This window comes from Carcharhinus amblyrhynchos, chromosome 6, assembly GCF_965287045.1.
Source record: "Carcharhinus amblyrhynchos chromosome 6, sCarAmb.v2.hapA, whole genome shotgun sequence".
Classification (NCBI taxonomy): domain Eukaryota; kingdom Metazoa; phylum Chordata; class Chondrichthyes; order Carcharhiniformes; family Carcharhinidae; genus Carcharhinus; species Carcharhinus amblyrhynchos.
In genome coordinates, this window is record NC_137329.1 from 123,545,292 (window position 1) to 123,833,649 (window position 288,358).

At 45.8% G+C, this 288,358-nt stretch overlaps 4 protein-coding genes across 6 annotated transcripts in view; 2 read left to right on the forward strand and 2 right to left on the reverse strand.

The window, feature by feature from the left end:
- The first annotated feature begins 14,518 nt into the window (after positions 1 to 14,518).
- LOC145344574 (thyrotropin subunit beta-like) lies at positions 14,519 to 20,082 on the forward strand. Its single transcript, XM_080191773.1, has 3 exons — positions 14,519 to 14,601; positions 16,472 to 16,631; positions 18,471 to 20,082. Exons 2-3 carry the CDS (start codon positions 16,473 to 16,475, stop codon positions 18,747 to 18,749), a joined length of 438 nt encoding a protein of 145 aa, XP_080047899.1. The 5' UTR covers positions 14,519 to 14,601; position 16,472; the 3' UTR covers positions 18,750 to 20,082.
- Positions 20,083 to 28,282: 8,200 nt separating this feature from the next.
- utp20 (UTP20 small subunit processome component) lies at positions 28,283 to 167,387 on the reverse strand. The gene is made up of 62 exons (XM_080191390.1): positions 167,246 to 167,387; positions 163,973 to 164,053; positions 161,864 to 161,930; positions 159,955 to 160,087; positions 158,334 to 158,522; positions 153,585 to 153,666; positions 152,444 to 152,581; positions 150,839 to 150,994; positions 148,545 to 148,691; positions 143,567 to 143,701; positions 141,499 to 141,576; positions 139,598 to 139,776; positions 134,724 to 134,855; positions 133,183 to 133,274; positions 132,630 to 132,735; positions 130,570 to 130,720; positions 128,289 to 128,351; positions 126,925 to 127,083; positions 125,955 to 126,031; positions 125,766 to 125,845; positions 122,626 to 122,869; positions 121,911 to 122,078; positions 119,249 to 119,339; positions 119,071 to 119,156; positions 112,759 to 112,884; positions 111,733 to 111,899; positions 109,822 to 110,030; positions 106,120 to 106,254; positions 105,018 to 105,097; positions 100,769 to 100,995; positions 98,852 to 98,996; positions 98,059 to 98,146; positions 95,730 to 95,873; positions 91,423 to 91,476; positions 91,068 to 91,220; positions 88,793 to 88,948; positions 84,961 to 85,098; positions 80,181 to 80,318; positions 78,183 to 78,322; positions 76,503 to 76,591; positions 74,275 to 74,549; positions 73,649 to 73,788; positions 72,458 to 72,614; positions 70,374 to 70,472; positions 68,642 to 68,809; positions 67,533 to 67,699; positions 66,587 to 66,734; positions 65,152 to 65,268; positions 61,883 to 62,053; positions 59,161 to 59,292; positions 52,770 to 52,880; positions 51,232 to 51,311; positions 50,527 to 50,596; positions 50,199 to 50,381; positions 49,645 to 49,776; positions 48,741 to 48,873; positions 45,717 to 45,901; positions 43,247 to 43,318; positions 41,751 to 41,990; positions 34,877 to 35,003; positions 34,224 to 34,369; positions 28,283 to 28,804 (listed from the first exon to the last, which is right to left on the reverse strand). The coding sequence occupies exons 1-62, from the start codon at positions 167,288 to 167,290 to the stop codon at positions 28,649 to 28,651; spliced, it is 8,277 nt and encodes a 2,758-aa protein (XP_080047516.1). The 5' UTR covers positions 167,291 to 167,387; the 3' UTR covers positions 28,283 to 28,648.
- Positions 167,388 to 169,150: 1,763 nt separating this feature from the next.
- slc5a8 (solute carrier family 5 member 8) lies at positions 169,151 to 192,622 on the forward strand. The gene is made up of 14 exons (XM_080191391.1): positions 169,151 to 169,613; positions 170,787 to 170,852; positions 173,260 to 173,311; positions 173,412 to 173,479; positions 175,081 to 175,235; positions 175,324 to 175,464; positions 178,843 to 178,972; positions 181,009 to 181,097; positions 181,325 to 181,437; positions 183,558 to 183,625; positions 185,198 to 185,284; positions 186,571 to 186,773; positions 191,332 to 191,435; positions 192,450 to 192,622. Exons 1-14 carry the CDS (start codon positions 169,263 to 169,265, stop codon positions 192,590 to 192,592), a joined length of 1,770 nt encoding a protein of 589 aa, XP_080047517.1. The 5' UTR covers positions 169,151 to 169,262; the 3' UTR covers positions 192,593 to 192,622.
- A 4,075-nt stretch (positions 192,623 to 196,697) lies between these two features.
- Positions 196,698 to 288,358, reverse strand: part of LOC145344575 (anoctamin-4) — a 162,553-nt gene continuing 70,892 nt past the window's right edge. For 2 of the 3 annotated variants that reach the window (XM_080191774.1, XM_080191776.1), the window contains exons 4-28: positions 282,196 to 282,354; positions 263,867 to 263,967; positions 262,832 to 262,876; positions 259,890 to 260,021; positions 250,987 to 251,093; positions 245,587 to 245,642; positions 244,880 to 245,001; positions 240,674 to 240,808; positions 237,258 to 237,354; positions 234,867 to 234,927; positions 229,520 to 229,602; positions 228,706 to 228,846; positions 223,954 to 224,118; positions 222,276 to 222,312; positions 220,227 to 220,338; positions 217,259 to 217,316; positions 211,653 to 211,750; positions 209,425 to 209,463; positions 207,894 to 208,036; positions 205,708 to 205,860; positions 205,090 to 205,237; positions 203,477 to 203,596; positions 201,280 to 201,385; positions 199,018 to 199,230; positions 196,698 to 197,527 (exon numbers count right to left, since the gene is read on the reverse strand). In XM_080191774.1, the coding sequence (XP_080047900.1) occupies positions 199,039 to 199,230; positions 201,280 to 201,385; positions 203,477 to 203,596; positions 205,090 to 205,237; positions 205,708 to 205,860; positions 207,894 to 208,036; positions 209,425 to 209,463; positions 211,653 to 211,750; positions 217,259 to 217,316; positions 220,227 to 220,338; positions 222,276 to 222,312; positions 223,954 to 224,118; positions 228,706 to 228,846; positions 229,520 to 229,602; positions 234,867 to 234,927; positions 237,258 to 237,354; positions 240,674 to 240,808; positions 244,880 to 245,001; positions 245,587 to 245,642; positions 250,987 to 251,093; positions 259,890 to 260,021; positions 262,832 to 262,876; positions 263,867 to 263,967; positions 282,196 to 282,354 (2,610 nt within the window). In that variant the 3' untranslated portion in view covers positions 196,698 to 197,527; positions 199,018 to 199,038. The remainder of the gene's footprint in view (positions 197,528 to 199,017; positions 199,231 to 201,279; positions 201,386 to 203,476; positions 203,597 to 205,089; positions 205,238 to 205,707; positions 205,861 to 207,893; positions 208,037 to 209,424; positions 209,464 to 211,652; positions 211,751 to 217,258; positions 217,317 to 220,226; positions 220,339 to 222,275; positions 222,313 to 223,953; positions 224,119 to 228,705; positions 228,847 to 229,519; positions 229,603 to 234,866; positions 234,928 to 237,257; positions 237,355 to 240,673; positions 240,809 to 244,879; positions 245,002 to 245,586; positions 245,643 to 250,986; positions 251,094 to 259,889; positions 260,022 to 262,831; positions 262,877 to 263,866; positions 263,968 to 282,195; positions 282,355 to 288,358) is intronic. The other variant, XM_080191775.1, reaches the window with a different exon arrangement.

Here is a 288,358-nt window from a genome sequence, read left to right on the forward strand (position 1 = left end):
CCACACTTTACACCGGCTGAACTCTCGAGCTGAATAAAACTTGTTTCGTTCATCGCTACAGCTGTCTTCATCTGTTAATGTGCAGAGCTCAGTGTCCCACACCCCAAAGATGTGCCCTTAGGCTGATTGGTGTAACAAATTGTCCCTAAATTATTCTCCCCTTAATCTGGTTCCCAGTGGGGGGGGGTACCATAAGCATAGACGTGGGTCAAGGGTGGAGGAGGAAAAACACATTGTTAAAGTGGCAGCGCGGGCTGTGTTGTTCTTTGTCTCTGGGGAACTGTGTGAACAGGAGAACGCTGCGCGCTGTGACACACGCTAGCTCATGTTACATGTCTTCTAGAGCAAAGGGAGAGGGGGGTGGGGGTTGCGATCTGGGGCTGTGGCCCGAGAGGAGACCCCAACTGGTTGAGGTCTTTAATGAGGAAACTGTTTAACGGGGCAGTTTTAGCAGAGAGGGCTAAACTCGTCACGGATTCTGCTGTGTGCGCAAGGAGGGGCAGGTAATAGATGCGCCCTCTTTACATTCGGGTGAAGATTGAGGTGTTCCGATTAACCTCCCAAAACCAGCCAAACAGGTTTCCAAAGTCGAGCATCAGCAGATTGACCGAAATATCCCCACCGGACCTGTGTCTAACCTTCAACTTTTCATTCAGGGGTGTCAACCCATCGGATGGAGCAGCAACAGAACAAGATTCCCTCGGGTCCTTTCTGTCAAGATGGTGCACAGCAAGATCCCGGCAGTTTCACCAATTTGCCCCAGAGCGCCTGCGTAATTTGCTTCTAATTCTGTCAGTCACTGCCGTTGAGTTCATCGCAGGTTTATGAGAACGATACCTGGACTGCAGGGGTTAAGTTATGCAAACGGATTAGACAAATTAGCCCCTTATTCTCTCAAAGAACAAAAGACAGTACAGCATAGACCCTGCGGCCTTCCAAATCTGCACCGATCATGATGTCTGCCTAAACTAAAACCGTATGTACTTACGGAGTCCATATCCTTCCATTCCCATCCTATTCATGTATTCGTCTAGTTACCCCTTAAATGGGATTGAGGGTTATAGATAGGCCTGGTAGGTAGGGATATGATCGGTGCAACTTGTGGGCCGAAGGGCCTGTTTGTGCTGTAGTGTTCTATGTTCTATAAATGCCACTATCGTACCTGCTCCCATCACCTCCCCGGGCAGCGTGTTCCAGGCTTTAATTTGATATTTTTAAAAAATTTGATTTATTGTTGTTATGTGTGTTAGTATTCAGTGAGAAGTATTGTTTCTTGCGTGCTATACAGACAAAACATACTGTTTATAGAAAAGGAGAGGGTGCAGAATGTAATGTTACAGTCACAGCGAGGGTGTAGAGAAAGATCAACTTAATGTGAAGTAGGTCCATTCAAAAGTCTGACAGCAACAGGGAAGAAGCTGTTCTTGAGTTGGTCGGTACGGGACCTCAGACTTTTGTATCTTTTTCCCCGATGGAAGAAATTGGAAGAGAGAATGTCCGGGATGTGTGGGGTCCCTAAGATATTCACCGCCCTCCATGTAAAAAAACTTACCTCGCACATCTCCTCTAAACTTCTCCCCACACATTTTAAACCTATATCCCCTAGTCCTTGACTTTTCTATCTGAATTCAGAAGGCTGAGAGGGGAATCTGATGGAAGTCTACAAAATATCTGCAGTGAAGGATTGGGTGCATAAAGATGAACTGTTTTCCCTGCTTGAAGGCTGTAGAACCAGGGGCGAGAATCTAAACCTTAGAGCCAAACCGTTCAGAGGAGATGTTAGAAAGACTCCTACGTGCAGGGAGTGGGGGAGGTTTGGAACTCTCTTCCTCAAGCAGCAATGGATGCTGGTTTGATTGTTAGGTTTAAGTTTGAGATAGACTCATTTTTACAGAGCATGCTTGTCTAGGGATATGGGCCTACAATGTAAATTAGGCTACAGACCAGCCATGATCTTATTGTGGCGATGTCTGTGTTGGACTGGGGGGGACACAATAAAAGCTCAAAATGACGCCAGAGTGAAGTGGCCTCTTGCAAGCTGAGCCCAGCATACCTTCCAATTCTATCTTTTACCCTAGTTCTATGCTTCTAAAACTTTTCAAACTCTTTTAAACTCTGTAACAATGCTTCCGTCATTCCGTCAATAAAAGATATAAAACTCTGAGGTCCTGTACCAACCGACTCAAGAACAGCTTCTTCCCTGCTGCTGTCAGACTTTTGAATGGACCTACCTTGCATTAAGTTGATCTTTCTCTACACCCTAGCTGTGACTGTAACACTACATTCTGCACTCTACCCTTTCCTTCTCTATGAACGGTATGCTTTGTCTGTATAGCGTGCAAGAAACAATACTCTTCACTGTATTTGGCATATGTGATTGGGCTATATGTGACAAAAATAGATCAAATCAAATCAAAAATCAAATAAGAAATCTCACAACACCAGGTTAAAGTCCAACAGGTTTATTTGGAATCGCAAGCTTTCGGTGGGCTGCTACTTCATCAGGGGTAATGCTTTGAAAGCTCGTGATTCCAAATGAACCTGTTGGATTTTAATCTGATGTTGTGAGACTTCTTACCATGATCTTATTGAATGATGGAGTGGCTCAAGGAACTTAGTGGCCTACTCCTGTTTCGAAGTTTCTAGGGGGACACCTGATGCTGGGCTTACCCTGCACCCCCCCCCCCCCCCCCCGAGCAAGATCACTTGCACGAGGAACATGATGGCGTAGCTTCACAGTACAAGATTTTCAAAGAAACTCACCTCTCCTCCCCCCCCACCCCCCATCCCCCCACCCCCTCTCTGCATCACTGGCGTGTGGCTGGTAATGATGTTGGTTAGCAATGGTTAAAGGAAAACTCAGCCTAAACCAAAGTTTAAAGTCTATTTATTAGTCACAGGTAAGGCTTACGTAACACTGCAATGAAGTTACTGTGAAAATCTCTCAGTCGCCACACTCCAGCACCTGTTCGGGTACACTGAGGGAGAATTTAGCAAGGCCAACGCACCTAACCAGCAAGTCCCCTAGACCGTAGGAGGAAACCGGAGCACCCGGAGGAAACCCACGCAGACACAGGGAGAATGTGCAAACTCCACACAGGCAGTGACCCAGGCCGGGAATCGAACCCATGTCCTTGGTGCTGTGAGGCAGCGGTGCTAACCACTGTGCCACTGTGCTGCCAAGTGCTTTGCAGCCAGGCTCACCGATGTGTTTAGGCCTGGCCCCTCCCAGAACTGGCACAGGACTCACCATTCTTCCGAAAAATGTCAAAGTGTGGGACGATTGTGGTCCAGACTGCGCTGGTAGGAATGCTGGAGATCCTGTATTCCCGCCATAATCACACTTGGGGTGGGATTTCCCATGCATGCGCACCCCAAGACTGGAAGTTCCCATCCTTAAATGGTCCTCCAAATTTTCTGTCCCGCCCACTACGATTCCCACAGGCGGTGGGACAGGAAAACCATTGGCCTTAGTTTTTGTTGGGAGAAAATTCGGCTTTCCGTTTCTCTTTCCCCACAGACACTTCCAGACCCGCTGAGGTTTCCGTCTTTATTTAAGGGGACATTGGGTCAGGTGACCAAAGGCTTGGTCAAAGAGGGAGGTTCCACGGGGGGAGAATGAGGTAGCGAGGCGGAGATGTTTAGGAAGCAAACCCAGAGCTTGGGGGCCCAGGCAGCTGAAAACACAGCGACTGATGGTGGAGCGATTAAAATCGAGGATGTTCAAGAGGCCAGAATTAGAACAGCGTAGAGAGGGTTACGGAGCTAGGGGAGATCACAGAGATGATCACATGGAGGGATTTGAAAATAAGGATGAGAATTTTAAAATCAAAGTGATGCATTGACTCAAAGACGGGCAGCACTGGGGATGTCTACAGTGCAGAAGGAGGCCATTTGGCCCATCAAGCTTCCACCAACAATAATCCCACCCAGGTTCCATCCCCGTAATCCCATATATTTACTCTCCTAATCCCTCTGATACTAAGGAGCGATCAATCTAACCTACACATCTCTGGAGTGTGGGAGGAAACCAGAGCACCCGGGAAACAGTGACCCAAGCCAGGAATCCGATCCTGGGTCCTTGGCATTGTGAGGCAGCAATGCTAACCACTGTGCCACCGTGAAGATAGAAAATTACTCAGATATTATTAAATGAGTGGGAAAAACTGTGGCAAATGGGCTTCAGTATGAGTACAGGTGACAAGACCCACACTGGACCTAAAAATAATAGTTAGTCACAAGTAAGGCTTACATTAACACTGCAATGAAGTTACTGTTAAATCCCCCAAGTCGCCACATTCTGGCAACTGTTCGGGTCAAAGTACCCTAACCAGCACCCTGGTAAGAAACCGGAACACCCCGACGAAACCCACGCAGACATTGGGAGGATGTGCAAGCTCCACACAGACAGTGACCCAAGCCGGGAATCGAACCCGGGTCCCCGATGCTGTGAGGCAGCTGTGCTAACCAGTGTGTGCAAATGAAGGCCTTTCTGAACAGTGAAAAGCTCGAAGCAGTGGAGGTCCAAACGGATTCGGGGGGGGAGGTGTGGGGAAGGTATACAGATCATTAAAACATCATGAGCAAGTACAGAAAACAATCAGAAAGATATACGGAAAACATGTGGGCAGGATTAGAATCCAGAAGGGTAGAATCATCTTTCAGTGACACAAAGCTCTGGTTAGATCACAGCTGGAGTTACAGTGAGCAGATCTGGGCACCACATCATTAGAAGGATACACCTGCCTTTGTGGGAATACATTGTAGAGTTATCACAATGAAACCTAGAACCCAAGGGTTAAATTTCAGAGAGAGATGAACACAAACCAGGATTGTATTCCCTGGAAATCATTCAGAAAGATAAGGGGTAATTTGATCGAAACTTTCAAACTGTTAAGGGGATCAGATTGGGGAAACTCTACTCACTCTTTGGAGAATCCAGCACTGGGGAACATTGACCAAACTAGGCTTTTTAATACCTGAAATGAGGAAACAATTTGATGCAGGAAGGATGGGAGAGGTTTGGAATTCTCTTCAGCAAACAGCAATTGATGCCAGAGCGATTGTTAATTTTAAATCTGAGTTCGATAGATTTTTGTTCAGCAAAGGTTAAACTGAACAATCCTGAGTGTGTTAATAACAACACAAACACCAATTTAAGATAATCTGTTGAGTTCATAACACAGATTATCTACACTTGCCAAAAATGACAGCCATTCATACTGAGGGGACCCGTTCTCTGCAAGAACAGCTTCTTCCCTGCTGCTGTCAGACTTTTGAATGGATCTACCTCGCACTAAGTTGATCTTTCTCTACACCCTAGCTATGACTGTAACACTACATTCTGCACCGTCTCCTTTCCTTCCCTATGAACGGTATGCTTTGTCTGTACAGCGCGCAAGTAACAATACTTTTCACTGTGTGCTAATACATGTGACAAATAATAAATCAAATCAAAGAGTCTGACAACACCAACTCAAGAACAGCTTCTTCACTGCTGCTATCAGACTTTTGAATGGATCTATCATATATTATCACACGCAGGGTAGAGTAGGTGTAGGAGGATGCAGCGGCGTGGGCTCGTTGGGCCGAAGGGCCTGTTTCCCGTGCTGGGTTGTTCTTTGTTCTTTATTAAGCTGATCTTTCTCTACAAGCCAGCTGTGACTATAATACTACATTCTGCAGCCTCTCCTTTCCTTCTCCCCTATGTACTCTCTGAATGGTATGCTTTGTATAGTGTGCAAGGAACAATACTTTTCTCTGTGTACTAATGCATGTGACAATAATAAATCAAACTGAACCAGAACCAAACAAAAGGAATATGTTCAAACCTTTCCTGAATTATTTGGGAGTTTGGGGAACCTATAGTTCGCCTTTGCTTTCTCCATGGCTTAACCAATCAGAGTCAATCTGCCAACCAATCAGCGCTCCTTTCTCCTACAGTACAAATTGTTGTGAGGACTGTTTGAAACTTGGCATTCTTGTATTTGTCCTGATGAGTGCAAGGTGAAAAACTTTGGCAAAATGCTTTTCTTTAAAGCAGCATTTAGCCAAAGGTCCTTGGGGAGATGGCACAACGGCAGTGCTGATTAACTGAATAGTGAAACAGGCTTAACGAGCTAAATGGCCTCCAAATGTATCCGTCCTCCTAAGCACTCCTTTATTGTCTCGTAGGGAATCTGCAATGTGATCGGTCTCCACTCCTTTGCAAAGGTGAGCTTAACTTTCCCCAACAGATTAATCCAGACCATAATGTACAGCGAATAACTTATGAAAATAGAATGAAAAAAGAAAACTATAATCTAAGCCAAATCATTTATACAAAGTGGGAAAAGCATGTTCAGACATATTAAATTGTTGAATGTCTTTGAGATGGATTGCTCAATATTGGGTTGGTCTTTTCCCCTAACCACTCTGTGGATAATTAGCAAATTCTGTTCGCCTCCATAACTATCTAATCTTTCATGGTGTACACATCTTGGCAACAACCACATCAAATAAGCAAAACAACCCAATTATCCAGAGTAAAACTCGCCTGCAAATCAACGAGTGCTGTCATACTCGCTCACGTGTAGCACCTGGATGCATATCGCAGTGTCAACGTCTATTATTCATCTCATTCTCTTGTCAGGAACTCTTAAGCGGTTATCCCTTGACTTTGCACAGTTCTTGCCTCAGGCATGTTGTGTGGGACAACAGAGTGGGAAAGACAGTTGAAATGAAGCATAAATCTTAGATGAGCCCAAAACAACCAAAGGGTTCAACTGTGAACTCTTTCTCAATGATCCAGTTTAAAAGCTGGGATCAGTCAGTACCTACCCTTCATCTACAGCTGGCTCAAAGCCATGCCTATAAATGCCGGGCAACGTACAGGATGGAGAACTTTAAGGGAACTAAACGCAGAAATATCGGGAAAAAAAGCTAATGGCCAAAATCTTCCAGCCCTTCCCTCTGGCAGAATCTCCAGCTAATGCCCCCCTCTACCCCAACCCCCGCCACCACCACCAGTGATGCAGCAGAAGGTGTGGGACATCCAAAAGCCCATAGACATCGGAAAGACCAGAAGATCCTGCCACCAGCCGATGGCACGCCGCTATGGGAAAATATGCCATGGGGAAGGGAGCAGAAATCCCACCCAATGTTTGAGAATGATAGAGCGCAGATGGAGCCAGCATGCGTGTGCTGTTCCATTGACAGAGCTGTCCAATTAACACACCCCCCCCAACCCTACTCTTTCACCAACTGCCCCTGTGAATACATAGAACATAGAACATAGAACATTACAGCGCAGAACAGGCCCTTCGGCCCACGATGTTGCGCCGACCAGTTACAAAAACAATGACCCACTAGCCTATACCAATCCCTTTTCGTCCATAAACCTATCCAGAGATCTCTTAAACGCCCCCAAACTAGACGCATTTACAACCGCAGCAGGCAGGGCATTCCAATCCCTCACCACCCGCTGGGTAAAGAACCTACCCCTGACATCCGTCCTGTAGCTACCCCCCCTTAATTTAAAGCCATGCCCCCTCGTGCTAGCTTTCTCCATCCGAGGAAAAAGGCTATCACTATCCACCCTATCTAAACCTCTAATCATCTTGTATGTTTCAATAAGATCCCCTCTTAGCCGCCTTCTTTCCAACGAAAACAACCCTAAATCCCTCAGTCTCTCCTCATAGGACCTCCCCACCATACCAGGCAACATCCTAGTAAACCTCCTCTGCACCCTCTCCAACGCCTCCACATCCTTCTTGTAATGCGGGGACCAGAACTGCACACAGTACTCCAAGTGCGGCCGCACTAGAGTAGTGTACAGTTGCAACATTACACTGCGACTCCTAAATTCAATCCCCCTACCAATAAACGCCAAGACACCGTACGCCTTCTTAACAACCTTATCTACTTGATTCCCAACTTTCAGGGATCTATGTACACACACACCTAGATCCCTCTGTTCATCCACACTATTCAAAGTCCTCCCGTTAGCCCTATACTCGACACATCTGTTGCTCCTACCAAAGTGAATTACCTCACACTTCTCCGCATTAAATTCCATCCGCCACCTCTTGGCCCAGCTCTGCAACCTATCTAAGTCTCCCTGCAGACTATGACACCCTTCCTCACAATCTACCACACCTCCAATTTTGGTGTCATCAGCAAATTTACTAATCCACCCAACTATACCCTCATCCAGATCATTAATAAAAATTACAAACAACAGTGGCCCCAAAACAGATCCCTGAGGCACACCACTCGTAACTGTACTCCATGATGAATATTTACCATCCACCACCACCCTCTGTCTCCTATCTGATAGCCAATTCCTGATCCAACTTCCTAGATTACCCACAATCCCATACATCTGCATTCTCTGCAGAAGCCTACCATGGTGAACCTTATCGAACGCCTTACTAAAATCCATGTATACCACGTCAACTGCCTTGCCCCCATCCACCTCTTTGGTCACCTTCTCAAAAAACTCAATAAGGTTAGTAAGGCACGACCTACCCACTACAAAACCATGCTGACTATTTCTAATCAATTCATTACACTCCAAATAACTATAAATCCTATCCCTAATAATTTTTTCTAAAACCTTGCCCACAACAGAAGTAAGACTCACCGGTCTATAATTCCCGGCAAAGTCTCTGTTCCCCTTCTTAAACAATGGGACAACATTCGCTATCCTCCAATCCTCCGGGACTACACCAGAGACCAATGACGAGACCAAATACTTCCACCTTCAAGTCTTTACTCAATTCCTTTTTGAAAGTTCCTATTGGATTTTTTTAAATTAGTGTCATAAGCAGGGTTACATTAACACTGCAATGAAGTTACTGTGAAAATCCCCTAGTCGCCACACTCCAGTTTCTGTTGGGGTACACTGACAGGGAATTTAGCACGGCCAATGCACCCTAACCAGCACGTCTTTCAGACTGTGGGAGGAAACCGGAGCCCCCGGAGGAAATCCGTGTAGACAATGTGCAGACAAGTGTCTCAAGCTGGGAATCGAACCCAAGTCCCTGCCGCTGTGAGGCAGCAGGACCGTGCCACCCCCATCAGCTTCCACTGCCCTTTCAGGCAGCACCTTCCAGTTCACAATAACTTGCTGCGTTAAAGAAAAACCCTCATTCTCCAGCTAATCTTCCGATTAACAATATACCTCCCACTGGTAACAGTTTCTCCTTGCTGTGAAAATGGGAACAAGACACTAAGAAAACTATTAGGTGATTTGGCAATGTGGTTCTAAGGGATCAAATAACTAATAAGATAAACAAAGGGAACCAATGGATGTGTCAGATTTGGATTTCCAAAAGGCACTCAACAAAGTGCCACATAAAAGGCTTTTACACAGGATAAGGGCTCATGGAGTTGGATATAAGATTATGGGTTGGATTCTCCGTCTTTTGCACACCAAGATCTAGATCATCACTGTCACAAAAAAAGCAGCACTGACGAAGGGTCCAGATTGGAAACGTTGGCTCTATTCTCTCTCTGTAGGGGCTGTCAGACCTGCTGAGATTAACCAGCATTTTTTGTTTATCATCTCTAATGAACCATCCATTCCCAATGCTGTCATTGGGTGATGGTCATAGCATCATTATGGAGGCCATTCAGCCCATTGAGTCCATGCTGGTGTGGCGTGTCAGCTCGTCATAGCAAGTTGGGATACAGATAAAGGGGATTAATTCTCTTCAAGTTTCTCTCTATCCTCCAGCATTCAGCCATTCCCAAATTATTGCAGCAGAATACATGGAGCTTCACTCTGTAATTAATTACAGAGGTGGCATGGTGGCACAGTGGTTAGCACAGCTGCCTCATAGTGCCAGGGACCTGGGTTTGATTCCCGGCTTGGGTCACTGTCTGTGTGGAGTTTGCATGTTCTCCCCGTGTCTGCGTGGGTTTCCTCCCACAGTCCGAAAGACGTGCTGGTTAGGTGCATTGGCCCGAACAGACACTGGAGTGTAGCGAGTAGGGGATTTTCACAGTAACTTCATTGCAGTGTTAATGTAAGTCTACTTGTGACACTAATAAATTAACTTTAAACATTTAAGTTTAATGCAGAGGTTTTGAAATTCCAGAGATTTGACGTGTTTTGTTGAATTCATTCACCTGATTGCAGGTGTCAGTGGCGAGAGCAGAATGGATTGCACGTTGCTAACACCATTGCGAAGGCGGGGATGGTGAAGCTGCTTCCTAAATATAACTGAATGACTCATCAGGCCTTTTCAAACAGAAATTACAAATCAATCATGTTCCTGTGGGTTTCTACGAGAGACACCTAACCCTGAACACAGCGAATGCCAAATGTGGGCTGAACTTTCCATTCTGAAGTCCAAGTTCAGGGAGGGACAGTGAAGTGTGAGTGGTTCTGGCTGTGGGGGGGGTGTGGGACAGTTGCACATGTGTGACCTGGCACTGGGCGGCATGTTGCTTATACATCCATGTGGAGTAGGGTGAATGTCACGGTGGGGACAATCAGGGAGGCACTCTCCGTGCCTTCACATCATGACGCTGAAAGGTCCAGGAACCATACTTAAAGGGCAGAGGAACAGCCTCACTCCCCCGCGTCCCCCTCTTCCCCCGCTGCCCTACACACCCTGACCTGCCTCCAGGTCCAGACTCTGTTTTTACCCTTTAAGGGGATGCCTCTCAACAATGACCCAATCTCTGCTACCAGCAGGGGAAGTTGTGCACAATCAGCAACAAGGTGAATTTAAGTTATAAAGAGAGGTTAGATAGGCTTGGGTTGTTTTGGAGCACAGAAGACTGAGGGGTGGCCTGATTGAGGTGTTCGAGATTATGAGGGACACGGACAGGATGGATAGGGAACAGCTGCTCCCCTTCCTTGAAGGGTCAGTTCCGAGGGGACACAGGTTAAAAGTGAGGGGTGGGAGATTTAGGGGAGGATTTGAGGAAAACCCTTTTTACCCAGAGGGTGGTGAGGGTCTGGAATGCACTGCCTGGGAGGGTGGTGGAGGCGGATTGCCTCTCATCCTTTAAAAAGTACCTGGATGAGCACTTGGCACATCGTAACATTCAGGGCAATGGGCCAGGTGCTGGCAGGTGGGATTAGATGGGCAGGTCAGGGCTTTTTGTGTGTCTCAGTGCAGACTCGATGGGCTGAAGAGCCACTTCCACGTTGCAGTATTCTATGATTCTGTGTTGAATTAACTCCTCCAAGGCCAGTGTCCCTTCATCAGATTCCCTTTATTTACAAACTCAATCCCACTCCTAAAGTGCTTCAGAATCCAGAGTGTCAGTAGCCCCAGTGCTCCTTGGTATACACAGATAAGCCTCCCCGATTAGGCAGGCAATCATTATCTCAATCAGGGAGCTCATACTCCAATAGACACACCTCGTGGACCTCGTTGAAGTCTTTACACAGCATCCGCGGACCTCCAATTCAAGGAAGAAGCAAAGTTTGCTGAGTATCAGCAATTTACGTCCAGTCGCAAAGGTAAACCTTCTAGTTTCTTGTTAGAGGGAGGAATTTAATTCCAGCGAGGGGGTCTTTTAATGAACTTGCACGAGACGCTACCTCACGCAAAAGGAACTTGCTTATTGGGAAGCTCAGCCTTCCTTTGAAATTCCCAAGAACAGAACCCGATAGTTCAATCCAGTGGTTAGCACTGCTGCCTCACAGCGCGAGGGACCTGGGTTCGATTCTTCACTTGGGTCACTGTCTGCGCGGAGTTTGCACATTCTCTCTGTGTCTGCGTGGGTTTTCTCCGGGTGCTCCGGTTTCCACCCAAAGTCCAAAGGTGTGCGGGTTAAGTGGATTGGCCGTGACAAGTTGACCCTAGTGTTCGGGGATTAGCAGGTGGGGTTATGGGGATAGGGCCTGGGTGGGATTGTGGTCAGTGCAGACCCGATGGGTCGAATGGCCTGTTTCTGTACTGTAGGGCTTCTATGATTCAATGTTGGGAAATTGATTGGTGTCCCGACATTTAGAAAGGTATCGTGTGTCAACGCAGGCCTGGTGGGCCGAAGGGCCTGTTCCTGTACAGTTCTATCTCTTGTTCTCTTTGCTCCTACGTACTGTCGGCTGAGCCAGAAGGTTCTGTCCCTGGGCGTTGACTTTGGAGTGTGACTGACAGCCTGGGGGAGGGGGGTAATAGCCCTCACCACAATAAAAAGATCAATTCACAACATCTCCATCAAATATCTTCCCTCAGGAGGACAACACACATTGAAAAGTAAACATCTCCATCTTGTGGAACAGTGAGGGAACTTCCATTCTGGACACAGATCCAAACTTCAAATCTGTTGAGTTCTCCTCAGCGGTGTTCCACTGGAGATTTACACAGGGGAGTCACAATGACAAACTCCAGTCTCAGGGGTCGAAACTACAGTTAGACTCTGAAGCTGAGTGACGAGTGCAAACGAGTAACTCCATCACCTCTCAGTGAGAAGGATGGGGTTTCAGATCCATGGCAAAGTCTCCAGGCTACCACTTCCAATGCAGTGCTGAGGGAGTGCCGCACTGTCAGAGGGTCAGTGCTGAGGGAGTGCCGCACTGTCAGAGGGTCAGTGCTGAGGGAGTGCCGCACTGTCAGAGGGTCAGTGCTGAGGGAGTGCCGCACTGTCAGAGGGTCGGTGCTGAGGGAGTGCCGCACTGTCAGAGGGTCAGTGCTGAGGGAGTGCCGCACTGTCACAGGGTCAGTGCTGAGGGAGTGCCGCACTGTCACAGGGTCAGTGCTGAGGGAGTGCCGCACTGTCAGAGGGTCAGTGCTGAGGGAGCGCCGCACTGTCAGAGGGTCAGTGCTGAGGGAGCGCCGCACTGTCAGAGGGTCAGTGCTGAGGGAGCGCCGCACTGTCAGAGGGTCAGTGCTGAGGGAGAGCCGCACTGTCAGAGGGTCAGTGCTGAGGGAGCGCCGCACTGTCAGAGGGTCAGTGCTGAGGGAGTGCCGCACTGTCAGAGGGTCAGTGCTGAGGGAGCGCCGCACTGTCAGAGGGTCAGTGCTGAGGGAGCGCCGCACTGTCAGAGGGTCAGTGCTGAGGGAGTGCCGCACTGTCAGAGGGTCAGTGCTGAGGGAGCGCCGCACTGTCAGAGGGTCAGTGCTGAGGGAGCGCCGCACTGTCAGAGGGTCAGTGCTGAGGGAGTGCTGCACTGTCAGAGGGTCAGTGCTGAGGGAGCGCCGCACTGTCAGAGGGTCAGTACTGAGGGAGTGCCGCACTGTCAGAGGGTCAGTGCTGAGGGAGCGCCGCACTGTCAGAGGGTCAGTACTGAGGGAGTGCCGCACTGTCAGAGGGTCAGTGCTGAGGGAGTGCCGCACTGTCAGAGGGTCAGTGCTGAGGGAGTGCCGCACTGTCAGAGGGTCAGTACTGAGGGAGTGCCGCACTGTCAGAAGGTCAGTGCTGAGGGAGTGCCGCACTGTCAGAGGGTCAGTGCTGAGGGAGTGCCGCACTGTCAGAGGGTCAGTACTGAGGGAGTGCCGCACTGTCAGAGGGTCAGTGCTGAGGGAGTGCCACACTGTGTCAGATTATAATCTCTGCCCTTTTTTTTGTCTTTATTTGCAGGTTTCTGTTTTAGTCGGCCCATTATGTTTGTACTTTCAGATGGCAGTTGTTTGTTCTGTCATTCCCACCTCCTCTGGGCAGCTGTCTTGTTTCCTTACCCTGAACCACCAATTTTGTTTCCTGCCTTCCACCTGCCCACAAACATTCCCTGTCGTTCTTTTGTTGCCCTATTGCCTGTTTAAAACCTGTCACATTTCCCACTGCTGCTCCAAAATCAACAACCTAAGATGCTAACTCTGTTTCTCTCACAGGTGGCACGGTGGTTAGCACTGCTGCCTCACAGCGCCAGGAACCCAGGTTCGATTCCCAGCTTGAGTCACTGTGTGGATTTTGCACATTCACCCTGTGCCTGCGTGGGTTTCCTCCCACAGTTCGAAAGACGTGCTGGTTAGGGTGCATTGACCGTGCTAAATTCTCCCTCAGTGTATCCAAACAGGTGCCGGAGTGTGGCAACTTGGGGATTTTTCACAGTAACTTCATTGCAGTGTTGATGCAAGCCTACTTGTGACACCAGTAAATGACCCAGAACACTACAGTGCAGTAGAGAAAGGCCGTTTGGCCCATCGAGTGGAAGGTCTTGATCTGCTCACTTAATCCTGCTTGCCAGCACTTGGCCCAAAAATTAACTTAAAAATTTAAATTCTCTACAAAGATGTCTCTCCTGCTGAGTATTTCCATCGTCTCCTGTTTAATTTACATTTTCTTACCCGATTATTGTTTAGCTACTGAACTGGGGAGAGTTGTTGGTCCAGAGCTAAACATGAAGCTAAACGCAGCAATCACGTTACAGATAATTAAGTGAGTGTGTTTTTTATTTATTAAATGATTGTCTGGGTTGGGATACACTGAAACTCATTTCCTTTTTGCCGACTTGCAGATTCTTGTGTATAGAATATTAATTATCTTCCAGATAAACACAAACAGCTTAAAGCTTGTCTTTGCAGATTAGGAGTGTGTCACATTGTTTGTGTGTGTGTGTGTGTACTGAGCTTAGACTAACCAGTATAAAAACACTTGCAAGTTCTGTGAATCAGATGCAAGGCTGTTTGCTCTCCATCTGCAGTGCACGATTGCAAGGTATTGCTTAGCAAGATATTCCTTCTAGAATGTTCACGCGTGTTCATCAGATTCTGTGACTGTATAATTCTTGTCTCCCACCAGAAGATTTTCTTGCTGGAGTTCGGGCAGGAGGCAGGACAGCTTTAAGTCAAACTCAGAGCTGTAGATCAACAGACCTCCAGAGAGGAGGTTGTGCGTGAGAACTCGAGAGAATTTTTGAATTGGAAGTGAATGGAAATAGGTGTCTTGTTAATACACTGGTGGAAATAATTGCTTAGCTAAACAGCACTAGTGCCTTGAAATGATATTGTGTGACATTAACAGCCTGTGTTCAAAACTCAAATTTCATTTTTTTGAAAGTGGGGATGGAGTTTGGAAAAGTGGCAAAGAATCTTCATGTGATCGGGTTGAGACAGCTTCCAAAAACTGCAGAAGGGCACTTCAGCGTAGTGGTGTCCACAGATGTTTCTGTGGATACGGTGGAAGCTGTGGATGTTCCCCTGGATACAGTAGCATCTGCAAATCTCTCCCCTTGTACAATGAAGTGTCTGCAAGTTTTTGAACTGCTGCAGTTTGATTTGATTTATTATTGTCACATGTATTAACATACAGTGAAAAATATTGTTTCTTGCGCACTATGCAGACAAAGCATACTACTATAGAGAAGGAAACAAGAAAGTGCAGAATGTAGTGTTACTGTCATAGTTAGGGTGTAGATCATGGGTGTAGAGAAAGATCAACTTAATGCGAGGAAGGTCCATTCAAAAGTCTGACGGCAGCAGGGAAAAAGCTGTTCTTGAGTCGGTTGGTACTTGACCTCAGACTTTTGTATCTTTTTACCGATGGAAGAAGGTGGAAGAGAGAATGACCGGGATGTGGGGTCCTTAATTATGCTGGCTGCTTTGCCGAGGCAGTGGAAAGTGTAGACAGAGTCAATGGGTGGGAGGCTGGTTTGTGTGATGGATTGGGCTACATTCACAACCTTTTGTACTTCCTTGGGGTCTTGGGCAGAGCAGGAGCCCATACCAAGCTGTGATACAACCAGAAAGAATGCTTTCTATGGTGCATCTGTAAAAGTTGGTGACAATCATAGTTGACATGCCAAATTTCCTTAGTCTTCTGAGAAAGTAGAGGCGTTGGTAATAATGGTGATAGCTTTACCAGCCTGTTCTGGGTTTGTCGCGCTTGGTGTGACTGCACCCAGAGCCAGGCTTTGTGATCTATTTATATACGTGCATTGCAATAAAAAAATTAATGCACTTAATAAAATATTAATAAATTTATAAAAATATAAACAGTCACTTGATCATACAGAACTTGAATCTTGCTGATAAGAGACATGTTCTTGAACTTTTCCATCTTGCACTCATCAGGACAAACGGACAAACAAAAATACCAAATTTCAAATAATCACAATTTATACTGCAGGAGAAAAGGGTGCTGATTGATTGGCAAGTTGACACAAATTGGCTGAAGTATTGCCATGGAGAAATCAATGAAGAACTATAGGATCCCCAAGTAAAATGTAGTATTCTTGTGGTTGTCCTGATGAGTGCTTTCTGGTTGTATCACAGCTTGGTATGGCTCCTTCTCTGCCCAAGACCACAAAGAACTACAAAAGGTCGTGAACGTAGCCCAATCCACCATACAAACCAACCTCCCATCCATTGACTCTATCTACGCTTCCCGCTGCCTTGGGAAAGCAACCAGCATAATTAAGGACCCCACGCACCCCGGACATTCTCTCTTCCACTTTCTTCCTTCGGGAAAATGATACAAAAGCCTGATGTCACGTACCAACTAACTCAAGAACGATTCAGCGACATGCCTCTCTTTTCAGTGATATTGATACGAGTACAGTGTTTATCACCGTTTCTCTCTGTTCCAGTATGAATGCTCTGCACCTGTTGCTTGTCCTGTCTTTGAGCTGTCATCAGGTTGGTTCCCAGTGCTCCCTAACAAGGTACGTGTCATACGTGGAGAATGAGGAGTGCGGCTATTGCGTGGCCATCAACACCACCATCTGTGCTGGCTTCTGTATGTCACGGGTAAGGTGTTTTTGATGCTATACCAGCTCTTTGAATGTAGGCAAAGTTTCATGTCTTGACTGCCCATGATCACTGTGAAAAGTAACCCACATTAATATTCCCACACACTTCACAAACTAATTACGCCTTGCCAAAGGATTCGAAGGCAGATCAATCAGAAAGGGTGATGGAGTCAATTCTTTTAACACAGCAAGTGGTTCTGATCTGGAACGCACTGTCTGAAAGGTGGAAACAGATTCAGTAGCAACATCCTAAAGGTAAATGGAAAAATACTTGACACAGGAAAAAAGTATATTGTAAGGCAATGGGGCAAGAGCAGAGATGGGGGATTAATTGAAGAGCTCTTTCTGAGGCTGGTAATGTGGTAATGTCACTGGACTAGTAATCTAGAGACCCTAGGTATTGCTCTGGGGACCTGGGTTCAAATCCCACTCATGGCAGATGGCTAATCTTGAATTCAATAAAATCTGGAACTAAAAGTCTAATGACCATGAAATCATTATTGATTGGGTCAACTGGGACAGCACGCTGGCACAGTGGTTAGCACTGCTGCCTCTCAGCGCCAGGGACCTGGCTTTGATTCCTGACTTGGGTCACTGCCTGTGTGGAGTTTGCACATTCTCCCCGTGTCTGAGTGGGTTTCCTCCAGGTGCTCCGGTTTCCTCCCACAGTCTGGAAGACGCGCTGGTTTGGCTCATTGACCCAAACAGGTGCCGGAGTGCGGCGACTAGGGGAATTTCACAGTAACATCATTGCAGTGTTAACGTAAGCCTTACTTGTGACTAATAAGTAAAACTTTTAATTTTTAAAACACAGCCTGGTTCACTAATGTCCTTTAGGGAAGGAAATCTGCTGTCCTTGCCCGGTCTGGCCTGACTGTGGCTCCAGACCCACAGCAAATGAGTTTGACTCTTTAACTGCCCTCTGAAAAGGCCTAACAAGTCCCTCAGTTCAAGGGAAATCACAGATGGACAGTAAATGCTGACCAGCCAGCAATGCCGATATTGCATGACTTATTTTTTTTTAAATGATGGGCCGAATGGCCCCCTACTGCATCGCTCCATGTCAGAATGACAGCTGACCAAAGGCTTGGTCAAAGATTTAAGTGCAGGATGTCTTGTAAGTTCTCAGTAGTCTATGTACCCTGGGCTGCATTACAGGGCCATCATGAGTAAGGGCAATTAATACACAATCTGGGATTGGAACCATGTGTCAACGGGCCAGCAATCCGGTATAATTAATGATCCAGTTGGGATTTCTTGTTGAATAACCATTATTCTGACACCAGACTAATTCATAAAATATTTAATTCACCTTTCCTTGGTGGGATTTGAACCCCTAACTGCTGAGTTACTAGTTGAAGATCATGACTGTTATTGCACCCCCGACACCAAAAGCTGGACTCGAAGATATTTTGGATGCGCCTCGGCGTCCATTGTTCCTCCACAAAATTATTGAGTTTAATTTCACAATTTACCAGGATGACCCAGCCGCACCCCCACAGAGTTATTAAACTGGTAACACAGCCATTACCAAGGGTAGGTAACCACTTCATCACACTAACTAAGTTAACAGATATAACTCCAAAAGCTTTTCCACACTGTTCCTCATAACTCAGTCTTGTTGTACAAGACCATAAGATGTAGGAGCAGAAGTAGGATCATTCAGCCTATCATAGAATCCTACAGCACAGAAAGCCGTTCAGCCCATCAAGTGCTCTGCCATTCAATGAGTACCAATAATTTTAATACCAATTTCAAACCATTTTTCGGAAAAGTTAAGCTGTATTTGTGGCCCAGTGCATCGCCATTGTGGATGAATAATGATGTATTGTTACAGGATGTCAACACAAAATCTCTACTGCCGAAGGTTGCTCTGATCCAGAAGGTCTGCACCTACCAAGATGTCAAGTACATTCCCATCAAGCTCCCTGGGTGCCCCCCAAATGTTGACCCCTTTTACAGGCTCCCGGTAATCCTGAGCTGCACGTGTGGCCAATGTGCAACGGATAGCACGGACTGCACCAATGGAATCGACGCTTCCTTCGACTGCACTAAACCACAATGGAGTATCCCCACCTCACGTTCTCGTACCCTGTCTCTGTCGAACAATGTATAGGAACAGGAGCAGACCATCTCAGCCTGTTCCATAACTCAATTAGATCACGGCTGATCTGTATCTTAACTCCATTTATCTGTCTCGATTCCATAGCTCTTAATATGAAAATCTATCGCTGTAAAAGACTCATGCTGTCAAAGCTTTTCATCTTGCACTCATTAGGACAAATGCAAGAATACCAAATTTCAAAGGGCGCTACAATTCATACTGCATGTGAAAAGGGTGCTGATTAGTTGGCAAGTAAACCTCAGTTTGAATCTTTGGATTGGTCCTCTCAGTCTTACAACTCCCCCAGAGGGCACTATTGCCAATTTCCATGATAAAGTTCTTCCAAACATCACCTTATGATCTGGTTCTAATTTGAAGGTCATGTTCTCATGCTCAGGAGTTCCCTGAACAGCAAATATAGTAAAAACCCAAATTATGAATTGATTCAGTTGTTGAAAATCAGTCCCACACCTCTCCCATAGAATAGAAACCCTACAGTGCAGAAAGAGGCCATATGGTCTATTGAGTCTGCACCAACTCTCCAAAAGAGCACTCTCCTCCGCTCTATCCCCGTAGCCCTGGGCATTTACCATGGCTAATACCCCTCACCTATGTAACTTTGGACACTAAGGTACAATTTAGCCATGGCCAATCCACCTAACCTGCACATCTCTGGACTGCAGGAGGAAACCTGAGAACCTGGAGGAAACCCACCCAGACATGGGAACAAATTCTGCACAGTCACCCAAGGCTGGAATCGAACCCAGGTCCCTGGTCTGTGAGGCAGCACTGCTAACCACTGTGCCACCGCACTGTCCAACTCTATATTGCATGACATCTTGCATATTTAGCATCTATCCACAAACTTCATTTCCCATTGGAAGGAGGGCATGAGCAGAAACCATGACAACAGTTGGAATTCCCTATGTATAAACAGCTCTGGCCATTCAGTGACAGTACAACTCCATTTCTCCGTGTACCAGTATGTCCACTGATAGCCTCGACAGTAATACCACGAGAGATTCTGCTGCTTAATAGCACATGAACTTCTCATTCATTGAATTTTAGAGATGAACAATTCTTGTAGTTTATGATGGAATGCAAAGGTTATTTAAAGAGTTTGGAAATAATTTAGCCAAGGATGATTAATACCTGGCAATATAATTTAATTTAGAGTTACAGTGATTGCCTGAGAGATGACTGTGAAATGGATTGTCTGAGTGCGCACAGTGCTACACTTATTTCTTCAATTAATCCTTTGTTACAATCTTTGTTCCTTAAATGTGTTATGCAGCTGAAGTGATATTTGACAAGCGTCAAAATCACGAACCAAGTTTTCTGAATTTCTCAATAAACTGAATTTCAAAAATAAAGGATCCAGTGTCATTTCTGAATGTCCCAGAAAACTCAGATACACAATCAATCTGGTACACCGTCTCACAATGCTGATTAATCCCCTGAGCCGGAGTGAAATTTAGTCCCTTGGCAGCGTTCATCCGCAGACTTGGACTCTGGTTACACATTTTAAATTTGGCCGATTGTCCCTCCGTGCAGAATGACTCGCAGCTTCTTCATAACCAAGGATCACCTGCCCTGTAGTTTTGGTGCCAGTGCTTAGGCCCAGTAACTGTTCCTCTGAGCTGTGGTCCTCACAGAAACCAGCTCGGTCAACACTAAGGACGCTTCTGCGATTGGAGATAAGCGCTGAAGGATGGGGTGTTCAAGGGTTTTACGTGGGACTGAGAGGGAAGAGATTGGACAGAAGCTCGCTACAGGTATGGGGTCTTTTCCGGGTTTTGGCATGGTGCTGACTTCTTACTATCTTCCATTTCTTTGGTATGGTGCTGGAAATTGCAACAATCGTGTAAAAGCAGGTCAGCCAGTCTAGAGCTCCGGGCCCCAGGTGTTTGGCAAATTCTGGAGCAATATTGTCATATCCAGCTGCCCTGCCCCACCTCAAGCCCTGTACGACCTTCTTTAGTTCTGCACAAAGGCGATGGCCAAGTGGTATTATTACTAGACCACTAATCCAGAAACTCAGCTAATGTTCTGGGGATCTGGTTTTGAATCCTGCCACAGCAGATAGTGGAGTTTGAATTCAATGAAAGATATCTGGAATTAAGAATCCACGGATGACCACAAAACCATTGTCGATTGTTGTAAAAACCTATCTGGTTCATTAATGTCCTTGAGGAAGGAAATGTACCACCCTTACTGGGTCTGGCCTGCACGCGACTCCAGAGCCACAGCAATGTGGCTGACTCTCAACTGCCCTCAGGCAACTAGAAATGGGCAATAAATGCTGGCCCAGCCAGTGACACCTATGTTCCATGAATGAATAAAAATAAACCTCAAAGCAGGCAGGCGTAATGTCTTTCCCTGTTGCTGAGTGTTGTCTCCGTTCACCCTGGTTATTTCTTCGGGTGTTTTTGCCCAAGGGTGCCTGAGCATGGCAAGCAGGTGATAGGAAATATGGTTCGGAGTAACTAATGATTTGATTTGATTTATTGCCATATGTATTACTTTTCACTGTATGTTATTGTTTCTTGCGCACCCTACAGACAAAACATATAGAGAAGGAAACAGGGTGAAGAATGTAGTGTTACAGTCATAGCTAGAGTGTAGAGAAAGATCAACTTAATGCAACGTAAGTCCATCAACAGTCTGACAGCAGCAGGGAAGAAGCTGTTCTTGAGTCGGTTGGTACGTGACCTCAGACTTTTGTATCTTTTTCCCAATGGAAGGAGGTGGAAAAGAGAATGTTCAGGGTGCATGGGGTCCTTAATTATGCTGGGTGCTTTGCCGAGACAGTGGCAAGTGTAGACAGAATCAATGGATGGGAGGCTGGTTTGTGTGATGGATTGGGCTACATTCATGACCTTTTGTAGTTCCTTGCGGTCTTGGGCAGAGCAGGAGCCCATACTGAGTTGTGATACAACCAGAAAGGATGCTTTCTATGGTGCATCTGTAAAAGTTGGTGAGAGCCGTAGCTGACATGCCAAATTTCCTTAGTCTTCGGAAAAAAATAGAGGCGTTGGTGGGTTTTAACTATAGTGTCGGCATGGGGGGGTATCAGGACAGGTCATTGGTGATCTGGACACCTAAAACCCTGAAGCTCTCAACCCTTTCTACTTCATCCCTGTTGATGTAGACTGGGGCATGTTCTCCTTTATGCTTCCTGAAGTTGATGACAATCTCCTTCGTTTTGTTGACATTGAGGGACAGATTATTGTTGTCGCACCAGTTCACCAGATTCTCTATCTCATTCCTGTGCTCTGTAGTGTTACCTATTCTTACTGATTATCGTCTGCGAGTTAGGAAGTTCAGAATGCAGTTGCAGAGGGAGGTGTCGAGGCCCAGGCTATGGAGTTTGGAAATGAGTTTTGTGAGAATGATGGTGTTGAAGGCTGAGCTGTAGTCAATAACTTGAAGTCTGACATAGGTGTCCTTGTTATCTAGGTGTTCCAGAGTTGAGTGCAGGGCCAGGGAGATGGCATTTGCTGTGGACCTGTTGTGGCGATAGCCAAACTGTAGTGGCTCCAGGGATGCTGGAAGTGACTGGTGCCATGACTAAGCTTTCGAGGTACTTCATAATGATGGATGTCAGAGCCACCAGGCACACTGCTTGGCTTTTCTTAGGTACCAGGATGATGGTTGTCTTTTTAAAGCAGATAGGGGCCTCAGACTGTTGTAAAGGGAGGTTGAAGATGTCTGCAAATACTCCCGCCAGCTGATCCGCACAGGATTTGAGTGCAAGTCCGGGTACTCCATCCCGTACAGTCGCTTTCTGTGGGTTGACCTTCAAGAAGGCTGTTCTGCCATCTGCAATGGTGACCCAGATACAAGTTCATCCAGGGCTTCTAGGGCAGAGGGCATGGTCTCACTGATCTCTTGCTCAAAAGGGGCATAGAATGCATTGAGATCATCAGGGAGGGGTGCGTTCAAGCAGGCGATGTTACACGCCTTCATCATGTAGCCTGTTTTGAATGGGTGGCTTTTGGATTGCTGCAAGTTTATGGATTTAGCTCCAGTGCTTCCTGCCGGAGTGTGTGAAGTTTAGCTCAGCGAGTCTCCACCCACTTGGTGTGGCACACAGCATTGAGTGACTCGATCAGATGGTCCCCTCCCCTGAGTGCCCAACGCTCCATATGCGTGTAGGAGGGCAGTACTCTCTTCATCTAAGCATGGAATGCTGATGGGTTGGTAGCCTTGGAAAACCAGCCTGCAGACTGCTTTGCAGATGGTATCACTGAGACGGTTATATACTTCATCAACAGTGATGGTGCATAGCAGGATTGTCGAGATGCTGCAGTCATAGGTTTTGCTGTATTTTGTCCAGTTGGCTTTCTGGAAGGTTCCAATGCATTTAAGAACATAAGAAATAGGAGCAGGAGTAGGCCATCGAGCCCGCCCCGCCATTCAACAAGATCATGGCTGATCTGAAGTGGATCAGTTCCACATTCCCGCTTTCTCCCCGTAACCCTTAATCCCCTTGCCTACCAAAAACCTATCTACCCGCGTCTTAAATATATTTAGCGAGGTAGCCTCCACCACTTCAACGGGCAGAGAATTCCAGAGATTCACCACCGTTTGAGTGAAGAAGTTCCTCCTCAACTCTTGTTCTAAACTGTCCCCCCCCCCCACCGCCCCCCGCCCTTATCTTGAGGCTGTGCCCTCTAGTCCTGCTGTCCTTTCTGAGCAGGAAGAACCTCTCCACCTCTACCCTATCCATCCCTTTCATCATCTTATATGTCTCAATGAGATCTCCCCTCATTCTTCTAAACTCTAACGAGTACAAGCCCAGTCTATTCAGCCTCTCCTCATAGCTCAACCCCCTCATCTCCGGTATCAGCCTAGTGAACCTCCTCTGCACTCCCTCCAAGGCCAAAATATCCTTGCATAAGTGCGGCGACTAAAACTGCACACAGTACTCCAGCTGCGGCCTCACCAGTGCCCTGTACAGCCGCAGCAAGACCTCCCTACTTTTATATTCAAGCCCCCTCGCTATGAAGGCCAGCATCCCATTTGCCTTCCTGACCACCTGCTGCACCTGTAGGCTGGGTTTTTGCGACTCATGGACGAGGAGCCCCAGGTCCCTCTGCACCGTAGCATGCTGCAGCTTTTCGCCCTGTAAGTAGTAGTCCTTCCTATTATTATTCCTACCAAAATGGATAACCTCACACTTTCCAACATTGTATTCCATCTGCCAGGTCCTCGCCCACTCACTCAGCCTATCTAGATCCCTCTGCACCATTTGCTTTTCCACTCATCTTTATGTCATCAGCAAATTTCGACACCTTACACTCAGCTCCCTCCTCCAGATCATCTATATAAATGGTAAATAGCTGAGGCCCCAGCACCGATCCCTGAGGCACTCCACTAGTCACCAACCACCAATCTGAATAGCACCCATTGACACCCACTCTCTGCCTCCTATTTGACAGCCAATCCCTATCCACGCTAACACCCTACCCCCAACTCCATGCCCCCTAACCTTCTGTAACAACCTTTTGTGTGGCACCTTATCAAACGCCTTCTGAAAATCGAGAAACACATCCACCGGTTCCTCTATCCACCGCACTAGACACATCCTCATTGAATTCCAATAAATTCGTCAGACACGACTTCCCCTTAACGAAACCGTGCTGCGTCTGCTCTATCAAACAATTTTCCACAAGATGCCTCGCTATTTTCTCCTTGATGACGGATTCAAGCATTTTTCCCACAACAGAAGTTAAACTAACCGGCCTATAATTCCCTGCCTTTTGCCTGCTACCCTTTTTAAACAGCGGCGTAACATTAGCCGTTTTCCAAACTTCCAGCACTTCCCTGGAATCCAGTGAGGTTTGGAAATTTTTTTTTTGGTACTGTTGACTATTAGAACACGTAGGCCCGTGGGAATGAGTAGACAGTGCTGGTAATGTAAGAAGTTATCTAAGACACAGCTCTGTGCAGAGTGCCATTAAAAGAACTGCCCCAGCACATTGATTGTCATACGCTCACTCAAGTCAAATTTTCAACAATTTTCACCAATGTTTATTGATTTTTATTTCCAGTGAGAAGTTAGAAATAATTGTAGATTGCACACGGTGGTTAGCACTGCTGCCTTACCCGCGTTCGATTCCCTGCTCGGTCACCATCTGTGTGCAGTTTGCACATTCTCCCCGTGTCTGCGTGGGTTTTCTCCAGGAGCTCTGGTTTCCTCCCACACTCCGAGAGATGTGCGGGTTAGGTGGGTTGGCCATGCTAAATTGCCCCTTAGTGTCAGGGGTATTAGCAGGGTAAATGTGTGGTTATGGGGAAAAGGCACGGGTGGGATTATGGTCAGTGCAGACTCGATGGGCTGAACAGTCTCCTTCTGCACTGTACAATTCCATGATTCTACTGATTATTCCAAACAAGAATCAGAGAAACGTGGCCCAGGAATCCAGATACTATATCCTGGCTCCACACAGATGGAACAGATAGAGAGAATGCAAATATCTTTAAGGCCCTTTTTGCAGAGCCAGTGTCTTCAAGCCTGAGAGATATTGAATAACTTTTTTGTTTCTGTCTTCACGGAGGAGGACGTGAATAATTTGCCGGGTGTTAGCGATGGAAAGGTGGTAGGACTAGAGGGTCTTAATGACATTACTGTTACTAGAGAGGTGGTGCGTGACAGACTGGAGGGGCTGATTGTGGACAAGTCCCCAGGACCGGATGGAATGCATCCGAGGGTTCTGAAAGAAATGGCGGAGGTTATAGTGGATGCCTTGGTGGTTATTTTCCAGACATCGCTGGATTCCAGGGAAGTGCCGGAAGATTGGAAAACGGCTAATGTTACGCCGTTATTTAAGGAGGGTGCCAGGCAAAAGGCGGAGAATTATAGGCCGGTTAGTTTAACGTCTGTGGTAGGTAAAATGTTAGAATCAGTCATTAAGGAGGAAATTGCGAGGCATCTTGAAGGGAATTGCTTGATAGGGCAGACGCAACACGGCTTCATTAAAGGGAAGTCGTGTCTGACAAATTTACTGGAGTTCTATGAGGATGTGTCTAGGGCGGTGGATAGAGGAGAGCCGGTGGATGTGGTCTTTCTGGACTTTCAGAAGGCGTTTGATAAGGTACCTCACAAGAGGTTACTGCAGAAGGTCAGAGGACATGGAGTTGGGGGTAGGGTGTTAGCGTGGATAGAGGATTGGTTGTCAAATAGGAGGCAGAGAGTGGGGGTCAATGGGTGCTATTCGGATTGGCGGTTGGTGACTAGTGGGGTGCCCCAGGGGTCGGTGCTGGGGCCTCAGCTATTTACCATTTATATAGATGATCTGGAGGAGGGAACCAAGTGTAGGGTGTCGAAATTTGCTGATGACACCAAGATTGGGGGAAAGGCAAATTGTGCGGAGGGTGTGGAGAGTCTGCAGAAGGATCTAGATAGGCTGGGCGAATGGGCCAGGAAATGGCAAATGGAATTTAATGTTGGCAAGTGTGAGGTGGTCCACTTTGGTAGGAAGAATGGTAGGAAGGACTATTACTTACGTGGCGAAAAACTGCAGCAGGCGACGGTGCAGAGGGACCTTGGGGTCCTTGTGCATGAGTCGCAAAAACCCAGCTTGCAGGTGCAGCAGGTGGTCAGGAAGGCGAATGGGATGCTGGCCTTCATAGCAAGGGGGATTGAATATAAAAGTAGGGAGGTCTTGCTGCAGCTGTATAGGGCATTGGTGAGGCCGCAGCTGGAGTACTGTGTGCAGTTTTGGGCGCCGCACCTGCGCAAGGATATTTTGGCCTTGGAGGGAGTGCAGAGGAGGTTTACTAGGCTGATACCGGAGTTGAGGGGGTTGAGCTATGAGGAGAGGCTGAATAAACTAGGCTTGTACTCGTTAGAGTTTAGAAGAATGAGGGGAGATCTCATTGAGACGTATAAGATGATGAATGGGATGGATAGGATAGAGGTGGAGAGACTCTTCCCGCTCAAAAAAGACAGTAGGACTAGGGGGCACAGCCTCAAGATAAAGGGGGGGCGGTTTAGAACGGAGTTGAGGAGGAACTTCTTCACTCAAAGGGTGGTGAATCTCTGGAATTCTCTGCCCGTTGAAGTGGTGGAGGCTGCCTCGCTAAATATTTTTAAGAAGCGGGTTGATGGGTTTTTGATAAGAGAGGGGATTAAGGGTTATGGGGAGAGGGCGGGAAAGTGGAACTGAGCCACGACAGATCAGCCATGATCTTATTGAATGGCGGGGCAGGCTCGAAGGGCCAGATGGCCTACTCCTGTTCCTATTTCTTATGTTCTTATATTTTTGAAGGGTACTTACTGTAATGTTGAAACATGGCAGATAATTAGCAAATGACATTCTCCCATAGACAACGAGATAATCCGTCTCACGGCAGTAATTGAAGGGCGAGTATGGGTCTGGACACGAGCGAGAATTAATGTTCTTCTTCAAAGATCACCATGAAATCATTAACATGCACCTGACTGTACATGGACACTTATTTTAATCTCTCATCTACAAACAGCCACTGTGACATTGTGGCACTCCCTCAGCACTGACCCTCTGACAGTGCGGCACTCCCTCAGCACTGACCCTCTGACAGTGCAACGCTCCCTCAGCACTGACCCTCTGACACTGCGACACTCCTTCAGCATTGACCCACTGACAGTGCGGCACTCCCTCAGCACTGACCCACTGACAGTGCGGCACTCCCTCAGCACTGACCCACTGACAGTGCGGCACTCCCTCAGCACTGACCCACTGACAGTGCGGCACTCCCTCAGCACTGACCCACTGACAGTGCGGCACTCCCTCAGCACTGACCCTCTGACACTGCGGCACTCCTTCAGCACTGACCCTCTGACACTGCGGCACTCCTTCAGCACTGACCCTCTGAGAGCAGCATTCTTTCAGTGTTGTCCCTCCAATGGTACAGGACTGCGAGTCCCAAACTGAATAACGCATCCAATTCCAGTCTCTGAAGTGGGACTTGGATCCATGATCCTCTAGTTCAGAGGCGAGTGTGCTATCCATTGGCTAAAACCCTTCATCAGCCTGTGGGGATTGGTCAACAACTCAGCCTATCAGAGTGAGCTGATAGACAACGACTGAGTAACAATGAAGATCAACTTATAGGAACTAAAATGAGGAGAAATAGCATGAAAGATATACCACCAATCACCATTGAAAGGTGGAATCGCAGCAAGTTTTGAACGTAATCAACAAATTATCCAAACAATATCAAGCAGTCCATACGACACAGACTACACCACAAACAGGCTGGAACACCCAGGGGAGGGAGTGATGCGTCAGCACGAGAAATTTACTCAGACCTCAGTGCAGAGTGTGGCAACTAAGGGATTTTCACAGTCACTTCATTGCAGTGTTAATGTAACCTACTTGTGACACTAATAAATAAACTTAAGAAGCCTTGGCCGTCCTGCAGGATTCTTCATACGAAGTGCTCTGGAAATCTCTCTGCAAGGAGGCTACTGGAGATCTTGGAGAAGGATATCGAAGGATATGCGGCAATGGCAAGTAAAGAGACTTGAACAAATGTGAGGGAGAGAATACTCTGGGTTTGGGTTTAAAATGAGGGTAGAAAATGTTTTAATTGGGGAGGGGTGCCACAATTATTCTGAAAGAAACCCACTGGGTCAACACTGAGCTTTCATTCTCCTTTCCAGGATAGCTGAGAGCCAATAACAATTGCATGTTGTTTAGAAACAGGTGATATCCACAAGGAAAAAATTATCGATAGATGGCTCTAGGGTAAGCAGTACATTAAACTGTACCTCACATTAAATACTCCTGCACCAAGTTCCAATGACATTGTTGGGAAAGGGAGACAATTTATACTTGGCATCAGAAGTGTTATTTCAGTTTCCACCTAAAAATCCTCTTGTACGAACGATCGTACTGAAACAGCCCGTCTATTTTTACAGTTCACTCCACCATAGCCAAATTCTTCAGCGTCTGCTTCCTCGCCCTCTTTGCCTTGTAGCCTGGTCGAAGTACTTCTATTTTCCTTTTCCTGGCTTCAGTCTTATCTTTGTGTTTCTTTAGTTTCTTTCTCGCGGCCACATCTGGATTGGTAACCATCTGTTTGAGTCAAAATGTAAAAGGGATTAGTGCGTGCGCGGGGCGTCTGACAGATTTCCTCTTTCTCTCAGAGGGTGGTCGCTCTGTGGAATTCTCTTCCCACAGACAGCAATGGAGGCTGGGTCAGCGAATGTATTCGGGGCTGAGTTAGATAGATCGCTGACTGAGAATATGGACAAGTCGGGAGTTTGTGGAGGGGGGGGGGGGCACGCGGGTGCACATGGGATAGTGGAGTTGGAGCCACAATCAGATTGGCTATTCTATTTATTTTTTATTCATTTCTGGGACATGGGCATCGCTGGGTGGCCAGCATTTATTGCCCATCCCTAGTTGCCTGACAGCAGTTGAGAGTCAACCCAAATTGCTATGGTTCTGGAGTCGCATGTAGGCCAGACCAGGTAAGGACAGCAGATTTCCTTCCCTAAAGGAACCAGATGGGTTTTTCTGACGATCGACAATGGTTCCATGGTCGTCTGCAGATTCTTAATTCCAGGTATTTTTTAATTCAACTCTAATTGCACCGACTGCTGCGGTGGGATTCGAACCCGGGTCCCCAGAACATTGGCTGAGTTTCTGGATTAATAGTCTAGCAATAATACCACTAGGCTATTGCCTTTCTCATTTTCCATTATCTCATCAAATGACAGAACAGGCTCGAGGGGCCCAATGGCCTACTCTTGCTCCAAATTCTTGTAGCTCTTTGTCACAAAGTCAACAAATTAACTGGTCTATCTAGGCGTCACTGGCAGGGCCTACATTTATTATTCACCGTGTTTTCAACTGAGTGACTTACTGTGGGGAGGCAGCGATGTAGTGATACTGTCACTGGATTAGTAATCCAGAGACTCCGAGCAATCCAGCCCTCACAGCTGCCCCCCTCTCCCTCCCCACCACAACAGTATAAATCTCAACCTATCCTCTACTGACTTCAGCTCTGACGAAGGGTCATCTAACTTGAAACATTGACTCTGTTCTCTCTCCACAGATGCTGCCAGACCTGCTGAGCTTTTCCAGCATTTTCTGTTTAGGTCTCAGTTTCCAGCATCCATTTGCTTTTAACTCTGGTAATGCTCCAAGGACCCGGGTTTGAATCCCACCACAGTAGATGGCGACATCAACAAAATGCAATAAAAATCATTCCTAATGAAACCATTGTAAGAAAAACCCATCTGGTTCACTAATGTCCCTTTAGGGAAGGAAATCTGCCGTCCTAACCTGGTCTGGCCTACACGCGGCTCCAGAGCCACAGCAATGCAGGTGACTTGTAACTGCCCCTCTGAAATGTCCAAGACACTCGGTTGAAGGGCAGCGGTGTGCTATACAGACAAAGCATACAAGGAACAATACTTTTCACTGTATACTAATACATGTGACAATAATAAATCAAATCAAAATTAAGGATAGGCAACAAATGTTGGGCCAGCCAGAGGCACTCATGCCCCATGAATGAAGTTAAAATAGTGTCACTTCGGAGGGCAGTTAAATGATAGGCTTCCTTCCCTGGCTAATCACTTTTCAAGAGAATCTAACAGCTTTATCGCGCCAACATTTTAGTCATAAAGTTTCATTCTAAACCTAATCCAAATTCTCAAACTGCCGGACTGGAATTTTAACTAACACTTCCTGTGTTATTAACCCAGTTACGTACGCATGACTTTACTGCTCCCCCCATCTGAACGTTACTATAGGACCTGGTAATCTATTGCTGATGAATGTGTTTATACCTGCCTTAGTTACCAAGAAATTGCCCTGCAATTTCTTCAAGGATCCATCCTCTTTAATCACCAACCCCTCACCTTCTGATCTGAGATGTTAAGCATTAAGCTGGTGTAGGCACAGGGTTAATGTAATTGGACTAGCAATCATAAGAACATAAGAAATAGGAGCAGGAGTAGGCCATCCAGCCCCTCGAGCCTGCCCTGCCATTCAATAAGATCATGGCTGATCTGTCGTGGCTCAGTTCCACATTCCCGCCCTCTCCCCATAACCCTTAATCCCCTCTCTTATCAAAAACCCATCAACCCGCGTCTTAAAAATATTTAGCGAGGCAGCCTCCACCACTTCAACAGGCAGAGAATTCCAGAGATTCACCACCCTTTGAGTGAAGAAGTTCCTCAACTCCGTTCTAAACCGTCCCCCCTTTATCTTGAGGCTGTGCCCCCTAGTCCTACTGTCTTTTTTGAGCGGGAAGAGTCTCTCCACCTCTATCCTATCCATCCCATTCATCATCTTATACGTCTCAATGAGATCTCCCCTCATTCTTCTAAACTCTAACGAGTACAAGCCTAGTTTATTCAGCCTCTCCTCATAGCTCAACCCCCTCAACTCCGGTATCAGCCTAGTAAACCTCCTCTGCACTCCCTCCAAGGCCAAAATATCTTTGCGCAGGTGCGGCGCCCAAAACTGCACACAGTATTCCAGCTGCGGCCTCACCAATGCCCTATACAGCTGCAGCAAGACCTCCCTACCTTTATATTCAATCCCCCTCGCTATGAAGGCCAGCATCCCATTCGCCTTCCTGACCACCTGCTGCACCTGCAAGCTGGGTTTTTGCGACTCATGCACAAGGACCCCGAGGTCCCTCTGCACCGTCGCCTGCTGCAGTTTTTCGCCCCGTAAGTAATAGTCCTTCCTACCATTCTTCCTACCAAAGTGGACCACCTCACACTTGCCAACATTAAATTCCATTTGCCATTTCCTGGCCCATTCGCCCAGCCTATCTAGATCCTTCTGCAGACTCTCCACACCCTCTGCACAATTTGCCGTTCCCCCAATCTTGGTGTCATCAGCAAATTTCGACACCCTACACTCGGTTCCCTCCTCCAGATCATCTATATAAATGGTAAAAAGCTGAGGCCCCAGCACCGACCCCTGGGGCACCCCACTAGTCACCATCCGCCAATCCGAATAGCACCCGTTGACTCCCACTCTCTGCCTCCTATTTGACAACCAATCCTCTATCCACACTAACACCCTACCCCCAACTCCATGTCCCTCGACCTTCTGCAATAACCTCTTGTGAGGTACTTTGTCAAACGCCTTCTGAAAATCCAGAAAGACCACATCCACCGGCTCTCCTCTATCCACCGCCCTAGACACATCCTCATAGAACTCCAGTAAATTTGTCAGACACGACTTCCCTTTAATGAAACCGTGCTGCGTCTGCTCTATCAAGCAATTCCCTTGCTTGATCGCCAGGCTAATTCTCCAGGGACAGAAGTTCAAATCCCTCCACCCATCATCGTGGGATTAGAATAGGCGACCAGGTTTCTTTCCAGCTGGCACTGACACAAATGACTTCTTTCTCTGATGCAAATTTTTTATAGCTTCACCCAGTCCATGGCAGCATGGACAAGTTGGGTCAAAGGGCCTATTTCCATGCTGTAAATCTCAATGACTAGTCATGCGTACACGTTACAGAAAATTTTGTGACGTAACAGCCAAAGACGATGATAACACTTCTGGCAAAGCGACAAAGGGGAATGTTAGGGTTGATGACCCAAAGCTTGGTCAAAGAGGTAGATTTTATGGAGCATCTTAAAGGTTCCAGGGCTCAGGGTCCAGGCAGCTGCCAATGGTAGGGAGGAGAAACTGATTTGATTTGATTTATTATTGTCACATGTATTAGCATGCAGCGAAAAGTATTGTTTCTTGTGCGCTATACAGACAAAGCATACCATTCATAGAGAAAGAGAGTGCAGAATGTGGTATTACAGTCATAGCTAGGGTGTAAAGAAAGATCAACGTAACGTGAGGTAGGTCCATTCAGAAGTCTGACAGCAGCAGGGAAAAAGCTGTTCTCGAGTCGGTTGGTATGTGACCTCAGACTTCTGTATCATTTTCCCAAAGGAAGAAGGTGGAAGACAGAATGTCCAGGGTGTGTGGGGTCCTTAATTATGCTGGCTGCTTTGCCTAGGCAGTGGGAAGTGTAGACAGGGTCAATGGATGAGAGGCTGGTTTGCGTGATGGATTGGGCTACATTCATGACTTTTTATAGTTCCTTGCGGTCTTGGGCAGAGCAGGAGCCCAGGCCAAGCTGTGATACAACCAGAAACAACGTTTTCTCTGGTGCATCTGTAAAAGTTGGTGAGAGTCATAGCTGACGTAATAAATTTCCTTAGTCGTCTGAGAATGTAGAGCTTTGATGGGCTTTCTTAACTATAGTGCCGGTATGAGGGGGACCAGGACAGGTTGTTGGTGATCTGGACATCTAAAAACTTGAGACCCTCAATCCTTTCTACTTCGTCCCAGAGAAACATGGGAACAAAGGACACAGTGAAGTGTGAAGTGACATAATTTAGGAGGAAGAGCAAGGTGTCTATACACTCATTGGAAAATAATGAGCGTAACTGAGGCAGGGGAGCAAGGGATCTGGCTGTACAAATACATAACTAAAAATGGCTAAAAATAGGCTTGTACTCGTTGGAGTTTAGAAGAATGAGGGGAGATCTCATTGAGACGTATAAGATGATGAATGGGATGGATAGGATAGAGGTGGAGAGACTCTTCCCGCTCAAAAAAGACACTAGGACTAGGGGGCACAGCCTCAAGATAAAGGGGGGGTGTTTTAGAACGGAGCTGAGGAGGAACTTCTTCACTCAAAGGGTGGTGAATCTCTGGAATTCTCTACCCGTTGAAGTGGTGGAGGCTGCCTCGCTAAATATTTTCAAGAAGCGGGTTGATGGGTTTTTGATAAGAGAGGGGATTAAGGGTTATGGGGAGAGGGCGGGAATGTGGAACTGAGCCACGACAGATCAGCCATGATCTTATTGAATGGCGGGGCAGGCTCGAAGGGCCAGATGGCCTACTCCTGCTCCTATTTCTTATGTTCTTATGTTCTTAAAATAACAAGGTCCCAACAAGAGCAGGTGAGATACTGGCAATCATTCGAGGGGGACAGAAGAAATGAACTCACGCAGAAACCAGGACTCAGGCCTGATATAGAAGATTCCAGAAGGGCTTTATAGGGAGACCAGGAGGACGGGTCATAAATATATGACAGTCACCAATAAATGCAATCGATACTTCAGGAGAATGGTTAGAAAGTGAAACTCGCTATCTCAGGGAGCGGGTGAGATGGGGAGTTTGAGGGAATCTATATAAACACGAGAGTTAAAAACAATAGAAGGATATTTTGATCAGGAAGATGACGAGATAAGAGAAGGCTTATGGGGAATGAACACCAACGTTGAACTGTTGGGTCGAATGGCCTGTCGCTGTGCTGGGAATATCAGAGGCCAGAACTGGAGGAGCGTAGAGACTTTGTGAAAGAGATTGCAGAGATAGGGAGGGGTGCAGTGAGATTAGGTGGGCAAGTGTGGCCAATAGCTGAGATAAAGATGAAGGCTTTACAGAGCATCTCAAAGAAATCTATCCAATTGGGAATGCAAGGAAGCGATTCCTTTGACTGAATCCCTACCTGCAAAGCCTTCTGGCTTTTCCTGAAAGCTCTTTTCTGATTCGCCTGCTTCTGGACAGCTGCAAAGCCCAGGGAGAAGGTTTGCAGCCCCACCAGTCTCTTCAGCAACTCAACAATCTCCTGGGAAAGATTCTTGAGTGTCGGCTCTGAAAAGGCAATGTCAAAATCAGACCGGATTGTCCAAAGACCAAATCAAACACTGGATGTCCCATGTAGCAGTGAGTGGCCTTAGTGAATAGCAAGACTGTGACACTTCAAATGCAACACATTCAAAACCAGCCAATCCAGAAAGACATCAAGAAAAATACACTGACTCCCGACAGTGCTGAAGGAGGCCATTCAGCCCATCAAGTCTGCACAGACTGTACTCCCACCCAAACCCTGTCCCCATAACCCCACGTATTTACCCTCATCATTAGGCCCTGTCACTAAGGGGCAATTTATCATGGCCAATCTACCTGACCCCATACATCTTGGACTGTGGGAGGAAATCCATGCAGATACGGGGAGTGAAAACTCCACACAGACACAACTTCACACAGATCCAAGCTGAGAATTGAACCTGGATCTCTGGCGCTGTGAGGCAGCAGTGTTAACCACTGTGCCACCGTGCCTCCCACAGATTACACCCACCTTACAATCCCGGCAGTTACCTTGCTCTGCGTAAGTGCTGTTTAATTCTCTGTAAAGAGGCGCAATAATTGTTGGCAGATAAGGTTTCACTCCGTCCATTCCAAGGTTTACCGCAATCGCTCCAAGGAACTTAAAAATACAGGTCCTCTGGAGAAAAAAAAACGAAAAGAAACACAATTAGTCTCAAAAATACCTGGGTCCCCCCCAAGGGGCGATGAATTTAAGAGCGGTGCATCTTGCAAGTTTACCCGACAGTCTACAACATATACTCCCTAGGGTGATATTCCCATCAGGAATTACAGATTCCCCCCCCTACTTGCGTCCGCAACCTACGCAGTTTGCTTTGGGAATATGGAGATAACAATCTGTCAATCCAACCCATCGCAGGGTGATTCCACTCACTTTTAAGGAAATTGGCAAGAGGTCAGTCAGGCCCTGAGGACTGAGATGCATTGGCTGAGATTCACTTGTGGATTTTTGATAGGAAAGTTTAAAATTAAGTTTATTTATTAGTCACAAGTAGGCTGACATTAACACTGCAATGAAGTTACTGTGAAATTCCCCTCGTCGCCACAGTCCAGTGCCTGCTCGGGTGCACCGAGGGAGAATTTAGTAAGGCCAATGCACCCTAACCAGCATGTCTTTTGGACTGTGGGAGGAAACCGAAGCACCCGGAGGAAACTCACGCCGACACGGCGAGAACGTGCAAACGTCACACAGACAGTGACCCAGGCTGGAAATTGGGTCCTTGGCACTGTGAAGCAGCAGTGCTAACCACTGTGCCACCGATGGTGATAGGGAGTATGCTAATATTACGTTAATCATATTGCTAATATACAGAAATGGAGAGCACTTATAAAGTAAAAAAGATAAAATAAAAGTGAAGCACTTAAAAGTATTAAATATAAAGTTAGATCAGTTGTAAAGGGGTTACTGCACTTATAAAGAGAGACTGTGTCCTATTGATGGGCTGTTAATTAGTCTATCAGAGGGTGGTGGGGATTTGGAATGCGCTGCCTGGGGAGGTAGAGGAAGCTGGAAACCTGACAACCTTTATAAAATATCTGGGTGAGCATTGGAAATATCATAACATTTAAGGATTTGGGACAAGTCAGAAAAATAGGATTAGTGCGACTTTAGTGGTAGATATTGTCAGTGCAGACTTGATGGGCCCATGGGCTTTTCCTGAGCTATATGACTCTATTATTTTACTAATGTGCCCATTATGGACTCCTTCAATGTAAGGAGAGGCCATGGGGAGCAGGAGGTAGGACGTGGAACTACATAATGCTGTAACGAATGCATTTACCATTTATATAGATGATCTGGAGGAGGGAACCGAGTGTAGGGTGTCGAAATTTGCTGATGACACCAAAATTGGTGGAAAGGCAAATTGTGCGGAGGGTGGGGAGAGTCTACAGAAGGATCTAGATAGGCTGGGCGAATGGGCCAGGAAATGGCAAATGGAATTTAATGTTGGCAAGTGCGAGGTGGTCCACTTTGGTAGGAATAATGGTAGGAAGGGTTATTACTTACGTGGAGAAAAACTGCAGCAGGCGACGGTGCAGAGGGACCTCAGGGTCCTTGTGCATGAGTTGCAAAAACCCAGCTTAAAGGTGCAGCAGGTGGTCAGGAAGGCGAATGGGATGCTGGCCTTCATCGCGAGGGGGATTGAATATAAAAGTAGGGAGGAGTTGCTGCAGCTGTATAGGGCATTGGTGAGGCCACAGCTGGAGTAGTGTGTGCAGTTTTGGGCACCATACTTACGCAAGGATGTTTTGGCCTTGGGAGTGCAGAGGAGGTTTACTAGGCTGATGCCGGAGTTGAGGGGGTTGAGCTATGAGAAGAGGCTGAATAAACTAGGCTTGTACTCGTTAGAGTTTAGAAGAATGAGGGGAGATCTCATTGAGACGTATAAGATGATGAATGGGATGGATAGGATAGAGGTGGAGAGACTCTTCCCGCTCAGAAAGGATAGTAGGACTAGGGGGCACAGCCTCAAGATAAAGGGGGGGGGGGGGCGGTTTAGAACAGAGTTGAGGAGGAACTTCTTCACTCAAAGGGTGGTGAATCTCTGGAATTCTCTGCCCGTTGAAGTGGTGGAAGCTACCTCGCTAAATATTTTTAAGACGCGGGTTGATGGGTTTTTGATAAGAGAGGGGATTAAGGGTTATGGGGAGAGGGCAGGAATGTGGAACTGAGCCACGACAGATCAGCCATGATCTTATTGAATGGCGGGGCAGGCTCGAAGGGCTAGTTGGCCTACTCCTGCTCCTATTTCTTATGTTCAAAACATTGCAGATGCTGCATATGTGAATTAACATCAGTAAATGCTGGATGAACTCAGCCTGTGTAGAGAGAGAGAAACAGAGTCAACATTGAGCTCGTGGACCCTTGGATTCCAAATGCTAACTCTGTTTCTCTCTCCGTGGACGCTGCCAGACCTGCTGAGTTCATCCAGCATTTTCTGTTTCTATTTTACATATCTCGCTGCGTTCTGTAATTAAACCTATTATCCAGGAAAGCAGTGATGTCTAGTTTCATATTTCGCCGACTGGCCGGATTAACAGGATAGATGGACAGAAATCTTTCCCACTGGTAGGGGAGGGGTTGGCAAACACTTTGCAGGTTTTCCAAGCAGTTCTAGCATTTTATCGGCACCGTGTTGTCTGCAACTGGTGTCCTCTAATTGATACTGAAACAATAAAATGGACATCATTTTTAATCTGGACCAATGCAATGTCCTGGGGTTTTATGATCCTTTTGGAATTGCTGGGTGGAGCATGATTGACAGATCAGCTAATGCCTGGGGACAATACTTTCCACAAAAGAAATCCAAGTCTTTGCTTCTCAGCAGTAGCCTGAGTGGAGAGGAGCAACAATGCTTTACCTCTCTTTCTATAGAGTTGGAAATTATGCTGTCTGAGAGTTGCTGTTAGAAGCTGCTGGAGGCTGGCAGTGTCCCTGTCAGTCTCTCTCTCTCTTTCAAGATGAGAGGTCACACGACACCAGGTTATAGTCCGACAGGTTTAGATCAAGTGTAGTATCGACATGCTGTACTTGGTTGAAGTCATTAGGTTATATTTTAGCTTCATTTGAAGCAATTTTTTAAAACAGCATCTCGGCCTTTTGGCTAAGATGCAAATGAGATCAAGCCTTGGAGGAGGAGCTATGCCTACTCCAATCAGCTTGGATTATGTAGATCAAGCCCAAGACAGGAGGAGAGAGTCTTGTCTTGTCAGCTTGGATTGGGAATGTCTCAACTTGATGGGATTCTGAATTGGACTGAATTGGAATAAAGTATATTAAAAACCAGGTTTATTTGCAATCACAAGTTTTCAGAGCGCTGCCCATTTGTCAGGTAAAGCAGTGCTCCAAAAGCTTGTGATTTCAAATAAACCTGTTGGACTATAACCTGATGTCACATGACCTCTCATCTTGTCCACCCCACTCTAACACTGCCATCTCCACATCATGGCCGCCATCTCTCTCTTTCTCTCCAGAAACTTTTTGGTAAGTTCTAGGACTGTGAAGCTTCAGAGTTTTAATCCAACACTCAAACAACCGATTCGCAGCACGTGTTAAAAAGCTACAGAATCCAGCATCACGTGAGTATACTTGCTTTCTGTGCCAAGTTGGAATGACTTCAGCCAGGCTAATGAGGTTGGCTTGCTGGAGTATGTGAAAGAACTACCTGATGAGTCTTGTCCCAAAGTTAATTTGAGTTCGTTTTACTCGTTTGGCACATGAAAAGAACTACCTGATGAGTTTTAATTGATAGTTAAATCAGGGGGTCTCACGTTCCCTATTTAAAGCAGGTGTGTCAGACTCCCAGCCTGCATTCAGCAGCAATCAATTGGAGAGCTGGCTGGGTACAGATGTGTGGTGTAAATAAAGTAACTTGGTGACAGGACTTTCATCCCTGTGGAATTATTGCACAATTCTGAAAGGGGTCTGCTTGTGGGATACTGTTCGACTTGGAACATCATAGATAGCTAGCTCTTAAGGCTTATACTATATCATGTCTGATTTTTGTTATATGTTAAATGTGATCTTATTTAAACTCTGTTTTGTAAAAGCTTCATAGTGGGTCATTTGAATCATACCTGGGGTGAAACGCCTTATGTTCACCCATACCAAAAACCAAATGTCTAGACTATTTTCACAAAATATTTTGAAGTTTCTGGCCTGGACCATAACAGTGCTCTGACTGATGTGAAACAACTCAAGTGTGGAGTTTGTACGTTCTCCCTGCGCCTGCATGGGTTTCCTCCGGGTGTTCCGGTTTCCTCCCACAGTCTAAAGATGGACGGTTTAGGTGGATTGGCCATGATAAATTGCCCCTTGGTGTCAGGAGGATTAGCAGAGTAAACGTGTGGGGTGAAGGGAATAGGACCTGGGTGGGATTGTGGTTGGTGCAAACTCGATGGACCGAATGGCCTCCTTTTGCACTGTAGGGACTCTATGATAATTTCCTTGAACAGTGTGTGTTGGAGCCGACGAGGGAGCGAGCTATCTTGGATCTGGTGCTATGTAATGAGGCGGGTAGAATTAGGGACCTTGCGGTGAAGGATCCTCTTGGAGAGAGTGATCATTGTATGGTGGAGTTTCTGGTGCAGATGGAGGAGGAGAAAGTGGGTTCCCGGACACACGTCCTTTGTTTGAATAGAGGGGAGTGTGGTAGGATGAGAGAAGAATTGGTGAATGTGGACTGGGGGAGTGCGTTGGAAGGTAGGTCTGCTGAGGAGCAGTGGAGGATCTTTAAGGAGATCTTTCTTGGTGCTCAGCAGAAATTTATTCCGATGGTTAAAAAGGACAGTAGGAAGAGAGGTAATAAGCCGTGGATAACGAAGGAGGTGAAGGAAAGTGTTAAATTAAAAGCGGAGGAATTTAGAGTAGCTAAGAGCAGTGGGCGAGAGGAGGATTGGGAAAGGTTTAAATGTCAACAAAGATTGACAAAGAAGTTGATAAAGGAGGGTAGGAGAAGCTATGAGGCTGGGCTAGCACTTAATATAAAAAAGGATAGCAAGAGTTTTTATAAATATATAAAAAGGAAGAGGCTGGCTAGGGTGAACGTTGGTCCTTTAGAGGATGAGAAAGGGGAGCTAGTGGTAGGGGATGGGGATATGGCTAAGGTCTTGAATAACTTTTTTGTTTCTGTCTTCACGGAGGAGGACGTGAATAATTTGCCGGGTGTTAGCGATGGAAAGGTGGTAGGAATGGAGGGTCTTAATGACATTACTGTTACTAGAGAGGTGGTGCTCGACAGACTGGAGGGGCTGATTGTGGACAAGTCCCCAGGACCGGATGGAATGCATCCGAGGGTTCTGAAAGAAATGGCGGAGGTTATAGTGGATGCCTTGGTGGTTATTTTCCAGACGTCGCTGGATTCCGGGGAAGTGCCGGAAGATTGGAAAACGGCTAATGTTACGCCGTTGTTTAAGAAGGGTGCCAGGCAAAAGGCGGGGAATTATAGGCCGGTTAGTTTAACGTCTGTGGTAGGTAAAATGTTAGAATCCGTCATTAAGGAGGAAATTGCGAGGCATCTTGAAGGGAATTGCTTGATAGGGCGGACGCAACACGGTTTCATTAAAGGGAAGTCGTGTCTGACAAATTTACTGGAGTTCTATGAGGATGTGTCTAGGGCAGTGGATAGAGGAGAGCCGGTGGATGTGGTCTTTCTGGATTTTCAGAAGGCGTTTGACAAGGTACCTCACAAGAGGTTATTGCAGAAGGTCAGGGGACATGGAGTTGGGGTGTTAGCGTGGATAGAGGATTGGTTGTCAAATAGGAGGCAGAGAGTGGGGGTCAATGGGTGCTATTCGGATTGGCGGTTGGTGACTAGGGGTCGGTGCTGGGGCCTCAGCTATTTACCATTTATATAGATGATCTGGAGGAGGGAACCGAGTGCAGGGTGTCGAAATTTGCTGATGACACCAAGATTGGGGGAAAGGCAAATTGTGCGGAGGGTGTGGAGAGTCTGCAGAAGGATCTAGATAGGCTGGGCGAATGGGCCAGGAAATGGCAAATGGAATTTAATGTTGGCAAGTGTGAGGTGGTCCACTTTGGTAGGAAGAATGGTAGGAAGGACTATTACTTACGTGGCGAAAAACTGCAGCAGGCGACGGTGCAGAGGGACCTCGGGGTCCTTGTGCATGAGTCGCAAAAACCCAGCTTGCAGGTGCAGCAGGTGGTCAGGAAGGCGAATGGGATGCTGGCCTTCATAGCAAGGGGGATTGAATATAAAAGTAGGGAGGTCTTGCTGCAGCTGTATAGGGCATTGGTGAGGCCGCAGCTGGGGTACTGTGTGCAGTTTTGGGCGCCGCACCTGCGCAAGGATATTTTGGCCCTGGAGGGAGTGCAGAGGAGGTTTACTAGGCTGATACCGGAGTTGAGGGGATTGAGCTATGAGGAGAGGCTAAATAAACTAGGCTTGTACTCGTTAGAGTTTAGAAGAATGAGGGGAGATCTCATTGAGACGTATAAGATGATGAATGGGATGGATAGGATAGAGGTGGAGAGACTCTTCCCGCTCAAAAAAGACAGTAGGACTAGGGGGCACAGCCTCAAGATAAAGGGGAGGCGGTTTAGAACGGAGTTGAGGAGGAACTTCTTCACTCAAAGGGTGGTGAATCTCTGGAATTCTCTGCCCGTTGAAGTGGTGGAGGCTGCCTCGCTAAATATTTTTAAGAAGCGGGTTGATGGGTTCTTGATAAGAGAGGGGATTAAGGGTTATGGGGAGAGGGCGGGAAAGTGGAACTGAGCCACAACAGATCAGCCATGATCTTATTGAATGGCAGGACAGGCTCGAAGGGCTAGATGGCCTACTCCTGCTCCTATTTCTTATGTTCTTATATTCTACTGACTGAGGCGCCACAGAAATGCAAACAGTACCTTCAAAGGAATCTTTGGGGTGTAGGCTGCTTCTCGTTTAGCAAGAGTACAGAGTTTCCTGAGCAGCCACATCAGGGTGGCGCCTTTGGCAGCTCTGTTTTCTGCCACCTCTTCCCCAGTCTCCTCAGCTTCAATTTCTTCATCTCCTTCCGCCGTCTCCTCTTCCTTCTTCGCATCTCCACCATCAACAGGCGCCAAAAGGTGGATGACTTTGGCCACGAACAGCAAATTCTTTATCACCTGTTTCCCAACAAGAAGGCCGAATTTCACAAGTCTGTCCTTCAGTGAGATTTAGGGGCAAGCTGACGAAACCACACTTATCTCACTGCCCACACGGATAACACTGCAACTGACACTGAGCTTCTAGACGTTACAAAATCGGAACACCGTGAACCTGTGCTGTAATATTCAAAGGGGATGTTAAATCCCTGCCCTCTCCAGTGGAAATGAGAGATCCTGTGTTACTCATCAAAGTAAGAAGTCTCACAACACAAGGTTAAAGTCCAATAGGTTTATTTGGTAGCAAAAGCCACTAGCTTTTGGGCCTCTGACCCTTCGTCAGGTGAGTGGAGAGTTCTGACCACCTGATGAAGGGTCAGAGGCCCAAAAGCTGGTGGCTTTTGCTACCAAATAAACCTGTTGGACTTTAACCTGGTGTTGAGAGACTTCTTACCGTGTTTACCCCAGTCCAATGCCGGCATCTCCACTTCATTACTCTTCAAAGAGCAGAGGAACCTCTCCACTGTCCTAGTCAACCATCATTAAACTAGAGTATTCGGTCATTGTCATATGGGGAGGTGATGGCTATCACTAATCCAGAAACTCAGCTATTGTTCTGGGGACCTGAGTTCAAATCCCGACACGGCAGATAGTGGAATTTGAATCAAGAATCTACAGATGACCGTGAAACCATTGTCCATTGTCGGATAAACTCATCTGGTTTACTAAGATCCCTTTAGGCAAGGAAATCTCTGGTCCTTACCCGGTCTGGTCGACATTTGGCTCCAGAGTCACAGCAATTTGGTTGGCTTTCTAACTGCCTTTCTGAACAAGAGCAACTAGGGATGGGCAATAAATGCTGGCCAACCAGCAACACTCATGTCCCACAAATGAATAAAAATCATGGTTTATGGGAGCTTGCTATGCATAAAATGGCTGCCATCTTTCCTACGTCAGGACAGCAAGCATGCTTCAATAAAATACTTTGCTTTGGGATGTTCTGAGAATGAGGCGCTAATTTACTGCAGTGTTTTCCTCCCTTTCGAACTGCAACTTTATCAAAATCCGAGACTGATAATTCTAAGACAAGGTGAGCAGCAAAGCAAAAGGAAATTTGGATTTGGAGAGTTAAGAGTTTGAAGAAGACTTTAAGAAAAATACAAACTGAATGATTAGTTGCTCTGCTTCCACACTGGCCATGTCCCATTCCAATCTCATCCCGCCTCCTGCCCTCGCTCTCTCAAGCGACGGAACAGTAATGATTGGTCTCTGCATACCTGTTCACCCAATGTCTGATCCAGGAACTTTGACTCCAGCTGCTGGCAAAAGGTTAATGCCAAATCTCTGACCTGAAATTTAAAACAAAATCGTATTCTTAGCAACACGTGAGCACTGTTAAGATTTAAACTCAAGGGAAAAGTGTCACAAATCTAAATAATGAGTAATCTAGTCAGTCAACAATGGTAGAACGATAATGGCAAAGAACAAGGCCATTCAGCCTGTGCTGTCCCTTTGGTACAGCTATCTGATCCATGCGGTTTCTATGAGCTTGCTGTGTACATATTGGCCGCTGGGTTTCTTATCAGTGATTACAAAAGAGTGTCCAAAACAGCAAGAAGCTGCAAAGGATCGTGAATGAAGCCCAGTCCATCACTCAAACCAGCCTCCCACCCACTGACACTGCCTACAGTTCCCACTGCCTTGGAAAAGCAGCCAGCATAATTAAGGACCCCACGCACCCTGGACATTGTCTCTTCCACCTTTTCTGTCAGGAAAAAGATACAAAAGTCTGAGGTCACGTACCAACCAACTCGAGAACAGCTTCTTCCCTGCTGCCATCAGACTTTTGAAATGGACCTACCTCGCATTAAGTTGATCTTTCTCTACACCCTAGTTATGACTGTAACACAACATTCTGCACTCTCTCCTTTCCTTCTCTATGAACGGTATGTTTTGTCTGCATAGCACGTGAGAAACAATACTTTTCACTCTGTGTTAATACACGTGACAATAATAAATCAAATCAAAAAGTATAGTTCTGGTCGTCACACCATCAGAAGGACATGGAGATTTTGGAAGGAGAGGGCACAGAAAAAGTTTACCAGAATGTTGCCTGGTTTGGAGGGTAAGAGGAGGCTACGAGGAAAGATTGGACAAACTTGATTTGTTTTCACTTGAATGCTGGAGGCCAAGGGACAACCTGACAGAAGTTTAGGAAATCATCAGAGGCATGGACAGAATGGAAAGTCTTTTACCCGGGGTAAAGATGTCAATTACTGGGGGATATGGGTTTAATGTAAAAGGGTGAAGTTTAAAGGAGATGTGAGAGGCTTTTTTTTTTTTACACAGAGGGTGGTAAGTGCCTGGAGTGCGCTGCCAGAGGAGGTGGTAGAAGTAGATACAATAGCAATGTTTAAGAGGTATTTTGACAGATCCATGAATAGGCCGGGAATAGAGGATCATGTAGAAGTCAAAGGTCTTTTGTTTAGAAAGGTGTCAAGTGTTGGCGGAGGTTTGGTGGGCCAAAGGACCTGTTCCTGAGCTGTACGTTCTTTGTTCTAAGTGCTATATTGGCTGTAAAGTGCTTTGGGATGTCACAAGGATGCAGTAATATACTGAACACACACACACCATGTGTCGGACTCCAACCGGATCAAGTCTAAAGGAATTTCCATGGACCTGTTGCAGAACCGGACGATATCAATCACTCAATACGATTATATCTGAGTGAGCTGGAGAGAATTTCAGGCTTGAAAGAATTTCACCCGCAGAGTGAAAGTAGAGATGTTGCTACAAGATAATGGAACCTCAAAAGGACATTTATCAGTACTGTAACTAAGGGCAACCTTCCCCAACCAAAACAATCACAGCCTCTGGAATGGCTGCCTGCTCCCTCTGACAGTTTTGTTGTTCAGCAAGTTACTAAGCAACAGTAGCAAGAGAAGTCCAATAAAATGGACTGGTAAATACAGCAACCGCCCTCCTCCTCCTCCTCTCCCCACCGCTGTAGCACTCTCGCACAACATCCTAAACCAGTATGACTGACTTCAGCCCCCTCCAACATTAATACTAATCGCAGCTGATTCATTTTAGAATGCCGAACTCTGGCGGGGGGGGGGGCCAATGCTGAGGGGGTGCTGCACTGTTAGGGAGTCAGTGCTGAAGGGAGGGGGGTGATGGGGACACTGTTAGAGACTCAGCGCTGTGGGGGAGGGTGTGGACTCTGGGTCAATGCTGAGGGGGTGCTGCACTGTTAGAGACTCAGCGCCGAGGGGGGTGGACTCTAGGAGGGTCCGTGCTGAGGGTGTCGTGCTGTTAGGGACACAGCAGTAAGGGGGTACTGCATTGTGGGATGGGGCATGTCCTCCTTGTGTGTCGATCCAGCTTCTTCTTAAATGTTTGTGCCACGTTCCTTCCTTGTGGCAATAAGTTGTCCATTCGAAACATTCTCTCAGTTAAAACAAAATTCCTGAATTCCTTATCGGATTTATTCCTGACTACGTCATAGTTCTGGCCTGCCCATTGGGTGAAACAACATTACCACGTCTATTCGGTCAAACCCTTTCCTTACATTGAAAATCTCTATCGGGCAATTACTGAGCCTTCCCTTTTTCAAAGAGGACCCCTATTGCTTGGAGTCTTACAGACATTAGCCAATGGGTGGAGAGCATCCGACTGCGCTGCCCTCTGAATCTGGAGAGATCAGGGTGTCACAGATCGAGAGATCTCCCTTAGGGAGGACAATACCTTCACATCGAGCTCCTGCAGCAGGAAGCGCGCCGCTGGCGTCTCCAGCGAATGCTTTGCTTTGCCGGTTTTCCACTTGGATACTAACTCCTCGGGCTGATGGGAAGCAAACAGCATTCCGAAGAGCTGGGCCGAGGTGAGCCAAACCCAGGAGTGAGGGTGCTGCAGGTGAGCTTGGATGTGACCTGTTGGTGAATTCACAGACTCGGTTTCAGCAAAACAACTACAGCAACCCGGTGTATTAAACTTCAAATCGTTCAGGATGCACACAAGTCAGGAGTGTGATGGAAAACTCTCCACTGGCCTGAATGGGTGCAGCTCCAACAACACTCAAGAAGCTCGACACCATCCAGGACAAAGCAGCCCCACTTGATCGGCACCACATCCACAAACATTCAACCCCTCCACCACCGACACGCAGTAGCAGCAGTGTGAACTGTCTACAACATGCACTGCAGCAATTCACCAAAGATCCTTCCAAACCCACCATCACTTCCATCTAGATGGACAAGAGTAGGAGATACATTGGGAACACCACCACCTGCAAGTTACCCTCCAAGCCACTCACCATTCTGACTTGGAAATATATCGGCTGTTCCTTTGCAGTCGCTGGGGTCAAAATCCTGGAATTCTCTCCCTTATGGCACTGTGGGTCAACCCACAGCATGTGGACTGCAGCGATTCAAGAAGGCAGCTCACCACCACCTTCGCAAGGGGCAACTAGGGATGGGCAATAAATGCTGGCCAGCCAGCGACACCCATGTCCCACGAATGAATAAAAAAAAACACAAAAGGAATTCCGTACATGCAGGTTAATTTCGGAGTGAAGGGAAAACTCCAGGTCCAATTGCAGATACACACTGCCGAACAAGAATTCCCGCTGGGGGTGTGTAAACAGATAAGTACCTTTCCCTCTTTGGGACTGTCATGTGAAGGGAGGTGAAGAAGTTGGGCCTACACTCTCTGGATTTCAGAAGAATGAGAGGCGATTCCTTTGAAACAACAAAGGGTGAGTGTGGTTGTTGTTCCTCCTGAGTGGAGAATCGAGAATATAGGGGCAAGGAGTGGGCAGGCTTCTAGAAAAAAATATTCAGGATAGAATTAGTAGTCATGTGGAAAAATGTGGGTTGATTCCCCAAGCTCCAACGCTGTGTGGGTTAGGTGAATTGACCATGTAATATTGTCCATTATTGTCAGAGAGATTAGCAGGGTAAATACATGGGGTTATGGCAATTGGACCAAGGTGGGATCGTTGTCAATGCAGGCTCGATGAGTTGAATGGCCTCCTTCTGCATTGTAGGGATTCTATGATTGCTAAATGGGAAATCGTGATTTACTAACTTGCTGGGACTTTTTGAGGAGATAACAGAAAGGGTCGCTGTAGATGCGGTGTGCATGGACTTTCAGCAGGTGTTTGATACAGTGCCACACGACAGACTTGAGAAAAATTAGAGCTTAGGGGAGAAAAGGGACAGTAACAACATGGATACTAAATTGGTTGAGTGATAGGAGAATAAGCAGAGAGAGATTGGGGTGTGGAAGGCGTTACCTGGGAGTGTGGTGGAGGCAGGTTCAATCGAGGCATTCAAGAGGGCATTAGACGATTATTTGAATAGAAGTAAATGTGCAAGGGTATGGGGAAAAGTCAGGGGGATGACTAAGTCATGATACTCATTTGGAGAGCTGGTGCAGACACGATGGGCTAAACAGCCTCCTTCGGCGCTATAACAATTCTGTGATTCAATCTCAGATAAGGAGCCGACTATTTAGGACTGAGATCACGAGAATCTTCACTTAAGGAGATGTGAATCTTTGGATTTCTGTACTGCAGAAGGCGCTCAGTCAGAGTGTTTTGAAGACTGAGATGGAAGTGAATCAGAGGCCAGGGGCAGGAGGTTGAAGCTGAGGTTGAGAATCAATACAATTTTCAATGGTGAAACAGGCTTGAAGGGCCGAATGGCCTCCTCCTCTATTTCTTATGTTCTTTCACATCAGAAGTGACCTTCTACCACTACCTGCACGTTTCCCATCAAACCACTCACCATCCTGACTTGGAACTTCATTGGCTGTTCCTTCACTGTCGCTGCGTCAAAATCCTGGAACTCCCTCCCTAACAGCACTGTGGATGTACCTACACCACCTGGCCTGCAGCAGCTCAAGAAGGCAGCTCACCCACCATCTTCTCACGGGCAATTAGGGACGCGCAATGAATGCTGGGCCTTGCCAGCGATGCCCACATCTCATGAACGAACACAGAGAAAAGTAGCTTTGTTAAAACACAAAAGGGGTAGAGGCAAGGGGAGTGGAATACAAAAGCAGGAAAATCTTTGCTATGATTGTATAGAGTGTTTGTGAGACCACATTCTCAGACTCTGTACAATTTGGTCTCCTTATTTTGAGAAAGGATATAACTGCACTCGAGGCAGTTCAGAGAAGGTTCATTCGATTGAAGAAAGGGTGAACAAGTTGGACCTGTATCCACTGGAGTTTAGAAGAATGAGATCCTAACGAAACATAAGGCCTTGAGGTGAATTGACAGGATGGATATGGAAAGGGTGCTTTCTCTTGTGGAAAAGACGAGATGTTGGAGGAACACACGGTCTCTCATTTACAATGAAGATTAGAAGAAGAAGTTTTTCTCCAGGGGTCGCTGCTGGGGAATTCTCTTCCTCAGAGAGCAGTGGAGGCTGGATCTTGAATATTTTTAAGGCTGAGGTAGACAGATTCTTGATTGATAAGGGACTCGGTGGGGGGAGGGGGAGATTATAGTCAGAACAGCCATGATCTTATAGCATGGTGGAGCAGGCATGGTAGGACTGAATGGCTTCAAGCTCCTGATGTGTATATTCACTCTGTGGTCCGAAAGAAGGCAGAGAGCGGGTGAGATGCAGGTCCCTTCTGAGCAGCTAGACATCACCTCCCTCAAACACAGTCCTACACCAAACTTCAACCCTCACCCCCCACACCTGGCGCCATGCCTGCTTCTGAGTGACGCCCTGTACGTAACGCTGGGACTGAACTCACCCCAGATAGCGGTGAGAACGGTGTCTGGCTTCAGCATCTGGATGAGGTTGCAATCCTTCACCAGTTTGACAATGAGGGTGAGGAGGCTAAACAGCAAGCGGTCCGCCGCCTTCTCCTCCGCTTCCTCCTCGATCTGGGCAAAGAACAGAAACACAACAAGAAAGTCAAAGAGCTCCTCCTTGGGCCAGACATGGACCCGGAACAATATCGTCCCCTGTGTGACCAAAGTCAGAGATGTGAACTTTATCAGGAGGCCACTCAGCCCATTGTGCCTGTGTCAGCTCTTTGAAAAGAGCTACCCAATCAATCCCAAGCCTCCCCCCCCACCACCCTCACTCTTTCCACACTGTCCTCCAAACACACTGGTTCATATATTTACCCCATTTCCTGGTGAAAATTACTATCCAATCAGTTTCTTCCACCCTTCCCGACAGCTCACTGCGGCAAAAATAATTCTCATTCTTCCCCCCCCCAACCCTGCAATGGATTAATCTGTCAATTAACTTAAATCTGTGCCCTCCGGTTACTGACACCCTGCTAGACGGCTGGAGCTTTGCCACATTCACTCTCATCCACACCCCTTACAATTTCAAACGCCACGACCAAATCTTTGCTCAAACCCTTCAGAAACGTTTCGCAGAATTTCACGCTTTACGATGCAGTCAGGCCTGGCTTGAATGAGACAGGTAAACTTTTTCCAAACACAGGTCCCCAAGTGTTAAGGCCCTTAACTTGGTGCACACAACTTTTTTTTTAAACATGGTCTGCTAGTTGCTCAGTCCCAAGCAGTGCTAATTAATGAAACACAGGAATCAATGTGGGATCTAATGGTGTGAACTAACCCCCCCTGCCCAGCCCCTGAGATCAACCCCAAAGTGTTTTAAGGTGCAGAGGTTGGACTCACGTTCTGGAATCTTTCAGGATTGATTTCGTTTTCCAGGATGGAGAGGACAGTCGCAATGCGTTTCTCAAAGGTAACACCCTCAACTTCCACAAAAAGCCCACAGGCATGGGCTGCCAATCGGTGGTGCGAGGTCTGTAACAGGTACACACAAGCTGAGAGTGAATCCAGATCAAGGGTCACAGACCTGATTAAACATTGTACTTGGCAGTATTTAAAAAATCTGTGTGTTCAAATCTATGGCCTCATTCCCCTCCGCTGCCTCGCCCAATGTCTACAACATTCCCCCCAAGCCCGTCAACTCTCAGATCCCAGAACACTGAGAGGCCTGGATAGAGTGGACATGGAGAGGATGTTTCCACTAGCGGGAGAAGCTAGAACTCGAGGGCACAACCTCAGAGTGAAGGGACCCTCCACTTAGTATCAGGGCCATTAAATAGGTGGGGTTACGTGGGTGGGATTGTTGTTGGTGCGGACTCGATGGGCCAAATGGCCTCCTTCTGCACTGTAAGGATTCTATGAATCCCAGGAAGTTCCAGGTGCGGGCTCGCTCTCACCTTTCTACTTTCAAACCACGTCAGGACCACAGAGAACATCAGGTCCTTGTGCTTCTCATTGATCTTGCTCAGCAGCGACTGGGCAGCCAAGGCTGCCATCTTCTTACACCGTGGAGAATCGTCATTCACAATCATCAGAGCCAGAGGGATGAAGAAAAGGGCACAGTTCTGCTGAAGCAGATCCTGTCGTGAAAACAGAGACAGTCAGAAACAAAGCAATATTTCACTAAACTCCTCACTCGCTCAAGGCTCCTGGGCTCCCTGTTATTTATAGAATGTTTTTTGGGTCATGCAGCAAAACATTTGTTTTAATGTCTCATCAACAAACCTGAGGGAATATCTGGAAGATATAAGCCAACATTTCCAACGCAGATTCTCTTCCGATTTCATGTTCATAACTAAACACAGGAGAAAAATCAAACTTGCTTTTAGACGTTAAGAGCTTTCGTTTGCTCACCTTTTTAAGGTACTTTCCCGTAAATTATTCTTCCCCAAATTCCGCAAACCATTCAGCATGTGTGGCTGCACATTCTATTCCTAGCCCACACAGACAATCAGCACCGACCCTCTGACAGTGCGGCACTCCCTCAGCACTGACCCTCTGACAGTGCGGCACTCCCTCAGCACTGACCCTCCGACAGTGCGGCACTCCCTCAGCACTGACCCTCCGACAGTGCGGCACTCCCTCAATATACTCTTTCCAACAGTGCAACACCCCTGAATAGAATGTTTTATGCCTCAGAGGTTGCCTATTCAGTCCATCATTTCTGGTTTTCTGAAGCAGCAACCCTATTTTCTGTAGCCTTGTTAATTTTGTTTTACACCACAGGGAATATCAGAGGTGATTTTATGTTCAATTCTCTGGAATGGGATTTGAACTCACAACCGATGGGTTCCCAAGTGAGAGCATGACCCACTGAGTCACAGCTCGAGATGTGACTGCACTGACATGTCACACCTTCAACGGACTCCCCATTGTGTTAAAGACAAAATGTATTAGCAAAGAACAGCAATGGATCAGAATAAAACTCACGAAAGCTGTGCCACAATGAATTCAAGGTGAGTCTTCAACTTATCACCCAGGGGATAATCCAGAATAAATTTCAGATACACCTAATGCAAAGAAATAAAAGGATGAAATGGTTACAACAGGTTAGGAGTTGCATGTATGAGACGCACACACACGTGCACACAGACAGGAAGAACATGTGCATAGACAAACAAACAGATGCACATGCGTACAGATGTGCACACACAACACACGTATAAATACGCAACACATTGCTGATTTACGGCATGCCTTTGATTCTGTGGCGAGAAGCTATTGCCCTGAGCTTTCTGCTCACTGGGATTGCAATCTCAAAACCCAAACACTGGGGGATTCCTCACTTCTGGAAGCTTAACCATGAATTCCCCAGCTGAAAACCAAGGTTCTGTCATGTGAGTGTACCTTTAAGAAAGGTTTTTTTTTTAAGTAAAAATCATGCAGCTTCAGCGATGTTATTAGGGGTGGAGCTAAGATGTGACAGTCAGGTGATAGGTGATTTTTTTTTTCCACTTTGGGCTTTTAGTTTTGTTTTGGAAGCAGTTTAACAGCAAGCTAAGAAACAGTCTCTTTCTCTCCCTGTTCTTCTCTTAAAGAAGCTGCGTTTTGGGAAACAGATTCGACTTAAGAACAAAGAACAACACAGCATGGGAAACAGGCCCTTTGGCCCAACGAGCCCGCGCTGCCGTTTTAACATTACGAATCCCCTCTTCCACCCATGACCCTTGACTTCTGAATTTCTTCCCAAGGGATTTTCAGCAGTTAGCCCAGGAGGCGGAATTCCTGTAACAAGTTTCCTAGGCTGCAGTGTGCTTACTTGGAGGGTTTTGTGCATTGGATGTTGGCTTTGGTTGGAACACATCCGAGATATTTCCTTAATAGTTATTCATTATCGTGGTTGTGTTTCTTGTGTGTAATTGTTAACAGTTCTTGCTAAGTGTTTGACTATACTTGTCAACAATATTCTTAACTAAACTTTGTTTTTGATAAAAGTTTCCCGTGGTTCAGTTGAATCACACCCTGAAGCTACAGCTCTCATGCTCATCCTAGCCAAATCAACATAAAACATTACAGGCTTCATACAACATCTTGAAGTATCTAACCCGACGTGTAACAGTTCCAAATTGTTTCCATGCTGAATATAACAACGGTCAGAGTGAATCGGACATGGCAAGAAATCCTTGGATACACGGGTCAGGAAAACGTTCTGCAAAATGGGGATGAAATTGTCGGTCTGTTATAGATCCCCGTTAGAGACTGATCACAGACAGTAACCCCACTATCACTGCACTGTGGGACTGCCAGGATAGTCGACTGTGAACTGGACAGACCTTGTACTTTTCTGTCTAGAAATTTCCAGTTGCGCAGATACTGAACACCAGCACAGTGCAGAAACAGTTGAGTCCTTTGGAATGACGGTGTGTTGTTCCCTCAAGATGCGTGCCCGATTAACTGAGATCTACATCACTCACTGGCCGCTGTAACTAAACAACGCCAAACCTTCCGGCATGGTGCTTGGTTCTGACCTGACGACACTGCACTCGAACGGTATCACTCTGTCCAGTCACTGCTAGCTTGGCCACTTTCTTCATCACATCATCCATCTCTGGAACAAGTAACTTTCTGGACAGGATCGCCTGTGAACATAAAGCGGGGAGGGGAGTTTAAATCATGCGGGAAAATAAAAAGCAGTGTGCGGGGAGAACTGGAAATCCCAATGCCAAATTGCCCATTCCAGGCTTTCAGGGAGACTGGAAGGGTTGGGAAAACAGGGAACTACATTCTGGAGCCGCTAAATCGAGTAGGGTGAGGAATAAAATGCAGCAGGAGAGAGAGAGAGAAGGCGGGGGGGGGGGGGGGGGGGGGGTGGAGAGAGAGAGAGAACGCGGGGGGAGGGGTGGGGAAGAGAGAGAAGGCGGGGGGGAAAGAGAGAGAGAAGGCGGGTGACCAAGAAGACATGGTGTGGGGGGAGGAACAGGGACAGGTGACAGTCGATGCGAGGGGTCTGCACGGAGTGGCAAGGTGAATCTGGGAGGGAGACTGGGGAGTTTCCAGTGGGAAGTTACTTAACTCCTGGATCTGGCAACTTTCACCCAGACATAGGTGCTGCTTTTCCCACGGTTTAGAAATTCTGATTGTTTGGAAAATCACACAGACATTGGGTTTGCAGTTTATCACCACTTTTAAATATAAACTTGTTAAAGGGGATGGGAGCTTGTGGAAGCTGATTCAATATAATCAGTAAATGGCAGAACCCTTAAGTCATACAGTATTTAAGTATACAGTACAGGCTATACATAAATAGCAGAACCCTTGAGTATTGATAGGCAAGGGGATCTGGGTGTACAGGTACACAGGTCATTGAAAGTGGCAATGCCGGTGAAGGTAGTCAGGAAGGCATACGGCATGCTTGCCTTCTTCAGCCAGGGCACTGAGTTTAAAAATTCGCAAGTCATGTTGCAGATTTACAGAACCTTAGTTAGGCCGCACTTGGAATATAGTGTTCAATTCCGCTGGCCATAAGAATGTGGAGGCTTTGGAAAGGGCACGAAAAGATTTACCAGGATGTGACCTGGTATGGAGCGCATTAGGTACGAGGGGAGGTTGGGGAAACTTGGTTTGTTTTCACTGGAGCAACGGAGGTTGAGGGGAAACCTGATAGAAGTCGACAAGATTATGCTGGAGCGGGCGGAGTGAAGGAGCACTGAGTCAGGTAAGAAATTACCTGTTTAAAAACTGTTTAAATCATTTAAAAGCATTTTCGCGGGATTTTTGTGTTTACCACTTTAAGAATTCAAAGGGATTGGATAGCAGGGATTTGTAGGTAAGCAGGCTTTTAAACAGCGCCAGGTTTAAAAGGAGGCCTGGTGTAGACAGTGGGCAGTGTCAGAGCGGGCAGCGGAGTGAGAGGGAAGCTGAGTGAGCTGCTAGGGCTTAGGAGAAAAGGGCCAGGTAAGTTTGCGTTGAGAACGGTGTTCAGTATTACTACAGGGAATAATAGAGGGGCACGTGATGTGCTGTTTCTGTATGATGTGGGTGCTGGTGGACCCCAGGGTCCTTCCCAGTGACCATGTCTGCACTAAGTGCAGGTTGCTGGAGGAGCTCCAGCTCAAAGTAGATGAGCTAGCCTCTGAGCCTCATCAGAGGGAGGGAGGGTGACATTGATAATGGGGTGCAAGAGACAGCCACACCCCCTAGACTGGCTAACTCTAAGGGTCAGGAACAGGAGGGTGGGGACCAAATGCCTCAGCCTCTCAATCTGCATAACAGATTTGAGGTTCTTGCTTCCAGTGTGGACGAGAACGAGGGCTGTGAGGTAGGTGAGCAAACTGCACACGGTACAGTGATGCAGACACAGCAAATAGGCAAAGAGAAGGTGAAAAGGAATGTAGTGGTAATTGGGGATAGTGTGGTGAAGGGTATTGACACTGTCCTTTGTCACAATGACAAAGTGCACAGAAGGGTGTGTTGTCTGCCTGGTGCTCGGGTCCAGGATGTCGCATCTGGGCTGCAGAGGAACCTGGAGTGGGAGGGTGAGAACCCAGTCATTGTGGTACATGTGGGTGCCAACGACGTAGGCAAAATGCGAACTGAGGATCTGGGGAGGGAGTATGAAAAGCTGGGAACGGAATTAAAAAGTAGAACCGGCAAGGTGGTTATCTCTGGACTACTGCCTGAACCGTGTGCAGACGGGTGTAGGGTTGACAGGATTAAGGAAGTGAATGGGTGGCTCAGGGATTGGTGTGGGAGGAATGGGTTTGAATTTATGGGGCATTGGCACTAGTATTGGGGTAGGTGGGACCTGTTCAGGTGGAATGGGGTTGGTCTGAACCGTGCTGGGACCAGACTCCTGGTGAATTGTGTAGATAGGACTATAGACGTAGCTGCAAGGTGACAGGGACTGGGAGCTAAATGTACAGGGGTATCAAGTGATTAGGAAGGATAGGCGGGAGGAAAAAAGGTGGGGGGGGTTGCGTAGCTCTGCTGATTAAGGATAGCATCACGGTGGTAGTAAGGGATGATATTGGAGCCAAAGAGCAGAAAGTGGAATCGTTGTGGGTGGAGATTAGGAACAGCAAAGGGAGGAAGACACTGGTGGGTGTCGTCTATAGGCCCCCAAATAATGATCTGGAGGTGGGGTGGGCTATTAACGTGCAAATAAATGCGGTGTGCAGGAATGGAACGGCGATAATTATGGGGGATTTCAATCTACATATTGATTGGTCGACCCATGTTGGACGCGGTGGGCTTGAGGAAGAGTTCTTGGAATGCTGCTGGGATAGTTTCCTTGAACAGTGTGTGTTGGGGCCGACGAGGGAGCGAGCTATCTTGGACCTGGTGTTATGTAATGAGGCAAGTAGAATTAGGGACCTTGTGGTGAAGGATCCTCTTGGGAAGAGTGATCATTGTATGGTGGAGTTTCTGATGCAGATGGAGGAGGAGAAAGTGGGTTCCCGGACCTGTGTCCTTTGTTTGAACAAAGGGGAGTACGATAGGATGAGAGAGGAATTGGCGAATGTTGATTGGGGAAGCACATTGGAAGGTAGGTCTGCTGAGGAACAGTGGAGGATCTTTAAGGAGATCTTTCTTGGTGCTCAGCAGAAATTTATTCCGATGGTTAAAAAGGATCGTAGGAGGAGAGATAATCAGCCGTGGATAACAAAGGAGGTAGAGTATTAAATTAAAAGCGGATGCGTTTAGAGTAGCTAAGAGTAGTGGGCGAGAAGAGGATTGGGAGTGGTTTAAATATCAATAAAGAATGACGAAGAAGTTGATAAAGAAGGGTAGGATAAACGATGAAGCTGGGCTAGCGCTTAATATAAAAAAGGATAGTAAGAGTTTTTATAAATATATAAAAAGGAAGAGGCTGACTAGGGTGAACGTTGGACCCTTAGAGGATGAGAGGGGGGACTTAGTAGTAGGGGATGGGGAAATGGCTGAGGCCTTGAATAACTTTTTTGTTTCGGTCTTCACGGAGGAGGACGTGAACAATTTTCCGGGTGTTAGCGATGGAAAGGTGGTAGGAGTGGAGGGCCTGACTGACATTATTGTTACTAGAGAGGCAGTGCTTGACAGACTGGAAGGACTGATTGTGGACAAGTCCCCAGGACCAGATGGAATGCATCCAAGGGTTCTGAAAGAAATGGCGGAGGTGATAGTGGATGCCTTGATGATTATTTTCCAAACGTCGCTGGATTCCGGGGAAGTGCCGGAAGATTGGAAAACAGCTAATGTTACGCTGTTGTTTAAGAAGGGTGGCAGGCAAAAGGCAGGGAATTATAGGCCGGTTAGTTTAACGTCTGTTGTAGGTAAAATGTTAGAATCCTTGATCAAGGAGAAAATAGCGATGCATCTTGAGGAGAATTGTTTGATAGAGCAGAATGAAGGGAAGTAGTGTCTGACGAATTTATTGGAGTTCTATGAGGATGTGTCTAGGGCGGTGGATAGAGGAGAGCTGGTGGGCGTGTTTCTTGATTTTCAGAAGGCGTTTGATAAGGTGCCTCACAAGACATTATTACAGAAGGTCGGGGGCATGGAGTTGGGGGTAGGGTGTTAGCGTGGATAGGGGATTGGCTGTCAAATAGGAGGCAGTGAGCGGGGGTCAATGGGTGCTATTCGGATTGGCGGTTGGTGACTAGTGGAGTGCCCCAGGGGTCGGTGCTGGGGCCTCAGCTATTTACCATTTATATAGATGATCTGGAGGAGGGAACCGCGTGTATGGTGTCGAAATTTGCTGACGACACCAAGATTGGTGGAACGGCAAATTGTGCGGAGGGTGTGGAAAGTCTGCAGAAGGATCTAGATAGGCTGGGCGAATGGGCCAGGAACTGGCAAATGGAATTTAATGTTGGCAAGTGTGAACTTGTCCGCTTTGGTAGGAATAATGGTAGGAAGGACTATTACTTAGATGGCGAAAAACTGCAGCATGCGACGGTGCAGAGGGACCTAGGGGTCCTTGTGCATGAGTCGCAAAAACCCAGCCTGCAGGTGCAGCAGGTGGTCAGGAAGGCGAATGGGATGCTGGCCTTCATAGTGAGGGGGATTGAATATAAAAGTAGGGAGGTCTTGCTGCAACTGTACAGGGCACTGGTGAGGCCGCAGCTGGAGTACTGTGTGCAGTTTTGGTCGCTGCACTTACGCAAGGATATTTTGGCCTTGGAGGGAGTGCAGAGGAGGTTTACTAGGCTGATACCGGAGTTGAGGGGGTTGAACTATGAGGAGAGGCTGAATAAACTGGGCTTGTACTCGTTAGAGTTTAGAAGAATGAGGGGAGATCTCATTGAGACATATATGATGAATGGGATGTTTAGAGGTGGAGAGGGTCTTCCCACTCAAAGGACAGCAGGACGAGAGGGCACAGCCTCAAGATAAAGGGTGGGCGGTTTAGAACGGAGTTGAGGAGGAACTTCTTCACTCAAAGGGTGGCGAGTCTCTGGAATTCTCTGCCCGTTGAAGTGATGGAGGCTGCCTCGCTAAATATATTTAAGATGCGGGTTGATAGGTTTTTGATAGGCAAGGGGATTAAGGGTTATGGGGAGAGGGCGGGAAAGTGGAACTGAGCCACGACAGATCAGCCATGATCTTATTGAATGGCGGGGCAGGCTCGAAGGGCTAGATGGCCTACTCCTGCTCCTATTTCTTATGTTCTTAGGAGCATGAACAGAGTGGATAGTCAGAAGCTTTTTCCCCAGAGTGGAAGAGTCAATTACTAGGGGGCACAGGTTTAAGGTGCGAGGTTTAAAGGAGATGTACAAGGCAGTTTTTTTTTAAACAGAGTAGTGGGTGCCTGGAACTCGTTGCTGGGGGAGGTAGTGGAAGTGGATACGGTAGTGAATTTTAAGGGGCGCCACGACAAATACATGTATAGGATGGGAATAGAGGGATATGGTCCCCAGGAGGGTAGAGGATTTTAATTAAGTCACACAACATGGTCGGTGCAGTCTTGGAGGGCTGAAGGGCCTGTTCCTGTGCTGTAATTTTCTTTAATAGTTCGCTAATAGCAACCATAAAAAGGCAACTGGATGTGTTTGGGAAAAGTAAAGCTCACCAGGGATAAATTACATGGGAGAGAGAAGATGGAGCGGGACTAATTGAACTGCTCTTTCAGAAGCCAGTACGGGCTGCATGGGGTATCCCAAGAGTGTGTGAGGTGCTCGCACACTACACTGAAGTCTGTTCTTCTTTAACATCCCTTTTCCAAGAAACCAGCCCCCAGATTTCCCTGAAGGGAAGTGACCGGCTCTGCGTTCAACCCGGATTTGAGAGACTGGAAGTTCCACAGTTCTCAGCAGCCTCCGGGTGAACTGTTCCCAGCTCCACTCTGTCCCCTGCCAATGCAAGGCAGGTGCTCCACAGGGCCACTGGTACCGATGTGTCGTGTGCCCTTGTTTACACACGCGCGCGCACACACAGAAAACCAATGAAGGAGGTGACGGCCTAGCCAGACCTTTATTCTGGAAACTCAGCTAATGTTCTGGAAACCTGGGTTCTAGGGGAGGATTCCATGCCTCCATGTGCTCAGAAACTGGCTGAGATAATACCCCATCCATCACTGTGACTGCTGCAATTTTTTATTCATTCGTGGGACATGGGTGTCAAGTGCATTTGAGAATCAAACGCTTTGCTGTGGCTCTGGAGTCACATGTAGGCCGGACAGGTTAAGGACGGCAGATTTCCTTCCCTAAAGGACATTAGTGAACCAGGTGGGTTTTTCCGACAATGGTTTCACGGTCATCAATAGATTGTTAATTCCAGTTTTTTTTTATTGAATTCAATTTCCACCAGCTGCCATGGTGGGATTCGAACCCAGGTCCCCAGAACATCAGCTGAGTTTCTGGATTAATAATTCAGCGATTATACCACTAAGCCTTCACCTCCCCTATTAAAATTCAAGCTGTTGTTGCCTCTTTCACTCACCTTCAAAAGTCCAAATGCGGCTGCCTGACGTGATGAGTCGTAAATATCTTCCTCAGCATACCCCAACAGGACTTGTAGCTGTTTACCCGTTATTGTATATCCCGTCACGTTCCTGACGAGGATAGTGATGGCCTGGGGAGTGAAAGATATCTATTAATACAAACCATTATCGCTTACACAACGCTCCCCCATCATAGACATACTCAGCAAAAGGAACCAACCATTTCCCGAGCCAAAGATTTGAGCAGCACAGTGGTTAGCACTGCTGCCTCACAGCACCAGGAGCCCGGGTTCAAATCCCGGTTTGGGTCACTGTCTGTGTGGAGTTTGCACGTTCTCCCTGTGTCAGTGTGGGTTCCCTCCGGGTGCTCTGGTTTCCTCCCAAAGTTGTGTAGCTTGGGTGAATTGGCCATGCTAAATTGTGCCTTCATGTCCCAAGATGTGCAGGTCAGGTGGATTGGTCATGCTAACTTGCATCCTAGGGTCCCAAGATGTGCAGGCTAGGTGGATTGAGGTAATACATGAGGTTATGGGATTAGAGCCTGGGTGGGATTGTTGTTGGTGCAGCTTGATGGGCTAAAAGGCCTCTTCCTGCGCTGTGAGGGTTCTATTATATCGATCAAAAAGGCACTAAATTATCAATCGTATTGCCTACTTTTTGAATTTCAATGCTTAATAGCATTGTAAGGGAACAATTATTTTAATGATTGTGCCCAATCCGCAACTCAATGCAACGGGCAACAGAACCAGATCAGGGACCACAGAGGAACAAAGTGAACCGGGACACTGGAGCAGAGGGGGACCCGAGCTCACATTTAGCAGCTGCCAGAAGCTGCGAGCAGCTGACGCCTCGAGCAGCTTTACCCTCCGTAAGCCACATCAGCACCAATACATCGTGGGCAATGTTCAGAGAAATTGGAGCAGGTGGTGGCCATTTGGCCCATTTCAGTGCTAGCTCCTCAACTGTGCTACAGCCTTTAACTCTCTTTCCCTGCTTTTCTCCCATATCCTTGTGCAATATTTAACCAATTCTGTTTTTAACTGTCACACCAGCCTATGCTTCAATGGTCCCTGTTAGTAAGACATTAACCATTTTAATAAGCTCTTCTGTGAAAACATTTTCTTTCTTCACTCTCCGAGTGAGATTCCCCAATCTTTATTACTGATTTGCCAACTAGCGGAAACATTACCCAGCCCTCAAAACCGATCACCTGAGAAACTTTGTTTAACTTTCTCTGCTACAGAAATCTAAACTTCGAGACTTTCTTTTATCACTGGAACTTCCAATTCCAGGGCAGTGTTTGAGCAGGTTTTCACTCTACCCTCTGCAGGAGTCGTCTGCTTTTAGTATTCCATTTAACCATTTGCAGGACAGGGCCAAACCAGCATTTATTACCCATCTCTAATTGCCTGAGAGGCGGTGTTGGTGGTGAGCTGCCTTCTTGAACCACTGCAGTTGATGAGGTGTAGGTACATCCAGTGTGTAGTTGGGGTAGGAGTTCCAGGACTTTGAACCAGTGACAGTGAAGGAATGGTGATATATTTCCAAGTCAGGATGGTGAGTGACTCAGAGCAGAACCTCCAGGTGATAGCGTTCCCAGATATCTACTGCTCTTGTTCTTCTGGATGGGAGAGATGGTGGGCTTTGGAAGGTGCTATCAAAGGAGCCTTGGTGAGATGCTGCTGCCACTGGGCACTGGCTGTGAGAGACTTAATGTTGAAGGTGGTGGATAGGGTGCCATTTAAATGGGCTACTTTGTCCTGGATGGTATCAAGCTTCTCAAGGGCTGGCACGGTGGCACAGTGGAAAGCACTGCTGCCTTACAGTGCTAGGGACCCAGGTTCGATTCCCAGCTTGGGTGACTTGTTCGTGTGGAGTTTGCATGTTCTCCCCGTGTCTGCGTGGGCTTCCTCCGGGTGCTCCAGTTTCCTCTCACAGTCAGAGATATGAAAGTTAGGTGGATTGGCCATGCTGAATTGCCCCTTAGTGTCATGGGGACTAGCCAGGGTAAATGCATGGGGCTATGGGGATTGGACTTGGGTGGGATTGTGCCCTGATGACCAAATGGCCTCCTTCTGCACTGTCGGGATTCTATGATTCTAATAAGTGTTGTTGGAATGGCTGTCATCCAGACAAGTGGAGAGAATTCCATCACACTCTTGACTTGGGTCTTGTAGATGGTGGACAGGCTTTAGGGAATCAGTGGTTACTTGGTTGGGTTTCAGAAGTGGTCAAATGTTCAACCTTTACGACTCTCTTGGGTAGGCTGGTCAGCCAAGGTGAAGACCCTCCTCAGGGGGTGGTACTAGGAGCTCCCAGTGAAAGCTGGGCAAATCATCACCACCAGCTACCAACGAAAACACCTTGCTGTGTTTGCCATCGAGGCGTGCTGCCTCTACAATCCCCAAAGCTCTGACTACTGACAGATTGATGGGAATTTAGCAGAAGCAGCAATGAGGTATTCTGATCTGCATCAGATTCAGAGAGCAGAACAGTTTCCAAACAGCAACAGACTTCAGTAGGATGCAGACTGGTGAAATGAGCACTGGTGGCCAACACCTCCAATACCTTGTGCTCCCCTGTTGTCAATTTGCTCAAGAACCTCACAGCTTCTCTCCCCTGGATTCCATACTATCATTCTCATTCTCTGGGGTGAAGACAGATGTGAAGTATTCATCCAACACTCTACTTTTACCAGATAGTTGCGGTTTAAAACATTACCTTGAAACAGTTCACAACCAAGTGAAAGTTCTCCCCCATCCCAGCTCCAGCCACGGCATAGTCCTTCAGCAACAGGAAAAGTTGCTGGGTCAGCTGCTCAGCCAGAGTTTCGGTGGACCGCAATGGGAATTTCAATACCCAGGTGAGGCACTGCAACGCAGTTGTGATCACCTGTAAATGCAAAACAACGACACTTCAGCAATTAAGCTTCAGCCAAAAACGCTCGACAGTTTGTTATAAAACAGAACCCAGACGGATGGACAGGAAAACTGACGCAATTTTATTTACTGAACCATGTTGAACCTGCCCAAAGTCTGGAAGTTAAGGGGAAAGCTAATTAGTTCTTCACAAGTATTTTTGGCAGAGAGCCACGTTGAGGACACGAATAGAGGATATTTCTTTGGAATAACGTGACGGCATTGCAATCTAACAATAGAAGAACTTGCATTAACACAGTGCTTTTCTACTACAGTACTATACAGCCAAAGAAACACTTTTGATGGTGTAATTAAAGGAGGCAGTGCGGCAACCAGTTTGTACGCAGCTTTCAAAAACAATTCATGGCTGTGAGATCATGAAAGCTGGAGACTGCTTGTGCCCAGCTCTTTAATAACAGATAACTAAATTCATATATTGTTAATAACAGCTAGGTGTTCAGATGTGTTGAATCCTGTAAAGCTTTTGGATCAAATCTGTATTGTCTGTCGCTCTCTCTTACCAGCAAATAAATATCTTTTGCTTTCTGTAAATGCTAATTTTAAAATAATGCTCAATAAATGAAGTTTTATTTCCGACCAGCCTGCAGCTATTCTAGGAAGAGAACAAACCCTACGGATGTTCACAGTACATTCACTGCAGCGTTAATGTAAGTCGGCTTGTGACACTAATAAATAAACTTTAAAAAACTTTAAAAGCAAGTCTCCATACATGGCAATGTTTTTATGATGAAGGTTGAGGGAAAAATATTGGCCAGGGAACCAGGGAAAAAACCCTCCCTGCTCTTCTTCCAAATAATTCGACCTTCTCCAGCTACCTGAGGAGGCAGATGGGACTTCTTGTTTAACGCTGCATTTGAAACCATTCCTTCAGCACCGACCCTCTGACAGCGCGGCGCTCCCTCAGCACCGACCCTCTGACAGCGCGGCGCTCCCTCAGCACCGACCCTCTGACAGCGCGGCGCTCCCTCAGCACCGACCCTCTGACAGCGCGGCGCTCCCTCAGCACCGACCCTCTGACAGCGCGGCGCTCCCTCAGCACCGACCCTCTGACAGCGCGGCGCTCCCTCAGCACCGACCCTCTGACAGCGCGGCGCTCCCTCAGCACCGACCCTCTGACAGCGCGGCGCTCCCTCAGCACCGACCCTCTGACAGCGCGGCGCTCCCTCAGCACCGACCCTCTGACAGCGCGGCGCTCCCTCAGCACCGACCCTCTGACAGCGCGGCGCTCCCTCAGCACCGACCCTCTGACAGCGCGGCGCTCCCTCAGCACCGACCCTCTGACAGCGCGGCGCTCCCTCAGCACCGACCCTCTGACAGCGCGGCGCTCCCTCAGCACCGACCCTCTGACAGCGCGGCGCTCCCTCAGCACCGACCCTCTGACAGCGCGGCGCTCCCTCAGCACCGACCCTCTGACAGCGCGGCGCTCCCTCAGCACCGACCCTCTGACAGCGCGGCGCTCCCTCAGCACCGACCCTCTGACAGCGCGGCGCTCCCTCAGCACCGACCCTCTGACAGCGCGGCGCTCCCTCAGCACCGACCCTCTGACAGCGCGGCGCTCCCTCAGCACCGACCCTCTGACAGCGCGGCGCTCCCTCAGCACCGACCCTCTGACAGCGCGGCGCTCCCTCAGCACCGACCCTCTGACAGCGCGGCGCTCCCTCAGTATGTGAACTCTCAGCTGAATGCACAATACTTGTCAAATGGATTTTAGTGATAATCTGCCAAATACAGAAAAAATAAAAACGCACTGGGGTTGTGACAGGGTATTTACAACACAACAGACAGGGAGCTCTGGATTCATTTTCATAATCTTACTGGGAACTCTCTCTGGACTGTGCTCAAACTGGCTCTTTTTTGAAGATAGCCCATGGTCAGCTTCTATTTGTCCTGGCAGCCCTGGACTCTGATTTATTCTGTCCAATTCAATTCTTATCCCATTGACATTGGCCTTCCTCCAGTTAATTACTCTTACCCTTGATAGTTTCTTGTTCTTTTCCCTGGCCAGTCTCAAGCCTTTGGTACAATGATCACTCTTCCCTTCAATGTTCTCTTGCCAACACATGATCCACCTCATTCCCAAGAGCCAGCTCCCTCGGACTAGAAACACACTGGAAAATATTTCTGCTTCTATTTCCCAAGTTTCTACTAAAGGGATTAAGGGATCTGGGATGGAGGAGGGACCAGGATATTGAATTTGATGGTCAGCCATGATCAAACTGAATGGCGGAACAAGCTTGAAGGGCTGAATGGCCTCTTCCTGCTTCTACTTTTTTCGATGTTTCTAACCCATGCCCCTTTCTGCCCTTTACACAACTAACCCTGTGTATATCTGGATAATCCAATGCCCCCTTTTTAACTAAACCAGAACTTTTGCACCAAACTAATATCCTTGCAGATTTGTACATCTCCATCCTTCCCACATCATTGGTGGTCTCTGGTTACACAAGTAATATAACTGCGCTGTTTACTTTGTTAGATTTAGCCAAATAAGATTGTCCTTTGCCCCGCTTGGTCATCCTCTTTCTCAACCGCGCCCTCCTTAAATTGCAGCATCGCTACAGTGTAGGAGGCCATTCGGCTCATCAAGGTTGCACTGACCACAATCCCAGCCAGGCTCTACCCCCTTAACTCCACGTACTAACCCTGCTAACCCCCCTGACATGAAGGGACAATTTCAGCATGGCCAATCAACCTAACCCACACACCTTTGGACTTTGGGGGGAAACCCACGCAGACACTGGGAGAACGTGCAGACTCCTGCACAGACGGTGACCCGAGCCAGGAATCGAACCTGGGTCCCTGGCGCTGAGAGGCAGCAGTGCTTGCCACCTTGCTGCCCCTCCCACCACCCCCCACTTTCCTCCTTTATTTCCTTTCCTGAAGACCTTGTGACGTTACAGCTTTTCATTATAAATATTAAACACTAAACAAAGAATATTGGAATAATTCGGATATAACCGATTGTGTTGAATAGTCAATTAAAATTTTGGTGTGTGGGCTATTAACGATGAAGCGAAGCAGTGAGTATCCCCCGTTGTGAACAATGCTTACCTTCACGTGCATGGACTCAAGACAGTCTATCAGCACCTTCACAAAGGGGTCCAACATCTCCAAAACCTTCTCTTCTGAAGACTTCACCTTCGACCTTTTCAAACTCATATACAGCAACTGGGGAAAAATCATAAAAACCAGAGATCATAGAAATCCCACAGTACAGAAACAGGCCATTCGGCCCATCGAGTCTGTACTGACCACAATCCCACCTAGGTGCGATCCCTGTAACTCCACATATATTACCTCCGCTAATCCCTCTAATTAGCACCTTGAGCTGATATTGGGCTGGTGAGACTGTGTTACTGGACCCCGTCCCCATCTGTCACACAGGATCCACGCTCAGGGAAGAGGGGAACACAGCACTCAACATCCGAACTTGGAAATAAATCGGCCGTTCCTTTACTGTCGCTGCGTCAAAATCCTGAGATTCTCTCCCTAACAGTACTGTGGGCGTAACTACACCTCAGGGACCGCAGAGGTTCAAGACAGCAGCTCACCACCACCTCCTCAGTGGCAGATGGAGTTCAACCCAGGTAAGTGTGAAGTGGTTCATTCTGGCCGGAATATAACATTAATGGTAGGACTCTTGGCAGTGTGGAAGATCAGAAGGATCCTGGGGTCCGAGTTCATAGGACGCTCAAAGCAGCTGCACAGATTGAAGCTGTGGTTAAGAAGGTGTATGGTGTACTGGCCTTCAACAATCGAGGAATTGAGTTTAAGAGTCGAGAAATAATGTTGCAGCTATATAGGACCCTGGTCAGACCCCACTTGGAGTGCTGTGCTCAGTTCTGGTCGCCTCATTACAGGAAGGATGTGAAAGCCATAGAAAGGGTGCAGAGGAGATTTACAAGGATGTTGCCTGGATTAGGGAGCAAGCCTTATGAGGATAGGTTGAGGGAGCTCAGCCTTTTCTCCTTGGAGAGACGAAGGATGAGGGGTGGCCTGATAGAGGTGTATAAGATGTTGAGAGGTATTGATCGAGTGGATAGTCAGAGGCTTTTTCCCAGGGCTGAAATGGTTGCCACAAGAGGACACAGGTTTAAGGTGCTGGGGAGTAATTACAGAGGAGATGTCAAGGGTAAGGTTTTCTCTCAGAGGGTGGTGGGTGCGTGGAATGGGCTGCCGGCAACGGTGGTGGAGGCGGATTCGATAGGGTCTTTTAAGAGACTTTTAGATAAGTACACGGAACTTAGTAAGATGGAGGGTTATAGGTAAACCTAGCAATCTCTAAGGTAGGGACATGTTTGGCACAACTTTGTGGGCCGAAGGGCCTGTATTGTGCTGTAGTTTTTCTGTGTTTCTGAACAGTAATTAGAGACGGGTAATAGATGCTGGGCCTAACCAACGACATCCCCATCCCAGGAATGAAGAGAAGATGAACTGAAACAAACTCAAGAGGTCATGGAATGAGCAGAAAGCTCTGCTCACTTACCCTCAGGCCCGTATCAACCAGAATGTGCATGTTGGTCTTCGTGCTGGTGGCCGCTTTCTCACCTTGACGGGTGGGTGTGGGGGGCAGTAAAAGGCAGCTCTCGGGCTTCTGACCAGGGCGCGGTTTGTCAGGCTGCTTGCATTTATCCCTTTAAAGTGACATGTAGCCGGGTTAGAAATACAAAGCGTAACGCAGAGAAACTGGTAATTCAGCGCGAATGGCACGGACTGGTGCCTAAACTCCACACGGACCTCCTCGAACTCCACTTTATCCCATCCCGTCAAGCATCGCCCTTTCCGCCTTGTGGATGTTTCTAATCTCCCCTTAAGCACATCCATATCGTTCGCCTCCACCACCCGAGATGGGGCAGCGAGTTCCACATTGGCTCAATTCCGAGACACAGGATAAATTCTAAGTTAGAAAGGCTCGGATTGACCAGAGATAGTCAGCACAGCTTTGTTAGGAGAAGATTACATCTTGCTAACTTAGCAGAAGCAACAAGGTGGATTGATGAGGGTACTGTGGTGAATGTTGTCTACGTGGGTTTCAGTCAAGCACCTGACAAGGTCCCATATGGCAGACTGGTCAGAAAAGTGGGATCTCATGGTGATACACTTATCACAGAATCCCTATAATGCAGGAGGCGGCCATTGAGGCTACACCACCTCCATGACAAACTATCGCACTCAGGTCCTCTCTCCCGCCTTATCCCCGTGCCCCACACATTAGATGGATTAGCCATGGTCAACCTACACATATTGATGTGGAGATGCCGGCGTTGGACCGGGGTGGGCACAGTCAGAAGTCTCATAACACCAGGTTAAAGTCCAACAGGTTTATTTGGAATCACTAGCTTTCGGAGCGCTGATCCTTCATCAGGTGAGTGCAATTTAGCGTGGCTAATTCCCACTCTCTCAAACAGCTATTGAAATGAATGATCACTCACTTAGTACGCTTGACCATTAGCGGTAAGCTCTGGGTCACCAGCCCATGGCTCAGTAACAGGATGGAATCCGCTGTCATTGCCTTATTCAGTAACAGGCCAGCCACAATGCGATGAAACACTTGCTGAACCTTCCGAGCTTGCTTAAGCATAGTCGTGTTCTCCAATATCTGAAAATGTAAAACTCCACATTAACACCTAGCGCCAACAACTTGCATTTATATAGCGCCTTTACTGTAGTAAAAAATGCTCCAAGGCACATCACATTACAAGTGCGAGGTAATGAATTTTGGAAGGTCCAACGCATGTAGGAATTATACAGTAAATGGTACCACCATTAGGGATATCGACAGGCAGAAAGGTCTGGGTGTACATGTCCACCGATCACTGAAAGTGGTAATCCTGGTGGATAAAGATTGTCAAGAAAGCATGCAGCATGCTTGCCTTCATCGGTTGAGGCGCTGAATATATTAATTGGCAGGTTATGCTGCAGCTTTATAGAACCTTAGTTAGGCCTCATTTAGAATATTGTGCACAATTCTGGTCACCACACTACCAGAAGGATGTGGATACTTTGGAGAGGATACAGAAGAGGTTTACCAGGGTGTTGCCTGGCCTGGAGGGTATTAGCTATGAGGAGAGGTTGGATAAACTCAGTTTGTTCTCGCTGGAACAACAGAGGTTGAGAGGTGATCTGATAGGGGTTTACAAGATCATGAGGGGCATGTGCAGAGTGGATAGTCAGATGCTCTTTTCTAGGGTACAAAAGTCAAGTACACGGGGGCATAGGTTCAAAGGTCCGTAGGGAAAAGTTTAGAGGAGATGCGCGAGGCAAGTGTTTTACACAGAGGGTGATGAATGTGTGGAGGCGGGGAGAGCTGGAACGATAGCGACATTTAAGGGCCAACTAGACAAATACATGAATCGGACGGGAATGGAAGGATACGGACTCTGTAAGTGCACATGGTTTCAGTTTAGGCAGGGATCATGATCGGTGCAGGCTTGGAGGGGGCTGAAGAGCCTGTTCCCGTGTTGTCCTGTTCTTTGTTCATAGGGAGGCAGAGTTTAGCTTCCTTCAAAGTCAGTTCACTACCTGCCGCGTGCACGTTTACCTCTTTCAGTGGCAGGATTAGGTTGGCAACGTGAGCCTTCCCCACAAACTGAGCCAGAATCTCATAGGAATCAAAGCTTTTGCTTCTCCTCGCTTCCATCACTTTGCTCACAATTCCCTTCACTTCTTTCTCTTCCGCAATTGCACCAAACAGTTCATGGTTAAAAATCTAGAGAGACAGAGATTATTTCACGGTAACAGCAACAATGTTCGCGCTCAGGACAACTATATTCTTAATTAATAAAATCACTAATTACTGCCAGAAACTGTAACACGACACAGAATCCATCATAGCCTTTAAAACAGAAGTGGATAAATATTCGAAAAAACGGACTGAGGAGAGGTTGGAGAAACTTGGTTTGTTCTCACTGGAACGACGGACGTTGAGGGGAGACCTGATAGAAGTCTACAGGATTATGAGAGGCATGGACACAGTGGATTGTCAGAAGCTTTTCCCCAGGGTGGAAGAGTCAATTACGAGGGGGCACAGGTTTAAGGTGCGAAGGGCAAAGTTTAAAGGAGATGTACAAGGCAAGGGAATTAGCCACGCTAAATTGCACTCACCTGATGAAGGATCAGCGCTCCGAAAGCTAGTGATTCCAAATAAACCTGTTGGACTTTAACCTGGTGTTATGAGACTTCTGACTGTGCCCACCCCGGTCCAACGCCGGCATCTCCACAAGATGTACAAGATGTCCATATTCATGTACATGGAGATGTACAAGATGTACAAGATGTTTTATAGAGGGTGGTGGTTGCCTGGAACTCGTTGCCGGGGGAGGTAGTGGAAGCGGATACAATAGTGAGTTTTAAGGGGCTTCTTGACAAATACATGAATAGGATCGGGATAGAGGGATATGGTCCCTGGAAGGGTAGGGGGTTTAGTTACATCAGGCAGCATGGTCAGTGCAGTCTTGGAGGGCTGAAGAGCCTGTTCCTGTGCTGTAATTTTCTTTGTTTTCTCTGTTCTTTGACATAAGGACAGAGTAATGGAGTCAAGGGGACAGCACAGGCTAAATGAACTGAATGCTCTCATTCTCCAAGACCAAATCTGTTGAATTTAAGAGTGACATATTTGACCAGGTGCCAGTCAGGGTTCAGTTGACAGCATTCTTGTCCCAATCAGCGAGTGGGTTCAAGTTTCAGATCAGACACTTTGAGTCTATAGTCCAGGCGGACACTTTAGGACTGAGTGAGTGCTGCACTCAGAGGTACCACCTTCCAAGGATTGTTAAACCAAGGGCTCACTGTCTCTCACGTGGACATAAAAAGATCCATTGCAAAGAGGAGCAGAAGAATTTTCTCCTGTATCCTGGGCCAATATTTATTCCTCAACCAACACCTCTTTCCTCCCACACCCCAAAGATGTGCGGGCTAAGTGGATTGGCCATGGAAAATTACCCCTTAGTGTCAGGGAGACTAGCCGGGTAGATATGTGATGTCACGGGGATATGGTCTGGGTGGGATTGTGGTCAGTGCAGACTCAATAGGCCAAAGGGCCACCTTTGCACTGTAGGGATTCTATGAAAATAGATGATCTAGCCACTGACGTTGGCCTGGAAGCTCGCTGAGCACAAACTGGTGACTTTTTTTCTCCAAAGAAGTACTTCATTCATTGTAAAGCACTTTCTCACATCTTGAGAGTGTGAAAGTCACTAGATAAATAAAATGCATTTTTCCTTTTGTTTGTACGTGAACACATTAATTAATAACACCAGAGAACTAATTCTTACCTCAATAAGAATGTTCATACAAGGGTCCAAATCAGCACTGTTAAGTATAGGTGTGAGATTCTTTAACAACATGTAGACTGTGTAGGTCAAAACATGCACCTAGCAAGATAAAAAACAGGAGTTTCCATGAACAGTAAACACCCAGACACAATCTGGAAACAGAGTTCTATGTACTGTTAGTCAGGGTAGTAGAAAGTTACGTCAAGAGTTTCAATGTAAACACTTCAAAAATAACAAACACAAATTATGTTGGTTTCACTCTAATTCTTTCAAGTTACAGTAGATCACAGGATTGTCTGCCTGACAGTATTAGACATTTGCTAAAAGGGTAGTTAAAAATTAATTACATCTTCAATTTTATCTCAATCTTATTCTTCAAATATTACAGGAAGGATGTGGAAGCTATTGAAAGGGTGCAGTGGAGATTTACAAGGATGTTGCCTGGATTGGGTGGCATCCCTTATGAGGATAGGTTGAGGGAGCTCGGTCTTTTCTCCTTACATAGACAAAGGATGAGAGGTAACCTGATAAAAGTGTATAAGATGTTGAGAGGTATAGATCGGGTGGATTCTTGGAGGCTATTTCCTAGGGCTGGAATGGTTGCTACGAGAGGACACAGGTTTAAGGTGCTGGGGAGTAGATACAGAGGGGATGTCAGGGGTAAGTTTTTCACTCAGAGGGTGGTGGGTGAATGGAATCTGCTGCCGTCGGTGGTGGTAGCGGCAAATTCTATGGGGTCTTTCAAGAGGCTTCTGGATGAGTACATGGAACTTAATAGAATTGAGGGTTATAGGTAAGCCTAGTAGGTATGGATATCATCAGCGCAACTTATGGGCCAAAGGGCCTGTTTCTGCTGTAGTTTTTCTACGTTCTAATATTGATGTAATTTTACTCTGTATTGATCACATAAGCCTGTGTTTGATTGAGGGTGAGTAATATCAGATCTCACTGCCATTCCAGTAAAACTAGACCACACGGACTGCAGTACTTCAAGGCGGCGGCTCACTTCCACCTTTTCAAGGGGCAAGGGGAAACAGTGGATTGGCGGTATTGTCACTGGACTAGTAACCCAGTGGCCCAGGGTAGTGCTCTGAGGGCCCAGGTTCGAATCCCACCACGGCAGATGGTGAAATGTGAACAGAATAAAAATCTGGAATTAAAAGTCTAATGATGGCCATTGTCAATTATCACAAAAAACTCATCTGGTTCACGAATGTCCTTTAGGGAAGGAAATCTGCCATCCTTACCCAGTTTGGCCTCCATGTGACTCCAGAGCCACAGCAATGTGGCTGACTCTTAAAATCCCCCCCCTCCGCCAGGGCAATTAGGGATGAACAATAAATGTCGGCCTAGCCAGCAATGTCCACACCCCATTAAAAAGTTTTTAAAAATTAGGGATGGGCAGTAAACCCTGGCCTGGACAGCAATACCCACATCCCATGAACAATTTAAAAAATTTCCCCTTGCCAAAGTTCACAAAAACCCAAGTAGCACTTTTAATATGATCTGGACAATTTATTCTTACATGTGGACTGAGCACAGTGAGAGGTTGGCATGGTTAACAGACACATTTAAGCGCAATCCTGAGGAGGAGGAGGGAGAAAGGAACATAACGAGATGGAGATGGGCCGAGACAGAGAAGGACCACGACGGAGAAGGGCGGTAGCAGACTCATGCAATTCGAACACCAGGACGGAGTAGATGGACCATCTGGCTTACATGTACTGCATGTCCTGTACAATGACTGTCTAATGTAAGACAGTGGGGCGGCACGGTGGTTACCACTGCTGCCTCACAGCGCCAGGGACCCAGGCTTGATTTCAGCTTCGGGCCACTATCTGTGTGGAGTCCGCACGTTCTCCTCGTGTCTGTGTGAGTTTCCTCCGGGTGCTCCGGTTTTCTCCCACAGTCTGAAAGACATGCTGGTTAGGTGTATCGGCCATGCTAAATTCTCCCTCAGTGTACCCGAGTGTGGCTACTAGGGGATTTTCAGAGTGACCTCATTGCAGCGTTAACGTAAGCCTACTTGTGACACTAATAAACAAACTTTAAACATTAATATTCAGTTAGCTGAAGCATGTTACCTGATAGCCCTTGATTAAAGCTGACCGCATCTCTTTGAGGAGGTACAACAGATATCCTGGGCCTAAAGTCTCGATTATTTTAATCAGGGTGTTGCGGGCAACATCTCGGATCTCCTGCGCTCGGTTCTTCAATAGCACGCAAACTTTTAAGAGGACGCTGAGAAAAAGGAGAGAGAGATTAACATTTTTATAACTCTCTTCAACATCAGCTAATGCCTCAAGGTGCTTTACAGCCAATCAGGAGCGACCGCTGCTGTAATGTAGGAAAGATGACAGACAATTGCTGCACAGCAAGCTCCCATAAATACTAATCTGGTCATTATCAGATCATGTGATGTAAATGAGGGTAAATATTGCCGGGACATTGGGAATAATTCCCAGGCTCTTCTTCAAACACTGCTGTCGTATGCTCAAACATTAGATCGTGAGTGATCAACCTTACATTCAGACAGAAAATAGTTTAACCAAATGATTTACTAGCGTATGCAATGTATGGAGGGTAGGGGAATTATTGATGCAGTTAGACGCTAAGCTTAATGTCTCATCTCAAATCGCACCTCTGACAATGCAGTACTCCCTCAGTGAAGCACAGGAGTGCCAGGCTGGATTTTTGTACTGAAGTTGCCCTGTTTGCGACACACAGGAAATGAGGGTGCTACCAAATGAAACGTGGCAGAGAGGAGAGAGAAAAACCTGTAAACGTATAATCAACCCTTTCGTTCCTGGTCCCTGCTCGCTCTCCTATCAGTTTGGGCGGGTACACAGCGCAAGACATTGTGATACCGCAAACAATACCGGAATGCCACGCACAATGCAGGGATACCGTGCACAGTGCAGGAATACTGCGCACGAGGCCAGAATCCTGTGCACAGTTCTGGTGTCAGTGTCATAAATGGACACCAAAGGCACAGGAGAAAGTGCAAAAGAGGAACTAAAAAGGATGGCACCAGAACTGAGGTTTTATAACAATTAGGAAAGATTGGTGTTCTTGAGAACAAGAGCGAATGGATACAAGTTTTTGCATATTATTGAAGTATTGGAATGTGGAACTCACTGTCACAGGAATGTCAGGAAAAAGGAATAGTTCAATGTCTTTGGTAAATGTAACACTGTCCTTCCCACTTAGTGAAATTGACTTCAATAAACCATCCCCCCGCCACCCCAATAGACATGGTGAGCACGATATAATACCTGGGTAAATTAGAATCCATGGTTTCCTTGGGTAGAGACTGCAGCAGTTTAACGATGGCGAATGCCAGCGGAATACGCACCAACTCCTCACTATTGACTATTTTTGATTTCACCAACTTGTGCTGGTCATCTCTTTCCACCTGTCAACAATTCATCACAACGTGAGTGACAGAGGGCCAGAGGAGACAGAGAAGGAGCACGGCACTCGCGACAGGGGGAAGGCAACAAGGAGCAGCAAGGCAGCTGAACCGGGAGGGGGAAAGAGAGGAGAGGAGGGGAGGCAAGTCAGGGGATGATGGCGGTGAGAACAAAGGGCTGAGGGGGCAGAGGGAGGAGAGGGAGTTGAGGGGCGGAGGGGAACCAAAAGCCGGGGCGGGAGGAGGAAGGGGACGAGCGGGGCTGAGGAGGGGGCCGAGGGAGAGGTGGAGGACGTCAAGAGGGGTTGAGGGGTCCGGGTTTTGGGGGGGGGGGGTGCCAAGGGGAAGGGGAGGGAAGGGGGGCTGGGAAGGGAAGGGCGAGAGGGAGAGAAAAAGAGAGAACTGATGAACAGGAGAAATGAGACAGTGACGAGCAGAAGTGGGTGAAGAGTGAGAGAAACACGAGTTATTCAGGTTTTGCTCACTGACCTTTGCAATTAGGCATTTCTGCAGTTTGGGCAGGATGTTCTTTGTGATGGTTGCTTGAATGTGATCAATCAGAGTGTCCAGCTGCTGCTGATTCTTAGGTTGGAAGACCAAGGATTTCTTCACCTCCTTTGTTGGGACATCTTTGCCAGCTGCCTCATCGTCACTCATTGCATTATCTTCAGCGAGTATTTCTGCAGATTCTTCCTTCCCTTCATCAATACCAACTTCCACTTCCATGGCTTCGGTCTCATCCTCCTCACTTCCCTTCACAGAACCTACAGGGCAGAATGAAAACATCACAAGTACGTTCTTCCCTTTTCTGGTTCCCTCATCAGCTTCTGCCGTCACTGCCTAGCAGCCACATCCTTTACCGGATCAGAAATGGACGTTAGTGAACCAGATGGGTTTTTAGACAATGGTTTCATGGTCACAGGTAGAAGTTTAATTCCAGATTTTTATAATTTCACCATCTGCCATGGTGGGATTCGAACCTAGGTCGCCAGAGCTTTACCCTGGCTCTCTGGATTACTAGCCTGTGAGAAATACTACTTCTGCACCACTGCCATCCCCTCATAAGGAGACGGGCAACAAATGCTAGCCGAGCTACCGAGCTCGGCCTAGCTCTGCCGACAGCCTGTGAGAGTTGAGAAGGAAAAGAACGTTGGTGATTTTCTTTCGATTGGCAACGAGCCACCACCTCCAATACAACTAGGCGCATCGTGCAGCCATTCACATGGCTGGACCACAGAGGGACAGCCGATCTCCTTTCCGAAAGGACATTACTGGGTTTTTACAGCAATTCAGTATTTCCACGGTCATCAATACCAATCCCCGCATCTAATCTACGGCTCGGGGCTTTCCTCTGTGGCTTCCACTGAAAGTGGATGCAATCTGGGCCAAGCCGTGTCAAAGAGTGTGTAAAAACAGTGGGATTTTACACTCATGATCATTGTGACTTGTCGCTGTTAACCCTTTCACTGGACACAGTTATTAATATAACTGATCTTCCTCTATCATTGTTAGTGTGGGTATTAATACTGTAACAACCACTTCCACTGGAATCGGCACGGTTTTTAAACACTGCCTCCCAAAGCAGTCTCCAACCACCACCTCAGTCACACCCTCGGGTCAGAGAGAGTTCCTGTATAGGTCCTGAGGAGTTTATCTCACTGCACCCGGCCTCCCGCGCGCCCAGCATCCATGGCCGGATCTACCATTGAAGCCTGCCCATGGCCTGCTTTTTCCTGCTAATCTACAAGTATTTATAATTCAGTTTAAATGAGTCCAATTGACCTGCTCTGCTGTGGACCACTTAGTTTAAGCTGCTGAAGAATAACTCATTTCCCAACAATCCCAATCATTGGTGTGAATCTAACAGATGTCCTGTTCTAGTCACCAATCGATTTACACTAATTGACGGGACTCATTCTGAGATTTCTGCAAATAGAATCACAGAATTTCTGCAGTGCAGAAGGGGACCATTTGGCCCATCGAGTCTGCACCAACCATCCGAAAGAGCACCCTATCCACTCCCAAGCCCCTGTCCTATCCCTGTAAACCCCGCATATTTACCATGGCCAATCCATCTAACCTGCACGTCCTTGGATATATCCTCTCGTCAATTTGGGCGTTACATAGAATAACACAGAACAACAGAACCGTGCTTGATTCCAGAGTTGAGAGGGTTGGTTTATGAGGAGATACTGAGTAGACTGGGGCTACAGTCATTGGAATTCAGAAGAATGAGGGGAGATCTTATAGAAACATATAATGTTATGAAGGGAATAGATAAGATAGAAGCAGGGAAGTTGTTTCCACTGGCGGGTGAAACTAGAACTAGGGGGCATAGCCTCAAAATAAGGGGAAGCAGATTTAGGACTGAGTTGACGAGGAACCTCTTCACACAAAGGGTTGTGAATCTGTGAAAATCCCAGTCCAGTGAAACAGTTGAGGCTACCTCATTGAATGTTTTTAAGGCAAGGATAAATTTTTGAACAGTAAAGGGATTAAGGATTATGGTGAGCAGGTGGGTAAGTGGAGCTGAGTCCATGAAAAGATCAGCCATGATCTTATTGAATGGCAGAGCAGGCTCGAGGGGCCAGATGGCCAACTCCTGCTCCTAGTTCTTATGTTATTCTCATCAATACAACAGCACATACAGCGCATTCCGCCATATGCGCACTTAAAGAAAACTGCAGACCAGAAAAGACTCAGTTTTAGGTGCTTACTTTCATTGACAGTCTTCTGAAACGCTTCAAGCTCCCTCCGCAAACTCTCCGGATCAAAGTGAAAGGCTTGCAACACGGCCAGTAGCAAACTATACGAGAGAGAATTATCAGCGCTGAGTGAGAAACATCGAAGTGTTGCTGGAAAAATTCACAAGTTGCAGGGAACAGAAGATGAACTGCTTTTCAGTGTCAGTTATTGGTGAGACCAGATAACATAGAGCACTGACAGAGCCAGATAACAGCTTAGGGCATCACGCCTGATTCACAAAATCAATGCTCCTCAGGGCCAGTGCTACCTGAAGGATTAGATTCGATCCCCTGGATAGGATTAGGAGGGAAATTTTCCAAATTAACCCTCCTCCCCATGTTGTTTTTTAACCAGATTTCTTTATCTTTTGCAGAAAGCTGCAGGGAACAGAAGGTGAATTGCTTTTCATCTGGCTTTGGGCAGAGGGAGGAGAGTATATATGTTGTCATTGCAGTTGTGGTGGGATCAAAAAGGTCTTTTCTAGCTCCTCACTGTTTATGTGCAAGTTTTTTTTTCATGGGAAGTGGGCATCACTGGCCAGGGTTAGCATTTTTATTGCCCATCCCCAATTGCCTTCAGGAAGTCGGAGGCTCCTTGAACCTCTACAGTCCACGTGTAGGTACACTCACAGTGCTGTCAGGGATGGAGTTCCTGGTTTTTGATCCACTGACACTGAAGGTAGGACGACACAGTGGTTAGCACTGCTGCCTCACAGCTCCAGGGACCCGGGTTTGATTCTCGGCTTGGGTCGTTGTCTGTGTGGAGTTTGCACGTTCTCCTTGTCTGCGTGGGTTTCCTCCAGATATTCCGGTTTCCTCCCACAGTCCAAAGATGTGTAGGTTAGGTGGATTGCCAATAGTGTCCTGGGATGTGTAGATAGAGGGATTAGCGAGGTAAATCTGTGGGGTTGTGGGAATAGGGCCTGGAATGGGATTGTTGTCGCTGCAGACTCGATGGGCCAAATGGCCACCTCCTGCACTGTAGGGTTTGTATGATTATATATTTCCAAATCAACATGTTTCATAGAATCCCTACAGTGCAGAAGGAGGCCATTCGGTCCACCCAGTCAGCACCGAATCTCCACCAGAACCCTCTCCCCGTAATCCCACTAACCTACACTAAGGGGCAATTTACCATGGCCAATCCACCTAACTCGCACGCCTTTCTACCTTGGGAGGAAACCAGAGCACCAGATATGGGGAGAAGCCCACACAGATACGGGGAGAATGTGCAAACTCCACAGTGACCCAAGGCTGAAATCAAACGCGGGTCCCGTGGTACTGTGAGGCAGCAGTGCTAACCACCGTGCGCTACCCACTGGTGAATGGCTTGCTGGAGAACTTGCAGGTGGTGGTGTATCTGCTGCTCTTGTCACAGACTGGGGAGGTGCTGTCGAAGGAGCCTTCGTGAGTTGCTGCAGTGCATCTTATTAGATGGTGAGTTGCTACTGTGCATCTATTGTGGAGGGAGTGCGTGTTTAAAGGGGTGTATGGGATGTCGATCAAGTGGGCTGCTTTCTCCCAGAGTTTCTCAAGTGTGGTATTCAGAAAGAATAAGCCTCAGCGTGTATGTTAAGCTGGCTCGTTTGAGGAAAAAAAGCATTTCCTGGTTTGTTGTCCCAGTTCCATCGCTCTGGACCCTGTTCCACATACCTGACGCCCAGCTTCAGGTTGATCTGTGAAGTTCGCAGGACATGAATGTAGCGTCTGAGGTGAAAAAGATACGGCGTCCACAAGAGGCGCTTGCACACAGCTCCAACAAGTTCCACAGATGCCGAGATCATATTCTCATGCTGAAGAATTTTACAATGAAAGAAAAAGTCAGGGGAAGAAATTGAAACAAAGTCAAAAGCCCCCATTTTAACCCTCCTCTCTTTGGCTGGAAGTTAGCACTGGCCAATCAAAGTGGGAGAAACAACTCCCTTCCTGTAAAGGATGCTCTTCACCAGTTTCGGAAGAGCACAGTCTGTTTATTTACAGATTAATACTGTACAGAGGCTTGCAGCCTTGTGGCTGCATTCAGTTCCCAAGACGATTCTGAGTTCAGAGGCCTGCCCTCACCAGTGTGATCACCCACCCTGCTCCCCAGTTGGTTCACTGGGTCATGTAATGGAACCTTAAAAGGATAACCACCACACTTTCCTTTGGTCTTGTTAATGCTAATGTTAATCTTTAATATCATAGCATCATAGAGTCTACAGTGCTGAAAAAGGCCATTTGGTCAACTGAGCCTGCACCAACAACAATCTCACCCAAATTCTATCCCTGTAACCCCAAGTATTTACCCTCCTAATCTCTGATACTAAGGGACAATTTATCGTGGTCAATCCACCTAACCCGCACATCTTTGGACTGTAGGAGGAAACTGGAACACCCGGAGGAAACCCATGCAGACACAGGAAGAATGTGCAAACTCCACACAGACAGTGACCTAAGCTGGGAATTGAACCCGGGTCCCTGGCGCTGTGAGGCAGCAGTGCTAACCACTGTGCCACCCAGTATTTTCCAATTCTGACGAAAGGTCACTGATAAAAAACGTTAACTCCGTTTTCCTCCCTCTCCATATCGCGCTGCATGATCTTTCATGTTTCCAGAATATTCCACCTCTAATTCTGGTGCAATTGCATTCCACCCTGGGCACCAGAAGTCAGTGGGGGGGAAGATACTAGCAGTGAATGGAGTACACTGCCGTCTCACCACCTCTCTATTGCAAAGAAGGAGGTGTATAAAAGTAGAAAAGTCTTGCTGTAACTCATTGGTGCAACTACACTTGGAGACTAGTATACAGTTTTAGTCTCCTTTCTAAAGGGAAACAACTGAAAGATTTGATTGGATATAAAATAATTATTCCTTCCACTGGGGAAGACCAGAAGTTTAGGGGTGATCAGCTAGATAATCAATATCTTTTCCTAAAGGGAGGGGAGTGTAAAACTAGAGGGCGTAGGTTTAAGGTGAGAGGGGAGAGATTCAAAAGGGTCCAGAGGGGCAATTTTTTCACACAGAGGGTGGTGAGTGTCTGGAACAAGATGCCAGAGGCAGTAGTAGAGGTGGGTACAATTTTGTCTTTTAAAAACCGTTTAGACAGTTACATGGGTACGATGGGTATAGAGGGATATGGGCCAAATGCGGACAATTGAGACTAGCTCAGTGGTTTAAAAAAAGGTGCATGAACAAGTTAGACTGATTCCAAGCTGTAAACCTCTATGACTCTATAAGAAGGGGATAGAACATTAAAATTACAGGCAGGTTGTTCAGGAATAATAAAGGCAAATTATTGCGGATGCTAGAATATGAAACAAAAACAGAAAATGCTACAACATCTCAGTGGGTCAGACAGCATCTGTGTGGAGAGAATAGAGCCAACATTTTGAGTCTAGATAACCCTTCGTCAGAGCTGTTCACTGAATGACGCCAGCCAGAGATGCCAATGTCCCATGAGTGAAATTTTTTTTAAAAAAATCTGAAACCCTCTCCCCTAAAAAGACCATTGAGATCATTGCTCAACTGAACATGTCAAGTAGGTAAGAATATTAAATGTTATGGAATCAAAGTTAAGGTACAGTTATAAGCCATGATCCGATTGAATGATGCAAGGGCCAGAGGAGCTGAATGGCCTCCATTTGTCCCAAGTTACAAAAAGGCAGTTCTTACCTTCAGCATGCTTTCATTAAACACCGTTGCAGTAGCGTATGGCATGACGAACTGCACCAAAGCTTTGGAGGGCAGAGTAATTTTCCCCTCATCGAGATGTTTTGCCAGTTTTTTCAGGGCGCGAGCTCTCCGGTGAATCTAAGCATCCACGAGAAAAGGAATTCATTACATCACTCTCAAGATCACCTGACACCCCGAAACACTTCCCAGCCAATGAAGTGCTTCTGTTTTGTAGTCACTGCTACAATGTAGAAAAGCCAGCAGCCAATTTGTGCACAGCAAGATCCCACAATCAGCAGTGTGATCATGAACAAATAATCTGTTTTGGAGAAGTTGAGTGGCTAGGGATTCACAGCATCCCTACAGTGCAAAAGAAGCCATTCGGCCCATCTAGTCTGCGTCGACTCTCTCAAGAGGCCATTTGGCCCATGTAACCTGTCCACTTTGGTAGGAAGAATGGTAGGAAGGACTATTACTTACGTGGCGAAAAACTGCAGCAGGCGACGGTGCAGAGGGACCTCGGGGTCCTTGTGCATGAATCGCAAAAACCCAGCTTGCAGGTGCAGCAGGTGGTCAGGAAGGCGAATGGGATGCTGGCCTTCATAGCGAGGGGGATTGAATATAAAAGTAGGGAGGTCTTGCTGCAGCTGTATAGGGCATTGGTGAGGCCGCAGCTGGAGTACTGTGTGCAGTTTTGGGCGCCGCACCTGCGCAAGGATATTTTGGCCCTGGAGGGAGTGCAGAGGAGGTTTACTAGGCTGATACCGGAGTTGAGGGGATTGAGCTATGAGGAGAGGCTGAATAAACTAGGCTTGTACTCGTTAGAGTTTAGAAGAATGAGGGGAGATCTCATTGAGACGTATAAGATGATGAATGGGATGGATAGGATAGAGGTGGAGAGACTCTTCCCGCTCAAAAAAGACAGTAGGACTAGGGGGCACAGCCTCAAGATAAAGGGGAGGCGGTTTAGAACGGAGTTGAGGAGGAACTTCTTCACTCAAAGGGTGGTGAATCTCTGGAATTCTCTGCCCGTTGAAGTGGTGGAGGCTGCCTCGCTAAATATTTTTAAGAAGCGGGTTGATGGGTTTTTGATAAGAGAAGGGATTAAGGGTTATGGGGAGAGGGCGGGAAAGTGGAACTGAGCCACGACAGATCAGCCATGATCTTATTGAATGGCGGGGCAGGCTCGAAGGGCTAGATGGCCTACTCCTGCTCCTATTTCTTATGTTCTTATGTAACCTGCATGGACTCTCCAACAAGAGTATCTTACCCAGGCCCACACCCTACTCTATCCCTGCAACACTGCACAGTTAGCATTGCCAACACACCTAACCAGCACTTCTATGGACTGAGAGAGGAAACCAGAGCCACAGGAGGAAGCCCACGCAAACACGGGGAGAACGTGCAAATCATTGAATCACATAATACCTACAGTGCAGAAGGAGCTAGTCAGCTCACTGAGCCTACACCGACAACAATCCCACCCAGGCCCTATACCCGTAGCCCCACATATTCACCCGACTAATCTCCCTGACAGTAAAGAGCAATTTAGCATGGCCAATCAGCCTAACCTGCACATTTTTGGACAATGGGAGGAAACCGGAGCATCCAGAGCACACCCACACAGACACGGGGAGAACATACAAACTCCACAGAGACAGCGACCCATGCTGGGAATCGAGTGTGGGTCCCTGGCGTCGTGAGGCAGCAGTGCTAACCACCGTGCGGCACTGCAAATGCCACATAGTCAGTCACCCAAGGCCAGAACTGAACCTGGGTCCCTGGCGCTGCAAGGCAGCAGTGCTAACCAGTGCTCAGGGATAATTCCCCGATTCAAAATTACCCTCCGTTAAAAAGTAACTTTGTATTTCAAGCTCAGAAATGATTAAACCGGCTGCTAGTTAAAGTATTTGTTATTTTAACAAATGCTGAGCCAAATTGGCATACCTGCCAGGCAAGTATATACAGAAATGTTGAGCATTTAGTTATTAGTACCATCTCCAGTCTACCCTGGACTTGCAGGTAAATTAAAATATTTATACCATTGTTAGTCATCAATACAAAGTTCAACTGATGAAAAGTTTAAGAACATAAGAAATAGCAGGAGTAGGCCATCCAGCCCCTCGAGCCTGCCCCGCCATTCAATAAGATCATGGCTGATCTGTCGTGGCTCAGTTCCACATTCCCGTCCTCTCCCCATAACCCTTAATCCCCTTGCCTATCAAAAACCTATCAACCCGCATCTTAAAAATATTTAGCGAGGCAGCCTCCACCACTTCAATGGGCAGAGAATTCCAGAGATTCACCACCCTTTGAGTGAAGAAGTTCCTCCTCAACTCCGTTCTAAACCGCCCCCCCTTTATCTTGAGGCTGTGCCCTCTAGTCCTCCTGTCCTTTCTGAGCGGGAAGAGCCTCTCCACCTCTATCCTATCCATCCCAGTCATCATCTTATATGTCTCAATGAGATCTCCCCTCACAAGCCTAGTTTATTCAGCCTCTCCTTATAGTTCAACCTCCTCAACTCCGGTATCAGCCTAGTAAACCTCCTCTGCACTCCCTCCAAGGCCAAAATATCCTTGCGTAAGTGCGGCAACCAAAACTGCACACAGTACTCCAGCTGCGGCCTCACCAGTGCCCTATAAAGCTGCAGCAAGACCTCCCTACTTTTATATTCAATCCCCCTCTCAATGAAGGCCAGCATCCCATTTGCCTTCCTGACCACCTGCTGCACCTGCAGGCTGGGTTTTTGCGACTCATGCACAAGGACCCCGAGGTCCCTCTGCACCGTCACATGCTGCAGTTTTTCACCATGTAAGTAATAGTCCTTCCTACCAAAGTGGACCACCTCACATTTGCCAACATTAAATTCCATTTGCCAGTTCCTGGCCCATTCGCCCAGCCTATCTAGATCCTTCTGCAGACTTTCCACACCCTCTGCACAATTTGCCGTTCCACCAATCTTGGTGTCATCAGCAAATTTCGACACCATACACTCGGTTCCCTCCTCCAGATCATCTATATAAATGGTAAATAGCTGAGGCCCCAGCACCGACCCCTGGGGCACTCCACTAGTCACCATCCACCAATCCGAATAGCACCCACTGACCCCCACTCTCTGCCTCCCATTTGACAGCCAATCCTCCATCCACACTAACACCCCACCCCCAACTCCATGCCCCCGACCTTCTGTAATAACCTCTTTTGAGGCACCTTGTCAAACGCCTTCTGAAAATCTAGAAAGACCACATCCACCGGCTCTCCTCTATCCACCGCCCTAGACACATCCTCATAGAACTCCAATAAATTCGTCAGACACGACTTCCCCTTAACAAAACCGTGCTGCGTCTGCTCAATCAAACAATTCTCCTCAAGATGCCTCGCTATTTTCTCCTTGATCACGGATTCTAACATTTTACCTACAACAGACGTTAAACTAACCGGCCTATAATTCCCTGCCTTTTGCCTGCCACCCTTCTTAAACAACAGCGTAACATTAGCCGTTTTCCAATCTTCCGGCACTTCCCCGGAATCCAGCGACGTTTGGAAAATAATCACCAAGGCATCCACTATAACCTCCGCCATTTCTTTCAGAACCCTTGGATGCATTCCATCCAGTCCTGGGGACTTGTCCACAATCAGTCCCTCCAGTCTGTCGAGCACTGCCTCTCTAGTAACAATAATGTCATTCAGGCCCTCCACTCCTACCATCTTTCCATTGCTAACACCCGGCAAATTATTCACCTTCTCCTCCGTGAAGACCGAAACAAAAAAGTTATTCAAAGCCTCAGCCATTTCCCATCCCGTACCACTAAGTCCCCCCCTCTCATCCTCTAAGGGTCCAACGTTCACCCTAGCCAGCCTCTTTTTTATATATTTATAAAAACTCTTGCTATCCTTTTTTATATTAAGCGCTAGCCCAGCTTCATTGTTTATCCTACCCTTCTTTATCAACTTCTTTGTCAATCTTTGTTGACATTTGTTGACATTTAAACCTCTGTGCCCATCATTATTTTATAGACACCTACAAGATCACCCCTGTCTTCTGCGCTGCAGAGAAAAAAGAAATAATGATGTATTTGTTGCATTATACATTATTTTCCTCATTGTAATGAGTTAGCTTCTGTGCAGAGATAATTTACAAACACTGTGTACAGTTCTGGTCACCCTATTAATAGAAAGGATATTATTAAACTAGAAACAGTACAGAAAAGATTTACTTGGATGCTACCGGGACTTGATGGTTTGAGTAATAAGGAGGGGCTGGATAGACTGGGGCTTTTTTCTCTGCAGCGCAGAAGACTGAGGGGTGATCTTGTAGGTGTCTATAATGATGGGCACAGATCAGTTCAATAGTCAATATCCTTTCCCAAAGGTAGGGGAGTGTAAAACTAGGGCATAGGTTTAAGGTGAGAGGGGAGAGATATAGAAGTGTCCAGAGGGACAATTTTTTCACAGAGGATGGTGAGTGTCTGGAACAAGCTGCAGAGGTAGTAGAAGAGGCGGGTACAATTTTGTCTTTTAAAAAGCATTCAGACACTTATATGGGTAAGATGGGTATAGAGGGATATGGTCCAAATGCAGGCAATTTGGACTAGTTTAGCGGTTTAAAAAGAGTGACATGGACAAGTTGGGCTGAAGGATCTTGTTTCCATGTTGTAAACCTCTATGACACTGCTAGCATTGAAGTGATTTGATTCCCAACCACAACCAGACCTTTCTCTAGGGTAAATTTAATCACTCATCGCTGAATATATTGAAATGAATGCCTTGTGCCATTCACCTGTATGTGCTTCATGTTCTCAAAGAAGTCCGCCTCTGGATCAGGGTCTGTCAGCTGTACCAGGTCCTGGAACTCCGGCCTTTCAGGGAATGCACGGATTAAACAGCAAAGGAGTGTTGTGTATTCTTGTTGAACATTCTGCGATAAATCAAACAAAAATAGAAAAATACAATCAGATAAAGTGAATTAAGCACATCTATGATGTAATACAATCAAGGTGCATCCATGTAGGAACAGCAGGAGGCCAATCGGCCCCTCAAGCCTGTTCCATCATTCTGTGAGATCACAACTCATATGCATCAATCTTGGTCTATTCACCTTGGCTCCATGAACCTTTACTATAAATCTCAGATCAATGTGATCAAGAAAATGTTTGTTTTTTAAACATTAATTCATCCGCGGACATTGTTGGAAAGGCTCGCATTTATTGCCCACCCTTAAATGCCCTCGAGAGATGGTGATGCGCTACCTTCTGGAATACAACTGAATGGTTCGCTAGGCCATTTCAGAGGACAGTTAATGACTATCAATCAGTGATTCCCCATGAACTTTGGGGTTATCATAGCCAGTATTTGTTGCCCATCCCTAATTGCCCTTGAACTGTGAGATTTATTGGACAGTTTCATAGGGCAGTTAAGAGAAAACCACATTACTGTGGGTCTGGAGGCACATGTAGGCCAGACTGGGTAAGGACGGCAGATTCCCCTCCCTAAAGCACATTAGTCAATCAGGTGGGTTTTCACAATGCTCCAGTGGTTTCATGATCTCTGCTATTGATACGAGCTTTTTAATTCCACATACATTTAATGAATTGGATTTAAATTCATTCACTGTCGCTGGGTCAAATGCTGGAATTTCCCCCTAACAGCACTGTGGGTATAACTACGCTATACGGACTGCAGCGGTTCAGGAACGCGGCTCACTACGACCTTCTCAAGGGCAATAAGGGGTGGGTAATGAATGCTGGCCCAGCCAGCAATGCCCACATCCCAACAACAGATAATTTAAAAACAAAAGCCCTCCAGGCATTTTATCTAAATCGAGGTTTGCGTCCAATTAGACAGCAAGCTGGGTTAAGCATCATCTTCAGAGTTTACAAACTGTGCAGTAAATTGCTCAGCACCCACACAGGGCTGTCAGAGAGCACTATCACCAGGTTTGGCAATCTGTGCACGCTACCCCTGAGCAATAAGACATATGGCTTTGATACACTGAGCAAATTCACATCACAGTAACCCACCAAGCAAAACACAACAGGCTCATTACGAGTGCCTGGAGGTGACACTGGCTCCCTCGGTCTCCCCACCATTCTGCAACAACAAAGTTTCCACTTTCAGACTATCTTAGTCTGTCTGAATGCCAAGGCAAATTTGGACAGCTCCACGGTGTAACCCTTGCAGCACTCCCGAGTGAGTATACTCTTTGGCGAAGCCCTATCTGTGTTTTTCACGTGTTAACGATCTGTCAACGGTGGGTGTGAGCCCACCTCTGGTGCTGCCCAGATCAATCCTCAGTGTCCTGGAGGGCTGAAAACAAGAGTCGCCCCAAAAAATATTTCTCGGCTAATTCTGTGTTCTGAAAGTCTCAACCCCTTCAAAGTGTAATTAAAAATAAGGTGCAATTTTTCCATTGGTCGGAGGAATCTAAAAGATGGGGGGCACAGTCTCAGGATAAGGAGTCAGTCATTTAGGACTTTTTTTTATTCATTTATGGGAGATGGGCTTCACTGACTGGGCCAACATTTATTGCCCATTCCTAGTTGCCCGAGGGCAGTTGAGAGTCAACCACATTGAACATAAGAACATAAGAAATAGGAGCAGGAGTAGGCCATCTAGCCCTTCGAGCCTGCCCCGCCATTCAATAAGATCATGGCTGATCTGTTGTGGCTCAGTTCCACTTTCCCGTCCTCTCCCCATAACCCTTAATCCCCTCTCTTATCAAGAACCCATCAACCCGCTTCTTAAAAATATTTAGCGAGGCAGCCTCCACCACTTCAACGGGCAGAGAATTCCAGAGATTCACCACCCTTTGAGTGAAGAAGTTCCTCCTCAACTCCGTTCTAAACCGCCTCCCCTTTATCTTGAGGCTGTGCCCCCTAGTCCTACTGTCTTTTTTGAGCAGGAAGAGTCTCTCCACCTCTATCCTATCCATCCCATTCATCATCTTATACGTCTCAATGAGATCTCCCCTCATTCTTCTAAACTCTAGCGAGTACAAGCCTAGTTTATTCAGCCTCTCCTCATAGCTCAATCCCCTCAACTCCGGTATCAGCCTAGTAAACCTCCTCTGCACTCCCTCCAAGGCCAAAATATCCTTGCGCAGGTGCGGCGCCCAAAACTGCACACAGTACTCCAGCTGCGGCCTCACCAATACCCTATACAGCTGCAGCAAGACCTCCCTACTTTTATATTCAATCCCCTTCGCTATGAAGGCCAGCATCCCATTCACCTTCCTGACCACCTGCTGCACCTGCAAGCATTGCTGTGGCTCTGGAGTCACATGTAGGCCAGACCAGGTAAGGACGGCAGATTTCCTTCCCTAAAGGACATTAGTCAACCAAATGGGTTTCTCCAATAACTGACAACGGTTTCATGGTCATCAGTAGACTTTTAATTCCAGGTTTGAATTGAATTCAAATTTCACAATCTGCCATGGCGGTATTCGAACCCGAGTCCCCAGAACATTAACTGAGTTTCTGGATTAATAATCTAGTGATAATGCCACTAGGCCATCGTCTCCCCTGTTCAGGTGCATACATGTGAACTACCATATGAATTAGGAGCAGGAGTAGGCCACTTGGCCCCTCAAGCCTGTTCCACCTTGCAGTAAGGCTGATTGACTGAACCTCAACTCCACATTTCTACCCACCTCTGATAACTTTTCAGCCCCTTGTTACTACATAGATACCACACAGAGAAATGACTTCACTTAAAGAGCTGTGAATCTTTAGGATTCTCTCTGGCAGAGGGCTGTGAATGCTCCATCTTGGAATATATTTAGAGCTGGGATGAACAGATTTGTGGCCTCTCGGGGAACTAAGGGAGATGGGGAGCAGCTGGGAAAATGGAGTTAATGCCCAAGATCAGCCATGATTGTATGGAATGATGGAGCAGTCTCGATGGGCTGAATGGTCTAATCCTGCTCTTACTACTTACGTTCTTATTTAAGACTCAAGTATCAATATTTATAGCGATGTGGCTACTCCTGGCGTTTGGCCATCCATCATTTTTTACCATGATGTTTTATCTAAGGCAGTGATAGGCTAACTTGCCTGGTGAGTGGGCTGCATGAGTGGCCCTCCATCAAGATTGAAATCGAGATTGGCCGTGGTTAGTAAACATTCAGTAAGATTGAATACATTAAACACACGCCGAACATATCACAGACCAACAGAAAATACTTCCCAATTGGATAATGTGGAACGTGGCAACCTGCACGTGGTCAACAATCAAGAAGATGTCTCATAGGCCTCACTTAGAACCCAGATGGGCTGTGTGTGGCCCTTCTGGGGCTACAGGTTGTCCACCACTGGTCTAATGTGTCATGACCTGAAGGTCATGATATTGAGATGCGGGTGTTGGACTGGGGTGGGCACAGTAAGAAGTCTCACAACACCAGGTTAAAGTCCAACAGGTTTATTTGAAATCAAGAGCTTTTGGAGCTTCATCAGATAATGAAGGAGCAGCACTCAGAAAGCTCATGATTCCAAGTAAACCTGTTGGACTTCAACCTGGTGTTGTGAGACTTCTTACTGTACTCATCAGTGGTGCAGTGATGGAGCACATCAGCAACCGAGGTCATACACCTCCTACTCGGCGTATCCCAACCTCACCTCATTCTGTGACTGCAGGCAGCTCCTCAAGGCCCCCAGCAGAGTGCGGGAGATCACGTCCCTGTATTCTTCCATTGAGCAGTCAACTGAAGCCACTTTTTGAACAACTGCACTCAGGCAAAGTGTCGCATTGTCACTTAGAGTCATCTCACCCAGCTGAAAGTAAAATGAAAGGACAAAAAGTGTCATCCACCTGACTGAAGCATTAGGGTCCGCAGACCAGAACCCCAAGATTTACTATTGAGCCAGACTAGACTCAACAATTTTTCTACTTGGCATAAATGTGAAGAAAGGATACTTCCTTCCAGGAGTAATTCCACTGAAAAATTAGGGATCTTTATAGTAAAATAACCTTTATTTAATAGCACTGTTTAAATAGAATTCAAACAAATGAAGCAACTTAGTATTAACAGTTGAACAATATTTAAAAATTTAATTTCTAACTTATCATTTTTTCAGTTCCAGTTGAGCAACATTTCTCTTACAGACTTAAATGTCACTTTAAATACAGTTAGCAACCATATACACACACACTTGCTGTAATGAGTGAGACAGTCTTGAAGTTTTCAGAAAGGGATAGAGTTCCAGAATCCTTCTGACTTCAATCAAACTTCAACAACAAATTTAACAGCTTTCTGCAAAAGCTTTTTCTCTCTGCTGCAGATCCAGGATGCATCACCACATGACCCTGTCAATCACTCTAATCAAAAATCCCAGGGGAACTTAATAAGCAAAGGGTCACAAATTCTACTCAACCATATGCAAGGCTAAAATGAGTAATTATTCAACACCTGAGTTGCATTTTCCCAGACATACTGACTGCCTGTAGAATAAAGCTGACATTTTAAACATTCCCCTTAAAGACTAAAAAGATATATATACACACAAATCAATTGTTCTACTATCGGCAGGGTAAAGTTGGGCAAAAATATCCAAGTCACGCAGAAACAAGGTGAACAGGGCGGAGCAGTGGCACGAGGTTCGTGTTGGGCACTTTAGATGGTCTGTGCTATGGAGCAAGGTAATTGGCGTTTACAAGCGTTTCCAACTATAATATCCCAACTCACTGAGTCAATCTGATTTTCCAGTCCTTTTAACAGCTCTGTTTATGCTAACTTGGTAAACTAGGATCAATATCATTTCTAAAATCGAACTCTTGAACACGAGGAAGGATGTTTTTGCTCTTGAGGGAGTACAGTGAAGGTTTATGAGGCTGATTCTGGGGATGCGGGGCTGATGTATGAGGAGAGATTGACCAGTTTAGGATTGTTTTTGCTAGAGTTCAGATGAATGAGGGGGAATCTCATACAGATTTATAAAATTCTAACAGGACTAGACAGGGTAGATGCAGGAAGGATGTTCCCAATGGTGGGGGGAGTCCAGAACCAGAGGTCACAGTCTGAGGATTTGGGGTAGACCATTTAGGCCAGAGATGAGGAGACATTTCTTCACCCAAAGAGTGGTGAGCCTGTGGAATTCATTACCACAGGAAGCGGTTGATGCCAAAACATTGAATGTATTCATGAGGCAGCTGGATATAACACTTGGGGTGAACGGGATCAAAGGTTATGGGGAGAAAGCAGGATTAGGATATTGAGTTGGGTGATCTGCCATGATTGTGATGAATGGCGGAGCAGGTTTGAAGGGCCAAATGGCCTTCTCCTGCTCCTATCTTCTATATTTCTATATGGTACCTTTGTGAATGAATTTTCAAACCATGACTTGTACGCTGCTGAAACAGCAAGTTACATTTATATGGAGCCATTACCATAACAATGTCCAAAGGCCCAATCTCGCAGGGTACAAAACATGTCACTGAGCTTCATTAGGAGATATTAGCTCAAATCACCCAACACAGCTTGGAGGTAGGCTTTAAGGAGTGCCTTAGAGGAGGAAAGAGAGGCTCAGGGAGGGAATTCCAGAGTTCTGGTCCCAGACTACTGAAGTGACAGCTGTTGATGGCGAAGCGATTAAAATAGGGGCTGTTCAGGAGGCCAGAATTAGATTAGTGCAGAAGTCTCGGAGGACTGTGAGACTGGAGGAGATTATAGAAACGGGAAGGGTATATAGAAGAGGAGATTATAGAAACAGTGAGGGTGGGGAGGAAAGCTAGGCCTGGGGAACAAGAACTAAACTAACACTTGGAGGTATTGCATTCCAGACTACAGAAACATTGATCTACATAAAGCCTCCCACCGGTTTGAAGAATTCCCATTATCTAGTTTCATGAACTGAGGCCTGCGTGTAAACATGTGCTGGGAGAGCCTGTACAAACCTGAATGGAGTAGAAACAGTTGTGCATGACTGGAATCAGATACACTACATCCACCTCGCTCATCTCCTTGATGGTGTTAGTCGCCAGTTGGAATGCAGACAGGCGAACATCGAAATCAATGTCATCCAGGTGCTGTCGGTCAAAAGCATTTAACTAAGAAGAGAAAAAAGTGATTCGGGTCAGGAGTGGGAAACATTAGTCCACCAATGTAAGCTTTGCAAAGTTTGAGGAATATTTAATGGGGTTGGGAGTTACAGATAGTTCTGTGGCTTGGTAGGTATAGACGTGATCGGCGCAACTTGTGGGCCGAAGGGCCCGCTTGTGCTGTCGTGTTCTACGTCCTATTTCACCGTACCTTTGTGACGATTTCCACAACGTTCTGTAGACTGTTATCCAGATCTGCCAAGGTCTTTGAAAAAAGAAACAGGGAAAAGAAAATTACGAAATATTTAACACTTTTAAATTTAACAAAATATTGATTCTTGTTGCCAAATCAGATTCAGTGCAATTTAAAATGCAGTGCAACTTGAATAGGGCACTTGCTCACTCGAGCTTGTTCTGCCATTTAACTCATAGAATCCCTACTGCGCAGAAAGAAAAGGCCATTCAGAGTCTGCAGACTCAATGGGTCGAGTGGTCTTTTCTGCACTGCAGGGATTCTATGTTTGATAAATGAGCAAGTTTCCTAACAGGTTTCCAAGCCAACTGATGACCTTTCAGTCAGCAGTCTAAATCGCTGCTTCCTCACGTGCATCATTTGGAATTAGTGCGTCTTCTATGCGGCTGCCAATTTTCGATGCACTTCAGGCTGTATTTTTACAGAAGGCATCATCAACACCGACGTTAATTAGTTGTGTTCCACACAGTTGTCGAGTCGGAGCCTGAATAAAGTCCGGAACAAAGCAAAGCAGGAAGCCCGGCACTCGTTAATCACGTTCCCGGATCAGATCCAGAGCACAGACTGCGGATCAACGGGAAGTGGAGTGCTGCGGAATTCTGTTACAAAGAAAAGTTGGTCATTGAACCCTCGTGTCCGTTCTCCCAGAAACACTGGCAAGAGCTGAACACCAGGGCTTCAGGTGCTTTATTTTCCTCATCTGTGAAATCAGACCCCGGCTAACAAACAATCTGTGACCTTTTGGCTGTGTTTCATCTATTCACTCGTTGTTACCAGACAAAACAAAATCAATGATAATCCGTCTCAATTTACACATGAAGCTGAATGACATGACAACAGTTTCACAAAAGACCTAACCTCGTCACAACCTAATAAAACATTGCTGACAACCCGGAAGCACCTGTACACTCACCGTCAACACTGGCTCAAGAGAAAATCCACGGTCAGAGGATTCATATTACTCCGAGTGGGAACAGCCATGTTTATTGTGACTCGACTTAGATTAGGGGAGGGGGAAAATACAGTGCAGAACAGTCAAGTAATTACATAAAAATAAGATTAGATGGCGGGGCGGGGGGGGGGGGGGTGCGAGAGAGAGAGAGACAGAGAGAGAGAGAGGGGGAGAGACAGAGAGAGAGAGGGAGAGAGACAGAGAGGGAGAGTGAGAGAGACAACGGGAAACAAAGTGGGACAGCACCTCCAACAATACAGCACTCCCCTCTCAGCACTGCATCGGAGTCTGAACTCTGGGCTCATATCCCTGGAGTGGGATACTAATCCCTGATCTGCTGGTTCAGGAGCAAGTACCCAACCCACTGAGCCATAGTTGGTGTATCAATAGTTAGAAAATGCAGACACGATTAGATAAGCAGAGAAGGCGTTTGATAAGGTGCCGCACAAAAGGTTGTTACAGAAGGTTAGGGGGCATGGAGTTGGGGGTAAGGTGTTAGCGTGGATTGAGGATTGGCTGTCAAATAGGAAGCAGAGAGTTGGTATCAATGGGTGCTATTCGGATTGGCGGTTGGTAACTAGTGGAGTGCCCCAGGGATCGGTGCTGGGGCCTCAGCTATTTACCATTTATATAGATGATCTGGAGGAGGGAGCTGAGCGTAGGGTGTCGAAATTTGCTGATGACACAAAGATAAGTGGAAAAGCAAATGGTGCGGAGGGTGTAGAAAGTCTGCAGAGAGATCTAGATAGGCTAAGCGAGTGGGCGAGGACCTGGCAGATGGAATACAATGTTGGCAAGTATGAGGTTATCCACTTTGGCAGGAATAATAGTAGGAGGGATTACCATTTAAAGGGCAAAAAACTGCAGCATGCTACGGTGCAGAGGGACCTCGGGGTCCTTGTGCATGAGTTGCAAAAACCCAGCCTACAGGTGCAGCAGGTGGTCAGGAAGGCAAATGGGATGCTGGCCTTCATCGCGAGGGGGATTGAATATAAAAGTAGGGAGGTCTGGCTGCAACTGTACAGGGCACTGGTGAGGCCGCAGCTGGAGTACTGTGTGCAGTTTTGGTCGCCGCACTTGCGCAAGGATATTTTGGCCTTGGAGGGAGTGCAGAGGAGGTTTACTAGGCTGATGCCGGAGTTGAGGGGGTTGAACTATGAAGAGAGGCTGATTAGACTGGGCTTGTACTCGTTGGAGTTTAGAAGGATGAGGGGAGATCTTATTGAGACGTATAACATGAAGAAGGGGATGGATAGGATAGAGGTTGAGAGGTTCTTCCTGCTCAGAAAGGACAGCAGGACTAGAGGGCACAGCCTCAAGTTTGGGGGGGGGGGTGGGGGGCAGTTTAGAACAGAGTTGAGGAGGAACTTCTTCACTCAAAGGGTGGTGAATCTCTGGAATTCTCTGCCCGTTGAAGTGGCGGAGGCTGCCTCGCTAAATATATTTAAGATGCGGGTGGATAGGTTTTTGGTAGGCAAGGGGATTAAGGGTTACGGGGAGAAAGCGGGAAAGTGGAACTGAGCCACTTCAGATCAGCCATGATCTTATTGAATGGCGGGGCAGGCTCGAGGGACTAGATGGCCCACTCCTGCTCCTATTTCTTATGTTCTTATCAGATATACAAAGCAATCTTTTCTTCAAAAATATTAGTGGAAAAACCATTTGGTAACATTGGTCCTTTGGAGGACGAGAAGGGGGACATCATAACTGCAAATGAGGAAATGGCTGAGGCATTGAACAGGTATTTTGTGTCGGACTTCACAGTGGAAGACACAAATAACATGCCAAAAATTGATGACAGGAAGGCTATGGCAATGAGAACCTAGAAACTATCATTATCACGAAAGAGGTAGTGTTGGGCAAGTTAATGGGGCTAAAGATAGACAAGTCTCCTGGCTCCTGGGAGGACATCCCAGGGTCTGAAGAGAGATGGGGGGAGAAATAGCAAATGAACTAGTGGCAATTTACCAAAATTCACTGGGCTCTGGGGTGGTTCCGCAGATTGGAAAACAGCAAATATGACGCCACTGTTTAAAAAAGGAAGTAGGCGAAAGACGAGTAACTATAGGCCGGTTAGTATAACTTCTGAACTGGGGAAAATGCTTGAATCTACCATCAAGGAAGAAATAGCGAGACATCTGGATCTAATTGTCCCATTGGGAAGATGCAGCATGGGTTCATGAAGGGCAGGTCATGTTTGACTAATCTGGTGGAATTCTCTGAGAACATTACATGCGCAATGGACAATGGGGAACCTGTGGATGTGGTGTATCTGGATTTCCAGATGGCATTTGTCAAGGTGCCGCAAGACTGCTACATAAGATAAAGGTGCACAGTGTTACGGGTAATGTATTAGCGTGGATAGAGGATTGGTTAACTAACAGAAAACAAATCGTGTGGATAAATGGGTGTTTCTCAGGCTGGCGATCTGTGACTAGTGGTGTGCCTCAGCCATCAGTGTTGGGACTGCAATTGTTTAAGATTTGCATAGATGATTTTGAATTGGGGACCAAGTGTAGTGTAAAAAATTGCAGCATGCTGCTGTGCAGAGGGACCTGGGTGTCCTTGTGCAGGAATCTCAAGGAGTTGGTTTGCAGGTGCAGCAGGTAATTAAGCAGCAAATGGAATTTTGTCCTTCATTGCTAGAGGGATGGCGTTTAAAAACAGTGAGGTTATTTTGCAGCTGTTTAAGGTGCTGGTGAGGCCACACCTGAAGTACTGTGTACAGTTTTGGTCTCCTTACTTGAGAAAGGATATACTGGCACTGGAGGGGGTGCAGAGGAGGTTCACTAGGCTGATTCCAGAGTTGAGAGGGTTGGCTTATGAGGAGAGACTGAGTCGACTGGGGGTATACTCATTGGAATTCAGAAGAATGAGGAGAGATTTTATAGAAAAATACAAGATTATGAAGGGAAGAGATAAGGTAGGAGGAGGGAAGTTGTTTCCACTGGCTGGTGAAACTACAACGAGGGGGCATAGCCTCAAAATAAGGGGAAGCAGATTTAGGACTGAATTGAGGAGGAATTTCACACAAAGGGTTGTGAATCTGTGGAAATCCCTGTCCAGTGAAGCAGTTGAGGCCACTTCATTGAATGTTTTTAAGGCAAGGACAGATACACTTTTGAACAGTAAAGGGATTAAAGGTTATGGTGAACGGGCGGGTAAGTGGAGCTGAGTCCACAAAAAGGTCAGCTATGTTCTTATTGAATGGCAGAGCAGGCTTATGGGGCCAGATGGCCAACTCCTGCTCCTAGTTCTTATGTTCCACAATTGCCCAACAACTTCAACTGAGTTAGCTGCTCGAATACTGTACCTGAAAGACTGAACAGAGTGTCTGGCGGGAAAGCTTGTTCTGAATGACAGAGAAGAGGGCACCCAAAGGTTTAACAAAGTCAAACGGGGTTGAGCAGCGCTTCAGGAGGTTCTGAATGGTTTGCAGAATGTCGATCTCCGTGTCCTGTAGGAGTTACAGACAACGATGAGACGGTCAGTTGGTATTACAGAACACAGGCATCGCTGAAAAGACAGACACGTTGCTGGAGATATTCTACCTTGCAGTCAATGACAAATTTCAAACAATCATAACCACCCATACTACAGGAGGAACAACTGGTTGGCAGGCTGACTCTGATTGGCCAAGATGTTAGCCCAGAGAAAGCAATGGGGAAAACCATAGGCTCCCAAAATTTCTGGTGATTCAAAAGGTGAAATGTTTGAACGTATTCTTTTTGTTTGCATTTCCCTTGGCACAGTACGGACGTTTGCAAAACTCAGAACAAAAGGTCTACTGTTACACGTGATTCTGCAATTGGTTACCACTTGTGGAACAATTCAGAGTGCGCTAATAGTTACATTCACAGCCGATTTAAAATAATCTGTCACAATGGGATATACTCAGGTGACATATATTCATACAGAGGGACCCTTCCTCTGCAAGCAAAAGTCAAATTATTCAAGAGTCGTGGCTTGTTCTGAATTACCCAGGAACGACTTTGTTCCCCGTCGCTTTCTCCGTGGCAACGTGTCAGCCACTAAGAGTCAACTTGCCAACCAATCAGCACCCTTTTCACCTGAAGCATTAAGTTGTTGCGATGGTTCTGAAACTTGGCATTCTTGTGTTTGTCTTGATAAATACAAGATGGAAAGCTTCAGAAACACATCTCTGGTGTTCAGTATGGCAGAATGATGAGACACTAAAATGTATTTCATTTACAGTAGGATGGGAAGACTGCAACACCTCGCAATTTTATAGTGCTCCCGCTAAATCAACCCAAAAAGCTTCCAGGAGCGATTGACTATCGGACAAAATCACATTCAAATGTTCACCATCAGTAGCTGGTCTAGAACTAATGATTTGCCAGTGCAGCAGTGAGGATTTTCAATCATAGAAAGCCTACAGTACAGAAAGAGGCCATTTGGCCCATCGAATCTGCACCGACCACAATCCCACCCATTCCCTATCCCCATGTCCCTACCTATTTTATCCACTAATCCCTCTAACCTATACATCTCAGGACACCAAGGGGCAATTCTAGCATGGCCAATCAACCTAACCCACACATCTTTCGAACTGTGGGAGGAAACAGGAGCACCCAGAGGAAACCCACGCAGACACAGGGAGAATGTGCAAACACCTCACAGACTAATGGTTAACATTATTTCGTCATCAGGAAACTGGACGAGTTCTAGAAATCCAGCCATTCCAAATTATTTGCAAATCTCTCCAACAATTTTTTTTATTGATTGTGGGACATGGACTTTGCTGGCTGACCAGCATTTATTGCCCATTGCGAGTTGCCCTTGGAGGGCAGTTGAGAGTCAACCACATTGCTGTGGTTTTGGAGTCAATATGTAGGTTAGACCAGGTAAGAATGGCAGATTTCCTTCCCTAAAATACACTAGTGAACCGAATGGGTTTTTCCGACAATTTTATTGAATTCAAATTCCACCATCTGCCATGAAGGGATTCGAACCCAGGTCCCCAGAACGTTAGCTGAGTTTCTGAATTAATCGCCCAGCGATAATACCACTAGGCCATCGCCTCCCCTAATTCAGAGAATGTGACAGCACGGGAGAAGACTAGTCAGCTCATCATGTCTGTGCCGGCTCTTTCGAAAGTGAATTAGTCCCACTCCCTGACTCTTTCCCCAGAGCCAGGCAAATCTTTCTATCAAGTATTCATCCAACTCCCAGTTGAATCTGCTTCCACCAGCCTCTTGGGCAGCACACCTCGATCACACCAACTCGCTGCGTAGCTTTGTTTCCAAATATTCATCCTCCATGGGGCTCATCTCAGAGCTCTGACCCCCAGTTACCAAAACACAGCAAAAGAGAAAGAATGAATGGTTTATTCTGAATCTCCTGCACCTCGCAGTCTCTGCCTCATCTGCGACGTTCCTCTTACACAGCCACAGAAATTCCTGAACAGAAAGGTGATTCACCCTCTCTCATTGTCCTGTCTGTCTTTCCACACACCCGCACCCTCCCCTCCAGCCCTACTCTCCCCCACCCCCCCTCCCCTCCATCACAACACTCCCTCCAGCCCCACCGCCCCTCCAACTCTCCCTCCAGCCCCACCAACTCTCCCTCCACCCCGACCCCAACTCTCCCTCCATACAAATGCATGGCAAAGAGTCCCTTACCTGTGATGTATTTGGTTTGTGGAAATAAGGCATCAAGAGACGGATCAGAACTGAACTCTGCTCCTTATCCTGTACAAACTTACTTATCCTGGGGGGAAAAAAAAAATCAACCGATGCAGATTATTTAGAAAAATCAACTTCTTGATATTAATCTGTGGCTGCAATGTAGCTGAATTATTCAGGGAATTATAGAATTTTACAGCACAAGAGGGGCCCTTCAGCCCATCATGTCTGCACGAGCCATCAAGCACCTATCCATTTTAATCCCATTTTCCAGCACTTAGTCCACACCCTTGTGTACTGTGGCATGTTCAGGGGCTTATCTAAATGCTGCTTAAATATTGTGAGGGTTCCGTCTCTCTGTCAGGCAGAGGGTTCCAGATTCCCACCACCCTCGGGTTAAAAAAAGTTTCTCCTCAAATCCTCTGTAAACCTTCCGCCCCTTGCCTTAATCACAGAATCCCTACAGTGCAGGAGGTGGCCATTCGGCCCATCGAGTCTGCCCCAACCACAATCCCAGCCAGGCCCTATCCCCACGCATCCATCCTCAGGCGCAATTTAGCGTGGCCAATCCACCTAACCCACACATTTCTGGAGTGTGGGAGGAAACCCACGCAGACACGAGGAGAACGTGCAGACCGCACACAGGCAGCAACCCAACCCGGGAATCAAACCCAGGTCCCTGGAACTGTGAGGCATTAGTGCTAACCGAGGATCAATTTAAAAAAACAACGAAGGAAATGGAATTAGTTAGAATTAGAATATAGAAAGGGTAAATTTGACAGGAAACTACCTTGAGAGAATGTTCAGATCTCTACCGACTTGATTGTGCACGCTCTTCGCCTTCATCAGTCTTCTACTTCCAACGGCCTTGTTGAGGTATTGCAGAATGGAGGAAATATGAGACAGAATAAGACGTATTCCCACGCTTGGACAGCCTACACATTAAAAAAAAAACAGAAAACACTTCATCAAAGAGGGTTTTAACCAAATGGATCCAGCAAATACCTCATTCATAAAGCAGTGCTCATCTGGGAAAAACCCCGAGAGTTAACGGTGAAGACGGGTTGAAGAGGGGAATGGGATCCGTAGGACTGCTATTACATTGCTGTTGGTGGAATCTTGCTGTGCACAAATTGTGACTCAAAAATATTTTACTGGTTTCACGTTACAAACAATTGCTTGTGAGATTCTAATGTCTGCTAGTCAGTCACACAGTTAGGCTGGCGCTGTGTCCAGAACCATCTACAAGAAGTATTTAAATAAGCACTTGAAACACCCACAGCGTACAAGGCTACATACCAAGTGCTGGAAAAAGGGATTTGAATAGACAGGTGGTTGATGGTTGTCTCAGACATGATGGGCCTCTCTCTGTGCGCTACGACTATGACACTACAGGAGCTAAACAAGCTTCCTCAGACAGCACCTTCCAAATTCATGACCGCTACCATCTAGAAGGACAAGGGCAGCAGATACCATGGGGTATCATCACCTGGAGGTTTCTCTCCAAGTCAACCCACCATCCTGATGTGGAAATATATCATCTAACGAAATCTGACATGTCCACTATGACTCTCACCAACTTTTACAGATGCATCATAGAAAGCATCCTTTCTGGTTGTATCACAGCTTGGTATGGCTCCTGCTCTGTCCAAGACCGCAAGAAATTACAAAGGGTCGTGAATGAAGCCCAATCCATCACGCAAACCAGCTTCCCATCCATTGACTCCATCTACACTTCCTACTGCCTCAGCAAAGCGGCCAGCATAATTAAGGACCCCACGCACCTCGGACATTCTCTCTTGCACCTTCTTCCATTGGGAAAGAGATACAAAACTCTGAGGTCACGTACCAACCAACTCAAGAGCAGCTTCTTCCCTGCTGCTGTCAGGCTTTTGAATGGACCTACCTCACACTAAGTTGATCTTTCTCTACACCCTAGCTGTGACTGTAACACTACATTCTGCACTCTCTCCTGTCCTTTTCTATGAATGGTACGCTTTGTCTGTATAGTGCGCAAGAAACTATACTTTTCACTGTATGCTAACACATGCGACAATAATAAATCAAATCAAATCACCATTCCATTTCTGTCACTGGGTCAAAATCCTGGAACTCCCTCCCTAACAGCACCAGGGGTGTACTAACACCACAGCCACTGCAGCGGATAAAGAAGGCAGCTCAACACCACCTTCTCAAGGGTAATTAGGGGTGGGCAATAAATGCTGGCCGAAAACAAAATCCACAGAAAGAGACTTCATTAACTTCAGACGTTCCCCTCCACTGTTACCAAGAAGGTTTTGCGCTTTGAATCATTTCAGAACAGGTAAGTAAAGGGCTAAATGACTCCAAGATTCCAACATTCTTGAACTCTTGACATTTGCTGTCCATTATGGAGTTACCGTGAGAAACTTATGGGGATTGGGGAAAGGGGGTGGCTGCCTCTTGAACCAATAGTGGACTGGATATAAGTGAATCCAGAGAGCGGCTAGCCTCCCCAGCCGGGTTTTCAATGACAATCTGATAAACTTTATGGTCACTTTTACCAAAACCTGTCCTTTGCTCCTAGATCTTAATTTATTTTTCACATTGAACTCCAGTTTTCATACAGCTCCGGTGGGATTTGAACTCTCGCTCTCTGGATTATTAGTCCAGCGGTGTAAACCACTAACTCGGATCAGAGCGATACAATGCTGGGGAAGGGCAGTACCTTCGGGAAAGTCAGAAGGTTCTGGAAAGGCCACGTCATTAACAGTCAGGGCACACATCTCCTCTGTTGGCGTGAAGTCAGGTGTGCTCAGCAGATTGCCAACAATGTCCATGATAATCGTCACCACGCGTTCCTTGATGTTCGGGCGCAACAGTAAGGCGAAGATGTTGGTCAGAACGTCAGACTCTGGGTGGTCGGGATGCTGTTTGCCGAACAGCGGGAAGTACCTGGAAAACACGTACAACAGGAACATCAGAACACACGCTGCAGAGTCGACAGCACACCAGGAGGAGGAGCTGCTGCCCAACTTTTCTCCATTAGATCCCTAAACTCCAAAACAACATTCAGAGAGGGACCAGAGATTAGATCGGAAAACCAGAGAGAACTGAATCACTACAGTGCAAAAGGAGGTCATTCAGCCCATCGGGTCTGCATCGACCACAATCCCACCCAAGCCCTATTCCCATAACTCTGTAGAATCCTCTGACACTAAGGGAGAATTTATCATGGCCAATCCCCCTAACCCGCACCTCTTTGGAGTGTAGCTGGAATTGAACCTGAGTCCTTGGCGCTGTGAGGCAGCAGTGACTGGATTCCCCCTTCCCTCCCAACTAAAATACAAAACATTAACCTGATAGAGTTACACAAAAATCACAAAAGGTTTTGAGAGTGCTGATATGATATTATTTATTTCATCAGCTGTTGGGGAACTACTCCGAGGATTCTCATTTAAAGAAACATTTCCACGAAGGGGCATGAAAACACAATGGGTTATTGAGCATTGCTAACTGATGTAGTGGTGACATCACTGGACTAGCAATCCCACGGCGCAAGCTTGTGCTGTGGCAACATCAGTTCAATTAGTAAGTATGGAACAGTGGTCAGCACTGCTGGCTCACAGCGCCAGGGACCTGGGTTCGATTCCCGGCTTGGGTCACTGTCCGTGTGCAGTTTGCATGTTCTCCCCGTGTCTGCGTGGGTTTCCTCCCACAGTCCGAAAAGATGTGATTAGTTGGGCTGACCATGTTAAATTGCCCCTCAGTGTCCCAGGATGTATAGGCGAGGGGGGATTAGCGAGGTAAATATGTTGGGTTACGGGAAAGGGCCCGGATGAGATGCTCTGTTGGAGAGTTGGTGCAGGCTCGATGGGCTGAATGGCCTCGTTCCGCACCATAGGGATTCTATGATGGTCATGAAACCATCGTTGATGTTTGGGTTCATTGATGTTTCTTCAGGGAAGGAAACCTGAGATCCTTACCCGGTCTGACCTACATGTGATTTCAGACGCACAGCAATGTGGTCGACTCTTAACTGCCCTCTGAAATGGTCAAGTGAGAAACTCACTTCAGTGGCAATCAGGGATAAGAACATAAGAAATAGGAGCAGGAGTAGGCCATCTAGCCCTTTGAGCCTGCCCCGCCATTCAATAAGATCATGGCTGATCTGTCGTGGCTCAGTTCCACATTCCCGCCCTCTCCCCATAACCCCTAATCCCCTCCTCTTATCAAAAACCCATCAACACGCGTCTTAAAAATATTTAGCGAGGCAGCCTCCACCACTTCAACGGGCAGAGAATTCCAGAGACTCACCACCCTTTGAGTGAAGAAGTTCCTCCTCAACTCCGTTCTAAACCGCCCCCCCCCCACCCTTTATCTTGAGGCTGTGCCCCCTAGTCCTACTGTCCTTTCTGAGCGGGAAGAGTCTCTCCACCTCTATCCTATCCATCCCATTCATCATCTTATACGTCTCAATGAGATCTCCCCTCATTCTTCTAAACTCTAACGAGTACAAGCCTAGTTTATTCAGCCTCTCCTCATAGCTCAACCCCCTCAACTCCGGCATCAGCCTAGTAAACCTCCTCTGCACTCCCTCCAAGGCCAAAATATCCTTGCGTAAGTACGGTGCCCAAAACTGCACACAGTACTCCAGCTGCGGCCTCACCAATGCCCTATACAGCCGCAGCAAGACCTCCCTACTTTTATATTCAATCCCCCTCGCTATGATGGGCAATAAGTTTACAAAAACCGTGCAACTAAACCAAGTGGACAATTTCCTTCCCCAACTCTGCATCTACAAGAGTGATGCACTTAAATTTTATTCATTCAAATAATCAGTGCGTGAATGTGATTCTGAAAATGCGTGTCTGTCTCCAATGTTACTGGCAGAGCCTCAAACAGCAAAATAATTGCCAAAACTGCAGCACGCCTTCCTGAAATGCAGATGACAAGTGAAGCAAAACACTGGTAGCCTCCGTTTGCACTCCAGCCAAGCTCCCAGCGAGCTTCTCCAACACCGTTTGCACTGCCAAGCAGGGTGGTGGAGGCGGACACGCTGGGATCATTTAAGACTTGTCACATGAGCAGACTGGGAATGGAGGGATACAAAAGAATGGTCTAGCTGGACCAGTGAGCAGCGCAGGCTTGGAGGACCGAAGGGCCTGTTTCCTGTGCTGTATTGTTCTTTGTTCTAACACTAAGCTAGGGGCATGGAATGATACAATTCAGAAAGAGGCCATTCGTTCCATTGTGCCTGTGCTGGCCCTTTGTTAGAGCTATACAATTAACGCTAGGTCCCTTGCCCTTTCCCCATGGCCCTGGATATTTTTACTAAGTTTTGCGGTGCAGTGGGTCACAAGCTCCAGGTTCAAGTCCCTCCCCGTGGAGGAATTTTAAAAATAAATGTTTCCATTACCTACTGACTGGTGGGACCTTCGGTCAATCTCAAACCAATGTGCTTTTAATTAGTTACTAACAAACACAAGCTTCAGCTTCAGGGACGGCAAGGTGACACAGTGGTTAGCACTACTACCTCACAGCTCCAGGGACCCGGGTTCGATTCCTGGCTTGGGTCACTGTCTGGGTGGAGTGTGCATGTTCTCTCCGTGTCTGCGTGGGTTTCCTCCGGGTGCTCTAATTTCCTCCCACAGTCTGAAAGACGCGCTGGTTAGGGTGCACTGGCTGTGCTAAATTCTCCCTCAGTGTACCTGAACAAGTGCCGGAGCGTGGCAACTAGGGGATTTTCACAGTAACTTCATTACAGTGTTAATATAAAAACTACTTGTGATCACTAATAAATAAACTTTTAACAACTTTATTTTTTGTACGTCACAATTAAGTTTACATTAACACTGCAATGAAGTTACAGTGAAAATCCCTTAGTTGCCGCACTCAGGCACCTGTTCAGGTCAACGCACCTAACCAGCACGTCTTGTGGGAGAAAGCCGGAGTACCCAGAGAAAACCCACACAGACACGGGGAGAAAGTGCAAACTCCCCACAGACAGTGACCCAAGCCAGGAGTTGAACCTGGGTCCCTGGTGCTGAGAGGCAACAGTGCTAACCACTGTGCCACCGTGCTGCCCACTTAACCAAGAGAGGTTTCTCCATGGGTTACGGATCTGTCAAACCTTCTGCAAGTTGCTGATCAGCACAGGCTTTGGAGTGGCAGAAGTTAAACCTTCAGCTACTAACTATAACTGTGTGCACAGCACCAGGAGCATGGGTTCAATTCCGGCCTCCGGTCACTGTCTGTGTGGAGTCTGCACAGTAAAAAGTCTGACAACACCAGGTTTAAGTCTTAAACCTGGTGTTGTCAGACTTTTTACTGTGTTTACCCCAGTCCAACGCTGGCATATCCACATGTGGAGTCTGCCCAGTTCTCTCCATGTCTGAGTGGGTTTCCACCAGATGCTCGGGTTTCCTCCCACAGTCCAAAGATGTGCGGTTACGTTGGCTAGCCATGCTAAAATTGACCCTCATGTCAGGGAGATCAGCAGGGTAAATATGTGGGGTTAGGGGAATAGGCCCTGGGTGGGATTGCGGTTAGTGCAGCCTTGATGGGCCGAATGGCCTCCTTCTGCCCTGGAGGGATTCTGTGATTTTATTATGGTTATTAGTTAGTTGCTAACCAGGAGTGGCTGCAGTTGAAGATGGATCATTAACTGTTGATGAGGAACTGTTGGAATCACCTTTACGATGTTATAATGGGTGTTCCATTTAAAATAGGAGGCTGTATAAGGGTTCAAGCATCTGGTTTTTGCAACAAGCATGGATTCCAGGGTTGAAAACCAATCATACAACAATGCTTTAAAATAACCCGTTAACCTATAGATCGCGGAAACTACCTTGACTCAAATTTTGCCAGGGAACATTTTAATATCATTGGAACTCCAAAGCTTGGTGAATTCCCTACATAAAGCGATGCACTCAAAGAACACCGAGTGTTTACAGATGCTGACACTTTTTCCTCACCTGGCATTCTTACTCCAGATGTGGATCAGTTTCAGGAGAGGAGTGGGTGCATTCTGCCCTTCAGCAGCCAGCTTGTTAATCTGCCAACATGGAAACAGACGCTCGGTTAATGACAATTGGAAAGATGGTGGAACTGTAACTGGTCTCGTAATCACAGGTTAATGCTCTAGCGGACACGGGGTTCAAATCCCACCGGGGCAGTTGGTAGAATTCAAATTCAATCAACACTCTCTGGGATTGAAAAGCCAAATCTCAATAACCGTGAACGTGAAACTATTGTCGACTGTTGTAAAACCCATCCGATTCACTAACATACTTTTGGGAAGGAAATCTGCCGTCCTTACTCGGCCCGGCCCACGCGTGGGCCCCCGGCCCAGCCCACACGTTACTCCAGACCCACAGCAACGTGGGCGACTCTTAACTGCCTCTGAAATGGCGGAGAGAGACACTCAGTTCAAGGGCAACTAGGGATAGGCAATAAATTCTGAAGGGGCAGTGACGCCCGCATCTTACGAAAGAATGAGGGTGCAATAGTTGGGCTACCTGCGCCAGCCTGCGATCTTTCCAGTGAAAACATTGACCCAAAACGTACCAACGGCCCCCGGAGCCCAGCACACACTGTCACCTCGCCCCCTTCACCTTCCCACCATCAAAAAAACCAACCAGGTTCATCAATATTCAAGGATCTAATCCGGTTGAAGGAAAGAAATTATTCTTTCTCAGGGGAAAGAAATTACAATATTCTGGGTGAAAATCAGGAAGCACTTCTTATGGTAAAGGGGAATAGAAATCTGGTTCTCTCTCTCGTTCCCTCCGCGACTACCCAAAAGGTGTGGGTTCTGGAGGTCCCACTGAAATTCCGAAACCGGGAAGGGTCGAGATGGTCAGGCAAGGAGAGTAAAGATGGGAGCACCAAGGCAAATGGAGATAGGATCCAGGTCAGACTCGGTCTGATCGGATTGTCAAACCGGATCAATGGCCTTCCCCTGTTCCCTTGTAAAAGAAAACCCCTCCTTAATCTGTTCAGGGTCAGGGTTTGAGGGCATGCCCGCAATGTGGCACAGCAGAGAGAGAAAGCCAAGTGTGACAGAATAACCATTACCTGTGGCCACACCACAGCATGAAACACTGCGTCAATCTCATCCGTTGTGAACGCGTAGGACTCAAAGAAAGCACCAATCTGACTGATTCCCAGGCGCCTCAGATTTTTCAGCGGGTTTATATACTTTGGCTGGATCTGTTGGTAAGACACGGAAAACCTTTAGTTATGACCCTCGCAACAAGCTGTACCTCAAACTGAACAGGTTCAACAGGGGTCGTGCTTCTGCCCCTCATCTCAAGAGAAACGGACAACCCTGTTGCATTTAGGTAGCGCCTTTCACTACTAACGGCTCCCAGAGACCCTCACAGCCAATGAATTACCTGTGAATTGTAACCATTATTGTAATGTAGGAAATGCAGCAGCTAACTTCCCACACAGCAAGATCCCAATAACAGCAATATTAAAACCATAGAATCCCTACAGTGCAGAAACAGGCCATTTGGTCCATCCTGTCTGCACCGACCCTTCAACAGAACATCCCTCCCCGGCCCTATTCCCACATATTTACCCCACTAATCCCCCTAACCGACACATTCTGGGGCTACAAAAAGGGGCAATATAGTTTGGCCAATCCACCTAACCTACACATCTTGAGTGTGGAGGAAATCAGAGCATCTGGAGGAAATCCACGCATACATGGGGAAAACACGCAGATTCCACACAGACGGTGACCCAAGGCTGGAACTGAACCCAGGTTCCTGGCGCTGTGAGGCAGCAGTGCTAATCACTGGGTTAAAGTGTTATTGCATCCTAGTCTGCACTGTCTCGAATAACGACATCTAACTGCATTATCCTGCAGCAACTGATTCACTGCTGCTTTTCAGCGCCAGGGACCTGGGTTCAATTCTCGGCTTGGGTCACTGTCTGTGCAGAGTTTGCACATGCTTCCCGTGTCCGCTTGGGTCTCCTCCGGGTGCTCCAGTTTCCTCCCGCAGTCTGAAAAACCTGTTGGTTAGGTGCATTAGCCATGTTAAATTCTCTCTGTGTACCTGAACAGGCGCCGGAGTGTGGCGACTAGACGATTTTCACAGTAACTTCATTGCAGTGTTGATGCAAACCTACTTGTGACTGATAAATAAACTTTACTTTGCAGAGCAGTTAAACCTTTTAAGCATTAAAGTAACTGTCAGCAGCACTCAACCAGCTGTTATAATATTAGCTGATTTAGTGCACTGTGTTAGAAATGGGTTGACTGCAACGTTTCACTTTAGACCTTATTGTATGTTAATTGTTTAATAGCAGCCACCGGGATATATAAAGGGGTGACAGGTGGCATTGGGTGTGGGGGCTGTGTGTGTGTGGTGGAGTTGTAAAGTGGTTTTGTGAAGAAGCTGGACTTGCATCATCTTTTATTACTGGACTGCAACTGAGAGGCTGAACGGCTGTGGGAATGCTGTTATGTAGAGCAATTTAGCTTTGTATGTAAAACTTGATTTCACCAGGTCACATTGCCACACAGCATCCAGCTGCACAGAGTTACACATCGGGCACCCCCCGCCTCCTGTACTCCAATAAGCAGAGGGTTCATTTCATACAATCCTAAACTGAAGTGACTGCTTCACAGAATGGACAAGACTATTTACTCCATCTTCTTATGAGTCCATTCGATGTGAGCAGATTCACTGAATCCATGATCCTCTCTGCATACTTGTAGGCTATTTACCTATTCTCTGAACAATCCATTTCCCACTCTCACACTCTCTGCTCAATAATCCTCGCTGACTGTCAGTGCTGCAATGCACCAAGTCTCCCCCAGCATTTGACTGTCAGCTGGCTCACCCTTAGACACACAATGCGAATCCTGAACCTCAGCCTTAACGCCAAACGGCCACAGCGAGGCCAATACCTCAACTGCAGCTGGCAACAACAGCACTACCGTGAATCTGATACCGCATGGCGCAAGAAAGGTTAATCTCTCTGCTAAATAAATGGTAAAGCAATCCGGTGTAAGATTTAGCAGAATGCATCATTCAAAGTAAGATGAAGCCCTTTGTGAGAACTTAGCTTCCTCCTCATAGTGGAGTAATATTACACCCCAGCAAACACAAAGTACTTAGGCCAGCACGGTGGCACAGTGGTTAGCACTGCTGCCTCACAGAGCCAGGGACCCGAGTCCCTGTATCAATCCCAAACTAATATCACTGCCCAGCTCTCTTCCCATTGTCCTGCATTGGTCCCCAAACTAATACTACTGCCCACTTTTTCCCCACGGCCCTGTATCAGTCCCAAATGAATACCACTGCCCCGCTCTCTCCCCATAGCCCTGTATCAATCCCAATCTAATGCCACTGGCCCCACACTCTCGCCGTAGCCCTGTATGGGTAACTGTCTGTGTGGCGTTTGCACATTCTCCCTGTGTCTGCGTGGGTTTCCTCTGGGTCCCTCGCACTGTCCAACGATGTGTGGGTTAGGCGGATTGGCTATGCTAAATTGCCTCTCAGTGTCAGGGGGACTAGCTAGAATAAATGCATGGGGATATGGGGATAGGGCCTTGGTTGGATTGTGGTCAGTTCCGACTTGATGGGCCGAATGGCCTCCTGCGCTGTAGGATTCTACGATACTTCGTGGTTAAGGAATGACGTGCAGCCACTGTTGTAATGTAGGAAACACGCAATCAAACGATGCACAGCAAGATCCCACAAAACAGCAGTGTGATAATGAACTTTGTCACTATGGTTTTGTGACCTTGGTTGATGGATAAATATAAGCCACACAATTGGAGAAAGCTTGCTGGCTATTTTTCGAGCAGTGTACTGGGATCTCTCACGTCCATTCCGGAGAGGGCAGATGGGCCCTCGCTTTTAACAGAGAATCACAGAATCCCTACAGTGCAGAACAGGCCATTCGGCCCATAGACTCTGCTCTCTCTAACAGGCCCCCTCCCCCTCCTATCCCTGTAACCCCACACACATTTACCATGGCCAACCCACCTGACTTGCACAAGTTTGGACTTTGGGAGGGAACTGGAGCACCCGGAGGAAACCCACGCAGACAAGCGAGGTTGGATAGGCTTGGGTTGTTTTCTTTGGAGCAGGGAGGACTGAGGGTTGACCTGATCGAGGTGTTCGAGATTATGAGGGACATGGACAGGGTGGATAGGGAGCAGCTGTTCCCCTTCGTTGAAGAGCCAGTCACGAGGGGAAACAGGTTAAAAGTGAAGGGTGTGAAACACCCAGAGGGTGGTGAGGGTCTGGAATGCGCTGGCTGGGAGGGTGGAGGTGGCAGGATGCCTCACATCCTTTAAAAAGTACCTGGATGAGCACTTGGCACACCATAACATTCAGGGCTATAGGCCAGGTGCTGGCAAGTGGGATTAGGTGGGCAGGTCAGGGCTTTTCATGTGTCTCGATGGGCTGAAAGGCCTCTTCTACATTGTAGTATTCTGTGATTCTATGGGGAGAAACTCCACACAGTCATCCAAGCCAGGAATCGAACCCGGGTTCCCTGGAGCAGTGAGGCTGCAGTGCTAACCGCGGATTTGAAAGTCAGTGCTCTCTGAATAATGTGGCACTCCCTTGGTACCGCACTGGATTTTGGGGACAGGATTACGTGCTCAAGCCTGTGGAGCGCAGCTTGAACTAACAATCTTCTGACTCAGGTGTGTTACCCAGCACCACCACCACCCCACCCGCCCCCCAACACACACACACACACACACAGCGCTCAGCAGATACCTGAACATGGGGTATTCACAGAGCTCACCTGGTCTCTCAAGTGGAGAATCTGCGAGATCGCTGCAGTCATGCAGAGCACAATCTGAAGCAATTTTGGCAGGTGGTCGTCGATTAGGTGGCCCAGTCTTTTCGTCACCGCTTCAATGCTGTTTAGCAGACCGTGCTGACGCCCAACGGGCAAAACCTTCGACAGATCCAGAGACTTTGCCGACTGTAATACTGAAGGCAGACAGGAGCCTGATGCAAGAGAGATAAAAAGTTAGCCTGAAGCATACAACATGCAAACTCCAAACCTGTTGACATTACACCCTCTCCAGTGGGGGAGGTGTTTTTGAACGTTCCGTTTGCATCAGAGTTTTTGATAATCACAGAGGTGTTTGATTCTACAGCTATCCCTTTGCAATCCAGACTATTGAGTGAGTGTGTGTAAAACAGCCCAGCTGAACCCTAAGGCCAGTTGCGGCCTCACTGCTGATTTGATATTGCTTACGTTCAATACATAAAAAATATTCAATCTGCCATCCAAAGGTCGCAAGTTCAAATCCCACCAGGGGCAAGTCGTGCAACTAAATTCAATCAACTTGGAGCTTTGCGGCTGTGATACCTGCCAGGTTCTGTTCAAAATCGTTTTGTTTGGTGAACATCCCTCTGAAGGGAAGCCTGGCATCTTCGCCCTAGCTTGCCTACTTATCTCCAATTCCATCCCACGTGGCTGAATTAATACTCTCCGGGTAACCTGGAACATAGTCAACAAAAACTGCATCGTGTGTGTGTGTGTGGCTCCCACAACACAAGAATAAACAGGTATCAGTACAGGAGAGTGTGAGAGTAGTGGGATTGGATTGGGATTGATACAGGGCTGTGGGGAAAGAGTGGGCAGTGGGATTAGATTTTGATTGGTACAGGGCTGGGGGAGAGAGCGGGGCAATGGGGTTAGTTTGGGATTGATACAGGGCTACGGGGATAGAATGGGGCAAGTAAGTACGGTAATGAGATTGGTTGGGGATTGAAACAGGACAATGGGGAGGGAACGGGACAGTGGGATTAGATTTGGGATTGAAACAGGACTATGGGGAGAGAACAGGAAAATTATATTAGTTTTGGGATTGAAACAAGACTATGGGGAGAGAGCAGGGCAGTGGGATTAGTTTTGGGAGTCAAACAAGACTATGGAGAGAGAGTGGATCAGTGGGGTTAGTTTTGGGATTGACACAGGGCTATGGGGAGAGAGGGGGCACCATGAAATTGCGATCCTGAAGTCAGGGTACCACTGGCTATTTGTCTGGTAGGACATCACCATTAACCTGCCCACATCAAATACCACAACACAATCTTCATTAGATGATGGTAATGGGATTATCAGAATGTCACCATGATTCCAATACTGGGAAAGTGAAAATCTCAAAGAGGAAGGCAGCAGATATCTGCATGGATGGTTTTAAATCAGAACGCCCAAAGCTAATTTGCAAAGCCCACTTTGAAAACCACAAACTTAAAATGCACACAGCCATTCAGGCCAATGCCCTTCATCAGTGCTTGAGAAAGTTACACATGACAGCAAACAGCACCTTGCAAACCCCAAACTCTACCATCTACAATCACAAGGTCAGGAGACACAACGGAACTCCGAGCCACTCACATTCCTGACTTGGAAATACATTGGCGTTCCTTCAGCCGCTGGGTCAGAATCCTGGAAGCCCCCCTCCCTAACAGCACTGTAGATGTACCTGCATCTCAGGGACTGCAGCGGTTTAAAAAGAGAACTCACCGCCACCTTCTCATGGACAATTAGGGATGGACAATAAATGCTGGTCTCACCCGCGACCCCCACATCCCGTGAAAGGATAAATAAAAATAAAGTTCTTAGGCAAGTTACAGGGGCAGTGAAAAGGAACAGCAGGATCCAATTTAAACAATGCAGAGTTGTGGCAGTGCATACCCTCAGCTAAATGCTTCACCGGCTCCAGGAGGAGAGAGAGGAAGATATCGACTTCTTCAGGCAACGAGCCAGCCAGGAAGTTTAGAACGATGCCCATGCGGATCGTTGACGCTGCTCGGCCTTGTGTTTTCTTCCCAGTTTTGCTCCGCATGCGTCCATAAAGAATCCTTCAAAAGAGAAAGGGAGATGGGATTAAACATTTTTAACAGGAAGGATTTTAATTTACTTCTGGAGTTTTGAAATCAACAGTTGCTAAAAGGGAACAGTAACGCATTGAAACACTTCTGTGTCCATCAATCTAAGAGTACTGTCCAGAAACCTGATAAACACACGAAGGAACACTCTGATCAGTAACAGTGGTGGAAGGAAGCTTAGAGGCAGCATAAACAAGGTAGTTTGATCGAATGACCTCTCTCTGTGTTGTAGACTCAATGTTAAGCCACACAGTCAAGCAGGCTGTCAGTGAGTCATTAATCGGGAGTGGGAAGGTTGCCAAATCTTTTTCCATTTGTAGACGAGGGGCTTGAGCCCCAGTCCAGTTAACTGATTTGTGGAACAACAGCTGGGCAACATCTGTCAGGTCATAACTTCTGTTCCCCTGTCCTCCTCCACCCAGTATAATGCTTTACACTCGTTCTCTGCTGTATGGTTTTGTCTACATTATCATAGAATCCCTACAGTGCAGAAGGAGGCCATTCGGTCCATCAGGTCTGCACCTACAACAATCCCACCCAACTCCTTTCTCTGCAATGCATATGTTTATACCGCTAATCCCTCCAACTCACACTTCTCAGGAAATTAAGGGTCAATTTAGCACGGCCAATGCACCAAAAAAGCACATCTTTGGAGTGTGGGAGGAAACCGGAGCACCCGGAGGAAACCTACACAGACACGGGGAGAACATGCAGACTCCACACAGACAGCGGACCCAAGCTGTGAATCGAACCCAGGTCCCTGGTGCTGTGAGGCAGCACTGTGCCACCATGCCGCCCTCATAAAAACATTTACAAGCCCTGCGTTGCTTACCTCATTATAACTGGGACAAGCTCAGCCCTGTGTGCAGCTGACACAATGGTCGTCTCCTCTGCGATGCTGAAGTGGATGATTTCATCTTTGAAGGTGTGGTCCTCCAGCAATCGCTGGAGATTTTCCCTGCACCAAGAAACCAAGATTAGTTCAATCAGATGTGTAAACGTTAATTGAAACAAGAGATTTTCCTCCATTGATTTCAGAAATTGGATTTTTTTTTGCAAGAAGTGCAGTCTAAACCATTTTGTGGTAACTTTGACCACAAAATGGTAGTGGAAAGCATTGTGATATTCAAATTTATTGATAAATATATCGAGATACTTTACAGCATAGACTCAGAACTGGGGGCAGTGAGTTACATAGGTCCCTCGTGGTCAGATTAAACCTGCGAAAGCCCACATGCCCATACCCACTAAAGGTGGGTATAGGAAGATGCTTATGGTAACACTCCATAACATTTGTATCTCCCCACCTTATTTCAATCCCCCACAAAGAACCATGGTGAAACTCATGTCTCAACCAAACGTTAGTCTTTCAGGGACTTTGCAATGACACTATGACCTGCGCAGTATCACTGGTGACTCTGTAGAAACTGGGAGGCTTGTTTCAGTGGAGCTGGAGTTGTGGGCGCAGGAGTAGATTGAGTATCTGTGGAGGAATGTCCCTCATCCTCTCCTGGAGCAGGATCCAGTGGAAATCCTTGTACTACATTCCTGTCCAATGTCCATAGCAGCATTTTCACCGTGTTATCTGGAACTGTTGCGGTCTCCCAAGTCAAGGGGCAGATAAATGTGATCCCGGTGTCTGCAAATGACTGTTCTATTGGTCAGTTTCAAAGATCCTGGACCACTTTGGTTGAGAGTAACTCCAGGCAGCAGCTTAATTGTTGCCAAAGTTCCTCACGTGTACACCATCACTGGGGCTGAAATATCTCTCTTCATCATGGTAGTCATGTTTCTTCAGACGTTTCCTGTCTCCTTCCCATTCCCACTTTAACATCTGGATGTAGCAGATCCAGGGGGACATTGCCTTCTGACCCATCAGTAACACAGCAGGTGAGAGTCCTGTTACTGTTTGTGGTGTGGTACAGAATAAGAACCTTGAACGCTTGGTTCCCAAAGCATCACTCACCATTCTCCACAGTCCTTCTTTCAGTGCGTGAACAGCTCCTCTGCTAAACCAATCGAAACTGCAAGGGAAGGTCAGTACGTACATGGCGCATCCATTCCTCTGCATAAACTCTTGGAACACATCACTTGTACACGTTGTACCATTATCACAAACAAGAGAATTGGGTAAACCATAGAATCCCTACAGTGCAGGAGGCGGCCACTTGACCCATCGAGTCTGCATCGACCACAATCCCACCCAGACGCTATTTCGGTCAGCCCATGCATTTACCCTGCTAATCCCCCTGACACTAAGGGGCAATTTAGCACGGCCAATCCACCTAACCCGCACATCTTTGGACTGCAGGAGGAAACCAGAGCACTGCGGAAAACCCATGCAGGGAGAATGTGCAAACTCCACACAGGCAGTGATCCGAGGTTGGAATCGAACCCGAGCCCCTGGCCCTGTCAGGCAGCAGTGCTAACCACTGTGCCAATGTGGTGCCCACCATGAGTTGCAAAAACTTGCCATGGCCAAGGGAGCTGTAATGTTGCTCAGGATGTGTACATCTAATCACTTAGAAAGCGCATCCACAATGACTAGAACCATATCACCCACAAAAGACCCTCCAAAGTGCACATCAAGTCTCGAGAAGGAATGATCAGACCACTCACACAGATGTGGTGGTGCTGGTGGCACCGTCCTCTGGATGAGCTGACATACGGGACTTTGTCCTCCAAGACCTGATCCACATTTGGCCACCAAACACACAGCCTGCTAAACATTTCATTCAGGAGGCACCCAGCTCAGCCTCACGAACTTCAGCCAAGACTCATGAACGACCAGAAGGTGGGAGGCCACTGTGGACCCCCAGAGGATACAACCATCCTGCACGCTCTCCCCATTGCGCATGGCCTCAGTTCACGATCCCCTATAACCGTCGGCCACTCCTGCTAGAGGAATCTCTTCACCTGCGATAGGCACAGGGTCCTGGTCCATCCACCACATAGTTTCTGTTCAACATTCATTGGAGAAACAAAGTATCTCAAGCAAAAAAAAAGTCTCTGGAGGAAAGAACATCTCAGTGAGCCTGCCTGCTAAAGGGAAACATCTCAGCGCTTCTGTGTTTGCATTGTCCTTCCCTGCCCTGTACACCACGTTATACTGGTAAGCTGACAGGGAGAGAACCTGGTGCTGTGTTCTGTCCGAGATCCTGCGAAGAATGCATTTGGGTTGACCAAAAAGACACATCCACGGTTTGTGTTCGGTACATCTAGTGAGCGAGTGACTACAGAGATACCGATAAAGCCTTTTCACCATAAAAATGAGTTAGGCCTCCTTTGCCCGACTGAGAGTATCCTGTTCCAGCCTTTGTCAGCTTCATGATGCAAAACCAATGGGTTTTTCAGAACCGTCATCTATTGAGTGAGAAAGTACAACCCCGTATTATAGGGCATTACATGACAGGGTAGGTTCCCTGTCTGGATCAAAATGGAAGACTCACAACACCAGGTTAAAATCCAACAGGTTTATTTGATAGGAAACCCACAAGCTTTCAGGGTTTACCCCTTCATCAGAGGAACTCTCCACTCACCTGACAAAGCAGCAAACCCCGAAAGCTTCTGGGTTTGCTATCAAATAAACCTGTTGGATTTTAGCCTGGTGTTGTCAGACTTCTTACTGTGTTTACCCCAGTCCAATGCCGGCATCTCCACCTCATTGATCAAAATGGACCAGATCAGCCAATTTTAACAATGCTTTAGTGTATCCAGCAAAGCCTCCCTCTGTGTGAACTCCCATTTTCATTGGGTTTCTTTGTACAGATGTAGGCACAATGGAACCAACACTGTTGACAGGACTGGCAAAAACTTCCCATAATAGTTAACTAAGTCTGAAAATGACCGAACTCGGCCACATTCCTGGGCTCCGAAGCTTCCTCAATGGCTTGAACTTTCCCCTCCACTGGAGATAAGCCTGTGTAGTGATTCTGTGGACTCGATACGCCATGTTCAGTGCCTGAAAAATGCACTTCGCCTGTTCAGATGCAGCCCTGCCTCCAAAACCCTTTTTAAAACTTGATCCAGGTTGCTGCGGTGATCCTCCTCAGTCTTCCCTGTAACTAAAATATTGAAGTAGGCTGCAACCTGAGGGTTGCCTGGTAACAGTTTGTCCATTCTCCTTTGGCCACCAGACTGGAGGGCCACCAGACTGGAGGGCCACCAGACTGGAGGGCCACCAAAAAACCAAATGACTGTACGAGAGCAACCCTTTATGCATGTTGATGGTCACGTACTGCTTCAAATTTTCCTCTGGCAAGAGTTGTTGATAAGCCTGGCTCACGTCCAGTTATGAAAACGTCTTGCCTCTCACAAGGGCTGAAAATAAATCTTCCACCCTAGGTAACCGATAAACATCCAACTTGGAAACCTGGTTAATGGTGAGCTTGTAGCCACCACAGAAACGCAGCATGTCATCATTTGTAAGGACAGGAACAGTTGGCGTTGCCCAATGAGATAACCGAATTGGCTCAATCACTCCAAGCCCTTGCAGCCGTTCCAACTCCACCTCTACTTTCCTTCTCAGGGAAGCGAGTAGCAACCTGAAGATCTGTGCACAATTTCACAGTAGTATCAGGTGGTGTATCCAGTTCATCCTTCAACACATCCAGATATCTGTTGGCAACATCTCCAGTCACTCTTGTGTGCTTAATGCCACTTCAGTGGGATTGTGCTGAGCCAATCGCGCCCCCCACCCCCCCCCCCCCAGCAAACCTGGCCCCTTCCCTTTGACCACAAGGAGATGTGCCCTTGCTGCTTGACTATTAGACCCAATATGGACTTCCAACGTCCTGAGCAATGGTGTGGACTCTGCGGTGGGCGTCCGAAGACTAAATCTGTGCCACAGTAGAGGCTGGTGCTCATGTCACTAATTACTGACGCGGAGGCTCCCATACCCATCTTCATTTGCATGTGCTTACCATCGCCCACAACTGTAGTAAAAATAGGCCCTGCTTGTGCCTCATTCACAGTAAACATGGTAGCTCCTCTGCTGCTCTGAGCTGTCCACAGGTGTACCTGATGGAGGCTTCTTCAAATTTAAATGTTCTTGCTTGGCCTTGCTCTTCGCACCCCTGCCGTCCTTCGCTAAATGCCCCTTCTTGTTGAACCAGTGTCAAACAGCATCCATAAATTTGCAATGATTCATACACCGAGGTCGACCACAACTAAAGCTCCACTGCTTTCACCTTTCTGATTGCAACCTATTCCTTCACTTGATGCCGCGCTTTGCCTGGGCACCAACACTGACCTTCTGAATGTCTTTAGCATTACAGGCAGCCATTTCCACGCCCTGTGAAATTTCTAGAGTTTTCAAGTCAACGCAGACCAGCCCATCTATCTCTGAGCATATCTTCTCAAACCTCTCCAAAATCAGTGTTCTGTAAGTTGGTATAATTCTGCTGCAAAGCTGGCTTTCGATTAACTGGCTTTTCGACAATGGTTATGAAATTTGAATCTATGGACAATCACCGAGGGTTTTGGATTATGGATTTCTGAATCAGAGGAACTAAATCTGCAAATGAAATCTCCCTGGCTATTCCACATCAATTTACACGTGCACATGCACCCACAGGAGAATCCATAAGACAAAGAAACAGAATTAGGCCACTTGGCCCATCAAGTCTGCTCCGCCATTCAATCATGGCTGATGTTTTTCTCATCTCCATTCTCCTGCCTTTTCCCCATAACCCCTGATCCCCTTATTAATCAAGAACCTCTGTCTTAAAGACACTCAATGACCTGGCCTCCACAGTCTTCTGCAGCAAAGAGTTCCACAGATTCACCACTCTCTGGCTGAAGGAAGTCCTCCTCGCCTCTGTTTTAAAGGGTTGTCCCTTTAGTCTGAAGTTCTCTCTTCTGGTTCTAGTTTTTCCTACTAATGGAAACATCCTCTCCACGTCCACTCTATTCAGGCCTCGTAGCATCCTGTAATTTTCAACAAGATCCCCCCTCATCCTTTTAAACTCCAACGAGTACAAAGCCAGAGTTCTCAACCATTCCTCATTCAACAAGCTCTTCATTCCAGGGACCATTCTTAAAAACCTCCACAGGACACCTTCCGAGGCCAGCACATCCTTCCTTAGATATGGGGCACCAAATTGCTCACAATACTCCAAATGGGGTCTGACCAGAGTCTTATACAGCCTCAGAAGTACATTGCTGTCCTTGTATTCTAGCCCTCTTGACATGAATGCTAACACTGCATTTGCCTTCCTAACCGCTGACTGAACCTGCACGTTAACCTTAAGAGAATCTTGAACAATGACTCCGAAGTCCCTTTATGTTTCTGATTTCCTAAGCATTTCATTTAGAAAATAATCTATGCCTCCATTCCTCCTTCCAAAATGCACAACCTCACACTTTTCCACATTGTATTCCATCTGCCACTTCTTTGCCCACTCTCCTAGCCTGTCCAAGTCCTTCTGTTTTGCCTCATCTTCTAATCTGTTTGCGCTGAAACCTCTTCACACACCTCCTCACTTCTCTCATCGAACCCATCAACTTCCCTGTACGTAGCCATGGTGCTGTTAATTCGAAACTCAGTTGAATAAACGCACAACGAAAACTAGCCGCTCTCTGTGTGCAACCTCAAGTCGCCACGCTGAACATCAAAGATCTCAGTTTTGTTTTCTTACCGTCTTCTCCTCGCTGCCAAAATGATGTGGTGACTTGAGACCACATATAAGGCAGTCAAATGTGTTGTTTAAAAGAAGGAACTTCTTTATTTAAACAAATAAATTTCACAATAATAATAACACAGCTGAACAGTAATAACTACAAAAACAGGAGCACCAGTAGAACATGTTTTGCTTACAGGTCACCACCTTGCAGACTGAAAATCCTGCCAAAGCCTGCACATGCTCAGAACCCTCAACAGATACCAGTAAAACAATTACATGGGACAAAAGGGTTATAAAACACACTGTACTCAAAATGATACCCCAACAATAATGAACAAGAGAGCAAAAGAGACAGGGCCAAAGGACACAAAACTGGGAAGCACAACACAAAAGAAAACACAATTACAGAGATTATATTTTGTTGATTCTTGACAATAGGCAATGTTAGGGGAATTAATTAGTGTTAATTAAATCCTTTAATAAAGGTTTATTAATAAAGGCATGGGACAGGTTAACGTTACCTGTAAGGCAGCAGGTGAGGGTGTTTGTACAACAGCAGATATTCCAACGCGATTTTCTGAACATCCTGGCAATGGTGACATAGCAGCTAAAATGGGAGGGAAAGAATTTAAAACGCGTTTAGCTGCAGGAAAAGAGCAGAAGATACCATGTGTTCCGAGCCATATACTTGTCTCATACCTGTGTGTACAACTCCTTCAGCTTGGGTTCCAGGTAGAGCGATTGCGGGTTGCTGAACTTTGAGAAAATCTTCAGGTGAATAAGCAATTGCCTGGAATAACATAAATCATGTTAAAGTTGGCAAAATATGAAACATATCAAGGATAATCCATTTAAAAACTGCAAAGGAGCAGAGGCCTGGATAATCTTAAAGTATAATCTGTATTCCATTCACAAAACAGCAGACGTGCTTGTTTCTGCAGAAATATATTGTGCGAGGGATTAAAATGCTTCAGTGCATCACCTTTCGATCCACAAAGCTAGACCTTATCCCCATCAAACCGTACTGCCACAAAGCTGCTGGCTCAGTTAGCATCATTCTTCCCACAGTCGTAAAGGTTAAGTTTTAAGCTCCACTTGCAAAGTGGACACAATCTAGGCCCCACGCCAACACCTCACAGCACCAGGGACCCGGGTTCCATTCCGGCCTTGGGTGACTGTCTGTTTGGGTTTGCACATTTTACCCGTGTCTGCGTGGGTTTCCTCCGACAGTCCAAAGATGTACAGGTTAGGTGGATTGACTGTGCTAAAGTACCCCTTTGTGTCCAAAGATACATAGGTTAGGTGGACTGGCCATGGTAAATGCATGGGGTTGGGGGGAGGGGGGAGTAGTTGAGGGGGAGTTAGGCCTGGGTTAGATGTTCTTTCGGAAAGTCAGTGCACACTAAATGGGCTGACGACACTCTATGGTTCTGTGATTCAGCTTAATACCGACAGTGTTGAGTTTTTCGAGGTGCTATCCTCTGGATTTGATGTTAGAGCAAGGCCCCACAGTCGCAGGTCCACAGTATGACAATAACTTGCACTTAAAGCAGCACATTTAAAATAAAGAAGCATCCTTTCAGCTAAATGCAAAATTCAACATCGAAAGTGGCAAAGAGATATCGGGGCAGCCAGTCACAAGCTAGGTCAAAAAAGCTTGAAGGAGTGACCTAAAGAGGAAAAAGAGATGTCGAGAGTTGGGGTGATACAGGGAAGGAATTCCAGGATTTAAGGCCTTGGCAACCTAAGGTGTTGGCCACCAATGGTGCAGCAAATGAAGTCAGGAACGTTAAGGTGTCAGAATTACAGTGCAGAGATCTGGAAAGGTTGTGGGGCGAGAGGTTACATGAGAGAAAAGGTTGTCGAGTGCCATTTCTGGTCCGGCCTACACATGTCTCCAGAGCCACAGCAATGTGGTTCACTCTTAACTTAGGTGACACCTGATGAAGGGGCAGTGCTCTGAAAGCTAGTGGCGTTTGCTACCAAATAAACTTGTTGGACTTTAACCTGGTGTTGTGAGACTTCTCATAATAAATGCTGGCCAGCCAGTGACACCCATGTCCCACATATGAAGCAGCTGGCTGAACAAGCCAATAAATTGGTGCATTGAGTGTGAATTCAGTCACCTCCCTGGCCCAGCCCAGAGATAGTCTCCCCTGTACACATGCTGATCTTGGTCTGATTTGCTTACAGAGTTGAGTGCCCTTGGAAGCTCTGCAACACTGTCTTGTCCAAGTGCATACCTTGGCACACACTTCACAACGACCTACAACTGATTAAAATATTGGTAACGTGGGCACGTTGCAACCAACAGGCTTGATCACAGGTTCAGCTGCCGAGAGAGACATCCAGTTTCACGTGTACAGGTGGCCAGGAGCACGTTCTCAAACAGCAGAGACCCAGGTTCAGACACAGCACTGCCTGGCTGAAACCCAAATCAATAGCAGCAACAGACATGCAGTGTAAACACACCCTCAGAGGAGACCCAACCAGCGATAACTAACTTGGCTGCCAGCTTATATATATATATTATTGGCAAAGGATGAATAACATTTATTTCAATTCCCAGTATTTAAAACTCAAGCTGACTAATTGTTGCATGTATTACAATGAAAAGTATTGTTTCTTGTGCACTATACACAAAGCCTACCAAACACAGACAAGGAAAGGAGAGTGCAGAAAGGAGTGTCACAGTCATAGCTAGGTGTAGAGAAAAATCTGGTGCCTTAACACAATTAACAATCTTTTTGGGATTTTCCCTATGTAACACTGACTGCACTTCAAAGATACTTATTTTGCAGCAAAGCATCTGGAAATTTTTTTTTGTTTTATTAGTATGTGAGGCATGGGTGTTGCTGGCTGGCGGAGGGCAGTTGAGAATCAACCACATTGCTGTGGCTCTGGAGTCACATGTAAGCCAGACAGGGTAAGGACGGCAGATTTCCTTCCCCAAAGAACATCAGTGAACCATCTGGGTTTTTCCGACAATCGGCAATGGTTTCATGGCCATCAGTAAATTTTTAATTCCAGGTAATTTTTATTGAATTCAACTTCCGCCATCTGCCGTGGCGGGATTCGAAGTCGGGTCCCCAGAATATTAGCTGAGTTTCTGGTTTAATAGTCTAGCGATAATACCACTAGGCCATCACCTCCCCTATGTCCTGGAGATTTGAAACGTTGAGTTCAAGTCTTGGCGTATATGTGAAATCTTCTTATTTAGACACACAAATGGCAGGCACCTCCAAACTTAATAACCAGAGTGCTCCTTCACATCCAGTTAATGCTCGCAATACGAATATAATTAAATGCCCAGCAAAGTCTCAGGAGTTTGAGTTTAGAGAAAGTGCCTCACTGTACTTACTTTACAGCCGCTCTCCTGGATTTCTGCCTTACAGTAAACTCGGGAACTTCAAGAGCTGCGTCCTCAGAGTCAATGGCAGCGCATTCATCCTGCAGTTCGACAGTGGTCTCCTTCTCCCTGATGTCCTGAGCTGGGGCGACCATCAAATCCGCTGAATAATATTCATTGCTGCATGAAGCAGAGAGAAGCAGATCATTTGCCAGCAATATTCCCTCTCAGCTGCCTCCACAGAGCGCGCGACACAAAAAAAAGGATGGGGGGGGGGGCGCAAGTGGGAGAAAGACACTTCTTGCACTAAATCAGCCCTTTACATCGTTAAAGGAGCCTCAAACTCAATAGAAATTGCCACTTTCCTTGGAGGCTGAGAGGCAATCCGAGAGGTATTTCCAATATGATGAGGGATCTGAACAATAGATAGCCGTAAACTGTTCCCGATCATGAAAGGATGGAGAACCAGAGGGCACAGCTTCAAATTAATTGGTAAAAGAGGCCAAAGGGATACGAGAGAAACTGTTTCTCACGGAGCGACTTAAGATCTGGAACACACTTCCCGAGGGTGTGATGGAGACAGGTTCAAATTGAAGAGGGCATTCGGCAATAACTGGAAAAGGGTTAGAGGGAGGAGAGTAGCATTACCATTCGGGGATTGAAGACACGATGGACCGAATGGCCTCATTCTGTAAACAAATCTGTATAAAGATTCTTCTCGACTTACTTAATAAACCTCAGCAGCAACGGGGAGAGGTCGCTGGAGTAGGACTCCAGTCCGTCAGCAAACTCAGCCATTGCTTTCCAAAGCAGGAAGCGGAAGTTGGTGCGGTCCGTCCTCTCGCTGCATTTAGTTGCCAAGTGAAGTTGATTCTGGTACAACCTTCTGATGATAGTCTCTGGAACACCCTCAGTACTCAGTGCGATGTTCTCCTTCTGTGCTTCTCTGAATTCATATTTTAATTCTCTCTCTTTAAAGAAAAATGCAGTTAGTATTAAGTACAAACTTAAAGAATTCATATTTGGATTTTAGATCATCAATAAAATTAATATTTACAATATAAGGTAAGTTATGGATTAAAAAGTTATGACCAGTTAAAGATTGCCCATCCCGACATCTTATATTACAATTACTTAGGTGGGAGCTATATAATAAATGGCAGAATCATCAGGAGCAATAGACGCTCAGAAATCTGGGGAGTACCAGTCTACAGATCATTAAAAGTGGCAGCACAGGTGGAAAAGGTGGTGAAGTAAGCATGTGGCATGCTTGCTTTCATCAGCCAGGGCATCGGGTATATAGAAGTTGGCAAATTATGTTACAGTTGTATAAAACGTTGGTTAGGCCACACTTGGAATAGTGTCCAATTCTGATCGCCACACTACCAGGAGGATGTGGAGACTTTGGAGGAAGTACAGAGAAGGTTTATCAGGATGTTGCCTGGTATGGATGTTATTAGCTATGAGGAGAGGTTGAATAAGCTGGGATTGTTCTCCCTGGAAAGACGGAGGCTGAGAGGTGACCTGATAGAAGTTTATAAAATTATGAGGAGTGTGGATAGGGTGAACAGTTGGAAGCTTTTTCCCCAAGGCAGAAATGACAATTACAGAGTGGGGGGGAAGGAAGGGTTCAGTGGAGATGTGCAGGGGAGGTTTTTTTTTTAAAAACACAAAGGGTGCTGGGGCCTGGAATGCACTGCCAGGTGAGGTGGTTAAGGCAGACACGTTGGCGACATTTAAGATTTATCTGGATAGGCGCATGAACAGATGGGGAATAGAGGAATACTGGCGATTGGTCTAGATAGGACAACATGACTGCACAGGCTTGGAGGGCCAAAGGGCCTGTTCCTGTACTGTATTGGTCCTGTGCTGCTCTTTGTACTTCATTTAAGATAGGTGATTAGGTAACAATGGGGAAACGGTGGCATTGTGATAATGTCACTGGACTAGTAAATCCCGAGGTTCACAGCTCTGGGAACACAAGTTCAAATCCCATCAAACAAGCGGGCAGAATTTAAATTTAATTAATAAATCTGGAGCTGGTCTCAGTAACGGTGACCATGATTGTCAATACAAACCCATTTGGTTCACTAACGTCCTCTAGGGAAGGAAATCTGCCGTCCTTACCTGGTCCGGCCTACACCCGATTCTCGAACCGGAGCCTAACATTTACAAGTGGCTACAACAACTCCCGGACTGAGGTTGGAAGTTTACAATTTGTGTTACATATCCAACTTAGTGCTTAAAACAAAATGACCAACCATTGTGGAGCAGTTTGGGATGTTGCAAGGATATGGGGTGTGTTAAATAAATAAATGTCTTCTTCTTATCATAGTTTTAGCGTAAGGGGCAGGAGATTCAGAGGGGATTTGAGGAAACATTTTTTCGCTCAGAAGGTGATGAGAATCCCAGAATGCACGGCCTGGGAAGGTAGTGGAGGCAAGAAACCTTACAACCTTTAAAAATGATGTGGAGACGCCAGCATTGAACTGGGGTGGGCACAGTAAGTAGTCTCACAATACCAGGTTAAAATCCAACAGGTTTATTTGGCATCACGAGCTTTCAGAGCGCTGCTCCTCCATAAGGTGAGACCACCTCACCGCACAGGACCACTCACCCCATGAAGGAGCAGTGCTCCGAAAGCTTGTGAAACCTGTTGGACTTTAACCTGGGGTTGTGAGACTTCTCATTGAACCTTGAAAAAGTATTTGGATGAGCACTTGAAATGTCATTACATTCAAGGATAGGGGGCAAGTGCAGGGAAATGGAAGTCCTCTCTACAGCATTAACAACTGACCTCTGCCTTCTCAGTTGGACCACTCATCTGAAAAGGAGGGATTCACCAGATAAGGGCCTTTAAGATGAGGTGATAAACTAAGGGCCTCATCTACACAGAAGATCCCATGGTATGAATGTGAAGGAGGGCAAGGGGGTTCTCCCCATTGTCTTGACCAACCCCTCAACCACCACATCATGCTGATAATCTGGGTCATTGCCCGACTGCTCCTTGTTGGAGCTTCCAGCGCTCCCTACCTTACAATTGTGACCGCATTTCAAACATACTTGGCCAGGGCGAGTGTGGTGCTGCTGGGATACTTGGCTTATTCTCAATGTATCTATTTGGCCCTAGTAAGAGCAGAAGCTAACTCAGGACAGGATAGCCACGTGGTTAGGCTTAAGTGGCAGGTGGCACAGTGGTTAGTACTGCTGCCTGTCAGCACCACGGACCCAGGTTCAATTCCCGGCTTGGGTAACTGCCTGTGTGGAGTTTGCACATTCTCCCCGTATCTGCACGGGTTTCCTCCCACCGTCTAAAAATGTGTGCAGTTTGGGTGGATTGGCCATGCTAAATTGCCCCATTGTGTTGGGGGGTTAGCAGGGTAAATACGTAGAGTTGCTGGGCCTGGGTGGAAGTGTTGTTGGTGTAGGCTCAATGGGCCAAATGGCCTCCTTCTGCACTGTCGGGATTCTACGATAGGGGTCCATATCAGAATGTTAGACACCTTGACCACGCAAGGCATTAATGGTTTATATGAGGTTTTTCTCTGTAAACTTGATGGCATCACTGACCTAGTTACAAATATATAAATACAATATGTGACTATGCCCAACAGAAGCTGGGTGCTGTCTTTATGTACCTAGACTGCCTGTAAATAAGCTGCAATACAACTCAGGAGAATCACCACAACACACTCCACTGGCTGTGATGCATTTTGGACATCCTGAAAGGTTCTATATCAATGCAAGTCTTTCCATCTATGACGCAATGCTCTTCCTTACAAAACACCAACATTTTCCTGATCAGTGCAAGAGGAGATCGATTTCTATATTCGACAAGATTTTAAGAAATCTCTTAGATTTGTTTACCTGTAAAGAACGCTGCCTGGTCCAAATGCTCATAATAAATCCGCCAGAATGCTTTCTTTTCCATTCCACGTGCATGGGAACTGGAAGGAGGAAAGAAGGTAGCACGGAATATTAAAAATTGACAATTAATTTCTGGAGTTTAAACATGAAAGACATCATCAAGTGCATCATAACTAACACAATACTTACACAATTAGCTCTATCACTGGGTCCCACAGAGTACTGAAGTTTATATAAAGCATTCCTATCAAATATTGAAGAGGAACCTGGAAAACAAAAGTCAAATCAGTAACCAGAGCACTCAGCACAGCAACAAATTATTGAAAATATCCATTACGTATAAACTGGGTCCTAAGCTTCGATCAACCTGCCATTTAGCTAAAGAAGTAATCTGCTTCTAATTTGATATTAGGTTATGATCGCCAATACCACAAAAAATAAGATAAACAAAGTTGCTAAGTAGAACTCTCCTGCCAGCAGGTGCTGGAAACTTGCTAGGAATATACAAGAGGTCAAATCGACATTGGTAAAGAGGAAAGACATATTAATAATCAGGACAGCGGTGGGGGGGGTGGGTTTGGCAGAGATAGTGGCAATGTCACTGGTCGAGCAATCCAGAGGCCCAGGCTAATCCTCTGGTGGAATTTAAATTCAATTAATACATCGGAAGTCGAGAGCTAGTCTCGGGAACCTATCTGGTTCACTAATATGCTTTTGGGAAGGAAGTCTGCCACCTTTACTGGGTCTGGCCTACATGCAACTCTAGACTCTCAGAAACCCACACTTTCCCTCTGTATTGGCCTGGCACACCACTCACTTCATTGGGCAAGTAGGAATGGGTCACAAATGATGGCCTTGCCAATGAAATACGGAAGAATGAAAAAGCATCAGGAATCTTCAACGAAAGAATCCGGGTTCAAAATGCTAGTCTGCTTCTCTCCTTCCAAGGTTGGCAGTCCAGATTTACATCTCCATTGTTTTAACTCAAAAAAAAGACCAGCATAGAGCAAGCCACATAGGTCAACTGAAGCAGAAGTCAATATTACTTTTGATCATACAAGTATGCCAACGCTTTCTATATTGCTGATCTTAGCCCAGAGGTTTGGATCCCTTGCTAACACTTAAGCACAGTATAAAAGAACAGCCCCCCACTCCCTACCTCATCAAAAGGACCCTCGGGGATACATGGCTGTATCAGGTCGTGTCTTAGCTTCCTCAGGTGCATTAACTTCTCCCTGTAGTCATAAACAGTTGCAGGGACGAGCTCAGCTTGGAGTAAGATGGCAAACACAGGCTGAAGATCTCTATTGTTCTGACCCTGCGGATATAGAAAACAAACGCAGAACAGTTTGTATTTTGATGGCAAAAATCATTGCAAAGTCTACAAATAATTTCTATTCATCTTTCTCTATTATAAATTCCTATTTCCACAATTAGAATGGAAACTATGTAGATAAACAAAGTACCACCGATTACTATAGATGAATGAAGGTAGTGTTTTCACGTCCCTTCATAAGAACATAAGGAATAGGAGCAGGAGTAAGCCATCTTGCCCTTCAAGCCTGCCCCGCCATTCAATAAGATCATGGCTGATCTGAAGTGGATCAGTTCCACTTTACCGCTTTCTCCCCATAACCCTTAATTCCCTTGTCTGTCAAAAACCTATCTACCTATGACTTAAATATATTCAGCGAGGTAGCCTCCACCACTTGAATGGGCAGAGAATTTCAGAGACTCACCACCCTTTGAGTGAAGTTTCTCCTTAACTCCGATCTAAACTGCACCCCCCCGTTATTTTGAGGCTGTGCCCTCTAGTTCTGCTATCCTTTCTAAGCGGGAAGAATCTCTCTACCTCTACCCTATCCATCCCCTTCATTACCTTATACGTCTCTATAAGATCCCCCCCACAGCCTTCTAAACTCCAACGAGTACAGACCCAGTCTATTCAGTCTCTCTTCATAGGCTAACCCCCTCATCTCCGGTATCAGCCTAGTGAACCTCCTCTGCACTCCCTCCAAGGCCAATATATCCTTGCCCAAGTGCGGCGACCAAAACTGCACACAGTACTCCAGCTGCGGCCTCACCAGTGCCCTGTACAGTTGCAGCAAGACCTCCCTGCTTTTATATTCTATCTCTATCAATGCTAAAACACAGATTTCTGATGTCCACTGTTTTTCCAGAGTACTGGGATATTACAACTAAACGTAAGCATAAGTCACTAATAAACCCAGTATGGATTCAGAAAAACGTATTTGACTTGTAGCGCTGTGAGAACGTGAAATGTGTTAGCAGTAATTGAGGCGAATAGAACACAATGATTCAAGGTGAAGCTGGAGTAACACTTGAGGGGAAAAAGAATAAAAGGTCACGGTAATAGAACGGGACGAGGAGGGGAGGAAGGAGGCTCATTTGGAGAATAAACACCAGTTGGCATGAATGACCCATTTCTGCGCTGCACCGACGTTATTCTATTTGTGTCCAATCACTCCCGTTGTCTTTCTCACGGGACAGCACATTTCATACCTCAACTTTTTTTTGTAGCTGCACTTTAAAATGATTCATGATCCTCAGCGTAAGCAGCCGCACCTAAAGCACAGAAAGTGACAAAGTTTATCAGAATATAATGAACAGGAAATACTCAGAGCAGGTATCAAACATAGAAATCAGAAGCAGGAGGAGGCCATTTGGCCCTTTAAGACTATTCCGTCATTCATTTTGATCATGGCTGATCAATATCCTGATCCCCCCACCGCCCCCCCCATATCCCTTAATACCTTTAACCCCAAGAGCTATATCTAATTTCTTCTTGAAATCAGACAACGTTTTGGTCTCAACTACTTTGTGGTAGCAAATTCCACACGTTTACCATCCTCTGGGTGAAGAAATTTCTCCTCACCTCAGTTCTAAAAGGTTTACCCCTTATCCTCAAACTATGATCCCTAGTTCTGGACTCCCTCACCATTGGGAACATTCTTTCTGAATCTACCCTGCCTAATCCTGTCAGAATTTTATAAATTTCTACGAGATTCCCCCCCTCACTCATCTAAACTCCAGTGAATATAATCCTAACCAATTTAGTCTCTCCTCATACATATGAATATATTCATTAAACAAACAAAAATTCCTGCATGCTTAACAAGAATCAAGTCCAGAACAAATTGTTCCAAATTTGCTGATTAGAATACAAGCATGTGCTTCTGCAGTTGTGATGATACTGAGTGTAAGAAATATATTTATGTAATGTTTCTTGTAAGAGGCAGTGTTTTGTTGCATGGAGGTGATTTGCTGAAAAACACGCAGCTCCCTGCTGAGACTGCAGGGTGATAATTCATTTTGGTTAATAGTGTGTTTGTTTAAATAGAGTTAATGCATTTATGTTTACTTGGCTTTTCCCTGGGATTTCAGAGTAGAGTTTATATTAGGTTGATTGACAGAATCATGAGCTTAACGGGAGGAGCTAATCTTGGAGGGAAAAACAGCTTCTCTTTCATTTTTTAAAGAAAATAGTTCCTGCTGGTTCTGGAAGAATCAAGACATGTCTCTCTCTCTCTTTCTGGAGGTTGTCTGGGAGCTCCAGGGCTGGCAATGTAAGTATAAGCACATAAGCTTGTGTTTTATTAACTGATTTTGAAGAGGGGTTTAAGTCAGTAAGAGAAATTTTAGTTGAACTGGAACACAGATAGCTTAGCAGTTAAGAATTGTATCTCATCACGTTTAAGTATTATTCAATTATTAAATGTTACGCTGATTGATTTGTTAAGTTAAACTGTGTTAGAAGGTTTTACAAGTTTTTTTTTGTCAGCATGGAAACAATCCCTTTAGCCCAACTTGTCCACACCGCCCTTTTCTTTTAAAACCCTAATCTAGTCCCAATTGCCCGCATTTGGCCTATATCCCTCTACACCCATTTAACTATCTAAATGCTTTTTAAAAGTGCTAAATGAAGATTACTTTGATAAAAGCTCCCTTAGTTTGTCAGTGGAATCCCACCTGGAGTAAAACATCCTATTCTCACAATATCAAAATAAAAAACTGTTGGAGTCTAGCCTGGCTTCATAACATACCTCAGGTCTTTGTGATCTCATTACTTAACACAGTAATATGGATTAATACAGACCCACTTGAACTTTCATGTTGAGATAAAGCCAGTGGGATAGTTAATCAAAAAATAACTCAAAATGTTTATTTTCTTAGCCTAGGTGGTGGTGAGCTGCCTTCTTGAACCACTGTTGTGTAGGTACATCTACAGTGCTGTTAGGGAGGGAGTTCTAGGATTTTGACCCAGCGACAGTGAAGAAATGGCGATATATTTCTGAGTCAGGGTAGTGAGCGAATTAAGGGGAAGCTGGAGATGGTTCCCAAGTGTCTGCTCGAAGGTGGTGTTGGTGAAGAACCTTGGGAAAGTTGCAGTAGTGAATTCTGTAGATGGTACCAGGTGCTGCCACTGAGCATAACTGAACGTTTATGTTGGGTCAGTATTGCTCTGAATACCTGTCCTCCTTTTCATTGGACATAAAAAATTCCATGGCATGATTTAAAAACTTCTCTCTGGTCTGCTAGTTCATACTTATCCCTCAGCCAACAACATCAATTATGATTAAACTGGCCTTTTGTCCAAGTACAGTTTGTGGGATACTGCTGTGTGAAAATTATCTGCCAGAATTTCCCCGGTAACAGCGACTATACTTCAAACAAATCCAAAAACTACTCAGTTCTTTAACTATACTCATGTAAGAATAAATAAAGGAGCATGCAGATTTCTAACAATGGAGAGTAATGCTAGAATATTAAAGATTTAAAATACCTTTGAAATGTCTGTTGAAAGATTTGGTCGAAATGCCATGAATAGGTCAGACAGAGTGTCTTGTGAAAGTAGCTCGTTACAGCCAGATAAAGCTAACCGCATATAGTACAGGTCACCCAGCAATAGGGCGGAGGGGTTAGACGGTGATTTTCTGAGAAAACGAAATCAATGTTAAAACCAGTGGGCCCTGATTCTTCAAATCCAACAGACAACTGAACAGTCACGTTAAAAGCATCGCAAAGAAACAACAAAGCAAAACAATGTCCAGAATACTTTAAAATACAGTTCCAGCACTTCATTACTGCACAGTCATGCATAACTCCAGGTTTTAGTTTGCTTGTAATGGCAAGTTGTATTGATGTACTATCAGTGACAGTGTGTGGCGATTACCTTGTTAGAGGAATTGTTAGTTAAACAAGTGGCATTGATTACGGCACAGTAGCACAGTGGTTAGCACTGCTGCTTCACAGCTCCAGGGTCCTGGGTTCAATTCCCGACTTGGGTCACTGTCTGTGTGGAGTTTGCACATTCTCCTCACGTCTGCATGGGTTTCCTCCAGGTGCTCCGGTTTCCTCCCACAGTCCAAAGATGTGCGGGTTAGGTTGATTGGCTATGCCTAAAAAATTGCCCCTTAGTGTTCAGGGACGCGCAGGATGAAGGGATTAGTGGGTATAATATGGGGATATGGAGGTAGGGCCTGGGTGGGATTGTGTTTGGTTAAGACTCGATGGGCGAAGGGCCTCTTTCCGCACTGTAGGGTTCTATAGAACATAGAACATTACTTCAGCCCTCGATGTTGCGCCAACCAGTGGAACCAATCTAATGACCCTCTAACCTAAACTATTCCAATGTTATCCATATGCCTATCTACTGACCGTTTGAACACCCTTAAAGTTGGCGAGTCCACAGCTGCTGCAGGCAGGGCATTCCACACCCTTACTACCCTCTGTGTAAAGAATCTACCTCTGACATCCGTCCTATAATTACCCCCCCTTAATTTAAAGCTGTGTCCCCTCGTGTTAGCCATCACCATCCGAGGAAAAAGGCTCTCACTGTCCACCCTATCTAGCCCTCTGATCATCTTGTATGCCTCAATTAGGTCACCTCGTAACCTTCTTCTGTCTAATGTAAATAACCTCAAGTCCCTCAGCCTTTCCTCATAAGACCTATGGTACCCTGTAAACAGAGGCAGCTGCAACACTTGGGGAAGGGCAGATTCTTGTCAGTTAATAGCACTGAGGAAGAATCTAACAATAAACCGGCTTGAACCTAACGGACCAGTCTGCATTGATTCTTCCACCATAGCCACTTACAGAATCACAGAATCCCTACAGTGCAGGAGGCGGCTTTTCAGCCCATCGAGTCTGCATCGAAAACAATCCCATCCAGGCCCGACCCCTGCAAATCTACATATTAACCTCTTTAATCCCTCTGATTCTAAGGGGCAATTTAGCATGGCTATTCCACCTAACCTGCACATCTTCGGATTGTAGGAGGAAACTGGAGCACCTGGAGAAAACCCACACAGATACAGGGAGAATGTGCAAACCACCACGCAGACAGCGACCCAAGGCGGGAACTGAACCTGGGACTTGTTGTAACAATGTGTACAAGTACTCCATTCGCCTCCCAACAGCAGCTGGGAGGACCTCCAGCTACTGTACACCAGAAAAATAGTGTCCATGCTGGAAATCTGAGATGTAAAACACAAAGTTCCAGAAAAACTCAGCAGGTCAGGCAGCACGTGTGGGGGAAGGGTTAACGCTGAGTTGAAGAAGAACCATTTTAGACTTGAAACATTAACTTCCTTTCTCCCTCCACAGCATGAGAAAGAAAACTTATAAAACACTGCAGAAATAACTGAAGCGGTTGGAAAGATTTAAAAGGAAAGGACTTGCATTTCTATCAAGCTTTTCAGCACTTTCAGTTTTGATACCAGTTGTTACATCTTTTGTCATTAATCACTTCCCTGATGGGCTCAATAATTCTCAATCCCAAAATATAATTCAAAGCTCCGTAAGGTTATCGAGTCACATCACGGTCACTGGAAAAATACTTACTTCAGCAAATTCCTTACACGTTCCGCTGGTACAAAGCTGAGAATGTCCAAAGACTTGGTTAGACTCAACAGGGTGCTGACTGCCTGCCGGGCGACGTACAACCATTCTATCAAAATCAGAAAAGCTTCAGTTAACAACAATCTAATCCAGGAATATTGACAACTGCACTTCAAGGATCAGGTTTCTCAGGGTCACAGTGCAGAGAAAGATCAGCATGGCTATGGGAGTCCACCTGAGCGTATCACCCAGAGTCACACTGAATATCCCCCGTCGCTGCATCGTAACGATTCCTAACACCGCTCGGTATCTACCTTGAACTTTCTACGTGTGGCCGAGAAAGAGCGCAAGAGCACAAGAAAGCGAGTGAGAGACCTGGGGGAAGGGGGGAGTGGGAGGAGTGGGTAGTGAAAGAGAGGGGTCTTAGAATTATACAGCAACTTTGAAAACCTCAGGACTTCCCAAAGTATTTTATAACCAATGAGATGTTTTGGCACAGCAGTGGTTAAATCAGAATAACCTGAAACTCCTTCCCCTGGAACAGGAAGCTACTGACCTTGGTTAATAGAATCACTGTCTTCAAGGGTGGTCAGTAACCAATCAAGAAATGACTGAATGGTGGCCAACACTAATTCTGTTTCCATGGGCCTGCAGGAAGAATCAGGACAGTAAATGTTGCTGAAATAAAATCAACAGGAGACATGAAAAAAAGAACAGTGAAACTGAGGAAATGCCCCACTGACTCTGCAAGAGGATGCTGTGAGTTGTGGGCTTCACGGCACAATTGGATTAACCACATAATCCCCCGACCCTGGGCTCTGTACCATTACCCTCCTTCAAGGGCTTGTGTGCCCTTATGATCAATCCTGACGCCCTCGCCTACACTCCGGCCACCCCCGCCCACACTCCAGCCACCCTCAAAGGATTTCAGTCTTCAGCTTCCATGATCTAACCTGGACATTTTCTCAAAAGGTCGTTCCATCTTGGAGACATCATCAAAGGCCCACCTCACAGGGTTCCAATCCCTTCTGCCAAGATTCCGTTCCCCTGGAGGCCCAAGTCTGCACTCAAGTGTCAACTCACCAGCACACCTTCAGCTCCCTGACAACGCTGAACAGAACGCTACTGCTCCAAATGGGTACTGTTGCCCCAATGGCACTGAGTCACCCAATTTTGGCAGCCTTCTCCACCTAAAGCCCACTCCGTGCATCAATTTTCCTGCTTATTTTATTTATTAGTGCTATAAGTAGGCTTACAGTAACAATGCAATGAAGTTACTGTGAAAATCCCCTCGTCGCCGCACTCCGGTGCCTGTTTGGGTTACACTGAGGGAGAATTTAGCATGGCCAATGCACCTAACTAACACGTCTTTCAGACTACGGGAGGAAACCGGAGCACCTGGAGGAAACTCACGCAGATATGGGGAGAACGTGCAGACTCTGCACAGACAGTGACCTGACGCCAGAATTGAACATGGGTCCCTGGCACTGTGAGGCAGCAGTGCTAACCATTGTGCTACCATGCCGCTTGAACATGGTTTCTCTGCTTCTCACTCTTTCAACTGAACTGTGGCCTTTTCTTGTTTCTTCTCCCTGTCCCCTCCTCCAGGGCAGCACCAAAAAGCAGCCAGCATAATTAAGGACCACATGCAACCTGCATATTTTTAATTCCACCTTCTTCCATCGAGAAAAAGATGTAAAAGTCTGAGGTCATGTACCAACCAACTCAAGAACAGCTTCTTCCCTGCTGCCATAAGACTTTTGAATGGACCTGAGCTGATCTTTCTCTACACCCTAGCTATGACTGTAACACTACATTCTGCACTCTCTCCTTTCCTTTTCTATGAACAGTATGCTTTGCCTGTATAGAGCGCAAACAATATTTTTCACTGTACCCCAGTACATGACAATAATAAATCAAATCAAGTCAAATCATATGGGTGGCCCAGAGTCCCCACTTGGCACAATCTAACTAAAATGCAAACTGGGAAGTTAAGACAGAGAGTAACCTGGCTGCCCACTGAGTTGGCGAGGATCCAATACTTCGAAGTTTATTCTTTGGCTGCGAAGCTCAGAGAGCCCAAGATGTGTTTCTCACCTGATGTGAGGAAGGACGACAAGAGCAGCCCAGCTATCTGCAAGATCCAAACTCCTTCCGTCTTCAGGCAGGCGTAGCAATGACAGGATAAAATCCAAAATCAAAGCAACTGGACCTCCATTCTGCGCACCGCTGGAATGGAGGATGTTTAGAATGTATTTATTCAATTAGCACACAGGACACAAATTCACCAATGCTCAGCTTACTCTAAATTATTTATTGCACAGAATATGCAGCACAGAGGGGCCATTTGGCCCATCTAGACTGTGCTGCTTTCCCACCACACGAGTCTCCTCTCAATCCATCCACCTAACCTCAGCCTTTCAAGGTCATCTTTCTTTTCCCTTTTCTCTCCTGCACTCAACTAGTTTCCTTCTGATCAAAGTTATCCACCTCAACCACTCACTGCGGTAGTGAGTTCCACATTCTAAACACCTGGGCAACACCAAATCCATCTTACGTTCCTGTTGGATTTATTACTCACTCTTCGGCTAATAGTTTTAGATTTAGCTATTTAGGATTTATTACTACCTGGTTGCTAGTTTTGGATTAACATAGAAACTAGAAGCAGGAGGAGGCCGTTCAGCCCTTCAAGCCTGCTCCATCATTCATTTTGATCATGGCCGATCATCAAATTCAATATCCTGATCCCCCTCGTTCCCCCCATATGTCTTGATCCCTTCCGCCCCAAGAACTATATCTAATTTCTTCTTGAAGCTGCACAACGTTTTGGCCTCAACTACTTTCTGTGGTAATGAATTCCACACATTCACCACCCTCTGGGCGAAGAAATTTCTCCTCATTTCAGTTACCCTTTATCCTCAAATTATGACCCCTCATTCTGGACTCCCCCACCATTGGAGCATTCTTTCTGAATCTCCCCTGTCTAACCCTGTCAGAATTTTAAACATTTCTATGAGATCCCCTCTCAATCTTCTAAACTCTTCTTTCCACAAATGGAGATACTCTCTCCACAGAACGCTGCTGATGCTGGAAATATGAAACTGAACCAGTGTTGGAAACACTTGACAAGTCTGGCTCAATGTTTCGAGCCAATTGGGGTGACACAGTGATTAGCACTGCTGCCTCACAGCTCCAGGGACCCGGGTTCGATTCCTGGCATGGGTCACTGCCTGTCTGGAGTCTGCACGTTCTCCCCACGTCTGCATAGGTTTCCTCTGGGTGCTCTGGTTTCCTCCCACAGTTAGGTTGATTGGCCTGTGCAGACTCCGCACAGACAGTGACCCAAGGCCGGAACTGAATCCAGGTCCCTGGAACTGAGAGGCAGCAGTGATAATCATTGTGACACCAATCCTGTAAAGTTTTTTCTATACCTGCTCCTGTGCTACTACAGAATGGGCAGAATTGTACACAGCACTTATGAGAATAGCATGAGTAAGGTCAAGTTTAACATAACTTCAGCACTTTTCAATTCTACACCCCAGTAATAAATCCCAGTGCCTTATTGGTATGTTTAGTTGTTTGGCTAACCTACCATGCTGCTTTTAATGATCTGTCCCCCTATTCCCTAGATCACAGAATCCCTACAGTACAGGAGGAGGCCATTTGGCCCATCAAGTCTGTACCGACCACAGCCCCACCCAGGTCCCATTCCTGTAACCCCACACATTTATCTTGCTAATCCTCCTGACATTAAGGTCATTTTAGCACGGCCAATCAACATAACCCGCACATCTTTGGATCCCTTTGATCTTTTACCCCATTCAGTTATACTATCTGGAGGAATGTTTCCACTTGTCCTATCTGAGCATGCCACCTTACAGTTATCTCCGCTGAAACTTCATTTGCCACTTAACTGCTCGGCTACAAAATCGGAGTGCAGGGCGCAAATCGGTTTCTGAAGAGTTTGTTCAGTTTCCCAATTAACCGTTCAAACTTGGTGCCAAGTCCCTGCGAAGATTGAGTTAGTGTTGTTTCACTCACAGCTCAATGCTGTTTGAAGGGACTGAAACACTATAAAAATTTATCAGTTCAAGCTTTGGATCAGACTTCCACACAGGCCAGGATTATAAACAACACCGCGGAGTTACACAAACCCCCGCTGCAAGATTAATCCATTATTTTCAGAGTGAATGGAGTTCAGTGGGTTCTCAGGAATTCAGCACCTAGCAGTGGTGGGACATTAACCTGGCAATTTCATCCACTGTGCGGTGGACTCCAGGGACCTTGGCTTTTCCACTCCCAACATCCACCCTGCAGCCTCCAAGATAATAGAATATCCCAAAGTATTTCCCAGGGGCATAATCAGGTGAAGATGGACACCATGCCACATGATGAGATCTCAGAACAGAAAACGCCCAGTGGGTTTGGCAGAGTCGCTGAGCAGAGACTGATAGCCAAGTTCCGCACACATGAGAATGGCCTCAACCGGGATCTTGGGTTCATGTCACACTATCTGTAACCCCCACAACTTGCCTGGACTTGCAAAATCTCACTAACTGTCCTGGCTGGAGACAGTACACATCTCTTTAACCTGTGCTTAAAGCCCTTCCCACTCACACTGTCTGTACCTTTAAGAATTGATTAGCTGTAAAGACTCACATTCCAACCATTATGCATGTAAATTGAGTTTGTGTCTTTGCGTCATTTTTACGACTAGAACTCCCAGCCACCTGACGAAGGGACAGGCTGTCCCGAAAGCTTGCGGCGTTTGCTACGAATAAACCTGTTCGGACTTTAAGAACATAAGAAATAGGAGCAGGAGTAGGCCATCTAGCCCTTTGAGCCTGCCCCGCCATTCAATAAGATCATGGCTGATCTGTCGTGGCTCAGTTCCACTTTCCCGCTTTCTCCCCATAACCCTTAATCCCCTCTCTTATCAAAAACCCATCAACCCGCATCTTAAAAATATTTAGCGAGGCAGCCTCCACCACTTCAAAGGGCAGAGAATTCCAGAGATTCACCACCCTTTGAGTGAAGAAGTTCCTCCTCAACTCTGTTCTAAACCGCCCCCCCTTTATCTTGAGGCTGTGCCCCCTAGTCCTACTGTCTTTTTTGAGCGGGAAGAGTCTCTCCACCTCTATCCTATCCATCCCATTCATCATCTTATACGTCTCAACGAGATCTCCCCTCATTCTTCTAAACTCTAACGAGTACAAGCCTAGTGGGATTTCTTTGTGTTTTACCTCAGTCCAACTCCAGCATCTCCATATCATGAGCATCTGTGGTGATGCAGATGAACGATCATCGACCAGAAATGTTCATTCTTTTTCTCTGCCCATAAATGCTGCCAGACCTGCTGAGTATTTTCTCCTTTTGATGTTAGACTTTTGATGATTTAACAAGCAGTTGGAGGCTGCCAGTCTCACTGTTGCAGTCCAATTCAGTATCACTTTAGGAATATACGAACAGGAAGAGGCCATTCAGCCCATCAAGCCTGTTCCATCATTCAGTACAGTCATGGCTGATTGGACATTTCAATGCCTTTTACGATCCCCATAATTAACATAATCAGCAATCTCTCAATCTCTGCTTTAAATACACTCAGTGACTGAGCTTCCACAGCCCCTGGGGCAGAGAATTCCAAACATTCACAACCCTCTGTGTAAAGAAATTTCTCCGCATCTTAGTCCAAAGTGGCTTCCCACTTGTTCTGAAATTGTGCCTCCTGGTTCTAGACTCCCCAGCCATGGGGAAACATCTGACCCGCATCTGCCCTGTCCATTCCTTTAAGTATTTTGGAAGTTTTGCTGAGATCATTGTCCACAGGGAAATTATTTTTTTGCCTGCATTGCTCATAGAATCCCCAAAGTGCAAAAGGCAGCCATTCGGCCCATCGAGTCTGCACCGATCACAATCCCACCCAGGCCCTGTTCTCGTAACCCCACGTATTTACCGTGTTAGTCCCCGACACTAAGGGCAATTTAGTATGGCCAATCAACCTAACCCACACACCTTTGGAACGTGGGAGGAAACTGGAACTCCCGGAAGAAACCCATTCCTTCAAAAATTACATATAACTAAATATCAACCCTATTACAGGGGTCCAAATTTAATTAAATTATATTAAAAACTATTCCAATGCACTTATCTACTGAGTCGGTGAGTGGCACGGTAGCACAGTGGTTAGCACTGCTGCCTCGCAATGCCAGGGACCCAGCTTCAATTGCGGCCTTGGGTCGCTGTCAGTGTGGAGTTTGCACATTCTCCCCATTTCTGCATGGGCTTTCTCCGGGTGCTCCAGTTTCTTCCCACAGTCCAAAGATATGCAAGTTAGGTGGATTGACCAATCTAAATTGTCCCTTAGTGTCAAGGGGATTAGGGGGTAAATATGTGGGGTTATGGGATTAGGAGCTGGGTGGAATTGTCGTCGGTGCAGACTCGATGGGCTGAAAGGCCTCCTTCTGCCCTGTAGGGATTCGCTGATTCTATGATTCAGTCAGGAAGTCACACAATGAGGACATACCCTCGTGCATACTTTGAAATCCTGTTAAATGTTCTTACCGAGAAGGGTACAAATGATTTCAGGAAATGATTTATCCTGCATTTGAAGGACTGCAGTCTTTTCCCTGAACACAAACAGCAATACTACCGAGACAAGGGGTGATACTCTCTGCTCCTGACCCTCTTTACTCTCGTCAAAATTCTTCGAAAGCAGATTTCGTCAAGAAAGACGCGTTTATCAAATGTCTTTCCTGCCCAATTCAATAACCCATGTGCCCGCAAAGAACCTAGTTCCCTCAGACAAGAGGGGAGACAGGTGCTCTGTACTACAGCCATATCAAAGAGTTTCGTGATTGTAGGATTAATGCAAAAGGATTTGACTTTTCTGAGAATGTAGAGTTGTCTATGTCTCTGGGCTAGCACACCTGCACACTTCAATGAGGTGCATCACCACAAGCCACTCTACTCACGCTTGCCACTGTCCCGTGAAGCGAAGAGGATATTTTTCAAACACCACCGATCCAATGGTTGGAGGCTCAGCCTTGGCCAGAATCAACTTCACCAGAAATCCCAGTGCTTCCTCCTTGGCAGATAGTTCAGCAACCGCAAAGCATTTCTCCACGTACTGCAGCAAGTTCGGTAGAAGCAGCTGTAAATAATAACAATGAACAAATCTGTCCGTGGGGTTTCCTCATTTCAGGGTCTCCAGTTTTCCAAGTGCTTTCCTCTTGAGCTTACACAAACTTTAAAAACCATTGCTTTCCTTTTGTAAAAAAGAATAAAGTGAGAATGTGCACAGAAGTGAAAGATGAACATCCCTGCTTGCTGCCGGAATCAGACAGCACAGGAAGTGCCCTTCGGCCCATCAAGTTTGCACCGATAATAACTATTACTAATGTGGTCATCAAGTGCTCAGGGGGTGGTGGCTGCCTGGAACTCGCTGTTGGAAGTGGTAGATACAATAGTGACTTTTATGGGGCGTCTTGACAAATACATGAATATTATGGAAATAGAGGGATATAATCCCAGAACATAGAACACTACAGCACAAACAGGCCCTTCAGCCCACAAGTTGCGCTGATCACATCTATACCTACCAAGCCATAGAACTATCTGTAACTCCCAATCCCATTAGATCCCATGTACTCATCCAGTAGTCTTTTAAAAGACCCCAGCGAGTTCGCCTCTACCACCACCGACGGCAGCAGATTCCACTCACTCACCCCCGAGTGAAAAACTTTCCCCTAACATCTCCTCTGTACTTGCTTCCCCACACCTTAAACCTGTGTCCTCTCGTAGCGACCACTTCAGCCCTGGGAAATAGCCTCCAAGAACCCACCCTATCTATTCCCCTCAACATTTTATAAACCTCTATCAGGTTGCCTCTCAACCTTCGTCTCTCCAACAAGAAGAGACCTAGCTCCCTCAACCTATCTCCATAAGGCATGCCTCCCAATCCAGGCAACATCCTTGCAAATCTCCTCTGCACCCTCTCAATAGCTTCCACATCCTTCCTGTAGTGAGGCAACCAGAACTGAGCACAGTACTCCAAGTGGGGTCTGACAAGGGTCTTATAAAGTTGCAGCATTACCTCCCGACTCCCAAACTCAATCCCTCGATTAATGAAGGCCAGTACACCATACGCCTTCTTGACCACATCCTCCACCTGTGATTTAAGAGTCCTATGGACCCGGACCTCAAAGGGTAGGGGGTTCCAATTCGTTCAGGCAGCATGGTCGGTGCAGGCTTGGAGATGCCAAACGGCCTGTTCCTGTGCTGCAATTTGCTTTGTTCTTTGCTTTCAAGTTACAAAGGGCTGTGGCGCATGGAAAGACAGTTTGTACTTTGCAAGAGCCTGCATTTTCAGAATGCCTCTTCTATCACAGAATCAGAATCCTACAGTGCAGAGGCGGCTATTTGGCCCGTTGAGTTTGCAGCGACTCTGAAAGAGCATCCTACCCAGACCCTAATCCCATAGCCCCACGTTTTTACCCTACTAATCCCTCTAGCTTACACATCTTGGGACACTAAGGGGAGAACATGCAAATTCTACTGTCACTCACCCAAGGCCAGAATTGAACCTGGGTCCCTGGCGCTGTGAGGCAGCAGTGCTAACCACTGTCCCACCGTGCCACCCATGTAAATTGTACCAAGCAACTTACTAGAGTCTCCCAATAAGAATGCAATTTTTGCTAGTTTCTGGGAGGATCCACCAATACAGATTTTATTGTATTGGATCCTCGATCAGTAATCCTGTTTAGCAAGAAAGAATGGGACAGATTCCTAAATTTAAATTTGGAAACAGCAATTCACTTTCCCAGTGTACAATGTGAAAGCTTGCTACAGCACAAGTTACGTGTTTCAAACGTACCTGCTCAAACTGGTCCACGGTAAACATCTGCACAGAGAACTCCAGAATCAATGCTCTCTCAAACCCACTGCTGAAAACCTGCAAAAGACAATTAACTTTAAATCTCTTTACCTTTTAACAAGGAGACACAAGGAGTGCAAATGTCTCCATCATCATCATCATCAGCCATAGCCTTTGACCATTGGTGAACGGTGGCAACTTGTTATTTTCAGCATTCCAAAGATAAGGAAAGGTGGGGATTAAGTTGGGAGTGGGGCTGGGTTAGAAATGTGCTACTGTATGTCAGGGAGCATAAATCACCCATTCTGGAAGTTGCTAAAGATGCATCTTGGCAGAAAAGTTTAGGATATTACACAATACAGATCAGGCATTAACTGGGGGTAGTGTGCCCAGTTCATATAAATGTCTCCAGTGCAGGAGGCCATTCGGCCCATCAAGTCTGTACCAACTACAATGACCCCCTCCCCCAGGTCCTACTGTCCCCCTGACACTAAGGGTCAATTTAGCATGGTCAATCAACCTAACCCGCACATCATTGGACCTTGGGAGGAAACCGGAGCACCTGGAGGAAACCCACGCAGACACAGGGAGAATGTGCAGACTCCGCACAAACAATGACCTAAGGCCAGAGCTCAGCCGGGAACCCTGGCGCTGTGAGGCAGCAGTGGTAACCACTGTGCCGCCTTGCCCACACTGGACCCAATACTTTAGGAAGGATGTAAAGCACTTGGAAAGAGTGCAGAGAAGGTTTAACAGGATGGTTCCGGAGTTAAATAGCTTCAGTTCTGTGAGATTGGTTAAATACAGACAGAAAAATCAATGGAGATAGACAGTGAGACTAATCAAATAGCGCTAAGAGCCAGCATGGGCTTGATGGGTCGAATGGCCTCCTGCTGCACCGTGGGGTTGTATTACTTGCTATGAATGTATGGAGGTGATGGAGGAGGACAGCGAGGGATATACCCGAAACACAGTGCTGCTTCCTTACTTCAGCAGCTCCCAAACCAGTGACCACACTGCCCAGAGAGAGAGCACAGAAACACCTTCACCTCACAACATTCCCTCACACACCATCCCAACCTGGACACGTTCAACGCCACTGGGTCACAACCGTGGAATTCACTCCCTAACAGCCCCGGAGGAGGGCCCTTAGCTCACAGACTACAACTTTAAGAAGGCAGCTCACCCCCACCTTCTCAAATGTCAACTAGGGATGCACAATAAATGTTGGCCTTGCCAGGGACACCACTTCCAAAGATTTTTCCAAATGAACAGCTGCAGAGATGCACATTTGATGGAGACAGTCTGCTTTTTTTTTTGCTGTACAATAACTGAATAAGAGACATGCTGCTAAAGCTTTTAGTCCTGCATCGATCAGGAACGACAAATGCAAGAACACCAAATTTCAAACGATCACAACAACATATACCGCAGGAAAATGAGTACACATTCGTTGACTATTGTTATACGTGATTCCACAATTAGGCAGCACTTGTCGAACAATCCCAAGTGTGTTAAACCTACAGTAACATCCAATTTAAGATAATCAGTCGAGTTCGGGGCCAAGTTGGCTCATTTAAAATCATGAAATCCCAACTGTGCAGAAGATCATTCGGTCCATCGAATGGTCTGCTGTGACCACAATCCCAACCAGACCCTATTCCCATAGCCACAGATTTGCCCTGTTAATCCCCCTTACACTAGGGGTCAATTTAGCATGGGCAATCCACCTAACCCACACTTCTTTCGGCTGTGGGAGGAAACCAAGGCACACGCAGACACAGGAGGTCATGTAAACTCCACACAGACAGTGATCCAAGCCAGGAATTGAACCTGGGCCCTTGGCGATTTCAATAATATCATCTTTTTGGTGTCATGCTCGAAGTTGATACAAAGCAGCACAATCAATGCAGAGTTCTCATACAACAAAAGGTGTTAGAGACCTGCTTAAATAACTGAAGACCATTCAATGGCCTGTAGACCTCAAAATGACACCATGGCAGAATGCATTGCAATTATAACCATGCTTTTAGTATTTTGCAAAGTAAATGAGAAACAAATCGATTACCTTATCGGAAGCTTCTTTGATCAGTGCTCCCGGCAGAGAAACATGCTTAGCCTTGAGGAGAGTGGAGATCACCTTGAGCAGTGCCTCACAGCACGGCGCTGCCATCTGTGAATCCTGCAACATCTGCACCAGGTCCTAAAGAAAGAAGCACATTGGGTAAGGGGATCAATAGAAAGCAGGTCTGGTTTTACTGTGTGGGGAGCGGAATCACCTTAAAGTCGGTTGTGCAGAGAGAATGAAGGTGCTGGTGTTAACTATATAACTAACTGAATATTAAAATTGTACTCAGGTTGAGCATTAACTGGGGATCCACTTGTGTTCTGACAGAAAGGGGCAGACTATAACTGAGGGCGTTGCGTTTGGAGATACATGTTTGGAATCCCAGCGTGTTGAAAGAGGTTGGCGTGCGTTGGTGAATTTCATCTTCCGAAATCCTATGATTTCTAGGATGGTTGCTGCAGATGGGAAGGTGAAAAATGTCACCCCCACTGCTTCAGAATGGGGTAGAGATGCTGACATTGGACTGGGGTGGGCACAGTAAGAAGTCGCACACACCAGGCTAAAGTCCAATAGGTTTAGTTGGAATCACGAGTTTTTGGAGCGCTGCTCCTTCATCAAAGAGCAAAACAACACAGGAACAGGCTCTTCAGCCCTCCAAGCCTGCACCGATCATGTGTTCCTAGCTAGACCATTCGTTTGTATCCCTTTATTCCCAATCTGTTCATGTGGCTATCTAGAAAAGTACTAAATGATCCTAGTGTGTCTGCCTCAACCACCTTGCTTGGTGGTGCATTCCAGGCCCCCACCACCCTGTGTAAAATATGCCCCCACCCACCCCATATATCTGTATTGAACTATGCCCCCACCATACCTTGAACTTGTGACCCCTTGTGTTTGTCATTTCCAAGCTGGGAAAAAGCTTCCAACTGTTAATCAGGAGAGTCGTGATTCCAGATAAACCTGTTGGACTTTAACCTGGTGCTGGTGAGACCTCTTACTGTTTAAGGAGGGAAGGAGAGAAAATCGGGAACTACAGACCAGTTAGCCTTACATCAGTGTAGGGAAAATCTATTATAAAGGATATGTTAAACGTACACTTAGCTAATAAGGATCTGGTTGGCATAGTCAGAATGGATATATGATCATGTTTGGCAAACCTGTTGGAACTTTTTGAGGATGTTACCAATAGAATTGATAAAGGGCATTTGGTGGATGTCGCTTGGTAGATTTTGAGAAAGCTCTTGACAAATTCCTCCACATTAAGTCGGTGAACAAAATCAAAGCACGTGGGATAGGAGATAATCCACTAGCATGAATTAAGGATTAACAATCAGAAAATAGAGACTAGGAATAAAAGGGTCATTCTTGCATAGGCAGGCTGTGACTGGAGGGGTACCACAGGGAGCAGTACTCGGGCCGTACACATTCACAATATACACCCATGATTTGGATGTGGGGACCAAATGTATTATTTCCAATTCTGCAGATGACACAAAGTTAGGTGGGAATGTGAGTTGTGAGGAGGATGCAAAGCACCTTCAAGAGGATTTAGACAGGCTTGGTGAGTGGACAAGGATATGACAAATGTGGGAAAACATGAGGTAATCCATGATGGTAGGAGGAACAGAGACACGGGGCATTTCCTAACTGGTGAGGTTAGAGTGTAGACATATAAAGGGATCTGGGTGTCCTTGTAAATAAGTCACTCCAGGCTAACATGCAGATGCAGCAAGCTATTAAGAAGGCTAATGGTATGTCAGCCTTTATTGCAAGAGGATTTGAATCCAGGAGCAGCAAAGTGCTGGTTCAACTGTGTAGAATCTTAGTTAGGCCGCAACTGGAGTACTGTGTGCAGTTTTGTCCCCTTACCGCAGAAAGGATATTATTGCCACAGAAAGAGTGCAACAAAGGTTCACCAGAACCTCGGTGGGACTGTCTTATGAAGACAGATTGGGTAAACTGGGCCTGTATTCTCTGCAGTTTAGAAGAATGAGAGGTGATCTCATTGAAACTTACAAAATACTAAAAATAGACAGGGTAGACATGGGTAAGATGTTCCCCCTGGTTGGGAAGTCTAGATCCAGGGGGCACAATTTCAAAATAAGGGGAAAGCCACTTAAGACACTGTTTAAAGCAGTGATTGATAGACTTCTGATTATCAATGATGCTGGGGAAAGAAAAAGGCATTGAAGTGGATGATCAGCCATGATCATATGGAAGGTGGACCAGACTCGAAGGGCTGAATGACCTACTCTGATATTCCCATGCATTATGTTCCCGTGTTAATAGAAGTATAAAAATTAGGCTTCTGTTTTCTCCTCCACCAATTTTCCTTCCACACCTGGGTGACTGTCTATGTGGAGTTTGCACATTCTCCACGTGTCTGTGTGGGTTTCGTCCGGGTGCTCCAGTTTCGTCCCACAGTCCAAAAGATGTGCTGGCTGAGTGAATTGGCCGTGCTAAATTCTCTCAGTGCACCCGAACAGGTGCCGGAATGTGGTGACTAGGGGATTTTCACAGTAACTTCATTGCAGTGTTAATGTAAGCCCTACTTGTGATAATACTAAATAAACTTTAAAAAACTTTATTATGGGATGATAAAGGAGCCAAAGAGCAGAAAGTGGAATCGTTGTGGGTGGAGATTAGGAACAGCAAAGGGAGGAAGACGCTGGTGGGTGTCGTCTATAGGCCCCCAAATAATGATCTGGAGGTGGGGCGGCCTATTAACGTGCAAATAAATGCGGCGTGCAGGAATGGGACGGCGATAATTATGGGGGATTTCAATCTACATATTGATTGGTCGACCCATGTTGGACGCGGTGGGCTTGAGGACGAGTTCTTGGAATGCTGCCGGGATAGTTTCCTTGAACAGTGTGTGTTGGAGCCGACGAGGGAGCGAGCTATCTTGGATCTGGTGTTATGTAATGAGGCAGGTAGAATTAGGGACCTTGTGGTGAAGGATCCTCTTGGGAAGAGTGATCATTGTACGGTGGAATTTCTGATGCAGGTGGAGGAGGAAAAAGTGGGTTCCCAGACCTGTGTCCTTTGTTTGAACAGAGGGGAGTATGATTGGATGAGAGAGGAATTGGCAAATGTTGATTGGGGGAGCGCATTGGAAGGTAGGTCTGCTGAGGAACAGTGGAGGATCTTTAAGGAGATCTTTCTTGGTGCTCAGCAGAAACTTATTCCGATGGTTAAAAAGGATCGTAGGAGGAGAGATAATCAGCCGTGGATAACAAAGGAGGTAAAGGAGAGTATTAAATTAAAAGCGGATGCGTTTAGAGTAGCTAAGAGTAGTGGGCGAGAAGAGGATTGGGGGAGGTTTAAATATCAACAAAGAATGATGAAGAAGTTGATAAAGAAGGGTAGGATAAACTATGAAGCTGGGCTAGCGCTTAATATAAAAAAGGATAGTAAGAGTTTTTATAAATATATAAAAAGGAAGAGGCTGACTAGGGTGAACGTTGGACCCTTAGAGGATGAGAAGGGGGACTTAGTGGTAGGGGATGGGGAAATGGCTGAGGCCTTGAATAACATTTTTTGTTTCGGTCTTCACGGAGGAGGACGTGAATAGTTTGCCAGGTGTTAGCGATGGAAAGATGGTAGGAGTGGAGGGCCTGAATGACATTATTGTTACTAGAAAGGCAGTGCTCGACAGACTGGAGGGACTGATTGTGGACAAGTCCCCAGGACCGGATGGAATGCATCCGAGGGTTCTGTAAGAAATGGCGGAGGTGATAGCGGATGCCTTGGTGATTATTTTCCAAACGTCGCTGGATTCCGGGGAAGTGCCGGAAGATTGGAAAACGGCTAATGTCACGCCGTTGTTTAAGAAGGGTGCCAGGCAAAAAGCAGGGAATTATAGGCCGGTTAGTTTAACGTCTGTTGTAGGTAAAATGTTAGAATCCGTGATCAAGGAGAAAATAGCGAGGCATCTTGAGGAGAATTGTTTGATAGAGCAGACGCAGCACGGTTTCGTTAAGGGGAAGTCGTGTCTGACGAACTTATTGGAGTTCTATGAGGATGTGTCTAGGGCGGTGGATAGAGGAGAGCCGGTAGATATGGTGTTTTTTGATTTTCAGAAGGCGTTTGATAAGGTGCCGCACAAGAGGTTATTACAGAAGGTTAGGGGGCATGGAGTTGGGGGTAGGGTGTTAGCGTGGATAGAGGATTGGCTGTCAAATAGGAGGCAGAGAGTGGGAGTCAATGGGTGCTATTCGGATTGGCGGTTGGTGACTAGTGGAGTGCCCCAGGGGTCGTGCTGGGGCCTCAGCTATTTACCATTTATATAGATGATCTGGAGGAGGGAGCTGAGTGTAGGGTGTCGAACTTCTACACTCAAAGGGTGGTGAATCTCTGGAATTCTCTGCCTGCTGAAGTGGTGGAGGCTGCCTCGCTAAATATATTTAAGACGCGGGTAGATAGGTTTTTCATAGGCAAGGGGATTAAGGGTTACGGGGAGAAGGCGGGAAAGTGGAACTGAGCCACGACAGATCAGCCATGATCTTATTGAATGGCGGGGCAGGCTCGAGGGGCTGGATGGCCTACTCCTGCTCCTATTTCTTATGTTCTTATTCTCCTCAGAGCAGATGGAGGAAGCTTTGAGGAGATTTAATGGTGATATTCACAATAAGGGACTTCAAGTGAGCAAGTAGGAAGGAACGGTTTTCAATGGCGAATGGGTCAGTAACCAGAAGTCACAGGTTTAAAAATAATTAGCAAAACAATGAAATAAGGAGGAGTATTTGTTGTAATGATCTGCATCACACTGCCCAAAAGGGTGCCAGAAATAGGTTCCACAGTAATTTCCAAGTGGTAACTGGATATGTCCTTGAAGAGGAATCTATAGAGTTAACGGAAAATAGCTTCGACATGGGTCTAAATCGGACAGGTCTTTCACTGTGCCTGTTCCGGCTATAAGGGCCAAATGGCCACCCTCTGCTGTAAAAGTCAATGATTCCATGATTACGGGCCTCACCTCATAGACCTCCTTAGGATGGGTAACCTTTGACCCATGTTCACTCTCCACCAGCACCTGGTATACCTGCAGTAGACGGTGGACTTGCTCAGAGAGTTCTTGTCTATCATCACAGGTGAATTTGTCACGTAGGCCCAGGATGCATCTCTATCAAAGACAATTGTTCAGTTTTTAACTGCAAAATGTTTTACAATGGGCAGTCACACAAAACATAATGTATCCCTCTAATTACCTTGGTTTCTTCAGCTTTATTCATCACTCACATGCAAGACAGAAACTTAGTCCAACTCATAGTACTTAGAGGGTTTCAGGCCCTTCAGCCCAACTTGTCCATGCTGCCCTTTTTTTAAACCCCTAAGCTAGTCCTAACTGCCCACATTTGGCCCATAACCCTCTATACCCATTGTACCCATGTAATGTCTAAATGCCTTTTAAAAGACAAAATTGAACCCACCTCTACTACTGCCTCTGGCAGCTTGTTCCAGACACTCACCACCCTCTGTGTGAAAAAATTGCCCCTCTGGACCCTTTTGTATCTCTCCCCTCTCACCTGAAACCTACGCCCTCTAGTTTTAAACGCCTCTACCTCAGGGAAAAGAGACTGACTAACTGATCTACGCTCCTCATTATTTTATAGACCTCTATAAAATCATCCCTCAGCCTCCTACGCTCCAGAGAAAAAAGTCCCAGTCTATCCAGCCTCTACTTATAACTCAAATCAGCAAGTCCTGGTTGCATCCTAGTAAATATTGCACCTAGTAAACCTGCACTCTTTCTAGTTTAATAATATCCTTTCTATAATAGGGTGACCAGAACTGCACCTATTTTTATTTTTTAACAAAAGACAGTTAATTTAAACACAGGACCAGCCAGTGGTTCAGGTTACTGTATAATTTTCTCGTAACTTATTAGTTTTAGCACAGCACAATCAGTGGCTCGAGGCTGCCTGTGATCCATCACACTAAACAGCAGGGAAAATGGTGACATGGTGATAAAGTCAATAGACTAGAATCCAGAGAACCAGGCTAATTAATGCTCCGGGCAATGCAAGTTCAAATCCCATCATGGCAGCTGCGGAAATTTAAATTTAATTCAAAAATCCGGAACATACATTGAGAACGGCACGGTGGCACGGTGGGTAGCACTGCTGCCTCATAGCGCCAGGGACCCGGGTTCGATTCAATGGGTCATTGCCTGTATGGAGTCTGCATGTTCTCCCCATGTCTGCGTGGCTTTCCTGCATCTGCTCCGATTTCACCTCTCAATCTGAGAGACTTGCTGGTGAGGTACAGTGGCCGTGGTAGATTCTCCCTCAACGTACCCGAACAGGTGCCGGAGTGTGGTGACGAAGGCATTTTCACAGTAATTTCATTGCAGTGTTAATGTACGCCCACCTTGTGACACTAATAAATAAACTTAAGGGACAGAGAGAGGAATGCCTTTCAGCAACCTGACCCTGCTTCACCTATTAGATCATGGACAATCTTTATCCTAACTTCATTTATCCAACCTGGTTCCATAACTCCAAACACCCCTGCTCAACAGAAATCTATCCATGTTGGTTTTAAGAATTTTCAACTGACTCATGTTTTTTGGGTGAAGAGTGTTCTAGATTCCCAACACCCTCAGTAGAAAGAAATACTTCCAAACTTCACCCTCTAAAAAGGCTGGCTAAAAAGTTAAGCTTCTGGCCCTCAGTTCTGGGTTACCCACTAACATAAGAACTATCTATCCAATCAAGTCTTTTAATCATCTTAGCCACCTCAATCAGATCACCCCTTCATCATCTTTGTTCAAGTGAATGTATACCTAAGGGCGGCACAGTAGCACAGTGATTAGCACTGCTGCTTCACAGCTCCAGGGTCCTGGGTTCGATTCCCGGCTCGGGTCACTGTCTGTGTGACGTTTGCACATTCTCCTTGTGTCTGCGTGGGTTTCCTCCAGGTGCTCCGGTTTCCTCCCACAGTCCAAAGATGTGTGGGTTAGGTTGATTGGCCATGCTAAGAAATTGCCCCTTAGTGTCTAGGGATGCGTAGGTTAGAGGGATTAGTGGGTATAATATGTAGGGACATGGGGGTAGGACATGGGTGGGATTGTGTTTGGTGCAGACCTAATGGGCCGAAGGGCCTCTTTCTGCACTGTAGGGTTCTATGATTCTATTCTACGCAACCTGTCTCATAATTTAAGCCTAAGAGCTCATGACAGCTCTTTGCTGTCCTCATTAAGCAACGCAGCAGGTGAGCTGTCATGACAAACGTCACTGGAAGTTCCCTGGCAGCTTTCAATGAACTCACTCGTAAACAGCTCCAGAAGACATCAAAGTGTTCCTTGTCAACGTAGCCTGCACAACTTTTGGCCATTTGGTTAACAGCTGTACTGATGGTATCCCACGGTAGCACACTGTCGGTCTCTGTGATAGGTCCCAGTTTCTGTAAGATGGCAGGGATAACCTGCAAAACAGAAAACAAATCTTTTACAAATCTCAGTGACAGATTATTTTCTCTTCTATAGAATAATAAAACTGCAAGTTAATGCTCCCTAAAAATATTTTGATAAGTTGCCTTTAAATTTTGGGGTTTTTTTTGTTAAAGTGCCTCTTTAAGAAGTGGTGCTTTAATTAATTGGTATAAATGAAGACTTATTATCTCAGCTGCGGCTCACAGCTCTGAGTCACAGAATTTCATTTTCAAATCCCACTCCAGGCTTGAAGCACCAATGACAAATTGTAGAAGATGGATGCAAAGGATCCTACGACGCTGTTTTAAGTGGCCTTGCTTCATTTCATAGAATCCTAGAGTGCAGAAGGAGACCACTCAGCCCACTGAGCCTGCTCCCACCCAGGCTCTATTCCCATAACCCCATGTATTTACCTTAGCTAGTCAAAGAACAAAGAACAAAGAACAACACAGCACGGGAAACAGGCCCTTCGGCCCAACGAGCCCGCGCCGCCGTCTCATTGTCTCAGTGACCTATTCATGATTTTAGTCTACGCCTAATGTGCAAGGATCAGGGAGGTCCAATATAGGGACAATTTGTTACCCAATCAATCAGCCTAAAAGCACATCTTTGGAATGTGGGAGGAAACCGGAGCACCCGGAGGAAACCCATGCAACCACGGGGAGAACGTGCAAACTCCCACAGACACAGGCCCAAATCCATGTGTCCGCACAGCAACAGAGATAGTCTCTGAGCTGTCATGTTGCCCTCGAGATGGTCCAGTTTAAGCACACTAACGACATGAAGCAATAGGCAACTCCCGAAGCAACGTCCAAGAGCAGCCCACTACAACCTGCCGCATGCATGCCCCTTGCTGGTCAACAAGGTGGACTTAAATGCCTGTGGAGACAAAAAATTTCATTATTAAACAGGCAGTCCCCCTGACATTAAGGGGCAATTTAACACAGCCAATGCATCTCACCCGCACATCTTTTGACTGTGGGAGGAAATACCCACAGACACAGGGAAAACATGCAACCTCCACGGAGACAGTGATCCAAGTCGGGAATCGAACACGGACCCCTGGTGCTGTGAGGCAGCCGTGCTAACCACTGTGTCCTCCTGCTGCCTGACACGACAAGTTTGTTTATTTGTATTTTTAAAAGTGTCGAAAGGAAGACCTGTAGGAATCTGGGTGTTAGTGGGCAGGAGTCAGATATATGTAATGCTGCTTTCTATAAACAAACCAGCCATCAAGAAACGGATTGCCGTATGGTTCCATATTTCACCACCTAGCTTAGGATTGATTTCACATCTCTGGTCACTCAGCCAAGCCAAGCAGCCTTGACAACAGTGCTCTGCTAACCCCTCAGTGGTGGAGTCTCAATGGGCTGAAAGTAACACCACCGATAGGTAATAAACAAGGCCTTGCCAGTGACATTCTCAAATAACTTAAATGTTACCTTGGCTGTGCACGAGTGCAAGGTCTTTCGGACTCCTCTGCAGACCTCAAAAAGCAGCTGTCCCACACCCTCCGCCTTCGTAGGGTGCTGCTCCAAGTCAGTGAACATGAAGTTGAAAAGGGTGTTATGGTCAGAAGCCTGCACATACACAAGAAGGAGTTTTGAACTGGTGTGTGAAGGAACAAAGACCTGCATCAATACAGCTCGAATGGAATAAACACTGAAAATAAATCTCGCTGCACTCTTTTCAATGGGATAAGAACGCAACTTACAGCAACTCGCATTTACAAAACAACTTTAACATAGCAAAGTTTTTTGCTATTCATTCATGGGACATGGGCGTCACGGGCTGGCCAACACTTATTGCCCATCCTTATTTGTACAAGGGCAGTTGAGAGTCAACCACATTGCTGTGGCTCTGAAGTCACATGTAAGCCAGACTGGGCAAGGGTGGCATATTTCCTTCCCTAAAGGACAGAAGTGAACAAGATGGGTTTTTTCTGACAAAGATTTCATGGTCATCAATAGATTCTTATTTCCAGGTATCTTTTGAATTGAATTGAAATTCCACTATCTGCTGTGGTGGGATTCGAACCCGGATCCCCAGAACATTATCTGAATTTGTGGACTGATAATCTAATCGTAATACTACTAGACCATCGCCTCCCCATTACCTGAGGTGCTTCACAGGAGTGCAAGCAGGACAGCACTGACATTGAGCAACACAGGTTATATTAGCATAGGCTACAAAAAGCTCAGTCAGAAAGGTAGATTTTAAGGGGGAGGAGGAGAGGTTGAAAAAGTTTCTGATAGACAAGGGAATTAAGGGTTATGGGGAGAAAGCGGGAAAGTGGAACTGATCCACTTCAGATCAGCCATGATCTTATTGAACGGCGGGGCAGGCTCGAAGGGCTAGATGGCCTACTCCTGCTCCTATTTCTTACGCTCTTATAAGTTTATTCACATACAAGTTTTTAGTTACATAGACACACTGTGTTCCTCCTTTCATTTATCTGTATTTATGTTCACACACACACAGCGCTGAATCTTCCTATCAATACACAGTTAACAACTAGGGCCCCGGCAACCGAAGCCACGATGCTTGTCCCAGGAATGAAGAATAATATAAAAATAAACTCACCTTTCTCATCAAGAAAGCAAAACTTTCAGCTGCAAAACATCTGATGTGTTCCTTTTTGTGGTCCAAAAGTGAGCTGTACATGCTAAAAGCAAACAGGGAAAGTATATTAACTACAATAAGTTCAAAGCAATGGTACCAGACGTAGTGTCTCACAAAACACACATAAAACATCTTTCCCCCTTAGCCAGTGCCCCGAAATGGATGATGTGGTCTCTTACTTCAATGTTATTGGTGGGACCTTGTGTGGAAACTGCCCAACCTGTTTCCCAATACTACAATCAAATACTTTACCAACTATTTAATTGGCTGCAAAATGTTCTTTGAATCACCGAATCCCTGCAGTGCAGGAGGCCATTTGGCCCATCAAGTCTATACCAACTGTCCGACAGAGAAACTTACCTCGGCTCACTGCTCACTCCCTGCCCTAACCCTGGGCATTTACCCCACTAATTCCCTAACCTGCACATGTTTGGACACCAAGGGGCAATTTATCACGGCCAACCTGCCTAACCTACACATCTTGGGACACGAAGGGGCGATTTAGCCTGGCCAATCCACCTAAACTACATATCTTTGGATAGTGGGAGGAAACCCACGCAGACATGGAGAGTATGTGCAAACTACTACACAGACAGTGACCCAAGACTGAAATTGAACCCGGGACCCTGGCATTGAGGCAAGCAGAACTAATCACTGCGCTGTCCTTTGGACATTCTGAAAGATGCTGAAAAGTTTCAAGTCTGTTCTTCCATTATGACTCATGGGATCAAACATCTTTAATCCTCACAGTCTCAAGAAACTGTTTACTTGCACCTTTCGGCTGAAGTGATGCATTTTTGGAGGAAATAGGAGGATAGACAAAACAAAACGTACAATTTTCATAGGGATGCACAAACGAAGATTTGGTTTGGGGTTTTATGTGAATAAATCTTTGAAGACGGCAGGACAAGATGAAAAATCTGTCGTATAAAAAGACCCAGGGATTTTTGACTTAACAACCAGGCACAGCACAAAAGCAAATTTGGTTTGCTAAAGCAGTGAGGGGGGCAGAACGGAATTGCAGAGGTCTTGCTAAATGCAAGGTTCAGGCTTTCTTCAGTGCTGTAAGATGCTATGAACGGATACACTTTAGGTGTGATTCACTGACGTATTTAGATATATAGTTTATCACCTATGATAGACAAGAGATTCCGTAGCTGCACTGCTTAAAAAAAATTAGCATTCATGTGGGCAGCACGGTGGCACACAGTCGTTAGCACTGCTGCCTCACAGCACAAGGGACCCAGGTTCGATTCCCAGCTTGGGTCACTGTATGGAGTTTGCACTCCCCAAGTCTGCATGGATTTCCTCTAGGTGCCCTGGTTTCCTCCCACAGTCCAACAATGTGCGGGTTAGGTGGTTTGGCCGTGTTCAATTGCTCCTTAGGGTCAAACGGACTGGATAGGGTAAATGCATGGGGTTATGGGAATAGGGTCTGGATAGGATTGTTGTCAGTGCTGACTCGATGGGCCAAATGGCCTCCTTCTGCACTGTAGGATTCCACGATTCCAACTATAATTCAGTACAAAACAGCTGCTTGATTGGCGCCCAATCCGCCAACTAAACATTCATTCCCTCCACCACTGACACACAGTGGCAGTCATATGTACGATATACAAGATGCACTGCAAGGCTCCTTAGACAGCACCTTCCAATCCCGTGACTGCTACAGTCTAGAAAGACAAGAGCAGCAGACACACGGGAACAGGAGGACCACACACCATCCTGACCTGGAAATATATCACCATTGTTTCACTGACTTTGGGTCAAAATCCTGGAACTCCTTCCCTAACATCACTGTGGGTGTACCTACACCCCCGGGACCGCAGCGGTTCAAGAAGGCAGCTCATCACCGCCTTCTCATAACAGTTAGGAATGGGCAACAAATGCTAAGAGACAGCAATAACCACACCTCGTGAACTAATAAATAAAATCTTGGTGCAAAACATTCACTGTTATCAAAACAGAACGTGTACATCTCAAAACGTGTTAGCATATAGTAGGTATCGAACGCACATCAGAGCCAAGTACCATTTTCAACCTTTTACTTAAGTAAAGCATGAGACGTCCAGCATAAGTAGGAAGAAAACTGTTTTTAATGGCACACCAGGCAACATCAAGGAGACTTCAGACTCTGTTTAAGAACAAAAGGTATTTATTGATAAAGAGAAACTTGGTACAAGGGTTTGCAGGCCGTCCAGCTGCTTCAGTCTTAACATGCTCCCTACAAGGATCCCCGATGAGTTCTGCCCAAGAGAGGACTCCATCCTTTGGGGTGATCACTGATCCTCAGTTCCCACTGGTCCATCAAGCCAGGTGATCCTCTTCTCCTGTGCTGTCTTAAGGAGACAGACACCATGATCACTACATTCTCCCCCTTTAACTTTTTTTTATGCAGTCTTCAAAATTGATTCACTCAAAACCACAAGCTACGCACAAGTTAGATATTTGTAAATTGATGCAGTGATTGTTCACTGATGAGATCTTGAACCCTGACCTGACACTTCTACGACTGGCTTTAGTTATTGCACAGTTTCAGATATGGTCTTCTTCCATACAGACTTGCTGCTTTCAGAGTTCTGCTCTAGTCTGTGCGCCGACCAAGGGTCAACATACTTTACTCTGCAGTGTCATTCTCCAATCCTTCATTGATCCTTTCCTCTGTCGAGCTCCCGACTCCACCATGCATACAGCTACCATCACCACAATACAACACAGTTGCATGTCTTGACACAAGTTGCGTCAGAGAGAACTAGACAAAGCAGCAGTTTGGGAAGAGAAGGACGCTCATTCTCAGCCTGTCACTTGTGAAAGAAATGGCTATGTACTCTATTTCTGGTACTTGAGTCACGTGATAAACTTTCTTCTCTTCCTAACATTTCTATTGGCAGGTTTCCCATCAAGCGTGATAGTATATTGGTTATTGTGCATTTCTGTTTGTGTGACCATTTCAGCAGTCTCATTCTGCCATTTAATCAACCAGTTTCCTTCCCTTCCCAAATGTCTGTCTGGTTTGTTCTCTCTGGCACAATTTCCACAGCTGAGTGGCTTAATTTTCCCAATCTCTTCCTTTCATCATGGCCAGCACGGTGGCACAGTGGTTAGCACTGCTGCCTCACAGCGCTGGGGACCCGGGTTTGATTCCCAGCTTGGGTCACTGTCTGTGCAGAGTCTGCACGTTCTCCCCATGTTTGCGTGGGTTTCCTTCAGGTTCTCTGGTTTCCTCCCAAAGTCCAAAATTGTGTGCGTTAGCTGGACTGGCCATGCTAAATTGGTCCTGGTGGTCAGGGGGACTAGCAAGGACAAATGCACGGGATTATGGGGATAGGGCCTGGGTGGGATTGTGGTTGATGCAGGCTTGATAGGCCGAATAGCCTCCTTCTGCACTGTAGGATTCTATGATTCTATAATCTTCTGTATCAACTACTCTTTCACTTGGACCTGAGTAGTTCTTTATTCCAGGAATCTGCTTTTGTAATCCATTCAGTTTTTCCGTTTGAATTTCTTCCAAGGTAAATCCATCATTTTCTCCAAACAACAACTATTTCTCCCTTCTCATTGCTTTGCACGTTTCCAGACAATTGCCGTGTTCCTTTTGTCCAAGTTGCATCTTCTCGCTTTGGGTTTGTCCATTGCTATTTCCTTCCCCTTCAGCAACTCTGGACAGTTTCTGCCTACCTGCAAAGTGATCATTTCTCCAGCTCATTTGTACATTCCACACAACTGGTTGCGCAATCATTCAAATGGATCTCTGCAGGATTCCCAATATGGCTTTGATGAACGTTAGCTCTGCTGCAATAGTGCAGTGACCCTTGCAGTTGACGCAAGATGTTGTATATGAGCACCATGGATCAAATCTTTCATGTGTTTCACTGAGACTAGCAGTTCTCTCACCCATCACAGAACTAATAGCATCCATCATGTGGAAATTCCTTGGTTCTTCTCAAGTTCCACGCTACGACTTCTGTCACCAAGTTCTGCTTGTGCTTTTTCTTTCAACCTTGTTTTTACCTTTTATTCACATCTTCCTGCTCTGGTAGGTGGCATGGTGGCACAGTGGTTAGCACTGCTGTCTCAGAGCATCAGGGACCCGAGTTCGATTCCGGGCTTGAGTCACTGTCTGTGTGGCGTCTTCAGGTTCTCCCAGTGCCTGCGTGGGTTTCCTCTGGGTGCTTCAGTTTCCTCCCACAGTCTGAAAGACATGCTGGTTAGGGTGCATTGACCCAAACAGGCACCAGAGTGCGGCAACTAGGTGAATTTGCAGTAACTTCATTGCAGTGTTAATATAAGCCTTACTTATGACTAACAAATAAACTTTATTTTATAACTCTAGTTCCTTCACTACGTTGTGGTGAAAGTTGTCCTGAGTCTTACTAATAGATTTCCTCGTTATTTCCACCTTTTCCATGGCGCTTGTTTTTGTTTAGCTTTGATCGAGTTGGGCCGTTTCTCATTTAGATTAGGATCTCAAACCTTTACCTCATTTTTGATTTGCTATAGCTCTCGGTTAATCTTATCTTTTCTCTTCCGTCTTACTTTTTCTTCTGCTGCGGCTTGTCTGACTTTGACTATTTGCAGTTTTATCGTCTGCTTGTAGTTTATTGCTAAAACTTCCAAGGAACTGCTCATCACAGTACACCGGGATGGGGAAAGGGAGGGCATTTAATAGCCTGAAGAGAAGGCACATGATAAAAGAAAATGAATACACACCTGTAAATGTCCATTATGTCCTTCACCATAAGCCTCCAGAGGTATTTGTAAAGGTAGGAGAGGCAGGTGAAGATACATTCCAACAGGTGTGTGTCCTGTGTGTTCAGCAGGGAGATTATAATTATGAAGAAGTCTCTGAAGTGCGGATAGAAATCCGTCTGCAGATCTCTGGCTAGCTGTACCACCAGGCTGTAATATACAAACAGTGGACACCAATTATCACACCACCACTGTACAATTATATAGACCTGTCATAGCAAAAACAGCCCGACATCCTTGTGCATGAGTCGCAAAAACCCAGCTTGCAGGTGCAGCAGGTGGTCAGGAAGGCGAATGGGATGCTGGCCTTCATAGCGAAGGGGATTGAATATAAAAGTAGGGAGGTCTTGCTGCAGCTGTATAGGGCATTGGTGAGGCCGCAGCTGGAGTACTGTGTGCAGTTTTGGGCGCCGCACCTGTGCAAAGATATTTTGGCCTTGGAGGGAGTGCAGAGGAGGTTTACTAGGCTGATACCGGAGTTGAGGGGGTTGAACTATGAGGAGAGGCTGAATAAACCAGGCTTGTACTCGTTGGAGTTTAGAAGAATGAGGGGAGATCTCATTGAGACGTATAAGATGATGAATGGGATGGATAGGATAGAGGTGGAGAGACTCTTCCCACTGAAAAAAGACAGTAGGACTAGGGGGCACAGCCTCAAGATAAAGGGGGGGCGGTTTAGAACGGAGTTGAGGAGGAACTTCTTCACTCAAAGGGTGGTGAATCTCTGGAATTCTCTACCCATTGAAGTGGTGGAGGCTGCCTCGCTAAATATTTTTAAGAAGCGGGTTGATGGGTTTTTGATAAGAGAGGGGATTAAGGGTTATGGGGAGAGGGCGGGAAAGTGGAACTGAGCCACGACAGATCAGCCATGATCTTATTGAATGGCGGGGCAGGCTCGAAGGGCCAGATGGCCTACTCCTGCTCCTATTTCTTATGTTCTTATGACATGCTTAATAGTAAGATTAACAACCCTTGACACCTGGTCGCGTAGTGATATCAAAGCACGCTTATCCTCCTGCAACATTATATAAAATGTACAAAGTGGGGGCGATTCTCCCAAAAAAGTGCTGCATTCGCGGGAAAACTGGTGTAAATCATGATTGTTTTTCCAGTAGGAGTTCAGGCTTGAATCTCCCGCACTCAGTGCAACGCAGAGGTCACAATCGGGAGTATCACTGAAAGCTCGAGGGAGGCAGAGTCTATTCACACCAGAGTCTGACAGTTCCAGAACTCTGCACTTGCGCAGTGGCCCCGAACTGTCAGCCTGCAGTTTGCTAGCCAGCCTGGGACTGCCACAGTGCTGCCCGGGTCACTGCCTGTGTAGAACCATAGAATATTACAGCACAGAAACAGGCCTTTTGGCCCTTCTTGGCTGTGCTGAACCATTTTTCTGCTTAGTCCCACTGACCTGCACCTGGACCATATCCCTCCACACCCCTCTCATCTATGTATCTGTCCAAGTTTTTCTTAAAAATTAGCGCGTCGGGATGGGAGAATCGTCCCCAGTGCGTCTATGGTTGGTGCCTGTGTGCACTTTCTCTGGGTGAATTGTGGGAAAGAGTTAGTCTGTTCAGATCCTTACTCAAGCAGAGGCTGAAGAGCCACACTGTTCTTGATTTGAAGATGGTTTTGCAAGCTTTCCACCACTGCATTCTGATGGTACACCAGCTGATTAAAAGACTGGGTTTTTCCATGCACCTCATTGTAAAACGTAACTATAAAAGAAAAACAGATTGGAATCCAGTCAGCAAGTTACAACCGTGCAGATTTTGACTCTGGATCACAGCCTTTCATCAGTTTGGCTCAGCTGTGAGACCATAAGACATAGGAGCAGAATTAGGCCACTCGGCCCATCGAGTCTGCTCAACTATTCAATCATGGCTGATACTTTTCTCATCCCCATAATCCCGATCCCCTTATTAATCAGGAACCTATCTATCTCTGTCTTAAAGACACTCAATGACCCGGTCTCCACAGCCTTCTGGCTGAGGAAGTCCCTCCTTATCTCTGTTTTAAAGGACCATCCCTTTGGAACGAAGCCCCATTCCACAAACAGAGGACACGGGGTTGCACCGCCGGGCGGATCCTGAGCCAGCAATCCACTCTGCCTCTTGGTTGGGGAGGAATAGGGAGCTCGCCCACTGTCTGAAACAATACCGACCAACAATCAGACAATATCAATTAACACAACCACTTTCGCCACTGCTGTATGGAATAACCTAAACAGTGACTGCTCTTCAAAGCAAGTCATTGAGTGCAAAGTGCTTGGGAACGTTAATGGCAGATGTGATAATCTTCCTCCCTTTAAAAGTTTAATTCACTATGGAAATTAAGTTGTAATTCCAGCCATGGCCAAATATTTAATTCACTTTTTTCTGCAAGATTAAGGACACTCACTTCAAATGAAGGACTGTGGGGCTGCTGGGGCTTATGAAACGATCGTTAGAAACTGCTTTTGCTGATGTGGAAATTAAGGCACAACAACAACAAGGCAACTCTGACAGCAAGAATGGAAAAAAAAAACTTATCAAACAAAGCCTCATTTGAGGTCAGCGGTTGCGCATTCAGATAAAGAGAATAATCCAACCTTGTGTCAGTTTCATAAACACGTACGTGATTAACATAAATCCTCAAATGCGGCTAAAGGGGCAGCTCTGCTGCCTCACAGCACCAGGAACCAGGTTCAATTCCAGCCTCGGGTCACTGTCTGTGTAGAACCATAGAACATTACAGCACAGAAACAGGCCTTTTGACCCTTCTTGGCCGTGCCGAACCATTTTTCTTCCTAATCCCACTGATCTGCACCTGGACTATATCCCTCCACACCCCTCTCATCCATGTACCTGTCCCAAGTTTTTCTTAAATGTTAAAAGCGAGCCTGAATTCACCACTTCAACCGGCAGCTCATTCCACACTCTCACCACTCTCTGCGTGAAGAAGCCCCCCCTAATGTTCCCTTTAAGCTTTCCCCCTGCACCCTTAACCCATGTCCTCTAGTTTTTTTTCTCCCCAGGCCTCAGTGGGAAAAACCTAATTACAGGAAGGATATTAATAAGGTTGAAGGAGTGCAGAGAAGGTTTACAAGGATGTTGCCGGAACTTGAGAATCTGAGTTAGAGAGAAAGGTTGAATAGGTTAGGACTTTATTCCCTGGAGTGTAGAAGAATGAGGGGAGATTTGATAGAGGTGTATAAAATTATGATGGGTATAGATAGAGTGAATGCAACTCCACACAGGCAGTGGCCTGAGGCTGGAATTGAACCCTGGTCCCTAGCGCTGTGAGGCAGCAGTGCTAACCACTGTGTAACCGTGACATCCATTTTCAAGAATTTATCCGCTCTGGAGTACACCGGATAGTTCAGCGCATCACATTGGTTTACTAGATTATCCTAACTAACTGGAGTGAAAACCAGCTTCCATGTTTCACTGAAAACTGTCAAAAGGTTCAGGCAGATGTTCGCAATGTAACCGTGTAAATGAAGCAATCCATACCATAGTATTCCGTGCAGTTCAGGTCTCTCCATTTCTCCAGCCCTTCATAAAAATAGGTTTCGACCTCCTAGGATGAAAAGTGCAGGCTTTCATATTCACATGCAACAGAGTTCAGTTTGCAACCACAAGCACAAAGAGAAGACTGGAATCACAATATCGTTCACTATACTTCAGAGCAGGAGCAAACATATTGCACGCCCACCAGTCCTGTAAGTCTGCCCCACAAGCCTAGGTAGCTGTGCCCGATGCTCATGTCTCTCACTCACTGGTCTGTGCTGCCTGAATCTGAGCATTTGGAAAGAGTCGTTTGCAGTGCTCCATGGTTGAAAAATCCCAAATCAGAACTGCAAGTTTGTCAGCACTATCAGATATGCAGGATTTAACAGGATAGATATTGCAGCTTGCTGTGTAGCCAAGTTAAAAAAAAACCTCGTTCTGGACAGTATGCCAACCAGTCATTAAATGAAACTGTCTTTTGTTAAAATGGGGTAAACGCAGTAAGAAGTCTCACAACACCAGGTTAAAGTCCAACCAGTTTATTTGATAGCAAACCCACCAGCTTTTGGAAACACTGTTCCTTCGTCAGGTGTCAGGTGAGCTCACTATCAAAGAAACTGGTTGGACTTTAACCTGGTCTTGTGAGACTTCTTACTGTGTTTATCCCACTACAACACTGACATCTCCACATCATGACTACTTTTGTTAAAATACACAACCATTGGATTAACCAAGCAATCTATCACTAGGGACGCAATGGATCTAAACTTCTTTTTATTTATCCAACGCTGGCAGGATCCAGCATTTATTGCCCATTGCTAATTACCCTCCATTTCAGAGGGCAGTTGAGAGTCAACCACATTGCTGTGGGTCTGGAGTCACATGTAGGCCAGACCGGTTAAGGACGGCAGATTTCCTTCCCTAAAGGATGTTAGATTTACACTGGAGCTCAACATGAAGTCGGATCCACAAGCATCAACCATGGCTGGGTGGGGGAGTAATTTTACAAGTCAGAAGCTTGGAGAATTCAAATCTCATTCTAAGATTGGAGCACAGAATCCAGGTTGGCAGTCTCCAGGTGCATTACTGTTACAGATGCCAACTTTCAGATGCAATGTTTAATCGAGACCCTGTCTGGTTATTCAGGTGTAAGAGAACCCTTGGAGCTGTTTTGCAGAAGAGCAAAGTTCTCCCATGTCCTGACCAACAGGCACCCTACAGCTAAATAACACTCTCACCAATCATCAGATCACACTGCGAATTGTGGGATCTTGCTGTGCAAGTTGGTTGTCATGTTTTCCTCCATTACAACAGTGGTTGCGTGTAGAAAAACAATTATGCGTGTAGAAAAACAATTATGTGGCAATCAACTGCTTCAGGACATTCTAATAACATAAAAGGCATGATACAAATGCAAGCTGATTCTTAATCACAAAGATTTTCACACTTCACTGTGCTCCAAGGCAGTGAAGGTTACAAAAGCTTGAGTGTCTATACAGAAGGACCTTAAAGAAGAACACCTAATTTTTACACTGCGCCACTGGTTAATTTAGTTTTAGGAATGCAGGGGAAACCAAAACAAGGCTTTTTTTCAAGTCAATGAGCACAATTTTTTAAAAAAATGACTGTTCAGGATGACAGCAATTATATTGGAGTCCACTCAGCCCATCAGACCAATGCTAACCAAAAGAAAAAATGCTGGAAAATCTCAGCAGGTCTGGCAGCATCTGTAAGGAGAGAAAAGAGCTGATGTTTCGAGTCCAGATGACCCTTCGTCAAAGCTCTTTTCTCTCCTTACAGATGCTGCCAGACCTGCTGAGGTTTTCCAGCATTTTCTCTTTTGGTTTCAGATTCCAGCATCCACAATAATTTGTTTTTAAACCAATGCTAACGTTTCAGACCTGCTCCCGTTTCCCCTTTCCTCCACTTTGCGTCTCCTTTTTCAAATCTTTATCCAATGTTTTAGACTTTGTCTCAATAACCCCTTGTGGTGAAAGCATTGCCCAACAATCTTTGATGTGAAATTTTAAATCCCTCTGTGTTACTCCAGATATTTGAGGGAGGTGATTAGAATGTATTCATTATCTAAGGGCCTGTGCCGTGAGTCATTACCTCAGCATAGCTCCCAGTTCTATCAATCCGGTGAATTATATCGATATTCACATTCGCCAATCGCTCAGAGAAGGTGAGAAACTGCAAACACAGAAAGGTTCAACTCGTTTATCTCAAACATTGCACATCATCCAGAATCACTGCACACAGCGCGAGGCCAAAAGCAAACCTTCTACGCGACTCAGTCGGGTAATAAACTGAAGCAATTGCTTTTTGCTCTGTCAGCAACATCCTCCACTGCAACTTCAATCAACATTCAAATTTATTTCAATATCGCTCTCTGCAATAAGGGAATTTTCCAAAATAAGTTTTGGTTCATTTTTAGGTCACCTATCCATACAGACACATGTCCAACATCTCACCAACTGGCAGCACCATTCCCATGATTACGGAATGTTCCCATTTGGGAATAAACAGTGCCTTCCATGGGAGACAGCGTACTTCAGGACTGCTTGACAGTTTGGAATCGAGTAAAGTTTATTTATTTATTAGTGTCACAAGTAAGGCTTACATTAACACTGCAATGAAGTTACTGTGAAATTCCCCTAGTTGCCACGCTCCGGTGCCTGTTCGGGTCAATGCAGCCGAACCAGCACGTCTTTCCCGCTGTGGGAGGAAACCGGAGCACCCAGAGGAAACCCACGGGGAGAACGTGCAAACTCCGCACAAACAGTGACCCAAGCCAGGAGTCAAACCCAGGTCTCTGGCGCTGTGAAGCAGCCGTGCTCATCAGTGTGCCACCATGCCACCCCAGGTCGAGTGCAGCGTATGGTATATTCACGGTTTTGACTTCAGGCTAAGTGCATGTAAATTATATTTCAAGGCATAAAACAAACCTGGCCTTTTGGCTATGATCAAGTATTGGATCGAGCCCAAGATCCAACAGCTTGGATCATGTTTGTCTCCCTTGTGAGGACCTTCAATTGGAACTAATTGGAATTTGAATTTGGTTTCCTGGACCAAGCAAGGAATGGATTTGGATTTGCCTGGTCCATTCTGAGCACCGACTTTGTAACTTTAAGGATGGAGTAAAAAATTTTTTTTTTTTTAAAACTCCAAAGTAAAACAGAGCCGGACTCTCTTTCAGGATTTTTACTCCAGTTTGCTGTCACTCAGATCCAAGTCCAGCTTCAAACTGCATTTCAGCTGCAATTGTGGCCCTGGTGTGAAACAAAACCGATTCCCAGCAACAGCCTCTATATTGGCAGCAGAAATTGTTAGAAAATGCCCAAACACTAGCTTGATAACATAAGAACATAAGAAATAGGAGCAGGAGTAGGCCATCTAGCCCTTCGAGCCTGCCCCGCCATTCAATAAGATCATGGCTGATCTGTCGTGGCTCAGTTCCACATTCCCGCCCTCTCCCCATAACCCTTAATCCCCTCTCTTATCAAAAACACATCAACCCGCATCTTAAAAATATTTAGTGAGGTAGCCTCCATCACTTCAACGGGCAGAGAATTCCAGAGATTCACCACCCTTTGAGTGAAGAAGTTCCTCCTCAACTTAAAATGCCAGCATTTCCCGTGTTAATCAACATGATGCTCAATGCAGTCCATTCTGCGCAGCAACCTCTGAGGTTCAGGACAGGTTCACCACGTAGAATCCCTACAGTGCAGAAGGAGGCCATGTGGCCCATTATGACTGCACAACAACGATCCCACCCAGGCCCTATATCAATAGTACAGGAGGAAGCCATTCAGCCCATTGAGAATGCACCAACAACAATCCATCCAGGCTCTATATATCCCTTTAATTCCGTGCATTTACCCTGATAATCCTCCTGACACTAGGGGGCAATTTAGCACAGTCAATGCACCTAACCAGCACATTTTTGAGACTTTGGGAGGAAACCAAAGCACCCGGAGGAAACCCACGCAGACACGGGGAGAATGTGCAATCTTCACACAGACAGTGACCCAAGCCAGGAATCGAATCTGGGTCCCTGGCGCTGTGGTGGTGATGCTAACCACCATGCCACCCATAAAAGTTGGAAACGGTTGGCATATTACAGTCAACTGTTCTGGGTGTGAAGCCATACAAAGGACCACAGTCCATTCAGCTCGCCATGTTTCTGGCTATTCTTCACTGAAGCAATCCAACTCTATTGCCCCATTCTCTCTCTGAACACCTTCGCCTGTAGAAAACATTTAAGACACAACAGACTCTGCCTCAAATTCTCCTTGTGACATCAGTCCATTCTGCGCAGCAATCCCTGAGGCTCTTTTCCCAGTCAATGACTCTCATCATCTAATTGATAGGAAGCATTCGCTTCAGCAAAAGCTTTATTTCTTTTAGAAAGAGATACTAAATGTCCGTCTCTTGCAGGAGAAACTGCTTATTAACCCCAAGCTCCTCTGGGTGTCTCTGTAATGGGGGAAAACTCTGGAGAAGCTCAACTTCTCTCTACCTGGGTTAACACAAATTCTACGCATTTTCCAAGGCTGATCCCAGATTCTAGAGTATCTCTATGTTTTCCAAAGGCGATTAAATACATGAACACATATCACAACCAAGAATCAGCCAATGCATACAACCTGGTGAGATGGCGCCCAGAATTCTCTGACGTTTGTGCTCCATCGCCAGCAAGGACGGAGAATTTGGTGCTCAGCCAGATCTCCGCTCACTGCAGCAGGACTGGAGAATCCCACTGGCATGGACACACAATTTGTCTACAGCAGGGCTGGAGAGTCCCGCTGGCACGGTTTGGACGGAGAGTCCCGCCGGCACGGTTTGGACGGAGAGTCCAACCGGTGCAGTTTGGACAGAGAGTCCCGCTGGCGTGGACAGCCGGGGGAATCTCATCCTATCCAAATGGGAAGCAAAGAGGCCTCACTACCCAACTGGGCAATGGTTGGCTTTCAGCATGTGGGTATGCCGGCGTTGGACTGGCGTAAACACAGTAAAAAGTCTGACAACACCAGGTTTTAGTCCAACCTATTTATTTTTAGAACTCTCCATTCACCTGACGAAGAGGGTGTCCCTCGAAAGCTTGTGAGTATATTATCAAATAAATAGGTTGGACTAAAACCTGGTGTTGTCAGACTTTTTACTGGCTTTCAGCAAACAGCTTCCTCCCCTCCTATCTCATAATATTTGGATATCTGATGTTAGAGACCAGCTCTGTGTTGTGATGTCCCGGGGATATTCCCCCAGGATCGGGCACAGCACTGTCCTGGAAACTGATCCTGAATTGCTGGGTCCTCCCGGTTAGTCCGGGAGGATTGGCATGGTGACCAGGCCGGGTGCGGTGGGGGGGGCTCCGCCGCTCACCCGGTATCTGTTCTGGGCCCGCTGCTGGCTGGGTTTGTTCTTCATGGCGGCGGCTGGACGGAACGGGAGACTCTCGGAGGCCGGGACAGGAGCTCGCTCGTCTTCTCTCCCCTCACTGGGCCGCACGCCGCTCGCAGCTGAGCGCCGCCATCTTCACTGCTGCATTGTGGGAAAGCACGCCACGTGACCCCCCCAGGCCCGACGTCACTGGGAGAACTGACCAATGACAGCCCGAGCCTATACCGGTGGCCACGCCCCTCTCCGCGCATGCGCGGCGCGGGCAGCGCCTGCTGACTTTTCCCTCCCTGGATGGGAGGCCATTCAGCCCCTCCAGACTGGGCCAGCATTCAGCACCCTTCCATTCATGCTGCTGCTTTGGGCACACTGCTGGTTTATTAAATTTATACAAATAAATGGAAAATGACAATAACGAAGAAAATTACCCTGACGTTACAAACCTGCCCTCTTCCGTCCTGATGGACATGGGCAGCAGATACATGGTAACACCAGTACCTGGAGGGTTCCCCCCCCGTCACCATCCAGACTTGGAAATCTAACTCCCATTCCTTCACTGTCACTTGATCAAAATCCTGGAATTCCCTCCCTAACAGCACTTTGGGTATACCTACACCTAAGGGACTGCAGTGATTTACAAAGGCAGCTCACCACCACCTTCTCAAGGGCAACTCGAGGTAGGCAATAAATGCTGGATTAGCCAGCAACGTCCATATCTCATAAAAGAATAAAACCGATTGACAGAGTCGTTTGATAACACCTTCAAGTAATGAGTTAGGATTGGAAAACACCACTCTTTAGGCATTTATTTGGTATGCACTACTGGTATTTGTACTCATTTACTCCTCACTCTAAGTCATGGTTTCTGGATTAAGTGCGACTAACATTTTGACTTGATTCGATTTATTATTGTCACATCTATGCATATACAGTGAAAAATATTTTTCCTGCGCGCTATACAGACAAAGCATACCGTTCATAGTGAAGGAAAGGAGAGAGCGCAGAATGTGGTGTTACAGTATGGAAAGATCAACTTAATGTGAGGTAGGTCCACTCAAAAGTCTGACAGCAGCAGGAAAGAATCTGTTCTTGAATCAGTTGACACATGACCTCAGACTTATGTATCTTTTTTTAACATTAAAACATTTTAAGAACATGTGCTGCAACCCAAGGGGAGACAACAGGATTCTTCCTGTAGTTTAATGGTTAAGTAACAGGAATAACAAAGCATGTATTTCTTTCAAGCAGGTTAGAATAAATACCTCTCCGAGGACTGCTGTTACTGTGTCAATCTTTTAAAAATTGATATGCATAATGAGGATCAGTGCCGAGAGGGAGCGTGGGAATGTGAGAATGGAAGGTAGCTTCAACCGTGGGAGATCATTTTTCAGACAACAGCATTCCAAGCAAGACAGTACAAGGGTTCTTTTTGCAAAGGCTAATTGAAGAAGTTGTATGAGTCAGTGAATCACAGACTGGGAAAGTCCCACATTCTAAACTGTAGCCTGTCTTGAGCTGACTAAATTTACTCTGTGGGACCCTGGATTTGGGAAGAGCTATTTGGCCATAGTCACCATTCCTCCTCAATGATGGTGGTTGGTAAACATGGCAACCCTTCATTCTCACCCTGTGACTGAATAACTCTTCCAACACACAGGGAAATAATGAACACTTGACTGAGGTCTAAGAGGCTACTTAGAGCATATAGATCATTTCCTTCTTCCCTCCTTCCTTTCTTCCTCCCTCCCTTGATCTCCTCTTTCTACACTTTGTTGCTAAATCCTTTATGTTGGGTTAATGAATGATGTTTTCTGGTTGACTAAACTCTTTAATGGGTAACATATGGGACATTCCTTGTAAACTCAATCCGAGAGGTGGGGAATTTCAGATTGGTTTGACATTAACTCGATAACAGGTTTGGAAGTGGACAGCTCACTGCTGTGTGAGAACATTGTCTAGATCTGTATGCAAGTTCTGGGCTGAGGGAAGCGAGTTCTGCACTATGCCTGCACCAAGAATTTCTGGCAGTTTCAGTACCTGGGACTACGTGGTTTTTGCTGCCATCCTGCTGATTTCAGCCCTGGTGGGAGTCTACCATGCAGTGGTGGGAAGAGGAAAGGAGACATCGGAAGACTTTCTCCTGGGAAGCCGCCAGATGAGCTCCATACCAGTGGCTCTCAGCCTCACGGCCAGCTTCATGTCTGCAGTGACGATGCTGGGGGTCCCGTACGATACCTATCACTTCGGGGCTGTCAACAGCTATTTTGCCATTTCTTACACGTTAGTGGTGGTTTTCAGTGCCGAGGTTTTCCTGCCTGTCTTCTACAGGCTTGGGGTCACTAGCAGCTATGAGGTAAGACCCCAGGTGAGAGGAAGGGTCACAGCAGATTGCCAATAGTCACTGAGTAATTGAAACTGCCACAGTTAGTAAACTCCCAAATCTGTAGGAATCCATATTGATGTGTGACAGTCACTCAGTTCTGGTACGTGACTCTCTAGGTGCTTCCCTTTATGATTAGGCAATGTGATTTTTAGTAGAACTCCTACAGTGCAGAAGGAGGCCATTTGGCCCATCGAGGCTGCACTGACCACAACACCACCCAGCTCCTAACCACATCAACCCATTCATTTACCCTAGCTAGCTCCCCTGACACTAAAGGTCAATTTAAGCATCCAACTAACCCGTACATCTTTGGAATGTGGGAGGAAACTGGAGCATCCGGAGGAAACCCACACAGACACAGGGAGAATGTACTGACTCCACACAGACAGTGACCCAAGCTGGGAATCAAACCCTGGTCCCTGGTGCTGTGAGGCAGCAGTGCTTGCCACCGTGCTGCCTTCTCCTTCTTAGGCAGTTCCTTGGTTGGCCACAAGCCGGGGTCTCCAATGACTGGGTACGGGAGTGGTGGGAGGGAGTGGTGAGGGCGGGGTGGGGGGCGGTGGTGGTGTTTGGTTTCTTCAGGATATTCCTAAAGCCTTTCTGCTGTCTGCCTGGGAACATCCTGCCGTGACTGGGATTTGAGTAGGGTAGTTGTTTCAGGAGTCTGGTGTCAGGCATACCAACAATATCCACACCGGAGCTGGATTGAATGACTAGCACCTCGATACTGGGTGAGCTGGCCTAGGAGAGATTGCTGCCAATAGATTTAAGGACCTTCCAAAGGCTCCACTTCTCCAGGGCTCTGAACTGCCTGCTTTAGATTGGCCAAGCTTTTCAAACTAATACCTCAACCAATGAGATCGATATTGAGAAATCAGTGTGGATAATTATGCAGACTCTGAGGAATATGGAAACCAAGTTCAGTAAAGTTTATTTATTAATCACAAGTAGGCTTACATTAACACTGCAATGAAGCTACTGTGAAAGTTTCTAGAACAATTCAACACTTTTTGTGATATTAGTGAACCAGATGCCACATCGAGTGGGACAGCACAGTGGAGAATGAAGATGATTTCTCCACACAAACTAGCTTTATAAATGATATTTACACCCAGACTTCACTTGTGACTTTTTGATTTTTAGTACCTGGAGTTGCGGTTTAATAGATGGGTCCGTTTATGTGGAACAATATTGTTTATGATTCAAACAGTAAGTACCCAATTAAAATAAGTGCATAACTCCAACTATCCAATAATAATATTTTAACTGTATAAAAATAATCAAAAATACATTTGTTCTGAGTGATGGTTTCTATGGTAAGTGATCTGTAATGTTTAAATGGAATCAAAGGACTATGCCTGGCACCGAGAATGTTGAACTGACTCTACATCTTTGATATAGACCTTGTATTAACTACCGGGCCGTGAATTATTCTTCTATGTAGTTGCTTCTTTCTGGCCTCTGTCTTGCACTACTCTTCAATAAACTGTCCAATCAATGTTTGCTATGCTGGTTTACCCGGTGGTATTCTGTTTCCAGCTATTTAGAAAGTGAAATAACGCCTCAGAGGCCGCTGACCCTTCACCAGATTCCCTTCATTTACAAACTCAATTCCACTCTTAAGAGTGCTTCCATTACAAAGTCAGAATCCGGAGTGTCAGTAGCCCTGATGTTCCTCAATCTATACACAGGTGAGACTCTCTGATTGGGCAGACAACTGTTACCTCAATCAGGGAGCTCATACTCCAAGAAGCCAACCTCGTGGGCCTCATTGAGATAGTTACAAAAAGTAATTTGAAGCTCAGAGTTCATTAACCTCACTGATTCTTACTCCTTTTTGAGAATCACCAAAGTTTTCAACACAGAAGAAGGCCATTTGGCCCATCCATCCTGTTGTGCAGCTCTTTGGAAGAACTATCCTCTAAGCCCCACTCTGCTCTTTGTGTATAGCACTAACTCGATGTGCCCAAATGTCCTCCTCCCATGTTGTAACCGTTCTATGATTACCTGTAAAATTTTACATTTCAAGTTTATATCCAGTTCCCTTGCTGAAGTTCTTTGCTTCGTGATGGCTGGGAACTCCTCGTGTGGGCAATTGCTGACACTCTCACCTTCTTCTAGCCTTTGACACTGCACACTGGCCCTGCAATGTGTAACACCACAGTGATCCCCTTGAGTTACTTTCAGCATATTTTGAAGCCGTTTCCTTTATTTGAGTTTTGTCAACATATTCCACTTTGCATGTTGACGTATGTTTTGTTGCGTTTAAACCAGAATCTGCCTCAGTAAACATGGTTGGATAAGTTTGCATTTGGTTAAATATATCTATTATGGTTGTTTCGCATGTAACAAATCATGGCCCAAACATTGCCCAAGGCAAAATGATCACAATTCCCAAATATGCCTCAGAATTGATCTCAGAAAGCCTCTCCCTTTCTCTTTCTCTCTTTATTTTTCTCTCACTGAGGCATGGGGATGGTGCAGGGGTGGGGGTCAAGATCTGGTGAAGCCCCAAAATCGCAAACCTCGCTGGCTAGATCGCGACTTCCAATTCCCTCCTCCCCTCCCCCCACCGTCCCAGGTGACATAATTAGGTTCATGTCCACAGTGGGCGTGAACCTGATTTCAATGCATTTGAAAACATTAACACATTATTAGAGACGATCCCCCCACCCCTCGCTGTACACTGAGCCCGAGGTTGGCATGATATCACATCATCCAGATGTGAGTCTGTTGAGGTGAACCCCCAGGGCAGCATGGGTAAGTATAGCCCCAAGGGAAGAGGGTGTAGACAGGCACTGTGCCAACCTGGCAGAGCTGAACTGTGCTGGTGACAGTGCCAGGGGCAGACCCGGTGAGAGCCTCATGGAAGCAGAGAGGGATACATTTATTTGTGGTGGTGAGGGGGAGAGGGGGAGTTGGGGCTGCCGGCAATGGCCATTTCAGTGGTTGGGGGGTTCAGGGGAAGAGGTCCGATGGTCGAGTGGGGAGGAGGGAGAGGAGGTTGGTGCCAGTGATGGGTATCTGGGTGCAGGGGGTTTCAGGACGAAGAGGAGTCAGCTTTGATCGTGGGTGAGGGGGGAGCCCCTGACACCTCCGAGGTGGAGGGGGGGATGAGGTTATTTTTTGGATTGATCGGGGCACCCTGTAAACATGGCATCCTGATCTCAGCGGAACCAGAATTTCCCGGCATGTTTATACCCCGCCCCTCTACATGGCATTGTGAAACACATCCACCTGGTTCTTCTTGGCAGAGAGTGGTAAGGTCTGGAAAGAGACACAGAGGCCGGAATTTCACCACCTCGGAATCGTGGCAGGCGAGGCTCACAGAACGGAATTCTCACTTGGCCCTGGACAGCGTTTTACAAGCCTTGCCTAAGTGAACCGTAAAATCCCGGCCATAGCTTTTCTCATCAGTACCAACAGTCTGCCATTCTCTGACAAAAGTTTGCCTTCTCTTTCTCTCCTTCTCCTCTTCCCATTTCTTGGTCTTTGCCCAGTTTCTCTTGTTCTCTCTCTCTCTCCTTCTCTACTTTTCCTTTCTTTAATTTAATGGCTTTTGAAATCGGTGTTTAATGAGTCCTTGGTTATGTGAATTATGCCTCATTTATTTCAGGTTTTATACACCGGCATTGTTATTTATGCTCCAGCACTGGCGTTGAATCAAGGTCTGTATTACTCTCCTGCCCCATCATCTGTCAGTTCAGCAATACTATCAGTGACTTTCTCTCATATTGATTCACCGATTTCTTATTTCCTTGCTTTAAGTGACAAATTTCAACCTCTGGGGCTCTATTACCGCAACTGGAATCGTCTGCACTTTCTACTGCACCTTGGTAAGTTTTAATAATTAAATTGGTGAAATGAGAGGGCACAAGGTTAAGGTCATCCCAAAAAAGGGTTAAAAGAAATATGTCTTTATGTAGAACTGAGCCAGAAAGAGGAATTCTCATCCACAAACCTTTGCTGACAGAGTCTATCATTTATTTCAAAAGGAAGCTTGATGCTGGCTTACAGAGGAAAAGACCTGGGGAGCGAGGAATAGAGTGGGAATCGTCAACATTCAGAAAACACAAGGGCAAATAAAGTGCCAAATGACCTGTTCCTGTGCTTGGGTGTTAACTGTAGCTCAGTTAAGCTCAGTCTGGTTATCTCAAGGTACAGTAAGAAGTCTGACAACACCAGGTTTAAGTCCAACCGATTTATTTGATAGTAAACTCACAAGCTTTCAATGTTCCCCTCCTGACGAAGAGGGGAACCTCAAAAGCTTGTGAGTTTACTATCAAATAAATCGGTTGGACTTAAACCTGGTGTTGTCAGAGTTCTTACTGTGTTTACCCCAGTCCAGCGCCGGCACATCCACATCAATTCTCAAAGTACTTTACAGTGGACTAAATGTTTCTGAAGAGCAGTCACTTTCGTATCGGAAGGCATGAGGCAGCCAATTGTACACAGCAAGTTTCCAGAAAGAACAATGAGATAATGGTTGATTGTGTTTGAGGGTTAAGTATTGGCCAGGACACCACAGACAATTATCCTGCCTGTTAGAGTACAAGAACAGAACCCCAAAGTATGTTATGAAGCTATACCCCAACTATTTTTAATTTTGGAATTAGTGTGAGAATAAGGTGTTTCACTCCAGGTATGATTATATTGACCCACTAGGAGTCTTTTTTTTAAATATATTTAACAATACAGTTGAACTATAACAAATGACTTAGCTTTATCTTTACCAGTTGAAATATTTAAACATGACATGGCATAATTCTTAACTGCTAACCTATCTCTATTAGTTCCAATCAAGCAATAATCCTCTTAAAGACTTAAACTCCTCTTCAAAATCAGTTAACAACGCACTGGCTGACTTGTGCTTGTTAATAGTCCTCAAACCTTTTGAACACCTTAGGAGAGACAGAGAGAGAGAGATAGAGAGAAACCTGTCCTTTATCAGCCCCAAACAACAGCCTGCAGAGAGAGAGAAATTGACTGTTTCAAAATAGAAGAGAACTGTGTGTTTTTCCCTGCAAGCTAAGCTCCAGCCATTCACATGACTCTTCCTCTGCCAATCGACCTACTCTGAAACCTGAAGGGAAAAACCAAAATAAATTAAAAAAAAGCATTAACTCTGATTAACACAAATTGGCACCGCATAAAACAGAGCTGAATTTTAAACATACCTCTCAAAAAGAAACATGATAAAAAATTCTTAAAGGCACAGTATCATCACATGCCCTTGTTCAAATGTCGTAGTGGAACCTATTCTGGTGGCCTCAAAGGGCAGACACGGTTATGTTTCACCTGAGAATGGCACGTCTGACTGTGCAGCGCTGCCTAAGTTATACGTTGGATGTATCAGTTCGATGTGTGGTCTCTGCAGTGACTGAGCTAAGGCTGACTCCTGACTTGTACATGATACAATTCGTCTTCTTTGTTTTAGGGAGGTCTCAAGGCTGTTGTGTGGACGGATGTGTTTCAGATTGTAATCATGGTGACTGGGCTTGTGTCAGTCATTATCCGAGCGATGATACTGGAAGGGGGCATCAATAATGTACTGAACACTGCTTCTCAGGGGGGAAGACTCAATTTCTGGAGGTAAATTTTACAAAGATCTGGAGGTAAATTTTACAAAGACCTTTTACCAACATGCTTTGTAATTTAGTGACCAACCTCTGTGTACCAGTTTTGACCCCAACCCATTTCAGAGACATACCTTTTGGACAATTGTAATTGGTGGCACTTTCACATGGACGGGAATCTATGGGATAAATCAGGCCCAGGTTCAGAGGTACATCTCCTGCAAGACTAGAACTCAAGCCAAAGTGTGAGTATTCATTTGTCATTTTAATTTTGGAATTAACTGGAATCTGGCAGCACCTCAATTTTTAAATTCTTATCCTTGTTTTTCAAATCTCTCCACGTTCTCGCCTCATCCCTTTCCCTGTGATCTCCTCCGGTCTGAGAAAACCTACTCTCTCTCTGACAAAGGGTCATCTGGGCTCGAAACATCAGCTCTTTTCTCCAGACGCTGCCAGACCTGCTGAGATTTCCCAGCATTTTCTCTTTTGGCTACACCCTCTCTGATTTTGGTTTGCTGAGCATCCATGATTGTAATCACCCTACCCTTAGAGTCTGTGCCTTTGTGCCTTCAGTCATCTAAACCCCAAGCTCTGAAATTTCCTCTAAATCTCTCCACCTCTCTACCCCCTGTCTCTCCTCTTTTAAGACACTCCTTAAGTCAAAGAACAAAGAACAAAGAAAATTACAACACAGGAGCAGGCCCTTCGGCCCTCCAAGCCTGCACTGACCATGCTGCCTGACTGAACTATAACCCCCTACCCTTCCGGGGACCATATCCCTCTATTCCCATCCTATTCATGTACTTGTCAAGACGCCCCTTAAAAATCACTACCACATCCGCTTCCATTACCTCCCTCGGCAACAAGTTCCAGGCACCCACCACTTTCTGTGTAAAACATCTGCCTCGTACATCTCCTTTAAATCTTGCTCCTCGCACCTTAAACCTGTGCCCCCTAGTAATTGACTCTTCCATCCTGGGAAAAAGCTTCTGACTATCCACTCTGTCCATGCCCCTCATAATCTTGTAGACTTCTATCAGGTCGCTCCTCAACCTCCGTCGCTCCAGTGAGAACAAACCAAGTTTCTCCAATCTCTCTTCATAGCTAACGCCCCCCATACCAGGCAACATCCTGGTAAATCTTTTCTGTACCCTCTCCAAAGCCTCCACGTCCTTCTTGTAGTGTGGCGACCAGAATTGAACACTATATTGCAAGTCCTACCTTTCTGACTTGCAGTTGGTCAGTAATCCAGCTCAGTGTCGAATTTTGTCTCATTTTGTTCCTGTGAGACATCTTGGGAGGTTTTTTTTTATAACATTAATAGTATTACATCAATGGAGGTTGTTGTTGATGAAATTGTGCTATTAAATCATTCGTTGACCATCTAAAAATATTGGAGGAACAGGAAGCTCCAAGTCCAGCAGAAGTATCTATTCCTGCATTGGCAGAATATCAATGCTATCAGGCACAGGGGTTAGCACAGCTGCCTCCCATCTCCAGTGACCTGGATTCAATCTCTGGCCTGGGTCACAGTCTTTGTGGAGTTTCCTCCGGGTGCTCCGGTTTTCCTCCACAGTCCAAAGATGTGTAAGTTAGGTGCAACAGCCTTGCTAAATTGCCCTTTAGTGTCCCAGAATGCATAGGTTAGAAGGTAAATATGCGGGATTAGGGGGATAGGGCCTAAATGGTTTGTTGTCAGTGCAGACTCAATGGGCTGAATGGCCTCCTTCTGCACTGTAGGGATTCTACACTTCTTTCAGTTTAAAGGAAGATGATTTGACCGATCTTCCATTCCAATCATGGTGAATGATTGAGTTTGAGCTGCCAAGCATGCCTGGAAATTAGCCGTAGTCCAGAAGGTACCATGTTCACCTTTTCCCCTGTCAGAGAGACAACTGGTTATTAAGCTTGAGGGAAACATACCATGTCAAGCTCGGGGCAGGTTAAGGAATCAGACCTCCATCAACTACCACAGCTGAATTGGGGATCGAACCTGCACTGTTGCCGTTATTCTGTACCACACTCTAATCATCAAAGCTAGCCCACTCCCATACCTGTCTCATAGAACCCTAAACTATTTGTGACTTTTAACTCTTGATATCCTTGTGCTGCATTGTTGGAGACGTGACTTCTCTCTCAGGTGGATGTAGAAGATCCCACGTCGCTATTTGAAGAAGAGCAAGGGGCCAATTCTCCTTTATATTCCGGCCAATATTTATCCCTCAATCCCAGATGATCTGATCATTCCCACATTTCTGTTTATGGGAGCTTTCTCTGCACAAAATGGCTGCAATGTTTCCTATCCTACAACAGTGACTACACCTCAGAAGTATTTCATGAGATGTAAAGCGAAGGTTTACCAGGCTCATTCCTGGGATGGCAGCTCTGTCATATGAGGAGAGACTATGTCTATTAGGAGTTTAGAAAAGTGAGAGGGGAATCCCAGAGAAGCCTAACAGGGTTAGACAGGGTAGATTCAAAAAGAATGTTCCCAATGGTAGGGCAGTCCAGAACTAAGGGTCATTGTTTGAGGATAAGGGATAAACCTTTTAGAACTGAGGTGAGGAGCAATTTCTTCAGTCAGAGGGTGGTGAATGTGTGGAATTCACTCCCACAGAAAGTTGAGGCCAAAACATTGTCTGGTTTCAAGAAGGAATTAGATGTAGCTATTGGGGCTAAAGGGATCGAGGGATATAGAATATAGAACATAGAACACTACAGCACAAACAGGCCCTTCGGCCCACTAGTTGTGCCGATCACTTGTATACCTACTAAGCCATAGACCTATCTATAACCCCCAATCCCATTAGGTCCCATATACTCATCCAGAAGTCTTTTAAAAGACCCCAGCGAGTTCGCCTCCACCACCACCGATGGCAGCCGATTCCATTCACTCACCACCCTCCGAGTGAAAAACTTACCCCTGACATCACCTCTGTACCTGTATATGTGGGGAAGGGGGGAATCAGGATATTGAATTTGATGATCAGCCATGATCGAAACGAATGGCGGGGCAGGCTCGAGGGGCTGAATGGCCTCCTCCTGCTCCTATTTGCTATGTTTCTATGTTGAAGCACTCTCAGACACACAGAGGCTGTGAAAGCAGCCAAAAACCAATCCGGCTTCCTACTGAGGATTTGCCAGGCAGCCCAAGTCACCGCGGTGACAGTGATTAGCCTGATGAGCAGCGCAGTGAGCAGTGAACCTTACGCCAGTCAAACTCATCAACAGCAGATACTTCAGCCAGTTGACGATGAGAGAGTATAAAACCACCCCACCCCGGACATTCTCTCTTCCACTTGCTTCCATCGGGAAAAAGATACAAAAGTCTGAGGTCATGTACCAACCAACTTCCTCCCTGCTGCTGTCAGACTTTTGAATGGACCTACCTCACATTAAGTTGATCTTTCTCTACACCCTAGCTGTGACTGTAACACTACATTCTGCACCCTCTCCTTTCCTTCTCTATGAACGGTATGCTTTGTCTGTATAGCGTGCAAGCAACAATACTTTTCACTGTATGTTAATGCATTGAACAATAATAAATCAAATCAAATCAAATAAAACGTGGCTCAGATCTTTCTGCCAGTTGACGTTGGAAACTTTATTTTGCTCTGCTCCAGCTCCCTTTACCTGAACCTCATTGGGCTGTGGACTATCCTGGTCTGTACGGTACTGTCAGGATTGGCCATGTATTCTCTCTACCGTGACTGTGATCCATGGACATCGGGGAAGGTTAAAGCTCCAGATCAGGTACACTGCTCCAGCAACTAATTACTCAGTATTTTTGTACAGTTTGTCAGGAATACAGCTACGTTACAAATATACATTATAAATACATTATACACCAGAGGCTCCACAGGTAGTTTCTACACCTCTGAATCAGAAGGTGGCGGCACAATGGCACAGTGGTTAGCATTGCTGTCTCACAGGCCAGGGACCTGGGTTCAATTCCAGTCTCAGGTCACTGTCAGTGTGGAGTTTGCACATTTTCCCTGTGTCTGCATGGGTTTCCTCCCACAGTCCAAAAATGTGTGGGCTAGTTTGATTGGCCATGCTAAATTGACCCTGGTGTCAGGGGGATTAGTAGGGTAAATGTGTAAGGTTACGGAAATAAGGCCTGGGCGGGATTATGGTCGGCGCAGACTCAATGGGCTGAATGGCCTCCTTCTGCACTGTAGAGATTCTATGAATCTAAGTTCTGAGCTTTGTTGTCTTGATTTTGGTGACTCAGTGCCGTAACATCAGAAGAACAGTTAAAGCTATGCCCTATTGCTCTTTCAGGTGGATGGTGTCTCAGGAAGAGCAGATAAGTTCACCCTAGTGTCATGACCAACATTTACTCTTTGACCAACATCAGTAAGGCTGGAGAGTATCTGGCCTTTCATACTGCTGGCTTTCTTTAAACTAGAACACCACAATCTCTGTACCTTCGGAGTACCAGGATAGTATAAGGGAAGTTACATTGATTTTGCTTCCCAAGTAGTTTCCTGTTTAACTCATTTCTGTTTGTATGAATGTGCAGTCTTGAAACTGGCTGTTGTGTTTACTGCAAGTGGCACACTGATTAGCGCCACTGCCTCACAGTGCCAGGGACCCAGATTCAATTCCTGGCTTGGGTCACTGCCTGTGTGGATTTTGCACATTCTCCCCGTGTCTACTTAGGTTTCCTCTGGGTACTCCGGTTTCCTCCCACAGTCCGAAAGACGTGCTGGTTAGGTGCATTGGCCATGTTAAATTCTCCCTCTGTGTACCCAAACAGGTGCCAGAGTGTGGCAACTAGGGAATTTGAGTGTCACAAGTAGACGTACGTTAACACTGCAATGAACTTCCTGTGAAAATTCCCTAGTCGCCGCTCTCCGGCACCTGTTCGGGTCCACTGAGGGAGAATTTAGCACGGCCAATTCATCTAACCAGCACATCTTTCAGATGTGGGAGAAAACCAGAGCAAAGAACAAAGAACAAAGAGCAACACAGCATGGGAAACAGGCCCTTTGGCCCAACGAGCCCGCACTGCCATTTTAACATTATGAGTGCCCTCCTCTACCTGTGACCTTTGTTTATGCCAATTGGGAAAGATTGAGGGAAGACTAATTTAGGGATAATTTGTTACACCAATCAGCCTAAGAGCACGTTTTTGGGGTGTGGGAGGAAACCGGAGCACCCGAAGAAAACCCACGCAAGCACAGGGAAAATGTGCAAACTCCCACAGACACTGGATCAAATCCATGTATCTACACAGCAAACAGTGATAGTCACTGAGCTGTCGTGTTGCCTATCAGGTGGTCCAGTTTAAGTGTACACTAACGACGTGAAGCGCTAGGCAACTCTTGAAGCAACATCCAAGAGCAGCCCTTGCATGACCCACAGCGTGTATGCCCCTTGTTGGGCAACAAGGCGGACCGAAGCACTCAGAGTAAACCCGTGCAGACACGGGGAGAATGTGCAGACTCCACACAGACAGTGACCCAAGCCGGGAATCGAACCTGGATCCTTGGTGCTGTGAGACAGCAGTGCTAACCACTGTGCCACCATGACACTGGGGATAATTCTCCTGCTCTTCATTGAAATAGTGGCCGTGAATGCAAATGAACGGCTCATCTATATAAACAGATGGCTCATCTATTTGATGGCTCATCTATATAAATAGATATTACCTGCAGCATATTATCGAAACATGTACTTAGAGCTGTATGTGCGTATATACCCATAGCATATGTATCTGTATGTTACCTATAGTACATACCTGAATAATCAGCATGTACGACCTGTTGGGTTGTGTTATCTAGTTGATGCCTTACATGGTGATGGACATTCTTGGAGATTACCCAGGGCTGCCAGGTCTCTTTGTGGCATGTGCGTACAGTGGGACATTGAGGTAGGTTGGTACAGTTGAACAGACACTCAATCAAATCAAACTTTATCTTTAATGCATCGTTTTGAACTTGGATTCAAGTGCTGGAAAACTTATCAATTTAAACCGCGCAAATTCTTGGCTTGTTATCCACTGATACATTAGTTTAATACGCGAATGACAACTTGTTTGCCAAAGAAATTCTATGAACGTTTCATGATGATGGTGCATTTAAATCTCTCCCGTTGCAGCACAGTGTCGTCCAGCATTAATGCGCTTGCTACTGTAACAGTGGAAGATCTCATCAAGCCTTATTTCACAACCCTTTCAGATCGGGAGCTCTCTTGGATTTCCAGAGGTTTGAGTAAGTCATCGGTCTTCTTCATTTGGTAACTTGCCATTCTGTTATGGTAGGTCGGGCTGAACGGCTGGAACTTTACCACCACGCCCGCCTCAGAACCAGGGCAGGTGTGACTCTCGGAACTGAATTCTCCATAGGCCTCGGTGGGATTTTACAAGCTTCACCCAAGCAAGTCGTAAAATACCAGCCAAAGTGCTCAATGTCTTGGTTCAGTCAATTTGAAATAGATAAGATTCAATTAGAGGTTGGAGAAACTTGGTTAATTCTCACTGGAATGACGGAGGTTGAGGGGGCAACCTGATTATGGACAGAGTGGGTAGTCAGAAGCTTTCTCCCAGGGTGGAAGAGTCAATTACTAGGGGGGCACAGGTTTAAGTGTGAGGGGTAAGGTTTAAAGGAGATGTACGAGGCAAGTATTTTACAGTTAGAAGTCTCACAACACCAGGTTAAAGTCCAACAAGTTTATTTGACAGTAAACCCACTAGCTTTTGAGGTTTTCTCCACATCACAAGTATTTTACACAGAGGGTGATGGGTGGCTGGAACTCGCTGCCGGGGGTGGTAGTGGAAGCAGGTAGTGAGTTTTGAGGGGCGGCTGGATAAATACATGAATAGAATGAGAATAAAGAGATATGGTCCCCGGAAGAGTAGGGGGTTTTATTTAAGTCAGGCAGCATGATTGGTGCGGGCTTGGAGGGCCGGAGAGCCTGTTCCTGTGCTGTAATTGTTTTTGTTCTTTGTTGTTTATATGTTTATGTTCTTATGTTCTTATGTTTATTCTTTGATTAGGCCTTTGTGAAGAAGGAGAGGTGATTTAATTGAAACATATAACACTCATCAGGGGCCTGACAGGGATAGACGCTGAGAAAATGCCCCTCCCCCCCCCCTCCCCCCCGCCCCCCTCCCTCCCCCCCTCCCCCCCGCCCCCTCTCCCCCCACCCCCTCTCCCCCCCACCCCCTCTCCCTCCCCCTCTCCCCCCCACCCCCTCTCCCTCCCCCCTGCCCCCCTCCCCCCGCCCCCTCTCCCCCCCACCCCCCTCTCCCTCCCCCTGCCCCCTCTCCCTCCTCCCCCCTGCCCCCCCCCCCCCCCCCCCCCACAGAGTGGGGATACCAATAGTTACTTTCAATTGTTGGATTAATGGAATTTATTGTTAAATTCCTGTGTGAACAATAGACCTTCTGCAAGAGTTTTTTTGTTGATGTGGCAAAGGTCTCAAACCAACATTTTCCAAGAAAATATCCTTTCTCCTTCAATTGTACCATTACACCAAGAATTAATAACAATGTTCCTTTTCCAAATTCCTAGTGCTCATTGACACTTGCTACAGCATTATCTCTGAACTTGACTATTCCAACGCCCTCCCACCTTCCACCCTTCCTTAGCTTAAACTAATTCCAAACCCTGTTATCCATATCCTAACTTGTGCCAGGTTCTATTCACCCTCACTTTGTGCTTATGTTGGTCTGACAACACCTTAATTTTGAACATCCTGGCCTTGTTTGCAAATCCTTCCATGCCCTCATCCATTCCTATCCTTGTAACTTTCTTCACTGATATTACCTATACAAGTTATATAACCCATACATCTACACAACTTATACAACCCATACACTTATACAATGTATATCACCTATACCCCTATACAACTTATGTAACCCACACAACTCATACAACCTATACAACTTATACAACCCATTCTCTTAAATGACTTATACAACCCCTATACACCTAAACGACTTATACAACATATACACCAATACAGCCCTCTGAAATCTCTGCACTTTTCTCCAATTCTAGCCTCTGGAGTATCATCGATTTTAATCTCTTCCCCATCAATGAACATGCATCCAGCTGCCAGGGCCATGAATCCTGGAATTCTGTCCCTAAACCTCTTCACCCCCTCACCTCCTTTAAGACACTCTTTAAAATATACCCCTTTGAACATGATTGTGGTCATATTTCCTCACTTCTCCTCATGCGCCTTATTCGTTAACACTCCTGCGAAGCCCCCTGGGATGTCTCATTTTGCTCCAGGTGCTACATTAATCCAGTTTGTTGTTGTGTTTGGTCAGAGTTCCACTTCACAGGTAAAGTTCACCGCTCTGTTCTGTCTTCACTTTCAGGCCTGTTGTTTGGTGCTGTATGTGTTGGGATGGCTGGGTTAGCCTCACTGACGGGCAGCCTTTTACAGGTATCTTTCTGTTTGCTGGAACTAAATTTGCCCTATTTTCAGAATCCTTTCCTTTATCTATGGAGGATTTCCCTAGCCTCCTGGGCCAATACCGATCTCTCAGCCACCATCACTAAGTTTGATTTGATTTACTTGATTTGGTTTGATTTATTATTTTCACATGCATTAGCATGCAGTGAAAAGTATTGTTTCTTGCACGCTATCCAGATAAAACATACCGTTCATAGAGAAGGAGAGGAGAGAGTGCAGAATGTAGTGTTACAGTCATAGCTAGGGTGTAGAGAAAGATCAACTTAATGCGAGGTAGGTCCATTTAAAAGTCTGACAGCAGCAGGGAAGAAACTGTTCTTGAATCGGTTGGTGCATGACCTCAGACTTTTGTATCTTTTTCCCGATGGAAGAAGGTGGAAGGGAGAATGTCCAGGGTGCATGGGGTCCTTAATTATGCTGGCTGCTTTTCCGAAGCAGCAGGAAGTGTATCTCATTGCTGTCTATGGGATCTTGCTGTGCACAGGTTAGTTGTTGCATTGCTCACATTACAACAGTGACCACACTTCCACAAAGCACTTCATTAGCATAGGGGATATCGTTACAACAGTAAAGGCCTGTGGCAAAATGATCTTGATTTGATTTGATTTATTGTCACGTGTTAACATAGAGTGAAATGTATTATTCTTGCGCGCTACACAGACAAAGCATGCCGTTCATAGAGAAGGAAAGGAGACAGTGCAATTTGTAGTGTTACAGTCATAGCTAGGGTGTAGAGAAAGATCAAGTTAACGTGAGGTAGGTCCATTCAAAAGTCTGACGGCACCAGGGAAGAAGCTGCTCTCGAGTCTGTTGGTACGTGATCTCAGAGTTTTTCCCGACGGGAGAAGCTGGAAGAGAGTATGACCAGGGTGTGTGGGGTCCTTAACTATGTTGGCTGATTTGCCGAGGCAGCGGGAAGTGTATCTCATTGCTGTCTTTGGGATCTTGCTGTGCACAGGTTAGTTGTTGCATTGCTCACATTACAACAGTGACCACACTTCCACAAAGCACTTTAGTAGCGTAGAGGATAGCGTTAAAACAGTAAAGGCCTGTGGCAAAGTTCTAGAAGACATTAATGACCTCACAAAATGGGTGTGCCATTGACAAATGGCAGAGGGATCAGGAGAGCAGATACACAAATGACTAGAAGTAGCGAACCAGTTAAAAAGGCCACAAAAATTGAAACAAAACACTGAGGCTCATTGCTGGAAGGATAGAATATTGAGAAGTTTAGTTAAAGTTTATTTATTAGTGTCACAAGTAGGCTTACATTAACACTGCACTGTAGTTACTGTGAAAATTCCCCAGTCGCCACACTCTGGCGCCTCTTCGGGTACACTGAGGGAGAGCTTAGCATGGCCAATCCGCCGAACCTGCACACCGAACCTCCACATCGCAAGACTATGGCGTCTTGAATATCCTGTTTCTGTGCCGTACCTTCTGTGTTATGGGCTGTAAAGTGCTTTGGGATGTGCTGAGGTTGTGACAGGCACTGTTTGCAGATACGGGTACTCTACCTTCTCTCTGTGCTTACATTTACAGGCGGCTCTCAGTGTTTTTGGAATAGTTGGCGGACCGGTCTTGGGATTGTTCACTTTGGGCATTTTGTTTCCCTGGTCCAACTGCACCGTAAGTACCACTTGTTGTCGAATGAGTGTCTTAGGATACAACTCAGGTTTTGGGGCAATTCGTTCCGAGCAATCAGATGATGCAGTCTCCCAGTTAATCATTTAAGTTAGAAACCTCACAACACCAAGTTAAAATCCAACCGGTTTATCTAGTATCACGAGCTTTCGGAGCGCCGCTCCTCCCTCAGGTGATGAAGGTAATCACTCACCTGATCACAGGTGAGTCACTCACCTGAGGAAGGAGCAGCGCTCCGAAAGCTCGTGCTACCAAATAAACCTGTTTGACTTTAACCTGGTGTTGTGAGGTTTCTCACTGAGCCCACCCCAGCCCAACGCTGGCATCTCCCCACCATTAGTAATTCAGCTTTGAGCTTACGGCATGAAATTCACGCCACCGATTACGTAGCGCCGGCGTGGGGGATTCTCTGGCTTCCCCTCGTTGTGCTTCTCACGGCAGGAGACAGCGCACCATTTGCCCCACGGCGCGAGATCATCAGATAGTGAGATCGTCACTGTCAATAGGATTTCCCACTGGTTATCCCCCAGACTGTCGGGAAACCCACAGCAGGGGGTCAGCGGGTATGAAGAATTCTAGTCATTGAGTCAAACAGCAGAGAAAGAGGCCCTTCGGTCCATCATATCTGCACTGGCCATCAAGCACCTCTCTATCCTAATCCCATTTTCCAGCACTTGGTTAGGCGCGGGTTAGGTGGATTGGCTATGCTAAGGAATTGCCCCTTATTGTCCAGGGATGCGTAGGTTAGAGGGATTAGTGGGTATCCTATGTAGGGATATGGGGGTAGGGCCTGGGTGGGACTGTGTTCGGTGCAGACTCGAAGCGCCTCTTTCTGCGTTGTAGGGTTCTATGTATAATACGTGAAGTGATTTTCACTGACTCTGAGACTGACGGACTTTTATTCAGCAAAGGTATCTGAGGATGTTGAGAAATAGACTTGAGGCACCGATCAGCCATTAACTAAACGAATGGCATAACAGGTTCCAGGGACTGTTCTGTATTAATTTCCCGCAGTGTTCTTGCCTTATCGTTGATTTTCACTTCTATCCCACAGAGTGTAGATCCCTGCTGGTTGTGCAGAATGGGCTAACTCTCCCCATAAGATCATTGGGCAGAGGTTGGGTTGGACGAATGCTTAGTCATAATTAAACCAAACCTTTAGCGCCGGCAGGAATGTTCAGGTCCGACAGTTAATGAGGACTTGTTCTTTACTGATCTCCGTATTAATAAGTTCATTTGATCTGAGCCGCTGCCTTTCTGGTTTACTGTAGGGTGGAATCGTGGGACTCATCAGTGGGTTTACATTTGCACTGTGGCTTGGAGTCAGATCTCAGATCCACCCACCGCCCCCTGAGGCGAGCGTACCTCTAAACCTCAGCACTGCCGCGTGTAACGTCACTCAGCTGGATAATCAGACATCCTGGAGAACCAATTCCCTTCTCGCAATAGAAACAGTAATGTCCAGGAGTGGCAGGTCAGTAAAAACTATCAAAGGAAATTTAGAAGTTGAGATAAAGTCATGCCGCTCATTGGTCGTGTATCTAAGGTCTATCCTCAATCAACCATACTGGTGTGACTGTGGCATCTTGGATAGGAGAGACAATATCGCCGGAATTTTACCACCTCCTTGCCATGGGAATCAGAGCGAGGGATGGACATTGGGAAGAGCCGTTGACTTTGGGTGGAATCTTACAGTTTCGGGACGATTGAGGCCATAAAATCCGACCTTACAAAGATTAAATCTCTGTTCCCACTAATTCAGAGATCAAACCATAAGACCATAAGACACAGGAGCAGATATAGACCATTCAGCCCATTGAGTAGCCCCACCATTCAATGAGATCATACTGATCTGATGTGGTAATCCTCAACTCCACATTCCCACCTTATCCCCGTAACCCTCAATTTCTGTTAATGATTAGAAATCTGTCTCTCTCAGCGATATCTCAGATTGCTGATTTAGGATTTATCCAATCCGTGAAACAACAGCATTATCATGGAACTTGCCCAAATGTTTAGTTCCAAAACACAGAACAAAGCAGTGGAGAAGAAATATAAAACACACCTATCCGTGAAGATTGTCTGATAGACTAGGCACAGCTCCCTCCTGTGCTCCACATTATCCAGTTTAGCCGAGAGTGCCAAATTCAGGTCTTCAATGCCTAGTCTGCATATGTAACGAGTCTAGCGCATGTTCTATACAGTTCCTAGTGGCACCATGAAAAATGGCACAACCTATGACCAGATCAAACATGTTCCCACTCTTCATTAGGGTAGATAGACAGATCCCCAAAACTGGCCTTCATTTTCCTTGTTTTGTACTCATGAAAAATACTCAATGAGATCTCATTTCTATTCTAATTATCTTGTAGCTTTGGCTGATGCAAACAGCAAGATTTCATCGTACCTGGTTGATTGCGTTAGGTTGTAAATATTGCCCAAACAACATCCTAACGTTTCTTATTTTTTATACAATCACGATGCTTTTTAAGAATCAAGGACCCCAGACCTCTCCTCCACCCTCTTCCGTTGGGAAAAAGATACAAAAGTGGTATCAACTGACTCAAGAACATCTTCTTCCCTGCTGCTGTCAGACTTTTGAATGGACTTACCTCGCATTAAGTTGATCTTTCTCTTCACCCTAGCTGTGACTGTAACAGTACATTCTGCACTCTCCCCTTTCCTTCTCTATGAACAGTATGCTTTGACTGTATAGCGTGCAAGAAACAATACTTTCACTGTTTCCCAATACATGTGGCAATAATATTCAAATATTGATTTGATTTGATTTAGATTTGACCATTTGGATTGAGATTTCAGTGGGTCTGACGTTCAGGTTATTTGAATCTGCCAAGAAGATGGAAGATAGTCACTAACGGCAAACTGCTTCATTGAGCTACCTAGAATCTCATGACAGTGGGTGCCTCGGTGGTTAACACTGCTGCCCCACAGCACCAGGGATCTGGGTTCGATTCCCGGCTTGGGTCGCTGCCTGTATGGAGTCTGCACATTCTCCCTGTGTCTGCGTGGGTTTCCTCCCACTGTTCAGAAGGCGTGCTGGTTAGGGCATTGGCTGTGCTAAATTCTCCCTCCGTGTACCCAAACAGGTGCTGGAGTGTGGCGGCTAGGGGATTTTCACAGTAACTTCATTGCAGAGTTAATGTAAGCCTATTTGTGACACTAATCAATAAATAAATACATTTTTCACTCCAAGGCTTCAGAGGGGAAGAATGCAATCCTCCACTCCATTAAAAAACCCGAGACTACAAGGGAGTTCCATCCACCATGTACGAGTCAGGCCCCCTAAGTCCAGACCTAAAATGGTGATGAAGTAAGGATATAAAGATATGCGTCACAAGTGGAGAATGTTGTTAGGAAGGCTTATGGGATGTTAGCCTTTATAGGAAGGGGCTTAGAGTATAAAAGCTGCCGTCTAATGCTTCAGTTATACAGAACGTTGGTTAGACCGCATTTGGAGTACTGCGTCCAGTTCTGGTCACCTTACTACCGGAAGGACGTGGAGTCTCTGGAAAGGGTGCAGAGGAGGTTTACCAGGATGTTGCCTGGCATTGGGGGACTGGATTACGAGGAGAGATTGAAGAGACTGGGGCTATTCTCCTTGGAAAGACGGAGATTGAGAGGGGACATGATAGAGGTATATAAGATACTGAAGGGAATAGAGTTAATAGTGAGAGACTGCTCCCTAGACTGGGTACGAACACGAGAGGTCATCACTTAAGGGTGAGGGGGGGAGGTATAATTTGGAGGTAAGAAGAAGGTTCTTTACGCAGAGAGTTGTGGGGGTCTGGAATGCGCTACCGAGTAGGGTGGTGGAGGCAGGAACGTTGGACTCGTTTAAGATGCAGTTAGATAGGCACATGAGTGAAACGAGAATGGAGGGATATGGTAGGGGCTATTAAATAGGGTTAAACCTCGGGAGACACCGGAAGGGCAGGCTGTATGATTAATATTTTTTGTCTTTATTCCACAGGTGGAGGTCCACCTCGTGTCAAGCGAGGGGCATGCACACGGCAGGTCGTGCGTGGGCTGCTCTTGGAAGTCCAGGAGTGGCCTAGTACTTCATGTCGGTGTGTGTGCTTGATCCTGGACCGATAGATGGGCGCCGCAACAGCTGAGTGACTAGCACTGCTAGCTGTGCAGATACATGGATTTGGGCCTGTGTCTGTGGGAGTTTGCGCATTCTCCCTGTGGTTGCGTGGGTTTCCTCCGGGTGCTCCGGTTTCCTCCCACACCCCAAAGATGTGCTCTTAGGCTAATCGGTTTCTACCAAATTGACACTATTTCTTCCCTGAATCTGAGTAGGGTTCCATTCGCAGACATGCAGGGTAGAATAGGTGTAGGGTGATGCGGCGGTGCGGGCTCGTTGGGCCGAAGGGCCTGTTCCCGTGCTGGGTTGTTCTTTGTATAATTAGAATATAGAGAATTAGGTGGCATTCATTTCTATAAGACACTGCATTTTAGTTAAATCCAAATGAATTGAACAAGCAGTCCCTTTTTCGTAAGAATTGACTGGAAATTTAAAAAAAAACTTTTTTGAACGTGGGCATCGTGACCCAGACTGTTGGAGAACATTGTTTTTTTGCTAACGACTTTCTGTTAAAAGGCTCGTAACGTTCCTCGATGTCAAGAGTTCATCGGAAAACGGCACACTGATCATAGAATCCCTACTGTGCAGGGGGAGGCCATTCAGCCCATCAAACCCACACCGACTCTGACCGAGTGCCTTACCCCAAGTCCTCTCACCCCCCGCAACCCCACGTATTTCCCATGACTGATCCCCCCAATATATTTTTCAGAATTTTTAAAATTCCCAGTGAATTCTCAAACCATTACGGAACGCTCATTTCTTCTCAGTTGAGTTTTCAGGAATATTCTTGTGCGTGCGAACGTGTCTAGGTGGACACTTTCGTCCTTTCTTTTCCTTACAATAGAGGGACTGCTTGTTCATTTCATCTGGATTTAACTAAATTGCAATGTGCTAATTACATATGAATTCGACCTAACTCTCTATATTCTAACACAGGGGATGCACATCTTTGGAGTGTGGGAGGAAATCGGAGAACACGAAGGAAACCCATGCACACGGGGAGAATGTGCAAGCCCCTCACAGACAGTCACTCAAAGCCGGAATTGAACCCTACTCCTCGGCACTATATGAGACAGCAGTGCTAACCACTGTGACACTGTGCCACCCCAATCTTGGGAGATGAATAAGTTAGAACAACTTTACTGAGTTCTTTACTCAGAGGGTAGGGAGGGCGTGGAATGTCCTGCCTGCAGCAGTTGTGGACTCGCCAACTTTAAGGGCGTTCAAATGGTCAGTGGATAGGCATATGGATAACATTGGAATAGTTTAGGTTAGAGGGTCATTAGATTGGTTCCACTGGTCGGCGCAACATCGAGGGCCGAAGGGCCTGTACTGTGCTGTAATGTTCTATGTTCTGTGTAACAAACAGGTTCATGAGCATCAGATCAGCATTTTACACAGGGCATTCTGGAGAGGGCATGAAGGATTCAAACACCACCTCCCCGCCCCATTTAAAATTAATCCTTAAATAACGCACCCTCTGATTTGAGTTCCAACTCCCGCACCGGCTGAAGTTATTTGTGAAGGCCCTGCATTCTCAACCTTGCCCCTCGCCCGAGGTGCGCTGACCCTCAGGTTATATCATCACCGGTCAGCTCTCTCCCTCGTAGGGGAGAGCAGTCCATAGTCATCTGGGACTTTACGTGAGAGACCGTGTTGGAATTCCATTGAGACTGGGAGTGAGTCACTGTAACACCCATTGTAACTGGTGCACCGCCTGGGTGCAGTGTCTTTGCCTGCTGATTGGAATAGATTCTGAAGGTCTAAGAGGATAGAAAAGCACAGAAGGAGCTTGGAAAAGATGAAGCAATTGTTTGCCTTGAAGTCTCATCGCTGTTTGCGTGATGCGGTGAATAGGGGCTGTGATAATGGGTGAGATGGTTTGTCCGGTTACATTTTGATGATGATTACTCTCATTCCACAGGGCTGAAACACTGGAAACCTGGTATTCTTTATCCTACTTATACCTCAGCACCTTTGGAACTTTAATCGTTATAATTGTTGGTTTAGTCACCAGCATACTAACAGGTATGTACGTAGCACTTGGCTTTCCATAAAATCATTGACTCTCATAACTCAGCAAGTAGTCTTTCAGTCCACTGTGCTCTCATGTAGGGTAGTGATCCTACTACCCGCCTCCTCCACAACCCTGCAAACTTTATCCCTTCAAGCATTTATCCAATTCCTTTTTGGAAGTTCCTGTTGAACCTGCTTCCATCACCCTTTCAGCCAGCATATTCCAGATCATTCCAACTCACTGCGTAAGAAAGCATTTCCCCACATCCTCTGGCTGGAGAATCTAAAATGTGGGAGGGGAGGAGGCACAGTCTCAGAATAGGCGTCAGCCATCCATTTAGGACTGAGAGGAGGAGAAACCTCTTCATTCGAAGGATTGTGAATCTAGAGGATTGTAGAATAGTTCAGGGTGTTAGCCGAGGTCAGGGGGTCAGTAAATGTTTAGACGCTAAGGCCATTAAGGGATTTGAGGAGAGTGCAGGAAAATTGAGTTGAGATAGGTTAGCCGTACAGAGCAGGCCTGAAGGGGCGAATGGCCTACTCCAACTCCTGTTTTTTATGTTCTGATGTAATGTTGCTTCTGGCACTTTTGCCAAACACCTTAAATCTGTCTCTCCCAGTTTCTGACTATCTAAAACTGTTCCTTTTTCTGGATTCTATCAAAACTATTCATGACTTTGAACACTCCTCAACCTTTGCTGCTCTAAGGTGGCCAACCCTAGCTTCTCCAGTTAGTTCAGGATGGAACTGGCAAGTGTTGAGAGTTTTTCTAACGGTCTTGACTTTTTCCAATTGGGTCAAAAATTGAAAGAAGCTGAAGAGAATTGCTGCATTCGGCTCATTTCCTGATAACACTCCCAGGAAGTGCTTTGGGATGTAAGTTGTATCAATGATCAGCTACAAGTGTGAACACAGTTGTGACTACTAGCACTAGAAGTCTTTACGCGTAACCAAGCAGCGGGTGTCTGTCATTAGTTTTTTTTTGTACAATCATTTCAATACATTTATGGATAAATATTCTGTCAGGAGGAAGAAAAGCTCAAGTTGGCACAGACTTACTCCTGAAGCGGACAGACTTTTTGTGCTACTTTCCTCGGTCTTCTAGTGGTGTAAGTAGTCCTCTCCTTCGCTTTCCATTTTGTACGAAGTCTGGTGTCCCACTCACATGATGTGGAGATGCCGGCGTTGGACTGGGGTAAACACAGTAAGAAATCTCACAACACCAGGTTAAAGTCCAACAGGTTTATTTGATTGTAAACGCCACAAGCTTTTGGAACGCTGCTCCTTCGTCAGGTGAGTGGATAGCCAAGTTCCGCACACCTGAGGACAGCCTCAACTTGGGTTCATATAACACTCTATCTGTAACCCCCATGATTTGCCTGAACTTGCAACATTTCACTTACTGTTCTGTCTGGAGACAATACACGTCTTTTTAACCTATGCTTAATGCTATCTCTACTCACATTGTCTGCACCTTTAAGACTTGAGTAGCAGATTAGCTGTAAAGACTCTCATTCTAATCAGTATTCTGTAAACTGTGTGTGCCTTTATATGCCCTGTTTCTGATCAGAACTCTCCTCTCACCTGACGAAGGAACAGCGTTTCCAAAACCTTGTGACGTTTGCTCTCAAATAAACCTGTTGGACTTTAACCTGGTGTTGAGAGACTTCTTACTGTCCTAGTCACAGCCATGCCCATCATCACACCTCAAATCTTCACCTTCCCATCTGCAAATCCCCATCAGAATTGCATCTCATTTGTAGTTTTATGATCACAAAATCTGGGCCCATCACAACCGAGTGGGTAGGCACAGAGCAATCCAGTGTGAGGGACACAGACACCCGAGGGGCGACAGAAGACATGAAAATACAAAATAAAAAAAAAAATCTGAATAATTAGGAAAAAGTGAAATTAATTCAAACCACTCGAGACATTTGACAACCTTTACATCTGCTAAGTGGCGAGTTTACAATGTAATAAAATCAGGAAAAAGTTACAGCAAAATAAACATTTCTACTGTTAACGCTTTCAATACCCAGTACGCTTTCTAGTAGAAGGTGATGGAGCTGGAGCCTCAATTATTACAGGTTCCAGACTTATCATTCAACCGCGCTCACACTGCCTGCTATGGGCTGTGGAGATTGGTAAATCTATTCAGTTGACCAAAACAAACACAGTTAAATGACAGAAGGATCCCCCCTCCCCCCCAACCAAAAAAAGCAAACACTTCTTCACATTTTTAACAAATTGGCAGAGGGCATCTGATCTGTAACCTTGGACTTTTGACACCCAGGGGCAAGTGTTTCTCAGGCAGCTCCTTTCAAACACACCTCTACCACCTATAATGCTCAGAAAGTCCAGCACCTTCAAACTCCCCTCCAAGTATGACTTGGAAATATATTGCAGTTCCTTCACGGTTAAAGGGTCAAGATCCTCAAACTTCCCCTTAGTAAGCGTATCTACACCACATGGGTCAAGATAACAGCTCACTTCAACATTCTCATGGAATCATAGAATCCCAACAGTGCAGAAGAGACCAGTCCATCGAGTCTGTACCGACTGACAGATTATTTTACTCAGCCCCCCTCTCCCACCCCCCACCTTATTTCTGTAACCCACACTTTTAGCATGGCCAATCCATCTAACCTACACACCTTTGGACACTAAGAGACAATTTAGCATGGCCAATCTACCTAACCTACACATCTTTGGGCACGAAGGGACAATTTAGTATCCATCTAACCAGCACATATTTCAGTGAAAATTAGAGATGGGCAACAAATACCAGACTTGCCAGTGATACCCACATCAAGGAGGACAAATGGAAATCTCTTTGTCTGCCTCTGGATTGTATGAATGACTTCCATTCTTTAATTCTTCACCTTGATCAGCAAACACAAGGAATAATCATTTGGTGCAATGTGTGTTTTGCAGGATAGAACCGAGATTGCGGATTGTACACCTTGCAGTGACACAGGGATTGGATACAACAATCTTGCCTTCAGTCACATGGAGTTGGACAGCACCAAGGCAAGGCCATTCAGTCCATCAAACCCAGGATATCTTTGATTGCTTTATCATGGCCATCCCCATCCACACTACATTCAAACCATATTAAAAAAACCTTAAATTCAGGTATAGAACTCAATGCCTCCAATTGCATATCTATGCCCAATTTATGAGAGTTATTTAGGCATAGATTTGCACTGCCAGAGGCTGTAATAGAGGTGGGTACAATTTTGACTTCAGATGGTTACATGGGTAAGATGGGTAAAGAGGGATATGGGCCAAATGCAGGCAATTGGGACTAGCTGAGTGGTTAAAAACCAGGCAAAATGGACAAATTAGGCCAAAGGGCCTGTTTCCATGCTGTAAACCTTTGACTCATGTTCCCACTGCTCCAGAAAGTTTACCCAATCTGGTTGCAAAGAAAAACACCCAAGAGTAATCAAGCAGAGGTTCTGATTCATTCCGTAACTCTCAACCTCCTCCCCCCAATAGATCATTCAAGTCCTTTGTCATTTGACCCCACCACAATCTCTATTAATCCATGGAACGCAAAAGTGATTTTTATACTGGGTAGTCTTTAGGGGGTTGGTTTAACGAAGTTGGCTGGTCTATAATGCAAAGTGATGTCAACAGCAGAGGTTCATCCCATACTGGCTGAGGTTACTTCTGAGGGTCCTGTCTTCTCAACCATGTCCCTTGCCCAGGGTGTGGTCATCCTCAGGTTAATTCACCACCAGTCAGCTCAAAAGGGACAGCAGCCTATGGTCACCCGGGACTCTGGTGACTTTATTACTTTTTCTGTAGTCTGACATTCATTGTGCAATGTGGACTGCTTATTTCTTGAAGGCAGCCAGCTAGCCATTCTGTTAATTGTGCCCCAACACCACCATCTCTGACCGTATCCATTAGATTATTTGGGACCTTATCAAAATCTCGATAAATTATATCCACTGCATTACTCGGATTCCCTCAGTCACATCTTAAGACTTTTAATGGGATGGTTTAAGCAGGGATTTTCCCTTTTGAGTTCTTTGCTCATTACTCAGTGTTAGATTTTTGGCTTCTGGATCTTCTTTTCCTCTCTCCTAAAAGGAGGGGTTCCATTATTATTTCTGCCAATGTTAAGGTGATTGGGTCCTGGGCTGCTTTTCTCTCCTATCACATTAGCTAGCTGTCACTTTTCTGGATTGACATCTTTCTCATTGCAATGGCCTGAATGCAGTACGGGTGCTAGCACTGACTGACAGGGCCGAACGGCCTGTTTCTTTATTTGTTCACTTTAACTTGGTTCATACCTTCCATGACTTTGACAATTGTGGGACCATTTTACAATTAAAAATCTTTAATCTGTACTTGTCATGTTAAAGATGTGATATTGAATATAATGACAATATAAACTACCATGTTAGTAGTTTTGAATACAATTGCAACATTTTTTTTTTAATTCATTCATAGGGTGTGTATATCACTGAAAAAGACCAGCATTTGTTGCCCATCCCCAGTTGCCATCGCTAGATTATTTCAGAGGGCCATTGTTGTGGCTCTGGAGCCACGTAGGCTACGACGTGGAGATGCCGGCGTTGGACTGGGGTAAACACAGTAAGAAGTCTGACAACACCAGGTTTAAGTCCAACTGATGTATTGGATAGTAAACTCACAAGCTTTCGGGGTTTGCCCCTTCGTCAGGTGGATGGAGAGTTCTGGCATGGTGTTGTCAGACTTCTTATTGTCATGTAGGCTAATCAGGGCAACAACAGCAGATTTCCTTCCCCAAAAGGGACATTAGTGAACCAGATGGGTTTTCATGGCAATTGCTTCATGATCATTATACTTTCAATTCTAGATTTTTTACTAAAATTCAAATTTCACCATCTGCTGTGTTGGGATTCGAACCTGGGTCCCCAGAGCATGAGTGGATGTCTGAAATACTAGACCAGTGACAATACCATTTCCTCCCTATAAACTGACCAAATAGTGACTTGAATATAATGGCAATATAAACGAATTAGTGATGTGAATATAATAAACTAGTTAGCGATATTAGATACAATGGTAACTAGTTAGTTTACATAAGCTGTTCCTTTTGGTGGGATTGTGACTAAAGTTTATTTATTAGTGTCACAAGTAGGCTTACACATTAACACTGCAATGAAGTTCCTGTGAAAATCCCCTAGTTGCCACACTCTGCGCCTGATCGGCTACACAGAGAATTTAGCATGGCCAATGACCTTAACCAGCGCGTCTTTCGGACTGTGGGAGGAAACCCACGCAGACACGGGGAGAATGTGTAGACTTCACACAGACAGTGACCCCAGCCATCAAACCTGGGTCCCTGGCGTGGTGAGGCACAGTGCTAACCATTGTGCCACCCCCGCATTATTGAAAGCGAGACAGATTGCAACCAGCTTCTGGGGAAAAAAACTATTTCTCAGCCATCTTCAAACTCCAAGTGCATATTTATTTTCAATCTCTGCATCACAATATACAAGCAATAGATGTGACTTTCCGGTTCCCAAACCTGATCGTAATTCATGGAAAAAATTCAACATTCTGCTTTTGGCTATTTACAGGGAGTCTGCATCTTTGTCAGGACGTGGCAGGCTTCGAGAGAGAAAAAACATCTGTAAACAGGGTTGGTGTTGGTTCAGTGGGAGACGCGGATCAAAGTAGATTGCAGAGGCAGCAAATAGGTTACACAAATTATGCAAAATAGTTCTCAGAATTTGTTATTTACATATTGGAGGTGAGTGTGTGTAAAAGTCAGGTTGATGGGAGACAGATGATGCAGAACTGGGGAAACTTAGCAACCTGGTGTAAAACAGTTACCCATTTCAAGTAAAAATTGGCTTATAGGATCGCATCATATTTGGAATAACATGTTCAACATGCTGACAGCGTTATAAATATTGAAAGGATCATATCCGAGTCATAAAAGTCTTCACAGTACGTCCTCTTACGGTTGGATACTGGATTATTTTTTTAAATTCCTTTTTTGTTTCCTGACATGCATTAAAGCTGCATTGTATTCAGTCTGTAGGTCAGTACTCAGGAGTTGCAGGGAACAGCTGCAAAAATACACAGAAGGCAGGCTTAACCTGTTCGGGATTGTGGGGAGTGGGGGGGAGAATGGAAAGAGAGAAAAGAAGTTTTAAAAATTGAGAATTAGTTGCGTCAGCAAAGTCAAAAGAAGAAGAGGAGAGGAAGAGGTACAGTAACTGGTTCACTGAATTCAGACCCTAGGTATCAACATTTCATTAGCATCAGAAAAAGCACTGAAGGAGGCCATTTGGCCCACTGTGTTTGCGCTAACTCTTCCTATCCAATTAGTCAGGATGTGGAGATGCTGGTGTTGGATTAGGGTTTCAATAGTAAGGAGGAATCTCACAAAACACCAGGTTAAAAGTCCAACAAGTTTATTTGGTAGCACAAAAACTTTCAGAGCAACTTGGCTCTGATAACCAAATTCCGCACACGAGGACAGCCTCAGCCAGGATCGTGGGTTCATGTCACACGATCTGTAACCCCCAGAATTTGCCTGGATTTGCAAAATCTCACTGACTGTCCTGGCTGGAGACAATTCACATCTCTAACTTGTGCTTAACCCTCTCTCCACTCACATTGTCTGCACCTGTAAAGACTTGATTACCTGTTAAGACTTACATTCCAACCATTATTTTGTAATCGAGTCTCTGTCTATATATGACCTGTTTGTGAACCCGACTCTCCACTCCCCTGATGAAGGAGCAGCGCTCCAAAAGCTCGTGCTGCCAAATAAACCTGTTGGACTTTAACTTGGTGTTGAGAGACTTCTTACTATCCAATTAGTCACACTCTACAAACCAGGAGTAGGCCATTTGGCCCTCTGAACCTGCTCCACCATTCAATGATCAGGATTGATCCTGTATCTCAACACCAGACTCCAGCTCTCCATCATACCCCTTGACACAGGGTCTAGAAAATGTTAAAATATATTCAGCGACTCAGACTCCACAGGTTCCTGTGGTGGAGAATTCCACAGGCTCACTATCCTCAGCTTACTTCTAAATGGCCTACCCCACATCTCCTGTCTTGCCCTATAGCTTTGCGTCTTTTCTATTTTTCAAGAATGTATCTCACCCTTTCGTTTTTGAAGTTATTCCAATTTGAAACCACCACCTGTTTGAGAAATGCACTCCAAATGGCAGTGAAACTTCCCAGTGCCTGGCCAGTTAGAACCATCCTACTCCTTCAGCCATTAGCTTACAGGTCAAGCGAGGACAATGCAAGTCTCCGGTGATGGACTGCATCTCCAGATTCCATTTGCGATCTAGACTGGCACAAATCAGCACCCCATCCTCCACCTCAAACATTAATTCCCTCCACCACCGACAGTGTGTACCAGCTACAAGAGGCACCTCAGCAACAGCTCCTCACAGCACCTTCCAAATCCACAACCACTACCATTCACAATCACATGGATCAATCCACCAAACAAACCCTAATTAACACTACTTCAATAAAGCAGCACTGTAGCTAAATGTTTCGTATTAAAAAGACACTGGTCTACGGAAGGATAAAAGGATTAAAAGGCAAGGAATAATGATACCTCGGTGATTGCTGTCTGTATTCACGGCCATTCATTGTGGGAGCCTTTCCCATTCCTTTTCCTCTCGTTGCGTTCTTTGTGAAGCCGCTCCAGCTCGGCCTCGTACATCATCTCCTGAATCAAATACTTCTCGCGCCGCATCCTGTCCCGGAGGTCTTTTGGTAAGTCAGGAATCAAATATGCAATCAGATTCTTTATACTAAAAACCAAATGCTGGAAGGAAATCAAATATGTAAATCATACCAGTCGAAAAAAAATTACAGATTTTACAATCCTCCCGGGAGAATTTTAAAATATTAAAAAAGTTTTCCTTTAGCAAAAGGTCTTACTGTTACTGCATTAAACACAAAAGGTGCTAAACTGTTCAAGAATTATTTGTGATTACATATCTGAAAAATAGACATCATGTCACTTATGACAAGATGCACTGCAGGAACTCACTAAGGTTCCTTAGACAGCACCTTCCAAACCCACAATCTCTACCATCTAGCAGGACAAGCAGCAGCAGATACCTGGGAACACCATGACCTGCAAGTTCCTCTCCAAACCACTCACCATCCTGACTTGGAAATATATCATCGTTCTTTCACTGTCACTGTGTTAAAATCATGGAACTCTAACAGCACTGTGGGTGCACCTACACCTCATGGACTGCAACGGTTCAAGGTGGCAACTCACCGCCACCTTCTCAAGGGTAATTAGGGATGGGCAATAAATGCTGGGCCTAGACAGTGGCACCCACATCTCAAGAAAGAGGAGAAAGGAGAACCTCATGACTGGCTTCTCAATAGCCTCAGGAGCTCTTCATTACTGGCCCGACCGATCCAAGGAGGGATGACAGCACAGTGGTTAACACTGCTGTCTGTCTCAGTGCCAGCGACCCGGGTTTGATTCCTGGCTTGGGTCACTGTCTGTGTGGAGTCTGCATGTTCTCCCCATGTCTGTGTGGGTTTCCTCCAGGTGTTTCAGTTCTCTCCTACACCCCAAAGATGTGCAAGTTAGGTGGATTGGTCATGCTAAATTGCCCCTTAGTCTCCCAAAGGGTGCAAGACCATGCTAAATTGCCTCTAGATTGGGGGATTAGCACTGCAATCATGTGGGATTAGAGGGATAAGGTTTGGGCGAGTTGGTGCAGACTCGATGGGCCAAATGGCCTTCTTCTGTGTTGTAAGGATTCTGACATCAGCATCAAGACCTGACACTACTTCCTGGGACTTTACTATCCTGCTCGACCCTGAACCCATGTCCACCAGCTCAGGAACATTCTGCCCTTGGATTCTACCAGAGCAGCTCTGTCACACTAACAACAAAATACTGCAGGTTCTGCCGTGACTGCAGTCTGTATAGAGTGAAGGTGCTGTTAGATTGGGAACCAGGATTCTGACACGGTGACAGTGGGAGGAGCTGGTTTGGGAGAGTAACTTAGCAGGAACATAAGGTTTTTGCTGTTCCCACAACATAATTGCTGCTATTGTGCTTCTGGGCAGCGGAGCTTAGTCTCATCAACGTAACCTTACTGAGTTGCTGCAATGAATCCTGCAACACTCTGTGTGTGTGTGTGTGTGTGTGTGTGTGTGTGTGTGTGTGTGTGGAGGCGGAGGAGGAGGAGGGGGGGAGGGGGGAAGGGAGGGATTAAAGATGACGTGTGGCAAAGATATATTCAAGACTCTACTAGTTTCCACCAATTGCTACTTGTTGAAACTGGCTTTTGAGTTCCAACATACATTAAATGAGGCTGGTGGGATTTAAGTCAGTTAGATCGATGGAGAAACGAACATTAATTTCAGCTTATTTACACCAAGGGAATCCTGTCCCAATGAGAGACCATCAATCGAAACCATTAACTGTTTCTCAGTGTAGTGGCATTGTCACTGGAGTAGCAATCCAGAGTTCGAATCCCACCACAGCAGGTAGCGAAATTGGAATTAAATAAAGATCTGGAATTCGAAGTCTAATGATGATCGAGGATCCTCACTGTTGATTGTCCTAAAAACCCATCTAGTTCACCAACGTCCTTTAGGAAACTTTCTGGTCTTGCTACATGTGACTGCAGATCCTCAGCAACACGAGGGATTCTTAAAACAGTCTCGGAAACGGGCAGATGAGGGATGGGCAACAAGCTAACTGCACCCACAACCCATGAATGAATGAATGAAGGAATGATACCTGACCTGGTCATTCCCAGCTTCTGTTTCCCTCTGCCTGGTTGAAGTGATCATTACCAACGAGAGGGATAATGGAGGAATGAAAAAGGCCGCTTACCTCAAATACAATGATAAAAGCTAGCCGAGCTGCTAACACATGCCAAAACTGCAGTGTGTAGGTGTAAGGTTCTTTGGAATGAGGTGGCTCCCTGTAGTCACGATACCTGTCAGATGGGTTAAAGAAAACAATTAGTCCAAAATGACCAAACCAATTTTAAATTCTGCTCAGTATTGTAGCTGAATGGATTGAATTATTAATCTGCTGAATGATCTTCAATCCAGCGAACTTGAGTTTTTGGTTCAAGTTGCTTCTTTCAATATGCTGGGATTTCCTGTGGCCAAGGTAGCCTGTGACTACGACTCTATTTTAAGACAGGTACATGGGTATAGAGGGATATGGACCAAATGCAGGCAACTGGGACTAGCTTAGTGGTTAAAAACTGGGCAGCATGGACATGTTGGGCTGAAGGCCCGTTTCCATTAAAAGGACACAAGATGTCAGATATATCAGCTGATCCTCGACAGGGAGTTCTTTACAGACTTTCAGAGCCAGTGTTCCTTAACTGGAACATAAACAAATGCACTCTGATTTGATGGGTCTGGAGTGGCCAATACCACTACTCAGTTAGGGGATCAATCAAATTGACCCAACATAATTGGCATTTCTGATCAATTCGTTGGCTGGTTACCAAGGAACTTTTGGAGTTTTAACTCTGCTAACATAAAGAGCTTGTTCACAAGGCAGTGAGAAGAACCAGGGATCAGGGAGATAACATCTGGAAGAAGTGGAGAAGGACGGACTGATTCCACGTGACAAAATCCTATCCAGATTTTAATTGCAAGGTGGGAATCAACCTTAAGTTGACAGATAATGAGTATTTGGTTTCTGCATTACAAGTATTTGCTGTTGTTTAAATGGCTATAGGACAAAGGAAATTGTACTGAATATTTAAAGTCAACTGTATGTTTTTTTATTTCATAATAAGAACATAAGAAATAGGAGCAGGAGTAGGCCAACTAGCCCTTCGAGCCTGCCCCGCCATTCAATAAGATCATGGCTGATCTGTCGTGGCTCAGTTCCACATTCCCGCCCTCTCCCCATAACCCTTAATCCCCTCTCTTATCAAAAACCCATCAACCCGCGTCTTAAAAATATTTAGCGAGGCAGCCTCCACCACTTTAACGGGCAGAGAATTCCAGAGATTCACCACCCTTTGAGTGAAGAAGTTCCTCCTCAACTCTGTTCTAAACCGCCCCCCCTTTATCTTGAGGCTATGCCCCCTAGTCCTACTATCCTTTCTGAGCGGGAAGAGTCTCTCCACCTCTATCCTATCCATCCCATTCATCATCTTATATGTCTCAATGAGATCTCCCCTCATTCTTCTAAACTTTAACGAGTACAAGCCTAATCTATTCAGCCTCTCCTCATAGCTCAACCCCCTCAACTCCGGCATCAGCCTAGTAAACCTCCTCTGCACTCCCTCCAAGGCCAAAATATCCTTGCGTAAGTACGGCGCCCAAAACTGCACACAGTACTCCAGCGGCGGCCTCACCAATGCCCTATACAGCTGCAGCAAGACCTCCCTACTTTTATATTCAATCCCCCTCGCGATGAAGGCCAGCATCCCAGTCGCCTTCCTGACTGGTTAAAGCACATGGGTTTGTTCAACATTAAATTTGCTGCATATCAAGTTCAGTGAGTAGCCAGCTGAGTCAGTTACAGGTTCAAATCCCACTCAGACCAAGCGCGATCTCGCGTCTGAGAGGGCAGGCAATGGTCTAGTGATATTATCGCTAGACTATTAATCCGGAAACTCAGCTAATGTTCTGAGGACCTGGGTTCGAATCCTGCCACGGCAGATGGAGGAATTTGAACTCAATAAAAAAATCTGGAATTAAGAATCTACTGATGACCATGAAACCATTGTCGAGAAAACCCATCTGGTTCACTAAAGGCCTTCAGAGAAAGGAATCTGCCATCCTTACCGGGTCTGACCTACAGAGCCACAGCAATGTGATTAACTCTCAACTGCCTTCCAAGGGCATCTGGGGATGGGCAATAAATGCTGGCCCATCCAGCGATGCCCACATTCCCACAACAGGATAAAAATAAGGGCACAGACATCTTGTACGACTACCACCAACAATGTCACTTAGATTCATACAGCTTTCACTGCACTCTTAATAAAGTTAAATGAACATCAAGGGCAAAATCAATTGGTTTCAGGCCAGTTGAGAGTATCCCAGCCTCTTACCTGCAGTACTCTACCTCTGTACCAAAGGAGTCACTCCCATTTGAATATGGTTCAGAACGACTTTCAAAGTCTGCCACCAGGAACACTGATAAGCTGGCATTCACGTAACCAATCATGCATCTGGGAAGGTACAACAGGCAACTGGTTAACACTCACCCTGCATAAATCACACCCGATTTCACAGTCTCTGCTTAGAGACCACACATTCACCATTCTTATTCATTATTTGGTGGCACAGTGGTTAGAGCTATTGCCTCACAGCACCAGGGACCCTGGTTCAATTCTGGCCTTGGGTCACTGTATGTGGGGTTTGCACATTCTCCCCGTGTCTGTGAGGGTTTCCTCCAGATGCTCTGGTTTCCTCCCACAGTCCAAAGATGTATGGGTTAGTTGGATTGGGCATGCTAAATTGCCCCTTAGTGTCAGGGGAACTAGCTAGGGTAAATACATGGGTTGTGGGATAGTCTTTGGGTGGGATTATCGTCGGTGCAGGCATAGTGGGCCAAATAGCCTCCTCCTGCACTGTAAAGATTCTATGAGATAGCAGGGGTTGCTGATGCTCACGGGCATTTGGGTTCCATGTGAAAAACTGGGCCGAGAACCCTGTGGAGTTATTTATTATTGTCACAAGTAGGCTTTACATTAACACTGCAGTGAAGTTAGTGAAAACTCCCTAGTCGCCACACTCCGGTTCGGGTACACTGAGGGAGAATTTAGCATGGCCAATGCACTCAAATCAACAACACATCTTTTGGACTGTGGGAGGAAACCGGAGTACCTGGAGGAAACCCATGCTGACACAGGAAGAATGTGCAAACTCCACACAGACAGTGACCCAAGGCTGGAATTGAACCTAGGTCCCTGGTGCTGTGAAGCAGCAGTACTAACCACTGTGCCACCATGCTGCTCCAAGCCATTGAGCTCAAACAAGATAAGCCGGTGAGTGATGAAGATAAAAGCCAACCTGTCTGAGCTCCAGGCGGTAAACGCCAAGAGATATCTCAGTCATTCCACAACTAACACTGTGGTCTGATTGAACAAGTCCAAGGGGTCCCCCCCACTCCACCCAGTCTGAAGGATAAAGGGCTCCCGCTCCCCCATCCACCTCCCCGTATTGAGCCAAGGTCAAGGTCAGTACTTCTGATCAGAAGGCTGGATTCCAGAATTCCTGGAGTTAATCTCTGGTGGGATTTGAATTAAAGACTACTGGATTGATAGCTCTATCATGTTAGGATATCATATGTATTAGTGACTTAAGAGGGGGTCAATTTAATTGTTAGCGAACATCTATCTTGTGTCCCACTCTCCATGGGCTTCAGAGTTGAATAGTATGAGAGTCAAACCATCAGTGCATCTCACTCCATTGGCCTGATAAACCAAAAGGTGACCCCATTATCCCTGGGGATTGACTCAACCCTTTCCCTTCTAATCATCCAGGACTTCAATTTATCAATTACATCTAAACCAGGTGGCATCACCACATCTGGGCTATCTGTAAAGCAATGGGATGAAATTCATGGAAGCCAGGACTCCTATTGGGATCCCATTGCTCACGGGCCCAGACTCATTTCTATCCCTTGGGACGATGGAACAAACAGCAAAGAGAAACTTACTTTTCTCCAGCCTTCCCTTGCCCAGCACAAGGTCCATATTTATACGCGTACACCAAGCGGGGGATGAAGTCAGAGGTCACCGCGATGACAAATGCATTGGTAATGACCGACAAGATCCCAATGCCTTCCAGAATTCCATACCAGATTCCTAAATAAACAAACCAGGAACCAACATTCAGAAAGCTTCAGAAGGTTTGTAAACCAAATTGGATGATAAAGTATCGTAAACTCTCCTCTTCGTCAGGCGAATGGAGAGTTCTGGCCCTTCCACTCACATTGTTGGCCACTTTAAGACTTGAATAGCAGGTTAGGTGTAAAGATTCGCATTCTAATCAGTAATCTGTAAACTGTCTGTGCTTTATATGCTCTGTCTGAGGCCAGAACTCTCCATTCACCTGACGAAGGGGCAAACCTCGAAAGCTTGAGAGTTTACTATCAAATAAGTTGGTTGGACTTAAACCTGGTGTTGTCAGACTTCTTACTACCTTTTTACTGGTTTGCCAGTATCCCAATTGGTGGGGAAACAAAATTCAGCCCCAAAGCAAAGTTATTGGCTCCACACCAGCTCAGCGACTAACTCTGGGGAATAAAGTTCTAACCCGCTCGCCTCATCCTCACCTATATCCTTGGCTCTTGAAGCTAACGGCCTCCTCCACTGCGTGACAAACTTGTAGGCGTCCAGTCGAATTTCAATGATGTTGTTCAATAAGGCTAGGAGGGGAGCCAGTGGAAAGGCTGCTACAAATATCGTTGTGAAACCAAACTGGAGAACTGAAAAGAAGAGGAGATGCATCGACAATCAGCAAACAGCCCAAGGCAAACATTGTGCTATAAAACATTCAGGAAACTCACCACACTAACTGAATGGTGTTGTGGAAGTTAGGTTACAACAATTGTGAAAATTATAGTTCCATAACTGTCAAAATAAAAACTCGGTCAAGTAAATGATTATTAGCCAAACACAACCTTCAGTAAGACTAACACTGACATACACAGGATAAGCAAGTGTATCTAAAATCTTGTTCTATATACACAGCATTCCAGGTCAGGACAGCAGGATACAAACAAAGAACAAGTTACCATGGCAATTACCAAACAGCAAGATATGGGGACGTACTACGCGAAAAGGATTGGTTTTCTATTGGATAAGAAAGGACAAAAGGCTGTGCTATGATTGGTGGATATGTATGTCAATGGAAGATGTGAAACATCTCTTGTTCCTGATTTGCTGTAATTGATGATAACTGCTCAGCTGTTTCTTTGTAACCTCAGAACTGCTCCGGCCATTCTGTATTGGCCGTAGAATGTTCCATTTGTGCACAAGTAACTAAGGACCTTACATTGGATGCACGGTGTCCAGCACTGTTTGTGTTACGGGTCAGCTGAGTGCCTTTAGATTGCTGTTACCCAAAAGAATTCTACAGTTTAGTAAACAGTATGCTACCAAGCATAACGCCAACTTCAGTACACATGAGCACATACCCCTGGATTAAGTTAGGCAGTTACCACAGTATCCCTCCAAGGCATAAGGAGGCCATTCAGCCCATCAAGTCTGCACTAAACTCTCCAACAGAGCATCTTACCCAGGCCCTCAGGTCGATCTTAGACTCTCAGTACCTGTCAACTGATAAGGCCCTTCACGCCCCACAGCTCAAAACTCTAGAAGCAAGGGGAGTTAGTATTTGTACCAAGTTTGGAAAATCCCTCAATTTCAGAACTGGTTATTGCACTAGATCAATCAAGGCAGTTTAGGAGTTTGTCTATATTCAACTGTGTACATTGTATGGAAAGGCACCAAAACATAGTCCAATTCCCCATGTGGGCTTGGGTCCTCAGTGAAGTACTTAATGATAAAATCTAGATGCATTTCAGTGTCTAATACTTCGGAAAGGTGCATTACATAGAAACATGCATAGAAACTAAAGACAAGAGTGGACCATTCAGCCCATCAAGCCTGCTCTGCCATCTATTCTGATCATAAAGTTAAAAAGTTTATTTAGTGTCACAAGTAAGGCTTACGTTAACACTGCAATAAATTGTGAAACTCCCCTAGTTGCCACACTCTGGCGACTGTTTGGATCAACGCACCCAACCTGCACATCTTTCAGAATGTGGGAGGAAATCAGAGCACCCGGAGGAAACCCACACAGACATGGAAAAACATGCAGACACCTCACAGAGTGACCTAAACCAGGAATCGAACCTGGGTCTCTGGCACTGTGATGCAGCAGCGCTGACCACTGTTAAATATCAGATTCAATGTCCTGATCCTGCCTTCACCCCCCCCATGTCCCTAGATTTGTACTGAGGATGGCATGGTGACAGTGGTTAGCACTGCTGCCTTTCAGCACCAAGGACTCGGGTTCGATTCTGGCCTCGGGCCACTTATGGAGTCTGCACATTCTCCCCATATCTGTGTGGGTTTCCTCTGGGTGCTCTGGTTTCCTCCCACACTTTGAAGATGTGCAGGTTAGGTGAATTAGCCACGTTAAATTGCCCCATAGTGTCAGGGGGATTAATGGGGTAAACATGGGGGTACAGGGATAAGTTGTTGGCGCAGACCTCTTTCTGCACTGTAGGGATTGTGTGTAATTTTAATAGCGTTTTAATTCAATATTCTCTTTAAATATCCCATCCACCACTTCCTGGTTACCTGCAGAGTTTGTCTATTTCCGTCACTACACAATTGCTACGTTTTAAACTTGATTACTTAGTTTAAATATCCACCCAACTGGCAGTGTGATTCACGCTGTGAAAGCTTGTTTCTTGAAGATATTGTTATTAATAATTGAAACCTGGCTTACTCATCTCCAGATATTCATCAAACAAGCCGTAAGCATTCATTGGCTGCAGGTTGTAGTCCTTCTCCCATTGTGGAAAGATGGGTTTGCCATTATTCCCATGCTCCAGTCTCAACTTCCTTCTTGTCCACCAGTTCTGAATCAGACTAGAGTAAAAACAAACCCCAAAGAATGAGATTCAAGTATAAAAACTACATCTTATAACCAACTTTATCACCGTGCTGTGAAACTGCCATTTCACAATATTTCCACGAATGCTTTCCTTCGAGTCTCATCAACTCTTGATTAAAACTAGCAAGGCACCAATTATTGTTCACAAATAAAACACTGGGTTAAAATCTTGGCCAAGGGAGGGGAAATGAGAGAGCGTGCATGCACAGGACGGCGAGTGTGTGACGATGGGTGTAAGACACAGCATGAAGTTCCAGGGCCAAGGACCTAGGCAGCTGAAGACAAGGCTGTCCATTTAGCATTCCCACTGAAGTTGAACTTAGCCCACAGTCCCTCCTTGGAACTCAAGCGCATGAAGCTAATCTGGTGGGTATCCCTTCAACAACAGACTCCAATCCCTTTTCTTCACCCCTTCCCCTTCCTGTTCCAACGTGCTGCCAGATCCCACTGGAATGTTGCCACAGCCTTTTCTTCAGTCATTTTTTTGCAGAACAACATTTTATATTCTAGTAACTCAAATGAGAATAAATTTGTCTAATTTACTCATTCATTCTTCAGAATCCTCGCTCTGTTCCTTCCTCATTATAGATTCAACCAAAGGGGGAAAACACTCACTGCTTCACTCTCAATATAAATCATTAAAAGCTACCTGACGAGAAACTCAGCCCATTTATGTTCCGCTAACACACAGACACACAGACACACAGCTCTTCTATAATAGTGTATGAACAGATGACTCTTTAGTGGGCTAGATTTTCCATTTACTGTTACCATTTTTGCAGAATTATAAACTGTTTCTTTCGCTATGCAGATAATAGAAAAATGAACCATTTTGCAATTCTCCCAGGCTGTTCTAGTAAGGGCAAGACATCATTTACATTTTTCCTTCATTGTACATGGCCAGATTGCTCTCTCTGGGATCTGAAGGCACACGTGTAGTGGTTGCATATCAACAGTAATATACTGGCTGTGGACAGCACTAAGGTCCGCTAGAAATGTAATAGAGCGCTATACAAATTCTTTGGTTATTTCATGGTGTTGAGAATCCAGTAGAAGTTAGAGTGTTTACAGGTAAGTTGTTACCCCAGTAATCATTTATGACATTTTCTGTCCAGTGACACTCCCCAGACACGAGTGTAATGTTGTTAATTCCTTGTATCTGGGTGACTGCTTCAATGCAACAGAAGGGGACCGTTAAAAGCAGCTCAACAATGGAGGAGAACCCAAACTCAACTGATTTTGCCAAGCGGAAAATCACACCCGCTACGAGAGACGGTACATGTGAAATTTCCAACCCATCGAGATGGAGGTGAATGAAGGAGTTTTTGAGGGGCGGAAAAAGAAAGATGGCAGAGGCACTAACCATAATTTTCCAAAAACCTTTTTGGCAGCCCTCTGGAATCTGGCAGCAGTAGAAAAGAAAAACAGAAGAGAGTTTGAGAGAGAAAGAGAAAGGAAAAAAAAGTGCAGCGGTGAGAAAGCTCAATTAGATGATGGTTTTCTCAAATAATGAAGGAATGGAGTTGGTTTCAAAATGACAAAGGGTGAAAAATTGTTTGCACTGGTTGGTGAATTGGGAACATGGACCAGGTTATAGGAAAGGAAATTGGATGAGAGTAGATAGTACAGCACAGATTTTGATGGGCTGAATGGCCAAATGCTCGATAGTTTTTACAATTCCACTGATTAGAAACTCTCCCCTACTGGCTGCTGGTGGAATCCTAAACTCTGGAATTTCCTCCCTAAATCTCTACACTCTTGTGCCCCGCTCTTCTTTCAGACATTCCTTAAAATCTTTGACCAAGCTTTTAGCCACCTATCCTTGTGTGACTCAGCAAAGCACTTTGAGCTTCACAGCAGTGTTTTACAATGTTTAAGGGTGCTATATAAATGCAAGCATTGGTTGTTTCTTTTCTTTCTTGCCTCCAGTGAATGTACAACTTCCCAAGAATATAAACCTTTCCACCACGGCCCACTTTACTCACTCCCTTTTTGAGCTCTATATCAGCCGAGGGTGCTACCCATAGAGGCAGCAATGGCCAGGCTCTTAATCCAGAAACTCAGCTAATGTTCTGGGGACCTGGGTTCGAATCCTGTCGCAGCGGATGATGGAATTTGAATTCAATATCTGGAACTGAGAATCTACTGATGACCATGAAATCATTGTCGATTGTTGGAAAAAGCCATCTGATTCACCAATGTCCTTTTAGGGAAGAAACTCTGCTGCCCTTACCTGGTCTGGCCTGTGTGTGACTCCAGAGCCACAGCAATGTGGTTGACTCTCAACTGCCCTCAGTAATAGCCTAGCCAAGGATAACTAGCGATGGACAATAACTGCTGGTCAGCCAGTGATGCCTGTCTCTCTTTTTAAAAAAAAAAATCACCTACAGGAAGCGAATCTTCATTATCCATGTAGTCTCCTAGCTCTTTCAACATCACTCATGCAAGTGAGTGCAAGAGTGTGATTTGAGGTCCCTTTTACCTCCCCCCCACCAACCTTCTGGCTCACTATCTGTATCTTCCACTGAGGTCCCAGTTCAATGTCTAACAAGATTATTCATTTATTTATTTATTATCACAATCAGGCTTACCTTAACACTGCAGTGAACTTACTGTGAAAATCCCCTAGTCGCCACACTGCGGTACACTGAGGGAGAATTTAGCCTGGTCAATACACCTAACCTGCACGTCTTTCGGAGGAAACCTGAGCACCCAGAACAAACCCATGCAGACATGGGGAGAATGTGTAAACTCCACACAGTGACCTGAGGCCAGAATTGAACCGGGTCCCTGGCGCTGTGAGGCAGCAGTGCTAACCACTGTGCCACCGTGCTGCTTGAATGTGGTTTCACTGCTCCACGCTCCTTCAACAGAACTATGACCTTCTCCTGTTTCTTTTCTCTGTCCCCTCTCCCACGGCAGCACCAAAAAGCAGCCAACTTTTTCAGGACCCCACAGCACCCGGGGCCCTGGTGCAAACCACTGTGCCACCCTCGAGTAAACAGGTACAAGCTCAGGAATTTTCCACCATTTTCATTCAGAGCACCCGAAAGAAACCAATGCAGACATGGGGACAATGTGCAAACTTCCCACCTATTTATTTGATAATATACTCACAAGCTTTCGAGGGACACCCTCTTCGTCAGGTGAATGGAGAGTTTACCCACATCAAAACTTCCCACAGACAGACTCCCACACCTGGGATCAAACCCCGGTCCCTGGCGCTGAGAGGTGGCAGTGTTAACCATCGTGCTGCCTAATTTCTGATATGATACCACAGGTGTAACGTCTACAACAGTCAGGATGTCCTAATCTCAGGTGTACACAGTGGGTAGGGCCTGCTGCTACACTCCCATTTGCTGCCTTGGTTTCCAGCTCCTGGCTTAGGGGGTCGGGATGAACCAAGAAATGGAGGGTGGTTACGGATAAGCTGCCCCCTAAGCGGGGACAATGAGCGATGTCTGGCACTAAAGGTGAAGCAGGCTAAACACAGGCGATCTTGCGGATTTAGCGAGCTGATACAGGGCACAAACACAGCAGACTCTTCTTGTTCTCGAACAACCTGACCAGGCGCGAGTCACAGCTACTTACGGGTAGCCAAGCTCCATGAAGTTATTCCAGCTTTGCTTCAGAACCATGATGATTCCCATCTGCAAACACAGATCGATAAGGCAACCACTCGGGTGACACTGCAATTGGGCAAAAAGGCAGGGTGTAAGAAACATTGACAAAGTGACAGTTATCGAAGGATTCTGTTCAACACAGCAACTGTTAGCCGCAGGTTAATTGTGGCAAACTCTCAAAATCATGACCTGCAGTCCCATTGCGAAGATACCCCCGCCCCCCTACTCATTAGTCCTATCCCAAAGACTTATTCCAAAATCTGCCCCCCCCGCCGCCCCCACTCCACACAGTCCCATTCCAAAGGTCCCCATTGTCAGTACTGAGGGGGAGAGCTGCATTGCTGCTGATGCCATTATTAAAAGATGGCAATAAAACCAAGACCTCCTCAGCTGGGTGCGAGAGATCCTTCACTCACTATTCGGAGGAGAAGGAGGGGAGTTCTCCTGGGAGGCCCCCGCAACCCCCCCCACCAAGGCCATTAATTATCTCAATCAACGTCACTGAAGATAAAAATTATCCAGTCATTGCTATTTGTGGGAGCTTGCTGTGCACAAATTGGTTGCTGCAGTTTCTACATTACAACAACACAAACAAGCATAAATACAACCTTATTCTTTAATAAACTGCAGTTTTAGAGAGAGGTGGTCTCACTTTACAGTAACGTGAAGGGGGAACTGGAAGGTAAATTACTTCAATCCAGAAGAAAATATTGATTACTATCACACTGCTTCTTTGATATTTATAAATGGTCAACTTAATGAAATCATTTCACTGTGAAATAATAGTTACATTGCTGAATAGAGAATGGTGTTGTCGAAGCTTTTCATAGAATCCCTACAGTGCAGAAGGAGGCCATTCAGCCCATTAAGTTTATAGAACATAGAACATAACAGCACAAACAGGCCCTTCAGCCCACAAGTTGCACCGATCACATCCATACCTACCAGGCCATAGAACTATCTGTAACTCCCAATCCCATTAAATCCCATGTACTCATCCAGAAGTCTTCTAAAAGACACCAGTGAGTTCGCCTCTACCACCACGGACGGCAGCCGATTCCACTCACTCACCACCCTCTGAGTGAAAACCTTACCCCTCACATCTCCTCTGTACTTGCTCCCCAGCACCTTAAACCTGTGTCCTCTCATAGCGACCATTTCAGCCCTGGGAAATAGCCTCCGAGAATCCACCCTATCTATTCCTCTCAACATTTTATAAACCTTTATCAGGTCGCCTCTCAATCTTTGTCTCTCCAGGGAGAAGAGACCGAGCTCCCTCAACCTAAGACATGCCTCCCAATCCAGGCAACATCCTTCTAAATCTCCTCTGCACCCTCTCAATAGCTTCCACATCCTTCCTGTAGTGAGGCGACCAGGACTGCGCACAGTACTCCAAGTGGGGTCTGACAAGGGTCTTATAAAGTTTGCACCGACCACAATTTCACCCGGGCCCTATCCCCATACATTTACCCTAGCTTAGTCACAGTGGCAGCCGTGTGTACCATCTACAAGATGCACTGCAGCAACTCACTAAGATTCCTTCCAAACCCACAGCCTCTACTCCCCAGAAGGAAAAGGGCAGCAGACAGATTGGGAACGCCACTTCCTGCAAGTTAACCCCAAGGCCACACACCATGTTGACTTGGAAATATAATTGCTGTTTTTTCACTTTCAAAAAGGGTCAAATTCCTGGAATCCCTCCCTAAGAGCACTGTGGGTGTACCTACACCTTAGGGATAGCAGCGGTTTCAAGATGGCAGCTCACCACCACCTTCAAGGGGCAATTAGGAATGGACAATAAATGCTGGCCTAGCCAGCGACACCCACATCCCATCAATGATTAAACGGACTCAAGTACACACACACACACACACAGGCATCCTCTCACATAAGAACATAAGAAATAGGAGCAGGAGTAGGCCATCTAGCCCTTTGAGCCTGCCCCGCCATTCAATAAGATCATGGCTGATCTGTCGTGGCTCAGTTCCACTTTCCCGCCCTCTCCCCATAACCCTTAATCCCCTCTCTTATCAAGAACCCATCAACCCGCTTCTTAAAAATATTTAGCGAGGCAGCCTCCACCACTTCAATGGGCAGAGAATTCCAGAGATTCACCACCCTTTGAGTGAAGAAGTTCCTCCTCAACTCCGTTCTAAACCGCCTCCCCTTTATCTTGAGGCTGTGCCCCCTAGTCCTACTGTCTTTTTTGAGCGGGAAGAGTCTCTCCACCTCCATCCTATCCATCCCATTCATCATCTTATACGTCTCAATGAGATCTCCCCTCATTCTTCTAAACTCTAACGAGTACAAGCCTAGTTTATTCAGCCTCTCCTCATAGCTCAACCCCCTCAACTCCGGTATCAGCCTAGTAAACCTCCTCTGCACTCCCTCCAAGGCCAAAATATCCTTGCGCAGGTGCGGCGCCCAAAACTGCACACAGTACTCCAGCTGCGGCCTCACCAATGCCCTATACAGCTGCAGCAAGACCTCCCTACTTTTATATTCAATCCCCCTCGCTACGAAGGCCAGCATCCCATTCGCCTTCCTGACCACCTGCTGCACCTGCAAGCTGGGTTTTTGCGACTCATGCACAAGGACCCCGAGGTCCCTCTGCACCGTCGCCTGCTGCAGTTTTTCGCCCCGTAAGTAATAGTCCTTCCTACCATTCTTCCTACCAAAGTGGACCACCTCACACTTGCCAACATTAAATTCCATTTGCCATTTCCTGGCCCATTCGCCCAGCCTATCTAGATCCTTCTGCAGACTCTCCACACCCTCCGCACAATTTGCCTTTCCCCCAATCTTGGTGTCATCAGCAAATTTCGACACCCTACACTCGGTTCCCTCCTCCAGATCATAAACATTGATCTATATGGGGAGACAATGGCCGAGTAGTATTATCGCTAGACTGTTAATCCAGAAACTCAGCTAGTGTTCTGGGGGACCCTGGTTCAAATCCCACCACAGCAGATATTGAATTCTAATTGCACTAAAAATACCTGGAATTAAGAATCTACTGATGACCATGAAACCATTGTTAATTGTTGTAAAAACCCATCTGGGTTACTAATGTCTTTTAGGGAAGGAAATCTGCCATCCTTACCTAGCCTGGCCCACATGTGACTCCAGAGCCACAGCAATGTGGTTGACTCTCAGCTGCCCATAGAAATGGCCCCATAAGCCACTCAGCTGTATCAAATCATTCAAGGCAGCAGCTCTTCACCACCTTCTCAAGGGCAGTTAGGGATGGGCAATAAATGCTGGCCAGCCAGTGACACCCATGTCTTATGAATGAATTAAAAAATGTCTTTGAAGATATGAACTATCATGGACAGATAGAAACCATGTCTGTCTGCCTACCTCTCAGACAGGCTCCCAGGCATCCGGTTAACCTACTATAGAAAGGAACCAACTTAATACTTCATGCTAAATAGATACTTTAAGTGATAGTTTTCTCTTTAAGGGACAGAGATATTCCAATGCCCAATTAAAGGTCTGTCTGTAACAATCGAGATACTCTTCCATTCTATCCAGAGCTATGTGGTGGAAGGATTGGTGGAATTATTTCCACCCAGAGGGTGATGAGGGTCTGGACCTCACTGGGTGAAAGGGTGGTAGAAGCAGAAATCCTCATTGCATTTAAAAAACACTCGAGTTTGTACGCAAGGTGCTGCGATGTACATTGTACAGGGTTATGGACAATGAGGATAGGATCGGGCTGGGGAAGAGTCGATGAAAAGGGTAGCTAAACGAGGTTTAACCTCATTTTTCAAAGCCATCTCACACTTTAGCTCAGATAAAGCTTTAGATCCATCCCAGGATTTGAAGGGGGGTGGGGGGGGCAATGCCTCATCTCGATAACTTGGATCTTGTTTATCTTTCTTGTGGGGACCATGAATTAGATCCAATTGATTTTTGGAGCAAGGAATACATTTTAGGTCTAGCCATTCCACTCCTGAGCACTGGCTCTGTGACTTTAAGGACAGATTAAAACATTTAAAAAATATTATAACACCCCAAAATTCATTACAAGCATGTCCACCCAAACTCAAGTCTTCAATATTAATTTCAGACCTATTCTCACTCTCACATACTTGTGGATTAATGTAATCTTCCTTTGATGGATCTATTCCCTTTCTTTAAGAAATCTGCTATCTGTAGCAAGTCTAGGTGTGAATTTTGGATCCTCTTTGGAAGTTCGGGATTCATTTTGCTTTGTGATTTATGCAACGTGTAGCCAGCAGATGATCTAGCATATTTTTAATGGTAAACTTGTGTACAGTTAAAACCTAAATTGTTTTACTCAATCTTCCGCATTAAACACACTGTGAACCCAACTCTTTGTAATTTTCCTGTAAATATTCCCCCACCAACAATCTAGTTAGAATTGAAATATAGAAGATTGGGACGAGGATGGAACTGTTAACTTTTTCCCCCTTTGGCAGTGGAGGGGTTGGTTTTTGGGGTAAGTTGTATTCAGGGGCTCAATGCCATAGAGTCTAGCTCCCTCTGGCTGGAGTTCCGGAAAACTAATTGAGAAGCACCTCTCTTCCCAATAGCTTTGGGTAATGAGTTAGGATTGTAAAACACCACATGTACACAAATAAACAGACAGACAACAAAATGAATAAGTCTGCACACAACTTACACCAGAATAGTTAATCAGCACAGCACATTAGCTGGGTCTCTGATTCTCACAGACTCCTGAAGGTGGGCACGTTGCTCCAGTTAACTTCAGAATCGTAGAACCCCTACAGTGCAGGAGGCTTTGACACATCAAACCTGCACTGACAACAATTCACACCTAGGCCATATCCCTGTAACCCCACACATTTCTCCCCTGATGTTAAGGGGCAATTTAGCGACATGGGAACGTCAGGATGAGTGTGGCTTCAATAACACGCAAAGTTCAACACATTTCAGGACAAAGCAGCCCATTTGCATGGCACCCTGTCCACCGCTCAAACTCATTCTGTCCACCACCAATGAATAGGGGCAGCCGTGTGTACCATCTAGAAGATGCACTGCAGCAACTCACCAAGGCTCCTTTAAACAGGAACTCCCAAACCTGTGACCTTGACCACCTGCAAGGAGTGGGATAGCAAATGCACAAGGATACCACCACATGGAAGTTCCCTTCCAAATCACTCACCACCCTGATTCTAAATATAATCGCCATTCTTTCACTGTCGCTGGGTCAAAAATCCTGGAACTTCCTCCCTAACTCTAGTTCACCTTGTGTAGGTACACCCACAGTGGCTCAAGGTCCATCTTCTCAAGGTCAGCTGAGGATGGACGATAGATTCTGGCCTGGCCAACGATGTCCACATGCCATAAACGGATAAAAATACAACGTTTGGAAGAATGCACCAGATACAATTGGACATGACTCAGGCTTCCTGATATTTTCTTTTGAAGAAACTAACCACGCAGTTTGCCCTGGAAAGACTGAACAAAAAAACTGATTGTTCTGGAATATCCTTGTCAAATAGAAAAATGAGACATATTTTTAAAAAAATGCGCATGCATAAAAAATTTTTACAAGGCTGTAATTTTCAAATCAGGGCTACTAACCTCCTCCAATCTCCAGCGGTTCAGAACTCTCAGATAGGCTCCTGGGCGTCCTGTTAACCTATTATAGAAAGGAATCACCAACATAAAGTACCTATTTAGCATAAAATATTAAGAAATATTTTCCTATTTAAGGGATAGAGATACTCCAATGCCCAATTAAAAATGGCATTGAGGAACACTTCCGCTCCCAATAGCTTTGGATAATAAGTTGGGATTGTAAAACACCACACATACACAAATAAACACAGACTACAAAACAAAAGTCTGTACGCGCACATGGCATACATCAGAATAGTTCATCTGCACGGCATATTGTGAGAATCAGAGACTCCTGAAGTTGAGCAGGATATCCCAATTAACTTCAGAATTGTAGAATCCCCTCGGTGCAGGAGGATCATGTTCAAGAATATGATGGCACAGTGGCACTGCTGCCTCACATCGCCAGGGACCCAGGTTCTATTCCTGGCTTGACTTACTGTCTCTGCAGAGTCTGCGCGTTCTCTGTGTCTGTGTGGGTTTCCTCCGGGAGCTCCAGTTTCCTACCATAGTCCGAAAATTACGCTGGTTAGGTGGATTGGCTGTGCCAAATTCTCCTGAACAAACACTGGAGTGTGGCGACTAGGGAATTTTCACAGTAACTTCATTGCAGTGTTAATGTAAGCTTACTTGTGACACGAAGAAATGAATAAACTTTAAATACTTTAAAAGAAAGATATCCGGCCAATGTCCATCTTTTTCCTCCCATCTGCTCATTTTCACTTTGGCTCATTTCTATTTCTCTCTAACTCTCTGCCGACCATCATGTTTTTCAATGGCTTAGTATTGAAGACCAAGCTGTCCTTACCCTGGTCTGGCCTACATATGATTCCAGACTGACAGCAATGTGTTTGACTCTTAACTTCTGTCTGAAATGACCTAGCAAGCCACTCTATCCAAGGACGATAAATGCTGGCACAGAGAGTGATGTCCACATCTCGGGAATGTATTGGAAAAAACAGATTTCTGATTGATGGGGGAGTTGAGGGTTACTGGGGCCAGGGGTGGTTTGGGAGTGCAGATTTGAGTTGATTTATTATTGCCACATGTATTGATATACAGTGAAAAGTATTATTTCTTGTGCACTATAGACAAAACATACCATTCATAGAGAAGGAAAGGGGAGATTGCAGAATGTAGTGTTACAGTCATAGCTAGGGTATAGAGAGAGATCAGCTTAATGCAAGGTAAGTCCATTTAAAAGTCTGACAGCAGCAGGGAAGAAGCTGTTCTTGACTCATTTGGTATGTGATCTCAGATTTTTGTATCTGTTTCCTGAAGGAAGGTGGAAGAGAGGTGCGTGGGGTCCTTAATTTTGCTGGCTGCTTTGGAACGTGGTTAAGGATACAAATCAGATCATCCATCATCTTGTTGAATAGTGGAACTGGCTCGATGGGCAGAATGGCCTTCTATTTCCTACAGTCTCAGGATGGAAAAGCTTAAATTTTCCTCAAACAGTGAGGAGGCCAGTAAATGTTGGTAACCAGAGAGATTTGGGTGTTGTGTTCACAAATCAAAGTTAACATGCAGGTAACAGCCAGCCAATAAGGCGGCAGATGGTGTGTTAGCCTTTATTAGAAAGGGTTTGTGATGAAGGGATAAGGAAATCTGGGCAACATTGTCTCAGGTTCTGGCCTGAACACATCCAGGGCACTGTGTTCAGTTTTGACTTCTTTACCCAAGAAAGGGTAGACCTGCCTTGGATTGCAACAATATATTAATGTGACGGCAGGATTGTTCTAGGGAGGAGAGATTTAAAGTTTATTTATTTATTAGTCACAAGTAAGGCTTACATTAACACTGCAATGAAATTCCTCTAGTCGCCACACTCTGGTGCCTGTTTGGGTCAATGTGCCCTAACCAGCACATCTTTCAGACTGTGGGGAGGAAACTGGAACACTCAGGAAACCCACGCAGACACAGGGAGAACATGCAAACTCCGCACAGACAGGAATCAAAGTCAGGCCCCTGGCGCTGTGAAGTAGCAGTGCTAACCACTGCACCACCATGCCGTTGACAGGAGTGAAATGAGTTTTTTAATTCTTGGATTGTAGAAAATCTGAGAGGTGATCTCATTAAAACGCAAGATGGAGAGAGAGCTTGATGGGTAAGTGTTACTTCCCCCAGTTGGTGGCTCTAGAATTAAGGATATATCCTCTAGGGGTCAGCTAAGAGAAGAAGCAATTTCATCACTCGAAAGTTGCAAATGTTTGGAATTTTCTAACCCAGTGAGCTTTGTGCATTCACTCAAACATGTTTAATATGGTCTTGGATACCAAGGGACCTAGGGGAGGCAGAAATGTCACTGGACTAGAAATCCAGGGGCCCAGGCAAATATTCTAGAGGACGCGAGTTCAAATCCCCACCACGGCAGAAATATAATTCACAAAATCTGGAATTGAAAGTGAGTCTCAGTTGCCATGGTCACCATTAATTGTTGTAAAAATAAATTGGATTCACCAATATCCCTTTAGGGAAGGAAATCCTTACCGTTTAGCCTACATACGACTCCAGAGCCACAGTAATCTGATTGACTCCTAACTGCCCTCCAGACAAAGGGCAGTTGAGGATGGGCAATAAATGCTGGCTTTTCCAGCGATGCCTACATCCCTGTAAATCCACACATTCAACATGGCCAAGCCATCCAGCCTACACGTCTTGTGACACTAAGGGGCAATTTGGCAGGGCCAATCCATCTAACCTGCATACCTTTGGACTGTGGGAGGAAACTGGAGCACCCGGAGGAAACCCACACAGACATGGGGAGAATGTGCAGACTCCATACAGACAGTGACCTGAGGCTGGAATTGAACCCAGGTCCCTGGCGCTGTGGGGCAGCAGTGCTAACTACCGTGCCACCCAGCTTTCAGGGCAGTCTGACCTCTTCTCAGAATTAAAACAAATCAGATTATTCCCAAATGAAAGGATTTACCTGCCCAGGAAAAACGCGATGTAAAACGTGGAGCTGTTCAAGTTAACAAACTGAAACAAAAACATTTTTAGCGTGAAGCTGTTCTCCCATTCCGACTCCGTCCGAGGCTGCTCTGTGAAACAGAATGAGCAAGAATTTTTAAAAAAAATTAGCCCAAGGCAGCCAGAACCTTCCCATTGCATAGTTTGTCCTTAATTTCATTTAACTTGTACTTTCGCTTCAATAAATATATTACTCAGAGGTGCTGGGTTTTATTGAATTAAGGTCAGTTCAGATGGAATAATCAAAGGCTGAACGGGAAGTCATTCACTCTGACATAAGACATTGGAGCAGAATGAGGCCACTCTGCCCATTGAGACTGCTCCGCCATTCAATCATGGCTGATATCTTTCTCATCCCCCATTCTCCTGCTTTTTCCCCATAACTCCTGAACCCCTTATCAAGAACCTCTCTCTCTCTGTCTCATAGACACTGTGACCAATCAAGCCTCTAACTCTCTCCCTTTCCCCCATCCTACACTTTGCCATTGGACATTTCAGAACATTGTTATTATTGGCATACTGGTGTTCACCTTTAAGACCTGATTTGAACCCAACCTGCCTAGGGGTGGGTTGGACCCTCTTGTTTAACACGAGCCAGTATTTTACCAGCTCGCTCGGGCGAAGCTCATAAAATCCCACCCGAGGCTAACGGAGAATTCCGTTCAGCGAGCCGCGCCCACCCGATTCTGGGGCCAGCGTGGTGGTAAAATTCAGGCCATGAAGTCAAGGGGCAGGGTGCAAAACAAGACATTACTCTCACAGGGTAGGTTCTGGATATTTATATACTGACAAGTAGTTAAGCAAGATAGGCATCTCACCCAGTCTGAATGTGCATGAATTCTGTAAGGCAACAAGATTTTATTCTTCATAATTATCGTTACATTACCCTCTTCTGCACAATAGCCCCCCCACAAAAAAAAACTCCAATTCCCCTCAGGATGAAGTTGTTATATAGGGGCACAGAACAGATCCTGAACTGCTGAGGGGAACTGCAAAGTCATTCATCGCACCACAGGACACCATTTGGCCCATTAAGTCCATGCTATACTGTCAGTTCTACTCCACCGCCCAGTCCCTGCAGCTCTGCAACTTTATTTCCTTCAGTTGCCCGTCCAATTTCCTTTTGGAATCATTGATGGTCACCACTGCTGTTGTGTGGGCAAGGAGTTCCAGGACATTAACCACACGCTGGGTAAAACTGTTCCCCCTCGCGTTCCCCTGCATCTCTTAAGAGGGGGAGATGGGGGCAAGGGTTTAAAAAAAAAGGAACTAATTCTCAGGCTGTCACATCTACACATTGTGGGTAATATCGACAAAGCTTTGCTGTTTTACAGCCAGGAGATGGAGAATGTGCCACACTCAGGAATAACTAAATTAACCAGAAAGATCATAGCACACTGAGGTTTGAACCCTTTGAGTTTAACATCAGCCAACTAAAGCAGCCCAAGATTTTTGAAACAATGGTTCGCAGTTTTTATCCAAATGATGGTCAACATCATCTTTTCCCAAAGATAGGGGAGTCTAAAACTAGACAGCATAGGTTTAAGTGGCCGGAGGTGGAAAAAAGAGAGATACAAGAGGGTCCAGAGGGGTAACGTTTTCCATTCAAAAAAGGTGATGAGTGTTTGGAACAAGCTGCCAGAAGCAGTAGTTGAGGAGGCTATAATTTTGTTCTTCTAAAAAAGCATTTAGACAGTTACATGAGTAAGATGGGTATAGAGGACCAAATGTGGGCAATTCGGATTAGCTTAGCGGTAAACACTGGGCAGCGTGGACAAGTTGGGCCAAAGGGCCTGTTTCCATGCTGTAAATCTCTGACTCTGGTGTGTATGGGTGTGGGTTGTACCCTCAATAGGAAATCGATGAGGGTTTCATCATGAGAACCTCACCCATTTCCATTAAAAACTTTCCAGCCATCATCGAGACAGTAAATCTCTCTGGCATCTTACAGACTCACGCGGACATTAACCTCCCCCGATATACCCAGCCAGACAATACAAGGACTTACCTAAATTGGTCAGAAAGAGAGCAACTTTCTCGTACAGCTGAAAAAAAAAAATATTTAGATTCGTTATCGTGGAGACACGAGACCCTGTTTGTGGCCAGTTTTCCACATCACACGGGTGGTTTTATCAGATCGAGTAACAACGCTGAGCTAACACGGGGTTGTAGGCAAATCACAGGGAATCCCCCAGAAACCACTTTGCACCCCCCCACCCCCCAACAATGGGCTCCAGCACAGACACAATGGGCCAAATGGCCTCCTCCTGTGCTGCAGGATTCCATGATCTACGGAAGAGCAACACTAGAAGGTTAAGTGCTGCAGAGCATTGTGGATACAATCAGTGCCGTCGTCCAGTACGTGATTCTGGCAGACAGGAGTAACTGAGAATTGTTATCCAACAGAAATCTGATCAGTGCAAGCCTTGGAAAGTGCACAAATCGATCAGGGCATTGCCAACTACAAGAAAACATCTGCATTACGCTGGACACACGTGGCCAAACCTGCATTACTAGAATTGACAGGAGCGGAGAGTAACCAATATGGAAACTTGTGTACTTCCACAATAAAAGCAGAACGCCATTCAGCCCATCGAGCCTGCACTGACCACAATCCCACCACAGTTCCCATAACTCCACATATTTACCCTGCTAATCCCCCGATACTCAGTTCAATTTAGCGTGGCCAATCAACCTAACCCGCACATCTTTGAACTGAGGGGGGAAAAAACCAGAGCACCCGAAGGAACCCCAATCAGACACAGGGAAAAAGGTGCAAAGTCCACACAGACGGTGGTGACCTGAGGCTGGAATTGAACGCAAGTCCCTGGCTCTGAGACACAGCAGTGCTCATCACCGTGCTGCCCTTAACCGGTGGCTGCAGGTTCAACAGTAACTTTTAAAAAGGGAATTAAATAGAGATTTGGAAAGGAAAAAGGTTTGCTGGGCTAAGGGGGTTGGGGGGGGAGTGACTTTGGTCACCAGTACGGATAATAAATGGGCAGAATGGCTGTTGGGATCCACAAGGGTGAGGATTCTCTTGAAGCGGTTTAGCACATTCTGCAGTCTCAGCTGGTTCTGTCACAGGGGCTGCCTGGCAACAAAGAACATTACGACAGTCAAAATAAAGAGAGAGGCTTGCTGTCTCAGTGTCACAATACTGTCAATAATAAAGGCAAAAGGTCTACCCTTGCCTCTGCTGGTTTCAAGGATTCAAATCAAAAAGTACATTGTTAACTGAAGTATTGAAGTAACAATGCCGGTGAGATGGATATCCTGATTAAACCTGGATTAATATTACCCATCTTAATTATAGAAATTAAAAAAACAGAGTTCCCACTTGTAAAGTTGACATCTGCACTGATGTCTCCAATTTAAATTCTGAGAGTCAACACCCGTTTCTTTTGATGAAATGGATTTTGGCTCCATTATGAAACCAAAGCATTATGGTCAATTTCACATTAACTTCATTGCAGTGTTAATGTAAGCCTTACTTGTGACTCATAACTAGAGACTTTACATTTAAGTTCCACTGCAATGCTTTCTCACAAGGAATCCTGAGAGTGCAAGGCACGTGTTGGGTGCATTGCAACACAGCAGGACAGGACAGGACACCTTTCTCTGCACAGTGCTAGAGAGCCGACTGAAGAACGTTTGCGACTCCTTTCCAGTCGAAGGAAGTTTACCACATTCAGAAGCATGATGATACAGAAGTTGATGCACACTGCCGTGCCCGTGGTAGCAAGCTGAGAGTTGTTCCGAATCAGAGCCCACTCAAACGCAGCAAAAATGCTCACGGTTATCACCCGATAAATGACGATTCCAAAGACGGCAGCGATCACCACACAGATCTGAGAGAGAGGGGAGGGGCGGGGGGAGAAGTCAGAGATAAAGATTTGTCAAATTAATCAATTAGCTGATATGGGGTCAGTGTCAATTCAAATGAGGTGAAGTGGGACTGGTTCACAGCTTGGGAGAAAATCGTCAGCCACTTTCCCATTAGGATTCTGGAATTCTGCAGCCTCCCACACCAACAACCCAGAAGGAGCTATATAGAATTTTCACTATATAAAATTCCTACAGTGCAGAAGGAGGCCATTCATCCCCTCTAGTCTGCGCTGATCACCAATCCCACCCAGACCCTATCCTTGTAACCCCATGTATTTTTCCCCAGCTCATCCTCTTACACTAAGGGGCCATTTAGTACGGCCAATCCAACCAACCTGCCCATCTTTGAACTGTGGGAGGAAAATCGGAGCACCCGGAGGAAACCCGCATAAACACGGGGAGGATGTGCACACTCCACACAGACAGTGACCCAAACTGGGAATCGAACCCCGGTCACTGGTGCTGTGGGGCAGCAGTGCTAACCACTGACACACCTGTGGACTACAGTTGCTCACCACCATCCTCAAGGGGGCAACTAGAGAGATGGGCAATGCCAATCCTGCTGGAGACACCCACATTCCACTGACCAATCATACTGCTCACTCACTATCAATGAGTTTACAATGGATTCAGCCACGACCATAAAAAATGGGAACAAGGGGAGGCCATTCAGCCCATCGAGCCTGTCCTGCCACTTAAGATCATGGCTGACCTAACTCACCAAGTCCACTTTCCCATCTTCTTTCTGTAACCCTTAATCACCAAATGATTTAAAAACCTATCCATCTCAGCCTTGATAAGTTCAAGGACTCTGCCTCCACAGCTTTCTGGGGTAAAGATTCACCACTCAGTAGAAATTCTTCCTTAAATCCATCTTAAATGAATATCCTCTTATTCTGCGATTGTGTCCTTTGGTCCCACACTCTCCCAACATTCATCCTGTCTAATCCCTGGAGAATCTTTTATGTTTCAATCGTAACACCTCTCATTCCTCTGAACTCCAAGGAATACAGACCCAACCTGTTCAATCTTTCCTCATATAGCAGTCCCGTCATGCCTGGGATCTTCCTCTGTACCGCCCCCAGGTGATAATATATCTTTCTTTAACAGTATTCTAAGTGTGGCCTCACTGGTACTGTGCACAGTGGTGAGGAAAACCTTGACTGAGGGGTAAAAATTTGGGACTCCTGCCCAAAGTCCCTTCCCAAACACACTGCATTCACACACACCATGTCGTGTGTAATAACGCTAGCATGGAGAGGCAGTGGCCTAGTGGTATCATCGCAGACAATTAATCCACAAACCCAGCTAATGTTCTGGGGACCTGGATTCAAATCCCACCACAGCAAATGGTGGAATCTGAATTCAATAAGAAATATCTGGAATTAAGAATTTACTGATGACCATGAAATCATTTGTTGATTGTCAGAAAAACCCATCTGGTTCACTAATGTCTCCTTTAGTGAAAGGGATCTGCTGTCCTTATCTGGTCCAGCTTAAAAAAAGGAGGTAGGCAAAAGATGGGTAGCTATAGGCCAGTCAGCTAACATCTGTAGCAGGGAAAGTTCTGGTATCTATCAAAGAAGAAACATCTGGATATAAATTGTCCCACTGGGAAGATGCAGTATGGGTTTATGAAAGGTAGACCACGTTTGACTAATTTGGTGGAATTCTTTGAGAACATTACACATGCAGTGGACAATGGTGAACCTGTGGATGTGGTGTATCTGGATTTCGGCATTTGACAAAGGTGCCACACCAAGACTGCTACATAAAAAGGTGCACAGTGTTACAGGTAATGTATTAGCTTGGACAGAGGATTGGTTAACTAACAGAAAGCAAAGAGTGGGGTTAAATGGGTGTTTTTCTGGTTGGCCATCAGTGACTAGTGGTGTGCCTCAGCGATCAGTGTTGGGACAGCAATTGTTTATAATTTATGATTTGGAACTAGGGACCAAATGTAGTGTGTCAAAGTTCGCAGATGACACTAAGATGAGTGGCAGAGCAAAGTGTGCAGAGGACGCTGAAAGTCTGCAAAGGGATTTAGATAGTCTAAGCGAGTGGGCGAGGGTCTGGCAGATGGAGTACAAATGTTGGTAAATGTGAGGCCATGCATTTTGGTAAGAATAACAGAAAAATGCACTATTATTTAAATGGTAAAAAATTACAGCATGCTGCCGTGCAGAGGGACCTGGGTGTCTTAGTGCAGGAATCTCAAGGAGTTGGTTTGCGGGTGCAGCAGGTAATTAAGAAGGCAAATGGAATTTTGTCCTTCATTGCTAGAGGGATGGAGTTTAAAAACAGGGAGGTTATAATATTGCAGCTGTATAAGGTGCTGGTAACTGTGTACAGTTTTGATCTCCTTACTGGAGAAAGGATATATTGGTACTGGAGTGGGGTGGGGGGGGAGGGGGTGCAGAGGAGATTCTCTAGGTTGATTCCAAAGTTGAGAAGGTTGGCTTATGAGGAGAGACTGAGTAGACTGGGGCTATACTCATTGGAATTCAGAGGAATGATGAGTGATCTTACAGAAAGATGTAAGATAATGAAGGGAATAGATAAGATAGAAGCAGGGAAGTTGTTTCCACTGGCAGGTGAAACTAGAACTAGGGGGCATAGCCTCAAAGGGGAAGCAGATTTAGGACTGAGTTGAGGAGGAACTTCTTCACACAGAGTTAAGGATCTGTGGAATTTCCTGCCCAGTGAAGGCAAGGATAGATAAATTTTTGAACAGTAAAAGGAATTAAGGGTTATGGTGAGCTGGCAGGAAGTGGAACTGAGTCCACAAAAAGATCAGCCATGATCTTATTAAATGGCGGAGGAGGCTCGGGGGGCCAGATGGCCGACTCCTGCTCCAAGTTCTAATATTCTACGTGTGGCTCCAGAGCCACAGCAAAGTGGTTGACTCTCAACTACCCTCAGGCAATGGGGTTGGGCAATAAATGCTGGCCAGCCAGTTACATCCACAGCCCACAAACGAGTGAAGGAAAATTCTATCATGAGAGGTTTACAGCATGGAAACAGGCCCTTCGGCCCAACTTGTCCATGCTGCCTTTTTTTCAGAAAAAGAACCCCAAGCTAATCCCAATTGCCCATATTTAGCCCATATTCTTCTATACCCATCTTACCCACGTAACTGTCTGAATGCTTTTTAAAAGCAAGATTGCATCCACCTCTATTACCACCCCTGGCAGCTTGTTCCAGAGGCTTGCCACCCTCTGAAAAAAATTGCCCTTCTGGACACTTGTATCTCTCCCCTTAAACCTCTGCCCTCTAGTTTTAGACTCCCCTACCTTTGGGAAAAGATATTGACTACCTAAGCTGATCTACACCCCTCATTATTTTATAGACCTCTATAAAATCACCCCTCAGCCTCCTACTCTCCAGAGAAAAAAGTCCCAGTCTATCCAGCCTCTCCGTATTACCCATCTCGGTAGCATCCGAGTAAATTGTTTCTGCACTCTTTCGAGTTAAATAATATCCTTTCTATAATAGGATGATCAGAACTGTACATAGTATTCCAAGCGTGGCCTTACCATTGTCTTGTATGACTTCAACAGGACGTCCCAACTCCTGGGATATCTCTGGTTGTTGCCGGGGCACATTGCTAAATCTCCTTAAATCAGGAAGGAATGATTCTCTCCTGTTTGACTGGATCAGGAAGACGGACTATTCCAATAAACTCGGGCAGAGAAAGATACTTCAATACTTTCAGGAATTAGGCCCATTCTCAGTGTGTTGTCCGAGAATTATAATTTATTATCCAAAAATTCAGAGTCAAGGCTCTCAAGGGAAAAATCAGAAAGTGCGTTGGGAATTTAAATCCAGGTCAGTCACAGTGGTGGTTCGATGGGTCTGGCACGTTCACCTCCTCACATCAACCTACTGAAGGATTAGCTGGAATCAGTAAGGTTAATGACACAGAGCAGGGGGGGAGGATCATCCAAACATTCTTCCAAACTCCAATAAGTACAGGCCCAGAAGCTTTAGTGCTGTCAGCTGATTGTGAGACACAAAAGGGGATAGAATGATGGGCTGCGTAATGACTTTAAAATCAGGCCACTGAGGTTGGTCTATTGGAATATGACCTCCCTGGACACTGCAGAGACTGGGGTGTATTATTGATATTATATCAATTATCATATTTTAATTTGATGTTTTAAGTTTCCTTTCCACTTTGTCTTTTATCTCAGGCTGTTCCCATCCTTTTAGGGAGCTGCCCCTTTTTGGAGTTGTCCTTAAGTTAGTTTGATTTTGTTTATCTGGTTGAACGCAAAGATATCCCTGATTAAAGAATCAATTGATGGGGCAAACAGCAATCTTTTCCTTGTATTGAATGAGGACTGTCAGTTCCTCTGGCACTCCCGATGGTAGACTGCTGACTGCGAGCACTCTATTCATAACTCTAACAGCAGTACACAGGCATTGTGGTGAAGGGACTTCTGCCTCCGTAAGATTGAAAGGCAGGAATGAAGCGGATGGAATGGGAACAGACGCACGCAGAGCACAAATACCAAAACAGACAAGATTCCTCCACGTAACTGACTAACCATGAAGAATATTCCAGAGGCTGATACAATGATCCTGCTGCATTTGTCGGTGAACGCTTGATAAGGCTCTGGCTTTCCCGAGATGGGATTCATGCGTTCCTTCTTGGAATACTTTGCTTCAAACTGGGGTCGGATTTCTTCCTGCAGGAAAACCATAAACATTTCCAAATTTCCAATTCCCTTGTTGATGCTGCCTCTACAATAGGGTCGAAGTTCACTTCGAATTCCTGATCTGTGCACGTAACACCTCTAACATGCAGCACCCCCGCGCCCCCCCAGTTCAGCGCACCCTTAGGGCTGCCCCCACAGAGAGTTCAGCATTCCCCCAGTACAGCCGGCCCGCCGCCAGTTCAGTGCTCTCAAAGTACCCCCCCCCCCCCACCCCCCTAACAGCACAGCACTCCACCAGGGTTCCCTCCCCTGCCCTCCCAACAGCACAGCACTCCCCCAGAGTTGCCCACCCCCCAACCCCCAGCACAGTGCTCCCTCAGGGCTGTCCCTCGACTCATTATCAAGTCTCCAAAACAGGAGACTCCAAAACCCCCAACCTTTGAACAGCAGTTGTTGGCCAAAAAGTATAGTGATCTGGTCCGATTGGATCATCATCATTTAATACGTGATAAATCTAATTAATTGGACATTGAGCCAATTAGCATTCTTGAGGAAATTGTGGGGAACCAGTGGACATTAACTTCATTCTATTGAGTACCGGAACTGCTATTTCTACATCTTTATAAATATTTGGCTGCCCGAGTACACTCAGTCTCCGGACTGAGATGGATAATTATTCCAATTTCAGTTACTCAGCACTAACCTCCTCCTCTTCCCAGTCGATCAAATCCCAGTCGTAAGCAATAACGGCTCTCCTCCGTTTCCAAAACTCCAGGAACACAGTGGCTGAGAGACAGAACGAGCAAGAGAGGGATGAGGTTAGATTCAGATTCCACAGATTAGAAAACTTCATCATTCAATAGATTCCCAAAGAGGGGATTGTGGGGTGGGGTGGGGTGGGGTGAGACTTTTATTCTCCAGGAGGAACTAAGGTGCTTTGTAAATAAAATCAAGATGCAGCTTCTTCAAAGCACCATTTCCATATAAACAGGATCTCAGTGTAATGTAATACCAATGGTGTGAACACTTTTTGGTAGGTTATTCAGAAGGGAGAGCTTATATAGTACAGGTGTGTGTTGGGGACGATTTTCACCTGTAAGAGACTGCATCAGTTGTATGATTTCCATTGCATTTATCCAGATACAAAGCACAGTAACATGGAACTTTATGAATTACCAGTTGGGCGTATTGTGTCAGATTTATTTTCTTAATATCCTTTCATGGGATATGGGTGTCGCTGGATAAGCCACCACCCATCCCCAATTACCCTCGAGAAGGTGGTGGTGAGCTGCCTCCTTAAAACTGTTTCAGTCCATCTGGTGTAGGTACACCCACAGCGCTGTCAGGGAGGACATTCCAGGATTTTGACCCAGCGACTGGAGGAACAGTGATATATTTCCAGGATGGTGAGTGACTGGGAGGGGAACTTGCAGGTTCTGGTGTTCCCATCTGTCTGTTGCCCTGGTCCTTCTAGATGGTAGTGTTTGAGAGTTTGGAAGGAGCCTTAATGAGTTACACAAGAACACAAGATGCAGGAGCAAAGAGTGGGCCATTCAGCCCCTTGAACCGTTCTACCATTCAATACAATCATGATCATCTCAGTCTCCACTCTCCCACTCGTTCACCATAACCCTTCAAACCCATTCATTAAAAATCTGTCCACCAATTCCTTAAATTTACCCAGTCCACTACGCTTTGGGGTAGATTCACAGCCCTTTAAGAGGTTTTAAATCCGTTACTCCTTATCCCAAAACTATGACCTCTGGTTCTAGATTTCCCTACAAGAGAAAACATCCTCTCCATATCTACTTTGTCAATTCCCCTTTTCATCTTGTAAGCCTCAATTGGATCTCCTTTCATTCTTCTAAATCTAGAGAGTATAAACCTAAACTGCCCAATCTCTCTTCAGAAGGCAAACCCCTCATCTCTGGAACCAATCCAGTGAACCGCCACAAAACCACCTCCAACGTAGCTTCCCCGCCCTCCTCAAGCAAGAGAATCAAAATGACAATGTTCTAAGTGCAGTCTTGCTAATGCTTTAAACAATAGCAGCAATGCTTCACCACTTTTATATTCTATTCTTTCAGGAATTAAAGCCAAAATTCCATCTGCCTTCCCCGGACATTCTCCCTTCCACCTTCTTCCATCAGGAAAACGATACAAAAGTCTGAGGTCTTCTTCCCTGCTGCTGTCAGACTTTTGAATGGACCTACCTTGCATTAAGTTGATCTTTCTCTACACCGAGTTATGACTGTAACACTACATTCTGCACTCTCTCCTTTCCTTCTCTATGAACAGTATGCACAAAACAATACTTTTCACTTTTTATTAATATCCTATGTATTAACACAATATTAATAAATCAAAATCATTACCTACTGTACCATTATACTAGCTGTTTGGCATTCATGCACAAAGACACCCAGATCCCTCTGCATGGACATTCATCTCCATTTAAGAAAATGGAAAGGCAAATTATTACCTATCAAAATGGATAACTTCTCACACATCCACACTAAACTCCATCCGTCGTTTTTGTCCCATTGACTTACCCCTTAATCCATTTGTAAATTTTGTATTTCATCGTTGCAACTCATATTTCCCACCTACTTTACTGCCATCTGCAAATGTGGCTATGGCGTCCACTGACCTTGGTGTCTAAGTCATGAATATAGATTGTGAACAATTGTGACCCCGAGGACTGGACCCTGTGGCACCGCACTAGTCACATTGCGCCAACCAGAAAAAAATCCCAGCGATCCAACTATCTGCTTTCTGTTGATTAGCCAACCCTCCGAAGCTAATAAGTTACTCCTAATCCTTGTGAATTAACCTTGTGTATTCACCTTATTAAATGCTTTCTGGAAGTCCAGATATACTATATCTACAGGATCCCCATCATCTATCTTGCTTGTTACATCTTCAAAGAACTCTAGCAAATTAGTCAAATGCAATTTGTCATTCATATAATAACCATGCTGATTCTGGACTGCAGTTTGACTTTCCAAATATCCTGTGATTACTTCCCCAATGATGAATTCTAACAATTTCCCAACAACAGATGACAAACTAATTGGTCTATAGTTTCCTACATTTTGCCTCCCTCCCTCTTTGAGGAAGGCATTTTGAATAAGGCACTTATCCAATCTACTGGAACCGTTCCTGCATCAAGGGAATTTTGGAATATTGTAACCAATGGATCCACTATCTCCAATGCCACTTCTTTTAAGACCCTCGGATGAGAGCCAATAGGCCATGGGGACTCGCCTGCCTTCAATCCCAATAGTTTGCCCAGCACTAGGGAAAAAGTACTAAGTTCCTCCCTTTCTATAACTTCTACATTTTAACTATTGGGATAATGCTTGTATCCTCCATGAAAACTGAGCCAAAATATGGTTTTGTGGAGGGTAGGTCGTGCCTTACTAACCTTGAGTTTTTTGAGAAAGTGACTAAAGAGGTGGATGGGGGTAAGGCAGTTGACGTTGTGTATTTGGACTTTAGTAAGGCGTTTGATAAGGTTCACCATGGAAGCCTTCTGCAGAAATTGCAGATGTATGGGATTGAGGGTGATTTAGGAAATTGGATTAGGAATTGGCTGGCGGATAGGAGACAGAGGGTAGTGGTTGATGGTAAGTATTCGACATGGAGTTCAGTTACGAGTGGTGTGCCTCAGGGATCTGTTTTGGGGCCACTGCTGTTTGTAATTTTTATAAACGATCTGGATGAGGGTATAGCTGGGCGGATTAGTAAATTTGCTGATGACACCAAAGTCGGAGGTGTGGTGGATAGTGAGGAAGGGTGTCTTAGTCTACAGGGAGACTTGGTCAAGTTGCAGAGCTGGGCCGAGAGGTGGAGGATGGAGTTTAATGCGGAAAAGTGTGAGGTAATTCACTTTGGCAGGAATAATGGATGTGTAGAGTATAGGGCTAACGGTAGGACTCTGAATAGTGTGGATGAACAGAGGGATCTAGGTGTATGTGTACACAGATCCCTGAAAGTTGGGAATCAAGTAGATAGGGTTGTTAGGAAGGCATACGGTGTCTTGGCGTTTATTGGTAGGGGGATTGAATTTAAGAGCCGCAGCATCATGTTGCAACTGTACAAAACTCTGGTGCGTCTGCACTTGGAGTATTGTGTGCAGTTCTGGTCCCCACATTATAGGAAGGATGTGGAGGCTTTGTAGAGGGTGCAGAGGAGGTTTACCAGGATGTTGCCTGGTATGGAGGGGAGGTCCTATGAGGAGAGACTGAGGGATTTGAGGTTGTTTTTGTTAGAAAGAAGGCGGCCGCGAGGGGACCTTATTGAAACATATAAGATGATCAGGGGTTTGGATACGGTGGACAGTGATAGCCTTTTTCCTCGGATGGAGAAAGCTAGCACAAGGGGGCATAGCTTCAAATTAAGGGGTGGTAGTTATAGGACGGATATCAGGGGTAGGTTCTTTACCCAGAGGGTGGTGAGGGATTGGAATGCCCTGCCTGCTGCAGTTGTGGATGCGCCTAGTTTGGGGGCGTTTAAGAGATCCGTGGATAGGTTTATGGATGGAAAGGGTTTGGTTTAGGTTAGAGGGTCATTGCTTTTTAACTGGTCGGCGCAACATCGTGGGCCCAAGGGCCTGTTCTGCGCTGTAATGTTCTATGTTCTATATTGATTTAGTGTCTCAACCATTTCTGCATTCCCCACTATCAACTCCCCGGTCTCCTCATCTTCTGAGAGATGAACATTCACTTTAGCTCCTCTCCTTTATATGCTTACAGAATCTATTGTTATTCCTTTTTATATTTTACATTAGTTTTTTTTCACAATTTACCTCACATTTTTTTAAAAAGGCACCTTTGTTGATCTTTAAAAGCTTCCCAATTTTCTAACTGGTTCTAAAGGGGTTCATGTCTCTGGGGGACGATGCTAAATTGGAACAGAGATAGCCTGCTGTTAGAACATAAGAACATAAGAAATAGGAGCAGGAGTAGGCCATCTAGCCCTTCGAGCCTGCCCTGCCATTCAATAAGATCATGGCTGATCTGTCGTGGTTCAGTTCCACATTCCCACCCTCTCCCCATAACCCTTAATCCCCTCGCTTATCAAAAACCCATCAACCCGCGTCTTAAAAATATTTAGCGAGGCAGCCTCCACCACTTCAACGGGCAGAGAATTCCAGAGATTCACCACCCTTTGAGTGAAGAAGTTCCTCCTCATCTCCATTCTAAACCACCCCCCCCCTTTATCTTGAGGCTGTGCCCCCTAGTCCTACTGTCCTTTCTGAGCGGGAAGAGTCTCTCCACCTCTATCCTATCCATCCCATTCATCATCTTATACGTCTCAATGAGATCTCCCCTCATTCTTCTAAACTCTAACGAGTACAAGCCTAGTTTATTCAGCCTCTCCTCATAGCTCAACCCCCTCAACTCCGGCATCAGCCTAGTAAACCTCCTCTGCACTCCCTCCAAGGCCAAAATATCCTTGCGTAAGTACGGCGGGAATTGTATTTTGTCGTGTTTAAGTATTTTGATTGGTAAAAGTTATGCTAATTCTTATAGTTATATTGTGTGTCCTTAAATAAACTGATAAAAGCTTCCTAGTGGGTCACTTGAATCATTCCTGGAGTGAAACATCTTAAGCTCACCCTAGTATCAAAATCAAAATGTGAAAGCTAGGGTCCAGGCTAACCTCAAAATATCTTGATGTTTCTGATCTGGTTTTCAACACGTGGAGTTTGAGCACAGATCAGGGTGCAGTCTGCCCAGCTCCGCATTCAAGTTAGTGAGAACACTCAGAGGCTTTGAGACCTCCTGAAATGACCTCTGAACTCCACCTCCAGTCAGAGCTGTGGAATGGAGAAGGAGCAATGCTTCTGAATGTAGCTTTAGACAGCGATGTCCATTTATGACAATATGATTAATCCACATCTATGCCATGACAATACACGTGCACATATTTATGATGGGTTTTGAAGTTATCACAATATAAATATCAATAGAGAATCAATGATGATGTCCATCCCCTCGAGTGTCATTTGTATCCCATCATTCCCTCAGTGGCAAGAAACTTACCCCAAACAGCCATGAAAACAGCAAAGAATACAGTCGCTCCGTTGTCAAAGAGGTGAGTCACCTGCAAATGGAAAACATTTCTTATCATTGCGAACATTAGAAATAAGCCAACTTCCCAAACATCTTGCAGACAACCCATAACGTGTAGTTAGTGGTGCTGCCCGAGGTTAGTACTGGGAGATTTCTGAGATAATCTTATTCTCAAAGCCCTCAAACAATTTGCTCCAGTGAAACTGCCAACACTGTTGTATCTGGAATCTACGAAGCTAATATTCACTTGAACTATTCCAGATGCTTGAAGTTGTCCGAATGTTCATTCATGAGTGAAGAATATGGTGTCATGGTAATGTTGCTGGACTGACAATCCAGAGGCGCGGACTAATAAACCAGAGATTAGCCATTAGCAGTGGCAAATTATTAAACCCTCCACCATAGAATCATAGAACACTACAGTGCAGAAAGAGGCCCTTCGGCCCATCGAGTCTGCAATGAACAACCCCCCTATCCCTACATATTTTACCCACTAATCCCTCTAACTCATGCATCCCTGGACACTAAGCGGCAATTTCTTAGCATGGCCAATCAACCTAATCCACACATCTTTGGACTGTGGGAGGAAACCGGAGCACCTGGAGGAAACCCATGCAGACATGGGGAGAAAGTGCAAACTCCACACAGACAGTGACCCGAGCCAGGAATCGAAACCAGGACCCTGGAGCTGTGAAGCAGCAGCGCTAACCCACTGTGCTACCCTGAATTGAGATTGAGAATTCGGGGAAAAAAAAACAAACCATCTGGGAATATGATTCAGGTCTCAGTAAGATTGGCCACGGAAGTTGTCTTTTGCTGTAAAATCCCAATCGGTTCTGGAATGAGCTTCAGCGAAGGGCAACCTGCTGTTCTTACCTTGCCTGGGCTGATTTGTGACTTCAGTCTCACACCAACAGGTTGGACTCTTTCTACAAGAGTATTTTAAATCTTAACTCCCTCCCCCCAGAGGCTGAGGCGGCGAAGGGGCAGCTAAAATCTCCTAAATTTGGTAGATTTTGAGGTAAGTGATATGGAGAAAAACAGCCAAGTTGAGATGGGGTAGATAGTAGTGTGGTGGTAATGTTAGTGGACTGGGAATCTGGAGACCCAGTGTAATGCTTGGAATACTGTGTACAGTTCTGGTCAACTATTATAGAAAGCATATTATTAAACTAGAAAGAGTGCAGAAAAGATTTACTAGGATGCTGCTGGGACTTGATGGTTTGAGTTATAAGGAGGGGCTGGATAGACTGGGAGATTTTTCTCTAGAGCGTAGGAGGCTGAGGGGTGATCTTAGAGGTCTGTAAAATAATGAGGGGAATAGATCACCAGATAGTCAATATCTTTTCCCAAAGATAGGGGAGTCTAAAACTAGAGGGCATAGGTTTAAGGTGAGAGGAGAAATACAAAAATGTCCAAAGGGTGGTGAGTGTAGAGGAAGTGGGTACAATTGTGCCTTTAAAAAGCGCTTAGACAGTTACATGGGTAAGATGGATATGGAGGAATATGGACCAAATGCGGGCAATTTGGACTGCTTCGGGGTTTTAAAACAAAAGACGGCATGGACAACCTAGGCTGAAGAACTACTTCCATGCTGTAAACCTCTGACTCTATGCTCTGGGATAGATGGATTCAAATCTCATCATCGCAGCTGGTGGAATGTAATCCCAACCAATAAATCTGGAATTAAAAGCCAGTAATAGTTGTTTGTTAGTGTCCTTCGGGAAGGAAATCTGTCGTCCTCACCTGGTCTGGATGACATTTGACTCCAGAGCCACAGCAATGCGGTTGACTCTTAACTATGCAGTTCAAGGCAAATTGGATTGAACAGGGCCCTTCAAACTGGGGTAACTCTGCCAGAGTCGACTGGAGTTATCTACCGCAGCCTCAGAAATCCGGTGCTGGGAATCAAAGCATCAAAACAGATGGATTGATTCTCGCTTCACAATATTATTGGGGATTAGGGATCCAAAGCGGGTGGATGGAGCTTAGTTACAGATTAGCCATGGCCTGTCCGAGTGGCAGAGCAGACTTGTGGGGCGTTACTACATTCTGTAACGTCTTTGAACGCAACAAGCAGTGAAAATCAGCTTCAACGAATCAACCATCATCTGAGAGAAACGAAATGTCCAAAAATTTTACTCACAAAACTATCTTTATACCAATCCTCTCGCAGTTGACCATGTTCCAATACATGTGAAGAGGAAGTTTAAATACCAGGTGCGTCTACATCCAAGAACGGATTGGTTTCCACGACAAGTAACTCTCCGCAATACCCTTGTAGAAGTCGCGAATCTATCACACTATTCCATAACATCTGTGTTGCATACCGATTTAAGTGTATTTGGTAGAATACCGTACCTTGGCATATACACAGCTGTACGATAACCGCATGTAGCGACAGTGCTGGTCGCAGAGTGGACACATGATTATTTCTGTTGCTTGGCAGATCTCTTTACTGGATGAAGAGAAGACAATGAGTTAATACATGGGGAGGAAACCAGAGTGGTGAATGTAGCCCAATCCATCACGCAAACCAGCCTCCCATCCATTGACTGTCTACACTTCCTGATGCCTCAGGAAAGCAGCCAGCATAATCAGGGATCCCCACACACCTCGGGCATTCTCCCTTCCACCTTCTTTCGTCAGGATAAAGATACAAAAGTCTGAGGTTACGTACCAACCGACTCAACAACAGCTTCTTCCCTGCTGCTGTCAGACTAATTAGATAGAAGAGGAGCCAGTACAGGTGCAATGGGTTGAATGGCCTACTTCTATATACTTTGAGCACTGGAATGGCTAGAACCAGTGAAAAATAGAATTCTTCTGCAGGAGTGAGATGAACAGAAATACATTTTCCCCCCAAGATGAAATATTTTTCTAAAATGTTGAGATTTCTCATTTTTGATAATCTAAGCTTTATTCACGAAGTTGATACAGTGCCAAGAAAGGTAGTACAGTGGCAAGCACTGCTGCTTCACAGCTCCAGGGACCCAGGTTCAATTCCCAGCTCGGGTCACTGTCTGTGTGGAGTTTGCATGTTCTCCCTGTGTCTGCGTGGGTTTCCTCCCCACAGTCCAAAGACGTGTGGGCTAGGTTGATTGGCCATGCTAAATTGCCCCTTAGCATCAGGGGGATGAGTGAGGGTAAATGATTGGTGTTATGGGGATAGGGTCCAGGTGGGATTGTGGTCAGTGCAGACGCGATGGGCTGAGTGGTCTCACTCTGCACTGAGAGAGTCTATAATGATCCTCAGAAACCAGTGGCTGGCATCCTCCTTGCCTCTAGCCAGCGGCACACACTTTGTATAAATATCCAACTGCTTCAGGCGATTTAACTTTCAAAACAGTTCAGAAAAATAACTGATATGGTGACGTGATCCGGTGATGCCAGTTAAAGGATACTTGGAATGAAAAAAGATGTGTATTGCACAGCTCGAGATCAGGTCCAGGGTGAGAGAGTGAGGCCCTTGTGCATTGCATCATGGAACCAGACTGGCAAATTAAGATGGCTTGCTAGAAAATCCAGAACACATTGTCCCTTCTATACCCTGTGACCAGGTCCATGTTTCTTCACCTGGATTTTGTGCTAAATGTGCAGAGATTACAGTTGTATTTATATAGCGCCTTATGATCCCAGGACATCCCAAACTGCTTCACATCCAGTGACATATGTTTTCCAGTGCAGCAACTGTTGTAATGTAGGAAGTGTGGCAGCCAATTAGGGCACAGCAAGCTCCCACAGGAAACAACGTAATGATCACAATCTCTGCGGGAGGTGGCACAATGACACCATGGTTAGCGCTGCTGTCTCACAGCACCAGGGGTCTGGGTTCAATTCCCAGCTTGGGTCACTGTCTGCGTGGGTTTCCTCTGGGTGCTCCGGATTCCCCCATAGTCTGAAAGATGTGCTGGTTAGGGTGCATTGGCCATGCTAAGTTCTCCCTCAGTGTACCCGAGCAGGCGCTGGGGTGTGGCGACTAGGGGATTTTCACAATAGCTGGAAAGGGTGCAAAAAAAAAAAGAGATTTACAAGGATGTTACTGGGACTGGAAGGTTTGTATTTTAGGGAGAGGCTGGGATTTTTTTTTACCCCTGGAATGTAGAAGGATGAAGGGTGATCTTGTTGAGGTCCATAAAATCATGGAGGGGCGTCGATAAGGTGAATAGCTGAGGTCTTTAGCCCAGGGGAGGGGAGTCCAAAACTAGAGGGCATAGGTTTGAGATCAGAGGAGAATGGGGGACCTGAGGGACAACTTTTTCCACAGAGGGTGGTGAGTGTATGGAATGAGCTGCCAGAGGTGGTGGTAGAGGCAGGTATGATTACATTTAAGAGATGTTTGAACAGGTTCAGTTTAGGAAACCTGGTTGGTATGGATGATCAAAGAACATTACAGGAACAGGCCATTCGGCCCTACACACCTGCACTGATTATGCGACTTCACTAAAACCCCCTAACCCTTCCAGGGGCCATATCCTCGATTCCCATCCTATTCATGTATTTGTCAAGATGCCCCTTAAAAGTCACTATCATATCTGTTTCCACTACCTCCCCCAAGCAGCAAGTTCCAGGCACCATTATTCAGTACAAAAAATCTGCCTCGTACATCTCCTTTAAATCTTGCCCCTCGCACCTTAAACCTGTGCCCCCTAGTAATTGACTCTTCCACCCTGGGAAAAAGCTTCTGACTATCCACTCTGTCCGTGCCCCTCATAATCTTGTAGACTTCTATCGGGTCGCCCCTCAACCTCCGTCGCTCCAGAGAGAGCAAACGTTTCTCCAATCTCTACTCATAGCTAATGCCCTCCATACCAGGCAACATCCTGGTAAATCTTTTCTGTACCCTCTCCAAAGCCTCCACATCCTTCTGGTAGTGTGACGCCCAGGACTGAACACTATATTCCAAGTACAGCTTAACTAAGTTTCTATAAAGCTGCATATATAGAGTCATAGAGTTTACAACATGGAAACAGGCCCTTCCGCCCAACTTGTCCATGCTGCCTTTTTTCTGAACACCTAAGCTAATCCCAATTGCCTGCATTTGGCCCATATCCCTCCATACCCATCTTACCCATGTAACTGTCTAAATGCTTTTTAAAAGACAAAATTGTACCCACCTCTACTACCACCTCTGGCAGCTCGTTCCAGAGACTCACTACCCTGTGTGTGAAAAAATTGCCCCTCTGGACTCTTTCTCTCTCCACTCTCACCTTAAAGCTATGCCCTCTAGTTTTAGACTCTCCTACCTTTGGGAAAGGATATTGACTATCTATCTTGTCTATGCCCCTCATTATTTTGTAGGCTTCTATAAGATCACCTCTCAGCCTCCTACACTCCAGGGTAAAAATCCCAGTCTATCCAGCCTCTCCTTATAACTCAAACCATCAAGTCCCGATAACATCCTAGTAAATCTTTTCTGCACTCTTTCTAGTTTAATAATATCCTTGCTATAATAGTGTGACCAGAACTGCACAGTATTCCAAGTGTGGCCTTACCAATGTCTTATACAACTTCAGCTAGACGTCCCAACTCCTGTATTCAGTGTTCTGATCGATGAAGCAAAGATGAGTTGGGCTGAAAGACCTGTTCCTGTGCTGTATACCTCTGACTTAACGGCATTACCCAGTGAGTCACGGCTGACAATAATCATCTGGCTTGAGAACACACAGTTTTCAATGCCTGCACCGTGAGATTGTGAACACAACCCCAATGAAGACCAAATGTAAAAAAAAGCAAAATAAAATCAAAAGATCTCCAAACAGGATTCTTATCCTTACCTTACTTGGCAGTAATCGAGGGTGAAGACTCCATACAAGAACACTAGCAAGCCAACAATGGCAGCTGGGAAAAGCATTCCGGTATACCAGCCTAACCAGGCAAAGTACAGACCAATCTTCTCACCAAAATATCGCCTGGAAACACCAAAGCAACAGATTATTAGTGAAACATGGAAGGTGAAATCTACAGAACAAGTTTCTTATGCACAAATAACCATTAAATAAAAAAACATTAGTTTCCTAATTCCTGGAGCAACGATTGCAAATTGACTAGTGCAGAAAGCAAAACATGAATCCCTTAGGCCCAGATTACATCATCTTGCATTAAACCAAGAGCTAAATGAAATACAGTCCAAAGGGACTCAGTTCATGATAAGCAGAATGTTTCCAAACACCCAAAAAGGAACTCAGAAAGGAAACTGTTCAGGCCACAGCCAGTGCGCAGCACAGTGATTAGCACAGCACCTGGGAACCGAGTTCTGTTCCAGCCTTGGGTGACATCCTCCCTGTGTCAACGTGGGTTTCCTCTGGGTGCTCCGGTTTCCTCCCACACTTCCAAAGATCTACAGGTTAGGTGGATTGGCCAGGTTAAATTGCACCCTTGGTGTCCAAGTATGTATAGAATAGGGGGATTAGTGGGGTAAATACGTGGGGTAAGCTTGGGTATGGGTTGGTGCAAACTCAGTGGGCCCATAGAAACCTACAATGCAGAAGGAGGTCATTCGGCCCATCGAATCTGCACTGACCACAATCCCACGCAGGTCCCATTGACACTAGCTAGTCCCCCAAGGGGCTTTTTTCTGCACCATAGGATTCTGTAATGTAAATTCTGGCAATAAAAGTAAATGTGAAAAAGACAGGGAGGATTTATCAAAACGAGAGCTATTCATGGATCACCACCTGTAATTATTTCATCTAAAAACTAATCAAGTAAATGGCGTGACAGCTCAGCCCATTTTAAATTACACAAATAAAAAAAAAGGTGACATTGAACAGATTGAGGTTAGTTGTTAAAGTAATGCAAGTTGAAATGGAACAGGAGTTTCAAATAAGGGAGGACATTCAGTCCAAATCTGTTCAGTGTCTCAGAAGAGATTTGATGGCTTGTTCCAGCTTTTTTTTTTAGAAAGTGTTGTCTTTAGGTTTCCTCATCTTCATGGATTTTTATTCCTTGTTTGCAGCTTTCTGTGCTGTTAGTGAACAATCCCTGATCTAGGGGTGGCCTGGTTTTGAAAGTTTGGCAGACAAAATGTTGAATTTATTTATCCCTAAATGTTCTCATTATCTTAAGAGCTAGATATTGTATTAACGCAATAACCAGTATTATACTGTGCAGCACGTTGAGGTCACGGTGAACTCAAAAGGCATCATATAAACATTTAAACTGGCCGGGGGCTCATCACTGCAGCAAGCTCCAGCTCTCCGGCTGAAACAGTTCAGCTACAAACACCCGACAGACTCATCTGATATTGCCTGAATGGAATCTAAAACGAAGCTGGATCTACAGGGATCTCTGTTAAAAATGATAGATCCTTCTTGTGACATTAAAGAAAAACAGCTTCATGCCAGAATACAACTGCAGAAAGAACACAATCTTAATTTCAATTTTCTGTTCCTTTCGCCCCCTCTTCCTCCCACACCGATCTCTCTCACACACGCACAACAAAAAAAAGGATGAGCGAGTCTGGGATTTGAAGGACTGTGTTTGAGAAATGTATCCATATAAGTCAGAATTCAAGATATTCAACCTCAATTCTAATGGTCTGTAGACCAGAAACAAGTTTTTTTTTTAAAAGGGGCCATCCTGTTCAGTCACTGGTATCAATTTGGAGTTTGCAGGATAATCAAATAGTTGGCGATCCATTTACATCAATTGCGTTGACTGAATCCAACAGAAGCAACAATAGGGAGGGTTATAAACACACTGCTATTCACCATGGACCATTTTGATCTATTGCACAAAGTCAGGACCTACACCAACATAAATAGTCAAGGTTCTTATAACTTGCCCCGCACGGCACAGTCCAACAATGGTATGAATGTCTCACCACTCCCTCTGGGGAACAGCACAAAACTACTCACCACCAACTCTTCCCAAAACCCATCTGTCAAACAACTTACTGCGGATTTAACAGAAGCCTCTGGAATATTAAGGACATTCTGTTCCTGCTTTCACTTGGTGAAAGTTTCTGCACTTAACTGCAACTTCTTCCAGAGGATGTAAATTCAAACTAAGAGATCGAGCAGTGATTTAAGGGTCCATGGATATGATTAGTTTAAAAGCTAAGCTAATATTAATGTGTTAATCTTAAAGGCGGCTGGAATACCCAAAGGGATAAAAGTCACAGATAGCATGGACTGTCGCGGCTCAAGATGGACTCAGCTCCATTTACCCGTCTGCTCACCATAATCCTCAATTTCTTTATTGTTCAAAAATGTATCTATCCTTGCCTTAAAAACATTCAATGAGGTAGCCTCAACTGCTTCACCGGGCAGGGAATTCCACAGAATCACAACCCTTTGTGTGAAGAAGTTCCCCCTCAACTCAGTCCTAAATCTGCTTCCCCTTATTTTGAGGCCTACTTCTAGTTTCACCTGCTATTGGAAATAACCTCCCTGTTTCTATGTATTCCCTTCTTTATTTTATATGTTTCTGCAAGATCCCCCTCATTCTTCTGAATTCCAATGAGTGTAACCCCAGTCTACTCAATCTCTCCTCATAAGTCAACTCTCTCAACTCTGGGATCAACCTAGTGAATCTCCTCTGCACCCCCTCCAGTGCCAGTATATCCTTTCTCAAGTAAAGAGACCAAAACTGTACACAGTACTCCAGGTGTGACCTCACCAGCACCTTATACAGCTGCAACATAACCTCACTGTTTTTAAACTCCATCCCTTTAGCAATGAAGGGCAACATTCTATTTGCCTTCTTAATTACCTGTAACCAACTTTGAGATTCCTGCACAAGGACACCCAGGTCCCTCTGCACAGCAGCATGCTGCAATTTATATAATAGTGCATTTTGCTGTTATTCCTACCAAAATGGATAACCTCACATTTACTAACAGTCTGGCAGATGGAGTACAGTCACCCACTCAGATTTTTAGCATCCTCTGCACACTTTGTTCTGCCACTCATCTTCGTATCATCTGCAAATTTTGACACACTACAATTGGTCCCCAACTCCAAATCTTTGTAAATTGTAAACAATTACAGTCCCAACACTGACCTGAAGAACGCCACTAGTCACTGATCGCCAACTAGAAACATAACCATTTACCCCCACTCTTTGCTTTGTTAGTTAACCAATCCTCTATCCATGTAATACATTACCCGTAACACCGTGCACCTTTATCTTACGCAGCAGCCTTTCGTGCTGCATCTTGTCTAAATCCACATCCACCAATTCCCCGCTGTCCATCGCACTTGCAACGTCCTCAAAGAATTCCACCCAAATCAAACATGACCTGCACTTCATGAACCCATGTTGCATCTTCCCAACGGGGCAATTTCTATCCAGATGTCTCGCTATTTCTTCCTTGATGATCGACTCAAGCATTTTCCCTACTAGAGTTCTGCTAATCGGCCTATAGTTACCCACCTTTTGTCCACCTCTTTAAAAAGGAAAATTGTTAATGGTCAACTAAACAAAATATTTTAGAAAAATGGAAAGAAGATTATAAAAGTGCAAAAGCAAGGATGTGTTAATCACTGGTTAGGCACCGTTTAGAGTATCGTGTCTAATTCTGGGGCACCACACTTTTAAAAAAAAAAGTGGAGTGGCCACAGAGATTTACTGAGACAGTCCCAGGGATGAAGAACTTCACTTATTTGGAGAAAATGGGATTGTTCTCCTTAGAATAGAGAAGATTAAAGGACATGGGGGGAGTGGCAGGAGGGCCAATAACAGACTTAAGACATCTGGGGACAGAACAGTGCTTGTAGGGGGCACACACAGACACAATGTCTGAAAAGAAAATTCAACAGCAAGTTACAACAGAAAATTGGATAGATCCTTGACAGGAAAGCTGTGCTGGGCTGTGGGGAAAGGGGAATGATTGGATAGCTCCTATAAAGAGCTAGCCCGGGCACGATGACATGAATGGCCTCCTCCTGTGCCGCAGGATACTGCGATGTCAGGCGACAGCCGAATGGTAAGACGCACACAATGACAATGAGCGCTCGATCCAACATTGCAGGGGTTACCTGACCAGGTCAAGTGGCTGATATTTGTACCATACCCCCCACCACGCCCAGCACTCAAAGAGGAGATGTCGGTGGTTCACGGCTCCGTGAGTCTTAATGGAATTTTTGCTTCTGTGGCTTCCCTGAAAAGTGCACAAAATTAACAGTTTAACATTGTTGTACCTGTTCCCCCAGCTCCCCACTACCAAATTCTGCGTTAAAATACCTACACAAAAAATAAAACTCCCATTCAACAATTAAATTGGCTGTTCTGGAATTTTACTGCAGCATTCTGCTTTAGAAAACACTCCTCAGGGATGACTATTAAAACAAACAGAAAGAACGGCACAGTGGTTGGCACCGCTGCCTCACAGTGCCAGGGACTCGGGTTTGGACTCCTGGCTTGGGTCAGTCTGGATGGAGTCTGTACATTTCCCCCGTGTCTGTGTGGGTTTCCTCCGGGTGCTCTGGTTTCCTCCCACAGCCCGAAAGACGTGCAGGTTAGGGTACATTGGCTGTGCTAAATTCCCCCTCAGTGTACCCGAACAGGCACCGGAGCGTGGCGACTCAAGGAATTTCAGTAACTTCACTGCAGTGTTAATGTAAGCCTACTTAAAGTCATAAATGAAGCTTACATTCAGGTGACGTTCGCGCTACAAAGGAGCCCCGATTATTACAGATAAGCAATAGACTGTGATCATTTTTACGACGCAAAGCTCTGTCTTTACCTCATGAAGTGGAAATGCTGCCTCGTAGGTGCTGTTGCCAAGTAAACGATTAAGGCCTAAAGAAATAAATATTAATTACTGTTGAAAATCTGACAAGTAGATTAGAAAAACTACTTACCACGTAACTGGTGTCAAACTTACTTGCTGTATTAGTTAATGGAAATATTGTTACTGCTCCCTAGTGGTATTATCGCTAGACTATTAATCCAGAAACGCATGTAATGTTCTGGGGACCCGGGTTCGAATCCCGCCACGGCAGATGGTGGAATTTGAATTCAGTAAAAGATATCTGGAATTAAGAATCCGAAATCATTGTCGATTTTCAGAAAAAACCCACCCGATACACTAATGTTCTCTTAGGGAAGGAAATCTGCCGTCCTTTCCCAGTCTGGCCTACACGTGACTCCAGAGCCACAGCAATGCGGTTGACTCTTAACTGCCCACCAAGGGCAATTCGGGATTGGCAATAAATGGTGGATCAGTCGGCGATGCCCATGTCCCACAAATGAATAAAAGACCCCTCCAAGTCTTGCCTGTGTCAGCCTCGCCCATTGCAAATGAACCTTCTACTAATTAGGCAAGTTATAGGTCTATTTGGGATGTCTAAGGTTGGTCAGCACAGGACACAATTTAAGCCGATGTTGGCCAGGTTCATTGAGACTGATACGAACCTTAGTGTTCTGATGTACCTTCCCACTTGGAGATTTGGTTAAGACCTGGGAAAGGTCACTCAGACACAAAGCCAGTTAGGGGGATATGTTTGATCAGCGGGGGTAACAACTGATCACCACCCTTTGCCCCTCCCACCCCACTCACTCCTCACTTGGACTTTGAGGCCCCACACACGAGATCTGAATGTAACAATTTGCTTTGGTGCCATTGGGCGTGGGGGAAATCGAACAGGAGTTAAAAGACTCAGTAACAAAAAGACATAATCACCACTCGGTTACATAGGAAGAGGATTTCGCATCAGTAACAGCTTTCCCACCACAAAAGATGGTCTGAAAAAGGAGGAACGAGCAGGCTTACTGGGCACAAATGGGGGGTGGCATTAGGTGAGGTGCTCATTCAGAGGGCTGGCGCAGAGGCGCCTATGTCAAATGGCCTTCTCCTGCACTATAACAACTTTGTAAAGACTTTAAAGTCACGTGATTGCTGCCTGCTGGATGAACATAACAGTATCTCTTGACTATCACTCGGTCGAGATGGAACATCACAAGTGCGGGTTGGAGATTGCTAATGGGTAGTACAGATCGAGTCGGGCCGAATGGTTCATATTCGGCATCGCTTCAGAATATGATTTACCAACGGAGCTGTAAAGATGTTGGATTGGATCTTATTGGACATTATTGATTTATTATTGGTACATGTATTAGTCATGAGTTGGAGGTGCTGGCACTGGATTGGGATGGGCACAGTAAGAAATCTCAACACCAGGTTAAAGTCTTCAACAGCCTCAAACGGGATCTTGTGTTCACGTCACACTACCTGTAACCCTCACCGTACTGCCTGGGTTTTCAAAATCCTACCAACTGTCCTGGCTGGAGGCAATTCACACCTCTTTAACCTGTGATATCCGTCTCTCCACTCACTGTCTGTACCTGCAAAGACTCACATTCCAATCTGTAATTACCTTGCAATTGTGTCTTTGTCTATATATGCTGTGTCTGTGAACTAACCTCCACTCACCTGATGAAGGAGCAGCGCTCTGAAAGCTCGTGATCCCAAATAAACCTGTTGGACTTTAATCTGGTGTTGAGGGGCTGCTTAATGTATTAGTTAGTATAGAGTCAAAAGTATTGTTTCTTGCAAACTATCCAGGTAAACATACAAGAGAGAGTGTGCAGAATGTAGTGTTACAGTCATAGCTGGGGTGTAGAGAAAGATCAACTTAATGCAAGGTAGGTCCATTCAAAAGTCTGACAGCAACAGGGAAGAAGCTGATCTTGAGTTGGTTTGTACATGACCTCAGACTTTTGTATCTTTTTCCCGATGGTAGGTGGAAGAGAGAATGTCCGAGGTGCGTGGGGTCCTTACTTATGCTGGCTGCTTTTCCGAGGCAGTGGGAAGTGTAGACAGTCAATGAATGGGTGGGTGGTTTGTGTGATGGATTGGGCTACATTCACAACCATTACACAGGAGTGTTTACTCATTATGTCAGACAAAGGACAATGGCCTATGATCTTCTCATTGATACATCTACATTAGTTTATCAATAATTTAGCATCATGCTAACTTATGTTTAGCATCAACTCATTAATCAGATATTGGCATGTATTTGTGTAGTTAATTGAAAGGTTACTTTACATCACACCATTCAATTATCGCAGCTTAAAGATGCTCCATACTTTCAAAAGTGTAAAATGCTAATCATTTGGCAAGTGTCTTTGGTTTTAGTGCGTTTCTGCAAAGTAAATTTGCATAAGCAGCAGAGATAATGAATGGAGTGGTGCAAAGTAACCTTTCAACCAACTACACAGAAACCAGCCAATGACTGATTAATTTGTGTCGTTTTATTTGTACAGCCGTTAAACTGTTGATAAAGAAATATAGACAGCTCAACGAGAAGGTCATTGGTCCACTGACCTTTCCTGAATGGGAGTACTCTTAACAATTAACACTGACGCAAGGCGACAAAAGGATATTCAACGGCATCAATCCCCCAACAGACGGGATATTTCCAGATCAGACAGAATGTCATTTTGGATTGAAGTGAAGCTGAAGCTGAATATTAAACAAGAGGTTCAGCTCCACTTGGAAACATTCAGGTCCAATTTTTCCTTTTTGTTCCAAGAAATTATTTAGCCAAATTGTTAAGGCAGAGAGGCTGAAATATGGATATATTGTGACGAGACCATGCTTTATTATTCTTGTGAAGGATGTGTTTAAAATTCAACTCTGGCTTACCAGGTGCCTGTGAATCCATCCTGAGAATGCAGGAGAATAATTGATCCTAATTATTGGAGTGTTAGTTTTAAAAACTGAACTAATGCAGTTTTAAGTTTATTTTTTGAGTTGTCTCCTGGGGTTTCAGAGCAGTGTTTAATTAGGTTGATTCAAAAGAGAGAGTGTGTCATGTGCAAATGGGAAGAGTTAAGCTTGCTTATTCTTTTGGAGGGAGGGGCACAGTAGCACAGTGGTTAGCACTGCTGCCTTGACTGCTGGGTTCAATTCCGAGCTTGGGTCACTATCTGTTGGAATTTGCACATTTTTCCCGTGTCTGTGTGGCTTTCCTCCAGGTGCTGTGGTTTCCTCCCACAGTCCAAAGATGTGCGGAGTTAGGTGAATTGGCCATGCTAAATTGTCCCATAGGGTAAATGTGTGGTGATAGGGCCTGGATCAGATTATTATCAGTACAAACCTGATGGGCCAAATGGCCTCCTTCTGCACTGTTGTGTTCGATGATTTCCAATGAGCAGGAGGTCTCTCTCTCTCTGGAGTTGGCTATTTGGGACCTGTTAGAAAATTGATCTCCTTCTCTCTCATGTCTGATCTGAAGGCTTAAGGACTGACAGCCCATGTAAGTCTTGTATTTTTGCTAACTGATTTTGAAGAGGAGTTCAAATCTATAAGAAGAATATTGCTCAACTGCTAACCTATCCCTATTTGTTCAATTTAAGAATTGTATTGTGTCATGTCTAAATATTTCAGTTGGTAAAAGTTAAGCTAATTCTTTTGTTATAGTTAAACTATATTGTTAAATAAAGTTTGTTTTAATAAAAGCTTCCGAGTGGGTCAATAGAATCACATCTGGAGTGAAACGTCTTATGCTCACATTAATGCCAAAATCATTTCTGATCTAGCCCCTAACACAAAGATCATACTCGCACCCAGAGCCAAGATCAATTAGGAATTTATGACAAAACTGAAATATTATTGGTCAAAAGCTTTTTCTTAATTTAACTAATATGGTGCTGGTTTGAACCAAAGCGTTGATGAATTATTGAAGAATCATGTTGTCTAGGTACATTAAAAAAATGTGGGCCAATAATAGTGAACGGATAAGTGTAAAGTCATAGAAACCTAGAAAAGGAGCATGAATAGGCCATTTGGCCCATCGAGCCTGCTCCACCATTCAAACTGATCAGGGCTGGTCCTCTATCTCAACGCTATTCCCACAGTTTTCCCATACTCCAATACACCTTTGGAATATAGGAATTTCTCCATTTCCTTCTTAAATACATTCATTGGTTAAGTCTCCACAACCTTATGTGGTAGAGAATTCCACAGGTCCATCTCAGTCCTAAATGGCCTGCTCTGTATCCTGAAATAGTCGCAACAACACTGCTGACAGGCAATCTGCTGGCATTGGCTATAAAATCACTATTTATTGAATTACATTACATGTTAAAAATTAGTCCCTGTATACAAGTGGATCAATTTATCTGATGTGCATTTGTTAGTGTGCGTCTACTGATATGGCTTTGCACAGAAGGTAGGAGGGGGAAGTTTAATTCGTGATTAAAGGTGGGCTGGATGGTAAGATTAATATTTTAACCTCATCGTCCAAGGACTTGATGGTTTGAGATATAAAGGAGAAGCTGGACAGAAGGGGACATTTCTCCTCAGAGCGCAAGAAGCTTAGGGGTGATCTTAGAAGTCTATAAAATAATGGGGGGCATAGATCAGCTAGATAGTCAATATCTTTTCCCAAAGATAGGGGAGTCTAAAACTAGAAGGGCATAGGTTTAAGGTGCGAGGGGAGAGATACAAAAGGGTCCAGAGGGTTACGAGTGTCTGGAATGAGCTGCCAGAGGTGCTAGTAGAGGCGGGTACAATTTTGTCTTTTAAAAAGCGTTTAGATAATTACACGGATAAGATGGGAATAGAGGGATATGGGCCAAATGTGGGCAATTGGGATTAGCTTAGTGGTTAAAAATAAAGGCAACATGGACAAGTTGGGTCAAAGGGCCCGTTTCCCACTGTAAACCTCAATGACTCTACTCAAGGGATGTGGGGATCACTGGCTGGGCCAAATATTATTGCTGTTGGGAGGAGGTGGTGGTGAGCTGCCCTCCTGAACTGCTGAAATCCACGTTAGACCAGAGTGAATGATATTTAATCCTACTGTATGAAAAAAGTCAAACATGATCATTTTTAAAATGTTGCTATTACAAAATACTTACATTCTCACTTATATTGGAAACTGCTCCATATCAACAGTGTAATTACAACTTCTTGACAGTGGAGGTGCTACACAGGAAATTCCCATTACAGATGAGCACAAGAGGGATTTGTACAAATGAGAAACTCGACAGGAGCGAATTGCCCAGGGCAAATTTTAAACAGTAATTCATACTGAAAGAAAGCAGCTTCAAGCTATGAATGTTCTACCAGGGGGTAACAGGTAACCATGGCATTCACTCACACCTTCTCAGAATAAAACAACCAGAGACTTACCAATTTTGTTTTTGCCCTCCTCGTATTTAACCCTCTGTAAAATGTGGTGCAGAATTCTGCTCCTTGTTGCATTGTTGAAGAACGTATCTTTGTTGTTTATAATGAAGCTGAAACAAAATAGAATGGGGATTTTTGCTCATTAGTGTCACAAGTAGGCTTACATTAACACTGCAATGAAGTTACTGTGAAAATCCCCTAGTCGCCACACTCTGGGGCCTGTTCGGGTTACACTGGGGGGAGAATTTAGCACGGCCAGTGCATCCTAACCATCCCGTCTTTTAGACCGTGGGAGGAAACCGGAGCACCTGGAGGAAACCCCACCCAGACACGGGGAGAACGTGCAAACTCCACACAGACAGTGACCCAAGCTGGGAATTGAACCCATGTCCCTGGCACTGCCAACCACTGTGCCACCCCAGTCACCGTTTAATGCTTGTGCATGCTTGGATCAGAAACATCCTGTTGGAAAACTGATTTACATTTTTAAAACTTTAGAAATCCCCAGAAAAGGGGCAACACAGTGCACCCGAGGCCAAAGATTTACAGCTTCTTTACAATGGATAAATAATTGCATCATTTGTTATCCTGATAATAAAATTGGGATTTGTATGGGTCTAGCGGGTCATTAATCACAGTCACCGGTTCAGAGGCAACTGGAGAGTTTAATCACAAAGAGATTCAATAGTGGTTGTTAGGAGAACACGGGGAAAATGGGTGAGTAAAAGTCACCCAAGGTCAGGATTGAACCTGGGTCCCTGGCACCATGAAGTATCAATGTTAACCACTGTGCCAACCATTCCCTAAAACTGATCCTGAACCGTGTTTCAAGACAGACCATAAAATGGTACAAAGGAGCGGGGGGGAGAAGTGTTCAGAAAGGATTCAAAGAGCATTTCTTCACACACATCTGTATCTCCTGACTATTTATTGCAAACAAAAACAGAAAATACTGGAAAATCTCAGCAGGTCTGACAGCATCGGTGGAGATAGAGTAGAGCCAATGTTGAGAGTCAGGAATCCAGACTCAGAATCCTACAGTGCAGGAGGCCATTTGGCCCATTGACTCTGCACTGACCACAATCCCACCCAGGCCCTGTCCCCATAACCCCATGCACTTATCCTAGTCTAGTCCTCCTTACACTAAGGGGCAATTTAGCACGGCCAATCCACCTAACCTGCACATCTTTGGACTGTGGGAGGAAACCTGAGCACACAGAGGAAACCCATGCAGAACGGGGAGAACATGCAGACTCTGCATCAACAGTGACCCAAGCTGGAATCAAACCTGGGTCTCTGGTGCTGCGAGGCAGCGGTGCGCACCACGGAGCCTACTCGAAAACATTGGCTGTATTCTCCTTCCACAGATGCTGTCTGACCTGCTGAGATTTTCCAGAATTTTCTGTTTTTGTTTCTGATTCCAATGGCTAGCACTCTTGCTTCACCACACCAGGGACCCAGGTTCAATTTTGGTCTTGGGTGACTGTGTGGAATTTACATGTTCACCTTGTATCTGCGTGGGTTTCCTCCCACACTCCAAAGGTGTGTGGGTGAGTTTGATTGGCCATGCTAAAATGCCCCTTAGTGTCGGGGGTCTATGCAACGTGTGGGGTTATGGGGATAGGATGTGGGTGGGATTGTTCCTGGTGAAGGATGAATGGCCTCCTTCTGCAGTGCAGAAGGAGGCCATTCTATGACTTCAGCATCCGCAGTATTCCGCCTTTATTCATTGGAAACCTTGTTGGAGTTCAGAGCTGGTAGTTTTGTGAAAGATATCAATAAAATCTCGACACCGACAACTTTAATTAAGTTCTACATGCGGGGTGGATGTGAGTCAGTAACAGCTGCACTGCACAGGGCACATCAACAAGTTCCTGCAGATCCAACTCCCTCAGCAGTTGTTGGAAGCTAATTTGTGGAGGGGGAATGTTTTGAATGTGTGTGCATTGTAGTTTGGGGATTAGCCTGGCTTTGTTAGACTGCTGGAATATTGACATTCAGTAAAAAAGGGAGATTTATGTAAAGGTCTCTCTGCCTGAGAAAATTCTTTCCGACTAAACAAACCCCCCAATGATTCCAGTAACGGGCAGTCCTAGATGGTGATTAAACAGGAAATACTCCATCCGATAGCTATTAGATCAGTGTTCACAGGTCAATCCCGTTACGATTAATGGGTTAAAGCCACGCCATCTCAAAAACTGAAAAATCTACTTCCTTAATCTGCTGCTTTCAAGATGCACTTTGTAAGAAATGTCTGTGTTTTTATCTCTTATGCCCAGTTGCACAACTCTCCATATATCATTTCAAATCAAACCTAGCCCAATCCATCACACAAACCAGCCTCCCATCCATCGATTCCATCTACACTTCCCACTAACTTGGAAAAGCAGCCAGCATAATCAAGGACTCCACCTTTTTCCATTGGCAAAATCTGAGGTCATGTACCAATCGACTCAAGAACAGCTTCTTCCCTGCTGCTGTCAAGCTTTTGAATGAACCTACCTCGCATTAAGTTGATCTTTCTCTACACCCTAGCTATGACTGTGACACTACATTCTGCACTCTCTCCTTTCCTTGTCCATGAACGGTATGCTTTGTCTGTATAGCGTGCAAGAAACAATACTTTTCATGGTATACCAATACATGTGACCATAATAAATCAAATTCAATGCTTTACTTGAAAGTCAGACTCAGATTCAATAGTAACTTTCTAAAGAAAATCGGATATATATTAGAAAGGAAAAGAGCTCTGCTGAGTGATCAAGGGAGTGACTAACTGTATTTGTTTGTGGGATATGGGTGTCGCTGGTTGGCCAGCATTTATTGCCCAGCCCTAGTTGCCCAGGGGCAGTTAAGAGTCAACTGTAGGCCAAACCAGGTGAGGACAGCAGATTTTCTTCCCTAAAAGGACATCAGTGAACCAGATGGGTTTTCCCAATAATCACCTCATGGTAATCAGTAGTTTAATTCCAGATATATTTTTATTTGAACTGAAGTTCCACCATCTGCTGTGGTGGGATTTGAACCCAGGTCCTCAGAACATTAGTTGAGTTTCTGGTGTGATGGTTTAGCAATAATACCACTAGGCCCCCTCAATGGACAAAATGGCCTCCTTCTATGTTGTATGGTTCCACATATCCAGCATCAATCCACATCCTATCCCCATAACCCCACACATTGCCCCTGAGTGTAGGGGGTCTAGCAATCTAGGACATTGACCAGTGAAATCAGGAGGAGTTCTGGGGAGAACAGTTCTAGTTTTTTCTGAAGTAGATCATTTCAGCATTAGAGAAACAGCTGCCTTTCCAACTAAATACAGCGAAATTTACTTGGATGCTGGCCCACGGAGTGGGTTTTTAATCACTGTGTGGAGTTCATACCATATCTGAATGAGAATGAGGAGCAGAGCAGGCGATTCAGCCCCTCAAGGCCTCTCTTCTCACTCAGTAAGGATTATAGCTTCTCGGATTGTGGTCTCAATTCATTCCTGTCTACCCCCTAGAACTTTCGGCTCTCTCTTCAATCAAGAATCTATTTAACTCTGCCTTAAAAAAGAATACTCAATGACCAAATCTCCACTTCTCTGGGGGAGTGAATTCTGCAAACTAAACAGTCAGGGAACAGCATTCTCCCCATCCAAAATGAGAAACCCTTCGTTTCTAAACAGTGTCCATAGTTCCAGTCTCTCCCACGGGGGTGGGGGTTGTCGAACGTGTGCAGAAGAACATCCTTTGAGCACCTAGGATTTTATTGGAACAATCTCCCCCACACACAAAAAACAACAATATCCAGTGGGCAGGGAAATGGGTTTTGTTTTTGATGTGCGAGTCTCCATAATTTCCAGCACTTGATGCAACACGGAGACGATTAGACGGTTCACGCCAGTTTGGGGGAGGGATGGGAGGGAGGTGCCTAATTCTGCTGGCAAGGCCAGCAGCAAAGTGCTGAGGGGGTTGTGGGACATACGCCGATTCCTCTCCCTACCCCCCAAACAAATCGCTACCTCGACCCCCATCACCAGCCTAACAAATGCCGGCCCCAACCCCATCCTCTTGGCCCTGCCCCCAGGGCACCATCTGGGGCCCAGGTTGCTCAAGGGCCACTGAAATGAGCCTCGCAGTATTGTGATTACACCAATAAATGGCCTGGAAATATCGCGACAGGCATCCTGCTGAGTGCCATTCCCAATGCTGGCCTGTCACTCACATTGCTCACCCCGCTACGCTACTTAAACAGCGTATCAGGGACAGGAAATCACACCCTATATATGTTTCAATATGATCACTTCTCATTCTTCTAAACTCCAATGGATAAAGACCCATCCTGTCCAAATCTCCTCACAAGACAACCTTCCCCCCCCCACCACTGTAAAAGATAGAAAGGTTCATCCCAGGAATCAAGCGAGTGAACATCCTCACAACTGCTCCCAATCCACCGACGTCCTTTTCGCAAGGAGATCAAAGCTGTATGCAGCACACCAGATGTGGTCTCACCAACACCCTGAACAAACTGTATAAAAACATTCCTACTTTATGTCCTATATTTAGTGCACGTAAAATAAAACTCTTCACTGCAGCACTCCCACACCCCCAACAGTACGTACAGCGATAGGAAGGGAAGTGGGAACGTTACAGTGTAAATTAATCCCTTTTGAATCATGTGTGGAATTAGTTTATGCGTTTTTTTTGCTATTTGCATTTCCCTCTGCAAGGCAGCGTTGAGGGAGGCAAACCACATTAAATTTTGCATTGGTTAACTCCACATAAACTGCTTAGCTTTTCTATTGCACAGTATAGTCTCTCGTTTAGAGTCTGATATTGACCAGATGGTTTACAGGGGGAAAGCTATAAATCTTAGTGTGGATCAGAGAGCTGTGATACATGAAATAGCAGTGTAACTCAATTCAGAGATGTTCAGGAGTGGGGAGATCGGAGGGTTCATGGAATGCAAGAGCAGGTAACAGATGGCTCTAGCCAGACCCCATTTGGAGTACTGTAAGCAGTTTTGGGCCCCGTATCGAAGGAAGGATGTGCCGGCCTTGGGAAGGGTCCGGAGGAGGTTCAGAAGAACGATCCCTGGAACGAAGAGCTCGTTGTACAAGGAACGGTCAGGTACTCTGGGTCTGTGTTCACTGGAATTTAGAAGGATGAGGGGGCATCTTATTGAAACTTACAGGATACTGAGGGGCCTGGATAGAGTGGACATGGAGGGGTTGTTTCCACTAGTAGGAAAAACTAGAACCAGAGGGCACAACCTCAGGCTAAAAGGACGATCCTTTAAAACAGAAATGAGGAGGGATTTCTTCGGCCAGAGAGTGGTGAATCTGTGGAACTCTTTGCCGCAGAGGGCTGTGGAGGCCGGGTCATTGAGTGTCTTTAAGACAGAGATAGATAGGTTCTTGGTTAATAAGGGACCAGGGGTTATGGGGAAAAGGCAGGAGAATGGGGGATGAGAAAAATATCAGCCCTGATTGAATGCAGAGCAGACTCGATAAGGCAAGTGGCTTAATTCTGCTCCTATGTCTTATTGAATCCCTACATTACAGAAGAAGCCACATGGACCATCAAGTCTGCACCAACCACAGTCTCACCCAGGCCTAATCTCCCTGACACTAGCATCAATTTAGCATGGCCAGTCCACCTGACCTGCACATCTTTGGACTGTGGGAAAAAACCAGGGCACCCCGGAGGAAACCCATGCAGACATGGGGGGGGGGGAATGTGCAGACTCCACACAGACAGTGACCCGGGGCCGGAATCAAACCTGGGTTCCTGGCGTTGAGGGTTGTTGGACCTGTGGGCGATACAAAGATGGGGGTGTGGGCGGTGGTGGGGTCATGGACAGAAGTGAATGCAGTTTTACAAACATTTACACTTCATGACAAATCTCAGAACCAACCAGTTCCAAAACATTCTGGGTCACTTCCGAGGAATGGTGATCACCATCGGATTGCTATTCCGCTCTCAGTTTACTCGCCTTACATTGGAATTCTGTGGACTTCCAAATTGGACCTCCTCAGAAATAAGGAATGTACCTGTTCTCCAAGTCCTTCCCCATGGGGCAGGTGCGAGACCACACCCCTTTTCATTACTCTAGCTGCCGCAGTCTGGTCGTACACTTGCGGGGCGAAAGAGCAGAAGGGAAAGTAAAAGCCATCACATTCCCAGAATATAAATGGAGCAAAATGCCTGTGGACACTGGAATCCGTAACAAAAAGCAGAAAATGCTGGAAAATCTCAGCAGCTCTGACAACATCTGGGGAGAGAGAAGAGAGAGCCCATGTTTCGAGTCTGGATGAACCTTTGTCAGAGCTCTGACATCCAGACTAAAATGTTGGTTCTATTCTCTCTCCACAGGCACCGTCAGACTTGCTGGGATTTTCCAGTGTTTTCTGTTTATTGCGTTTCCGCTTCTATTCAGTAGGAGTCATTTCGACTCAGAAGGTTAACTCGGATTCTCTCTCCACTGATGCAATCAGCCTGGCTGAGTATTTCCAGCATCTTAGCATTTTGCTTTTAAGCAGGCAATTTGCAGTTGTCTTCAGAGAACGTTCCCAACACTCGGAATATCGTTTGGTAGGGTTGGAGGAACAATCCAAAGATGTACAGGTTAGGTTGATTGGCCGTACTAGATTGACCTTAGTGTCAAAGGATTAGCAGGGTAAATATGTGGGGTTACGGGAATAGGGTCTAGGTGGGACTGTTGGTCAGTGAGTGAAGTTTGTTTAATAGTCACAAATAAGGTTTACATTAACACTGCCATGAAGTTCCTGTTAAATTCCCCGAGATGTCACACTCTGGCGTCTGTTTGGGTTATGCACCTAACCAGCACGCGTTTCAGACTGTGGGAAGAAACCATAAGAACATAGAACATAAGAACATAAGAAATAGGAGCAGGAGTAGGCCATCTAGCCCTTCGAGCCTGCCCCGCCATTCAATAAGATCATGGCTGATCTGTTGTGGCTCAGTTCCACTTTCCCGCCCTCTCCCCATAACCCTTAATCCCCTCTCTTATCAAAAACCCATCAACCCGCTTCTTAAAAATATTTAGCGAGGCAGCCTCCACCACTTCAACGGGCAGAGAATTCCAGAGATTCACCACCCTTTGAGTGAAGAAGTTCCTCCTCAACTCCGTTCTAAACCGCCTCCCCTTTATCTTGAGGCTGTGCCCCCTAGTCCTACTGTCTTTTTTGAGCGGGAAGAGTCTCTCCACCTCTATCCTATCCATCCCATTCATCATCTTATACGTCTCAATGAGATCTCCCCTCATTCTTCTAAACTCTAACGAGTACAAGCCTAGTTTATTCAGCCTCTCCTCATAGCTCAATCCCCTCAACTCCGGTATCAGCCTAGTAAACCTCCTCTGCACTCCCTCCAGGGCCAAAATATCCTTGCGCAGGTGCGGCGCCCAAAACTGCACACAGTACTCCAGCTGCGGCCTCACCAATGCCCTATACAGCTGCAGCAAGACCTCCCTACTTTTATATTCAATCCCCCTCGCTATGAAGGCCAGCATCCCATTCGCCTTCCTGACCACCTGCTGCACCTGCAAGCTGGGTTTTTGCGACTCATGCACAAGGACCCCGAGGTCCCTCTGCACCGTCGCCTGCTGCAGCTTTTCGCCACGTAAGTAATAGTCCTTCCTACCATTCTTCCTACCAAAGTGGACCACCTCACACTTGCCAACATTAAATTCCATTTGCCATTTCCTGGCCCATTCGCCCCGCCTATCTAGATCCTTCTGCAGACTCTCCACACCCTCCGCACAATTTGCCGTTCCCCCAATCTTGGTGTCATCAGCAAATTTCGACACCCTGCACTCGGTTCCCTCCTCCAGATCATCTATATAAATGGTAAATAGCTGAGGCCCCAGCACCGACCCCTGGGGCACCCCACTAGTCACCAACCGCCAATCCGAATAGCACCCATTGACCCCCACTCTCTGCCTCCTATTTGACAACCAATCCTCTATCCACGCTAACACCCTACCCCCAACTCCATGTCCCCTGACCTTCTGCAATAACCTCTTGTGAGGTACCTTGTCAAACGCCTTCTGAAAATCCAGAAAGACCACATCCACCGGCTCTCCTCTATCCACTGCCCTAGACACATCCTCATAGAACTCCAGTAAATTTGTCAGACACGACTTCCCTTTAATGAAACCGTGTTGCGTCCGCCCTATCAAGCAATTCCCTTCAAGATGCCTCGCAATTTCCTCCTTAATGACGGATTCTAACATTTTACCTACCACAGACGTTAAACTAACCGGCCTATAATTCCCCGCCTTTTGCCTGGCACCCTTCTTAAACAACGGCGTAACATTAGCAGATATAAACCCATGCAGATATGGGGAGAACGTGCAAACTCTGCACAGTGACCCAAGCCAAGAGTTGAATCCTGGTGCTGTGGGATAACAGTGCTAATCACTGGGCCACCAATATCAAGTGCAGGCTTGTTGGGCTGAATGGCCTCCTGAATGGGGGCGGCACAGTAGCACAGTGGTTAGCACTGCTGCTTCACAGCTCCAGGGTCCTGGGTTTGATTCCCGGCTTTGGTCACTGTCTGTGTGGAGTTTGCACATTCTCCTCATGTCTGCGTGGGTTTCCTCCGGGTACTCCGGTTTCCTCCCACAGTCCAAAGACGTGCAGGTTAGGTTAATTGGCCATGCTAAGAAATTGCCCCTTAGTGTCCACGGATGTGTTAGGAGGGATTAGTGAGTATAATATGAAGGGATATGAGGGTAGGGCCTGGGTGGGATTGTGTTTGGTGCAGACTCGATGGGCTGAAGGGCCTCTTTCTGCACTGGAGGGTTCTATGGTCTCCTCCTGCACTGTAGGGATTCTATGATCTGATTACAGGAACGTCCAGCACGCGCTCTGCGCTGTTACAGAAGGGTGTAATACTTACTGATGGATCCTTTGTTGGCTGAAAGGAGCGGTGTAGCAGTCTGTGTCCTCCAGATCCGGTAACGTGTCCTTGTCCAGCTTCATAGGTTTTCTAGGCAACCATCCTCGGAACCTGCTCAACCTTTTCTCCATCCTGTTCATTAAAAACGTTCAACTGTTATTCATGATCTAACCTTAACGCTAGTACTTTAGTGGAACATATATAACAAAAAGTTGAATACAGGCATTGCAGATGTGTGTCTCTGAAATCTAACCAATTATTTGATAGAGCAATTAATCTCTAAGTGACCTGAGTCAGGCACAGTGACACCTAGTGGCCAAATAGGGGCAGCTATCACAAAGAGTGTAATAGTTGAATAATAATGCATTAGATCAGAATTTTCTGGAAACTTGGGCTCTTGTAAAAGACATAACATCTTGGAATCTGTTTAATAATGTAATGGTCCCAGCCACTTCTGGACTAGTGTCACATGGTCATTTCCTGGGACTTTGGCCACTTCGCTCGACAAATATAGTTGAACAGCAAACCTCAGTACCCTGACGGCACTCGCAGGTTTGCCAAAACAACACCCTGAAGGTTATGGGCGCTTTGAGCATTTAAAAATCGGTGCCAAGGGCAAGCTGATGAATGCAGTAACATCCCTGACACAGGAGAGCGGGTCAATTGTTGTTTGTGGGATCTTGCTGTGCACAGCTTGGTTGTCACATTTCCCACGTTGCTATAGTGACTACGCTCTGTGCTTCCCGAGCTGCAGATTCTTTGGGATGTCCTGAGACTGGGGAGACACTGCACAAATGCAAGTTCCGTCACACATTACATTCTCAAAGTAAAGCCACTGTCCTGAATCTGACCAGATTGAAACTGATTACATGGCTCACATTAAACATTGGCCTGTGTAAAGTGACACTCAACATGTTTAACATCAATAAAACAATATCTGTTTACTTGGCTAATGGTACGAGCACTGAGGGTCAATTTAAAGTGTCTCATCTGGACAACATGAACACAAGCTATTTATAAAATACCTGGCTTTGCTGGTATCTCGTTGCTCCCATTTAGCATTTGTTCTCAGAAAGTACAGCACTATCCAAACTTTAAAAAAAAGTTCACTCGTGGAACGTGTGTTGCTGGCTGGCCGGCCATCGTTTATTGCCCAACCCTAGTTACCCGGGGGGGCAGTTGGGAGTCAGTCGCATTACTGTGGCTCGGGAGTCACATGTTGGCCAGATCGGGTAAGGATTTCCTTCCCTAAAAGGGACATTAGTCACCTAACATGGTTTTTTCCAACAATCAACAATGGTTTCATGGTCATCAGTAGATTCTTGATCATAGATATTTTTATGGAATTCAAATTCCACCATCGGCTGTGATGGGATTCGAACCTGGGTCCTCAGAACATGATCTGGATTAATAGACTAGCGGTAATACTACTAGGCCCCTGTTTAAGTTGCATATCGCAAAGTTTTGCCAGGGTAACGTTTCAGTCCTTGGGCTATTACTCCCATGAGTAAAATTCCAATTTCACCAGAGGATACACTTAGGAGCCCGTTTTAAATCAGGCTGGTGCTGGTTTAGCCACCAGTATTAGATAGGCGTGACTGGCAGTAAAATCAACCCAGAAAAAAAAAGAAAGCTTTTTTTAAAATGAGAAACTTGGAAGAATTGTTCAGCTTTGTCACTTATGGAAACGTTAATGACCTTTAGTTGAGTTGTGTGCCTGGCCCCCTGAACATTTATCTCCTCTACTCCTGAATTATGTTGCAAGTTGCACTAGTTATCGAATAAACTTTGCCTCCGACACTCTAATGAATACCATCAGTCTTCATTTTCAAAGGATCCATGAATTTCTAGGCTTGTCCTCATCTCATGCAGTCTACCCAGCAGTAAATCCACTGGACAGTTGCTGCTACACTCAGTTTATGTTCATACCTTTTCTCTTTAACAATAATGAAACACTTCCTCGCTCAATGATAATCCTTAAGGAGATTTCTCTTATTGGCCATGAGGCATGGTGTATTTATTTGTGTTGGCAGCTTCCATCTTATACCCAGCACAGTTTAAGAGCAGATCAGGAATGAGGGGGCAGTGTCTCAGGAAAAAGATTGAGTCATTTTTGGGCAGAAATGGAGAAGAAATTTTTTCACTTTGCGAATTTTTGGAGTTCTCTCCACAGGGAGATGCGGATGTTTGAGAATATTCAGCTGGGGGTGGATACATTTTTGGATACTAAAGGGAATTAGCAACATGGGGAAAGAGGTGGAATCAAGGTAAAAGATCAGTTATAATCTTATCTAAAAGTGGAGTAGGTTCTACCCCCAGCTCCCATTTCTACCAGGCCTTGCTCCTGCTCAACCCATTCTCTTAGCAAAGTGTCCTACTGTGCAAGACAGACTTTCAAGGCATGCAAGTCTTGGATGGCACAGTGGTTAGCACTGCTGCCTCGAAACTCCAGGGAGCTAGGTTCAATTCCCGACTTGGGTCGCTGTTTGTGTGGAGTCTGCAGATTCTCCCTGTGTCTGCGTGGGTTTCCTCTGGGTGCTCCGGTTTCCTCCCACAGTCTGAAGATGTGCAGGTTAGGTGGATTGGCCATGCTAAATTGTCCCTTAGTGCCCCCAAATTGTGTCGGTCAGATGGATTAGGAGTTACAGGAATTGGGCAGGGTTACGTGGGCCCGAGTAGGGTGTTAAGTTGGTCCAGATTTGATGGGCCGAATGGCCTCTTTTCTGTACTAGGGGGCTATGTCCTTAATAAAAGCTTTGACCTATTGGTGGCATTACTTCCGGGCGGATAAGGTCTTCCCACAACCAAATTAAAAAGGGCTGACACACATTGTTAGCTTTACACATGGTTCAGTCTAAGTAGTTTAAAGTAGGTATTGTTGACTGTATGAAACACACAGTCCACGTGGATTAGGTTTTGGGGCAACGCTCAGACTCACGAACCTGCTCATGAACTTGTACCGTCGCTGCAGGTAATAGATTTTTCTCCTGGAAGAACAGCAAAAATGAAGCCAGTCGAGAAGAAAACCGTCGTCAGTAACAGTATGAACTATCAAGGAAGGAAAGGGAGATTGAAGACATAAACCTGCAAGAGGTAGGAGAAAAGACTAAAAAGAGAGGTTAACAGATCAAACACAGAAAACAGTTCCAAGAGACAAGAGAAACCGTCAACAATTCGCTTTGAAACATTAACGGGACAGACGGACAAGAGAGAATTTTAAACGCTGATCGACAGAATTGATCAGAACAAAAGAGGGGAGTCTGGGGGCATTTCTTTCTGCAAAGAACAGAGGAGTGTTTTCCAACGAGTGAGTCACCAAGAGTACGCTGCAGCTTTTAAAAGATGACAGGTGAAGTTACACAGCGTGCAGGTTGGTAGGATTAGCTTTGGATTGCTTCAAGAGTAGACACAGGCCAAAATGGTCTCCTCCTGTGCCATCCCCTTCAGTTATTTTGAGAATTATACAGCACAGGAGGTAGTTTTGGGCTGAGCCTAACAATTTGGGTAACTACTCTCTTCAGAAAATGAAAACATTTCTGAATCTTCAAAACCTCAATTGCTCTTTTGACCTCCCGATGGTAATTGATGGGGATTGTATATTTATTTAACAGGAGCTCAGTGGTCAGTTAATGAATGTTTCTACAACACTGACAGCACTCAACTGTCCCGAGAACATACAAAGATCTGATTCTAAGCAGATGGGGTGATGTGTTTCTTGGTCATGATGGGACACAGCAGGAGCTTTGGGAAGGGGCAACATTGTAAAAGCCTCAGAAACGAAACAGAAAAAAGGCACAGAGCTGGAAATCAAGGGGAGGAAATACTCCCCAAAACATTGATCTACTTTTTCCTCTATGGATGGAAACAGATAATCGAACATTCGCAGCTCCAGGTTAACAATCCCGATCCAACAGAAACACCGACAAAAACCACTAAAAACAGGACAACTGGAAGAAAAATTACAAATCTTTGCTTACCTGAAAGGCATTCGTACATTCATTAACTCAGCGTATCTACACAGAACTTCCCAAGGGGCATGTAACTTCACAAATATTATGTCACTGTTGGTTAGCGATGACTGCAACAACAAAAAAAATTGACAGCTCAATACACAGGTTCTGGAATTTGTTTTTAAATTCACCCAGAGACTGCGTCATCTCGAATATAAAAGGAGTGTCTCACTCGGCCAATTCAGGGTGCAGTTAAGAGTCAACCACATTGCTGTGGCTCTGGAGTCACATATAAGCCAGGCTGGGTAAGGACAGCAGATTTCCTTCCCTAAAAGGACACTAGTGAACCAGATGGGTTTTCACAACAATTGATATTTTCAGTCACCATTACAGATTTATTTTAATTAAGTTAAAATTCAGCAGTTGCCTTTGAGGGTTTGGAACTTGTTTAGTTCAGTAACACAACAGCTTTATTATCATAACCCTTTGCTCGTAAACTAACTGCATAACAATTTTGTATTCACTTAGTGCCTTTGTAACTAACAAATGGTCCAATGATACCTCCTAGGAGCATCACTTACACGAGATAGAGAATCTGGTGAGCTGGTGCGGTGACAATAATCTCTCCCTCAGTATCAAAACAAAAGGAGACTGTCATTTGTGTCAGGAAGCGTAAAGGAGGACGTGCCCCTGTCTACATCAACGGGGATGAATAGAAAGGGCCAAGAGCTTCAAGTTTTTCGGTGTCCAGATCACCAATAACCTGTCCTGGTCTCCCCCCTGTGCCGACACTATATTTAAAGAAAGCCCACCAACTCCTCTACTTTCCTCAGAAGACTAAGGAAATTTGGCATGTCCACTATGACTCTCACCAACTTTTACAGATGCACCATAGAAAGCATTCTTTCTGCTTGTATCACAGCTTGGTATGGGCCCCTGCTCTGCCCAAAACCGCAAAGAACTACAAAGGGTCGTGAACGTAGCCCAATCCATCTCACAAACCAGCCTCCCATCCATTGACTCTGTCTACACTTCCCGCTGCCTCGGAAAAGCAGCCAGCATCATTAAGGACCTCATGTACACTGGTCACGCTCTCTTCCACCTTCATCCATCGGGGAAAAAAAGGTTATGAACCAACTGGAAAACAGTTTCTTCCCTGCTGCCGTCAGACTTTTGAATGGACTTACCTCACATTAAGTTGATCTTTCTCTCCATCCTAGCTATGACTGTAACACTACATTCTGCACTCTCTCATTTCCTTCTCTATGAATGGTATGATTTGTCTGTATAACGTGCAAACAATATTTTTCATTATGTTAATATATGTGACAATAAAACAAATCAAAATCAGGCGAGTCATGGGTGGCACAGTGGTTAGCACTGCTGCCTTATAGCTCCAGGGACCTGGGTTCGATCCCTGATTTGGGTTACTGTCTGCGTGGAGTTTGAATGTTCTCCCTGCGTCTGTGTGGGTTTCCTCTGGGTGCTCTGGTTTCCTCCCACAGTCCAAAGACATGTGGGTTAAGTGGGCTGGCCCTGCTAAATTGCCCCTTAATGTCCCAGGATTCATAGGTAAGCAGGGTAACTATGTGTGGTTACAGGGATAGGACCTAGGTGGGATTGTTATTGGTGCAGACTCGATGGGCTGAATGACCTCCTTCTGCACTGTAGGGTTTCCATCAAAATAGTTGAGGCACAGAGGATGGATGTGTTTCAGGGGAAGTACATGAGGGAGAAAGCAATGGAAGGCTTTCTGATGAGATGGGAAGAGGATTGATGTGTAGATTAGATGGATTGGCCATGGGAAATTTGTGGGGTTACAGGTTAGGGTGGGGAAGGCCTGGGTAAGAAGCTCTGTCAGAGAATCGGTGCAGACTCGATGGGCCAAATGGCCTCTTCAGCATTGTAGGGATTTTATGATTCTACGACCAGATGAAGGAGCAGTGTTCCGAAAACTTGTGACTCCAAATAAACCTGTTGGACTTTAACCTGGTGTTATGAGACTTCTCACTGCTTCAGAGAAGAACATAAGAACATAAATAGGAGTGGGCCATCGAGCCTGCCCCACCATTCAATAAGATCATGGCTGATCTGAAGTGGATCAGTTCCACTTTCCCGCTTTCTCCCCATAACCCTTAATCCCCTTGCCTACCAAAAACCTATCTACCCGTGACTTAAATATATTTAGTGAGGTAGCCTCCACCACTTCAATGGGCAGAGAATTCCAGAGATTCACCACCCTTTGAGTGAAGAAGTTCCTCCTCAACTCCCCCCTTTATCTTGAGGCTGTGCCCTCTAGTCCTGCTATCCTTTCTAAGCGGGAAGAATCTCTCCACCTCTACCCTATCCATCCCCTTCATTATCTTATACGTCTCTATAAGATCCCCCCCTCATCCTTCTAAACTCCAACGAGTACAAGCCCAGTCTATTCAATCTCTCTTCCACAAGAGTGGATATGCAGTATACCTGGAACAAGGTGCCCAGGAAAGGTGATGATATTTTTAAAGGAGAACATTGCAGTGCTGAAGAGTGGGGTCGAGGATATAATTTACAGGGTCTGACTAGAAGGAGCTCCAATCACATCACTCAGTGTATTCAATAGGCACCAATTAGTGAGAGAGATGTAGAAGTACAAATTTAAGGAAATTAGAGAAAGAGGTGTTAGAATTAGAGTGTGGTTATAATGAAGGACTTTTATCCAGTTTATTGTTAGATAATTAAAGGAAAGAGGCAAAAAGGTTTCTTCAGTGCCTTCAGGACAAATTTCTCAAGCAGGAGAGAAAGCATTGCCTTGGCCCCTGAGAAGAAAGTGGGTCAGCTGGATCCAACGTCCGTAGGGGAACATTTAAGGAATAATGACCACTGTGTCACAAGGCCACGGAAAAGGACAAGCAATAATCAACTGGAAGAATAACTGGGAGGCAAGCCAACTTCAACAGGGGGAGGCAAGAATGGATCTGACCCAAATAAAATGGAATCAAAGATAAGCAAGCAAAGCTGCAACAGAACAATGAACTGCCTTTAAAAAGAACAGATAGTTCAAGTATGATCATGGTATTGTTATGTGTTCATTAGTTTGCTAAACATCTCATTTATCTCAGGGTGATTAGTTCTAAATCCAAACAATTTCAACTTTAAAACATCTCAGAACTTACAGGAGTTTCAACACACCTCTTTGCGGGGAGCCCCAAGATCCTTTCTGGAATTTTTTCAGATTTCCTAATATACCCATTGAGATTCTCCCCACCATCCCAGATCTCATCTATTCCTGCCCAGTGAAGGAAACAGGAAGTGATTTATTTTGGTAGGAAGATTAGAAGAGTCAATAAAAAAAAGGGTACAATTCCAAAGGGGATGTAGGAGCAGAAGGACCTGGCTGACCATCTACATAAGGTGGCAGGACAGATTGAGAGAGCAGAATAAACCAATTTATCAAGGGACAGAGAATTCAAAAGGGAGTTAATCAAAACCTGTATCAAACACTAGTTCCTCCAAATTTCAGCATTGCACCCAGTTCTGGGAGTATAAGCTGTTGAAGGAATTGAGAAAAGATTTAAAAAACAGAAGTTCCTCACCTTGCAGAGCCAGGAATGAAGACAGATTGGAGAGTTTGAGACTGTTCTCCTTGGAGAACAGAAGGTCAGAAGATTTGAGAAATGTTCAAAACCAGAAGGGGATGGGACAGAGTATATGGGGAGGAACCGTTCCCATTGGTGGAAGGATTGAGAACCAAGGAGATAGTTGAGATAAAGCAGCAAATGATGAAAATAAGTAATTGGGACTGGGAATCTCTGCCCAAGAATGTACCGGAGGCAGGCTTAAATGAAGGATTCAAAATGGATTTGGATCACGATCCAGAGAGGATGAATTGGCCGGGATAAAAAGCTCAAGAATGGCACCAGCGCTCCTTCAGTGGGCTAGCACAGACATGGGCCAAAAGGCAACCCATGACACAGCCATTTTTTTGATTCTGTGATCAAAGAAATTGTGTTGGGTTGAAGAAATTAATCGAGGTGAATGGCCATGGACTAGATTCATATCACCTTCTGCAAGAGGTTCAAGTGGTCAAACATTTAAATGAACCGATAAGAAAACATGAATGGGGAGGTTATATTTATAATAAACTTGGCAGTATATCCATGAATTAAGGGTTATCTTTGTGAAAGATATCTGGTGAAAGGAAAAGCAACTGGATTTAAAAAACAACTGCAGGGAATTCAATCCAAATTAATTTCAGCATTGTCAGCACTTCTGCTAAATAGGTTTCAGCAAAAAAAAATAAATTCAACATCAGAGAGACCTGAAGCTGGATGTTTTTTTGGTGCAGGAGACAATTGAGAGATATTGTCCCATCGGTGATAAAATTAACCAGCAAGGCAGAACGGTTCGATAAATCTCATCGGCCTGGGGAAAGAATGATCTGGGAGCAGATGAAATAGTTCCAGAAATTCCAGGGTGTTTATAACGTTCAAATCACTGAATGGTTTTAGGTAGGATTTTCTGTCACATTGTTTTTGAGTTGATAACATTTCCTACTTACGCATCCCCATGGGAAATTGGGGAATGAATTGCAGGCTGTAATCCAGCCTCTCAACAGCAACAGTGATTGGAATCAGTCACTTGTTTGTCTGCTAGAAATGCTGATGGCAAGAAGACACACAGTTACTTTGCAATATTAAATCATTTCAGGTCCCAATAAAAACTGGGAACACTTGGAGCTGGACAGGCTGCATTTGTGGAGTGAGGAGGTTTAAAGAACAAACTGCAGGGGGCAGTATAGTCCACCGGGTTCAGAGTGGGCAGCATGGTGGGCAGAGTGGTTAGTATTGCTGCCTCTCAGCACCAAGGACCTGGGCTCGATTCCAGCCTTGGGTCACTGTCTGTGCGGATTCTGTACCTTCTCCCCGTGTCTGCGAGGGTTTCCTCCCACAGTCCAACCAAGTGTAGGTTAGGTGCATTGGCCACACTAAACTCTCCCCCAGCGCGTAGGTTTGGAGGATTAGCAGGGTCAATACATGGGGCCAACAGGGATAGGGTCTGGGTGGGATGCTCAGATTCAGATGGGCCAAATGCACTGTAGGGATTCTATGATGGAACTGTGAGACACACACACACACAGAGACACACACACAGAGACACACACACAGAGACACACACACAGAGACACACACACAGAGACAGTTCTCTTGTGGCAGTGTCCCTACTTCTGGGCTCAAAACTCTGGGTTCAAGTCCAATTTGTTGGATATAGAAGGTACATTCCTAATACAATTCAACAGGCTCATCAACTTGGGAATCCTTCCACACTTTCCCACTATTCCCTAAAAGGGGAAAAAAGTGTGCGTGTGAAGATAAAGTTTAAGTGTACAACAGACAGACAGCAGGTGAGGTGACCCTTCCCAGTGCTGAACAGATTTGAGGACCAGAGGTTTAAGGTTTGCTGCGAGGGGAATGGATTATAAAAGTTAGGATGTTAGGCTCTAGTTGTGGGGTCCATTGGTGAGATAGTCTCCTCATCCAAGAAACGGTATAAATACATTAGAGACAGATCAGAGAAGGTAGGTCGCCACAATACCAGGAGGCTTTGGACAGAGTACGGGGAAGGTTTACCAGGATGTTGCCTGGTATGGAGGGTGTTAGCTATGAGGAGAGATTGAATAAACTGGGATTGTTCTCCCTGGAAAGACAGAGGCTGAGGGGCGACCTGATATAATTTTATAAAATTATGAGTGACGTGGATAGGGTGAACAGTTGGAAGCTTTTTCCCCAGGGCAGAAATGACAATTACAAGAGGTCACAAGTTCAATGGAGGTGTGTGGGGGAAGCTTTTATATATACTCACACACACAGTGGGTGGTGGGGGTCTGGAATGCATTGCCAAGCGAGGTGGTTGAGGTAGATAGGGGTAGCAACATGCAAGACTTATCTGGATAGACACACGAACAGATGGGGAATAGAGGGATACAGGCAGTTGGTCTAGATAGGACAATGTGATCGGTGCAGGTTTGGTGGGCCGAAGGGGCTGTTCCTGTGCTGTACTGTTCTTTGTTTGATAGCCCACCCATTCCTGGTATTAGCCTATCTCATGAGGAAAGGTTGAGGTTAGGTTTGGGCCCACTGGAGTTTAGAAGAATAAGAGGCGACTCGATCAGAACATGGTAAGATTGAGGGATATTGACAGGGTGGATGTGGAGAGGAGGTTTACTCTTGGAGATTCTGGAACCAGACGTCACTTATCTTTAAGAAGAGATCACTCACTGATGACGGAGATGAAGAAAAATCTTTTCTCCAAGGGTGGCGAGTTTCTGTAACGCTTCCTCAAAAAGCCATGGAAGCAGAGTGAGATAGATTAACAAGCGGGTGAAAGGTTATTGGGGTAAACTGGATTGTGGGGTTGATCCAATTGTAACCTCAACTAGGATCTTACGAATGGCAGAGACTTGAAGGGCCGAATGGCCTACTCCTACATCTATCTTCATATTTTTGTTTCCTGAGCATGTTACACAATGAAGGATTTGTACAGGATCCCAAAATGTTAAAATTCTGAAGCAATCTCTGAAGTTTACATCTGAATTAATCTATTCAGACTGCTCCCACCACCTCCCGAGGGAGCAGGTTCTTCAAAACTGGTCACTGGCTCAAATGTTTCAGCAGATTAGTTTTGAAATTCCCCCATGTCCTCTGGGCCCACTGTCCTGAACAAGGTGAACCAGCTTCTAATGGCCAACACTACAACGTTTGACATGTTAGAAATCATCACCTCACACCCACGGTGGCAGCAGAGCTAACCACTGAGCCTCTCAGCACCAGGGACCTGGGTTCGATTCCCAGCTTGGGTCACTGTCTGTGGAGTTTGCACATTCTCCCCATGTCTGCATGGATTTCCTCCAGGCGCTCTGGTTTCCTCCCACAGTCCAAGAGATGTGCCGGTTAGGTGAATTGGCCAAAATTTTCCCTCAGTGTACCCGAACAAGCGCCGGAGTGTGGCCACTAGGGGATTTTCACAGTAACTTAGTTGCAGTGTTAATGTAAGCCTACTTGTGACATTAATAGACAAACTTTACTCACCTCTTTCCCAGCGAGAATATGCTCAACGTACAAAAATCGTTGCTCCAAATCCAGATGCTCATTCCAGCTCCAATGACAGGTTACTGACTCACCCCCAGTGTCGTCGTTACAATTTTAACATTAAGCTTTGGTTTACCCTGATTGAAAAAGACCAACCCCAGTTTGCAGGTGATATTAAAATCGCATCCAGCAGCATGAAGCATTCCCAAGCTCATTGCTCCAGTCCTTGGGATAATCCCAGTGATTGAACAACATTTATAAGAACATAAGAAATAGGAGCAGGAGTAGGCCATCTAGCCCTTCGAGCCTGCCCCGCCATTCAATAAGATCATGGCTGATCTGTCGCTGCTCAGTTCCACATTCCCGCCCTCTCCCCATAACCCTTAATCCCCCCTCTTATCAAAAACCCATCAACCCGCGTCTTAAAAATATTTAGCGAGGCAGCCTCCACCACTTCAACGGGCAGAGAATTCCAGAGATTCACCACCCTTTGAGTGAAGAAGTTCCTCCTCAACTCCGTTCTAAACCGCCCCCCCTTTATCTTGAGGCTGTGCCCCCTAGTCCTACTGTCTTTTTTGAGCGGGAAGAGTTTCTCCACCTCTATCCTATCCATCCCATTCATCATCTTATACGTCTCAATAAGACGTATGTTCTGTCCTTAGAGGAACAAACCAGGTGCGACAGTCCCCAGTCACTGATCTAGGGTCATGAATGTAGCCCAGTCCATCACGCAAACCAGCCTCCCATCCATTGACTCTGTCTACACTTCCCACTACCTTGGCGAAAGCAGCCAGCATAATTAAGGACCCCACACACACTGGACATTCTCTCTTCCACCTTCTTCCAGAGGTCATACACCAACCGACTTGAGAACAGCTTCTTCCCTGCTTTAAAATGGACCTACCTCATTAAGTTGATCTTTCTCTACATCCTATGTATGACTGTAACATTACATTCTGCACTCACTCCTTCATGTACAGTATGCTTTGTGTAGTGTGCAAAAAATATTTTTCACTGTATATTGATGCATGTGACAATAATAAATCAAAAGATCTAGAATGCATAGCTCTGAAGGGTCTTCTGGGCTCAAAACATTGGCTCTGTTCTCTCCCCACAGATGCTGTTAGACCTGCTGAAATAGAACATAGAACACTACAGCACAAACAGGCCCTTCGGCCCACAAGTTGCGGCGATCACATCTATACCTACCAAGCCATAGAACTATCTGCAACTCCCAATCCCATTAGATCCCATATACCCATCCAGAAGTCTTTTAAAAGACTCCAGCGAGTTCGCCTCCACCACCGACGGCAGCCAACACCACTTACTCACCACCCTCTGAGTGAAAAACTTTCCCCTAATATCTCCTCTGTACTTGCTCCCCAGCACCTTAAACCTGTGTCCTCTCGTAGCGACCATTTCAGCCCTGGGAAATAGCCTCCGAGAATCCACCCTATCTATTCCTCTCAACATTTTATAAACCTCTATCAGGTCGCCTCTCAACCTTCGTCTCTCCAGGGAGAAGAGACCGAGCTCCCTCAACCTAAGGCATGCCTCCCATTCCAGGCAACATCTTTGTAAATCTCCTCTGCACCCTCTCAATAGCTTCCACATCCTTCCTGTAGTGAGGCGACCAGAACTGCGCACAGTACTCCAAGTAGGGTCTGACAAGGATCCTATAGAGAAATGTTTCAGCATTTTCTGTTTTGGTTTCAGGTTCCAGTCCCCGCAGTATTTACTCTGCAGCTTTCAGAGGATGCTGCTAACCTCACTGAATCTTGCATTTTGAGCAGTGTCCCAAGCTGCTGAATTTTACCATCCTCGTTAGGGTTCACTGACCCCTGACCTGACCCCTCCCTCCCCCCCAGGTGGCTGGGAATGGGAATGCAAAACAATTAATAGGTTTTTTTGGGGAAAGAAAATAAATCCAATCCGGTTATTCACTTTGCACCTCATTCCATCAGGATACGGCATAGACTACCACTTCGATTCAACAAGGTGTAGTCACCGCTATCGGCAAACGGAGCAGCACAGCAAGATCCCAGAAATGAGGGGAACCATTTGGTGGCAGCAGCTGACGGAAAAAAAAAGTCAGCCAGGATGCTTGTTTATGGGATCTTGCTGTGCACAAATTGGCTGCCATGATTCTTACATTATAATAGGGACGACATGCAGAATGCTTTGGAAAGTTGCTATATAAATGCAGTCTTTCCTCATCTTCCAACACTTAGCTTTGCTTAGCTACTGGACAGCACTGTGGCGAACACCGCTGCCTCTCAGCACCAAGGATCCAGGTTTGATTCCTGGCTTGGATCACTGTCTGTGTGGAGTCTGCATGTTCTCCCCATGTCTGCACGGGTTTCCTCCCACAGTCTGAAAGACCTGCTGGTTAGGTGCAGTCACCCGAACAGGCACCGGAGTGTGGCTACTAGGGGAATTTCACAGTAACTTCACTGCAGCGTTAATGAAAGCCTTACTTGTGACTAATAAATAATCTTAACTTTACCACACGGTCTGTTAAGAGCTGTGGTGGCATTGTGAAATTGCAAGACATTGAGTCAATTGTCAGGTTTAAATTTGATTCATTTGTGGAAAACAAGTGAATAACTAGCAGTCAGCGTGAAGCAGGTACAACCTGCTTAACCTGCTCAGGATGCAAAGCTGTAAATATATGCAGAAGGTTGCAATGTTCTCTACTCCATTCAATATTTAACTTTTAAGAAATGCATTCATGTCATGCATCTTGTGCAGGATTTTATTTTTAATAACAGTTTGTTCTAAACTGTGCAGGTGGGTGTACAACTGACATCCTCTATTACTACTGCAGGAGTTTAATTGCTAGAATGTGTTCGCTTTAATTTGGACTAATGCCGTTCTGTTGTTTTTAAGTGTTCCTCTGGGATTTTGCAGAGTAGGGCTTGATTAGGATGATTGATAGGGAATAAATCATGTGACTACGGAGCAAGGCTTACACAGAATATTCCAGTCAGGTGCAGCTTGGAGTTGAGGGCAGTATCTCTTTTCTCGCTGTCTTAAATTGGAGATTAGAATCAGTCAGGAAGTATGTCTTATTCACTGAGATTCTGTTGTATGAGATGATAGTTATCTGTCTGGATCTCTGTACAGAGATGTTAAAAGGCTGGGAACTTAGCACCAAAAGCAGATGTCCCCATGTGGATACTAATCAGTTGTAAAGAAGGGATTTGTCTCTCTGGGAGATACTGCTAAATTGGAATAACAGAGATAGCTAGCTGATAAGAATTATACTTGGTCATGTTTAACTATTGTAATTGTTAAAAGTTATGCTAATTCTTTGTCTTTTGTTTTAAATTAAAAACTTCCTAGTGGGTTAACAGAATCATAACTGGAGTGAAACATTTTATGCTCACCCTAATGCCAAAAAGGAAAAGTTGGGGTCTAGGCTAACTTCGGAAAATGTGTTGGAGTTTTAATCTGGTCCCTGACATGCACACTCACCAAGGGGTGAAACTGGAACTTGACAAGAGTGAATCCGCAGTCAACATTTTCACCCCTTCCATTCATTTTAATTTCTCCCCTAATTATAAAAGGCCCTGAGACTGCATTAGAAATCACCTGAAGGGTAACAGGTCAAAGAGACTTGCATTTATATAGCACCTTTCACGGCCCATGGAATCCATTTGGCCCGTTGCATCTCAAATCTGGGCAAAGGTGTTCTTTCAGAGTGGGTGCAATTTACCATGGCCAATCCACCTAATCTGCAAATCTAGGACAAAGCAGCCCCGCTGGATTGGCAACCAATCCACCACCCCAACATTTGCCCCTTTCACCAGTGCAGAGTGGTAGCAGACTACCCCACTGACCATTTGGAAAGACAAAGGCAGCAGATACATGGGGACACCATCAGTCCTCCAGGCTCCACACCATCCGACTTGAAGTCATATTGAGCATCATTGGGTGACAATCCTCCCTAACAGCACAGTGGGTGTACCTACATGGACTGCAGCTTATCACCGCCTTCTCCAGGCAACCACTGATGAACGGTAAATGCTTGTTTAGACAGTAGTGCCCTCATTAGTTTGGCTTTACTACTGAAATGAAACATCTGATGTTTGAGGCGAGGTGATGAGATGACATGTGCAAAAGTACAGATGCAGATTTCACAAATGAGCACTCACTGCAACAGCAACATGGGGCTAATTCAGGTCATTATTAAAAACAGCAATGCTAGCGTCTACACAAACTCCGACAACATCCTGAGGCATGCCAAGACAATTCCTTCAAAATCCTTCCCAGAATTGTTACTGACCAAAGAAATATTCACATTAACACTGGCAGTACATTGGTTAGCACTGTTGCCTCACAGCACCAGGGACCTGGGTTTGATTCCCGGCTTGGGTCACTGTGTGGAGTCTGCACATTCTCCCCGTGTCTGCATGGGTTGCATTTGGGTGCTCCGGTTTCCTCTCAGTCCAAGAGAGGTGCTGGTTAGGTGGATTGTCTATGCTAAATTGCCTGTGTCAGGGGGACTAGCTAAGGAAAGATGCATGGGGTTATGGGGAGGGGGCCTGGGTGGGATTGTGGTCAGTGCTGACTTGATGGGCTGAATGGCCTCCTTCTGCACTGTAGAATTTTATGATTCCATGATTAAAAGGTGCATTAAATTCAACAAACTACAAGCAGATTCTAAAGTAATAATCAAAGTGCCCCTTGTACGAAAACATTTACTACTCAAAAGGCTCTTTTCAACAATTGTTAAGTGCAGGCAATTACACAAAGTAATCTTCACCATTTCACACTCCATTAAAGAGAATTAATTGGAATAAAATTGTTCCCATCATTATTTAGTTACTTTCTCACATTTAGTCTGTTTTCCTACAGTCAAATGGCCAATTTGCTCGTCTGGGATACTTCATCCTCTTCCCTGTGAAGAGGAACATCACTCAAGATAAAACAAAGACTTTTATTATTTCATGTTCCACAACAGTTCTGTTGCTCAAATGGGCTTCTCATGCTTCGGGAGTGAGGGAAAGACCTCCAACAGATTCAGACAGCACCAGACTCCCCCCTCACTCAGGGGATCCAAATTTAACCCTGCCCTCATTTCTCATTCCATTGAGAATAACCTTGTTTGGAGGGAGATCTCATTTCCCCTTTCGTTTTGCTGCCAATTATTTTAAATTTATGACCTTTGGTTACAAATCCTCTCCAAAGGAAACAATTATTCTCTCATTGCTGCATTGAAACCCCTCACTAAATTTAAATATATTTACTACATCTCCATTTCACCTCTGCTCCACAGAGGACAATCTCAGCTTTGCCAATCTCACTACATAACTCAAGTGAACTTCCTTTGCACCCTCTTCAAGGTCTGACAACCTTTCCATTCTGTGCTGCTCTAAAGCCACGCAAGAAAGGTCCAACCAGAGATTGGTACAATTTAACAATTTCATTCACAGGTGGCGTTGCTGGCTAGGTCACAGGGTGGCACAGTGGTTAGCACTGCTGCCTCAGTGCCAGGGACTCGGGTTCAATTCTTGGCTTGGGTCACTATGTGGAGTTTGCTCATTCTCCCTGTTCTGTGAGGGTTTCCTCTGGGTGCTCCAGTTTCCTCCCACAGTCCAAAGATGTGCGAGTTAGGTGTTAGCCATGCTAAATTGCTCCTTACTGTCAGGGGGACTAGCTAGGGTAAATGCATGGGCTATGAGAATAGGACCTGGGTGAGATTGTGGTCGATGTAGACTCAATGGGCTGAATGGCCTCCTTCTGCACTGTGAGATTCTATATCCATTCCTAATTGGCCCCTGAGAAGGTGGTGGTGAGCTGCTTCTTGAACCACTGCAGTCCATGTGGTGTGAGAACAACTTGCTTGATCAAACGTCTGTTTACAAAGCCAAGTATCCTTAAAGTTGAAGTGATGGGATAAGTTTACCCTGTGCCCTTCTCAAGAATGTGAATATATCCCCCATAGAAGTCATAAAAGTTCACAGCATGGAAACAGGCCCTTCTGACCAACTTGTCCATGCTGCACTTTTTTAAACCCCTAAGCTAGTCCCAATTGTCCGCATTTGGCCCATATCCCTCCATACCCATCTGACTCATGTAACCGTCTAAATGCTTTTAAAAAGATAAAATTGTACCTGCCTCTACCACCACCTCTGGCAGCTTGTTCCAAACACTCACTACCCTGTGTGAGAAAAAATTGCCTCTCTGGACACATTTGTGCCTCTCCCCTCTCACCTTAAACCTACGCTCTCTAGTTTTAGACCCCTCAACTTTTGGAAAAAGATATTGACTCTCTAGCTGATCTGCACCTCATTATTTTATAGACCTCTATAAGATCACCCCTAAACCACCTACATGCCAGAGAAAAAAGGCCCAGTCTATCCAGCCTCTCTTTATAACTAAAGGATAATCCTTGTAGCATCCTAGTAAATCTTTTCTGCACTCTTTCTAGTTTAATAATATCCTTCCTATAACAGGGTGACCACAACTGTACACAGTATTCCAAGAGAATGTCTTGTACAACTTCAACAAAACATATTCCAACTCCTGCGTTCATGTTCTGACCGATGAAACCAAGCATGCCGAATGCCTTCTTCACCACCATGTCCATCTCTGACTCCACTTTCATGGAGCCTCCCTACTATTAACTGAATAAGTCCCATCCTAGTTCGATTAACCACTGTGCCAGCCTGTGACCTAGCCAGCAACGCCCACCTGTGAATGAAATTGTTAAATTGTACAAATCTCTGGACCTTTTGCATTTGTCTAAATTAAAATTCCATCTGCCATTCGTCAGCCCACTGGCCCAATTGATCAAGATCCCATTGCAATCCTAGATCACCTTCTTCTCTATCTCTCTCCTCTTGTACCTCAGGATGTCACAGTCCCAATGATGATGCCTTGGCATGTTGTTTCTACCAAGTGCAGTGCTTATCAATATGGAATTGCATTGGCCATGTCTTTGCCCATTCACTCTCCATTCACCTGACGAAGAGGCAGTCCCCTCGAAAGCTTGTGAGTATATCATCAAATAAATAGGTTGGACTAAAACCTGGTGTTGTCAGACTTTTTACTGTGTTTGCCCATTTGGCCAGGCCGTCCACCTCCTTCTGAAGGCTTAGGGCAGGGCTTTCCAGCTGTGCTTCCGCAAGACTGGAACTTCACACCCAGGGTCAATGGGCCTTTAAATGATCTGTCGAATTTTCTGTCCAGCCTGTTCCAATTCCCGTGGTGGGCAGAACTGGATAATCTCGCCCATAGAGTTTAAGAGCAGGGATTTTTGCTGGAAAATGTATAAGAAACAGCTGGAGGGGGGAACTTCTCCAGTCTCGCACACTCCGCTCCCCCCTCAATGAGAATTTGTTGTTTATTCAAATCACCGTTCACAGTGGGCGAGATCAGAGAATCCCCGCTGTGTGCACAGGGTCAGACAATTCAACCAGAGTATTGTGTGCAATTCTGGAATCCACATTATTAAAAAGGAAGGATGTGATAGCACTGGGAAGGAAGCAGAGGAGATTTACCAGGGAATTGCCTGGGCTGGAGAGTTCTGGTGATGAAGAGGTTGGATAGATTGGTTTTCCTTGGAGCAGAGGAGACCGAGAGGGACATGATTGAGATGTAAAAAATTATGAGCGGCATTGATACAGTGGACAGGAAGGAACTTTTCCCCTTAGTGGGGGAATCAATAATCAGGGAGCAGAGATTTAAGTGTAATAACTCCACAGAGACGGAAGTCCCCAAGTTACTTTATTTACACCGTACATCTGTACACAGCCAGCTCTCCAGCTGCTTGCTGCTGAATGCAGGCTGGGAGTCTGACACACCTGCTTTAAAATAGGGAGCATGAGGCTCCTTGATTTAACCATCAATTAAAACTCAGATGGTTGATACTCTAGCAAGCCAACCTCATCAGCCTGGCTGAAGTGATCACAGTAAGGGGCAGCAGGGTTAGAGAGGATGTGAGGAAATATTATTTTACCCAGAGGATGGCGAGAGTCTGGAACTCTCTGCCTGAAAAGGATGGTGGAGGCAAAGACCCTCATAACACAGAGTATTGCGATGTGCACTTGGGACTCCAAAGCATAAAGGCTTATGAGCCTAGCGCTGGAAAAGGGTTTAGAATAGTTAATGGTTTATCTTTGCCTAGTGCAGACGCAATGGGCTTTTCTTCCTGTAGCTGTAGACCTCTGTGACGGTGTCATGCTGCTCGGTATTCGCTCCGTGGCAAAGGTTTGCACTATTCACAAACTTGGAGATCTAGAAATATTACAAATATATCCACTCGCACATGCTGCCAAAGCTCTCCTGACCGTGTTAATAAAGGAAACTCCCCACGCAAGCTCCTGGGGGTGGGAGTTTTCATCCGCGCTCACCTCAAACTGGAAAATCCCACTCGAGGTCCATGGATATTTGCACGGTCCAACCCTCCGCCACCACCCCCATGGTTCCTGTGGTGGAAAATTCCGATGCTGGGCTCTCAAGATACTGCAGCACAACCACTGGTGGGAAGCGTGCAGTGTTACATTTACATAAACCACCTAAGAATTTATATTGGAAATATAAAGAGGATAGCTTGTACCACTTTCCTCCTCGTCCCCTCCCCGTTAACATCTGTATCGGCTGAAAAATACATTTGGTTTTCATTCTTCAAAATCGTCTAAAACTATAAAGAAATGCAGGAGAAATAAAAACTTCAAAGTCAAACCACACTGAAAAATATCATTGGCTCAAATCAGTTGGGAATTGTTCTGTAGATGAAGTACTCTCACGATTGATTGTCTAGTTAATTGCTTTTGTTCATACAGAATAATTGGATTTGCCAGACAAGATTTAAGATGCTGTTGATGGACACACAATCCTGCTCGTATGCTCAAATTTTTTTAAGTGAAAAACAGTCGATATCTATATTCAATGACCTCAATTAACACTAAATAGAATATCTAACGAAGGTACCAAATCTGGCCGGAATGTTCCGGTCATAATGGAAAACCTTTTTGCCATTAAACATTCAAATTAAGTACTCGCATTTACGTAGAATCTTGAAGTGGGAGGCAGCCATTTGGGCCTTTGTGATTAGTATATGCAAATTACTTGTACGATAAGCAAACGTATAATTGCTTCTGCCACGTATTACTTAAAGCCTGTGGGCCATCTTGTGGAAGGCAAACTTTTACATTTATAAAAAAAGTAAAAAAGTTTGCAGTTCCTTTTCATGATGGATAAAGGAAAATCTGTCAAAACAGACCTTTATATAAAAAAAATTAAATTAGAATAATAGAACTATTTCCCATGCAAAAAGATTGAAGATTTTCAGCGAGTCACACAATCTATCCTCTGGAGTCTGACGCATTCACTTAATTTACTGCAAAAAAAATTCCAAAGTATTTCTTGAATAGTTAAGAAATGATTACATCCCCCTCACCTGTCTGTGGATTCTCATAATGCAACCTCTGGCCAGCATAGACAGAGCACAGAAAGCATAACTAAGGAGGCATGAACTTTAAATTAGCACTAGATCATTTGAGATAGGAAGCACTTCACACAATCCGGAAAATTCTCCCCCAGAAAAGAAAGTGGTTGAAAACTGGGGGTGTTAATTGAAAAAGAGGGTGGGGGGGGGCGGTGGAGAAGAGGCAGGAATCCATTACCCTTGGCAATGACATAATGGGGATCCAGACTTTTATTTAGGGCCCCCTCCACTAAATTGTCTTTTCACAACATGAACTACAATAGTCCCATAACTTGCAGCTGGCAAACAGAACACACACACACACTATAGCCCTCAGGGCAAAGGGTCATTACAGAGCAGTGCCTGGGGGGGCGATTGGCTTTTTTCCCCCCCATTTTTAAATTTAAACAATGGGGGCACCCTGATTTTTTTTAAAAGGACCAAAAAGTTAATAGACCTGCCCCGCCAGCAGCATAGCATTGTTGGAACCCCACCCCTTCACCCCCCACCTCCCCACCCCCCCATCCGATTTAAGTGTTTAAAAATACAACGAGAAAAGCTGCCCTCCACAAGGTGACGCTTTGCCAAGAGTTGGCAAAATTCACATCAATAAAGAGTTACAGAACCAAGGCCGATACAGAAACAGAATATGCTGGAAAATCTCAGCAGGTCTGACAGCATTTGTGGAGAGAGAATAGTAAGAAGTCTGACAACACCAGGTTTAAGTCCAACCAATCTATTTGACAGTAAACTCACAAACTTTCAGGGTTTGCCCCTTTGTCAGGTGAATGGCGTGTCCGGGCCTCACTCCATTCTCCAGAACTCTCCATTCACCTGACAAAGGGGCAAACCCCAAAAGCTTGAGAGTTTACTATCAAATAAAATTGGTTGGATTAAAACCTGGTCTTGTCAGACTTCTTAGCGTCTTTACCCCAGTCCAACGCTGGCATCTCCACATTGAGAGAATAGAGCCATTGTTGAGTCTAGATGACCCTTTGTCAAAGCTTCAACAGTTCTGACAAAGCGTAATCTAGACTCCAACCATTGGCTCTATTCTCTCTTTCCGTAGATGCTGTCAGCCCCGTTGAGATTTTCCAGCATTTTTTATTTTTGTTCGATTCCGGCATCCGCGGTATTTTGCTTTTAACCCAGGCGGACGGACAGGTTTGAGATCAGCTACAGTTGAATCCAAATGGTGAAAGCTGTACCATTGTGATGATATCGCTCGGTTAGTTATCAAGGTGCCCAGACTAAAGAAATAGGTTCAAATCCCACCAGAATAGAAAGGTAGTCTCAGTAATGGTGACCATGGCAACTATCAATTGTTGTTAAAATCCATTTTGTTCCTTTAGGGAAGGGAACCTGCCGTCCCTACCCAGTCTGGTCTACGCTAGTCCAGAACCACAGCAATGTGGTTGCCTCTTAACTGCCCTCTGAAATGGTCTGGTGAGTTTCTCAAGGGTAATTAGGGATGGGCAACAACTGCTGGCCTTGCCAGCGATGCCCGCATCCCTTGAAATAATAGAAAAGAACAGAACAGGCTCGAGGAGATAAGTGACCTCTTGTTTCTGATCTATCTGCACACATCTCTCTGACCTAGTGAATTTTAAAAAAAATGTATATGCAATGATAAATACAAAACCAAAAATCTCTCATTACACGTCCTAGCTGCAACTCTCCATCAGTAAGTCTGTGGCGCTCCAAGGGTGTGTCCAACGACTGAGGACGGGGCAGGACAGGTTATCTGGGATTCTCCCGAGAGGGCAGTGAGGACGTTAACAGCTAAAACAAACCAATTGTCAGACAGTAACCAGACTGTTCTTTCAAAAGAAAACAAAGATAATCAGACCCACCTCTTTCTCAATGTTCAATCCTTCAGCCCTCAGGTTTCTCTCAAACATCTCCCGTTTCTCCGCCTGTACGTTAGATTTTCTGTAAACGAGGATGTAATCAATCCGACACTTCCCATCCCTGAAGAACAGGCCATTGCCTTTATTTCTGTCTGTAGCTTCCTACAGGGGAACAAAGCAAACGTGCACAGAGTGTCTGTACTGATCCATTCAGCCCGTTCCAGCTCCTGAAAATTCTATCCCGTTAGTGAGGCCATTCAGCCCATTGTGCCCATTCCTGCTGCTGAAGCATCTCTCCAGTTAAGTCTCCACGCCCTCACTCTTTCTGCAAAGTCTGGCAGATTTCTCCTCAGCATTTACCCAATTCCCTTTGCTTCCATCACCCTTTCAGATCACAACAACTCACCGTGTTGAGAACCTCACCCCACTTCTGAGCCTTTCGCCAATGACCTTAATGTGCTCTGGTCACCGGCCCTCCTGACAGTAGGCGTTGGTCAAAATGCTTCCCTGCTTTAAACCTGGCTTGGACCTTCTTGGCCCTCGGGAAAACAATCCCTGATTATCCTGTCTCTCAGAGGTGAAGTCCCAGAACAATTCCAATAAATCTCCCCCGTAGCCTCAGGGCTTTTGCACATTTGCTCGGAATAACTCAGGCTGGCTTCTAACTTTCCTGTTCAGTGATTTTATTGCTCTGTTTACCAAAAGGCTGAAAGTGTTAAAACACCACCATTAAATCACAGAGGGAAATCTGGAGCAAGTGTTTTCGCTGGCTGGCAGCTTGGGTTAAGCAGAAGTGACAGATCTCTGTCACTTGGTAAAAAGGAACCAGGGAGAAGGTGATGTTCCCCCCGCAACAGTGAGACGGCACAGATCTCTGCAGCAGCAAATATCTGCAGAATGCTCTTCATATTCCAACACTGCAGCAGAATGACAGGCTGCACTGAGCTTGTGAAACACTGATAATCTGCCTCACCGCTCAGACAGCAGACACTACTGTTTAGTGCCAGTGTTACAAAGCTGGACTGTATGTCGTATTTTTGCACGGTCAGGAGGACGAGGGAGGTTGGAGCTAAGGAGGAAGTGAATCCTTTTGTGTCTCGGACAGAAACGTTCAGCATTAAACACCAACATTCCAATTCCTGCCCCAGCAACTCCCCCAGAACCAACCCTCAGGAGAGACTGAGGGATTTGGGGTTGTTTTCGTTGGAAAGAAGGCGGCTAAGAGGGGATCTTATTGAAACATATAAGATGATTAGAGGTTTAGGTAGGGTGGATAGTGATAGCCTTTTTCCTCGGATGGAGAAAGCTAGCACGAGGGGGCATGGCTTTAAATTAAGGGGGGGTAGCTACAGGACGGATGTCAAGGGTAGGTTCTTTACCCAGAGGGTGGTGAGGGATTGGAATGCCCTGCCTGCTGCAGTTGTAAATGCGCCTAGTTTGGGGGCGTTTAAGAGATCCGTGGATAGGTTTATGGACGAAAAGGGATTGGTTTAGGTTAGAGGGTCATTGTTTTGTAACTGGTCGGTGCAACATCGTGGGCCGAAGGGCCTGTTCTGCGCTGTAATGTTCTATCTCCACTGGACTGGTATGGTAACGTGTCATTACCGCAGGTTAGCACTGCTGCCTCAACACCAGGGACCCAGGTTCAATTCTCACCTCAGGTGACTGTGTGGAGTCTGCATGTTCTCCCCATGTCTAAGTGGGTTTCCTCCAGGTTCCCCCCCACACTCCAACGACATGCAAATTGGGTGCACTGACCCTGCCAAATTGCCCCTGAGGATTCCAAGGTGCAGGTTATGCAGGGTAAATACATGGGGTTAGGGGATATTGTCTGGGTAAGATGCTCTTTGAGTCGGTGCAAACTGGATGGGCCAAATGGCCTCTTCTGCACTGGAGCAACTATGTAGCCTGAGTGGGTGATACTGCTCAAATCAAGACCAAACAGGACACATTGTGCTGTAGAGCCCCCAGCCTGTTTGGAAGAGGGCTCCCTGGGAAGGGGGCATGGTGTCCACTGGCAGTCTCGAGGCTTTCCCTGTTCTATGGGCACCGCAGGGGCTGGGGTGCCTCAACCCCTTTAACAATCACATTTTAGTTTGGTGTTTCAAGTTTCGTGTGTGGTTAGGGCAGCATTCCCTTTTACTTTGTCCAACAAGGGAGTGTTGGAACTGGACTCTGACCTTTCACAGAGCACGCTCAGTCTGCTGAACTCATCGACATCCCAGAGTTACATTCTCAGGAAGTTAGGTGTCGAACCCACTGCATAATCCAGGAGCCAAGCTCAGAGGTACTTGCTGGCTCCTCAGTTTTTAATTCAAGCATCCAAAAATGATGCAAAAACAACAACAACCCCTCTTTCAGTAACTTGTTTCAGGTTTGTAATGGGTTTTATGGCAGGAATTCCAGATAAAAATCCATATTTACAAGGAACACAAAAATCCCACGCCAACGCACTTACTGATTCACAATGAGATTTGATGAATTTAATGGAGAATTTGTAAACTGCGCCAATCTCCACTCCATTAAGCTTTTATAAATGTACCCCATGAAACGCAAGACAAGAGGGGATGATTTTCCCATCCTGCTGCACTAATCTTTTAGCAGCACATGTTCCCGCCCCTATAGTGTCTTCCTGCACTGGATTTCCGGCTACATTCACATCAGAAATTGGTGAGGAGCTGCAGATACGACACAAATGATCATTTCAATGCCATTGAAGTTGGTTCGCCGGTTAAAAAGAAAAAGGAGGCTCATGTCTGGATGAGACTTGAGGGCTCAGGTAGCGCACTAGAAAGCTTTAGACTGGCTAGGAGGGAGTTAAAGAGTGAGTTAAGAAGGGCTAAAAGAGGACATGAGAAGACTTTGGCTGATAGGATTAAGGAGAATCCTAAGGCGTTCTATAGATATGTTAAGAACAGAAGGTTGGTTAGGGCAAGATTGGGGCCAGTTAGAGACAGGAGTGGGAATTTGTGTGTGGAGCCGGAAGAGATTGGAGAGGCATTGAACCAATATTTCTCTTCGGTGTTCACGCAGGGGGACATAAATGTAGCTGTGGAGAACACTGGGTTACAGGGTTGTAAACTGGACAGTATTGCAGTTGATAAGGAGGATGTGCTACATATTCTTGAGGGTTTGAAAATAGATAAGTCCCCTGGTCCGGACGGGATTTACCCTAGGATTCTCTGGGAGGCAAGAGAGGCGATTGCAGAGCCTCTGGCTCTGATCTTCAGGTCGTCGTTGGTCACAGGTATAGTACCGGAAGATTGGAGGTTAGCGAATGTTGTCCCACTGTTTAAGAAGGGGAACAGAGACTTCCCCGGGAATTATAGACCGGTGGGTCTTACTTCTGTTGTGGGTAAGGTTTTAGAAAAAATTATTAGAGATAGGATTTATAGTTATTTGGAGAGTAATGAATTGATTGGAGATAGTCAGCACGGTTTTGTGGAGGGTAGGTCGTGCCTTACTAACCTTATTGAGTTTTTTGAGAAAGTGACCAAAGAGGTGGATGGGGGTAAGGCAGTTGACGTGGTATATATGGACTTTAGTAAGGCGTTTGATAAGGTTCACCATGGAAGGCTTCTGCAGAAAATGCAGATGTTTGGGATTGAGGGTGACTTAGGTAATTGGATCAGGAATTGGCTGGCGGATAGGAGACAGAGGGTGGTGGTTGATGGTAAGTATTCGTCATGGAGTTCAGTTACGAGTGGTGTGCCTCAGGGATCTGTTTTGGGGCCACTGCTGTTTGTAATTTTTATAAACGATCTGGATGAGGGTATAGTTGGGTGGATTAGTAAATTTGCTGATGACACCAAAGTCGGAGGTGTGGTAGATAGTGAGGAAGGGTGTCTTAGTTTACAGGGAGACTTAGACAAGTTGCAGAGCTGGGCCGAGAGGTGGAGGATGGAGTTTAATGCGGCAAAGTGTGAGGTAATTCACTTTGGCAGGAATAACAGATGTGTAGAGTATAGGGCTAACGGTAGGACTCTGAATAGTGTGGATGAACAGAGGGATCTAGGTGTATGTGTACATAGATCCCTGAAAGTTGGGAATCAAGTAGATAGGGCTGTTCGGAAGGCATACGGTGTCTTGGCGTTTATTGGTAGGGGGATTGAATTTAGGAGCCGCAGCGTCATGTTGCAACTGTACAAGATTCTGGTGTGGCCGCACTTGGAGTATTGTGTGCAGTTCTGGTCCCCACATTGTAGGAAGGATGTGGAGGCTTTGGAGAGGGTGCAGAGGAGGTTTACCAGGATGTTGCCTGGTATGGAGGGGAGGTCCTATGAGGAGAGACTGAGGGATTTGGGGTTGTTTTTGTTAGAAAGAAGGCGGCTGCAAGGGGACCTTATTGTAACATATAAGATGATTAGAGGTTTGGATAGGGTGGACAGTGATAGCCTTTTTCCTCGGATGGAGAAAGCTAGCATGAGGGGGCATAGCTTTAAATTAAGGGGTGGTAGTTATAGGACGGATGTCAGGGGTAGGTTCTTTACCCAGAGGGTGGTGAGGGATTGGAATGCCCTGCCTGCTGCAGTTGTAAATGCGCCTAGTTTGGGGGCGTTTAAGAGATCTGTGGATAGGTTTATGGATGGAAAGGGTTTGGTTTAGGTTAGAGGGTCATTGCTTTTTAACTGGTCGGCGCAACATCGTGGGCCGAAGGGCCTGTTCTGCGCTGTAATGTTCTATGTTCTATTAGCAGTCCTGGGACTGGAGTCTCCAGTCCCGCTAGCCTCTCCCCCACTCCAACGAGGATTACAGCAGCCCACCCCACTGGAGAGAAAGGGAGGCAATCACCCTGGATATTGACAGTGCCAGCCTGTGACCCTGACACTGCCCAGAGAGCAAAGTGCCAATGCCTGGGGCACGTGACACTGCCCACTGGGCATTGCCAAGGGGGTGGAGTCTGTAGACAGGATCAGTGGGGGAAGAAGGGAGGCCAACAATGAGGAGGCTGGCAGTGTGGGGCTACTGTGCATATGGCAATTTCTGCCCTGACAGAACTGCGCATGCGCAATGGCCCACTCTGCGTGCTGATTTCAGCCTCTTCAGTGGGAATAGGTCTCTTGAAATCTAATGATATTCACGCTGGCGGCCTCTGCAGCACAGTGTAGGAGATTCTTCTCTGAACTCCCAGTAAAACAAAATAGCGTGAATTAAACCAGTTTTCACATGAACTCAACACAGAAAATTCCAGCCAACATGTTTCTCTGTTAGATAATTCATGAAGAACCATCAAAGTCTCCTATTGTAGTATTTATGTGCCAATATTAAAGCTCCTTTAACTCCTGATTGATATAGAACTCTAGAATCTCAAAGCCCCCCCCACCCTGACCGAGGCAGCAACTCCCAAACCCACCACCTCGGCCATCTAGAAGGGCAGCCAATGCCTGGGAACACCAGCACGTGCAGATTTCCTTCTAAGTCACTCACCCTCCCGGACTTCAAAACATAACCAGCTGTTCCTTCACTGTGGCTGGGTCAAAATCCTGGAGCTGCCTCCCTAACAGCACTGTGGGTGTACCTACACCACGCGGACTGCAGCGCGGTCCATCAAGGCAGCTCATCATCAACTTCACAAAGGGATGGGCAATAAATGCTGGGTCTAGCCAGTGACATCTTGTTAAATGGCCATTCCAGGGCTGTGGGCAGCGTCGGCAAGGCCAGCATGGTTAGCCATCCCTCACTTATTTCTTAAGTGCAAACCAGTGTGAGGGTGCTTCCAGTGCAAGGAAGTTCCAGGATCTGGATCCAACAATGTTGAAAGCTTATTTCAAATGTGAAATTCTCTCCTTTTGAGCCAATGGCACAAAAAAAAGCCCAAATTTATATAGACCCAAAACATATCCCAAAGGGGAGGCTGAATAATTCCCCTGCCAAGCTGTGGAAATTTGAATACCTGTGCGTGGTATGGATATCAAAGCATTGAGTGATTTCAAGAAGAAATTAGATATAGCTCTTGGGGCTAAAGGGATCAAGTGATATAGAGAGCGGGAGGAGGGGTGGAAATCAGGATATTAATTCAATGATCGGCTTTGATCAAGATGTTATGGCGGAGCAGACTCGAAGGGCTGAATGGCCTACTCCTGCTTCTAGTTTTTTTTTGTTAAGGCATCAAATGTCACACTGCTAAAGTAGACCAACACAGAATACAGGGAAAAAAAAATCACCA

Coding starts and splice junctions, on each gene's coding strand:
- LOC145344574 (XM_080191773.1), top strand. CDS start 16,473: ATGAATGCTCTGCACCTGTTGCTTGTCCTGTCTTTGAGCTGTCATCAG. Junction 16,632..18,470: donor CTGGCTTCTGTATGTCACGG/GTAAGGTGTTTT, acceptor GTATTGTTACAG/GATGTCAACACAAAATCTCT.
- utp20 (XM_080191390.1), bottom strand. CDS start 167,290: ATGAAGAACAAACCCAGCCAGCAGCGGGCCCAGAACAGATACCGG. Junction 161,931..163,972: donor GAACTGGGAGCTATGCTGAG/GTAATGACTCAC, acceptor TTTTCATCCTAG/GAGGTCGAAACCTATTTTTA. Junction 28,805..34,223: donor AAAGCCAGAAGGCTTTGCAG/GTAGGGATTCAG, acceptor TGACTCAAACAG/ATGGTTACCAATCCAGATGT.
- slc5a8 (XM_080191391.1), top strand. CDS start 169,263: ATGCCTGCACCAAGAATTTCTGGCAGTTTCAGTACCTGGGACTACGTG. Junction 173,312..173,411: donor AGCACTGGCGTTGAATCAAG/GTCTGTATTACT, acceptor CCTTGCTTTAAG/TGACAAATTTCAACCTCTGG. Junction 175,465..178,842: donor ACTAGAACTCAAGCCAAAGT/GTGAGTATTCAT, acceptor GCTCTGCTCCAG/CTCCCTTTACCTGAACCTCA.